This window comes from Perna viridis, chromosome 1 (assembly GCF_037379345.1).
Source record: "Perna viridis isolate PV_CMFRI_1.1 ecotype Kerala chromosome 1, ASM3737934v1, whole genome shotgun sequence".
NCBI lineage: Eukaryota > Metazoa > Mollusca > Bivalvia > Mytilida > Mytilidae > Perna > Perna viridis.
Window position 1 is genome coordinate 38,674,811 of NC_142445.1, and position 232,130 is coordinate 38,906,940.

At 31.6% G+C, this 232,130-nt stretch overlaps 8 protein-coding genes, 2 long non-coding RNA genes and 1 pseudogene across 29 annotated transcripts; 5 read left to right on the plus strand and 6 right to left on the minus strand.

The window, feature by feature from the left end:
* The first annotated feature begins 884 nt into the window (after positions 1-884).
* Positions 885-28,162, plus strand: LOC148628674 (serine/threonine-protein kinase NIM1-like). Of its 3 annotated transcripts, XM_088592268.1 has the most exons (5): positions 988-1,006; positions 8,013-8,119; positions 8,689-9,228; positions 22,303-22,571; positions 23,880-28,162. In XM_088592268.1, the coding sequence occupies exons 3-5, from the start codon at positions 8,907-8,909 to the stop codon at positions 24,615-24,617; spliced, it is 1,329 nt and encodes a 442-aa protein (XP_088448394.1). In that variant the 5' UTR covers positions 988-1,006; positions 8,013-8,119; positions 8,689-8,906; the 3' UTR covers positions 24,618-28,162. The 3 variants fall into 3 exon arrangements, with proteins under 3 accessions (XP_088448375.1, XP_088448384.1, XP_088448394.1); XM_088592249.1 differs by lacking the exon at positions 8,013-8,119 and having other exon boundaries at positions 885-1,006; XM_088592258.1 differs by lacking the exon at positions 8,013-8,119 and having other exon boundaries at positions 900-998.
* Positions 28,163-34,115: 5,953 nt separating this feature from the next.
* Positions 34,116-53,245, minus strand: LOC148628675 (cytosolic carboxypeptidase 6-like). Of its 5 annotated transcripts, none has more exons than XM_088592311.1 (14): positions 53,048-53,245; positions 52,108-52,233; positions 50,419-50,543; positions 49,411-49,505; positions 48,927-49,143; positions 47,869-47,998; positions 46,946-47,060; positions 45,863-45,974; positions 45,289-45,306; positions 43,879-44,081; positions 43,342-43,454; positions 42,400-42,559; positions 39,398-39,434; positions 34,116-37,516 (listed from the first exon to the last, which is right to left on the minus strand). In XM_088592311.1, the coding sequence occupies exons 1-14, from the start codon at positions 53,070-53,072 to the stop codon at positions 37,511-37,513; spliced, it is 1,482 nt and encodes a 493-aa protein (XP_088448437.1). In that variant the 5' UTR covers positions 53,073-53,245; the 3' UTR covers positions 34,116-37,510. The 5 variants fall into 5 exon arrangements, with proteins under 5 accessions (XP_088448437.1, XP_088448456.1, XP_088448447.1 ...); XM_088592330.1 differs by lacking the exon at positions 39,398-39,434 and adding an exon at positions 38,575-38,591 and having other exon boundaries at positions 53,048-53,243; XM_088592321.1 differs by lacking the exon at positions 39,398-39,434 and adding an exon at positions 38,566-38,591 and having other exon boundaries at positions 53,048-53,242.
* On the plus strand, positions 53,086-83,478 carry LOC148628676 (ELAV-like protein 1). 7 transcript variants are annotated; one of them, XM_088592384.1, is made up of 7 exons: positions 53,086-53,160; positions 59,945-60,031; positions 64,864-65,077; positions 66,720-66,844; positions 73,738-73,891; positions 76,599-76,833; positions 77,137-83,478. In XM_088592384.1, exons 2-7 carry the CDS (start codon positions 59,987-59,989, stop codon positions 77,483-77,485), a joined length of 1,122 nt encoding a protein of 373 aa, XP_088448510.1. In that variant the 5' UTR covers positions 53,086-53,160; positions 59,945-59,986; the 3' UTR covers positions 77,486-83,478. The 7 variants fall into 7 exon arrangements, with proteins under 7 accessions (XP_088448510.1, XP_088448521.1, XP_088448502.1 ...); XM_088592395.1 differs by lacking the exon at positions 53,086-53,160 and adding an exon at positions 53,507-53,772 and having other exon boundaries at positions 66,741-66,844; XM_088592376.1 differs by lacking the exon at positions 53,086-53,160 and adding an exon at positions 53,508-53,772.
* Positions 83,479-103,656: 20,178 nt separating this feature from the next.
* LOC148628677 (uncharacterized) lies at positions 103,657-105,869 on the minus strand. Its single transcript, XR_015919346.1, has 2 exons — positions 105,783-105,869; positions 103,657-104,128 (listed from the first exon to the last, which is right to left on the minus strand). It is a non-coding gene; the product is annotated as an uncharacterized LOC148628677 (long non-coding RNA).
* Positions 105,870-107,302: 1,433 nt separating this feature from the next.
* On the plus strand, positions 107,303-109,824 carry LOC148628678 (uncharacterized). 2 transcript variants are annotated; one of them, XM_088564731.1, is made up of 4 exons: positions 107,303-107,463; positions 108,054-108,305; positions 108,823-109,002; positions 109,473-109,824. In XM_088564731.1, the coding sequence occupies exons 1-4, from the start codon at positions 107,406-107,408 to the stop codon at positions 109,703-109,705; spliced, it is 723 nt and encodes a 240-aa protein (XP_088420857.1). In that variant the 5' UTR covers positions 107,303-107,405; the 3' UTR covers positions 109,706-109,824. The 2 variants fall into 2 exon arrangements, with proteins under 2 accessions (XP_088420857.1, XP_088420859.1); XM_088564733.1 differs by having other exon boundaries at positions 108,054-108,278.
* A 4,679-nt stretch (positions 109,825-114,503) lies between these two features.
* LOC148628679 (UDP-glucose 4-epimerase-like) lies at positions 114,504-130,700 on the minus strand. Its single transcript, XM_088592410.1, has 10 exons — positions 130,597-130,700; positions 128,225-128,350; positions 127,307-127,404; positions 125,629-125,742; positions 123,945-124,121; positions 123,014-123,194; positions 122,050-122,135; positions 121,426-121,503; positions 119,533-119,647; positions 114,504-119,023 (listed from the first exon to the last, which is right to left on the minus strand). The coding sequence occupies exons 2-10, from the start codon at positions 128,346-128,348 to the stop codon at positions 118,965-118,967; spliced, it is 1,032 nt and encodes a 343-aa protein (XP_088448536.1). The 5' UTR covers positions 128,349-128,350; positions 130,597-130,700; the 3' UTR covers positions 114,504-118,964.
* Positions 130,701-130,860: 160 nt separating this feature from the next.
* Positions 130,861-147,422, plus strand: LOC148628680 (replication termination factor 2-like). The gene is made up of 8 exons (XM_088592425.1): positions 130,861-130,995; positions 135,295-135,389; positions 140,375-140,465; positions 140,708-140,844; positions 141,197-141,275; positions 143,050-143,163; positions 144,654-144,705; positions 145,888-147,422. Exons 1-8 carry the CDS (start codon positions 130,927-130,929, stop codon positions 146,190-146,192), a joined length of 942 nt encoding a protein of 313 aa, XP_088448551.1. The 5' UTR covers positions 130,861-130,926; the 3' UTR covers positions 146,193-147,422.
* A 1,342-nt stretch (positions 147,423-148,764) lies between these two features.
* On the minus strand, positions 148,765-151,326 carry LOC148628681 (uncharacterized; annotated as a pseudogene). Its single transcript, XR_015924169.1, has 2 exons — positions 151,226-151,326; positions 148,765-150,615 (listed from the first exon to the last, which is right to left on the minus strand). The product of XR_015924169.1 is annotated as an uncharacterized LOC148628681 (transcript).
* Positions 151,327-157,158: 5,832 nt separating this feature from the next.
* Positions 157,159-160,655, minus strand: LOC148628682 (uncharacterized). Its single transcript, XR_015924171.1, has 2 exons — positions 160,552-160,655; positions 157,159-159,867 (listed from the first exon to the last, which is right to left on the minus strand). It is a non-coding gene; the product is annotated as an uncharacterized LOC148628682 (long non-coding RNA).
* A 10,234-nt stretch (positions 160,656-170,889) lies between these two features.
* Positions 170,890-194,459, plus strand: LOC148628683 (adhesion G protein-coupled receptor L3-like). Of its 4 annotated transcripts, none has more exons than XM_088592783.1 (24): positions 170,890-171,545; positions 173,696-173,726; positions 174,136-174,219; positions 175,872-175,973; positions 176,464-176,567; positions 177,018-177,086; positions 177,491-177,562; positions 177,969-178,080; positions 178,853-178,966; positions 179,940-180,003; positions 180,665-180,773; positions 181,837-181,874; positions 182,282-182,399; positions 182,876-182,979; positions 183,728-183,830; positions 185,220-185,373; positions 186,497-186,566; positions 186,864-186,930; positions 187,667-187,752; positions 189,956-190,082; positions 190,852-190,893; positions 192,405-192,509; positions 193,066-193,108; positions 193,791-194,459. In XM_088592783.1, exons 1-24 carry the CDS (start codon positions 171,483-171,485, stop codon positions 193,862-193,864), a joined length of 2,055 nt encoding a protein of 684 aa, XP_088448909.1. In that variant the 5' UTR covers positions 170,890-171,482; the 3' UTR covers positions 193,865-194,459. The 4 variants fall into 4 exon arrangements, with proteins under 4 accessions (XP_088448909.1, XP_088448897.1, XP_088448919.1 ...); XM_088592771.1 differs by having other exon boundaries at positions 171,391-171,545; positions 177,018-177,212; XM_088592793.1 differs by lacking the exon at positions 176,464-176,567 and having other exon boundaries at positions 171,418-171,545; positions 177,018-177,212.
* A 2,264-nt stretch (positions 194,460-196,723) lies between these two features.
* LOC148628684 (adhesion G protein-coupled receptor L2-like) lies at positions 196,724-224,439 on the minus strand. 3 transcript variants are annotated; one of them, XM_088592455.1, is made up of 25 exons: positions 224,325-224,439; positions 221,944-221,974; positions 220,735-220,827; positions 218,539-218,640; positions 217,471-217,574; positions 215,377-215,568; positions 214,609-214,680; positions 214,175-214,286; positions 211,440-211,553; positions 210,453-210,516; positions 210,009-210,117; positions 209,312-209,349; positions 207,364-207,481; positions 206,682-206,785; positions 206,082-206,184; positions 205,338-205,491; positions 204,619-204,688; positions 204,263-204,329; positions 202,953-203,038; positions 202,418-202,544; positions 201,666-201,707; positions 200,511-200,624; positions 200,183-200,225; positions 198,806-198,924; positions 196,724-197,075 (listed from the first exon to the last, which is right to left on the minus strand). In XM_088592455.1, the coding sequence occupies exons 1-24, from the start codon at positions 224,385-224,387 to the stop codon at positions 198,833-198,835; spliced, it is 2,214 nt and encodes a 737-aa protein (XP_088448581.1). In that variant the 5' UTR covers positions 224,388-224,439; the 3' UTR covers positions 196,724-197,075; positions 198,806-198,832. The 3 variants fall into 3 exon arrangements, with proteins under 3 accessions (XP_088448581.1, XP_088448595.1, XP_088448589.1); XM_088592469.1 differs by lacking the exon at positions 217,471-217,574 and having other exon boundaries at positions 215,377-215,468; XM_088592463.1 differs by lacking the exon at positions 221,944-221,974 and having other exon boundaries at positions 196,936-197,075; positions 224,325-224,432.
* Between the last annotated feature and the right edge of the window lie 7,691 nt (positions 224,440-232,130).

The window sequence follows — 232,130 nt, forward strand, 5'->3', positions numbered from 1 at the left end:
CCTAATGAGGGGGAATTCTGATTATTTGCACATTTTTACCAAATTTTCAACGAAAGATGGGGGAGTCCCTCCCTGGATCTGCCAATGCAGTTCTGTACAGATTACTTGTTATTGAAATGTTTACTTTTTTATAGGTTAATTTAATTACTTGGTAATAACTTGGTACCTTTAAATCATTTTAAAGATTCAATACAGTAAAATATATCCAGAGATTTACCAAAGAGGGTTCCTACAGCAGAGCCTCAATTTTTTTCCTCAAGAAAAATGTGAAATCACTTGTGATAATACCATTGACGGGTCCAGAGGGGGCCGAAGGAGACATTCGCCCTCCCCAAAATTGGGAAATTATTTTTTAGCATGAAATCTTGATTTTCACAAATTTTATTTGCCTGGCATTTAATTTTATTTACTCCCCACCTAATTTGAAATCCTGGATCTGCCCCTGAATACAAATGATAAACTGTGTTAAATAACAAATTTACTTTTATTATTTATTACATCAATTTGCTTTCCGTGTATTTTTCAATGTAAAAACATTATATATAACATTATATATATATATCGTCTGAATATAGCTGAAATATTGCTGCTCGGACGTTAAGCCCCAACAAACAATCAAACAAAACATTATATATATAATTTTTAAGAAGCAAACCGTCAATTGTCTTAACAATCTCATTTGTCTGCCCAAGGAGTTAGATTTAGATTTCACTCTTTAAATTATATTTTTAATTATTTAAAAGATAAACACAGTGAAAAAATATAAACAAGAAAAAATAGTTTTCTCTTAATTACAACAATCTTTTATTCCAATTCTTCACATTTAAACCGTATTTTCAATCATATTTTTCAAGTGTCGGAAAAAATGGCGGGAATAGAGTTATCTGTCTTGAATTACGATTGTTGTTGCCATAGGTGATGTGAAGCGTAAAGGTCTACTTCCTGTTCTTAATGTTCTATATATTACTTATTGAGCTGGGGTATTTTTCAATCAAAATGTAAGCAGGTAAGATAAATGTTTAAATTACGAATAAGAACCAATTCCTTAGGTGTTGTCAACCTCTGAATATCACGATACAGTGCTAAAGCGGTGCCGTTCTCAAGTCAATGTCACTGTCATACAAACATTCATTTGACTCAAGTGTCCTATTTTTTAAGCACTGCTATAGTGCCTAATACGTTGACATTTTCCATTTAACATATTGCAGTAGATTTTTTCAGAAGGCTTATTTCTTGAATGCCAATACTCATAAAATACAGAATTAAATAAAATATCGGAAACGAACTTAAAACTTAGCTAGGATTATTTAAAGAAAACAAGTATCTTTAATATGATAACAGTCATGTGAAACATCTAAGAAATCATGGAAAACACAGACAGATCATAGAACAGTTTATTGATAATGGCTGACTCAAAACAAAACAAAGATAACATCGTGGCAGCGTAACATAACAATGAATGTGCAAAAATGTGACGGAATTTCCCGGTAAACGTGGATACTACATCATACTTTGTGAAGTTGCACCTGTAAGCTTCTTTTCCCCAACCTGCTCATATTTGATGGTTTTATTCCTCTTCAAGAGAAACTACTAGTGCATTAGCCATTGGTTTTGAAGTTCACCTTCAAAGAAACATTTTGATTTGACTTGCAAATTTTAAATCCTCTTAAACAGCTTCATGAGCACACTGTGACTGTATGAAGCCAGTTTTTGGGAACAAGGGTGTAAACATATACATGTGATAAACCGTGAACCTTGGATTGGGATATTTTGAAATTTTTGTTAGGAGTTTAGACATAACATATCATGAAGTTTTATATACATGTATATAAGAGACAACATACAATGTATTTTCTGCATCAAAAAATTGTGGCTATAGTTATGAGGCATGTAGCAACATTCAAATATATAATTTATCCCTGATTTTTTTTTAAAAGCAACATTATCATCAAATTGTAAACCCATCACACATCATGATGTCATATGAAGACGGTAAGCTTTTAAGAAATATAATTTTCCTGGATTGCGTAATGTGAACTGTGAACACCAGATATACATTTTACATTCACATGAATTATTTTGTAAATAATTCATATTTATTAAATGGGGGTGAGATCTTTGGTGCATGAGGACCAAAGACTAATTTTGAAAAGGTAGTTTCAGTCCTCCTAAAGGTTTCCATGTAAGAAAACAACTTTCTAAATCAAATGGGTTGGTAATGTTTTATACTGTGAAAGTACTTTAATTCTTTGATACCAATTTTTGTGGATTAGGCAAGAAATACAAGTTAGTGGATTTTTGAATTCTTGGTTATGGGGTTTTCAGTATACACATCAATGGCAATCTCCCTTTTGTAAAATTTGTTGGGAACCAAATTTCGTGGTTTGGCTACACACAAAAACCATGAAAATTGGTACCTCATGAACAATAGTAGTACATGTACTTCCACAGTATTAGAGAAATTTTCATTTGGCCTGTAATGATATAATCATATGCCAAGTGGAATAAATGGAAAGTTAATTTTCACATGCATGTTTTTAAATTTTTGAATACTTTTTGATAGTGATGACCTTACCCTTTACGTACATTTCACCTGTCCTCTTGATGCATGGCTTGTGAAGTTGTTGTTCTTATAAAAATGGTTATAAGCACATGATTTAAGAATCAATATCAACCAATAACTAAAATCAACTGACCCATTTTTTTTAGGAGATATTTTGTTAAAGTTTGTTCAATGAAAAATGATTACATTCAAGAAGATTTTCACATCGACCTTTATATTTATAAAGATAAATGACACACTGAATTTGTAAGTGAATTAAATTTGTTCTCAAGGCTGGCCCAATCCTGTGCTGTAATAATTGTAGATGTGTGAGGTACTGACCAAACAAAAGGCAAGAGACACTTTTAGCATTTCATACACCCCGTGAGGCCTTTGTAAGTAGTATAAATAGCTCAATCATTATCACCTTATTATCAACAAGTTTACTCTCATGTGCAAACATTTACAGATTCTTTGTTGTTCTCGGTTTTGTCAAAACGTGTCATCAGAAGAATTTTGACTGTTTTAATATGTTATTTTCTTGTTTGATTTTGATTTTATTTGTTGATATTTTGAGACTTTAAAATGACTACTAAATTGAACTACCTATAGTAACCTGAATAAATAAAATCACTACTTTTTTCTGCCAAATAATATTGTTTTTCTGAATAAACGACTTCTGGTTTTGAGTTATGGTTTTCATTTTGTGGTAAAAAAGTTTATATCTTGTTTCCTGTTACATGTACTTTATTAAAGAAAAAAGAGGATAGGTAGTTATCTCCATTATAAGGCAACTGTTGCATTTACCTGTGCAACTAAAAATCTTGTTAACCCAGGTAAGGTCCCCATGTGCATTGAAAAATGTGAGGGTCAGTTTTCAAAGTGGTACCCTGAAATTTATGTTACCCAATTAATTTTGTAACCACATTAGAATTAAGTGCATTTGAATCATAACGTCAAGCCTGAGGTTTAAGGAGGTAGGCCTTGAGTAAGGGACACAACTTTTGACATCAGTGATATGCTTGTATCATATTCAATTTCACCATAGCCTTTCAAGCTTTCATTTGAAATAGAATGGAATTAGTCCAAGTTACTTTGATGCTTACATGACATTGATGTAAAATGCTGAATACAAACATTCCAATGATTTGAAAGAGTTGTGTCCCTTAGTTGCCTTACCCAAGGTCTACCTCCTTAAGTATTTTTCTATAATCATCATCACAAAACTTGGTACAGGTACACAATTATCTTCAAAGATAATTACTTTTGGAACTTAAGTTTGGAAATTACTGAGTTGACTACTATGATTTATTTGAATGGTAATATTTTTTTCTTCGATACTTCGTTTTAATTTGTGTGCTAAAGATGTACATTTTTTAGAAAAAGTGAAAACAGGACCATAATTGAATTATCTTACAAACATCACAATAAAAAAATGATTAACATCTCTAGGTTTTTACAGTTAGATTCTTATGCTCAACTAGTTGATGTCCTATTCAGTTTTAACATATTTTTTTGTAGAATATTGCACACCAGGGATTAGACACAAGAACATTTTGCTTATGAAGTCTTTTCCTGTTAAAAAAAATACAATATTCTTTTGAGTTGTCATATCCATCAAGGTTGCCATTTTCAACAGCTCCCGTAAAAATAAAGAAACCTTTAATAAATATGAAGACTAACAAATTTATACATTTTGCTTGTGACACCAGCCCATCCAATTATTATTATGCTGTTCACTCTGATATGGGTTATGTTAAATGTTCACGTTGATATGAAAAAGAAGGGGGGAGACATTGAAAATCTTATTCCAATTAAATGTTGAACGCCCACATATAAACATTTTGGATGAAGTATAATCTGCTTTTGCCAACAACCCTAGCAATTTTTCAAATGTACCATACAATTAGTTTAAAACAATGTCTTAAGATCTTTCTGACATTCATTAGGTCAGACTGTTGATCCTACATCTACTTCCTCCTTCATCATAATGTTAAAGATAAATGAGGCATATTATATAGCTTATTTTCCCATGCGTTTCTATTGATATTGGAGTAAAAACAATTTTATTCAAATCAGACTGTTAGATAATGGACTATATATGACAATTATATTGATTTCTCGCATGCAAGTGTACTTTACTATGGTTTCTAGGCATTTTATTGTATTATTTTCATGTTTATTTAGTAAACATATCTTGATTTATTGCTCTAGAATTGAATTGATTAGGTAGGTATTTCCAATTTATAATTTCTTCGTGGTGCATATGTTACATGATGTTTCAAATTAGATTGTCCTTGGGGCCTATGTGCAGCAATTCCATGCTATTACTCAAAGCATATACTTTTTGTTTTGAGTAATTTGCTACATGAGAAATTTAACTTTCTGGATAATTTCTGTAAAGAACATTATTGTAATGATTTGAGGGACAATTACCAATTTAAAACTGTTCACAGTTAACATTATAACCTTGCAGTTGTTAAGTCAAGTGCTAATGTATTTCTGCCAAAGGCCTGGGATTTTGTAGCATCTTCTCATCTTAAGGAAAATTTGCCAATATGGGACAGGTATTTTTCTAAAACCCCTTCTTATCATGCCTACAAAATTACAAAGTTCTTTTTCTTGCTGTGTTATAATGACTTCTTTTTAGAATGATCAAGTTTTTCACATATTTCAGTTGATTTTGAGGAAACTTTATTTGAAGGTGTAGATGTACATATAAAGGAAAATAATTATTGTCAGATGCTGTGAAAGGAGAATAAGGCCAAAATTAAAATTAAATTGGTTCCCCCTTACCTTCCTACCCATAAAAATGGGTCATATCCTAATAAATTTATTGCCATTCTCTGACAAGATTAAAAACAAATTTCAAAGTAACATTTTTCACTTCTTTGATGATGGTTTTTACAGAATCAGTTTTTATATATGGAAAAAAATAGTTTCCCTACCTATCAACCCAAAACAAAGAGATGGGGTTGGGGAAGGGGAAACAAACATTACTTTAAGTGGTGCCTTCGGGGTTTCACATGTCGTACGCTCACCCACAGTTCTGGTTGTCCATGTTTTTGAAATGCCGTTATAGCCCTGAATGTATTATCATAGTGAGGAAAAACCTTCAGGTTACTCTTTCATTACTCCAATCTTAGTAATATTAATCATATATTATATTTCAGTGGGGGATATGCAGTGATAGGGATGTTCTTCCTTCCTTCCTTCCTTCCTTCATTCTGTTACACAGAGGGGTACTCATCTCTTATCCATAACTCCTCCTAGAGTAACACTGAATTGATTTTGATGAAACTGAAATTACTTTCACAGAATCTTTATCAAATAATCCCAGTAATTTCCAATTTTAGATTTTGATCCAAACATTTTTTGAGGGACATCAAGTTTGTGATCATTTTTTCTAGTTGGGATTGTTGTCACTGACCATTCCCAAGGAAAAAAACATGTCAAATCATGGATTGACACTAACAGTATTCTGGTAGTCCTGTGCCACTTTAATTTTGGAGTGGACTACTTGAAAAATATTTATGATAGTCCTATAGGCTATCTAAATTTTGTCTTATTTTTCATAGGAACTAAGATCAGAACCATCATTACCGTCTGCGGACTACCTGTTTTACTCTTGACGTAGTCCTGTTGACCACAAAACATATAAAGTTAGTGTCAAAACCTGTCAATTAACTACATGAAGGACTTATAATAAACATAGGTCCTTGTGGTCTGTTTGCCTCATTTTAAAATGATATTTGTGCATGCTATGAAGAAAAGATTCATTATCAAAAAACTTTGTACTAGGATCAAGGATCATTCATCTTTTTTTATTTAATTTCCCATTATTGTTATCCAAACTTTTGTGTAGTTTATTAATGTTCCTTAAATTTTCTACAAAAAGAATTTAAATGGTAAAAATTAATGGAAATATTTTTTTTAAATGTGCAGCAACTGCAGTATGGTTTGTTTTGCTTCATATTTGTATTCAAAAAGTTGAAATAATGCTCTTCCGCACCAACATTAGATTTATTTGGTAAACTTTGAAAACAAGTTTGAATAAGTTCAGCGGCCTCAAATCAATGAAAGCCCCATTAGTTGATTTCAAGGTGTGAATTCTGATTAGTTCGCTAAGTACTTACTTGTTACTTAGTTGTACAATCCCTTATCACCACATCTATTTAGTTATGGATGTTTGTAGCTTCAAAACCTACAGGTTATTAATATTAATCAATTAGTTGACTTATTGATTGATTGATTTTAGTTTTCCATCCTGTGTGACTCCTATGGCAGATATTTCATTCATTTCATGATGAGAGTACCAGATCAAAATTCTGGATTTTATGCACATGTCATTAAAAAATTAATATCACGAAAATTAGGGTTTGTCGTTAACAGTAGGTAACGTAAACAGGTCTGTATTAAGATACAATTAACTTGAAGATATGACCAGTTTTCAGCTTCAAACTTGAAAAAGACAGATAAAATTTAGAGTTTTTTTTTATCATGATTATTTTCGAATTGTATATTTTACACACAAGATCACTAAAAATGTGTGGCCATAAGTTGCAAAAAAAAAAAATCAAAATCATCTGAAAATTATTTGAAAGGGTTTTCTGGTCCTTAAAGGAGAGCCATACAGGGCATGAGTCTCTGTTTCCTGGAATACTAACTCTTTTCAATATGGCTAATTCATTGAAAGAGAAAATTTATTTTTGACACATCCATAGTATGTTTTTCCTCAAAGAAGCCATCAGGTTAACTAACTTAAGAGTTCCTCCCTATCATTTGAACTCATTGAACTGATTGATTCTGACAAAAGTGGTCAAGAACTTAACTCTTAATAAGATGAAAACGACTTTGAATTTTATCTTGGATGTGCAGTTTATTTTATTTCATGTTTATATAGTATTCCTGAGGCCTGAGTTTGCTATCAAATGTCAACTTGAGTACTGGTAATTAATAAATGTAAGTGCAAAATGTTTGTATCCAATTTGAAATATCAATTCTGAAGTATAAACTAGAAGTTTGTCAATACCCTATTAATCTATGACAGATTTGCAAATTCCACCTTCAACAATGAAAGAGGACAGCATGAGCAGTATAGTTAATGATCTTGTTTGAAGTACTCATTGAGTCACTTTATCAATTAAGTAGCTAATATATTGAAAAGCTTAAAATTTCTCTATTAAGTGTACAGTCAAATAGTCTTGTACAGTAGTAGTAACCAACTACCGGTATATTCAGTAATAACCTGTCTTAAAAGACTGATTAAAATATCCCTATGTAGTGCATTCTCTGTAAAATTGTAGTGCATTTTATGTAAAATTGTTGTGCATTTTGTGTAAAATTGTAGTGCATTTTATGTAAAATTGTAGTGCATTTTATGTAAAATTGTAGTGCATTCTATGTAAAATTAACCTATATATAAAGAATGCCTGTTTTATGTGACCATGAATTTCTTCTTCTTTGGAAGGTCACTGAGGACAGGTTTGACTGTATTTAAAGTAGACAACTGGAAATAGCTTTCAATTATGAGCTTCAAGTTTGTCGTTAGTTGTAGTATATTATTGGATTTTTCAGGTAAAGTAAAGTACTCCTTCAACTTCCTTATTTAAACTTGCATAGAAGTATTCCTGTTTGGTCTTAAAGATTGTATAATGAAACTGTCTTAACTTAACCTTGAAAAACTAAAAAAAAAAAAGTTCTAAACCAGACACTCCAAATATGTATAGTCTCTTTATATCAGTTTAAATGTATTCTGAACCTTGGTAGTGAACATTTCTAAATTGAACCAATTTTAAAACCCAAAAGTGGTTTGGTTTTGAGAGGTTTCACTGTACTATCATTAATTATGTTTAGTATAGCAGTGTTTGTCCCAACGGCTTTGTATGCTTTGATAGTATCACTGTATTTTATCATATACGGTACATCATATAGATATACATTGTATGGTACTGAATATGTTATTGATTAAGGGCCATAAAGATAGTTATTTTCTGTCTCATTTCCAATAGATTTTTTTTAACATAGTTAATCACTTTAAAGGATTTTTTGCTTCTTTATTGGTATTTATTATTATATGTTCAACTTGGTGTCACATGTTTTCTGTTGATGATAACAATTATGTTAGTTTTGATTTGGTTTTTCAGGTGTAGCATAGGGTTGCTAGTGTGACAGGTGTTTTTGCACTCTGTATGATCCATGTGATAATTGGCCACTTGAAGTAAGATAGCTTTGTTACAGTGAAAGAATTCATACCTGCGTAAACTGGTTGATGCAAAAAACCTCATGCTAATTATTTTTTGTTACATGGATTAAAAGTGAAATTTTCCAAAACATTTGACAAAATGAAAACAAGACTCGGGAAATGGTGGAGACTCTCAAAATGAAAGAAATTTCAAATAACAATCAGCCTGAAATGTTAAATGGAGAAGTAGCAAAGCCAGTCGATGAGCAACAAATAAGTCGTGCACCTACTAACAGTACAAAGGAGGAAGATCATCAAGAGGTGGTTCCACAGCAGAGGAAGTCAACACCTTATGAAAGACTTTCATTTGATCTGTCTAATGACCAAAGATGTCTGAAGGAAATCACCCTTGGGAAAAGAATTGGGTTTTATCGGATAAGAGGAGAGCTTGGGAGTGGCAATTTTTCACAAGTCAAGATGGGAATTCATGCTTTAGTGAAAGGTAATGTTTTTTACATATTTTCATACACTTATTTTAAAGTGCAACATAACTGAATTGATGCATTGCATTACTCTTTTAGCCCTCCTTGTCATTTCTTCTATTTAGATATTGCTTCTTTTTTTTTGATTTTATAGAATATTTAATAATAAGATTCAATGGGGATATGAAATATATCTTTACAGTACTTACATTATTGATATTTCAGGAACTTTTTATTGTTTCAATGACTGAATATAGCTGAAATATTGCTGCTCAGGCATTAAACCCCAACAATCAATCAATCAATCAATCATTTTATTGTTTCATTGGTATGTTTTATTGAAATATGTTTCATTTTGATTGAAAACTGGCTTTGAGTTTCATATTAATATTAGAAGTTTATGATAGTTGTTGTCCCATATTTTTTAAAACATCAGTAAATCTGTAAAAATGATAGTCAAATCAATTGTCACATTCCTACATGTATATTGAGTAATCTATAGGTACAATGAGACCTGTTTAAACTGATCCCTTGAAACCTATCGTAACTGGATATATCTTGAATTCCTGTTAGGCCAAGAAAAAATAGATATCTGTTTTTTTAAAGTGCTTCATGTTGGTAACTGAATTGATTAATTGCATTAGATGAAAACTAGGATAGGTAGATAGGTGAAAAATCAAAACTCTTTTATATAGACACATATGGGAGGATTTCTTGACTTAAATTGGGTAGTGCTCAAAAATGACAGTTTACCATCATTTCATACAAAAAACCAATAACCACGTGCTAGTTTAGGTTGAGTAACCTTTAACAGAAAACTTTTTTTGCTCTATTCTTATACAAGTTTAAATGTTTATTTAACCTGAATAAACCAAGCACCTGTATAAACCAAACAAATCTCTCAGTCCAAAAGGGGTTCAGTTTAGACAGGTTCCACTGTACTCATACTCACAGGAACTGTTATTATTTTTGTCGTTGAACCAAAATTCTGATATTCATGGAAACCTGAAGTTTTGGATTTCACTGTAGCATCTTAATTTTAAATAGAAACTTTACTTTTAGTTGAGAATTCAAATTTGTAGATTGACGTATCCACCAAGATTGTAAAAATTGGTTTGGATGAAGCAGTTTTGATATTAAGGGTGACCTTTATGCCACTCATCATTATTGTATGTGATTTCTAAATCAATTATTCTCTTTTTCAAATTTCAACTACTGGTATCATCTATTTTTTTTTATTTCCATAGAAATATTTTAGAGGTTTCCTTTTGGAATTGCATTTTTCCATAATCTGCTAATACAAGGTTTTTTTGTTTTTGGTCTTGAATACCTTTTTTTTTGGTCTGTCACAACCACCCCTTACAGAGATTCCCTTAGGATGTTGTTCATGAATGACAAATGGATGTTGGTGGCAGCGTTCAGCCTTTTGGATACTGACTAAAAAACTCCTTACTTGTGGCTTGACCAGCTGCTTTGTTGACACTCTGGGCTACTCCCAGACCCCTTGTAAGAGCATTTTCCTACTCTAATTGCCTTCGAGATACATCAACTGAAGAGAGTCCATATTGTGTTACTTTATCCTTTTTATAGTCCATGGAACTTTAGATATTGTGTAATACCCACAAGTAAACCACTTAGTGTGGTGAAAAAAAATTGTTTCCAATTGATAAAGTATTTATTCTTGTTCAAATTACCATGCGACTAACTTGTAAATGGAATATCATATGAGCTTTTAATTGCGTAAGGGGAGATAATGTGTTTATCATTTTTGTAATTTCACTGTCTTGTTATTATAATTCTATCAGGAAATGTACATTCAATAAAATTTAAAATTTATCCTATTTCAAATTTTCAATAAAAGGACTTTTACATTGAAAATTTATCCTATGCCATGTATTTAAGGAGAGATAATATTTCATTTTTACAGCAATCAAAATAATATTAGATGACACAGCTTAAAATAGAATCTTTGGGTTGGTCTAATGCTTCAATTTTCATAACAGTTTGTGTAAAATAATAAAAATTCCCCAAAAAATCTTTTGAATAATTACTCTGATTACTTTCTACAAAGAAATATTCAGCTTATAGTTGGCATTTACAAAAGCATATCCTTACATAAAGATTGCATTTTAAAAAAACATGTAAAATATGGTATTTTTAACATTTATATATCCAGACTGAAGTTGCGAGGTTTAATGTGGTACCCTCCAAAAAATTGTGTTTCCACCTGTACGTCCTCCAACAGTAAAAGGTTTAGCAGTGCGCTGTTTTTCACTGTTTTTGCAACTAATAAATAGACACGAAAAATAAATCCTCTGTATTAATTTTTGCACCATGGAGCACTAATCATATTTCAAAACTGTGAAAATTAAAATCAGTAAAACTATTAAAGAGTAATCAAGGGAACAAAGATTCTAGCAGAAATCAAAAGAATATAATCCAGGGACAATGACCAGATATGGAAAGCAGACAAACACAACGAAGAACATAAAGTAATGTAACTAAAATAATACATACAAAGTAACAAAAGTAAATGAGCAACTCAGACTCCACTACAAAACTGGGAGCATGGAACAGGTGCATCGGTAGGGTAAGCATCCTCTGCTTTTCTAGAAAGGCCCACCGATTTGCTCATAAAAAGTCATGTCTGGGGTGGACGGTATAACTGTCAAATATGTTCATTTGACCATGGAAGTATTATATCTAGTATCCCTTAAACTTACCTGAGTCGTAGTTTTTTAGTCTGAGTTATGCTGCAGATTTATGCTTTTGTAGAAGCTTTTTGATTACTGAATAAATTAATTTGAGATAAACATTGTAATCTGATTGGTTCAAATAATTTTGTTACATCTCAATGGATAAAAAAATATTGACACGCCCCTATTCAGTTAAATTCAGAGCTACTTTTCTCATGTTTAAAGGTAAAAATATGTTTTAAAATTAATTTGTAAGAATTGGCTATGATAAAAATTTTGTCTATTGAAAAATAACATAAATTTTCCATGTGTATATTTTGTTAATTGCACTTTGCGCAATAAACAATATGCACATGGAAAATTTATGTTATTTTTCAATAGACAAAATTTTTATCATAGCCAATTTTTAATAATTTAGAAATTGTATTTGTGAATGATTACTTTGAAAAATATTACTGAGTTGTAATTGCAACAAAGACAACAATTCGTGTTCAATTACAGGAGTTTTAGGAGGTCTTTGTAAAAATTAAAGTCATATTTTTTTACTAGAATAACAAAACTGCAATGATAAATACATCCAATGATTTCTAAAATTAAAGTACAAGTTTAACAATTGGTAAGATTATCATAAAACTTGATCCACATGTGCAAAGTACTTTTTGATTCCAATTGAAATAAAAAAAATATATGCTATTTTATTCTTCTAAATAGCAGGGCTGTCAGTCACAGGGAGACAGTTTCTTGTAAAGTATTACAGAATGTTTTTTATACTTGTTTTTTAACTGCTATGGGTATATTTACTACCACGGAAACATGAATAAGAAAATCAAAGGAAGTATTCATCCTGTGGTTAACCATCAGTTTCTAGATATCTAATTCATAGATTTGTCATCATCAAAGGCAGGTGAAACAATAAATTAGGAAAAATTTAGTTTTCTTTTAAAACTAATTAAATATCTTTGATGATTACAACAAACTTGTTACTTACTACTAAAGCATATTTCAAACTTATTAATTATTTTCACACCTCATTTAAATGAATTCAGTTATCTTAATTTACACAAACAGGAAATATTAACTTATAACCACATAATGCACATAATGCAGGAAAGCTTTAGTTTTCTCGATTTTAAATTTTTTTTTCAATTAGATTTTTACATTCATTAAGCAAAAAAAAAGGTCTAATTTATTTGTAGTGAATTTCTTATGTGATTATGTGAAAATCATGCTTTATTATAAAAAGTTTCCTAAAAAATTTGTGAAATGAAAATTTATGTTTTTATTTCAAGTCTATTTGGACTTTGTACGAAAACTTAAGCTACTGGGTAATTGAAAAAGCAAGGGTGTAACACTATAAAGATTTGAATTGGGGAAAAAAACAAGATATTTTTTCAACACAGTTGGTATGATTTTGCTTTTTACCATTTAATAAATCACCGAAACTCCATTTTATGGGCTAGCTATATATGTCCATTGTTTTACCCTTAGCGGTAGCAAGGGATTAAAATAATGACATAAATGGCTAGCCTGTGGTAAAACAATGATAAAATGGCGTTTCTGTGATTTATTTTGATTCTAATTGGACTAGTTTTTTCATATTTTTTATTAGACACAGCCTATGTGTTGCACGAAATGTTGGTCATGTGTTCATCACTTTTTTAATATGGCTGTGGTCTAAAGAGCTTTGAAGCATGTCATATTAGAATTGACCTTCAAGATATTCTTCCATGGAAATGCAAGTCACCTGATCGTAATTCTGTTTCCCAATTGGCCAAATACTATTAACTTAACATTCAACTAACTTGGACTAGTTAGTCGATAAAGATGTAATTGCGGAAGATTTTCCATATTGGCTGATTTATTGATCCTCGGCTACACCTCTGTCCATTGTGGCTAGCCTCTGATCGATAACTGAGCCAATATGGAAAACCTTGTGCAGTAATACTATAATAATGTGTAAACTGTACCTGTTTTATGAAATAAGGAACAAAAATTTTACTTGTAAAACAGGAAGAAGTACAAATATGTACAAAATTGATCAGACTACATACAATATTCATTGAGATTGTAACAGATTGGAACAGATTTTTTTTGTGTAGGTGCCGAATAAGAATATAATCTGTTAGAGTCAGAATAATTACATTTCAGTTTAGCTTGTAGTAAACATTCTGATAGGATTTGTGAAAATTTTTTGTAGCAAGGCTGTCTGGTGATCAAATATTTGACATATATCCTTTATTTAGAACAAGTAAATTTTTATAGTTAATTACACTTTTTTTTTTTTTTACAAATTTGTATCATATTTGGATTTTCCATTGGGAGTGTCAATTGGGGGTTGCCACCGTCAGATGTACGGTAGGTTGACAGTGACAAATCTTCAAGTATAGTCCGTTTGAGTTTTATAAGTCTTAAAAAAAAAAAATTCTTAAAAATTTGTTTCCAAAATTTTTGAACTTTTCTACTGCAGAAAATAAAATTTTAAAATATTTCTCAGAGTTTGTATTCAAAATAGAAAACCAAAATGCAGTTAAAAAATTGAATTAATTAAAAAAAAATGATTTTATAAGAATTTTTTTTCAAAGATTTATAAAACTCAAACAGACTATACAATATGGTTATCTCCACTCAAATATATCTGTGAGAAAAAAAAGATAATGAAAAATCTTCTTAAATATAGCTTTGCATGGGTCTAAATTTTTAGGCAATCTAGTATGACATTGATACTCTGAAATTCACAGTGTTATCCAACGAAATTCCACCTTACAATTATTGTTGTATTGGAACATAAAGTTTTCTGTTCCTTATGAGTTTCCAAAATAATTTGAAAGGTGGACACTTAAAAAGCCTTTATCTCATCTTGCCCTTTGTACATGTAAATCAGTTTCATGGAGACCTTTAGTAATGACCACCTCAAAGCTAATGTTTTGATCTTTTAAACCATATTCATACAAGTGTTAATGACCAGTTTTTACATGATGTATGGTGACAGTCAGCTCAATTGACAAGCAAAAAAAAGTGTGAAACCAATAAAGTGTGTGAAATTTGTCACATTTTTTTTATCTGTTGCATCATAAAATATAGGAGTTGTTTTTTTTGTGTGTGGGTGGCTTAATTAAATCTGGTATATTTTTAACTTGGATTCCTAAAACAGTAATATTTTCATGATATTAACCCACATACTAAAAAGATGAGCTAAAATATATTTTTTATTGAGATGTAACCTACCAATTTAATGCATTATGCTCATTATTGAACTTGCATGCTCTGAAAACATAACATCTTTCCCAGGATAATCAGACTTTTGAAATAATATGCCCCCTTCCCTCCTGAGATTTAGTTCCAGACATTCTTGCATGACACTTTACCCAACTTTTTTTTCTCTGAAGGAGTCTGGAAAGAGAAATGAAAATTGAGTGTTGCAGCCAGGGATCCATGTTCGATAATAATTTTGCATTTTTTTTGTTGATAGATGAAAAAGTACAAACACTGGAAAAATTGCAATGTATGTTTTCATCTGTTTTAAAACATATGAAAACATATTTAGGACCAATATGGTAAAAATATATTTTTATGCTTTTAAAAATGTTATTGAAAGTAATTTGAAAATTTTACCATTTATTTTATATGAAATCCTATTGAAATCATATAAATACCATATGATTTTTATTTACCGGTAATTGTTTTCATGAATTAATTCTTTAGTTCGATATGCTGCAATTTTTCCTGTGTACTATTTCTCACAGCAAAACATCTTAATTTGTACAATTAAAATATTGGTTTTATTTATGTGAACAAACAGCATTGACCTATTAACTCAATGTAATAAGTTTATACACACAGGCTGTTGCCAATATCAAGTAATTACATGTATCTTTTGTTCGAACTTGATTTTTTTGTGCAATTGATTTTAGATATGTTTAAAAATAATTTGAAACTTGATTTATCTTGTTTCTACTTCCTTATGTTTAATTTAGAAATGTGTTAAAATGAAATTTTACCAAAATTTTAGTACAATGAGGTTATACTTTTTCCCCAGAAAATTTTGTTCAAGTAGCAGTCTTTGTAAGAATCATGTAAACTCTGTAATATGTGATACACCCTTAAAAAATCTACTCATTTTTTATTTTTGTTATTAAGTTGTTTTTGAGGGTCTATATGAAGAAATGTATTATCATTCATTTCAATCTGTCTGCTCTTAGGAGATGATCCACATTGAAAATCCAATAGTTTCCATTGTATTTTAGTATCATTTATAGAGTTCTCTCCCTTAATTTTGTATTCTACAGTACATTCTGTATAACTTTTAATGAATCACATTTTGCATGATTCTTATGTGGAGTGCTACTTAAATTAATAGACCCTTTTGTCTTCACTGATGTGTACCAGTGGTCAATAGGCATGCATGATATACCAATTATTACAAGCATATGATACAGATTTTAACCATACTGCAATTATAGTCTGTCAAAGGATGCAATATAAGGTATGCGTTATAGGTCTAGGGGTGTATGCAATATAGGGTAGACAATTTAGGGTTTAAACAAATACTTATAATGCAAATATTTTAATCTAAATATATAAATTATTAAAATACTTCTGCAAAGTATGTCTTGAGGTAGAACAAAAGAACTTCACTTGCATGTACTTAAGACTGCTCCATTGTATGTATCTATTCTTAAAGTTGATGTACCAGTATGTCTCTTAAAAAAATATGTCAGACAGACAATATTTTTTGAAAAACAAACCAGTAGAATTACAAATGTTGTTTGTTTATTGTATGTTTGTAGGTATTGTCGTATAAGAATAATGTTGACAATTCCTCAAATAGGACAGTAGATATTGCCAATCACAACCTTTTCCTGTAATCCCCGAGTTGGGCTAAGGGCATCCACAACAGTCTTCTATCTATATCAGTCTAAGGCTGATCTCTTTGCCTCGCCCCATGACCTCAGCTCTGAAACAATCGTCTGCCTCCAGGTGGTTGTCAGTCATCCCCTCCTCCTCTTGCCTTGAGGATTCTATTCCAGAGATTGTTTCATGATGTAAGTGGACGTCTTAGGTTGTGTCTGATCCACTACCATGTACATTTGTTGATGGTACTTTTTTTTTATCTGTTAATGGAATCTGTCCAGTATGCTAGTAGCGTCCATATATTGTCCCCCACGACGTGTCACAAGTGGACATGGAAATGCCGGGCATCCGTCTGTCCGCTTTTCCGCAATTTTTTTGTTATGCTTTTACCAAATAAGTTTGTTTTTGGTATGTGGCCTTATTATAGAGAATTACAGATTAAGTTCGACTTTGGTTACAGCTGAATGATTTTTACGGAAGTTATGGCCCATGGACTTACAAAATTTCAGTGAATTTACAGTTTTCCGCACTTTTTTTTTAATGCTTTTACCAATTGATTTTAAATTTTGTTTGTAGTCTTACTATGAGTAGTTACAGATTAAGTTCGACTTTGGTTACGGTTGAATGATTTTTACAGAAGTTATGGCCCTTGGCCATAGAATATTTCAGTGAATTTAAAGTTTTCCTCACTTCTTTTTTTTCGCAGGGGACATTTGAATGCTGTTCTTTTATTCCAATAAGTCTTTTCTATAAACTGTTTCTGTTAAAATTCATTATGTAAATATTGATTAAGTTAACAATGAATTGCATTAATTTTTCATTTACCAAATTTGGTTCAAGGCAATTTATCTATTTAATTTACATCTTTAGATTTTCAAATACATGTATGTGTATTTCCTGTCCATCTTTTAGTAGTCATGCACTTATCTTTCCTGTGGCTGATAGACAATGAAGTTGCAATATCTGATTTTAGACCAAATGAAGAAGAATTAGTGAAATAAAAAATGATTTAATGAATTTATTCAATTTCTGATTAGTTTATATGCTATAACTTAATTTGGGTCTGTTTACGCTGAATAATCCGCGAAGCAGATTATGTTTCAGCATAAACGGACCCAAATTAGGTTATAGCGTATAAACTAATCAGAAATTGAATACATTCATTATATTTTAATTAAAAATTTTAAAAAATGATATATCCATCACTTTTATTAACACTGAGTAAACAGCAACTTTTAATTTTCCCGCAGTGTAGTAATTCTAGTAAACAAATTGGCCGCCATTTTAAAATCAGCAGCAAGACGCTGTCATTTCATCACTGGGAAATGTTCAGTTATTTTCCAAAATTGAAGACACAGTTATTAAAGCAGGAATTTGACATGAACCCGGCAGACATAAAGTTAGTTAATAATTTATTATCACAAAAACGTTTCAACGTTACAATGTGACTGAAAATGTTGTTTCGGATGTTGACAAACAAAAAGTAGTTCCATAAAAGGTGGGCGTGGCCTAAATAGCAAGTTAGTTTATACAATTGAAACAATGTTGATTTTTGTCAACAAACCAATCAAATGGCAGGATTCTCATCAAATTAAAATATTTATTTATATGACAATGTTTTCATGGTGTATATATATATATATATATATTTAATGAATGCATGTTATGTTGGCTGATAAAATATGTTAAATTTGAAAGCATATAAATTATGCTTTTCTTAAAAATGAGAATAACAATTGGTTCTTTTTTAATTGAAATAATTCATGTATTTAGGAATACATTTTCATATATGATCATAGGTATTCAATTAATGATTAGTGACTAAGAACCCATGGTATAATGTAGTCCAAATTGCATCATATTCAATTGATTTTACTTTATAATGTCAACGGTTAGACATGTATTTTGATCTTTATAAATTAAAACTAAATTTTATAGGACTCTGGGATGAAATGCCTGTACATTGCTAAAATAACTAACATAAGCAGTAGCTCTGAACGTTTTTGTTTACATTACATGATATGTGTAAATGTCAACAAAACGGGGTCCGAGGAAAGTCTGGCTAGGTTTTTGTATTTTTTTTTTCAAATTTCAACATCCCTGGTTCTGAGTTTTTCTCAAAATTGCAAAAGTAAAAATCACATTTTGGGTTAAAATGACATAATTGCAATGCATGCAATGCTTTCTGAGATACAGTAATGTGACCAAGTAGTTTTGTTTTTTGTTGTTTTTTTTTTACAGTGTTTCACCCACTGAAAATTCTTTTGAGTCTGACATTTGAACATTTAACAAAATCGAACTTAGAAGGAAGGATACCAATTAACACAAATTCCCACACAGAATTTAATCCCCTACTTCTTCCATGTAATAAATAATTATGAAAGACTATGGCATTCTGTTTGATTGGAACTTCGAGAGAAAATCAATACGGACAAAAGGAGTGATAATTATTTATATGATTTATGGTCATAAAATCATATGTCTAATTCTTAGTACTAGTAATGAATCTTGTTAATCTGGTTAAGTCTTTGAAATATAAGTTACTTACAGTAGTTGTGTTTGTTCATTTTTTATTAGTCTCCTGTTGTGTTTTTTTTTACTTCAAGAAGAAAAGGTTTTTATTATATTAATTATGGTAGGCTCAATCCATATATTTACACCACAGGTTTCTTTTTTCTGGATATATGAGTTAAAAGGGTCATAAGTGATTGACTTCAATGTCATTTTAGATACATGTACATTACCAGTTTCAGCATTATTCAGTTCAAGGCCGTAAGGTTGGGTATGTGTGTTTTAATATAAATCATTTAATTAGAAAAGGTTAAAAGAAGATCCTCAAGTCAGAATGACCAGCATTTTAATTTTTATCATTGTCCACCTGAAATGTTTGAAATTTCAGTGACAATTTGAAAATTCAACAAGGAATCAAACATGGACCTGACCTTGACCTTCTATAAAACCAACTTGTTTTTGTTACAGATTTTTCATTTATTTCATGAGCAAGAAAAAAATGCAAAAATTAATTGCTGTGAATAAGTACCTTCATAATGAAATACATGTCAAACAAGATTGTTAGTCGTCAAAATAAATAGATGTATGATCAAATTGATTTACTGAAATATGAAAATAATTATCTGCGAAAACAAGTTTTTTTTTTGTTTAGTATTTGTTTTTGACAAAACAGGGGTTTTAACTTTTTAAACTTGTTTGAAGACAACTCTCAAACAAAATAGAATAAAAATCAATATCCAACTACCAGAAATTCTTTGCAAGAATTGAGTGAATAAGCAGGAAACCTGCCAATAGTAAACCCTTTTGGACTGTACAATTTGTTCTGTTTAAAAAGGTGTTTGGTTTGCACAGATTCAAAATAATTTTAAATTGAAATAGAGGAATTTCAAAAGTGTTAGACAGTTTTCAAATTATTTGGGTTTGGTTTAGGCTGGTTTCACTGTAGAAGAATTTTTACATAGGCTTGCCTTAAAAATATATTATTTTGCCAACTTTATGATTTTACTTAGATTGATTGGTAATGCAATGTCTTTCACAAAATTTTGTTTGAAAAGATTATATGTTTAATATAAAATTTTTATCAAAGAAATGATAATATGGGTGATTTCAAGTTGGTAGAGTATGGTAAACAAAGCTATTTTTAATTTTCGCCTTAATCATTATGAAAGACATTTTCACATTAAAGAATTATGAGAATTAGTGGTCTACTTTAAAGTCTGTAACGATAATCCTCTATGGTATGAAATGAATTAATATTGATCTGTTCATAATGAGATTTTTTCTGTAAAGTTAACCTTAAAAGTCCCGTTCAAGGTCAATTTCTAGACTTTGTTCTGGTTGTTATGAGTTGTGTAAGTAACAAATGAAATATTGGTTTTATCATGCATACAATAGTTACATTACTTGGGAATATGTAGTGGACAGTAATGATAAATTAGGTCTCACTAACCACTTCTAACGTTTCCATTACTTTACATGTTAAAAAGTAATTTTCAAAGTCTCACTTTAAATTCCCAGGACAAATGACATCTTAAAGTTGCATACTGTTGCGAAGCTTGGAAAATAAGGGTTTCAAAATCATTATGCTAATGGTATGATCATTGTAGAAATTCTTCACAAAATTTACTTGAATAAATAATACTGAAAATCAGCATTTTGACCTGTTCTGCTAACTGACAGCATGGAGGCAAATTACTCACATATGTAAACAATATTCATACACTTTTGTAGTTAATTACATATATGATTTTAAAGTACACATTCTCAGCTTTATTTTGACTACTTTTAATCATAATACACACAAATAATGCACTTACAATGCATATGTCTAGGTTCAGTGTGTTTTTGGTACTACATAGGCCATTTGACCCGGAAGTGGTTAGTGAGACCTTAGGTACATGAGGTTGTCAAACCTGTTAACCTTCGGAACAGTTCATACATGTGTGAGGATCTCCCCATTGACCCTGTCTCATGTGGGAGATTTTTATGAAAAGGAAAGTTTTTATATAAAAATTCAATTATTTAGTATTTTACCCTCCCACAAATTCTACATTTTATGTGGGAAATTCTAAATTTGTTTTTGATTTTATGGGAATTTCCCTCTAATGTGGGAGGGTTGGTTTAAGGAGGTATACCTAGGGTAAGGGAAATGACTTCTTAAAATAAAAAACTCCCGCTATGAAAGATTTCTCACGCAATATATATCAGGTTTTGAAAGTCCCCCACCCTAAGACTTTGAGATTAAAATGTGAAAGTACATTCCCTGAAATATGAATATTTTAATGAATTTTTTCTTTTTTTTTTTTTTTTTTTTTTTTAATATCTCTTAGTTTAAGCATGAAAAAGTTCATCAAGCAAAATCCCCCACATAATATTATTGAATTGTGGGAGATCTCCCACATACCCATTCTTTGAGGTTAACAGATATGGTACCAGTATACATACAGACTAGTACCTTTTATCTAAACTGGAGGGGGAAGTTAATAAGCATACATGACATATACTTTTTGGAGGTATAGAGCTTGGGATTGAGCAAAAGAATTTTCCTCATACACAAAGACTACTTCACATATATGATAAAAAAGGGTCTTTGTACTAATACAGTTGTATTGGACAGCTTTAATACATGTCTACCCTTTGTTTGTTTGACGCAAAATTTTCATTTATATAAATACATCACTAAGAGTAAAAATGAGGAGGATCTTTTGATCAAATGCTTTTCTGATCAAAAATTGAGATTGAATTTAGGGCTCTTTTGTCCACAGTGTTCTTTTATGCTGATATGTTTTCTAAATTCAACCAAGAACTCAAGATAATGGCCCATTTTTAGAGTTTTTCTCCATTAATGAATTTCAAAGGGAGTCTTACTTTGTCTCTATCTGAAAGATTGTACTGAATACATTATTTAAATTGATGTATCTGCTGCCATTGAAGGATGATTTATTTTCAACATGTACCCATACAAAGTCAAAGACACATCTCTTTAGCAGCATCAAAGCAGCATACATTTATTATTCTTTTTTTTTTTTTTTTCAGAAAAAGTTGCAATTAAAATAATAGACAAAACAAAGTTAGATCAAAAGACGCAAAGACTTTTGTCCCGTGAGATATCAAGCATGGAGAGACTTCACCACCCAAATATAATACGATTGTACGAAGTTGTAGAGACGTTAGCCAAAATGCATATAATAATGGAATATGCTGGTGGTGGTGAGCTGTTCAACAAGATATCTAATGATGGGAAAATGCCAGAAACTGAAGCCAAACAAATAATGGCCCAGGTTGTAGCGGGGGTTGATCATATGGTGAGCTTTCTCTAAATGGATTTTATTGAAACTTGATAGCAAAGTTTTGTAGGTTCTTTCAGTTCTTTGATGGGTCATTAATATTTATATTTTCAGTTGCACGATGACATTTGTTAAGAATTATAAGTTTGTTAGTTAGTATTCAGTTATTGCACAAGTAAAACTGTTCCAAAATCAACAGTGATTATAAAATTTGATATTCTCCATAAATTGTTGTTGTGTTCTGTACTGGCTCAAATCTGAAGCAATGCCACCCAAGAAAAAATTAGATACACAAATAGTTACAACACAAAAGAATTCTGAACAAGATATATATGTACATTTAAAAGTTTGTTGACATTTTGGTTTAGTTACAGTTTAAATTAATGATCGTGCCATGTAAATTGATCTTTGGTTATGCCTGTCACGTTTACATTGTATACATGTTGCAAATCAATTATTGAATCTAAATTTGTCAAATTAACGGGAAGAACTGGGTTTGATAAAATGTCATGTCATTTTTTTTTATTTAACATGATATTGATTTTTGAAGCATGTATCTATCGTAACATGCAAACATTAAAGTAGTCAAAGCAAGAATATGATGCATAGACGAACAATTATTTTAATGTTTTAGATGTAGTGCTCTTCAATTAGCTAATATAAAAAAAAAAATATCAAGTTATACACGTACCAAGTCTTTTGTTTCTCTAGTGCAAAATTAAATTTGAAAACAGGCAAAATTTTATCATCAGAAATTCTGCTCGTAAAAGCACAGAATATGATCATAATTCACAAAGGTGATAAAATTTTTAGAATATATAAGATAAAAGATAAGGCAAATCCTATAATATTGATGGCACAATAAAATCTTTTCCTTCCTGAGTTTTTTGTTCCTATGTACTGTTTATATCAAACGAATGTATTTAGGTCAATTTATTTTTAGATTGACAATGGATGGCTCAGAAAATAAATATGAAGTTCTCTTACAAAGCAAGCAAATTGTGCACAAAATAAAGAGTTATCTCCCTTTTTCAATGAATTTAAATGCTTTCTATGTTATTTATTTCTCTTTAATCATTGCAGTTAATCATAAAACCAACATTCAGCTTTGAGAAAGAATGTATTTGTGAAATGAAATTGATGAAAATTTTTTGAGAAAAAAAATTGTCATATGCAACCCACTGCCTGGTTTTTGCATGGACACGCTCTTAAAAACTTATCATTCTTTCAGAAGTACTTAATTTTATATCACCAATATTCCAATATTTCATTATATCAGTTTTTCTATTTCACTTTGATCAGTGACATTTTTTTTGGCTTTTTCAGCACAAATATCATATTATTCACAGAGACTTAAAAGCTGAAAATGTGTTCTACGCAGGGCCTAATATTGTGAAGATAGGGGACTTCGGATTTAGTACAATAAGCCGAGAAGACCAGACACTTAATACATTTTGTGGATCTCCACCATACGCTGCTCCAGAACTTTTTAAAGATGAAAGTTATTATGGAGCTTATGTAGACATTTGGGCATTAGGAATAATGCTTTATTTTATGGTGACTGGAGTAATGCCATTCCGAGCAGAAACAGTTGCTAAACTGAAAAAATGCATACTTGATGGTGCTTATACTATTCCAGCTTATGTATCAACTAGTTGTCAATTTCTTATTAAAAGTATTCTTAAGCCTGTGCCTCAAGACCGGTTCACACTTCGACAAATTGAAAAAAGCGAGTGGCTAGAAGGTTGTGAATTTCCTGAAGAACTTGAGCCATACAATTTAAATCCTAATCAGAGCACTGGTGAACTTTCAGAGGAGGAAAAAGAAACTCGCGGAATTTTATCTGAGCTTGGAATAAATGAAGAGCATTTCAAATCTGGACAGCGTGATTCAAGAAACAGTATTACTGGTGCATATAGAATTATACTGCATCGGGTACAAAAGAAAAGTCATGGCATGCTTGAAGGAGAAGAAACACAAACTAAATTAGATCAAAGCATGAGGCCTGACCAGGGTCAAGGGCTGCCTCCACAAAAGCAATCCAAACTCTGTGTTATTTTATGATGTTACTTTATTTTTAGCATTTTTAGGTATGATTCAATCCAATCAAAATTTGACCTATTTATTGTCCCATTCAGTTACTGCATGTAGGGTTTAACAACACTTCATTCTACTTTCTGCTCAAAAGACCTTTGTGATTAAGCAATCAGATTTCAGCTTTCAAAATTGTGAAAGCATTTATTCAGAAGTGAAAACCTGAGTATTCTGACAAGGTCATAAATTCTATGCACTGTGATTGAATTGAACAATAAATAGGCCCTATTTTCATAAGATTGAAGTATCATTAATCATCCATTGCCAAAAAGAAGGGGGAATAATCCTTACACAGTATTAAGTTCTATTTGTCGGGATGAAAATTTTGTCCTAGTTTTTTTAGAATTCATTTACAACAGATACAATAATGATGTTCAGGGATTAGAATTGTCAGTAGTTTTTTCTAATGCCTGAAGAACTGCCAGTGAAAAAGAAAATTCTATCTTTCCTAAGGTTGTTCATCAGGTGATTTTTATTTAATCAAAGAAAGACTACACTTTCCCATGAACATTATCATTGTATGTGCTGTAGTTTATGTACTTTCTTCCTGGGCTGATTAGAAATCTTCAGATTTGAACTTTAGTACCATTTTGTTTTGTTATAGTATCGTTATTGTGTACGATTTGTGTGGGTAATACAAAATGTATTTTCTGCTGTGAAAGTACTTTCTTGGAGGATTACAATTTTGTGGTTTTGTTAAATTTGATAAATCCATTAGAAGTTCCTGAATTGCTCAGAATATCTGGATTTTTTTTAAATTAAGGAAAATAATTTTTTTATGATTGGACATTGCCACAAGTCCAACAGAAGTTAATATCCTACGAATGATTATGCTTTCATATTCATTGTTTGCTGAAATCTCTGTTCGATAAAACTTTACTGAAAAAAAAACAAACACCTAAATTAGAAAAATGCAATGAAGATAAACTTAAGTATGTTATATTTCCATTGCTTTATTTTCTTAGTTAGTAATAAGTGCTTTTTAATTGTGGTACTAGCATAGGAACTTTGTTTCGTGATTTTAAGGTCCATATGTGTTTTATGGTAAAAAAAATCCTGAGTAAAATGTGCTTCTGATGATACCAGAAGAAATTTATTGAACTGTGATATAATTTATTGTAATAATTATGTTTTATTTGGTGTGAAATTAAATTTTAAAAATGTTGAAATATTTTAGAACTGATATTGAATACAGTTGAATGAGAAAATTCTTTGAATATTACTCATGTTTTGATATAAAAGCAACAATGTATTGTGAAACGTTTCCATTTGTGGGTGTGAGTTTTTATAGTATCATGTAATTCATTGAAACAAATGACTGTTTTATTGGGAATTTTATTTTGGTATAACGGAAGAAGGAAATTCTACAAAAATTAGTCCCACATATTAGTTATGGCACTTTGAAATTACGATATTACCAATAAACGTTCTGTTTAAAACTGAGTTTGTCTTCTTCTCCTATATAAAACCTATTGTAATTGACTAGACATGTACTTCGGCTATTTCCTGAATCTATTCTGTTTTCAAAGCTGCTTCAAATTTCAGCCTGTGTGGGATTTGTATTTTTTGCAGTTTTGTCTTCTTTATATTCCAAAATAAATCCAAATCAATTTCATTAAGATACATTAAAAAAGGTTTGCTGAGAATAAGTGAATGTCCGATTTTAACAGGTTTTCAGGTTATTTGGTTAATGCATTGAAATTGGTTAATGGATTTCAAAAGGTGCCTGGTTTTAACAGGTTTTGGATTTACTCATGACTGGTTTGGTTTAGACAGGTTTTACTGTGTACCATTTATGTTTCTTGATATCACAATTAAGTCCACTCACACCTGTTAACCCTCCCATATTTTTAATTTCCAACATAGAAATGTAAGATTTGTCGGAGGTTTTTTGTTAAAATTACTTTATTTTCTATGAAAAATATTAAGTAGTACTCCAGCTAAGAATCATGCAAAATGTGATTCATGGGTAAAAAGCCTACATATTTTTATTTTTGATATTTTGTTTGAAATGTCATAGTAAACAGAAAATAACATGTAGTTTTTCATATAACCCATGCTTTTAGGAGATAAAAATTATATAGAAGGCACTGCAGATTTCAAAATTAAGGGAGATAACTCTGTAAATGACGCTTAGATACAATAGAATCTACTGGATTTTCAAAGTTGATTATCTCCTAAGAGCCGGCAGGTTTGAATGAATAATTGCACATTTCTTCATAGTTTAGACCCATAAAACAACTTAATTACAAAAATAAAAATATGTAGCCTTTTCTGGGGTGTATCACATTTTTCAGATTTTGCATGATTCTTACAAAGACAGCTACTTTAATATTGAATTTTTTCACCAAAAGTTTGCTTGTATGTAAAAATCTCCTACAGGAGTCGGTGACAGTAGAGAAGAATCTCCCACATGGACTGTTCCAAGGGTTAACAGGTATGGTCCACTGGAATAATTCCTTAACTGTTTCTGAATTCAAGATCAAAGAATACATTGATTTTGATATGTATAGAAAGGTTAAATAAGAAAGCCTATTATGACCTTTCAAATGAAATCTAGTCCAAGTAAACAATTCAAAATTTGCCAGTCTGTGACATATGGTGGCCTAATTTGTTTTGTAAATAATTTGTACATGTATCATTAAAGATCATATAGCAACAGTTTAAATATTGTCACTTATTGATTCTTAGGGTGTTTTTGTTGTACATTATGGGGAATATGGCTGTTCTAAATAATTGATACTCCTTTTTTTGTGGGTTAATTTTTTATTGATTGAATTAATGCATGGACAAAAGAGTTTTTATTCTTACAATACCGGTATATATGTTAGCTGTGCATTTTGTCTTGAATGTTAATTCTATACATACAGTTGTCAGGTCTATTTAATAAGCAATGAAAAATTAGTTATAAAATGACAGAGTATCTTCCAACTCAAAGACATTATAAAAACAAATCTTTGTACTAAATGGTTTTTCACCTTTTTATATGAATATATTTTTTTTTATTCAGTTTGAAGAAGTGGTTTGTAATTTTTAAGGCTGTCTCAACATCTTCATTTTACTCAAATTGGTCTCATTCAGTGAATATTTTTTTTATGCAAAACATGATTTCTTTGATTAAAAAAATGTATTAATTTTTCAATTTGGTATCCAACAAAAATAGCTTTACCACAGTAGTACTGTACATGTATTTCTGCATTCTTATATTGAATGATTCTAATATGGGCTGGTTTTCTAATGCATATTTTTGGGGTAACTGTTGAAAGATTATAAGATGTATAAGACAAGACTTGGAGTGTTCTATAATATAACATATCTGTCTAGACTTTCATATCATGTACTTTGATATTTTTTAATTCTGTTTTCAGACAAATTAGCTATGAATATTATATCATTGTGAAAATTGGTTGTAAAATGTAGATCGTTTTACTCTGAAGCACATTTTCTTTAAAGAACATGTTATAAATACTGTATATGTCAGTTCAAAATGTGGAATATTAAATTTTATTTTCTGACATCTTCCTGTTATTTAAAGGTACCATCAAGTACAATGAACTATGCTTCTTGATTATATTGAAAGTCTATTGCATTTTAAAACACCTGCAAAAACAAAACGGAAGGATTGTTTTGAAAGAGCTATGGAAACATTGAATACTAACAAAGAGATTGACAAAAGGATTATATACCAAACAAGGAAGCTGAATGTTGTCTTGACAGGGGTTCTAATTTCATTGACTAAAACTAATGAAGACCTCTAAAAGGATATTATGAAGCTGCTGTTCTTACTTATTTCATTGCATCATGTCTGTGTTGAAAACTCCAAAAATAACAATAATTTCTGTTGATTTTGACCAAAGTTAGTACAGACACTGGAATCCCTGTTGATTTTTTAAGGTCATGGTCACTGTGGCTGAGTCTGAGATAATTTTTAACAAAGCCTAACTCTTACCTGGAGTCAAAAGCAGCATTTTTTCACACTGTAATACTTTTGGTTTCAGTAGTTGTCATGGCTTGTTCTAATGATTTTTTTTTGTGTTTATGAATAAAGCAGGAAAATCATGTTTCAAATGTTGTTAAATTGCAATGGAACTGTTGTTTTTTTACTGATTCTGTCAAGTGAAAATATTCACGGGTTTCAATTTTCACGGTTTCAAAAAAAAGTTGAGCGTTAAATAGTGTTAAAATCAATTTTGCAGGTATTATTTTTCACGGTTTACTGTCCATCGCGAAAATAGCAAAAATTTGTACGTTTACAGTACCCAGGTTCAAATTACATTTTAACTGATATATAGTGACTTTAAAAAGTATTGTTTAGACAGGTATTTGGATTATTCAAGGTTCAGTATATACAGTTTTCGCTGTACATCATGATAAACTTGTTTATATAATGACAATGAACAGTGGGCATACAAAAATTCACATGAGCTAATCTCTGAAACATAAACAAAAACATTCAGCACTACTGAAATATACAAAATTAACAGATATTTTTGTAGGCACAGACACCTGAACACCCCAGAATGACTCGAGTTTCCAAATTTATTTATCATATTTTTTATACCCCTTTCTTTCAAATTTGATGTATATAGTAATAATGATATTAGTCCTTAAATCCATAGTTGTTACACAGAGGGGAATCCTCCTTCTGTCCATTACTAAAAGGAATGTAATGAAATTTGCACAGAAACTATAAAAAAAACAAGGATTTTGTCTTTTCCTGACACGAGGGTAGTATGGTATCAGCTTGGTGGACATTGCTTACAGTTTTTCTGAGGTTTACTTGTAGACTCCAAAAATTAGTGGTCTTATTAATTTCTAGTTCTATGTACCCCAGAATCTTGTGTAATCTGACTTCTGCATGTTCCACAATAGATTTATTTATAATGTACATATTATGAAGTTGGAGTATATCACAGGCAAATATTTTTCACATGAAATTCATGTTAATCAAGCTTCATATGCAATTCATGTGAAATTCACTAAACACAAATTTCATGTGAACATTTCTAGTGAATTTCATGTGAAGGCTCCATTCACCTGAATTTCATGTGAACTTAGTTTACTTGCTCAATTCAGGTGAAAATCATGTGAAATTCGTATGAAAATCATGTGAAATAATTTTGCCTGTGTAAAGAGATAAGGGTATTATCTTTATGGCCATAGTTCTGTTACAGTTCATGTAACAAATTTCCTAATGAGAAAATTCTCTATCTACTATACAGCTACTACAGGCATAAAATCCTGTCATCATACAGCATATGTAATTATCTCTTATATAACTATACTGAACAGCAGAAATTCACACCACTTCTTGCCCATATTTAAGCCTTTTGAAAATTGGTGTATTTCCAAAATTTGCTCTCATATTTTTCCTTCTGGATGAAAAAAAAAGACAGTGGAAAGGATCATGTTGAAAGTCGGGGGTTTGGATAACATTTTGCATTTAGAAATTAACATTTTCATGCATGTTTCTGTAAATTCCCCAGGAAAGTGCTTATCATTACAAATTTGGAAAATAAGAAATTTCACATAAATGATGATTTGTATGAAAGACATTACTTAGATATATAATATATATACTAAAAAAAAACACAATTTTTCCCTTCTGCTTACTAAAAGATGATGTAATAAGTGATCAACATACACATAGAGATCATATGGCACATACCATTTTCTTCTAGTACTATCTTTAAAAAAAAAAAGATACCCGACACAGTAAAATTTTACTTCTAAGTTTCTACATTTCTTCCAAGGAAATAACACATGGCACATAATTTCAAATTTTCGATACAGTTTTTTAATAAGCGATTTCAAATTTTCGATACCAGTTTTTTTTTATGCCATTAAGTTATCAGTATTTGGCCAATCAGGAAACAGAATCGCGATCAGATGACTTGCGTTTCCATAGAAGAGCATCCTAAAGGTCACAGGGTAAAAAGCGAAACTATACCAACTGTTGTTAAGTAATAGGGGGAAATATTGAATCATATTTTTTTTCTGTCCATGGCTGAGTAAAAAATATTTTTGCTCAAATTTTGGAAATTTTTTTTTTTCAAAATAATCCTAAGACCCCCTCCTCTCAGTAATGCACACATCAAGGTTCTATGTGTTACTTTACTGGACATAGAGGTGACCATTTGTTCTCAAAGTGTTAAGTGGGAACTTAACCCTGAAGTGTGATTATCTCCCCTTGCAATGACCTGCCATTAATCACCTTCATTCATAAGATGTCTAACCTTCCTATAAATTTTCATCAAAATCTATTATGCGGTTTAGGAAGAGTTAAGCTTAAAGTAAAATAATTGAGTTGGATAATCTCCCTTTTGCTGGCATAATCCCTCATGGATGTCATCATATGGTGCCTAATCATCCTATTGAATTTCATTAAAATCTGTTGATTTAATAGGAGTTGAAATTTATAAAATATGTGAACTGATGGACAAACAAACCAGGTGATTCCTATTAACTCACCAAGCTTTCTTTGTAGGTGGTTTTAAGTTCATATTAGAGCAACCAACAAGAAAGATTTCAATTTTCCTTAAACAACATTTTCAGATTTGGTTTTGAATTTTGAAGAATTGAAAAATGAAACTTCAGAAACGCTTTACTGCATACCAATAATTTTTTCAGTTACCATATTCTTCCGTGAAATCTGTATACTTTTTTTGGAACATTTTCTTTGTTCCAGGAGGTGGTTGTGTGGTATGTATTAAAAAAAACAATGAGTTTTTAGATTTTTTTCTAGAGATATTTCAAGAATCAGAAATGAAGTTGACAACAATAGAATACACAAATGGATAGACCTGGCATGGGAACTGTGAAAACTTCATCTGATAAGATTTAAAGGCTTTGCAAAAAAAAAAAAAAATGTCAAGCCATGAAAAAAAAGTACAAAAATTTCCCTTTTAAGAGGATTTTCACATGCCATGATGTTGATATTAAAAGATCTGCTTGATCAGAGCAATTTAAAAGCTTTTAAGATTTTAGTTACTAGTGACAAATAGAGGTGATGTGTTTTTAACCATACTCAGTATACATTAAACCTGGAATATACTTAAAGTCAATGGCACACATGCACTTAGATTGTATTGTTTACATGTGTTTAGTGGGAACTAAGGTGAAGAACCTAGAAGAATTAGTTTATTTCAATTCACAGATTATCAATGATTATATATACTATTCTCACATGTCAAGTACTGTGAAACCTTGTCTTACCTGAACCTTTTTCTGATTGAGGTGTCAGTTTGATAATGAAAAGTTCTAGAAGTCTGGATTCAAATGTAAGAAAACTGATCCTCGGACCACTGGATTTCATAAGTTGTAATAGTTTGGATGATTTCTTCTCATGGTTAGGTTTGGTATAAGCGTGATTTTACTGTATGGTGGTTTTCATGCTTGGGTTTGAGAAATACTGATCCTAATGCATACAATGCTTCAAGACATTTTTTAAAAATAAACTTTTAAATCTCCAAAAATGTCAGTCAATATTCTTAAAATCAATTTATTACATGGTTAAAAAAAGAGAGATAACTATCAAAAATCTTGTCTTTCTCAATCTGATATCAGAGTTTAAATGCATGTTTCCTGAGAGAAAGAATTGGAACTGTTCCATTTTCTATGATAAAAACATATCAATGCAATAATCTTACAAAATAACACATAATGTTTAAACTATAATTGCTTTGCATTGATGCGAGTGGTCTGAAGATTTAATGTATCATAATTTGTTTCATTTATGAGGTTGTGTGGGCATGCGTTGTCATGTTAGGTATACCCCCACTCCCACATGAAGTTGATATCACACAGCACCCAAAATCGTTTACAATGTATGCCCCATCTATAAAAAGCAACAAACCAAATTTGAAACTATTCCATCCCTTGAGAGCCATGAACTTTCTCTATAATTCCATAAAGTGAAAAATGGCAAGGTCCACAAAACAGGTAGTTAATACTGGACAGAATCCAAAATTACTTATGACTTATGCCCCATCTATAGAAAGCCACACACAAAATTTGAATTCAATACATACTTCCATTAAGAGCCAAGATAATTGCTATGAAATTTAGACAGACAAATGGACAGACAAGGTGATTTTAATCAACCATCCACTTGTTGAGTGGGGTATAATATTTTCTATGAAAATTGGATTTACAATATTTGCATTGCTATATATATATAAAAAAACCAAAGCTTTAATACAAACCAGAACCTAATCAAAGAGAGAGAAATGAGAAAAAAAACTTCTCTTTGTTTGAGCTCACTTCTCTCATATGTCTTTGACAAGGAGAAGTTTTTGTAACAGATTACATTAACCAAAATGTCAATCTTGTTATTTTTCAAAGAGTAATGACTAAAACGACTTATTGTCATCAATGTCTTGATAAGACCCTGCAAACTTTACAACAACAAAAAAATAAATAAAGCCTATAAATAAGCTAGTGGGATGATGTATAGTTAATCATGGAGCTGTTATAGGTGTGCCCAGAGTTAAAGTGAACCGAAGAGAAGCGAAAAATACAACCTGTACTCAGCTAAATTCACACCTTACTACCAGCATTTATCTGCCCTTCACCAAAAGGTAATATATATATATATATATATATATATATATATATATATATATATATATATATATATATATATATATATAAATAAAAATAAATAAATAAAAAGGGCATCTAACGAGACATGAAATGATACCCAACCATATTTACTAACCCTAACAATTCATTAAAATTTAAAGAAAGATAACTCCAACTTATTTAAAAAAACATCTTGAAATTGTAAATAAAACTGAAATTCAATCTTAATCCGTATTCTGTAATACTCAATAACAGAGTCTGAAAAAAGATCAATCAAAATCCTCATAAGTTATCATCTGGAACCTGTCAGGAGATACACGACACACCACCACATAATATACTCGCCAAAATTCGTGTAGCAGGCTATAAATTAAGCAATATCAAATTGAATTTAAAGAGACAAAGAAACTGCTTTGCTTTGTACTGTAGTATTTTCTAATACATTGAGATGATAAATGTGCTAGAAATGAATGTCCCCACATAGTATTCAGGCTCCAAGGACAACCATTTGTCATTCTTTCTTCTATATTGTTCTTATTAAGGGAAGAAACTGCAACACTCCTTTAAAAGTAGATCTTTGCAATTTCAAGAATGCACTTAGTAAGTATTGGTATGTAAAATCCATTTTAGAAACATTTCTATTCTTTTTACAAAGTTAAACAAAATAACCTGGATAGCAACAGTTTTCACTTATAAATCACCTAATTGTAAACTGACTGACCAAAACAGGTTATTTGAATCACAGACTATGGATCAATCAACATTCATGATGTCACTGTACTAAAACCAGGTTATACAAAATAACCTGGTTCGCTTAAAGAGAACCAACCAATCAGAAAGCTTGTCACAAATCAAATAACATTACCATAAATGAAAACAATAATGCAGATAGTACTCAACAGAATTTTATTTCTGGACGGTTAAATTATTGTAAGATCACAGACATATAAAAATAAATACCTGGGAAATATTCCCATCAATATTTACAATAAATATTCAATAGTAATTAAAAAAAATAAACAATAATACCTGTCAACTTGAATCACCTTATTGAATTATACTTCCTTTTGCAGTTTGAAAATAAAATTGACTAACATTTTTCTAATACAAACTCTCAAATCTGCAGTTTTTTCATACTCCTCAATACCAAAATCTTCGACAAAATTTGACCTAATACAGGGTAGAAATGCTGAATAAAAAACAAATAGATCTATCCTCTGAAATAGCCTTTATCAAACCTCATGATCTATATTTAATACTGTGAGAGAACTCATCAGTTACTAGCATTTTTCAAAAATACATCACTATCAATGGAAATCACTGGCACATCCCCCCACCCACTTCCAACATTTTTCTAATTTTTTGGACCCACCACTATCTTTGGTAATATTAAGAAAAATTAATACAGCATAACAATAATTGTATTAGAAAATGACACTTATTCATACTTTATTAGACAATATTAAAAGCATCATTAACTTAAAGCACATCAAATACATCCATTTTCATTAGATTTCTTTAAAAAAAGATTCTTTGACATAAAGAAAATTGTGATCAACAAAAGAATACAATTGAGTTTGATTGTTTTTTTCACAAAATACAAAAAGCAGAGGACGCTTACCCTACCGGTGCACCTGGTCCATGCTCCCAGTTTTTAGTGGAATCCGAGTTGCTCATTTACTTTTGTTACTTTGTATGTATGGTTTTAGTTACTTTATGTTCTTTGTTGTGAATGTCTGTTTTCCATGTCTGGTCTTTGTCCCTGGATTACATTCTTTTGATTACCGCTATAACCTTGGTTCCCTTGATTACTCTTACAAACCCCTGCACCTGCAAATTATGCTTCAGTATATCACATAAACAACTAAATGATTCAAGGATAGGTCTACCTAAGGATCATGTAGAGGGCAAGAATTCCAATTTATTGTCAACTTTCTTACATGGTTAATTACCATAACAGCAAAATACACTTGGTATTTCCCATACCAATACTAATAAAAGAAATGAAGGAGGTTGGAAAAATGGAAAATGATATGGACTATTTATATAATGATCTGTTATGGAGAAAATAAACTTGGAAAACATTTTTCAACAGAATTCAACAACCAAATAGTTTGGACAATTTCACTTTTTCCAAACATAATATAGAACTCTTTTTGGGTATTTGTATCAATACATAATTTACTTTTATAAAGATTTTGGTAAATATAAAAAACTTGGGAATAAAATCAATATATCAGCGTTTTCTTTCCTTGCATGTTTCTTAGGTTGACCTGTACTTAACAAAACTTTCTTCCTCGTTGAAGCTTTCCAAACCAAACTCCAACCAAAATGATTGGTCCAGTATTTTAACAATTATCATCCATTCAAAATTCATTGGAGCTGATATAAATGGATTTGTTTGGACAGGTTTCTGGTTTCATTTTCAGTATATTGGTTTAGACAGGTTTCACAGTATATAGAAAAAAACACTTTGGAAAAATGACAATTTGTGGTATTCAAATTTTTCAACAAAAATGATAACAATAAAACTTATCACAATAGCTGTAATATCACATATGTTAAAACAGGTAATGCATTATAACAAAGATTACTTGTAAACAAATTTTGAGGTGTATACATTTTTTGTGAATGTACAAGAAGACATATTCCACCTGTTCCCCCAATATTGAGGTTGTCATGAAATTTTGGTCAAATAAGAAGGTAATGAAAAAAAACAATTTTAAAGATAAACATACTTTAAACATATGAATTTTCGTGGTGTACCATTTTTCGCTTTTTTTCCCAGTGGACAGATAACTAGTACCCATGAAACTGATTTTTAACACAATACAATTCTTATCAATTTCTTGAAACTGCGAAAATTGATATCCACAAAGATGTTCACTTGACAGAATCAAGGGAAATCAACGACGACGATTACAGTAATACAATGAGAGCTTGGAGATCTGTAACTCTTACATCTTTTTTTTAAACAAACAAAAAAAAACCAACTTTTATAGGCTTAGATTAGAATTTACAAGACTAGATAGACATTTTGCACGTTTTTTTTTTTTAACATACCTAAATGTACAAAAAAAATAAAGTGGTTAACGAATATCAAGGAGAACATTACAAATTCATCTGGAATGCATACTTAATTTGAAAATTTGCATATTTTACCTTATTCCCTAATTAGAATAAAATGAAAATAAGAAAAAGACATTAATTTTGATCGCTTAATAGTTTGAAGTTTGATTCTTCAGAAATCACCTACAAAACAGAGTGCATAGTACCAGTAAGCGACAGAGAAAACAGGTCTAAATTTTCACCATTTTACCAAATACATGAACTTACATGCATTTCCCTGAATCTACTTCAATATTGATTTACGTTTAAAGAATGTCCATTAACATGTTAAATAACAGGTTAGCTTGAGATTTTAGTTCTTGTTTAAAAAAAGTTCTGTCAAAATTTGTCTTTTTTTTTTCATTTACAAAAATTCATACAAGAATCAGTTGTAACTAGGCACTAGCAAACTTATCATTTCAGGGAATAATTTCCTTGATTGATTGCTTTTAATCTCCAAAACATTGTGGAAGTACTCTAGTTTTTCGGTACCAGTTTGAGTGTTTTTGTGGTTGGATCTAACAACAAATGTCAAATTTGCACTGTAAACTTAAAATCGATGAACTTCAGAAATTTTGAAAACCTTGAAAACTGATACCAAAAAGTGACTTCACTACATCTTAAATTTACACCTTTAGAAGTAAAATGCATCTCTTGATTTTGAAGCAAGTATAATTAAATGTAAACACCATATGAGAAATAACATAAATGTTTAATCTAAAAGCAAATAAACAGTTTACTTCAGGAGACAGAGTTGGCTTCCCCTTAATTAAATGATTAATATCTGATGAACTGACTTGGGTAATAAAATGGACAATTGAGTATGAAATTAAAATTTTTATTATTTCATATGTTTTGAATCGATGTCTAATAGACAGTTCAAATCTATTCTCAATTTTCCATTTTACAGTTCCTCAGGTAATGGTCATTCAATCAAAAGAAGACCAACTCTATCTCCTGAAGTTAGCTATTTTACTCGCTATACAAAGGTGATTACAGATAACATTTTTGACGAGATAAAGCTTAGTTTTGCCCTTCATGGGAACATAAAACATGTAAAAAAAAGTTAAAATCTTCTATCCCTGTCTCTGAAATGTAGTCTTATTGAGGTATCACCAAATGTATTTGTGTTGGCTATATTGTAGTCCATTCTGGCATGTCTTGGTCTGTCATCAAAACTACAAAATATCCGAAACTTATCATTAGAATTGCTATAACTATCTAATGTGGCCTCTGTTAATTAACTATAATGTTCAGAAATTTAAATAATGATATATAAAAAAACTGAAGACATTTAAAGTCTACATTTTGTGTTTTGTTAAAAGTGCATTTTTTATGTGGCATTTTGGCATTCAGGGATCTCTAATTGGACGAGTCAATAGTTTCATCAGTAAGATTTCATGAAAACTGTTTTTCTTTAAAAAAAAAAAAAAACTGGATACAAAAATCATATACAAAATCTATTTTTCTTGTGAACATGCAGTTTAGAATGTACAAGTTTGTAATTCTTAATTTAATATCATTACATGCAGTGAGTTTGTGAATATGACATGCAGTTTTCATATAATGAGTAGTGAAATTGAAGAACAGTAAGATTTTAATTTTTTAATCTAAGAAAATAATTTATCCTATAAGCATGTGCTGGGTGTCAGGGCAGAGGCTGGAGCCATATCTTCATGTTATAAGTATAACTCTACAGTGTCATTTTGCAGTAAGTCAGAGGTGTAAATTCTACTGTGGGTAAAGATGTTACTCAGCATCATCCTCCCATTGTACCATCAAAGCTTAGGATCAATTCAATATTTATGTTTTTTGTTGTTGTAAAATTGGCCGTTGAATGAAGGGTAATAACAAAATTACTACTTGATAAAAGCTAGGCAATGGTCAAAAGGAATAGTCAAAAAGTAAATACCTTATAACAAATGGCAATATCAAGGTAAAAACTGGAAAGTTGGAAACACCACAATAGTCCTGACTTGGAACAGGCATTTCTGATGGAGACAGTGAGTTAAAACAAGTCTTGTTCATTAGAATTTTTAAATCTGAGTAACCTAGCATGTCCCTGTATAAGAGATCTTTTTTTTTTTAATGTACTGACTCTTTTACTTAGAAAAGAAAAAATAAAGGACATGAAGATATGGCTCATTATATCATGACTGTAAAGATTCCAGTCCAAATATATCAACAGAGGAACAAAAAGGAGTGCTTGGAGATCTGTAACTCTTACCAGTTTTACCATTTTAAGATCTGTACCTAAAAAAATATTTTGTTTAAATAGGGGTTTATTCATATAACTCAATGGAAGTTGGTTGATTCACTGAAAATGTATTACCCATTTTGGCTCTACAAACCATCTCAACTCAATTGTCTTGCAATACATGTCTGGACTTGGTAAAATAGGATGTTTCCAGATTTCATGAGAAATAAAAGTCATTAGTACAGGAATCTGTAAGAATCAGGCAAATTTGACAAATGATGAACCATGCTCAGAAAAAATACACCAATTTGAAAATGTGGTCACAAAGATTTTGGTCTATTAAAGGCAAACTTGAAGTTTGTCTTAAAATGCCAGAGGATACAGAAAATCAAATTCAAAGTTACAAAAGAATGATAGGGAAAAGTGAGTTATCTCCCTTTGATCATGAAAATTAAAAATTTCATATGAATTATACATCCAGTTTTTTCCACCTTGATTCACCCACTTCCTGATTCTTAGAGTGAATAGCACTTAAAAACTTAACTCTTCAGAGTCAATTTCAGTATCATACAAAAATGTAGCACAAATGGAATCAGTATCAAAACCTAAAAAAAACATCACCCCTGTCTTATATACCGATATGTAGAACTGTCTCTGGGATGATGGTGCATAAGAAGTCGCCTAATGAAGAAAATACATGAAAAGAAATGACTATGAAAGTTAACATTGAAACAAAATTAGAATTGCATTGTCCAATTATAAATAAAACATTAATAAATTATATAAGCCAAGACTGCAAAAATTGACTATTCTAACATTTGGCTAAAGCTTGATGAATTATTCATGAAGCTGCACCATTTACCTTAAATTTCACTATTGGAAGTAAGTAATGCAATTTCCTTTAAAGTACATTGAAAAATGTAAGTGATTTTCCATTAAAACTAAATATTGCATGTTATATGCTGGTAGCATAATTTTAAAATCTCTGCTGAAAGTACATGCAAGCTATTACCCCTTAAAATCAAATAATGTAGGATTAATGCTAATAAAATTATTTAAAATTTTTCATGATCATATGGTTACCGAAATAGTAACAACAAGAAAAACTTAACAAAGCTCACTAAGTAAATCCCCTGCTTGCTTTTCCAGAAATTATATAGAAAACTACAAAGGCATTCTGATGGAAATTCATAGAGAAGTTGCACAATGTATCATCTGATGAAGAATGTGTACAAGTTTCATCAGATTCCATTCAGTGGATTCAGAGGAAAACTTTATGGATAGAAACTGGGAACTGGATATGTGAATGGATGGACAACATAATAACTTCATACCTCCCTCTTTTAAGCTAGAGGTATAACAACAGGCAGTGATATTGTTGGCTTTTGTTTTCTAAACTACGGTACCCAATCCTCTTTTAACTGGCAAAAAACAAGTAATTTTTTATAAGGAATTTAAAATAGGAATAGTTTTGATACAAAACTTTAAATTTGTAGTTACGTTAATTAATCTTATAGAGGATAACAAAAAAAAGGAAAAATCATAAACAATTAAGTAGCATTCCAGCTAAGAATCATGCAAAATGTAATACATGGGTTAAAAGCCTACATATTTTTATTTTTTATATTCTGTTTGAATTGGCATAGTAAACAGAAATTAACATTCAGTTTTTCATATAACCTGTGCTCTTAGGAGATAAAAATTATATAGAATTCACTTTCGATTTAAAAATTAAGGGAGATAACTCTGTAAATGACACTCAAATACAATAGAATCTATGGGATTGTCCATGTTGATTATCTCCTAAGAGCAGGTAGATTTTTTTTCAGGTGTATCACATTTTTCATATTTTGCATGATTCTTACAAAGACAGCTACTTAATCAGTGAAATATACAATGTACTTATTAAAAACACAATATCCTTCACTTTTGACTACCAGCTGGGAAATAATTTACCTTATTGGGAATAATTAGCCACGTTTTTTGACAAATTGGAACACTTTCATTAAGGGAAACAGCTGGATTTCAGAAGTAATGTTAGATAAACAATATCACTGATAGGATACATGCTGATAGGAATGGTTACCAAGTCCAATTTAAGAAAGAAATGATGACAACCATAGTGATATTATTGGCCTTTTTCAAAACTACCTCCTTTTTTTGGGAGGGGGGTGGAATACATATCACTTTTTTTTTAATTGGAAAATTAAGTATAATCCAACAGAACCTAAAATTTGTAGTAAAGATGTTAAATTATATACAGGATTTAAAGAAAAAGATAAGTCTTAAGTAATTAGTTAGTGTAATTTTGAACAGAAACACCATATTTATATGAATTATGATTGTTTGTCTGAACAACCATGTTTCATATGGGGCCCTTTAAATTTGGAAATAAAATCTTCATTTCTACCCTTGAAATACCAATTGGGAAATAGTTTATCTTATTTGGGATTATCAAGCCATTTGTATTTATTTTGGAGGTAATTTCAGACCAAACAAAATCACTGAACTACTAAAAAAATGCTCTCTTTATCTCACACCATATTCTAAGTGTAATGAATTCAGGGTTATTAATGTTATTTCTAGAAAAAAACAAACACAGGTATGACAAAGAGGGTAAGTTGTCCACCACCATTAATTAGGGAGTCCTACACCTCCAATATTACCTCTTGGTAACTATATCTTAAAGAGGAGGCCTTTTGACTGCTAGCATATACTCTAATACTTTAAAAACAATTAAAAATTATGGATGGATATAAGAAATGACATCAACTGCACAATTAATCTGTAGCTTCATTTTATTCTACCCAGTAAATAATAGACCTTATTTTACAAGGTTGACGAACGAAGTGGACATTGTCAAAATTTGAAGTAAACACAGTCAACAAAGAACCATCAAGGTAAAACTTTGATTTTAAAAAGTGGAATTCTGCTTTAAAGCATGAGAAAATGAGGTTTGAAATAATCTGTACTGTAAAAACACATAATTCAAAGGTTTATAGAACCACAATTTTGCTATCTTTAACAATTTTTTGTTCACTATATTAAAGTATACAATATTTTCCAATAATTTAATTCTTGTAAGGGCTTAGAATGCTAAATCCAACAAAAAATTGTCCCTAACATAAAAAAAATAGCAAAAGCTCTAGATATTATCATATTATGCCTTTTTAAATTTTTGTATGACATCTCTGAAGAAAAAATAATGATCACCATCCATATTTTAAACATTAGTTCAAAAGTGAAAATAAAAATTTCAAGAAATCTTTTTCCTGATTTTTTTTACAGCAAGTTATATAGTAAACTTCAGAGAATAGAATTAGTCTTCCATTGCTTAAGCGACCATTACCTGATGTAGTTTCAAACAAAGTTAATCATATAGAAAGCAGTGTTTTATCAAATGTTCCCAGTGTAATAAATTTCGATAATTCACACTGTGAAATAAATTCAGTAATTTCACTCTAGGACTTTCTCCCACCATAAAAAGTCAAAACTTTGATATCAATCAGTTAATCACAGAACTTAAAATTCATATTGAAAATATTGATAAATTATGGAGAAAATCTATATAATAGATAGGATAATCAATTGGTTATTGTGATAATTCATGCCAAGAACACTTGAGGATTTAACTTGTGCGTGGAACAAGTTCCGCACACTCATTTAATCTAGGTGTTCTTCAGCACTCATGATAATATTTTGGTTATTCACTCTTTCCAATTCATTATCCTATTAATGAATCACTCTGTCCTCTGTCTAGTTAACTATTGTCATTCAATCAATGGAAAACCAATGCTATTCCCCAAAGTAAATTTTAATACTTGCTGTAATAACAAGTACTAGAAATCATTTAACAATACATACTCTGAAGGTGGGTCTGTATTAGAGCGCTCATTCTGTCTATCCCTAATGTTATATCGACCAGGTTTGGGTACAATACTGCTACTTGGTTTAGCACTGATCAATCCTGTCATTTTGTAATAGTCTAAAAATGTACGTGCAAGATTTCTCCCTAGCTTCATATCTATGTAACGTTAAGGAAATTCTATACGATTTTTCAAAAACTTATCATTGAAAATGTGTACAACAGCAGTATGATTTTAGACTCTGCCAAATAGGGACCGTTCTGTTTGTACACAAATCATGACTGTTGATGATGTAAATTTGTTATATAAATCCTCACATATTATGTACATCATTTCTGACATAATGTATTTAATGCATTCATGTTTCTGACCCCCTACATACATAGGACATTTTTTAGGACTGCATTATAATTTAATCATATTCATTATACAAGTCAGATATAATCAAATATAGTGTTACCTTATTAATTTGGTAAATACCAACCTTGTTTATTTTGACACTCTTTTTACATGACCTGCCACTTAAAAACATATTTGCTTTTTCTAGTATGTGCTTAAAAGATGGAAAATCATTTTTTGATAACAAATTTTTCTTCCCCAAAATGAAGACTTTGCAAAAACTAATTGTCGACAATATAAATCTTAATGATCTTTAACATACACCCATTTATCAATTGCAAAAATAAATTCTTCAGAACTTGAATTTTACCTTTATACATGTACATAAAATGAAACATCTGCAAAATAAGTCTAGAATTTCTATTTTTTGTCTCCCTTGGTTAGTGAAAATGAACTCAGGAAAAGTAACATTTGTAGATTTTGTATGGTGATTTCTATTGTAGGAAAGCCACAACTTTGCTTGAAAAGTAAAGTAGAAACATTCTAAAATTATAGACCACAGCTTGATGTGGCTTACAAAAAACTTATAACAAAAGGATACATCCATCTTCTGTGTATGGCATGGCAGTACTGGAAGAACTGGTCTGGTAACTGAAGAAAGACACCTCTAATGTATAACAATGTGAGTTGTCATCTAAACATCCTCCCAATGTCCTGAAACAGGTTAAAAAATAATCTAATCACCAATGTTAACCCCTCTCTTTTTTGACTAAGTTATTTGTTAACTTTTGATATGTTTTTTCTTTAAAGCAAATATGGCACTTTTCACTGGGTATTATTTTCATTATTGGCTGTCAGAGTCAGCCACTTTGCATGGATTCATGGTCAGATATTTTAACATCTTGAACAAGTTAAACAAGAATATTATTGCATGGGGGTTTATTTTGTGTATATTTCTTGACTGTAAATGTAGTGAAAATTACCCCAAGTGAAAAAGTCTACATATACTGTATCTTAGAAATGGGTGTTATAAATTCCACACCAAATTACAATGCTATTTTGCCATAGTAAAACATGGAAATATGCCAGAAAAAAAAATAATTTACAGAGTCACCATACAAGCATGTGACCAACGTACCTTCGGCCAGTTCCAGCTTTAACAGCATCCCTGTTAAAGTTAGTATTATTGAGTGAGAAATCCTCAGCATTTGCACATAGAAGTTTTGGGAAAACAGATTGTCTTTCATAGCGTTCCATATCTTCATAAGTATTCCCATACATGAATCCATTCATCAATGTTGAATGAGCATGAAGATCTATGTAGAAGTCTAACACACATTTCTGTAAAGATGTAAAAAATGCTGTAATTTGTTATGACACTTTCTTCAGGGGTTGTTATCTTATTGGTATGTTTTACACTTTCTTCTATATGTATAGTGTTTATTAGCAATTTTATCATCTTTTTTTTTTGCACTTTGTTAGGTGTTCCTAGAAAAGCAGAAGACGCTTACCCTACCGGTCCACCTAGTCCATGCATGCTCCCATGCTCCCAGTTTTTAGTGGAGGCCAAGTTGCTCATTTGCTTTTGTTGCTTTGTGTGTATGATTTTAGTTACTTTGTGTTCTTTGTTATGTATGTCTTTTTTCCATGTCTGGTCTTTGTACCTGGATTGCATTCTTTTGATTATTACTATAACCTTGGTTCCCTTGATTACTCTTGTTTAATATGTATAGAGTTTATTGGCAATTTTTTTCACTTTGTTTTATTTATATGTATAGTGTTTATTGACAATTTTATCATTTTTTAAATTGTTCTTACTGTCATAATAATAAAAAGCGTTATTATATAGATAGCAGAGTTCTATCAAATGTTTTCAGTGTAAATAATTCACGCTGTGAAATAAATTTGGTAAATTTCAATCTCAGAAAAAACATCACAACTTTGATATCAATCCATCAATCATAGAATTTAAGATTCATGCTGAAGATATCGATAAATTATGAATAAAACCTATAGAATGAATAGGATAATCATTTGGTTATCGTGAATAATCAAAATATGATCACTCGTGCCAAGAACACTTGAAGATTTAACTCATACATGGAACAAGTTCTGTGCACTCGTTAAATTTACCTTAGGTGTTCTTTGGCACTCATGATAATATTTTGGTTATTCACTCTTTCCAATTAATTATCCTATTATCATTGGCACAGTTCATTTGGGAGATTCTCCCCTACTGACACTGTCTAATGCAAGTGATTTTATATAAAAGCAAAATTTTGATGTAAAATTCAATCATTTAGTATTTTTCACGGAAATATATTAATTTTAATCAAAAACCTCCCACATTTCTTAATTTTTTATGTGGGAGATTCTTAATTATTCATTGAATTTGTGGGAGGGTTAACAGGTATTAAATAACTGGCATTTTCCAATTATGTTATAAACTTAACACAAAAAAATTTGAACAATGACTCAAGAGAGTCTTATTAAAGATTTAAAACACAGTTTCAAAATTATAACAAGAATAAACATTAAAATAACTCACCTTCTGAAAATAGTACCTCTACATTTAACAATAACATTTTTCATATAACAAAATCATCATATTCTTATTTGCACAAAGATTTTGTAGTAAGATATACGTTTAACATTGAAAGCTTTCTATCGATGAAGTCATATTTCAGAAAAAATATAAAATTCCATTATTATTAATGAGAAGTTCTTAAAAGGTTGTTTAAGCATTACTTGTAACTGTCTGCCTAAGAGTCATGCAGGGGATTTATGAGTTGGAATACCATATTTTTGTATATTTAATATCTTCATGAGATCATAGTTTAGAAATTTAACTATGAGTTTATATAATCCTTTTTCTAGTGGCAAGAAAAAGTTTATGGCATGTTATTCTCTTTTAAAGGGAGTTAACTTTATTTTTTCCAAAGCATTCCATTCTAACTTTTATTTCAAATACAAACAATTAATTTCCTTTACATAAATTTCCTTACAAGCAAACTTTCATAAAAAATGAAAAAAAACCCATAATTTTTGTTTTGAATAAATCACTTAATTCTAATTTTACATGGTTCATAGGTGGACATCTACTCAAAACAAAAAATTCTTACATCACTCCTGTCTAGTTCCATCAAATGATTTTTTGTTGCATATAATGTAGGATGAGCCCATGGTGAAGGCTCAAGCCAGTGCCTGTTCAGATCAAATCCCATCAATGAGCATCTACAGTGTAAAACATATATCCTTGAAATGTGTATTTTGTACACCAATTAAAATTTCACAATGTTAAATCTTTAAGGAAGTAGACCTAGGGAAAGGGACATAATTCTTGAAATCAGTGATAGGTTTGTATCATATTCAATTTCACCAAAGCCTTTCAAGCTTTCATTTAACAGAATGAAATCAATCAAAGTTACTATGATGCTTACACGAGATTGATATAAAGAGCCTGAATACAAACGTTCCAATGATTTGTAAGAGTTGTGTCCCTTACCTTAGGTCTACATCCTTAAATATGTATAGGAAAAAAACTTGACTTTATCAGTACCTGTATCAATTTGAAGGTTTTTGTGGAACTTCTTTATGGCTTTTACACATGCTTGACATTTAAAACAAATATTCAGTGAAAATTATGTCTAATTATAGTGTACAAGGACATCTAAGGATATTTTTTAATTTTTGACCAGAAATAGGCGAAATAACCAATTTTGAGGCAGTTTACGCTTCATAAACCGCTTTGGGGTTCATGAAACAGAGGAAACAGCCCAAAAGTTGGTTATGACAGGATAACTCAATCAAAAATTAAAAACAATCCTTATAATGTAATTTCTAATCAATTATAATTTGTTTTTTCATCAAAGCCTTATTTGGTTTGGAATTATTTTAAATGCAGACTACCAACTGATCAATGTCAATAAGGTCACAGTACCAAATTGGTTTATGGAAAATAACCTATCTTGCCCAAATAAGAAACACGTGATCAAATTAAATTATCATAAATATTAATATGAAAAATAATTGCAAAAGCTTTTGTTATTGTAAAACAAAATATGACCAAATTATAATTGCAAAATCTAATTTTTAAATTGGATACAAATTAAGTAGAATTAATCTTCAAATTGCAATAATAAACAAATACAAAAGCTTATCAAATGACATTACTAAACTGCTATTCAAAAATATATTGATCTTACCTATAATTCCCAAGATAAACTCCATCTGGATTTAGCATGGGAACAATTTTAAATACAATGTGTTCTCTCAATACTTTTGCAATTGGGTGATTACTGATAAGGAAGTCAATTACTCCTGAAAATAAAATTAAAGCACTACTAGATATTTACCTGTAAGAATGGTATAATTGATGAAAAAATATATTTTAAAAGATGAGCATGCAAGTTCAATTGGTGACCATGTCATTGCTAGTAGTTGTGAGGCATGTTTGTTTTTGTTTTGTTTTTATTTTGTTTTCCTTACCTTGACATACATAAGATGATGGTGTTTCAGTGACTCACGTACCTGTTGAAATAGCTACCCTTACCTTGACATACATAAGATGATGGTGTTTCAGTGACTCATGTACCTGTTGAAATAGATACCATTACCTTGACATACATAAGATGATGGTGTTTCAGCGACTCATGTACCTGTTAAAATAGCTATCCTTACCTTGACATACATAAGATGATGGTGTTTCAGTGACACACGTACCTGTTGAAATAGCTACCCTTACCTTGACATACATAAGATGATGGTGTTGCAGTGACTCACGTACCTGTTGAAATAGCTACCCTTACCTTGACATACATAAGATGATGGTGTTTCAGTGACTCACGTACCTGTTGAAATAGCTACCCTTACCTTGACATACATAAGATGATGGTGTTTCAGTGACACACGTACCTGTTGAAATAACTACCCTTACCTTGACATACATAAGATGATGGTGTTTCAGTGACTGATGTACCTGTTGAAAGAGCTACCCTTACCTTGACATACATAAGATGATGGTGTTTCAGTGACACACGTACCTGTTGAAATAGCTACCCTTACCTTGACATACATAAGATGATGGTGTTTCAGTGACACACGTACCTGTTGAAATAGCTACCCTTACCTTGACATACATAAGATGATGGTGTTTCACCGGGATGAACTCTTGCTGTAATAAACACAATTCTTTTCATCTCTTCAGGATCTAAATTGTCTGGATTTGTAATTGTGATCATGTCTAGTCGTCTTTGTTGCTGGAAAACAAAGTAAAAGTGAAGATGTGTGTTTGTATTTAACAGCCATGGATCTTACTGCACTCAATTACAGCACTATTTTTTAGAAACTTGATCAGTAAAAATTGACTGAAAAACAGCTGAGTTAAAACATGTGATATTATTCCCTTTTTTATGTTTAAAGTCCCATAATTATAAAATGACAAAAAAAGACAATTATTAGTAAAGAGTGCAGTTCACACCACCTTAGTTTTAGCCATGACTTGACCATAAATAAGTAACTCAGCAGGTGCTTCTTGAAAAGCAGAGGACTCTTACCCTTCCAATACACCAGGTCCATTCTCAATTAAAAGTGAAGTCTGGATTACTAATTTATTATGTGCATATTTTTATAGTTAATTTGTCTTATTAATGGTGTTTTGTCTGATTTCTTGGTCTTTCCTTGTCTCCAGATCATGGATAACATTTTCCTCGTTCTAACCATGGTCGTCTTGTTTTTATTGTCCTTCCATTAAGTCAATCATTCCACCAAAAAGTTATTAAAATTCCTAGATGTCCTTTTATATTGTGGTAAAACAGCCTATTTGTGTTGTAGTAAGCAGCAGCTTTAAATAGCTAGTTAATTTAATTGGCTAAAGAATCTAGTTTCACTTCTTGGCGTCGATGGTATAATTTTAAAAAGTAAATCATGCTCTCTCGTTACAATATTAAGAATAATTCACGAACACATGGACATGACATAAAATAGACTATAAATACACAGATGCATAAAGTCAAACTCTTTACTCATTCTCACCTGTATTTCACATTCAAATATAAATCAAAATAAATCTGATTTGGCAAATTTGGTTTCATTTTGTTAAAGGACTTTCAGTTGAGTTTTTATTTGGAGTGTAAAAATATACACAAAAATTTTAACATGTTACAATAGAATATATATAAATCTTACCACTGTCAAACATAACAACTCTCTCGAGAAGAAATCCATGTTCTTTTTCTCCAGATTGTCAAGATAGTTTTGTAGCCTTGTGTATGAGTATGGGTAACAATAAGCAAACTGGTAAATATCATCTTCCTTGTCAAAACAGAATGAAAATGACATGACATAGTTTTTTCTGTGGTCTGGACATCTGTAGTAATAGACATGCTTAGCTGGTATTCTGACCCTGAAATTTTTTAAAATGAGATAAGTGAAAAATTTTAAGGATATACTGATAGCAATGGTTTCATGTGTATAGGAAAACATAAGCAATGACACAGAAGTAAATAACTTTACTAAATAAAAATAGAACAAAATATGTCCTTGTTTGAGATAATGCCACAATCTAATGAATACTTTGCTTCAAATGTTTTTGTACATTCAAAATACTTTCATGTGGAGTATTACAAATTTAATCACTATTATATGAAATGCAATCAATTAAATGAATTACCATTTAGGTCGGCTTGTGGATTTGACTAGAGGTGACATGCCATCTCTGTATAATGACTTGGTTTTGCTGAAGTTAACAATATTGAAAATGGCTCTCTGCAAAGAAAAAGAACAAGCATGTATTTAGAATTGAGTTATCTTTCTTATGTACACTGATATGGATAAAATGCTTACTTATAGCATAAAAACTAAATGTTATCTACTATTGAAATGTTCATCCAGGATACATGAGAACATGACAAATTTTTTTCTCCTTGAAGAATATCAAATCATACCAAAAATATAAAATTTGAGCAAAAATTTCTGAATTTAAAATACAGTGTATTTAAAAAAAAAAATTAAATGATATCTATCAGCAAAATGTTTCATTTGTTATTTGTTTTTGCAATTCAAAAATTTGCAACAAATGAAAAATTAGCAACCAGTATACAGTACCTGAACCAATCCAGGCAACTATAATTACGATCATACATCAATCACCGATCAGTTTCTGATCATTCATCGATCCATCAAACCGATCCATTATATTGGTGATCAAATCCTTGATTACTGAGTGGTAAATATATTTACGGATTTTGTTATTTTGTTTGTCAATTTTTACACCCATTAACTTATGCAATTTATTAAGACATCAATAAATTACTTTTATTTTACATTTTCTTAAGTTTTTTTTAACAAAATTCAATATAAGGATTTAATATCTTAAATTTATGGTTTATATAATATGGTATTATATTGAATTTCTTCCAACAGAAATTTACAAATTTACAAACCAATCATCCGACATTTAACATAACAAAACTGTAATCAGATCGGTCACCTGCTATTGGTTATTGATCTGTCAGTGATCAATCAATTAGTCAGTGGTCATTGATCAGTCAAGTAGTTGTGCAGGTCAGTTCAGAGACTGTACCAGTAAAGCAGAACATAACAAGATGCCATGAGTATTGTAATTCCTGTATCAACAAGAATTCACCTTCTTATCACACGTCTCTTACATAACTAATACCTGGTCAGCTTTCACATTTTCCACTGTAAAGTTGAACCAGACTCTGAACCTTGGATTACATGTATCAGGCCTGATAAACAAGTCATATTCATATTCTGTGATGTAATCCACTCTTCCAAGATTACCTATAAAAAAAATTTTAAGGAACATGAAAGCATATGTTACACTTATATTTTCATCTTCCCACTTACTGCTGCTTGACTGATACAACATTTTTATTTATCAAGAGAACAGCCCAAAATGAACACATGGTTGTGCTTACCATAATATGTACCAGACAAACAGTCTTTATAAAATCCAGACACTGCCTATGATAGAGGTGATTCATGGTGTAGAAAAACAATGAACAAAATTTCTTTCAGTCTACAGATACTATATTTTCAAAATTTTTTAGTAACAATATTCCTTCCTGTATTTAGATCTGTATTTTTTAAATAAAAAACACACATTCATCTCTAACCAAAATCAACCAAATCAAACAAAATGAAGAACAACTCTTGAAAAAAGCTAATTTCTCTTATAAAATCTATTTAAGAAGGTAGACCTAGAGTATGGGATATAACTCTTGAAATCAGTGATATGTTTATATCATATTCAATTTTACCAAAGCCTTTCAAGCTTTCATTTGAAACAGAATGAAATCAATCCAAGTTACTTTGATGCCTACAAGATTGATATACAAACGTTCCAATGATATTTAAGAGTTGTGCCCCTTACCTTAGGTCTCCCTCCTTATTTTTTTATCTCAAAAGTGCAACAATCAAATGACAAACTAAGACTGGTTATGTGGTAGGCAAGTGACTGTTTCTGAATAAAAAATAAAAGTGAATGTTGTGGGATTTTGACATGCATGATTTTTTATAAAGACTGCTACTTAAAATATGGGTATGGGTTAGTCAAGAGTCTAAGGCTTCACATCTGAAGTGCTCAGGGAGGTAGACCTAGGGTAAGGGACATAACTCTTGAATTCAGTGCTTTATCATATTCACTTTCATCAAAACCTATCAAGCTTTCATTTGAGACAGAATAAAATCAGTCCAAGTTACTTTGATGCTTAGATGACATTGATGTAAAATGCTGTCAGCTGAATACAAACATTCCAATGATTTGTAAGAGATGTCCCTCACCCTAGGTCTACCTCCATGAGAATACCAAGATAATAGTATATTATACATCAAAACTTTTCTAGGTATATTTCCTCTTAGACAGACCTTTCAGCGATCAATGTAAACAATGATTTTAACTTTTCCCCACCATTTTTCAACTGCTAAAACAATGCCAATTTTGCAATTAAATATAATTTAGAAGATTATATTACAATGATAAAAATTTCTAATTTTATTTGAACACACAGAAATCTTGACTGGTTAATCTGTATTGAAACCAGCCATCCTAAAGCATTGCACAATAATTAATATTTCTGTGACTAATGTTTTCCTGAAATATTGTATTTTTAAAGATCAAAATAATTGTTTACATATTCACCAATTATACAGTGCTTAACTGACTTTCTTATAGCTATTCCGTGAAAACCCTCAAGATTACCTAATTTGTGTTCCCATACCAGGTGATACCTTACAGTGTAACAATATACAAAAATTAATCTTCCTTTGAGAAGTAATATACATACATATATGTTCATGTATCTTTAATTCAATTTTTTCTATCATAAATTCTAACCATTCTTACCACATTCAAAGCAAGCATCAAATATCAAATGACCTTTCTTTGGCCGACCATTATAGCCAGGTGGTACAACTGCAAATTTGTTGACATTTCCAACCACCGGCTCTTCAGTGCTATCTGACTCGCTACCTAAAATAATACAAGTATGAAAACCAGATAATTTTGAAATATGGCACACTGATGTGAATATATCTAATTGGTCTTCCATTGAAAGCACATACATTGTATTGAAATGCATGTCCTTTTATGTAAGCATTTTAAATGTAAAAAGCCCAAATATTTAATTAGTCTTGAAGAGTAAGTATCAGTTCTGAACGATAAATTGTGTAGGTTGAGTAAGTATGCAATGCACAGGAAACAATAATTCATATCACATAAAAAATATTAGGTGTACAAAAAAGTATCTTAATGTCTCAAAGCTCAACTACACCAATTAAAGAGGTGCACAGTGTTTCAATCAAAGGATCACCTTGAGAGAGGGTTTGGGGTCATTTCAACTACTCAGAACTTTGAAGTGTAGAATGCTTCACTGAGAACAATGGCAATGGGCAGAACTTGGGCTTCTGCAGTTCTGACTTCTGGTGAAATAAAATGGACCCTTAATTACAATGAGCTAGTGCCAGCTTTAAAAAAATAAGATAAGTTACAACTTTAAAACATTATGTGGTATAACATAAGGGCAAACTATTGAAAGAATGGTTTCTGTTATGTCGAACATAATCAGAAGGAACATAAACGTATACGAAGCCTCTCTGGCTGTATTGTTTGGATATCCCTCCCCCTTTTCTTTGGTCAGGTCTACAAAGTCTGTGCAGGTGCGTGTACTGTTTTTGTTTCTGGATTTAAATGAGTGATTAAGTTTATTGATTTATATTTTAATTAATCATGTATTAAAACAAGTAAAAAAATATAGCGTTTTGCATCTAAGCAACTGTAAACAAACCCGAGTCGCACTTCTTGTCGGCCATTTTACATCCCACAATGCACAGAGTTTACTCGAGCGTAACGACTTCAGACGTCAATCATCTGTGTGGAAAATAGACCCAAGCGGGAATTGTGAGTGACTTTAACGTTGGATCGGTAGAGAGGAGGTCAATCAAAAACTTTACGACTATTTGCGACCAATTACTCCTTATTTCTTCCCGTAAAACGACAAATATTTCTTGTCATTCCCGCCACACATGGTTTCGCAGTGTCTCCTCTTTTCATCTGTAAATAATCTTACGCAAGTCGATATAATCCACGAATCTGAAGAAATTAAGTCATTTCCTAGGAGGCAAAAATCGATAGAAACGTTAAAATAGTTAATGTTAATTAAAGCCCATGGCCATATTATAGTCTTATTGAATATGTTGATGGGGCTCTGACGTTTCTCATATATTACTGAGGCTGATCGTATCCTTGCATTTATTTTTGTTCCATTGATGGTTGAACGTTAGGTTCGTAGTGGTCTGCATTTTTCTTATTTCATGGTTTTATTTGTTGAATAAGTGATTTTTTCGAGATTGGTACCCGTTTGGATTGTGTATAGATATAACACTTTGTGTCGACGATTTTCAGTTACGTTTGCGGGACTTAGTTTTTCACCACAAAAATTAGCGAAAAAAAGAAAAGAAATCGTCAGCACTGTTCCTGTGGAGATTTTAGTTTTTCTCTTCATTTAGAAAGGTAAGTGTAACCCAGGTTTTGTCAATTGGAAAAGTTGACTGTATTTAGCTTCAGAGACGTACTTTGTGCACGGCATTTGAAACGAGGATTATTCCGTAAAAAGTCATCTTTATTTCAAATAAGACTACTTCGGAGTTGTGGTATTACACTTGATAGCACCACAAAACAAATCTCGACAACATCAAGCACATGGTCCGAGATTCAAACCGGTATATACATTTTGTAGTTTCAGCTAAAAAAAATCAAATTATTTATTGGCATATAATACAAATAAAAGGATTTCAACCAGTTACAATACACGTTTATCAGCTAACGCCTCTGTCCAAAGCTTTTTTGACTCTTGGAAGACTTCTTTTATTTTGCTTGTTGGTCTATCCGCATCATACATTGTTCCAATATTTTTATGGTCTGTATTTCGACTTGTACAGATGTAAATATTGAAATTCAAAGTTAAAATTTCGACTTTCATGACTTGATTGTTTTTTTTTTTTTTATCAAACTTGAGATTTAGACTTTCATCCTCAAACTCGAAGTCTTGAGTTCAGCTTCAATTTCGATATTGGAAACGTCGAAATTTTGAATATATACAATATTCGGACGACACTCATACACCTCTGTATAGGACTATACCCAATGTGCATTTTTTTTAAATTTTGTATACGTAGTTACTATATTTTTCTTCAAAAAGACAGCAGTCTAATTGTTGAAAATGGATCTAATCAGCAAGGTGGTTGTCAGTAAGTTTACTAACACCTGCATCTCGTATTGGATGGCTGAAAGCATGGGCATTATACATTGCCACGACAGAAACCGCAATCCATGGTAACAGTTTTCATTATTCGAACGGGCACCTGCTTATGACATTTTTACTTAATGGCGCATATACTGATATAACAATACAATACAATCAAAACAGACAGAAAGCACCCCTTTCGTTTTGCCAGAATAATTCTTTCAGTTCAATTAGAGGTATAAAGACGCAACTAAACAAACTCGGATACAAACATTGCACCAACCCAATGAACTTCGGAATTTAGACATTGAGAATTACTTCAACTTGAAAAAGTTTAGCTACATGCAGATATAATTTTGTGGTAAACAGCCTTTTAGAATATATTTTTTGTATGCATCTGCAGCACTTGATATTGGAATTAAAATTGTATGAAAGCTTGGAAGGTGCTTTAAAATATTAAACCAAATTAACTGGTCACAAATCACGCATTGATAAATATTGTTGATAAACTTAACAATATCCCAATTAAATGAAACTTGAAAGGAATAAAATATGTTAAATATTAATACATGCACCACATATGTTGAGTCAAAATTTACAAATGCGGTCAGCATGGTCAGCCGAAAAAAATCTCTCATATCTATTAATTTGAAATATTCAAAATATTGCAGTGAATTTGACAATAAATTCAGTAACATAATATAATTGCTTTGTAATGCTTAAATTATAAATTGATGTTATTAGATTTATTTACTCAGCTCTGAGAAGCGGAACTCTAATATCAATTAAAATGCCCAATACTGCATAAGTTACAGCGATGAAGCGTGACGCCATCATTGTTTTAGCTTTCTTGCACCAAATCGATTTTCTGGTAAGAAAAAAAGCTTATCAAAATGGTAAAATTATTCAAAGACATCATTTATTTGGAACTGCTGCACATGAGGGGAATGTCATTGCTATTGAAACAGAAGAAAAAAGACAAAATACGCATGCAGGGCAAATTTGGTTAAACGGAGGTGTCGTGGAGATTATGTATATAATGTCTCATGCAGAAGAATTTTGAAAAAAAAATTCAAGAAAAGTATGCCCCCCATATTTTATATCAAATAGTGCAGCTAAATCATAGCCAAACTGAAATCATTTCAACCGGACTGCGACAGTCATTGCGAAATGTGATAGAATCAACGCTGCGTGGCCTGGCATTGCACTTAGTTGTGGATGGTCTCAGTGGTAAGGTGTAGGGTACTACCCGGCAATAAGTATTCTTCATAATCTACATTAAATGCTCACTTTTCATTTGCACACATGTAAAAATGCCTATTGATGTAGATGGTATCTAGCACACTACTGACTATAACTGCGACTGCATAATTTGATGATGTGTGTCCGATTTTTTTTTAATAGGAATAAACCCTTTTGTGGTAAGTTGGTGAGCATGCTCATGGACTACCCCAACGTTATCACAAAATGGTCTATTTTGAAGATGAATTTGCAGTAGATTTCATTGTAATTATTGTTTTATTCCGTACTTTGGATTAATGTAACAATTTGAGACTTAAAAATATCACAAAATCTTGTGTATTTGTAATTTGCTATGGGTATTATAATCTAATCTTTTCAAATCGAGTCTTTTATTATGGTCAGTTTTGGAATATTACTGTGTCTTAACTGTTATATACTATAATATTACATGCTTGAAACAAATTCTCCAGTAAGTTCATACAAAAAAAAATCTGTTTGGACAATAAAGTTATTGATACTCTGGGATAATACATTTATTAGTCTGAAATTATTTTATCTCAATTTTAATGGTATATCTTTCCCCCAAAAAATCACTCCATACCATTTCTTGAGACATGAACATTTCAGTTTAGATAAGTGAATATATTAGTTCCTAACATCTATACATATAAACCGAGGGAGTTGTGAATCACCTCTGCTCGCCTCTGCATTATGGCTACCACGGAGTAATTATTCGGATTTATGGTTCTGTTAGTTTTGCAATATGCAAATGCAAAAAATAAGAAAAATATTTTTAAAAGTTTTCATGGAGGTAGGTGCATTGTCATTTAAAGCAGCAAGTGGCATTTATTTTGCGAGACCTCATACATGAGCATTGGAAGCAGTTAGACGTCGTAGAAACTAAGTGAATTCTTACGATTTTTGCTTAAATGCTTAAATTACGGAAACAATTCGATTAAGTTTAATTTGGTTTCTTTTAACTTAACACTAGTGTAACCTTTGATTTGTCGGGTCTCTTGGAAATAAAGGGTGATATCATTACAAGACCGCAAAAACAAAAACAAAACACAACAATTCAAAACAAAAATATTGAATTCAGAAGGTATCGGTCATCACTAAATATCTAAATATGCAGAAAATGCGCGTTTTTAAAGTTTTATGCTATCTAGCTTTAGATGGAACTTGAATTTCTCATTTTTATATTTTTGTTTCTTTCCATTTAATGAGTGAATGCACATGTATATTTTTAAAGACATTGTTGCTTACTATCTTTTTCATTTAAAAAAGTTTTTATGCATTTAACAACAAAAAAAGAAAAGCAAAATGGAGTGCAATGTTGAAATAGTTCATTTTTTAGTGTGTAAATCTTCATTTTTTTAAATATGACCTCTGTTAAAGCATGGCATGATTTAACATCCATTTGGTTCAGATTTAAATCAAATGTCTGTCTAGTTTAGAAAGAAGAAACTAACGTTTCGATAACGAATCAATTCTTATTGTTAGAATTTCCACGCATTGAAAATTAAATACGGAATGTTTTAATTTTTTTAACAGGTTATACTCGATAGCGTGGCTTGGGCCAGTTAACACTTATTATAAACCGCGAGGTAAACTGCCACAAACCAGGTTATTTCGTGTAACTTGTTCAAAAATTAGAAACATTGATTAAGAAGTTAAATATTAAAAATAAATAAATAAATAAAAAAAACATCAATGCAAACGGACTATGTCTTCAACACGTGGTATAGGCGGACTGGAACCAAGGACAGGCTTTATACACTTAAGTTAATAATTTGATTTCAGAAGTAATACGGTTTCTGATTGGATCAAAAATTTTGTTTATCATCTCATAGACCAAATTTTGTAATGATTGTGATGTCATCAAATTTTTTTAATGATTTACTCATTGAATTTTGGTACTTTAATTATAAAGAAAGACTGACACACCAAGCAAGCAATCGGAAGATAATCTCTAAACTATTAATGTACGAAGACAAAAGTTCCAACTTGCCGATAAAAGGCAACACGTTTTAGGATTTTCCGACCTTAAACAAACATGCGACACAAGTTCTTTTGTTGTGGTCAAGCATACGTGCAAGACGAGATATTTTGTTCTTATTTAATTAGGTAGCTCTATCCAATGGAAGTAATTGACTGACTGAAGAGGTTTTTAACGTCTTTTACTACCCTGTCGGGTCTCGCGCGGACGGTCGAAATTATGTAGCTAGGCTGTTATATAGGGTCCGACAGCTTACGCCCGTCTTAGACGGGATCTCTTAGCTGCCTATCTGTGACAAGTTCACTGTATTATATTATTCTCTATTGCTTACAACCTGTTATTATAAAGACACGCGTAAACATGTTTTCGTTTTGCACCTTGCAGCGTGGATTTTGTGTCCATATGGATGTAATGTGGCACCAGGCAGAAATAAAAGCCTTATAAAAAGCAATTTACTGTGACTGTGCTTTTTTTGTTGTTAGTAGGACTGGTTTTCGTCAGTCATATATGACTGTATATGAAAGTTGGTTTTAGGTTTATGGCAAAAATTTACCTGAGACCATGATGCATCGGAAAATAATGTTGCACGAATGATTTCTGATATTAGTTAATTTAGTTAAAGCGCACGCTGAAAACTTTATCAAAAACATATATAAAGATATTAGAGATGAAATTAGTATACTAATTGTTATATACATGTGCGCGAGGAATTACTGAAAAAAAGGATATTGCAATTTGCTGAGTTTACACATAACGTTACACTATATTTGACATATTAATGACGAAAGTACGAATGATTTATGATATTAGTTACTTTAGTTAAACCGCAAGTTGAAAACATTTTTTTATATTAACGAACATAAACATATTAGATATGAATTTATTATAATAATTGAGATATACATGTACACGAGAAAAGACGAATTAGATGTAGAAATATTTTTAAAAAGGATATTGCAAGTTGCTTAGTTTACACATAATGTATATTTGACGTATTAAAAAATTACGAGTCTCTGGTGTTGTTCGGTGCTTCATCACTTCAGTACTGGTATATGTCCCATATCTAATTATGGTGTTGTGTATGTTTAGTATGCATTTACATTCTCCATGCTGAGACCTCTATATGGAACAAAAAATATTCTTATTCTTATTAAATGGAAGCACACTCTGTAATTTCTTTAACATTTGGATAGTGATAGGTATACATATTTTAAAGGTTTTTTTTGTTTACATCTCTTCAATCAGCATATTTGCTTTTTTATCGGTCCACACTACCCCGACTCTCTGCTGTCATAAAATATATATTTACAAGTACGTTAATAAATCGTTAAAAGTATTTTTCAAGTTCAATTTAAAAACAATTATTTTTGCTGCAAGATTTCATAAAAACTCCATATCTGCATGCGAACTGTTTTTAACTCCGCCACGCCATGAAATCGTCAATTAAAAATCAATCAAATTGCACATTTTTGTGTAACGCACGCGTCTAAAATACTACATTGCACCAAGTTATATCTCGAGTGTCTCTTTTCTTTCATTAACTAATTTTACTTGGTGCCATATAGTGTTTTCTTCTGAGGTGTAAATGTGCGAACTGACAAAAAATGTAACATCTGTTATTTATTGACAATCGAACCCACTTCGATCCGTTATTGTGTAAACACATTCATTTGTTCGTGTGTCGATTTTCAGTAATGAACATATTTAATGTAAAGAAATTAAATTTATATCATGAATAGCGACCACAATCGATTTTCTTGTCCTTAATGAGAATAAATAATGCAAATTCTATTTTCTTTGGCTACTGAATGAATCGTAACGAAGCGGCACGTGCCATTGTAGTATTCTCGTCAGTGATTGGTTGAAATTTGACAGCTGGAGGTGGCGATAATTTGATGCAAATATTTACTCGGGGGTCACAATCTGTTGTTTTGCCGTTACACGGAGCACGATCGTTGGAATATAACATCTTTGTGTGTAGCGGTTTACGTTTTCTTTTGTTTGGTTCAGTTTTACGTTTAGTTTTTAACTCAGTTCTTACATTTTCATCTCTCAAATGCAGGTAAGTGATATAAATATACATTAATCAACTTAAATGTGCGTAGTATAGTATCGATTTATGTCATTTTTCAAATAGATTCATTTTGTTCAAATTAAAACGTCAGTATTGATTATTGGGTTTTTCCTTTATTTTAAAGATTCTGAAATTAGAAGAGCCAACTAGAACAAAGACGACAAATATGATTTCCTTCAATATGATGACCCTCCAGCAACAACAGAAAATAGTAAGTTTCGTCAGCATACACGTGTTGTGTCAAGGTGTTAATTCTCACATAGATTAAAACTGAAATGAACGTTAACATCAAATATATATCATATTATTGTGATTCTATTTCTAGCATTTTATTGGAAAAAGTCTATCTCGATGAATAGACAACTTCACGACGGAAAATGCACGAGTAGTTCCAATTATACCTCATACATGTATATTTTTTTTCTGAATTGTTTTCTTCCTAACGGTAAAACATGGTATGATCCAACATTTTGTATAATTCATTAACAAAACAGGCTTTGAGCACCATAGTCTGTATTTAATCCCTGGAGTTCCCAGTCATAGGTAATTGGTCTATACTCAGAAGGGAAATCAATACACTCTCAGACACCTAAGATCATAGTTACTGTAATCAGGTACTGAAAAGTGGATGTGTATTCCCTGTACCAACCAGTTGTAATTATGTTTTATGTGAGAATGTACATAGAAAAACACATGTATAAACATAATTGTGTCAGAGCCAATCATTAGAACTCATCATTAATTAAGTTAGTGTATCTGACCATGTTGATTTGGGTTGATGAGAGCATAGAATAATTGGGAGATTCCAGAGTAATTATTTGGTGCATAGGATGACAATTATGAGTCATGTTTTTGAATGAAGAATGTTTCATAAAGATGTAATGATATTATTTGTAATAAATTATTTGCCTAGGTTAAAAAAAATATAGATACATGTAAGATGCTTTTGTGCACAATCAGTGATTATGAAAAAAGTAGGTCTTTATACATTGTAGCAAAACATTGGTTAGGAGGCATTAAATTAAACGAGAAATTCATACAGACAATTATAGAACATTTATGTGTATGTTGAATTGATGGTAAAAGCATCATACCCATCGGCCATGACACCAGACAAGAGATTTCTTAGACATTGTTAATATTACGATAATATTGCAGAGAGAGCTTCTGAAGGGATTAATTTGTCTTTCAGAGAAAATTATCATTATAAAAATCACCAAAATAGACAATGCATGTGTTGTTGAAAACATAATTTACCATTAATATGTTGAAAACTGAAGTGTAAGGTTGATGTTTTATCAGAAGCCATGTTTTCTTCAAGCATATTACACATGTTATGATTCTAATGTAACTTTGTGTGCTACATTATATCACCGATTTATGCATTCCTTTATAATAACTAATATGTGTTACAACTACAAGATATTAGAAAAACTCCTGAGAAAGAATGTTTTCAAACACGAACTAAACATCTGCCAAATCATATCGTGCTGTTAGGATGTTCAAGTTCTCTATCTCTATAGAAACATAATATCATTTCCACATTTCCTTGATTTTTTGGGAAGATATTTTCTTAAATAGATAGATATGAATTAAAATGCTATCTGATGAAAACCTACTTTAGTACTTTATACATAGGGTGGGGTATGCCAATTAAACGTCTGTTGTTGCACACTAAAACAGTTGTGTTTCGAAAAATTTCAGACAGCAACGAAAGTTTTGCCTTTGATGAACAGCTGTTGTGTTTCTCATAAGTCTTCAATTATTGAAAACAGGAATTGATCTTTGTCAAATACATATTTGAACATTTTTTTTTACAAATAATTGAACCAGTGCCAATGAGTAAGGATTAGGTTCATGTGTACAGGATTTCTTACATCTATGCTATTCCTTGTTTGTTTTTTTATTTCTCCTGGGAAAATGTCTTTCAGGAATTCAGTGTAAGATTGATATGAAAATGTTAGAACTTTTCATTATAGAAGTTCCCTATGATTCTTCTTACAAGAGACACTTTTCTGTTAAGGAAAAAATGTAGAATGCTCCAGTGGTCCTTTTCGCAATACTGTCATATTTTCAAACTACGAATATGTGATGAATGATTTTCTTTTATGGTTCATTAATTTTTGACAAATATGGGCTTAATTTCACCACCAGTTTCCCTCTGACTACTGGTCAGTTTTTTATTTAATTTTACATAAAATTTAATGTTGACTTTTTCATGTCTAGAACACATTATGCCATAACATTTTTAAGATTTATTAAGAGGCAAATTTGTGATAAAATTGAGCCCATATTTGTGGAAAAGGTATTGATGAACCTTAAATAAAATGGAAATGTGTATGATCTGTAATTGTTAATTTTTAACCATCAATCAATCCCAACATTGATGTAATATATATAATGTTTCCTGGCTTGTTTGTTATAGCTTTTGTGAAGTTAAGGCACTGGATTTTGAGTAAGGATAGATTGGCAGTGGTTGACAAACTGGTCTTTAAGTCTGATTGCTATGTATTATCTTAATATCCATTTCTTGTTGCTGGTTAAATCCTAGATTAGTGTATTGAAAGGGTAATGTCAACATAGACATTGTTTAAATACTTAGTACTTCTTCATGATAAGTGGATTATTTCTGCTCCTTGTACCATTAGGCCTCATTTCTGTCTTACAAGCTTTTTTGATTGAGTGGAAAGATGTGTGAATGTTAATAGCAAAGTTCAGGATCAACTGAATAGAATGAATGTCAGGTATTTTTTTTGGAACAAAGTTTATTGTCTGATGATTTGATTTAGATAATATCACTTGTAATTCCAATATACAGAACTTTGTAGCAGTTGGGTGATCACTTTTTCAGTGTTGTGGTAACTAGTTGGTTTGTCTGTAAGCATTTAGTTCTAGAAACTGATCTATATCCAATTGACACTACTGTAGCTAATATGACTAAAAACACAAAATTAAGGTTAATCCTCAAAGGAATGCTGCTTCAGACACATTATATCACTGCTCTGTTGTCATCGCCAAGAACGATATGGAGCACTTTCAAATTTTGATTGAAATTATCTGTATTTCTACAAAATCATATGCTTTTTTCAAACAATTCTCAATCTATAAATATTTCTTCATCTTGCTAAAGATCTTGGAATTGTACCAGCCTATTGAAAAAAAAGGTGCTATTCTGCATCATTTTGATTCATAGATAACGATAAAAGCCTCTGCAGGAAGCAGAGCAAAAGATCTTGTAACTGTTTTGACCTCACTATCTAAATGTGATACTGATGTTTTGATAAATTCCTTCATCATCTCTTGACCATCTGTGTATATATTTGATACACAGATGATAAGTGTTATCATTACTGCAGAAAATATCTTCTAATTGATCATATACCATCAGTTTAATGCTTACTGTTGAAACTGCTGTAGACAGACCCCCAATTGCATTTTCTTGTCATAATTTATGAGAGATGCTTTGCAGTATGTTTTTGGTTCAAAGCATTTGTCTAAAAATTTGAAAATATCCACCTGGAAGAAAGAGATTGCTGTATTATAGTTTGTCTGCTTATATGTTATCTTTCCATCAAAGAAATTGGGTTAAGAGCTTTTGAATATAATATCTGTTATTTCTATGAATCTAAGGGTGATCACTTATTGTAAATGTACTACTTGTACATGTGATTGTGTTCATATAAACTGAGCAAAACATACTTTGCATTTATAAAGCAAGAAGAACATAAGCACAAGGTTTTAACCAAAAGTTTTGGCTTAGTAGCCCACAGTCACACCAAGTTTTAGGGACCATTGGCAAGTGGGGCTCCTGATAATTTCAAACCCTGACTTCGCTGTCGGTTTGTGAAACATCATATTTTCCATATTATGGGAATAATTTCACAAGTCTTCCTGAACCTGTAAAATTAGCCCTAAATTCAAATGTGAAAGTACTTTAATTCATGGATACAAATTTTCGTTGATTCTTTAATTAGTTGTTGTTAGGTTTTCAGAGTGTCTATCCATTAATTAATGTTTAATTCGTACCCACATTTGAACAAATGTAGGTATAGCCATGTTCTGAGCTCTGAGTAGGTGAACGTCAAAACATTAAGGTAATGTTTGGCCGTAAGCAAGAACTTGTGCTTGTAGTTCATTGTAACCTAACCAAAAGTCAAAACAATTTCATGGTCAATTCTAATGTCCCCAAAAATCATCAGTCTATCATATATTTTGCCAAAGAAGTGTCATTGACTGATTGAATTGAAGTCTGTGAGAGCCTGCTCATTACAATGTTAGGTGATGAGCCATAAGATTTTAGCACCTCTGATAATTGTGTGTAAATGGGTACTGACATTACTGTGTTTTATGGTGTTCTGATAACAGTATTACCATCAAATTGCTTTTTCACATTCTCTCTTATCTGTTGTATCAACTGATTAACCTTGCTATGGCATTGAAGTGTGCAGAGAAGGTACTCTGGGGAAATCTATCAAATGTTTCTTTAACTAATATTTCTATTTAATTTGTTTATGATTTTGTTATTGTATTTTATCTGTGGAATTTTGATTATTTATTATCTCTGTGAAGAACATAATGATACTGGGTTATTGAGGATGTGAAATTTTTGTGTTGTGGTGATGTACATTGTACATGTATGGGCAGATATCAATACATGTAGATGTGTATTAGTGAAATAAGTATATTGTACATGTAAAGTAAATTAATGTAATACATTGAACATGTATGGACTATTGCAGCTTCTACAATTCAATTTTCAAAAGTATAGTGCACAATACACAGAATACATGTACCCTAATTAATATTGTTTAGAATCTATGTCTCTAGAATTTCTCACTAACACATTCATTACTGATTGAAATATCAATCACTTTTATTCTTACTTTTTACTGAATTTACAAATCTAGGTTTTGTAAGAAGACAAATTTTGAAATTATTTTCTTTTTGCTTATATTTTATCAATATACATTGTACTTGTAAATTAAGATTCTTCCACAACAGTTTTCTTACGAGGAACATGTAGCTTTTTTTTTCTTTTTCCAGATGGAACATGCTATTCCAATGCAACAACCACCTCAGCAACAGAACGGTACAACATCTCCGGCATCAACTGAGTCCCAGGGAGATGAGAACTGTAGCAAGACAAACTTGATCGTGAACTATCTACCCCAGACCATGACACAGGAGGAGATAAGAGCCCTGTTTTCTAGTATTGGGGAGGTAGAAAGCTGTAAGCTGATCAGGGATAAACCTACAGGTAATTAGGCCTATTTGTGTTAGTAATGAACTTACCACTGCTTTTTTATTACTGTTAGGCAAGAGCAGGCAAATTGTAAGTCGATTTGTGGAATACACGGACAATCATCGTTTAATTTCTAAGAGAAACTGCTGTCCATTTGGTCTTTACAAGTTTTGATTTATAAATGTTTTCGATATTTCTGTCATCTTTGATTGAATAGTCATGAAGATAAGTCCATTTATATTGAAATTCAAGAAAGTTTATCATTATTTTTCATTGAGCTTATGAGTTTTTTCACAAATGAAAAATTAAAGTGATTAAATTGAAAATGCCTAGCTGCATACCTCAGAAATTTTCATGTTCTTTCATTGTTCTTTAAGTTTTCATTTTAAATGAGAGTGAACAGTTCTTCACTACTCATCAGAAAATTATCATGATTCTGAGACATCTCTCAGCTCCTAATCTTCTTCAAACTGATTGTGTAATTTTTGCCAATACTGTTAAAGAATGTATTTCTGATGTCTATTTTGATTGTATAATCAAGTTTTCACTTGAATTACATCATTTTGGCATAGGTAGTCATGCCAATATCCATTGTTATTTTGATGATGGCAACAGATGAAAGCATTAAGATTTTAATGTAAAAAATGCCAAACAAATTGATTATGCCCTTAGCATTATGATTACTCCCACAGTCAAAATATATAATTTTAAATATTGAAGACTTGTATTCAATAAATTCAACATTCCATCTGTGTTTTATTAGTTATTTAAAATATGTGAAGGAAAACATTCCTGAAGCAACATCTTTTTATCCTGACCTTTCATCTTTGTACATGTATGTGAAAAATTATTTTTTACATTGCTTTGAAAGATAAAAGGCCATAGGTAATTTCTTCTTAGAGATGACAAAAACTGCTCCAGGGGGGCATTTTGGGGTTGGAGTCCCTCCCCTTTTTGTAGGAAAATTTCTATTAATTTTTTGCAAAGGAGCGAATGGTAGCCTAGAATCCCTGCCTTCTCTTTATAAATTACTGGATCCACCATAGGGTTTTTGACTGATTGAGATTTTGATCTTTAAAGAATAGGCCCTAAATATTTAATCTATTCAAAATTACTAAAGGAACTTCAGCTAAAACTTTCAAAATTACAGTCGTTAAAAAATAGGCTAAAGTAAAACAGCATGACCAGTAAAATTTTGTTAGATAAGTTAAATGTCAGGAAAAATAAAAAATATAATTGTTGGTGCCTAAAGGAAAGCCCTGCAAGAAGATTGAAACAAAAAGACAGTATTTTCTTATTTTATTATTTCTTCTCTTGTTGGTCAGTGGAAAATAGTTGATTTGTTTTTGTCTAGCAAGCAATTCGTATCCCTTGAGACAAGTCTAGGATCTGTGACTTGATTAGTTTTCAAAGCAAGGTTGATAAAAATATCATTAGCTCCACTATCATTAGGAGTTGTATTCTTTGATGACAGATTTTTGTCCATAATGGTATGCCTGTTAAATACAAAATAAATTTGAATAACTTAACTATGCTGTATCGGTATAAGTGCAAAAAATTCAGCAGACATACACATAATTACACAGTGATACATCTGTTTTCTTGTTTGTGTCGTCTATTTATTTGTTTACTGACGTTTGATGTTGTACAATTTCAGGGAACCTTAAATCTTTTTCAGGTCAGAGTCTCGGCTATGGTTTTGTTAACTACAAGTGTGCCAGAGATGCAGAGAAGGCCATTCATACTCTGAATGGTCTTAGATTGCAGAACAAAACCATTAAGGTAGGGGGAATGCGTGAATGAGGTTTTCACTCTCTCTAACAACACACAAGGCAAATTCAGGCTGACAAGATATTTCCATATTCTTATTCCTGAACTTTTAGACTTATAATTCTTAGTAATTTAGTGTTAGTAATGATTTTTAATAGGTTATGACTACTTGTACTTTAAAGAAAACATAAAGCCAATTTGATGCAATTTTTTTTTTTTATTATATTAATACCAAAAACATACTGCAAGAAGGAGTTACTTGTAGAATTGCATATTGATCTTTTTTTTTTAAAAGCTGGTATCATGATGATCTTAAAATAAACTCTTCCTTAAAAGCCTGAATTTGCCTTTATCATGTAGATAATGGGAAGTAGATTTTAATCTATTAGCTTTCTGTATATGACATTTAAACTTGCATTGGCATTTGGAAGATTTTGTGTCCTTGCAGTGGTATTGGGACTCTTGCTTTTCCTTTTTGTACTCTTAATTAGATTGGTATTTTGCATCTAAATTAGGCTTTTATGCAGCACAGAGCATTGCACATAGATATTACATCAAATATTCATTTATTGGGATGTTGCACCCTTTAACCTCATATTTTCATCCATTTTTAGCACCAATATTAGAAAAAGAATATCTTTGGACATAAAATGAAGATATAAGACCCATTAAACCCAAGATGACTCAATGATTTTCTCAGTTGAATCATAGAATTTATTTTGAAAACTCACTTAGATCTGAATCACTGAAGATTAGTATATACCTGGCTATATTTCTGATATATTGGAAATATGTTGTAACATGTTTTTATTATTTCTAGCAAGAGAAATAACAAAGTAAATTTGACCATATGTCGCTATACAAAAAGACATGAGATCTATACTTGGTATTAAATATATTGTGCTGAAAGAGTAACAGATGTCTGAAACTAATATATAATGATAAAAAATCAATGAAATCATATAGATAGAAAGAAGATAAATGTGATTATTTCCAATTTGAATTGGTAATTATTTTTACTTATCCATGCTGTTTAGAGTTCAGTGACATGATGTCTATTTCATGTTGTCATTGAAATGGACACATATTCAGAGATTGTTTTAAACCTTGATTTGGCTGGGTTTTTAATTTATTAAAGTACACTGAATTTAGATTGACATATAACTAGTATGGTAAAAAAAAAATTGAAATATGAAAATGCAATACCTGTGTTTGTTGCTGATTTCTTATAAGAGGAAAATTTCTTTAGAAATTCTTTTAGCGATGTGTTTTTTAATTCCTTATACTTTTTTACTTTGTGGTAATGAAAAATCTAAAACCATTGTTTCTGTCTCTGTTTAACTCAATCCACCCACATTTAATAATGGGAATTCTAATTATTTTGTGCTATCTATGGATGAAATATAATTGATGAGATTCACAGAATAAAAACTAATCAAAAGGGGTTGAAGTCTTCCAACCATTGCCTTCTATCGGAAAAGATATAATGCATCGGTTTGATCTTGTTTCCAGTTACCATGGTGATCAATATTATATTTTTTTTCTGTCTTTGTGCAAATCTCTCAAGAGATTGCTACAATAATAATTTGTGTAGCAATATTCAGCAGTTGCATAAATTGATCTATAAGTGATGACATATGTTCTTCAACATGCTGCAATTAACCAAAGAATTACTCTTCCTGAAATTATGATTTTGTTTTTTGATGCATGATTAAGCTTTGAAATTGACCATGACACCATTTGGCTTAATATTCCGTGAAGATTGAGTTACTGATATGGTCAAAACCCAAATTTTTACTCACTCATTCAAAATCTGATCCAGTAGGTGAAGTTGGATGAACTTAAAATAGATGAGAACGTCATTAAGCTTTATATTATTTCTTTAGAATGTGGTATTTCTTTGAATGTCAAAGAGCAAATTTAAGATCAAACAATCTCAAATTCTTATTTATACTCCTCTGTTTTTATGATTCCAACTGCTGAAAATTGTTCATATGATTCCATTTATCCACTTAATCAGCGTTTTCTTATGAAACTGCATCCACATAGAGTGTGTTGTATACTTAATTAATGGTAAATGGCCCTATTCCTGCATTAAGTATGCGCAAATTAGCTTGATGTGTATTAACCAAATGATTTAAGATGCAACCCAATTAAGAAATGCACCCACTGGTACTGCCATAAATTTTCTACATAAATGTGGAGAGGATCCCACGTAATCCTTTGATTATTTTTCTTCAGTTGTTTTCTGATTAATTGTGTTAAGTTTAATGTCTTCTCTTTATGTACTCAGCTTTTTTTTTAGTTTTGTGTGTCTTTCTCAAAATTTTAGTAGCTATTTTAGATTTCTGTGTATTTGAAAAATTTCATTTGTTCAAGTGCAATCTGTTATTGAATAAAATATTTATTGTTGCTTGCATTTCTTTTTTGTTCAATCATTATAATTATGTTGGATATCATGAATACTGCTTAATTTGAAGAAAAAAATTGCAACACTTTAGGTTTAAAGTAATTTTGAAATATTGAATGCATTTAGAAGAACTACTATATAAGCTGTTCCCTTCTAAGTCTGATATTCCTCTTTCATATACATTGTAGATGCAATAGTAAGTCTTCCATAGAACTGGCAAAACAGACATCTCCATTGATTTTTTTTTAACTTTGTCATTTTTTTATGGTCATTTATTGTATAAAACTTGATAGAAAAAAAAAAACAACACCTTTTCCAGTAGTCAAAAAGAAGATGTGATAGAGGCTTTGAACTGAAGCATCTCACAACAGACAATATTGGAAGTCATAAAACATGGCAGATCAAACTCAATTTACACTAGACTTTTGCTTTGATCTACAATCTAATATTTGTACATAGCAGATATAATTTAGAAATTGTAGATTCCCCAAGGTGGTTCCTTAGTAACTAAAACAAGGCTGAGTAGTTAGCTAGATGAAAAAAAAAAAATAATGATTTTAGCAAGAAGTCATGCAAAACCCACCAAACTCATAATGCTTTTTCAATCTACGTATGCTATATATTTACATAACAATATTTATTTCTGTATTCAGATCTGCACTTTTGAAAAAATCTTAAATTTATCTCCCACTAAAATCAGCCGAATCAAGAACGATAACTCTTGCAAGGTGCCAATTTCATGTACAATCTATGTAATTTTTATCTCAAAAGCACAACCTCCAAATGAAAAAAACTAAGACTGGTTATGTAATCAGTAACTGTTTCTGAACAAAAAAACAAAACTGAATTCGGTGGTTTTTTAGCATACATGAATCACCTCCTTGTCTGATTTTTATAAGGACTGCTACTTGAGCTTTGGAACTGTAAAGTGGGAGAGTCTCCCTTATTAACACTTGTCTCATGTGGGAGATTTTTCTGTTAAGGTAAATTTTTTACATAAAATTAATTATCCAGTATTTTTCACAGAAAATGTAGGAATTTTAACCAAAAATCCCCCTCAAATCTTTTATTTTTATGTGAGAGATTCTAAAAATTTTTTCGATTTTTTGGGAATCTTCCCCCTAATGTGGGAGGGTTAACAGGTGTGGTTTTATAGTGAACTAATCAGGATATATTTTATTGAAAAAAAATTATGCATTTAAGTCAAACTTTTTTTAGATGTATGGTGGAAAGTATCATACCATACCTGAACAGGATGTAGTTTATTTGTAGGATTTCACTGTCACAGAGAATACCTTTAATTTTATGCAGTGCTTGATATCTATAACATATCAATAAGAGATCTTATACCATCACCAAAGTGTTCATTTTATTCATGCTCATTCTGTATATTTTCCCTTGACAACCAGAGTTGTCGATAACAGTTTTGAAACATACATGTAATTGATTAACATATCATTTTAATTATGTTAAAGAAAAGATTATCAATCTCTATAATGTGGCTCAAGGTTTGTGAGGAAATATTATGACTTCTACTTTACTGCTAATGCTTCCATTTCTAAAACACTTTTCAATTCTGCAAGTCAAAAAAAGGCTTGAGCAAGAATGAAAATATTGATTGTCAATATAGCTCTTTGTTTCTGATTACCATGGATTTCAGAACCCTTTAGAAAATTATAGAAGCATTTAATGAATGCAAGTCCTTTATTGGTTTTCAATTTAGGAATAAATGATACATTATACAATCAATACTGTTTTCATGGGAATCTGACTTGTGGGACATTTGAATTTGCTTAATTTGAGTCTTGACTACAATGGGTTATCTCAGTACTCTCATGTGGTTTTGTTTGTCGTGTGGCAAAGAATTTTAGAGAAACATAATTTTGACTATTAAGTAAGTTTGCTTTTCCATAGATATGAAAAGGAAAAGGAAAAAAAAGTAGGCATGACAAAGCAAAAAATTGTACAAGGGAGACTATTCATGATAAATTCCTGTATTTTAACATAAGATGGTGGGACAAAATACCACAATAGTATATCCAACAATATTCTTTTTTTAGAATTCTTGCATTTGACAAATGTGATAGGATATATTGTTATGCAATGTTTAATGCAAGAAAGACATTTACCATAACACTTTCTGTTTACTGTAAGATACTACTGTCCATCTGAAATTTCCATCACAGGACTTGAGTACAGTTGAACTTGCTTAAATCAAACTTCAAATAAACTGGAAACCTGTCTAAACCAATCATCTTCTAAAGTTCATGTAAGTCAATTTCAATGCATTTTGAACCTGTTTTAACCAAACTTATGTCTATAAACCACACCAAATGTTCAATCTGAAAGGGATTAGGTTATACTGTATTTATAACTGACATTTCGTAATGACCATCACCCACTGTCCTTTCAACAAGTGGAAAAAATAGGGTTTCTACGACCACAGAGTTTGGTTTATTTTCAGACATTTGTTAATGAAAATAATTACCTTCCAACAAATGATTCTTAATAAACTTTTTTTTTTTATTCTGACTCTACCAGAATTTCTGTGATGTATATGGAGTAATTTTTTAACCAAAGAAAGAATAATTAAAGACAAGAGACAATAAATGGACTGATCTTACGGTAGATAACATAAAAACTGATTATCTAGGTTTAGTAGTGTAATAAAATGGAGATGCTTATTGATTTAGGCTATTATTGGAAAACAGATTTGTCTCTTAGAAACAGAAAAGGCTTGGAGTAGTCATAAAAAGATGTTGGAATTTACATTTTAGTCATGAGATACAGTATTCAAAGAAAAAATGCCTAATCTAAATGGGAATTGTTGCTATCAGACTTAGCAAGTTAAGAATTTGTAAAGGTATGATGGTAGCTGCTGACACAAAGATCAAACTTTCAAGATTGGCAAGAATTCTACAACTTAGATATCAAGGGAACCAAAATTCTAGCAGAAATCGAATGAATGTAATTCAGGGACAAAGACCAGACATGGAAAACAGAAAAACACAACATAGAACTTAAAATAAATAAAATAATACATACAAAATAAAAAACTTGGACCACTTAAAACTGGGAGCATGGATTAGGTGCACTGGTAGGGTAAAGAAAGATATTTTTTTTTAATTTTTCCCCATACAAATTATGTTACAAATCTTTAACCAAAACCAAATATGAGTGGTTCTGTTTTATTGAATTTGCCTATCTTGGAATTTCTTGAAACTTTAAATTAGTATTCTAAGTATTTTCTGCTTTTTCTTTGTGGTAAACTGATGTTCAACAACCAGTTTAATTTCAAAACCATAATAACTGAAGAATTGTATCCATGTTAGTCTGATTAACCTTTTTCAAAGTCGACCAAGAAAATTAACTGTATTGTAATGTAGTAAAGGCATGCATTAACTTGGAATTTATACAGTAACATAATTTCCATAGGGATTATCTTAATATTTATTGGTATTTGACTTTACTGGGTGACATTTTATAATGGTATGATGCAGAATCATAAGATCAATGAACTCATTACTGTGCTAGGAAAGTGTAATGGGCTTAATGGTGTAACTGCTTCAAGGGTTTATCCATTTTCTGAATAGAGTAATGTAAATCTATTCAAAGGATGTGCTCTTTTTTTTGGAAGTAGAAAAAAGTATCTGTAACAAACTTTGTATAAATAGATGCTATAACCAGAAGTTCATATACACATACTTGTAAATGTGCAAAAGTCTATGATTTTGAATATCCATGCCTTGCCCAAAATATTCGTTTTTGCTAAAAAGATATACAAACACTAACTCTGACTTGTGGGACTGAAATAAAAAAGATAATACTTTTCTGAATGATCAGAATAAAACTGCTTACAGATGTCTTCCACTTCAGTGAAAAATGCATGACTTTTTCAAAACAAATAAAATATGAGCCATCAAGTAGGCAATAACTTTGAATGTAACTCTAACAAACAAACTATGTAAGTATTGGTAGTGAAAAAAATGTATGGCAGCTTATGCAAATACTTTTTTAGAAAATAGTCAAAAGTAAATTTTTAAATTTTACAGGATAACTTTTGAACTAATAAAAAAAATAGTAAGGGTAAAAGGGTACTATAAATACTCTTGAGAAGGTATTGAACTAACATCGACTTGGTCATATATATATATATGTGTTCTTCTTTCAAAAAATAGCAAATGTTAGTCTAGATGGTATTGTCCCGCTGCGGTGGTTTCAGGGAAAGAGAAAAGCAGCAAACTCAGTAATATCATTTCCATCTTAATTAACCATTGTCTCAGAAGTGAAGCATCAGTCTTTATTGATCCAAGACTGCCTTACCACACTCAAGATCGAGATGACGCCAGCTTGGAATTTTATTGGATTTAGCCTTGTTTATCCTCTTATTCGTATTCAGTTCTGTATTTTTGCCTTCATTTTTTATCAGTATTTTTCTGTTTTATTTTCAGTTGCTGTGTTTTTCCACGTTCATTATTTTGTTGATTATTTTCAGGTTTCTGTTGCCCGACCCAGCTGTGAAAGTATTAAAGGGGCCAACCTGTATATATCAGGCCTTCCCAAGTCCCTGACTCAATTGGACTTGGAACAAATGTTCTCCGATTGTGGCGAAATCATTACATCAAGAATACTCTATGACCAAAATACAGGTACATGAAAAAAAATGGATGCAAGGAAAAAATTGAGGCCCACGAAAATTTTTAAAAGGGGGATACAGAATGCAAACAAAAGTGACTGTATTTTGATTTAATTTTCAATTTTTATTCATTCTTAGTCATGTTTTTACCTAGGTTTCCCTCGCACGCCCAAGTAGCGAGAGCATAAAGGGTGCTAACCTTTATATTTGCAACCTGCCAAAGAATATGACACAGAATGAATTGGAAGCTTATTTTTCCCACTGCGGGAGAATCATAACTTCTCGAATTCTTTATGATAATACAACAGGTCAGAATTCTTGTCACGTTTTTGGCAATGTTGTTCTTTGATGCTTGCATGCTCAACGTTAAATGTCAACAAATTGCGAGGGCTGTTTTTTTTTTTTTTTTTTTATTATTTATTTAACTTCCATATTATACTGTTTAATTAACTTATATTTATCTTGTACTATATTTCTTTAATTGTTGACAGTTATTTTTAAGATCTACCTCTGTTTTTTCCTTGTTTCCTTTAATTTTATTCTCGGAGTTCTTCAGTTGTATTAACACTTTGATTTGGCTTAATGAGTTTGCCTCATATCATTAAAATGTAATGCCATGGGTGAATAAATAATTGTGGTAGATAGAGTTCCATTACAAGGCTGAAGGGCAATTTCTATAGACCAACAGCTTCATATTTTTGCTATGATTGACCTTTCACCCTTGTAATTACCATATATACATGTTGCAAATACACTGAAACGATATTTCTTGCAATTTAAATTTTGTTGTCGTAAATATATTAAAATAAAATTTTACCAATTTTGGTTCACTTAAGTAAACATTGCAAGAAAGAAGAAATATGTTCAATTGTTACACATTTAGAACCTATGGCATTTGATCCAAAATTTACTTTGAAAATGATTGAAATTATTATTCCATAATATCATAAATTCACTTGAAATATTTCTTTTATATTTTAATATATCTTTCAAGGTGCTTTGATGTTTTGTGCTTAAGTTTTATGTGTAGAATCATTTGAATTCTCATAACCTAGATTTATCTCATTTCTTAACACTTATTTCATGATATCTAGTGTAAACTTCCATGAAGATGTCATTGGCTTTTGTGTTCCATTTTTTTCCACATAATATTTTTTTTGTTTTTATAAAAGTTCAATGTAGTAAATAAAAAAGGCGGTGGATTTGTTATATTTGGAGCTCTTCCCGAAGACAAAGTTATTGCAGAATAACACACACTGTGCTGATTTTTAACAAATATATTGAATATTCTTGTGTATTGGATGACTTCTGGTTATATTTTTTTGTATCTGAAACTTAAAAAAAAAAAAATGAAGCTTGAGAGGGAAGATTTCTTATTTTTAAGTTGTTTTGTGGTTTTTTTTGCAGTCAATTTTTTATTCTAAAAACTGCTAAAGAGGCTATTGTTTACTTTTAAATTGAAAGAAGCTAACATAGGACTAATGGACTGAATAAGAAACATCTCAACTTAGTTCAAGTCCCACAGGTCTCACAATCATAGAGATAGACACATTAATATCAGGGAAAAAAACTAGACAAATTTAGTATGGTATTGGTCAATGATATCTTAACAGTTTTGATGTATAGGATTCTGTTGGTACCATACTTGTGTGTCTAGGATTCAACTGATATTGACATTTCCTGTAGTTATTCCCTAAATGGTTTTGAGATAATTGGTAATTTGATAACATTGCTACATCTCCTAGACTATGAATGAAAAATCAATGTTTTATACAACCAAAAGAAAGAAAGATAAATACAAATAATTGTATTTCTTTTTTATAGCTTCCTTGTGCAAAATAAATGTTAGGGTTTTTTTTATGTTGATATTTTATGAGATTTACATAAAAGGCATTTACTATCGGCTGAAATAAATAACTTGATTATTCCATTGTTAGAGGCAGCACACTTTCTGTTGGGACTGTCAATATGTTCACAGAAGCGTGCAGAAATTTCTTAGTAATAACGTAGAATCAATAATCACAAGCCCTGCTGTAGCCGTGCTAATCAATTTTTCATTGATTTTTGTCTTTGAGTAACTAATGATATTATTTGCTTTAAATGTATTGCACGACAGCCTGATCACGTTATTCAAATTCTCTTCATTATAAAACTATTGATTTAAGTGAGGCAGCTTTTTATCTTGCTTTTACATTCAAATTACCCTTCATTTAAACTCAATATTGCCTGGTAATCAACACAATTTGTAATATTTATATATACTTGTCAATATTTGTTTTAAATGACTCAGACTCAGTAACCACTATATTAAGAATGATACATGATATTTTATATAGTAATTATAAAATGAATAGAACATGTATATTATTTGCTTTGCTTAAGTCTCCATGGTCTTAATATGCATTTTTTTAATTAGAAATACTCAATTTTATTTAGATACTGGGCACAAAATTAATTTTGAAAAAAGTTTATAATATCATAATTTCATAATTGCTTTCTGTTTATTTAAGTACAATAATTTAGCAAATTAATTATGCTTTATTGTGACATGCATGGTTTCAATTGATTCTCCTTGGAAACATTCAATAAAAAATTAATTATATGCATGTTTATTTTTCACTTAATGATTTTCTGAAAGCTGAAGCCTCTTTCACAGACATGCTATTTCTATTAAACTACAAATGCTTGATTTTTCATGAGGATATTTTTTTTTTAAACAGGACTATCAAAAGGGGTAGGCTTCATCAGGTTTGATCAGAGAATAGAGGCAGAAAGAGCTATCCAGAAGTTGAATGGGACCATTCCTGATGGAGCTACTGAGCCAATTACAGTAAAGTTTGCCAACTCACCAAGCTCAAATAAGAATGCTGTTCTTACTCCACTTACATTAGCTCCTTACCTTCCACAGACAAGGAGACTTTTGGGCCCAATTCACCATCCATCTAGCAGATTTAGGTAATAAAACATTAAAGCAGGCTTTACTGTTTTTGAAGTGGTGCTTCCCATCATTGTAGAATAATTTTGAATGAAAGGTTGTAGTAGCATCATATCACTTGGCACAGCTTGATCCTCTGAATTTAGAAAAAGAAATCTTTTACGAATGATTAATAGTTCCTTTATTTTTCTCAGTATTAAATCCTTCATTTAACTTGATAAATGGCAACTTTGAAAAAATTGGGAGTTTGGATTAGGGGTAGAATTTTATTGGGCATTACTAGTCCTAACTTTCTCAAATAAAGAAAATTGTTTTCATTCAAGGTTTTCTCCAATGGATACAGGATCTCTCCTTGGAGCCAATACAATCATTCCTACAGCAGCAACTGCCTCAAGTGGTAATACCATTAATGGTGCAGGATGGTGTTTGTTTGTGTATAATCTTGCACCAGAGACAGAAGATAGCACATTGTGGCAGCTGTTTGGTCCATTTGGAGCCGTACAGAATGTGAAAGTTATCCGTGATTTCCAAACACAGAAATGTAAAGGGTTTGGATTTGTAACCATGACAAACTATGATGAAGCTCTTGTGGCCATTCAAAGTCTTAATGGCTTTGCTCTTGGTAACAGAGTTCTTCAGGTATCATTCAAAACCAACAAGTGTAAGATTTAAGAGACAGAGGATGTGAAATAGTGCTATTATTTATCACTCAGTCATTCCAGATGTATTGCTGGAGTCGATTGAGGTATATTGATCTAGTCATACAAAATATCTCCACATGATAGTGCATACATACATTTTTATTAAAACAATCATGGTCAATTTTTTCCAGTGAACTTCTGAAGTTGCCAAACAATTTTTTACTCCATTTTTTCTTGTTCATCTGGCACGATGGAGAAGCCTTCACTTCGCATCAGTTTGTAATCTATATGATTCTATTACAAACCATTTTCAATGAGTGATGCATATTCCAAAATGGAAGAACATCTAATAATCTAAAGATAACTTTTTTTTCTTCATTTTTTTTAATTATTGTTAGAAATCCTAGATTTTTATTGGATCAGTAAATCCATCATTTGAACTTGATTAAAAAAGTTTTTTTTTTGTTTTTTGTTTTTAATTTTCCTTCAGTTAGAGGGTTAATTTTTAGAGTAGATAAGTTTATCCAGTGTTTTTAGAATCAATTCTTAACTAACATGTATATTTTAATCACATCCAGTAAGTTTAAGGTTTATTTTTACTTTTAACTTGTTTTATTTTAAAAATTTTTATTGGAACAGAATGTTCTTTTTGTCTTTTTTTTTTCTTCTATATGAAACCATAAATTAAAATGAGATTAAGTAAATTTAGTGTAAATTCTCAGATTTATGCAATATACAAATCTAGTTTTGTCTACTTGTAGTTAGGAATAATTTTCTGTTAAAAAGATCATGGCATTTTTTTCCAAGGTTTATATTTGTATATGAACTGAATTCCTTGTGTAGTATTTTTTTCCCTACACGGATAAAGAATCTCAAACCTTGTTATTAACTCATGCACATGGAGAGCTCAGAGAACAAAAACATTAATGCCTCGAGACAACTCATGACATACTTGGAAATTATTATTATTTATTTATTAAAAGAAAACCTAGGTGTTGATATTATTGAATGGTTATTAAGTTATATATAATTGAAAGAATTTCATTTTTGTTGTTATCCTTATGATTAAATGTTTCTGTGGTGAAGTACAATTTTTCAGATATTATTATTTATTGTTTGTCTCCACGTTCCCATTAATTAGATAGAATCGGACCCTAGGTCCAGTGTTTACCATTACATATATTTTTTCTTTTAGAAGTATACAATTAGCAGTTTATTTTTCTTTCCTGTGTTTTATTTTGCATTTATAGAAATTGTAAAAATAAAAAAATTGTTAAGCTAAGGAATGGACTTGTTGAGACATAGTCTAATTATGATATGACAATGAAGTGTTATAATTATGTTGAGAACAGTTGATGGTGTATTCTTGGAACAATTTTGAAATGATTTGACTTTTCTGTTAGCTATTTATAAGAGAAGGAATGAAAGTACTGACAGTATTCACATATGAAGTAATATTTAATATGCTTTGGTCAATTTGACGGAGGATTGTTGGATACCTTGAGGTTACAACAATGGAAGAATACATTTTTTTCCAAGAAGACACAATCTTAATCAAATTGAAGCAGATATTTTGTTGTCTGTAAGTATAAGCTGGCAATTTCTATGTGTAAAATGAAATAATTTTATATTGTGAAGCCTGAAATTCATTGGTGATTTTTTTTTGTCTGTTGCATGGTATATTTTGCTTTAGTTATCTTATAATTGTTTGCTCTTCGTTACACTGCTGCACACGAATGCTGATTTTCAATTTACCATATTCGATCAAAAAAAAAGTTTGGTTTTTATTATTTCAATATGTGTATTCCTTTATTTTCACCAAACACACATTGTTTTTTATTTATTTATTTAGGTTTTGCCAGTAAAATATTCTTTTTTATTTATTTATTTGGGTTTTGCCAGTAAAATATTCTTGTTTTGCATTGGTTATTTTGATCAGTTGAAGATTATCAAACAAAAATAGCAATATTTCTGTGTGTGTTTGGTGGATGGTTTTGTTATTTAATTCAAGCAGTCATGACTTTTGGTTTTGCATTTGTTTATTTTTTAAGAGTGATGTTTTATTGTTTATATGGATATGTTCGCCAGAATTTTAAGTTTCACTAGCACCTCTATGTCTGGGATTATTGTATTCCTGAATGTGTTGGCACATTATTTTTTTTCTACTTCTTAGTTTATTTGTTTCTTTTCATAATTTTCTGTGAACCTTAAGTTTGGAGAGATTAAAGCCTAATTTTAGGACAAAAAATAGACCATTATTTTTAGTAAAGAAATGATTTAATTCCAAATCTGCTGATGTTTTTCCATGGTTTAATTAGAGATTTGATAAAACCATTTACTGCATATGATGCCAAATTGATCTTCCAAGTTGTTGAAAAGGTATAAATTTTTTAAACATTTTATTGATGTTGTGTCTAGGAATCAATGTTAAACCAGTATCTGTATATGTTGGAGATTTTACAAATATGGAAAAAACCTAAATCATTGGTTTTTTTTTTTTTAAACGTTTGATTTCAAAAAAGAAGTTCTTTTATACAATCCATCAGTTCAGATGTCTACAGGGGGCATTTATCATCCAGTTGCTCATATTATTGCAAATCATTTAGACATTCCCCAGGACCCCCTTTCACAAACGGTCTGTTATTGTTATTGCTCTTTGTGAGAGGATCCTGGTTTTGTTTATCTGCCCCTTTTGATGTACATATTCCTGACAGAGCTAGGGGCATGTTCACAAAACAAAAGATATAGTATTAAATTATGAAATATATTTTGAATGGATTTATGGGATCAATTTTGTGTCTCGTCAGTGTCAAGAAAACATTTTATTTTAAAGGGGATAGAATTCAAATAATTAGAATGCCATTTTCTTTTTCTGTCTGTGCATGGTTATTGTCATTTTATGGGGATTCTAGTTCAAGATGCATGTTTCTAGTGAGCGAGGGGTGTAATGATTCAATAGTTCTATTTCTTGTTAAATTGAATGTATAGTTTCCTTATTACTGTGAGAAGGAACATTTTTGTCACTGATAAAGATTGTATTGAAACCATTTCTCTATTTTGACTCAATCTTCTACAATTACCTGTGTAGGTACATACAGTTAAAGTAGAACAGTTGAAATCAGGTTTTGTATGATTTTTGATAGATAAATCTTTTCAGTGATCCTTGGTGGAATATGACTTATCAAAAGGAAGTAAAATATTCCTGAAAAAATGTTTTTTAAACTGTTGTTTGCTTGTCTGCTTGTGTTTGGATACAAGTTTTAATGTTGGTCAGTAAATTCAGTATTCCTGAGTTCTACTTTAACTATTTGACTTTTTACAGCAATTATCAGAACAGTCTGTTTGCATTTACCATCTTAAAGAAGGGATGTAGTGTAACTTTGATATATGTTTTTTTTGGGAGTTTGTTGCAATGGAAAGCAGAACATGACTGATCATTACACCCCTTTGCTCTGGCTTGGGATTTTCAGTTTGACAATGCCAGTTACGGCATTGTTTTAAACATCTTGCACTTATATTTTTTCTTTATCATCAGACAAGAGGATGATATAAAATTTTATACTTAAAATATATATGCAATTTTTACCCGTACAGTTCTGTATTTGTGGAAACTTATATGGCATTTTTACATTTTTATGTGATGTCCAGTTTTGAATTGCTTATTGTTAATGATTAAAGCAATATTTACATTTTTTACAATTATGAAAGGGATGATAAGGTCAGGAAGTACATGTGCCAAGCACTCTAAAGAAATGATTTTTTTCATGGTCAGTAAGAAGCTTTGATCATGGTCAGGGATAGGTTTGAAAGCTTGTGCCAACTGCCAAATTATTGATGACTAAGATTGTAAGGAACGAAGGACAAAAGTTATGATTGTTTGAATATTATTAACAAAACCCACCTATTATGTATTACACAAGATATGTGCACACAGTAGACAAATTAAGTTTCATTACTTATTTCCTTTAAGATTTGTATTTAAGAATCTATTGTTAGAGTTTTTTCCAACTTACGTTTGTGAAATTTGACTCTTTTTTGAAGATTTCATTACTTGTTCCATTGTTTGTTGTTTTTGTTTCATGTTGTAGCTGCTCTTTTGAAGGGCTTTTATTTTTTTTCTTCATTTAAAGTACAAATATTCGAATGGAGGAAAGTGTTTTTCCACCTTGAAACAGGTGTAGTGCTCTGCTTCATGGTAGTGAGATTTTCTCAAGTTTTCATGACACATAATACATGTATAATACTATAATACATGTAATTTTACAATAAACATACAACAGTTATATATACAGCAAGGTGTTTGAAATCTTTAAGTTGAAGATAGAAGAAAATGTTTCCAAGTAATTAGAATTCCACCCATTCCATACAATAAGATTTAACAGACATTCAGCACTGAAATTTTGAGTTAAATATTTGAAATTTCATTCTTTCCTGTGTTAAGAATATTAAAGTTTTAAAATGGATAAAACGTAGCAGAATATATTTTGTGCATCAAAATAAATTAGAAGTGGTAATGTGGATCCACACATTTGCCCTCAAAAGAGCATCTTCATTTTACTCTTCATTTTTAATCATACAATATGTACTATTAGTCTTGTACATCATGTGTGTTGTCAGAATATCTAGTCTTTTGTTGTCATATCTACCTCTCTCTATAACACCATGACATATTTAAAAAAAGGTATTCCATTAACTTATTATATTTTAAAATGAAATGGTATTTATCTTGTTCTGGTGACCTTATAATGTAACATTATGTTGGAACCAGTTTAGCGCACATCAAATTACCACATTTTGGATTAATTTGAATATTTTTGCAAAAATGTAGGAAATAAATTCAACCACAAATTCTGCCGAAGTCTTTCTCATATTATGAATATAATGTGCCGGTCAAGTTAAAACCAATCTTTACCAAAACCATTTATAGTCCCATTTACATAATGATCTCGTGAATGTTTTTTTTTCATCATGCTCAAAACCACATTTTCTTGAAACAGTTCATATTGATGAATATTTACTTGTATGTCTTGTTAATGAAGCTAGGAGTACAGTTAGCAGTAGTGGTATTTAGCCTATATATATACTCGAAATATGTATCAGAAGGTTGATTTAATTATAGTAATTGCTTACTTATATTATTCAATTGTTAGTACTCAAGTTTTGAACAGTCTAGTCTAATTTGTTGCAATCTGTATTTGTTATGGAATATTATAAAGAAGATTTTAGTTCATTTAATCCATTAGTGAGTTGAAACAATTTTATTTGGATTTCAATTCCATGAAATTGGAATTACCTTTCAAAAAGATTCTCAAATCACTCATTTTACAAGTAACAAATCCCTCAAAATCAACAAAACCCTACATCCCAGTAAATGGTGACTGACAACACATGTTTGTATGTACAATTTACTTTTTTGTTGGTTGGCTTTTTGTGTGCTTTTGACATTGCTTTGCATTTGTTTAGTCCCTGTGTTCAATTTGGAATAAACATAGTCAACGATTGGGTTAGCATCTATAATATTTACTATAGATAAGGCCATCGTTTTTTTGTTTTTAATTTTACAGTCTTTTGGGTCTTTTCTGCAGTGAAAATTTTGAACACTCATTTTATAGATCAGATATGGATTACATTCTTTTGATTTCTGCTAAAATTGTGATTCCTTGATTACTCTTACAATGGATTAACATCTGAAAACAAAATATTATTTTCCAAATGGTAATAAAATCATATATGATTCTAATTGCAGTATACTTGTATTCAAACTTGCATAATAACATTTAAGGAAAGTAAAAAATACTGGAATTTTTACAGAGGATAGTCAGAGTCTTAGTCTGTAAAATTTAAAATAATTAAACTTTGGCCTTACCCAGTCTCTAATGTTGGTTGTCCAGCGTCGAGGCAGTATTGCCGGCACTGGCTTTGTTGGTTGTAACGTTATTATGTAGTTGGTTGTAATGCAATATTTGTACTTTTCTTACATGTGATGATTATAAATAAAATTTTAAATAAATTTGTTTGATGTAAGTCTTGCTTATGTTAATTAGGTGCCAATTTTAAAACCGGTATTTGGTAGACACTTCTCCGATAAAATAAATCCCATTTCTATCTTATATTTATTCAGTTTGCTCTAATGTGCTGATAGGGTCATTTTTTATTGTAATGTTGGAATTTGTTCTCTCAAGGCTTTGATTTGTATTTTTAGTAAAAAGTCTAGCCAAATGTTGACACACTTGACAATACCAAATGGATAATTTTCCGATTTTAAGGCAGTCCAATTTAAAAGAAATCAGTTTATTACTGGTCTTGTTTTAATGTAACAGTTCCATTATGACGGATTCAACCATAAGTGACTGTTCATTGAAAAACATTTTGAAGACATTGTTTAGATAATCACGTCTTTTATGATCACGAATATACTATAGATATCGATTTCCCTACTTTTCTCCCGCTGGATTTTTTAGTACTTACTCATTGTCTGAAAACTAGCGTGATAAATAGAAGATATTTTTCCATTAAACTACGGAACAGTGGATATCATAATTCTGCATTGAGGAAACTATTAAAAATAATGAGTAAGCGTTTACGTAATTATTTCTCGCTTGACAGTTAATGGTTACCCTTAAGGAAACTTTTCTTCGTTCTTAAACACTGTTTAAGCTACGATAGGTCAATTTTAGGAGCGGTACACACATAAGAAAATTGTCGAACTGTTTGCACTCAAGAATATTCTGTGCTTAGAAAATATTCAATGGGAAACCCGATGTTCTTTTTTTTAGAAACAAACTCTTTCGATTTTAGTTTTCAAGTACTGAGGAAACTGGTAACTTTATTTCAAATATGCACTTACAGTCTCATCATTAGCTGAACCCTTTTATCTTTTCTATCAGTATTCTATAAATACACTTACAACTTATATTGTACGATTTAAAAGTTGTATCTAAGAAGAAGAATCCAATCAAAGCAAATGTTAAAAGTCCAGGTGTCCTTTCTCATGATTCACTCTTTCGGTCTTCATTGCATTATTAATACGGTCTATTTGCACCGTCGACGGTTAGGCATTTGTGTTAGTATAACATCATATTCATTTGAGTTATCCAATGTTATTTCATTTTTTTATCCAATGACATATCTTTTGAATTCTTTTGAACCATCTAATGACATTCCATATGAACCATCTAGTGACATTCCATTTCAACCATCTAGTGACATTCCATTTGAGCCATCTAATGACAATTCATTTGAACCATCTAATGACAGTCCATTTGAGCCATCTGATGACAATCCATATGAACCATCTAATGCCATTCCATTTGAACCATCTAGTGACATTCCATTTGAGTCATCCAATGACATTATGTTGGTGTTTTAATTGGGTGATCGATTGACTTTTCATTTATTTCGTCGAATGACGTTACATTTGATTCAAGTTTCATGACACTTATTTTTGAAGAACGTTTATTTTCCTGTTTGAATAAAATTGTGCACTGGCTCGTTACTAGCTCGCCTCATTCTTTGCTTTTCATAATTTGTTCAAAGTAGCAAATGAATATCGCCTTTCCGCAACGAATTTTACTATGAATCATCTGAGTTGTTCTCTTAACTGGCTTTATCCTTGAATCTCATCTTCAATCATTCAATGACATTTTAATAAACCAATTACACTTGCTATCATCGAATTATAAGAACACTCTTTCTAAGACCATTTCATGACAAATATTTTTTTGTCATCTAAACACTCTTTGTTGAATTTCCTACAATGTTTTAAAAATTTTAACAAATTCCAATCCCTAATCAGGTAATAAACTGGCGAACATTGTCTTGGATTACTTAGTGGTTGTGCATGTTTGTTATCTGTGTAACACTTAAGGCAATGTTGATATTTCAGTTACTTTTAGAATGATCCAATGACTTCATTGACTCGATTGGTCATCCTATGACATTTCTCCGGTGTATTCACACGATTTTTTCTGTGATTACTTTCTGCATATTGCCTTTATCTTTGAAAGCCACGTGTCACTTCACAATTACAGGGTGTCGACTCTCTTAATATACCGTATTTTCTGGTTAAAAAGCGCACTTTTTTCAAGATGCAGGGTCGATTTTTGGTGTAACAGTTTTTCTTTATTTCATATTTTTTTCATTCCCGTGAATACGGGGATACGATTACACACTGACAAAATAAAATAATATACCTAATATATCAAATAATTGGGGGTATATCATACCTATTACGCGGAGCATTCTATTCAGTCAGGTAAATTTTCAATTTTTAAGAAAATTTATAAGCAGTTTTTAAAAGCTTTAAAAGCTTGCCAAATAGTAAAAATTCCGCCACAGAATCGATATAAAATCGATTAAACTAAGGATAAATGATATCGAAAATAAGTTCGGTTTTGTTATACTTATATCGTTCAGTATGTTTAGTCTAAGTTGTCTTAATAAAATGAGGAAACTTTATGATACTAAAATTATTTTGTATGATCTAACTTGAATGACATTTGAACTTGATCACCGTATTCCAACGGTTCTATCTTATGCTGCCTACATCATGGAATATAGTGTTCCAATTATTCATTGTTTTTCTCATATTTGGTGGTGGTTTTTAGTTTTTTAGTTTTTTTATTATTATTTGTTTCTTCCTTATTTGTATATAAATAGTTCCCTTACCAGCCTAAATGCAATTTCTTTTGTCATGTTTTTTTTTCTTTGTAACTCTTTTCTTTTTAATTTGTACCAATCTTTCATGTACATTGTTATTTTTAAAACAAGTTTTTCTAATTCCATTTGAAGTATTTTCAGCTTTTCTTTCTTTACATTTCAACTGATACTATTTATAACTTTTTCTCTCCTTTTTCATGACAAAAATATATCTCGTTGATAATGAATCGCCTACAATATATTACAACATCATTATTTTTGTCACAGGTTATTTCGATTTGTTGTTTGCTTTTCACCATCTGTTTTGAGTTTTATTCATTAATTTTCTTGTCGCTACAGAGGTAATCGAACTTATTATTTTTTTTTAAACGTAAATTTTATTTGACGTCATAAGGTTACTTTTTAGTCAATTTATTCTTCAGTATTTCCGTCTCATTAGTGATTGTTTCAGATTTTACCTCCCTCACAATGATATTAATATCCAGTTTTCTGCTTTATCTTTACAACATTTCCTTTTGTTATTAAAAATCTTTATTATCAATCTAAAGGTTTATTTTCCTATTGCATTTTTTTTCTTATTGTGATGGCACACAACAAATATTTCCATGAGAACAAATCGTGTCACTTTAATGCTGGTCTGAAGAGATGCTTTTTTTCAAAATCTTGAATGCCACACTCTGTTTGTATAGATTAAGTCTCGCCGGAGAAAAGATTCCAGGTGTTGTTGATAAATATACCATAGATACTGAGAGATTGACGGAAGTGGAAAACACGTTTCTAAACTCTGACAACGCTTTCGTTCTTCATTTCGAAATGTAAACTTTCCGTACATCTTTGGTAACATTACTAAGCTAGTATGTTATTCAACAACTTCCTATGTTGCACGAGTTTTTATAATGTGCTTAAACTTCATAAAAACAATGTCGTTTTTTTTTCTGCAATTTTTTTTTTATCAAAAGCAATAGATGAATACGTTCCTATTAAATTGCCTCAGTTTTGATGGAGTTCGAGTTGCCTTTTTATTAATGCATCATGCTGTCTGTTGATTATTTCTCGCTTTGATTTCATTGTCTTAATTGCTTAAAATTCTAGTAAAGGATTGCCTTCTGTCCTTCTTTACTTTCAATTGTGCATTATTTTCAGTTTTCACTGCCGATTTTCATTATGGCCGTGTTTTCTTTGTATTGTTTAAAAAAAACTGCATTTGCTCTTTACATTATACCAGAAACTTTTATTATGATCATTAACAAAAAAAATCTTTGTAAAAATAAAGCAAAAGTAAAAAATCTGAAACATGTATGCCAAATAAAATCGATTTAACGCATATACTTTTTCGCAAGAGAAGTCTTCTCTATTTGAAATATCCACAAATTGATTTCGGAATCAAATTGAGATGTTTGAAAAGTTTTCTTTGAATGTTAGAAAATCGAGGTATTGGACCGAGCCATTTGCCCTGATATGTTTGTTTGCCATGCATCATTTCAATGAAATTGTAAATCTTTTCACCAGAATAATTTTTAAAATCTTGTACTTGATATATTCCTTGATTCTAAGTCAAATTAAACTGTCAAATTCGTTGGTTCATCTACTGCCTGATTCATACAAAGACTGACATCCTGGCCTACAAGAATTGTCATATGGATTTATCTCTGGAGAACACGTTCGTTTACAATCTGTACAAAAGGTGTCACAGAACCTACTTCTCTTAATTTTTGTCTCACGGAGAACATCGTAATTAATCAATTGAGAAAACAGAAAAATGCAGAATTGATGAATATTTTACAGTGACAAGCATACTTTACTCCCTGTTTCTTAAACAAATAATTATGCAAGCTTTACTTTTCTAGACCTATAGGTAAGTACTCACATATGTGTAATTCAGCAAGCACGACGAACACACGATTTTTTTTATCCACTAGGTATTTGTTTCTGCCATGAATCTTCCACTATTAGATAAAAATACATGGAATACGGTTTCATAAGACTGAGAGAGAATACATTGTATATCAAATTCTTAAACAAACGAAACTAAAGTGTTATACTATATAGGCCGAAATATTGAACAATTAAGTGCAGGGGCGAATCCGAATATTTTTAAAAGGTAGTTCCGATCAATTAATTTAGAACAGGGTTAGAAAGAAGAGTTCCAGCCTACCATTTGTAATTTTCCCAAATTTCACACGTGGTTGTCAGCACAGACGATCCGTGACCAACAAGTACATTAGCTTTTGCATTATGCGTTGCGATAGACATTCGATACACAATTAATTGCATTTGAGAGCCAGTTCCACTAGGTTTGAAACTGAACGAAAGGTACACGTATGTATCATATGACGCTAAAAGATCGGTGAAGTCCTCAGACTTGGAAAACTAATTTGAACAAGTCGGTGACATATCTGGTATGATGTTAAATTCTACGGAGTTTTGGTTGTGTACAGCAGCTTGTAGTTTAGGTTAAGGTTTTGTTGCTATGTTTGTGTTTGTTTTGTTTTGCGAACACCAGTTTGTTTGATAATATTTTTAGTAAGAACATGTTACCTGAATGCCTACGGCAAACTTTTCTCACGTGTATTTCAAAATGGTACTGAGTATGTGCCAAGTTTTAGAACTGTGTAATCATATTCATCTTCATATTTTTCAGTTGGAAAGCGACAAAACACACAAACAGTTCTTCATTAGAGCTGCAATTTGTATTTACATGTAAACACTCTCCTTCACGGCTTGCAGAAGAATTTATTATTATGCCTAGTTCAAACAGCTGTAATTGCTTTACCATTTGAAACAATTTTCTATTTTCTATGTTCGTGCCAAAAATCCATAAAACATTGGATGATTTCGTAGGACGAGATAAAAGCTATGAGATGCATCCACTTAAAAGCATTGTACAATCGTGTCAAATTTCACCATAGCCTTATATAACTTTCTCCTATTAAGTCTGGTAGGCTTTCAGCAGTTATAAAAATCTATATATCTATATGCTTTTATGACAGAAATTACACGGTCGTTTGATTACAATGTAGATAAATAGTTTTCCACTCCTCGATGAACCTTATCTATTCTGTTACATTACTCTCAAGGACTAGTTTTTTTGTAATTTACATACCCGGGCAGGAAAAGCATCGTAAAAAGTAAAAAAGAATACTTCAAGCACAGACCATTTTCTTCTCGAGGGGAATGGGGCTGAATTTTTCAGCAGCAGCCGGAGTTCAAATTTATTTGAAAATATACATTATTAAGTAACAGGGAAACATTGAATCATAGTTTTTTTTTATTGTATATGGCAGAGTAGAATTTATCCGCTAAACTTTGGAATAACTTTTTTTTCATCCCGGCCCCTATCCCTCGCTAATAAAATGGTTGTTGGCATATAACTGTTTATGATAGCGAGTGGCAGAAGTATTCAGCTCTAATCTTTCAGATGATGTTCACTTCAAGGCCGCCGTACATAGGAAATTAAATCAGTTTAAAGTATCGTGGGTGGACTGGTGGAGCTCTCTCCCCATCATGTTTGTATTTCAAAACGTTAAATTGTTGGGAATTAACAGAATGCCGGTTTTCTCCTATGTCCCAAACTCTATCTTACTTATTAACCGCAAGCCCTGCATTTATTTAAAAAATTGGCACGCGCAACAGAAAAGCAAACAAGTCAGCCAGTTACAGGTTGCTAAGTACAGCTTAAATGCAGTTTGTCATCCCGGAAGAATAGTTACAAATAATTCTGAAGTTAATGACCACAGAGAAGAGCAGAATGACAGATCGTTTTAACAAAAATTGTGTTTGCTAGCTCTGCAAGTGGAAAGTTTCAATCTAATTTTCAATCATAACAAAGTAACGAACAATATCATCTTCGGCAGGATGCTATTTTTGAGGGATGATAAAATTAATCTGTTTCGTACCGCTATTAATTTTGTGAGTGTTATTGCATCAAATCATATTCAGAATGGTAATAAAGTTGATTTATTTTGATTCTTAATAATTCTACAGTATAATTTTTGACAGAATTTCCTTTTTATTTAATCTGATACACGATATTAGGGAAAATTGAGGTACTCAATTTCAGGAATAATTCAATTTCTATCATTGAGTGTAAGGTTCAGTCAAAAGAGGGTTTAGAACTTACGCTGTTTTTTTATTTATTTATTTATTTGTTTTTTTTGTGTGTCATGTTTTGCTTGTTGACGTTCTAATATGCATCTTCAGACGTTGGCCATTTTGAAAAACAAAACAAAAACAAAAAAATACACATCAATCTTAACTATAAATGACTATAGCAAACAATTAAAAATGTTGTGATGTGAATGTTGTACACTGTTAGAATCAGGACACATTGTTCTTTAAGAAAATGTTTGATAAATGGCTTTTCTAATTCTTATCAAAACCCCATTTTTGTCAAATTTGCGCCACTCAGGCGTAAAAACTGTAGATCAATAAAAAAAAAATGCATTGGACTCTTACAACACCAGTCAAAAGGATTTAGAACTCATGCTGTTTTTTGTTTTAAAACATATAACATTAATTAATCATTGTAATCTAAACTGGTAATTAAGTGCGATTATCAGGAGTTTTGACGTTGTAGGAACACACATTCATACGATTTTTTAAATGCAACTAACTCAACAAAAAAAAAATAGATAATAAAAATGAAATAAATGAAGAACATTTTTATTGGCAAAAGGTAAATCTATTTTTTATATAAATAAGATATTTTTTTTAATATGTGCAACAGTTATTTTCACCTTGCCTCGTATAGCTTTATCCAATATCAAATTAGATATTAAATGTTAAACTCTATCTTGTGGTAAAAATACGTTGTAATTATTTTAAGTTTCCTTTGGGACCAATAAAATCTACGAAAGACATAACCAAAAAATCTGATTTCATCCCATGATATTTCATTAATTCCAACTTCGCTTCATGCACAACTGGATTTTTTTAAAACATGGATTTACGACTTGATGGAAACACCACAAATTTGTGAAATTCGCACCTAACGAACGATTTGAATTCATGCGAAGCTATGACGGCGTAAAATGTATGTAATGGAAGTCCTTTATCACTGGAATTCAATATAATTTAATAGGTCGCTATCAAATTATTAACACAGCAAGAAGCATTAATACGGGGAATATTGAATGTTCTCGTGCTGGAAGAAAAATATTCTTGCTATATGAGGATGTGTTTGTTGTTGTAAAACACAGATAACACATAGAGGCCATGGAAGTCGATCAATGAACTTTGATATCGAGCTATTATCCGTGCATGGATAGACCCTTTCGTGGTAAGTTTATGAGCATGCCCAATAAACATTTCCCCGAGGTAGGGCTTGGGTAGAACAAAAGAATTTCCCTTGCCGAAGGGTATTTTGAGCGTATTTAATAGATAATAACGTACGCGAAGTATCGATTAAAAAGGAAAAAAAAACAAAAACAAACAAACAAACAAACAAACAAAACCTAAAAAAACTCAAATAAGTGACTTTGGTCTTCTAACGCTAATGCTTAATTATTGTAAGTGTTCTAATTCTAAAATTAGACTATAGAGTAAGTTTCTTGCACAACCATCAATTTACTTTCCATTCAGAATGTCTTTAAACAAATAAAAGCACACAGTTGATTTATTGTCAGTTTTACAAATTTCTAGAATTCTTAAAAGCTTTCCCAGATAACTGGATCGGAATAAGCCATTATAGATATGAACATCACTTCCATTTACAGCAGACGAACTTTTATTCCTTATATTAAAACGGCAATACTTTCTAGAAAACTCTCTTCAACAGAAAATCCATAAAAAGATTTGCATAAAGTAATCTATTTCCTAAAAATACTGGCAGTTATGACAGATATATGAAGACGAATTATAGCCATGTTCCGAAGTTTTCTGGCGTTCCGAACCTTGTAATTGAATGTAACTTAATTGTCCAGCATTTTGATAAATTGGGGTATTATGACTTTTTAGAATTTTGCCTTTTCAGTTGTAAATTGCCTGTAAGAATCTGCAGCGAACAAGATGAACGATCGTGATAAATTACTTTATTTTGTCATTTAGAAAGGAAAGGGCAGACGATGTTACTTGATAAGGACAAATTATGATGAAACCTTGTAGAGATCTTGGTATATGTAATCTATCTCTTACTTGAATTAAAACGTATATCTAATATACATGTATCAGTATACTATATATGAGAAAAGACCCAAAAGGTGATCAATTCCAAGGTCGAGAAGTGGCTATACGACTGCGGAGGAGATTTATATAAGAAGTCATCATATAGACCTATAACCACTTCGTGATTTACTGCACATCACTCCGCTAACTTAAAGGTGATATGAAAAAATCACAAGGCAGGAGCACCTCATAAGCAAGTCCGCGAAGCTGTTTCTGCTGTAACATACTAATTTGCATAAAGGGGTGGAGTTTAGAGCTGTGCATGGCAAATGTGTAAAGCTTAGAAATAGCGAATATACCGTCTGCACAAGAGATTGTCCTTATAAACAATAGACAATTTCGTGATAACTGCGGTGAACATGCTTGGCATATACTTCCACGTGTTTTCCCCCATTCACATCCAGTGCATCGTGTCCACACATCTAATTTCTCGTGCTTGGTTTAAATTTCACGTAAGTTTAAATAAAATGGGAAAATATACCAATTATGAAACAAATTGTAACTGATAGGAAAAAGGCAGTTGTCATCATGATAGTAAACAATATCAAGTGAAATGTTAAAAATAATCAGATAAAACAATGGGCGTAAAATTGTGTGTTTGGCGCTATCATGTTTAATGACTTTGTATTAGTTGGCTTGCTGTGGTATACGTAACAAACTAGTTTCAACAGCCTGTTATAGAGTTGTAAAAATGAATTGATCCACCATTTATAGACGAAGATCGTGTCATCTTAGATTAACTAAGAAAACTGAACTAGTGACATATTTGCAATTCACGTTGTTATTTTCCCGTGGGACTACTAAAGACAAGTCAATATTTGACTGTTTGTAATATTTTTTTACATCAAATATAAGAACTTTTTTTTTAGTATTGTCAGGAAGAAGTCAATCCTTAGAGAATCGTGCGTTGCTGTTGATTAAAGTACCAGTCCATAAATAATTCAGACACTATCAATTATCTGGTAGAAATGACATAGTGAATAAAATGTTTTTTTCACTACATATGCTGTTTGTTAGTGAGTCCTTTCTTTATATTAAATCAATTCTATATATTTTTTTTTTAGAAAAGCATACATTTACTTCCAGGGGCGTAGCTAGGCCTGTTTTAGTTGTACGCAAAATTACGGCGAGGGGTCTTGGGGGGATGGGGGGGGTGGGGTCCCTCAAGGCCCCCAGTGAGTCCGGCAAGGCAAAACCCTGAGGGAAACTCCTGAATTTTAACGATTTTGGAGCCAGTTTTTCAGAGCCTATACTACGTTCATGGTATGCATATGTGATGAATAACCTTTATTTCATCTTTAAAATGTGTGTTTATTTTGTTACTTTTTCCGAAAGTACGCAACTGCGTATTTGCGTATAGGCAGCTACGCCCCTGACTTCCCACTTTTAAAATAAAATCAGCCAAATCAAGAACGAAAACTCTTGTGAATTGACGATTTCAAATGCATATCTATAGAACTTTTATCTCAAAAGGACGACGTAAGACTGGTCATGCAGTCTGTAATTGAGGCTGAATAAGAAGTAAAAGTAAATTTGGTCGTTTCTTTTTTACACTCGTGAATTATCTCCTTCTGATATTCATATTCAGTTAGGAACGCATGTATATAATGCCGATATTCAGTTCTCAATTTTACACGATTCGAAGCATGCTGGTGAAACGTCACACATAGGATTCACCAAAAATAAAGCAACATTTTATTCAATGGCATTTCGTCAAACAAAGCTATAACTTATAGAATTTCAAACATAATTTGTATTTCATTAGTTTTGGTGCCGTTATATTACATTATAGTTTAGATTTTGAAGAGTGTCACTATTCTGTTACCGTAGATTTTATAACTTTCTTTGTCGGGTCCTTTCAGAGCTAACATAAAGGCATTTACACTTGTTGCAGACCTTTCGGTGAATTCTGAAATTATCTACTATATTCGATTTCCCCCATAGAATTTGGAATTCGATGTGGTTCGCGCATTACATCAGCATAAATGGCGCAAATAAAAATTCGGATATTGCATTTAAATCTATTCAGCCATGTACCTAAACGCATATCGAGCGTATTTTATAACACAGAAAATGTTTTAACGTGGGAAAGATAAATGTTAAAATAATCAATCGAACCTTAAAAAAAATTCTGATTTTCCCCAGAAATGTTTTTGAAGGAGACGATAAAGTATAATTAAAGAGCTCCGACAACCACGGAGGCGAAGATATTATTACCTTATTAAGCGTTAAATGGGTTCTGTGAAGAAATAAAAAGGAAATAAACGAAAGCAGAAACGAACTTCTTGGGAATATCAACAGGTTAATTGTTATTTTTACAAATTTCTATGATAAGAGGTACAGTTAAGATAATTGAATTACGTTCCGCAAAAAGACATTCCTTGCTTTTTCAGGCCGCAGTATACGCTAAAAGTAATTTCTTGAAAGACACACTCACAGAAACATCCCGTACAGCTCAAGAAAATCTGAAGCTAAACTACCTAAGTCCACCTGCTCTCACTCAGACAAGAGCACATGCACCGATGATGTGTCCTCTGAGTTTTCTAACAATACAGACTTTCGAAAAAACTTAATTGTTACTTTTAAACGTGGGTATTTCCTTTGCAGGAATGAAGTCGTTTAATATCTAACTACTCGGCAAATTAGCCTTCTTTAATTACTTTTCGAATCAATAAATCTCCTAATCAATTTCGTAGAACTTTTGCTGAATCTCTGTCTCTTTAGATCAATACAGAAAACAAAGCGCTGAAGCTAGCTGACTGCTTTTGCAAGAAAGGTTACTTCCGGTCGGAGCATGACATGCAAGAAAAGGTAGATTAACCACAGGAAATTATAGAAAAAACATACGGACTGACATTTTTAATATCCGATATTTTTAAAGTATTCAGATTAAAATGCTTTACATTGATTTTGTTCCAATTATTGTTTTTGAAGATGAAAATTTGTACAAAATAATTAATCTTTATATGGTGGATAGTACTAGACACCGAATTAAGCAAGTGGTAACTGAATTCATCTTGAAATTTCATTCGATCCAGTGACATCAATTTGGTATCACAAGAGGACATGTCTTCTTTAGTTTCAAAATTCGTGTATAAAAACGCTGAAATGTACGAATCCCGTACTTTTAAATAAATAGCCCGTCATTGATATATATGAAGCTGAAAATTTTCATGAAAAAAAAAAATGAACACGAAAATCGGAAACATAGAGGTCTTATGTGTTTGTTGTATAACTGTTATAGTATAATTTAGCGATACTTGAGACAGAATTAACTTCAACAGAACTCTAAGTTTCTGAAACTAAATAGCGTGAGTATTTGTTTTCTCTTGCCTAATAAAGATACTTATTTTATACTATTGTCCGCTTATTTCTAAGATGGCGAGGTGAAAACTAGTCGACAATCTATAAAAAAAAGTTTCTCGATGTGGCACAATTAAATGTAGAAAGAAAAATACGAAATTTGTTAACAAGAATGATCATCTGAAACGGGACAAGTAAATTGCTTGGAATTAAAATTCGGAACGATGCTATTACTTCCAACATCCATGATAAATCAGTTTTGATCTATTTGAGCCGAACTGAAAGGACCATTAAGTAAAACGTCTATGAGATGTACAAGATATAATCAAATCAGATTTTCCATGTATAGAAATGAAGCGATGTATTGAATACGTCCGAACTGCCTCGATTTTACGACAAATTTCTTCATATCAGTCACGTCAACTTTTTACAGTCATCCAAACAATTGAACCAGGAGAATTCCAATTTGGTTGAAAATATCACTTATATCTTATAATTGCAAGATAGACAGAAATTGAAAATTGTCTGTCATATTACTTCAGTACTGTTCTACCAAACAATTTGAGATGATATTTGTAATATTGATTTAGGGCAAGCTGCCAGAAAAGTTGCCGGTGTTGCGTCAAAAAAGATGAAAAGCAAAGGGTTTGATGAGAAATCGGCATGTAGATCTGTCTCCTTGGCACTATAACATCCATAATTTTTATCACTTTCAGCTGCAAGATGAAATGACAAGTATCTGTTATCTATTACCATCGTTATCTTGCATTTATATTTTTTGTTAATCAATATTTGGTTAATTACAAGAGAACCATAAAACATTAGCGATTGTATGCATAATTAATCTTATTGTTTTTTATTTCTTGATCTCTTTCCGGGATTGTGGCCTAATTCACCATTTTCTTCTAAAATCATCCAATATGCTATGATCAAACTAAAGTTAACTCGCATGCAAAAGAAACCTTATTTTTTCCACCGGTTTTGCATAATTTATATGTTTAATTTTAAGATGAGTCATTGTAGTTCAAATAAAACAATAATATGAGTCACATTCCTTTAGATGAAAGAGAATGGTTTCTGCCTATTGCATGTCAATTGCACGTCATTGTGGGACAGATTCTTTACGATAGAGATGAGTCATGCTTTTTGCATAACATTGAATTCTGGTTCCGAACAGTGTTTGAATCAATAAAAATCTCTTGCACTGATTGACAGTCGATGACTGTCAATGGTGTGATCCTAATCTTTAAAAAGAATCTTTATTTTTTTAAATGCACTTTTGTGTCAGAAATTGATTCTTCAATCATTGAATAGTTTCTGTTGCTTGGTTGTTCGATCAACAGGAAGTTCACGTTGGTCTTTTTTTTCTATTATTCTTAGACTCAAGATGCGTCGATAACAGGACTTTCAAGATTGACCTTTTGTATTTCAAGTATTGTTCATATGTAGAATAAAACATTTTCGTTTGCTTTGTTATATTTGTCACGGCAACAGAAAAAAAAACAACATTTAAACCTATTTAAAAGCATGGTTCAATCCTATGAGAGTTTCCCATACGTCTTGAATTCTTTATCATCGTGCAGACACCTATAAAAATCTCTTCGATGGTTTTAGCATGGAAATGCTTTATTGTAGAGGTTTTCTCATTCGAAGCCGGTGAGTAAAAATGCCCATGAAATTAAATCCACTTATTTCTGGAGGAGAATCCACATGTCTATCCCGTTCTTTACACATAAAATTCTAATTCAAAAATAATCGCCAAAGATCCGGTTACAGGATATTTTGGTCGCTTGTTTGCAAACCCATTAAACATTTTTATAACCGTATAACTTTAATCTACTAACTGTGGGCTTCTTATTGTTTCCCCATTTTAATTCGAAGCTGATTATTTTAAGAAATATAACTTCAAAGCCTTTTTGTCACCCCCCCAAAAAAAAAACAAAAAAAAAAAAAAAAAAACGAAAAAACGCGTATCGACCATATCCAACGACCATGATGACAAGTTTCTCCTATCGTCATAATCTTTCTCCTCCCTTTTCGATCATCATGACTCGAGAAACTAAGGTCAGAATCTAAAAAAAAGGCAGAACACTTGTACCCTACAAAGTATACACTAGTTTGAGTCAGAAGTGTCTATTTTTTGCGCTAACTTTCTTCTTTAATTTCATTCTCTCCATCCATTTTTTCCAATAAGTTGTGTATCAGAGTTAGGTATACATGTCAGTTTTGATTTGAAAAAAAAATCGAAGTAAAAAATAAACAATCATGAAACCAACCAACCAACAAAGTGAGACAGTCATTACAATTAAATAAACAAACAAACAAACAAACAACGAAATGAAATGAAACAAAAATACGATTTCAGTCTGGTAAATAATAATGCTAACACTTGGACAAGATAAACTGTTATCTTTATCGTGTGTTTTCAAAATATATGACGAAATGTATCCAGATGTTTTACAACTTTGTAAATGCTCCAAGATCTTAACGAGAAGTTCTTGTCTGCCAATAAGTTCTTCCGTACGACTAGACACGGGTGTTTCAATGTACAATGTACTTTCATGTTTGTAAATCATAGCGAGGAGTTTTCCTGCATTTGTAACTCACTTCTGTCAATTGATTTTGAATTTCGAAATGATAAAAATACAAATTTTAAACTGTTTCTTGTTTTGTTAAGATTAAATATGGATACAAGAGTGCCTTCATTCATTTTCAAGATTTTTTGCCTTGATTTATTCGTTCTGTGGAAGAATATTGATCTGCATGTTAAATCAGGCTAGATTCTGATCTTTAATTAACCTTCTAAGGGCCTCGTTGAATTCATAACTGACATTTTCCCAATCGTTCCGTATTGATTTTTTGATTTCATACGGCGGAATTTCGGAAGAATCTTCTGGTGTTTTATCGAACCCACCCCAGACAGCTATATAACAAATGGGACAGAGAATAAATGCTAATTGGATTATTGATTACAATGTAAAATGAGGCTCATCATCCAGTGATAAAACCGATTTCCTTCGAGACCCTGCGGTCTGAAACATCAATACTGTTCTTAAATGCGTTTACAGAAAATTCCATTTACAGATTTGTTTTTCAATTTATAAATCTTTCTTTTTTCTCAAAAATACATCCTTTGATCAAAGTTAGTTTTATTTTCAAAAAAATTGTTCTTGACATGTTTTAATCATCTTTGAACTTTACGAGGTCATCTAATGGCCATCCACACATTCTTGGAATTTTTTTGCCGTGATCCTTTCGTCTCCGTTTTATCTTTCACTTTCATTTTACTGTTCGACTTTTTCAAATATTTTGAAACTACTTCACATTGTGGGTTGTGACGATGGGCAGGGGCGGATCCAGGATTTGAGTTTGGGGGTGGGGGCGTTAATTGAATTAAATGCTGTGCAAAGCAAGGCAAAAAGTATTATGGTATGAAAATTGTGCTGAAATTTATTTTTCTTACCGATTTAGGAGAAGCTTAGATGGTGTAAATTACAGCAGCCAGATTGTAGTTTTGATTCTTATTATTCTCAAATCTTCTTAAGTTGCAGATTTTACCCCTATTTACACCGAATACTTGAATTATTGAATAAACTATTATTCAATTACATTTCAAAGCGTTCATGCGTCGTGTGCCTCTAGCTTTTGTGTGGTTTAAAAAATTAACAATCTAGCAAAGGCTATGGTTGTGCAGAATTCATTCGACGTGAGCAAGTCTTTTTTTTAATCAGCAGCATTTATCTTACGTCTTTTTATGACCCATTAATGCACATGCTTAGCCATCGGGCTGGGGTAATGCTATAATACAAATAATTGAAATAAAAAATAAATACGAGCTTTCCACATTGGCATTGACACAATTCATTTGTAAATTTGAACTTATTGACAGACGTGCAATGATGATAGCATCTATCCATCGTCGCCAATGTGTCCAGATCTTGAAAGCGATCTCAAGCAAGATAATGGCATAGTTTTAAACAGTTAAGCATTATTCAACAGTATAAACAAATGTCGTTCGCGTTGAGCTTATAGACTATAAACTTTTTTTTTAAACTGCAAATGCAAGAAAACGTGTTTGGTTATTAATTATGTTGATGTTTGATCGATGCGAAGGTAAGAGCGTGCACATAGGGTACATATACATTGCAAAGTAATTAGAAAAAAAAATAGGTCCAACGTCTATAAAACACAGAGGCTATTATAGAAGATCATTGTTTATAAGATATTTGAACAACACTGGTTATTCTTAATTATAATGTACTGTATTTCCAATCTTATTAGCATATGCTTTTTCCGTGCATCATGATTGGTTGTTCACCTTTATCGACCTCAGCGATGACAGTATGTACAACGGTGTAAATAGACCCTTTTGTGCTAACGTTGGGGTAGTCGATGAGCATGCGTAGAGCATGTTCAATATACACTTCCGCGAGGAAAATTATTTTGTTCTACCCAAGCTCTACCCCGCGGAAGTGTATATTGAGCATGCTCACCAACTTACCACAAAAGGGTCTATTCGATGTAAATATCCTAAACAACATGACTACCATCGCTCCGGCAAAAGATAGAGCCGTTTAGAGGCTTTAAACGGTATTATCTACTGCTTTATTCCATTCATTTACGGCATTGTATTCAAAACAATAATTTTTGAATGAGTACAGTTACCAGTTGCCCGTAAATACTTTGAATACTGAAATTGACAACCATGTCACGTTGTCCGTTGAATGTCTCCATTTGCAATATCAATTTCGGGTGTCAATTTCACCAGGGACTTTTTGTTACACTCCTTGATCTCACTGAATGAAACCCTTCAAGAAAAAAACTATTCATATATTTAAGATAGTTTGGTAAAGGAATTATATGGATTTAACACTATTTTCCCAGAATTTACGGTGTAAAATCGGACCATTCACTCACAAACTTGACACAAAAGTTCGACTGAATGGTCTTATTTTACACATTGATAAATTCTGGAAACACATTGTTTAATCCTAGTATGACAGAATCACTGTTCGTGGACTATCAGCCTTCGTTAAATTAGTTTGAAGAATCAAACCATAAAAATCTATAAATATCTGTATACGTCGGGGTCGAAAAGAAATCGACGAACTTTCAAAAATTCGAAACCCACGAATATTTTTTCTCTATACGAATTAAAGTTCTTTCCCAATATGCAGATACCTATACTCAGGTTAAAAAAATGTTTTCAACTTTCATACAAATGTAATTGTATGTCAACATATCTAGGAACATATCTACATTGTATTAATGAAATCGTTGAACAATTCAAAATACGTGTGTTCTCAATATAAATTTATAAAACAGAGTAATCCGTGTTTATTCTTTATTACTTTATTTGTTTAGTAAAGTTCAGTGTTTTTTTATTGTTTGATTCCTTATTTACATTTAGATTATTGTGATGATTGAATACACTGCAAAATTTGTCAATATAATTCCCTTTTTTAATGTTATGACAACCATTATTTCAGTTATGTGTCCTAATCAATGTTACAAGTATATTTGATTTATAAATTTTTTTAAATCATATTCGGAGGGTAATCAATGGAACCACGATTCTAGCGAAAATCTGAAGAATGTAATAATAGTTTATTAAACATACAAATTTACAAAAGTAAATGAGGAACTCGGACTCCACTAAAACTGGGCGCATGGGCCAGGTGCACTGGTAGGGTAGGCGTCTTCTGCTTTTCTAGAAACACCCGCAGAGTTGCATATAAAAAGTCAAGTCCAGGGTAGACGAAAGAGGAAAGGAAACTATGACACGTTACACAAATCAGTTTCGAATTATGTTTTCTCTACCCTGTATGTGTATCTAGAAAAAATATACAGATGGATTTCAGAAACCATAACTTTATCGGAAGTGCATAAATGGTCTATATCATTGCATTGGGAAGTATGTTCCGAGTATAATGTAATAGTAAGCATTTCATTTTATTCCTACAAAGATCACGATATTGTAACTTGTTTAAAAATAAACTTATAATAAAGATAAATCGGTTAATACAAAACGTTGACTTGCTGTCTCGTCATTTGTTTGTCAGGAAATTATTACCAAAACTTTATGACATTCATTAGCAATGTTAGTTTATATTGCATGTCAATATCCATTATGTGGCTCCAAAAGATTACAGATTAAAAACCGCTACTTAAAGTATGCCACAGGATTCCTAAATTAGCGTAATTTTAGTATTCTATTAAGAAGCAAAATCCATAGTAATCTAAACTGAACAGCAATGATCACGAAACAACTCTGACCCTTTCTTCTTCTGGTATGTGAAGTTAGGGAAGATTATTTTGTTCAGCATAAAGTTTATTTTGAGTGGGTAAAAACATGTTATGGTGTCACCGACCTGGTTAAATTATTGGACATATCTTTTCAGATAAACAAGATTTAAAAAATGGTTATACGAGGCCAATTAAGTTGGTCCATAAAATTGTATTTAATTTATAGGTAATGAACAACAACTAATCTACTATATACTGATATCAGTAAAATTTTTGATTAATATGCCGTAAATGTATAATAATTTTCATCAAATTAAGTATAAATATGCAATATCCTAAGTTTTTTTTTGTATTCCCAAGACAAATGAGATGTTATAGACACTGTTTTATCCCAAGCCCGCAGCTGTTGAAGAATAAGTAACGTCTGGTCGGCGTCCGAATAATGTGTGCGAGTGGTATGCTATGCTCACCTGAGGACTCTTGCTTCTGTGAGTGAACTGGGTCTGTTCGATTTATTCAAGATTCTTGTTATGATAAACATGAGAAGTAAAACTACGATCTTTTTTTTTACTTTTCGGACACGTGTTTGTTTACATGCTTGTTATATCTGATTCGAATCTTGCGAAAGTAACTGGTTAAATAGATATACAAATTGTATACGCTTTGTAATTTTAACTTACCATAAACGGCGTGTGCTTCATATCCTTTATTAGATATTTTCACACACCTTTTGTAGGCAAAAATATACGGGTTTCTTATTCAGCAATATACTTAGCTTTAAAAATGTACAAAAAATATGGATGGATGCATGGCTCATAAGTGAACTAAACACATGTACCACATGGAACAATAGCATGATACAATGGTGCCGTTTTTTTCATGAACGACACAATAGCGATCATCATTATCCAAGAGCGAGGATGAAGCAAAGGAAAAAAAAACAAAGACTAAACAACAAACGGTAAAAATTAAACCCGATAAGATCACGATACAAAAAAAAAATAAATAAAGAAAAAAAAAAGAAAAAAAAAAACACAAAACAAAACCTTAAAACTAACAAAAAAAAACATAACGTAATGTAAACAAACAAAAACAACAAAAATACAATACAGAACAACCGGAAATCCAGGTAAATCGGTAGTAAGTGTCTTCTGCATTTCTAGAAAACACAACAAATATGCTCATATATTATCTCTAGTTTAGTACGGAAAACAAATTTGACGACTAAATCTGTCTTCAGTCGTAATCTAGATGAACACCCCATTTGTATTGACATGTTTACGACGGCCACCATAGAACCTTTAATGGATGCCCTTAATTTCGCCCTGTTCCTGAAGCTAATCTGTGAGAAATTAAGTTCGCGTGACTCCGACAAGTATTTGGAAATTACATTTGAAAAGTCTATATAAAGGCGCAGACAATACTAGGAAGAAATGCCGATGTATATTACATTCATGTAACGGAGTTCTCTTATTTCGACAATTATTTACAGAAAATAAGTTAGTCATATGAAACTATTAACGTAATGTTTACATACTCAGCGCTGTTCTAAATCTGAAGTATGTATAGAAAGAATTTTTAAAGATAAAATCATGTACGATTCAATGCTTTATAAGCTATAACGGAAAGCGACCGAGACATTGAAAAACTCTTCAAGCTCCCATTCACTAATCGCTAGGGACAACTCTTGTCTGCATGAACGAACAGCCATGCTTTTTACACCTTTCACTATCGGTGTTGCCGTTGTTCGCATCCTGGTGATATTTTATATATTTATTTCTATATCTTCTAACAACATTATAAGAACGATAACTTCATTTCATAACAAGAAAGTAAACTGGATATGTTCATACACCGTTTTCAAGCAATAGGCAAGTTAAATAATATTATGTTATCGATTATGTCCTGCAAACATCATAAAAAATAAACGACCACTCTAAGGGCGTTTATGATAAAATGTGGTATAAAAATATTTTGTTAATCATAGACATTCATATGGCCAGACTTCCCCGGTCAGTTGAAGCAACGTACACCATTTTACGAATGTGACTGTTGACGGCGAAGTCTCAATTGTGCATTAGCTGTCGGTGTTTCCCCGTGGCCATCTTGTGTATACGTGACTGTTGGTATATTAGCCGAGGATGCCACCAGCAGATTCTTCATTGCTTCCTGAAGCATAACTGTCTGTTCTGCGAGGGAGGAAAAGTTTTCGTCCTGTTTCCTTAAAACTTCTTCCAATAAGTATTTCACTTGTTGTATGCCTACCTCCATTTCATTTAAGGATTTATCGAAACTCATCATTTATCTGAAATGAAGATAAACAGAATACAAAAATCCAACCTCACTTTCAAACAAATTAACCATTTTTCAATGACAGTCAGTGTATACATGCTACTGCATATTCATAAATAACCCCAATAAAAAGAACGGATATGCGTTTTGTCCTAAATACAAAATAGTAAATACTTTCAGAGATTACCATAATGTATTCAACAAATGTAAACACGCCTTTGAGTAACCTCTGAAAGACCTTGACAACGAAGAGAATAAAACCCATGGTAACAGAATAATGTTACTTTTTCAAAGTCTTAGTATACTGGAACGAAAAAAATAACGACACGAAGACAGATTGATGACCAACATCTGAGTGTGGACAGGCGCATGTCGACGGTGGGGTTGAAACACTACTAAACCGTCCCCTTTTATATAAGGGAAAAATGAACCGAAACAACCAACAAACACACCATAAATTTCACTCAATATTACATCCAATTCTTTCAATGGATTACCTCACCATATACTTTATAGACAAAACCAGGTATCCACGTAAAGAACGATAGCATTTACTTAAGACTAACTCAGACCATACTAAAGAATTACATTGCCATCAAAACTACCATCATTAGAAATAATCAGTCACTACAATTCCTGTGGATTTTGAGTATTAACGTAAAGTACGAAGTAGGCAAATCTTCGTGTGGTGCAATACCAAAAAATGACAATATTTCCGTAAAAAACTGGCTGGTCAACATTTTTTTAAAAAAAAATTAAGAACCTGCAAGTGCTATTATACGTTTGTATCAAAGTTTTGTAACGGTGGAAAACCCTGGTGCAAAAGCATTTCAATATGCGGAATCAGTTGTTAATTAAAATCCGACATTTTATTACAAATGCGAGCAAAACGGACCAGTTGTGAAATGCTGTAGGAAGGTGCTTCAGGAATATCACCATCTAGGAATGGAAAATTCATAATAGGAAAATCCAAATTTTTTTGGTCATAATTTCTAGTGTTATAGATAAATCAAGAAAAGGTGTACGAGCGCTCAAAATAAACACAAAATTAAAGGCTTTAGTGCTACAAAACATTTTAGTCTTGATAGTATTCTTATATCAAGTCTTTATGACGTCACAAACACTTGAGAATATTCTCAGAATTAATAAGAATTTACACGGAGGCGTAACAGAACGCCAGGATTATCAGCAACGCAAATTATTAGAGAAAAACATCGTTTTAGATAATGGGACAATCTTGTAAGACTCAGAAAATGTGACAATTTTAAAGAAATCTTGTACAACAGAAAAGGATAAAATGAATTATATCAAAATTGAGGAAAACAACATTCTGAAAATTAATGAAATTAAACCTGTAAAAGATCATTACTAAACAAACCATAGCTGCTAACTTCAGTCACTCTCGCATTTCGGACCAAAATTGGAAGTGCAGCAATCCTGTAAGCCTCAGTGAAATAGCTTATATATCAAAATATTACGTCCTGAAGGCAAATTTGTTGAATAATTATAAACTGACGCAAAATAACATTTATTTAGTAATAAAATTATCACTTTATCAAAAACAAACAAATAACGAAAACAAAAGAAAAAAAAAAGCAAATGTCTATCAGTAACAAAAATATGAAGCAGAAGACAAAAAGAACTGAAAATTAATAATTCGTATTTACCTGCTTATTAAATGTCAGTCAAGTTCAGATAGTATACCTTTGTATTTTACAATTACTTAAGTATTCGGTTTCAATTTTAGACCGAAATAGATATCTGTAAGTCATTCTTGAGTAGCCTTCCGGTCAATTGTTTTAGTTAGCTACATGAAAATAATTTTTAAAATCCGTACGTCAACTAATTAAAACAGCAATTAGGGTCATTTCTTTCAATTAAATACTGTGGTATATATCTATAAACCCATTTCTCGCTAGTAAAGTTAATTTAGTTTGTCATTTTGCTGGTTCGCTTTTGATAGCACATATTGCTTTTACTTCAATTTAATTTTAGACGACATTGTTTTTATATTGTTGTGTTTGTTCTAGATTCTTGAGATTCATCAATTTATTTGAACTTTTAAATTCTCTGACTTACCAAACTTCTGTTGTGAATTCAATATCACTCAAAGTAACAACTAAGTAATTTGTATAGAAACAAATAAACTGTAAATACGGAGTAATAATAATAATAATAATAATAATAATAATAAAAACATGGATGATACACACATATTGTGTGAAATATATCCGAATACAAATCTGAAATACAAAAATTACCGACAAATAATAAATAAGGAATGAGTAAATCACCACCCAAACCTCATTTCAGTTTAGCACTCAATCATGGAAGACACAAATTTGATTCCTATATTATTTTTTTGTTATAAAAAACCCAATGTTCCGATGAAATGCCTGTACAAAGTCAGGACTATCCAGTGGTTTCCAACTTTCCGGTTTTTACCCTGATATTGCCATTTGTTATACAGACTTTCCTTGGGATTATTCCTTTTGACTACGGCTTAGATTTTATCAGAACTTCAACGGTAATTTTGTTATCACCTTTCTTGATTGTTCAGGAAATCTTGTACTTTGACTGTCAGATACATAAAAGAGTATTCTTTCCAACTAAAGACGAAAATGAGTCCTTTATACTTTTCCCAAATGCGTTCGTCTATAATTGGTAGTACTTGACTTATTGCATTCCTTTAGATCGGTGCCAAGTTGAAAAAAGTGCATCTCCACTTGGATACCATATAATGGACATAATATCATGCCAGCAGTCATCATTTTTACATTATTTGTCTGCATGATTTTGTTTTTTTTTGTGGGTGTCTTTTTTTTTGGAGGTATTTTTGTTTTATTGTGGCAGATTCAAGAATGTCCGAGCCAATATGCTTACTAAAACATTTCTGTCTCTAAGTAGTTACTAAATTCGAAAACATTGTTGGCACTGACAAATTAATCATTGGGATTTCTAAGCAAAAAAATGCAGAAAATTATGGAATGAACAAACACTTGTTAAATCAACTTATAAAAGATATTGCTTTTTATAAGAACATCTAAGTCCAAAATACACAACAACGACAGAATCTGAAAGACCTCCGCCATACAAACCTTATCAATTCGATTAATTAGAAGAACAAATCTTTAAAACCAAAACAATACCTTTAATTTCTTATATTAAGTGTACCTTATGTGGTGTATTAAGACTAGGCTATATAAGTTTTAAAATTTTCTCTCGGTCATTTCATTTTGATTGCAAGTTTTAGGAGGGAAATATTTGACTTGATTCCTGTAGAAGTAGATATGACAGATAGAATGAATAAGGTTTGGGTACTTGCAGTTTGGTTCACGGTGCTCAAAGGTAAGATATTTTACCTAATTTATTTGGTATTAAAATCTGTATTTTATACCTACGGTTTATCTACTCTGAAAACGAAAAGAGACATTACAGAAAGGTAACTGGCATATATAGGCAAATGCACTCTCTTGCAATCATACATCGTTGTCTGATTAATACGCCGACCGGAAACTTATTGTACAATGAACATTGCAAGCAAAATTGGGAGAGAAAGAGTCGAAGGACATTTAAAAGCATTATCGCTACGGCTGTAGTGAATCATGCTCACAAATTTTGACAGCTGCAGTTGTGTTTAATCTTTGTTTTCATCTGTATTCTTCTGAAATTAAGGTTTCGCACACCTGGCAAATTTTGTATTTATATAGCGTGCACATGAAAGGGACCAGTTCTCACGTATTTCATACTCTTAAATAAAAAAGAATATACATATATATACATGTCAAGTAAATGTTAGTGCTTTGTGTACAGTGTTTGCATTCACTTGACATCAGCACCGATGAAAACAACAGTTTTTTTATTTAATTTTTTTTTAAATCAATAGCCAATTGCAGCAGTTAGAAGTGTGATGTATTGTACTTTACTTCCTTTTCTAGGAATAGATAATTATGAAGGTGTCACCTTTGAACGCTCAAAACGGATTTGTACTGGGAAAGAGGAGTCACTTGCATCTTTAACGGCTGGTCTGCTTGAATGCTCCATCACATGTACGATGAACCCCAATTGTCATGGGTTATGTCACAGTAACGTTACTAATTCTTGTAGGCTGTTGGGATCAATCATGATAGGCCCAGAACACACGCAATCATGGAGTGTAGATGGTAAATACTACGAAATTACACATGAAGGTTTGTACTAAAAGCCGGGACGATTTAAAGATAGCGTGCTATCCTTGAGTGCGAGAGGTTGTAGGCTCGAAACCCGGCCGAGTCAGTCAAATCAAAAACTTCAAAATTACTAGTAAGTGCTTCTCCTCCAGGCACCCGATATTTAAGGGGATAGAATAACACAATTCGAAGTCAGAGTAATATATCTGAATGGGATGTCATGCAGGGGTGGGTCCAGAGATTTAGAAAAGGGATGGGAGGGGTTTCGGGGCATTTTTTGTGGCTCATTTTAGTCTAAATTATGCGACAAATGAACAAAATTTTAGATAAAAATAAATTGGTTCGCCCCTCGTCCCCCTGGATCCGCCACTTACACGCCTACTTGGTGGCTGTTGCTTCTGTGAGCACAATAAAGATCTAGCTCAGCGTGTTGGTTTTCCATTTTATTTTTTATCCTTTTTAGTTACGATTATCAAATAGTAAATGAATTCATGAATTCAACAAAATATGGTTTTGAGGCCACTTTATCTATTTCTAGTCTGTCAGAAACTACAATATTCTTATCACAGAAGCTTAAATATTTGCATCGAGCAATACATTATGCCGAAGTCTTGGAAAGAGGCACAGAAAACGTGTGAAAGAAAAAATGGATCGTTGATTAGTTTACAGTCCGAACGAAAATGCAACAGTTTTAAACAGCTCATAGAGTTTAATGCAAGTAAGCTATTAAATTGAAAATTATTTTGGAATTACTGTTCGAACAACATATTTCAAAATATAATGAATTATTGATATTAAGGATTGTCATTATTGATATCAATAAATATAACATATTTATTCACGCGTTAATAAATAAAATTGATATCAATAAATGATTTAACAACACGTTAATAATTATTTATCCACAATTATTACTGATTACATGTGATTACTTATGAAAATGTAATAGATTACAGCTGATTAAGATTACTCCATCTCTGAATATGACACACATTTGATCGTGAAATTAAAAGAAAGTTCTATGTAAGCAGATTTTCATCGCATGCAGCTGCAGCTGCAGTTGTACTGTCGACGTAGTCAACGTTGTAATGCGAAGACAATATGTATATTTTCCAAGTATTTACTTTATTCCTTTTGGATACGTCATGGCTATATTGATAATGGTGCATCATTTTTTTTTGTTCCTAGAGACCATGCCATTCTTTGTTGGTTTAAGGAATGGGACTTGGCTCTCTGGAGACCATTGCAATTCTGACATTATGAAGGCATGCGGAATAAGGTATCAGTTGACCAATCATGATGCGCAACATAAAGACACTGATAACAACTGTGGGATGTACGGTATAATACCGTTGTCAATCAGTGATGGAAGTTGCAATGTAAGGAACCACTCATTTATATGCGAAGTTTCACTGTTTTAGAGTGCACGAGAAACCGAAATTGGGAAATATAATTAACACAAGTTTACATGCTTTAGTAGTACTTTGTTTTAGAACTTAATTGGATTGTATGGTTTAAATATTTACAGTTTTAAAACATATACTTCGATTTTTTTTTCTTTTAAAGGAAAACACTACTTTCTATATCAGAAACAAAGAAAATATGGAGCTAAAGACGAAATTCACGTCCACAGAGAAAAAAAATCCGTATTCGTATATACATTTCGACATTTTAAAGAAGTATGAAGAAATTAATGAAAGTAATTCAATTTTAATCAAATCAAATCGACTTTTTTGGCGTATAAATCTTGTATAGATTTGTGACATGTATACAGAAACGACAACAAAAAAGTTATGACAGGTATAAACAAATAAATATCATGTGGATTCAAATTACAATACTGTATTTGTTTAAGAGTAATCAAGGGAACCAAGGTTATAGCGGTAATCAAAAGAATGTAATTCAGGGACAAAGACCAGACATGGAAAACAGACACACACAACAAAGAACATAAAGTAACTAAAATCATACATACAAAGTAACAAAAGTAAATGAGCAACTCGGACTCCACTAAAAACTGGGAGCATGGACTAGGTGCACCGGTAGGGTAAGCGTCCTCTGCTTTTCCAGAAACACCCGCCGAGTTGCTCATAAAAAGTCAAGTCCGGGGTAGACAAACGAGGAAAGGCAAACTATGACCCGTTGAATAAATCAGTTTTCATGGTGCTGATGGATACATCATAACGATCCACGAGTTCATGATGACGACCATAAAACTTCTGTAGTGATGACTTCAATCTTGTAGCAACATAACCCAGTTCCAGAAGCCTATTTGTTAGACTTATAGCGCGATACAAAAAGTCTGCGTAGTTTCGGCAAGCTCTGGCATAACGTATGAGTTGTGATATGAAACTCCATACGCAGGAGCCGAAGGGATGTTGCCCCAGATGAAAGGCAATGTTGACAATTCTGAATGAAAAGTCATCACGTTTGTCGATAAGTTTGGTCAATAGTTTTCCTTTACCATCGATTTCTAAGTGTAAGACAAGATATGAGGCTGACTTCACAGTGTTTAAGGGCTTCTTGTCTTCAATTCTAATGACTGTTAAGAATATGTTTCTAAATTTTTTTCGAAATTTGATTTCATGCGAGTTCTCAATCGTTGTTTATCAGCGATGTTACTCAAATCTAAGAATAACTAAAAAAAAAAAAAAAAAAATGTTACAGATTTTGAAATCCACTTTTGGTCAGTTTGTTATACAATGTATTCTGTAACTCTCAGTTCGACTTCATTGTAATATCCAATTATATTTCAAATATTCTAAAAGAATAAATCAGATGAAGAAAATCATTGGGTCAGTTACATCACTCAAAGACTTAATACACTAATAGTAGTGATGGGCACTGAAAATAATAGAAGGAAGATAAAATTGTCGTCTTGATAAATATTCAAGATCGCCAGAGTCTCGAGATCTGGTCCCGAAAAATACGGCCAAAATTCAAGACATAAAATTGTCGTTTGAATAAATATTCAAGGTCGCCATAGTCTCGAGATCTGGTTCCGAAATATACGGCCCAAATTCAAGACTACCGATTTGATGTAGATACTTCAATGGAACACAATCATACAGCTTGGATGAAAGACAGGCACATCAATCTAGAAGTGAAGGCTGTAATATTGCGGTTTGCTATTAAAACAAAAGAACTTACGCTTTAAAAAAGTAAATAAAATTGATTTTAAATTGACCGTATTTTATAAACATAGTAGTAGAACCTAAACAAATCCTATTTCCACTGCCCCGTCGGTAAAAGAAGAAATAACAGACTTTTTAAAACAATCTCACAAACGAGAGTTTTACTGAACTGACTAATTCAATGATTCTGGTAAATAACACTGTCGTTGTTCCGATGACCTCCATTAGTCTGGAGTAATGTCAATCTAACTGGTACACTGGCAGCAACTCGTTTGTATTTGAAATGCTGTAGTTATATGATTTTATCTCTATAGGTTCGTCCGCACGTCCTACGCTTTGTGGGTATCACGTGATTAATCCTTTTTTTCCGAATTTGCACTTTCAGCGGTTCGGGACTAAATCTCAATGTAAAGGTTGAAGGGGTAAGTCAATTGCTTTCCTGCAACTGCTTTGTCTATATATTCCATGAAATAGTAATTCTTTAAAAATGCGACCACAATTTTTAGGTCGTATAATGGTATCACCCTGTCGTCGGCTTTGGCGATCGTTTAGTTCATAGTTTATTTACAATAACTTGAGTAAAACTTATCCGATTTTTAAAAACATTTTACACATTGTTCCTAGGGACATGATGGAGGGTCCCATAGTTTTTTTTTTGTTTTTTTTGTTTTGTTTTGTTTTGTTTTTTGTTTTAGAGATTTTTGCCGTTCCCTTTTCTGAATAAGGGGCTAAAAGGGGAAAAAGGGTGTTATCGTTATAATTGATAGGAAAAGTTTAATGTTGATATATTTTTTGTGCAATTCAGATGTCAATCTGTTCCTTTTGAAATTCTGCATAATTTTTTTTTTACCGTGTAGGCTTATTTTAACCGTTTTAGAGTAAAGGGGGTATAAAGTTGAACCATGTTAAAAAATCCATTTATTTATTTTTGGTCCGATTTTGATTTATCTAAATGATTCCTTACGGGAATCTTTGTCTACTTTATTCTATCAGATTTCATATATCTTTTATGTTTTTTATACGCCCGTCAAAGACGGAACGTATTATGATATACCATTGTCCGTCCGTCCGTCGTCCATACTTCGGACAATAACTCAAAAACGCTTTCATCTACTTTTATGAAACTTTGGTGAATTGTTCATGACTATTGACGTAAGCTCCCTTTCGATTTTTATAAATTTCAGATTTTTGACAATAACTCAAAAACACTTTCACCAACTTTTATGAAACTTTAGTGAATCGTTCATATCTATTGACATAAGTTCCTTTTCGACTTTTATCAATTTCAGATCTTTCGTTTCTGTGTTATGAAAAAGGGAGATTTTCAAGTTTTCGCGCATTTACTCAAAAACACTTTCACTAACTTTTATGAAACCTTGGTGAATTGTTCAGATCTATTGAAGTAAGCTCCCTTCCGATTTGTATAAATGTCAAATTTTACGCTTCCGTGTTCTGAAGTTTTACTCTTTAAAAAAAAGGCCGGAAACAGCCAAGGAAATTTTATTCGTTGAAAAATCGTTTAAAACAGACCATTTGTTATGATGATCGACTAGTAAATATAAAAGGTACTTGGTAACCTTGTCAGAAAAGTGTGTTTTAAACAACATAGAAATGTATGGGTGAAAAATCAAGACGAACAAACTTAATATATATTTTAGAGATAAGACGATGTATAAGATTATTTTGAATTCTGAAAGCAGTGTCCTTAGATTTAAAATAATATTTAAGTAAAGCACATCCTTACCCTTCCAACCTACCAATATACCAAATTCACAGTTCCAGTTTTTGATGGGGGTATCTACAATATACAATTTCATTCGTAGTTTCAGTGGAGTGGACTTTAAATTTTGTCAAATCTGAGGTAAAAATTAAACTTGATCCAGCTATACAAAATAAAAAAAGAAAATGAGTCACAATGGTCTTCATCATTTCTTCAAAGCTGGGACACCATAAGCAAAGTATGTGCTTTCCCGCGGAGTTATAATATCATATTTAATTAGCTGACGATGTCAGGAGCAACATGAGCTACACAAATCGTTATAAAAGATTTTGCTCTCAGAAATCCAATTAAGCTTTAATCAACAGCAGCTAAAATAAATTGTGAGCCTACTAAAAGCTTCAAAAATCAAACCACTATAACAAGTGGGTCTTTGGTAGAGCGGTATCCATTCATTTTTTTTCATCTGTTAAGTTTGGTTATACTTATTCAAATTGTTTCCTCAATGATGAAATGCATGTTCAAAGTTAAGGGACAACAGGATACAGTTGATGGACAAAAGATGAAAAGGAATGACATCAGATCACTTAAGGAGGTAGACCTAGGGTAAGGGACATAACTCTTACAATCTTTGGAACGTTAGTGTACAGCATTTAGCATCAAAGTAACTTGGATTTATTTCATTAATTTTCAAATGAAAGCTTGATAGGCATTGAAGAAATCGAATGTGATGCAAACGTATCACTGATTTCAAGAGCTATGTCCCTTATCCCAGGTCTACCTCTTTAAAACAAAACGCTAAAACTTCACGAAGACCAACGAGTCTTAAAGATGGGAGAAATGACAAGCTCTTATGGTATTTAGTGACAGGTCATTTTATGACTATTCTTTCATTTTAATTTATATGAAAAAGAAAGTGGATAAACAATTTTTTTTCCGACGCAGTCGGTATAGCTTCGGTTTCTACCCTTTGACCTTAAGGACGCTCTTCTATGGAAACGCAAGTCACCTGATCGCAGTTCTTTTTCCCTGTTGGCCAAATACTGATAACTTAATGGCGTTCGAGGAATCTGTATCGAAATTTTGAAATTGCGTTCGAAAAAAACTTTATCAGAACCTTAGATATTGCGTGCCATGTGTTATTTTCTTGAAAGAAATGTAGAAACTTAGAAGTAAAAAAGAACAGAATTTTACTGCGTCGGCTATCTTTTTTTTTAACGATCGTACTTGTTATAGTTTCACACCCCTCTACTTATTGAATAAAAATCTGAAATCATTAGAAATTATGCAGCTTTGTGTGTGAGGAGCATTTATCATCTACAAGAAAAGCTTCACTCATCATGGCTAAAAAGACTTTTTGCGAATAAATCTTGGTACAAATAATTTATTCATTACTAATATTTTTTTAAAATAAACTCATTCTTAAACATTTTCAAAACAGTTACCCGATATTTGAAACTATAACAACAAATAATATCATACTAAACGATTACTGGAAACAACAAACAACTAAATGCACCCACTTCAAGACAGAAATACAGGAATCAAAATACACATTCAAAAGCAATGGAATATACATCTTTTAGTATAAATATAGATCTATAATGTAATCAGTATAAAACAGAAGTATTAAGGCTAGAAACCACTAATTCTACTTCCCATAGGCTTCTATGCTAATTTCACAATATTCAATGGCTTCTCTGGACTTTATCTTAACTTTAAACTGCAGAGGACTATATATCAGCATGGTTCTACATATGTCAGCTCACAATCCTCAGAATGGCATGTGGAGTTAGCAGACTTGCAGTGCAGTACTGTCACCGGAAGTGAAGGGTCTATAAACAGCATGGGAAATCCCAGTGTTTTTCACAAGATAGGGGTATATTTAGAAACCATTTTGGAAATTAGGCTTCACATCCAAGAAGCAAAATGCACCAATAAAATGTACAGAAATGTTTTTCCTTTCAGAAACTGTTTAAATTTTTAAAATAAAATGAGAGCTTTTTTCACAGCACTATGAGGAACAGGAGGTAATTTCTGCATAGGACTATTTTTGCGTACGTTCCAAATGGTCATTGGTTGAATTGGTGGTCTGTAACCTGAAGTATCATTCTGTGTAAATATCAGGCAATGGGAGGCACATCATATTTCTCAATTTCGTCTTTTTTGCCTAAAATATATTTAATACATCTAGGAAACAACTGAAAAGCTATTTAAATTTATCATGACCATCTGTGACATTGATATTTTTGGACTGCTTATATAAGGCAAAAGTGTGGGAAAATTTTCCAGCCTTTTTTCCATAGTGCTTTTTAAGTAAACTTGACCTATCAATATCTTAAAAGGCACATTTTACAAAATACCTTGATGGTTATTTTTTGGAGTCTATCGGGTATAAATACTAGGTTAATGCAATAAAATCTCTGTTTTTTTTTTCTTCATTTGCCACACATTATACATATCTTGCTGGATTCTTAGATGGAGCAGTACTTAAATGCATTGTTAATAACAGACACTGGAAAATTGATCAAGAATTGGTTCAATCTTAGACAACTCATGTAAGGGAAAAAACTCCTAAAGCAAACAGACTGGTTCACTTGTTTGTTATAAGTTTTTGTGATTGTTCAGTATTTATTTTCAGTTCGTTCATATACTGACTGAAGTTTATGTTGATTTATATTTTGCTGGTCTCTCTAATCTACAAGAGGCAGTCAACCAGTATATTAATTGTAGGAGTTCTTTCCCTTGGCATTTAATGTCTGAGAAAAATGGTCAAGCAGTAATTGGAGAAGTGGACTATTCAAATATATATATAAAACATTAGGCAAAATTGATTTTTTGATTGAAGATGTCCTAATGTTTAAATTTTCCAATTTTTTTTCAGAAGAAAAAAAGGACCACAACTCATGAATTGTTAATAATTGCAAAACACATACAAACAGAATACCATATGTATCTTATTTCAGTCACATCTATTTTCACAAAATTCACTGTGATTGGGGAAATATACACTTTATATTATGCCTGATAATTTGGATTGTCTATAGTTCTTTGGCATGAACTAAAGAAAGCTAAGTGGTAAAAATATATCCATTCAAACTGAATATAATTACATGTATAGATTCATTGGTGTAAAGCTTTAGATATATGTACTCCAGCATTTGTTCTTTGAATGAAATATTTAATCAATCAAGTAACTAAAAATACAGTAGATAACACAGAAATCTCTGTAATTTGTGATTTTATGATTTAGAACATAGATATTTTGATTGCCATTTTCACAGATTAGTTTGAAATTAGCATTACAATGGAGATAATTGTACTATATTCAGTTTGTCATCATCAATTTTGAATTGACCACCGATAATAACTGTTTTCTGGTTCGAATGATAAGATGCAAGTAAACTTAATTTGCAACTGCTAAAATGAGGATTGACACCCTTTTTGATTTTTAATCCCAAGTTGCTTTGATTTATTTAAATTATCCCTGCAAAATGTTTGTAATATATTGCGAGATGATATTGGTCCAGTCATGGTGTAAAATACTGTACAAATTATGGAATTCAACTATGACTAAACTGTAAATATCTGTTAAACCCTCCAGCAAAGAAATTTTTACTGTTTGAAAAAGTGCCTAAAAGGCATTCAGAAGGGTAATCAGTCATTTGTTTTAGGAAATAGATACAAATGAATCACTTGCTGTGTAAATTTTATCTCCACAAGCTTTAGGAGGAGTGCACATGAAGGTTTCCTTATAATATTTAAACATGTATATACATTCTTAACTTATTTAAAATAAAAACATCATGAAGAACCCTAACCAAAATACCAAATAATTCATTCCACAATGTAACCAATTATCTTTGATTACCTTCAACTCTCAGTGGTCAGAATGTAGGGAAAGTATGGGTAATTCATGTATAAAGACTGCACTATTTGGGTGAAGAGAAAACTTACATTTTGAAAGTCATCAACAAATATTTTTTTTTATCTTGAAAATAAGTTATCATTAAAAAGACTAGCACTTTAAACACTATAGAATATAGTATCATTACAGATAATAACATGGCATTTTTCATATCATACTCACAATAGGCCCAAAGAGCCTCAATTACGGAAATGTCTGACAAATCGATTACAGATTTGACATGTGATATAAACCAGAAACAGTTGATATAATCAGGAAGCAGTTGATAACCAAAGTCATATCACATGGCTAAGGCAATTATCAAGATTTTATGCATAAACATGTAGAATTGACAGTTTGTAAAGGGGTATAACTATACCCTTATTTCCTATTAGTGCACGTTAAATAGAAATATTAAGACATTTTACAGGTTCTATCCATTAATAATTCAACTTAAAACTACATTTCAAACCCTCTTAATACTGAATTCAATATGTCTCATTGCTGCCTTCATCTACAAAATTTGGCTTCAGTGCTATAACTTCAACTTAAGCTAATTAAAAGTAAAGCTTTTGCTTGAAAAAAATTCCCTTCCAAATAAAAAAAAATTCCTTTATCCTTTCAATCGTAAATATCAACATTGAGAAATTTTCCATTCAGTAATTATATATACTGACAACTTAGAATACTTATATAAATCCTTCTATTCATGTCAATTATCATACCAATAAAACACAATTTCACTAAAACAAGCCCACAATATAAATTGACCCATGAATAAGATAAGTCTACCAGTATTATATATCCTAATAATATTCTAAAAGTACTGTTATATGCGAGATAGCATTCCTACTTTTGTAGCTTTCTTTGGTTTTGACAAACCACTAACATCAAATTCCTGTCAAACATGAAGTTTTAATAGATAGTTATTAAGTAGCAGTCTTTATAAAAGTCAGACAGAGGGTGATTTATGCATGTCAAAAACCCAATGAATTCAGTTCTATTTCTTGTTCAGGAACCATTATAGATCACATAACCAGTCGTAGTTTTTTATTTGAGGGTTGTGCTTTTGAGATAAAATTTATATAGATTGTACATTAAAATTAGCACTTTGCAAGAGTTGTCTATCTTGATTTGGTTGATTTTAGAGGGAGATAAATGTATGATTTTCTCAAAAATGCAGATCTAGATGCAAAAATGATGATTGTTAAGTTAAAACATATCATATGTAGACTTAAAAAAGCAACCTTCATTTGGTGGGTTTTTATACTTTATGAATCACTTTACCATTGGCAGTGTCTGAATTTTATGTGGACTGGTACTTTAACAAACTACTAATTCCATTTTTAAAAGCCTAAAGAATTTAATAACTCTGGAAAAACTACCAATATGAATACCAAGAAATACTAAGTCTAGTTTCATTAAAAGTTACTAATCAATTATTTCTTCAAATCTTTCTTCACCTGAAACTTCCAAAATCAGATTGTTAGAGATTGCAGACTTGAGGAAAAACTTGATAATTTGAGAAAAAGCTAAATTTGTTTTTTTTTTTAATGAAATGAGATTTTTTCCTTTAACTACATATAAAACAATAATTTCTTTAAATAATTTCAAAATCAATTATAACAAAGGGGAAAAATTGTGAAATGCAACAAATGCATTTACGGCAGTATATAACCTAAATACAAAATACTTAATACAATTCTGAGTAATTTCCCTTTGCCACTTTTTAAAAATCGTTGCATGATTAAACAGAGATCAATCAATCATGATTGTCAAATGGCACTTATACATAAAATACACCCCTCTAAATTTACAATATAATCCCTCAAAACAGTAGCATGATTAATCACAGTCTAAATGGTGGTCTACACCTCATTAATATAGGCTCTATAAAATAGTTTTAGTTCCCATGGCAACTGTTAACTGCTTGTTTGGAAGCCATTTGGATTCATTGTCTGCCATCTCCATAAATCTTCACCTGTAAGAGATTACAAGGATGAATTATTGGTTTGTAAGTAACTACAATGTTTTACGTGGAAACAAGATTTAAAATATCTGCAGTAATTTATTATCTGGAATTTTTGTACCAAAAATCATGAAAATATTATCTTTTATGTAAACTAAAAACATCTTTTAAATAACATTTCAAAATATCCTTTTAATGAGATTTTAAAATTAAAACCACAAAAAAAAAAAAAAAAAAAAAAAAAGCAATCTATACAAAAATGTATTAAGTAATGTTTTACATATTTTGGTTGTACAAATAACTTTTGATTACATCCATATATCCATTTCAATTATATCAATAGTAGGCAAAATATTCTCAATTTCCCCATTATTTGAAAAATGAAAACATTTTTGAACAATAAAACAGTAATCAAGAAGCATTCATAAATTAGCAGTTTCTATATAAAATATAAAACATGGATATTTTAGTCTCTCTATATCATTCATGTGTAGTAAATACTCATAATCAGATAAACTTACACATCTCATCTAAACCTCTGGCAGCTTTCCATCCCAATTCTTTGGCAGCAAGTTCAGGATTTCCATAACATGAACCAACATCACCAGCCCTTCTTTCTGCTATTTTGTATGGAACCTGTGGAAAATGAAGTATTATATTGTTACTGTTCTACTTGAACAGTCAGATTGTATAGATCTTATATTTTACAAGAGAGATAAACTGTCACTATGCACAATGAGGACTGTAAGCATTGTGCTACTGCAGGTTCACAGGTAGAACACTGAGCATGTGTAATAATTAAGTACATTTATCAAAATCATAGAAAAAATATAGATACGTAACGGTTTATTTTTTCTGTTGGCACAATCAGCTAAATATCCACTTTATTTAGCCAATAGACTATGGTTTTGATTGATGGATTGATTGTTTACCGCCCAAGCAGCAATATTTCAGCTATATTCAGACGAAGAACATGAAATGGATGATAAAATGAACATGAAATGGATGATAAAATGAACATGAAATGATGATGAAATGAAAAAAAAGGGATAGGACACAACGATAAAAGCCAGCACTCCACAGTATTGTAGAACTGCCTAATTTTGGTCTTGTAATCTGATGCTTTGTAACATTTATCACTTTAAAAAATCATCAAGCATCTGTAAATCTATATATCTTGAAACAGCTCAAGCCAAGGCCTTCAGAATGCAGTAAAGATTTTCTGGAAAAAAAGTACCCACAGCATATAGGGTTACCAGAGAAACCATGCAAAAATATGCCAAATTTGCAAAAAAGTTCATAAAATCAGGTTTAAAAATATCAAATTTCCCAAAAAATATCTGAAATTTTTATTTCATCCCCTGAAACTGTTCTGACTTTTTCCTTTGAAAGCCCCTTCCTCATATGGGCATCACTATTAAATTTAGCATGGTAAAAAATTGACTTACTTTCACTTTCACAATGAAGTCAAATTGTCATTGAAAAAAAGCCCCTTCGACATTGAAAATATATAAAACATTGCAAAATACTTTTAAAAGTCACCTTTTTTCAGAAAATGTTTTATCAACAATAGATTCTTCATTTTTAATCACTATAGCAACCACCGGTTTCCATTTATGTCATTTTCCATCGTTAGCCAAAAGTGTGAAACTAAACTAAACTGTGGAGTGCTGGCAATAGGGTCAACAAATTGTGATTGCCACTAGAAAAAGGGAGGGATGGGTAAGGTCAGACAATTTAGCCTCCTGTGGCGGAGCGCAAAGGCTCCTACTCCTATCGAATACCACAGCAGGGTTCTTTAATGTGCAAGGAACGTGGCATCTTTCCCAACACGGTGCACCACTATGGTTTGCGGTCAGGTTTTCTGTATTATAGCCTGACAAACCCAATGTAATACGCCAGAGGTGCCCCATTCCACCACCTGGGGCACACATCCCAGTTGCTCTGTGGGCAGAGCACCTAGCCCTAGGCTAGGTTTCTGAGCACTATTTAGTTGCCTTTTACGATAAGCTTAGCGCTGTTGCAGGCCTATTCTTTTAACACCCGGACCTGCATGGGGCACTATGGTATTGAATATATTTAGTTATCATATCTGTTAAAATTTGGAACAGTTCATGTGGGAAATTCTCCTTCAATGACACTGTCTTATGTGGAAGATTTTTTACATAAAAGCAAATATTTCATGTAAAAATTCAATTATTTAGTATTTTTCACCAAAAACCTCTTACAAATCTTATATTTTTATGTGGGAGATTCTAAGTTTTTTAATGATTTTGTTGGAGTCTCCCTGGACAGGTATGTATTTATACATCATGCATCAGATTAACCTCTATTTGACATGATTGTTTACATTTTTACTTTTTTTAACGTCTTCAACTACATGTATTACTTCATATCATTGACATGATACTTACAGGTTTTCCTGTAGCTTTACTTAAAGCATTGATCATATCTAATACTGAATACCCCTGTCCAGTACCAAGGTTGTATATCTACAATTATACATTTTAAAGAAGATAAATTAAAAATGGTTTAAACCAAAGAGAAATGTTCAAAAATTGTACTCGTCTTACAAAAATAATTTCAGTATTTTTATATGAAGTTGACCATGACATTTGACATACTAACCTAAATATAAACATGCCTTATCTATAAAAAATCACACACCAAATTTCATTATTGAAATCAATCCATCCATTGGTAGCTTAGATATATGGGACGAAAATTTGCTCTTTTCATACCAAATAGTGGAAAAAAGTCCCTCCAAACAGGAAGTTGATATCAGGCAGCAACCAAAAGTGATTACAAGATATGAAACATTTATACAAAGTCACAAACCTAATTTAAAACAAATCTATCACATGAGATAACTGTGACAAAATTTGGAAGGATGGATGAACTGATGGGCAAGTTGATTCAAGTACACCCCATACTTGTTGAGTGGGGGTATAATATATGTCAATAAAGTTGATATTTGTGGTATAAATTTTTTTTGGATGATATGGGTACCAGTAAGAGATTAGAGATTATAAATCTACCTTTAAACCACATTTTTCTTCTACTTTTTTCTGTGCTGCCACATGACCAGTTGCTAAATCACACACATGAATATAATCTCTGACACCTGAACAAAAAACACAATTCATGGAGTTTTATTCTCATAATGCTTTAAAAGAAATGCTTATCTTATTCATGCTTTTTATACATGTTTTCAGTGTTTTCAGTCAATTGATAGGTGGAAAAATTGAGTTCCAAAGAAAGAAACTACAGTATGGGTGACTGTGATATCTTAAGTTCTTTAGTGATGTGATTAAAGTTGGTGTCCCAACACTTTGGCTCATTAGTGCATCTGTCTAAGGTCTGTGAAATGTTCATTTACAATATTAACTTTAATTACTTCATCAAACAATCAGTGAAACCGTAAAAAAACAGTAAAAAAAACAGGTAATTTTCTTTCCTTTAGAAATAGCACAAACCAAAGAAAGATGCTATTCATTGCATGTGTATTTATTATGATTTTTTCTTTTCATCTGATGCTAAAAATAATTTTTGTGTCTTCAATAAAACTCATGCTTTATTTACACTAAATATGCAAAATTCTAATTCAAACTAGCGCACCTTTTCATCTTTTCATAATAATCAAAACATGACAATAAATTTCAAATTTCACTACAGTACATTGTGGTACACTGTCAAATAATTTAATTTCAGAGGTAACATGCTTTCTGATTGGATGAAAAAAATGTGTTCATCAACTGTGGCATCATCAACCTTTTTCCATGATTTACTTGTTGAATTTTTATACTTATATTAAATTATAAGGAACGACCGTTTTATTTTTGTTGTGTATATAAATAACCTCAATGCTCGTGACGGACACGTGAAAATAATCTGCTATACATTCCTTAATTGTTCACCTTACTTGAATAAAAGCGTCTGAAATTATTTTCTCAACCAAAGAATTAACAAAAAAAACACACACAGGAATTGGAAAATCCTTACCAGTTCCATCAGGCGTGTCATAATCTTTGCCATAAACATTTATTTCTTTCCTTTTACCAACAGCTACCTGAGCACAATAAGGCATGAGGTTGTTTGGAACACCTTTAGGGTCTTCCCCTATTTTCCCTGATTTGTGAGCACCAACAGGGTTGAAGTACCGCAGTATAATGATGTTCCAATCCTGCAATAAAACATGTTAACTGAAATACTGCTGTGAGGCTCTGTACATTCTACTGAATGTTTTGGTATCATAATACAGTAAAACCTGTATTAGCGGCCCCCTCCCTACAACAACATCCTGCCTATAACAACCTTTTATTTATCCCTCCTGAGGAATTTCCCATGCATTTTACCTCTATATAGCAACAACCTGTAGAACATTCTATTCAATATCTTGGTATTATACATGTATAATACATGTATGTATAAATGGCTGACTCTTTCAACAATGTAATACAATTGTTTATCAAATTTCTTTTTGACTTAAGGTTTTTGTAGTCTTTGTTTCCAGTTTTTTGCTTAATTAATCTTTATGTTGTTAAATCAAGATATTCAATTTTAGACCTAATGATAACCAATAGGAAAAAAAATGAATTCTGTAACCCATGGAGAAAGTTTAAAGAAAATTTCAAAATCCAGAAAATTAGAGGACAACATGTATTTTATGATGAACTAAATGATACAAAGATAACCACAATTTCTCAAAATTCACAGTTTTCAGGAAAACTTCAGTGCATCTTTTTCAAACTTTAAGTACAAACAGATTTAAAGATCTGGATTGCGTATATTTTTTGCATACTATATTTCTAAATTTGCACTAACTTCAACATGTTAGTATTACTGTAACAGAATACCGTAATTGTTTGTAGGGCAGCAATTCATAAAATTCCCAGTTTCCCTTTTGAATCACATCTTCACTTTGAAAACTTACCGGTTCAGCCTTTGAGAGATCTTTAAGAATCTCTTCGATAAAATATTTAGTTTTTCCATAAGGATTTGTACAGCCTCCTGTAGGATGTTTCTCATCCAAGGGCAAATACTCTGGTGTACCATAAACTGTAGCTGAACTGGAGAATATAAAGTTCTTTACATCATTCTCTTTCATCACCTGTGAGAAGAGAATTAAAAAAAAATAAAGCTAAACTAGAAAAAGTTAATCTGATGTTCACTGATACACTGAGATTTTGAAGTTTTAAGTGAAAAAGTATGTAACTACTAAACTATACCGGTACTTGCAAAATACACCATTATCAAACTTAAGAGTTGACTTTACGTTCCAAAACAATGTGTTAAAAGTTAGAAAAGATTGGGATGTGGGAGTTTTGTTCATAAAAAAGTATTATGGATGAGCAAATTAATGGACAGACAGCCATGAGTATCACTAAATACTCCTGTATTTTTTAATTAGGGGGGAGGGCAAAAAGAATCCTTGCAATTCATCTTTCTTCCTGTGGTTAGCTGAAGCTAATAATACATGTACTACTGATCAATTCTTTCTGTTCATATAAATTGCAAAGATCAAAAACACAAATACATAACTTGTATTATAAGTTATTTTCAAGTGGGGCAAGTTTATAACTTGAAATAATCTTAAAGACAATATCATTTTAACGTTTAAATGCAAGATTCACGGTGTCTAAGCTTGAGACAGCACAAACAAGGTACCCATTACAATTGATATAAAAAAATATTAAAAAAATAATATGAAGTCAATGTAAGAATTTCACAACTCGACTTCAAACAATATGAAAAGGAAGTTATTTGTGTTTCTTCAATGAATTTAAAATAGAGGAAAAAAGTACCCTTAGACAAACAGAAAGATGGACAGACATACCAGATTTTTATAACCCAGACATAAGAATTTTATCATTAACCCTAAAGAAGTTTGTTCGGTAAGGGCAAAATTTGGCCTCAAAAACAAAATCTACATGAAGAAAATGTTTATGTTGTTTCTCTTACAGTTGATTTGATTAGTTTATGGTAATAATTTGAACATATATATGATCATATACGCCCTTCAAACTTGGCTGAAATTGAGAAAATCTGTTCAAAAGGATGTAAAACACCACATTTTGTGCAGTTTTTCATTCTTTTAATAATGGCTTCATGCATGTTGACTCTTGTGCTTCATATATTTTGTGTATAATTGTCAGTTACAACTTGTGTAAAAGTATCTTGAGTCAACAGATGTATGGCAACATCAGTTCCACACAAAAACAATCTTAAAATGTTATAAGTTAAAGGTTTTTGTAAAAGTTACATAATTGCATACTGTTATTTCTGGAAAACATCATAAATCATGTCAAAAACATCATATATACAGTGTTAACTACCATTTTACTATACTACTACTACCTAGATATCAACTTTAATCATATTTTCAAGTTATGAGGCCAAAAAGGGGTCCTTACCGAATTTTCTCCTTTGAACTCTATGGTTTGATTCATCACTCAAAACTAGATTATAATTTTAAAGAATATTTATACTACAGTGAAACCAAACACCTGTCAATACCAAACCAAATGGAGTTTGGTACAGACAGGTTTCACTGTATGTAAAATGATGGAATGGAATAACATAGGCAACATTTTCAGAAGTAATACCCTTGGACCTACCTCTAATAAATTAACAGTGCCTCCAACATTGACTTTATAGTATAGAACAGGTAAACTACAGGATTCTCCAACTGCTTTCAAACCAGCAAAGTGTATTACACTTGTGAATTTGTGCTGAAACGAAAAAAAAAAACCATAAATGAACATATGTTTCTCTTTAACTTGAAATTTTGTTCTAAAACAACATTTTTGAACAATTTCATGTCCTTGAACCACACTAAATAGCCAAATATAACTAGAAATTGCCCCTAATGGAACACATACCCCCAGTTTATTTAACCATGTACATCTGGGGACCAATATGGACATACCATTCATATTGGATACAATTTCTATGGTGGATAGACTAAGTACTTTTAACACATTTGCTGCCAACATCTAAATCCAAACAGTATTTTTATTGTTGCTGATAACACTATGACAGAATATGACTACAAATTCCAGACAATATGCACACCTCCATATGGTTATCTATCACTCCAATGAGTTTTATAACAATCCTGCAAGTCATTAAGGAGGAGTTGTGGACATCAGACCAAGCTTCACTGAAAATGCCAACAGTCATCATTTCTACAATTTTTGTTCAAACATTAATTCCTGACACTATGCACATCCCAATATGGTAATTCAACACCCCATTAAGTTTCATAACTGCATACTGTTATTTCTGGAAAACATCATAAATCATGTCAAAAACATCATATATACAGTGTTAACTACCATTTTACTATACTACTACTACCTAGATATCAGCTTTAATCATATTTTCAAGTTATGAGGCCAAAAAGGGGTCCTTGTTTTGTTCAAACATTAATTCCTGACACTATGCACATCCCAATATGGTAATTCAACACCCCATTAAGTTTCATAACAATGCTGCAAGTCATTGCAGAGGAGTTGCGAACAATGCATGAGACCAAATTTTGCTGAAAAGCACCTATATTCAACAACAATCACTTCTACATTTTTTGTCTTAACATTAATTCCTGACAGTATGCACATCCCCATGTGGTTATTTTAGATTCCACAAAGTTTCATTACTATACTGCAGGCTGCTTAGAATATAGTTTGGACAGGCGACACAGACATGGAGAAAGTTAGAAACTTAGGTAAAATAAAGACAAATAAAAGGACTAAGCAACCCTAGTCCTTTATAGGAACTCCAATGGATCTAGTAGAAAAACAAAAAACAAAAAAAATCACTAAGAAGTTCGTTTTCAAGCATTTGTTTTACCACAGTTTACAATGATTAGCATTTTTGACTTTTGTAATAACCAAAATTTGAGCACATAATAATCGGATTCAGTGTCCCCTTATCACACAAAAAAAGATGACTACTCCATAATTTATCCCCTCTGTCCATAGTAAGAAGATAACTGTATTGTATTTGAAGATTAAGAGGGGTCAATAGGAGATTTGACAATGACCCATCGTCAGTAAATGGAAACATCTAGATTAACAATGACAAATCTTCAAAAACAGTTCTTTTTTCTCAACTCTTATGCTACTGTCAATTATATCTGTGAAATTAACAATTAAAAATCCTTAAAAATAACTATGCTCATGTGAAAAAAAACCACATACAACAAAACAGTCAATCATGAAATTGACGCCCTGAAATTTATGGTGTTATCCTATGAAATTCCACTTTACAATGAATTTGAGTTGATTACTTTACCTTTTTAAATACATCTTGTAAAGCTGCTTTATCTGTTAAATCTACATTGTACATTGTTATACTGGTTCCTGAGATTTCTTCAACTCTTTTCATACTTTCTGCGAAACAATCAAATTGACATTTTTATTTAAATATAGATTTAAATTCAGGAAAGTTCTACAACCCATATATCCTTTTCTGAATAAAGTAACTGTTTTCATTGTCTTACATCATAACTTATTACAAATGAGGATACTAGTTTTCGGTTTAGGGAAAAACATCACTTTGTAAATTCTTGAATTCATTGATTTGACAACTCTATCTTACAAATGAATGGGAAATTTCTTTTCACTGGGAACCAAATTCCATGGTTTGTCAAACCCTTGAAAACCATGAAAATGGTATTCCATCAATAGTGATTATGATATATTTTGTACATGTACTTTCACAGTACATGTATGTAATATACTTCAGTCCACATGTGAAAATCATGCTCTAATAATTTTTTTTTTAAAACTTCTGTTTACTCAAACCTTCTTTTGCAGATCTACTGATGTAAATAAACAATGTACTATCACACCTCCTTCTAGATATCAATTTGTTCTATGAAAACTACGAACTATTAGTTGAATAAAATGTAAAAAAATACAAATACAACAGTTAAATTTGCAACAGCTTATTTCTCCTATTCAGTCATTTTTCGTGACAGTGAGATACAATACGGCAGATTATTTTTGCCATTTGCTAACCTTAGGATATTTTAGCAGCTTTGCTTTAAATGCAAACATAAATTCTGTTACATATTACTCAGGGCTTAAGAACTTAGTGCACCACTTAGCAATTGCCAAAATAAGAAACACAAATATGCCATTTTGCCTTAAAATCACCAAATTTAACACTGCTATACAGTAATTTAAGATCTTTACTTTTAAAACCTACCATGACTGGCATTGACAAAATTGTCAATAACTACTACAGAATATCCTGCTTTGATTAATTCTATTACAGAATGACTACCAACAAATCCTGCTCCACCAGTTACTAATATGCACTTCCCTGACATATCTGAAAAAAGAAAAATAATAAAGATTACCAGTATCAATAATGTTATTGTACATGTACTTATTATGTAATACTTGTATTTTAAACTTAAAAGTACATGTAGTAATGTGGGAATTCACAGTTTGTAAAAATGAAAATAGAGTAATTTGCAAGGAGCAGATTTGTACAACTATAGATGTACAACACCAAACAGCTTCTGCAAGTAAGGACACAACATTCAAGCTTACTGCCCTGAATTGTAATAAAGTGTATACTGTATTTTTTGGACTAAAAGTCAATATTTTTTTTTCAGCAAAATATCAGTCTCAACTCATTGACCACTTCGAAAAAAAGTTCATCTTCAAGTGATTTCATTAGAATTGATTACATTATATCTATTGTTTTCATTCATAACTGGGATAAACTGCAATTGCACATCTTAGGAAACAAAAGCCGTCAATGCAAATCAAATAAGCATTCAAACTCAAAAGATAATTGATCAGTGCCGTTATCCATTTATGAACGAATATGACAATGTTATTTTAAGTCATCCCTAAAAGCTATTCTTCAAAACTGTTAAAATATATAAACAAACTCTTGAAATGTGTTTACAAAATCTTGAAATGCGTTTTAAAATTGATTTACTATGTTGACAATAAGCTAACAAAAAAGAAATGAAATACTTTTTTTGATAATTTGACACAGGGACTTTTAATTCTAGTATACAGTCCCTGGTTACAGCAACTTACCCTCAAAGACGAACATAATTCTAGGAGATATTCTTGTGTAAGAAATCAATTTCATTTCCATTACAGTTTCATAACTATATAAACAACCCATTAAACAAAATTACATGTACATGTAGATGACACACAGTAATTTTTGAAATTGGCAATTAACTTATATTTGCAAACAATTAGGTGAATGGTCTCCTTGGTCTTTCCTTATTTTCAGACAACAAACTAATGTTTTCAAAAGACTATTTCATCATAGTGTCATATAAATATATATGAATGAAAGTCTTAAGTTATATTATTACACATACATGTACATGTATATATAGAGGTAATAAATGCTAGCATACAGTAACTACAAATGTACATAATAAACTGATAAAGTTAAAAGTATAGAAATTTGTCAAAAAATTCATCACACTAACACTACAGAGACTTTCGACTTGAGCAATACACTACATTGACTACAACATGATCTATTGGAGCTTTAGATTTAATCAAAAATACCGCCTAGACAATACATTTCAGTGATGTCAATGTTACTTGGTAAAAACTACTCTGATATTTTCAAAAAAGCCACTTCTGGTGGAAGAGATCTTGATGAAACCCTGCATTCTATGAAGAACCCGTAACTGTTCAATCGATAATTTTACAAATATTTGTAATGTCCTTTGCCAGCTCCCACTGATAAAGATATCCTAATTAAATTCGGCAAAAAATGATAAATGGCATGAATAATACAGTGATAACAAATGGAACATAATACTTAATCTAAGCTTCGAACTTTGATCGCACTTAAGGCCTATACCTTGCTTATATTATGCTATCTAAACTTCTATAGACAAACAAAAAAATCAACAAAAATGTTTTAAAAGTTTTTTGTACCTCTTCTTGTGGTTGTGGTTACTCAAGATACATATACATGTATGTACCAATAGTTGGTATAAACCTATACCTTACTGGTCAGGGAGTAGTAATTCTTGCCAACCAATTTTCAGTCCTCTCCTGTGAAACAAGTTCTTGCACAAGATTGAAGACAAAATGTCTACCAGATTGCTAATATTTTGCTTTCAAAATAAGCTACATGTGTATGTATAATACAAATGTACAACAGTTTCATAGAGTAATAAAATTTTGGTGAGCGGAATGGGTGAGAATTCCTTCTATCTTGAAAATGGTGTGATCTACTCTCTGACCAGTTATGTGTATATCTGGTATTATAAGATTTTTTTTCGATCAAGGGGCCCATGATTGGCATGAAGAGCATAGTCACATAGTTCTTACATTCACGACAAACAGGCATTAGGGCGAACAAGATTCAGTAGAAACGGACCCAGATTCCCCACACAATGCAAAATATATGGTACTTGGACAAGGGTAGGCCTATTAAACTATAATGATGTAATATATGTAAGACTAAGAGTAAGATGGTGAAACAAAACTAAAAGTTCAATTGATTTTTCGAAGAAAGTTCGGGTTAAAAGCTGAAATAAATAATGGTAGCTTTTGACACAGGAGGAGCAACGTTACGTGTACCTGATTTCTTGTGAAACTGGCAACGAAGCAACTGATGCTGTCAAAATGTTTACACGTTTCCGGCAATTTCGTGTCAACTTTTGTAACGCAAAAGTTCGAAACAAGTGATTTTTTCACAGGGCGAGTTTCATCCCTGTATCATTAAAAGTAAAATTTAAAATATATTTTTTAAATGCTAAAAATGTGCAAGGTTTTTGTAAGCGTACAAGGTAAACGTAAAAACAATTCAATTTTACGAAACTATTTACTTGTTTTTTCTTCAAATTGTTATCCCCCTTAGAAATTCTGACAAACGTATTTCGTCCTCCTATCTCTAAAAGTATATAAAAGATGGGATGCGACGGTGGAACGATACCAAGAAGAGACGAACTCGTTAGAACTAAGAAGAAGCCAGAACAGGTAAGATAACTCAAAGATTGTTTGTATCCATCTGTTATACACACAGGGGCTTGGTGAGTATTTTTAGTAACATAGAAGACGCATCTAGAGAGTTGTCAGGCAAATTTCACAGGTACTTTCAAAACAAATTGAAATCAAATTTGAAAGAAAAAGTCAACAAACCATTATGTACCGGGTTAGTAGAAAACGCATGGACTAACAATAATTCAGAATCTCTCAATCACATCTTAAAGCAAGCTATAAATTGGAAATCGAAACCCCTCTTAGACCTTGTCAACATCCTGACAACTCTCATAGAGGCCCAATTTAAAGACATTAGGAAGGCAATCGTTGGCACAGGACAGTTTAGGCTTGCAAAGACCTACGAACACTTTGGGGTGACAAGGACTGTTTGGGTATCAAAAACGACAGAGGAGCGTGACAGACACTACAAGCGTTTAAGACAATTTATTCCCAAAGACAAAATGACTGTTACTTCTACGGACGGTAAAATGACTGTAGTTCAGCCCAGGTCACTAGGCAAAAAGATTGGTCAGCACAAACGAAAAATTAACGAGAGGACAAAGACATTCAAAAAAACGAAAACAAAGTAAATGTTCAGCTAAGTGAATGTTCAGCTGTTTGATATTAACAGTGCGTACGCCGTATCTTGTTGTTGAGATGCCCAGAAATGGGTAGGACTCCACTGTTACTATTAAACCTCTTCGCATGGACATCTAAATTATTTTTTTTCAGTGTATTGTTTGTTTGTATTATATTATATATTATATTATCGTCTTTATTATCAATCAGATGAATTTTAATCATGTTATGTGATTTAAAATAGTAGCTATATGTCATATGCCTGAGACGCTTCTTAAATAGTTGCTGAATGATTTTACATGCTTATTATCATTTATATTTTTATGATGTGTTAATCCTTACATTTTTTTAATAGTAGCTTCATATATTCTGTGTTTTGTAAGAATTTGCTATCTGCTTTGCTGACATATTATTGACTGTGTACCAATAAATAAATATTATGAACTAATTTCAGCATTTAGTTATCAATTAAAGTCTATGAAGTATAAATCATATTGAGTTTCCACCTGATTACTGGTAATTACTAGAGATTGCGCAACATAGTCTTTATCTCCAAGAGTTATCGCTCTTTGAACTAATTGACGCTTCGAGAAACAACACTTTAAAATTAAAATATTTAATTATGGTAGGAATTATGCATTTATGAAAATATTAAGCATTAATCTTTATGAAATTCATCATGTAAAGTCATTTGAAGGGGCATTTCGGTGATTTCAATGGGCATTCCGGTGATTTGTAGGGGCATTTCGGTGATTACGGGGCATTCCGGTGATTCGTGTTACCCCAAACTAACATATATGTCCGCTAGGCAAAGGGAACCTCGGTTTTTTTTCGAGGTTCCCATTGCCTAGCGGGCATATATGTTACTAAAGATACTCACCAAGCCCCTGTGTTTATACAGTGAGTAAATTTGCACTTTTTTAGTGATTACTCTAGTGTATCTACCTATCTACTTATTTTCTTATTCAGGAATACAAAAAAACATAATGTAGTAATGATAATTTTACATAAGGCATTAACCCCTTTGATTTTGTGGATATTTAGCTAGCTATTTGTGACAGTATATGAATTCACACTTGTCATAATTTAAATGCTCCTAGTAACAACTTCAACATGGAGTTACATGTACGTGTACATCTGTCAACACATATTTTGATTTCTCCACTCTCCACTGGGTACACAGCGAAATGTGTAACCCGTATCTGTTCGAAATTCCCTGTACCCAAATCACTATATCGCCGATTTTATTATTTTTAGGGGAATTTTACACTGAAACTTGGTCCTAAAGTCCCAAATGATGTTTTAAATCTATTGGATTTTAGACAAGTTGAAAACATTTGAAATATTTTCAACTCAGTCGATTAGATATTCTCAAAGGTCACAAAATGGGTAACCGAAAATTACCATACTTAACTAATAATTGACTATTTTTGACTCTCAGTAAGGGGGAAACGATTCACCATATATGCCAAAAATCGCAGTATTTTTTGTGACGATTTGGTTCACAGTACATCTTGGTCACCTATGACACTAACGATACAATGCTATTTTTAAATAAATTTATTGGTATTAATATTATGGCTTGCATTATTTTAATAACCCAGAGAAAAAAAAAATTGTTTAAATTTTTTATTTCAAATGGAATGATGAATAAATTTTTTTTATTTCCTGTCGTGCACAAGCAGCTTTGTTTTGTAAAACATGGCAGTTCCCATGAAGGCCACACGTCTCTTAAAATGTATCATGATATGTACCATCAAACATATTCAATATTGTGATATGTATCGTTTGAGAAAAAAAATGTATTGTTAAACCTGTACTTTCAAGTCTGAATTTTACGTTTTCTGAAAACATTCAGAGGTTAAATCTTCAATTTGAGACTTTGGATAACGTTTTGAAAGATTTGATTTTGTTTTAAAAAATTAATGTCGAAGTTTGAATTCCGTATTGTAGCACGAATCCCTGTACCAGCAAATAATGGATATGATCTTATCAACTTATCAAGAATGAAAAAGAAAGTTTCATAGATGGAATCTGATGCGATTTTAATTTATCGGCCTTGAATAGTATATTAACATCATGGTGTTCTAATTTGAAATTTATAATAAAATTGTACAAATAACAAAAATACCAGACTGTTTTTGGATACAGGAATTTTGGGTAACACATTTGGGTACTTTTGAAGATGGAAAATAAAAAAAAAAATCAATTAAAAATAAAAAAATGAAATCATTGATTCTATTCTAGCCATCATATCAGTTTGTAAATGTGTACAATATATCAGCTGGAAATATCACTTAATAATGAAGAAAACGACAAAAGAGTATTTGGGTACGGGGAAAAGTAGGTATGGCAAAAAAAATATGTGTGTTTACTGTCACATGCTGAAAAAAAAATAGGGTCGATTTTGTTTGTTCGGGTTTTTTTTTTTGGGTGGGGGAGTTCAATTGTAGTTTTTTTACTAATAAGCTTCATATAGAGAAACAGAAGACACTGTAATGGTTCACATGCTTATCTATCAGCTAGTTTTCTTTTTAAAATGCTGACAGTACTGGCACTGGAGGCTGCCATTGTGTTTAATATGATAAATACCGGTATCTGTGATGGAAAAGGCGGGAATTTCTGGAATTTCAGAAAATTGCCGATAAAAAAAGTTGAGGTTGCGGTGATAAAATTAGGGTCGGTCAGGTGACCGTAAACACACATTTTTTTTGGCCTATGGGTACGGGTTGTACATTTCAGTATGTACATCTCCATAGTGGAGATATAATGAGTTAAACATCTCAAACAAATTAAAAAATAGTATGGTGATGTCATTGTCTATTGACATTTGATGATATATTATTTCATGTATGTAGCACGAATATTAGTTTGTTAATCTTTATAGTATAATTTATGACAAAATTCCTTACCACAAAAAGAAGATTGGTATTGATTTTAGGGGTTACAGTGTATGGTCCTTATTGTCTGTAAGTTTGGAATTACATGTTGGGGCCAAAAAGGAGCCAAATACTAGCATTTAATAGAATTTAGATATATATACATTGTAAGTCCAGTAAAAGCATATGGATGCTTATGATTAATTGTTCTGCGATATTCAATACCACAAAGGTCAGGATTGGGTTAATTTTGGGTCTATGGCTTGAAGCTATTAGGAATTAAGGACCATAAAGGGGCCAGAAATGAGCATTTTCCTGATGTCTAGACAATAACTTCTTGAAGTGAATGGATATTTTAAAAATTGTATTACAAGGTGACATACAGTACTTCAAAAGGAGAATGGGATTTATTTTTGGGGTTGTGGATTGAGCCAATTAAGAGTTTAGGGGCCCCAAAGGGTAACAAGAAGTCAAATGGTCCAAAAATGTTATTTTTTGAAAGACTGCAATTTTAAAAGATTTTTTATCTTATATATCAATAACCGTTTTTAAGATGGATGAGTCCAAAAGCACGTTTCAAAATATTGTGTAATATTGTGTCCAAACTGGTTGTTGTCTGCATATTGAACTGTAAGTCTCTATGTTTAATTGTGTCAAAAACTAGTATTGTGTCCACACTCACTCCAATTAAACAGACTTCAACTGATTGTTCATGTGTAGATGTATCATGCTGTATTTAGAGGAGCTTCTTATTAAATCAGTTTTGGTTCACCTACATGTACCTTATTCAGCAAATTTTGTTTCAATATAAATGTATTTGATCTTTTGATGTTTTTAGAAAGATAAGGTTGCAGACCTTGCAGCAAAATGGAAGTTGTGTGCAATATCACAAGAGCCTTTACGATCACCGGTCATGGGATGTGAACTCGGAAGGTAATGTGATCGTGTAAAATTCTCCAAAAAGCATGTTGTTCTGCTACAGCAATGTTTTATTGAACCTGAAAGAGATGGAGTGATGGTCTTTCAGTTTCTATAATATATACGAAAATACCAATAATACAAATGTACATTGTATACACTTGTATATTATAAAATTTCTATATGCTGTACAAGTTATCAGCAGCATTAGAATCAAATACATAAAACTTTCGGAGAAGTCAAATCTATAGCTGAAAGTAGATGAGAGAGAGGTTCTACCATGTGCAAACCTCTGTGTTTTAGTTATTTTGAAAAGTTATGATAGATGTACATATGATAAATGAAATCTGATATAATTCAAGGTCAAACAAGTTTATCTACTGGGTTGATGAATACCCTCGGGGACTTATGGTCCACCAGCAGTTGCATCCACCTATTGGTTTTAAAAAATTATGTGAAAACTTTTCAATGACAAAAAAATTGACAATCATAAATCAGATGTTGAAACTGAAGATTTAAATGCAATTTTATATTAAGAGCTTGCTTATTTGCTCATATTAGCACCATCACAAGTAAAGGTTTATATTACTGACTAGTATTTCATCTGGAACAAAAAGGACACAGTGTAATAAAGTATGAACCAGATATGATTTACATGTATTGATTTTAAACTGAAAACTATAGAAAAAGTAAAGGTTTAAAAAATAATAAAGAAAATTTAACATTTTTAAAGTAAAAAAGGATTTTATAAAATAAATACTTACCATCATAAATGCTGAGTAAGTCCATCTGCAGAAGTCAAGCAGGTGGAATCCCCTATCAAAAAATATCATCCAAATGGGATGACCTTATAGTAGCCGTCTACCCTTTTTTCATCCATTTAATTTTCAAAAGTAAGCAAGAAGCTATACAAAAAATAACGGGATGAAGGGGAGGCTGGGAGGTACCTTTGATTTATGATGGTAAGTATTTATTTTATAAAATCCCATTTTACTTTAAAAATGTTAAATTTTATTACAATAAATACGTTACCATCATAAATTCTGATTAAATTTTAAAATTAATAAAAAACACAGAATCTAACGTAAAGCTGAATCCCCTGAACCAGAATATGCAGGAGGTAAAACAACTTTTTGTGCCGTTATCAAAGGTTCTAATGAAAATAAGCCCTCAGCTTGGGAAGATAATGATTTTAGGTAATGAGAAATGAAGGAATTTTCAGTTCTTCAGAAACCTGCTGATAAAACTTCCTCATAAAGAAGTATTATTAAACAGTGCCCAAGATGTAGAAATAGCTCTAACATCGTGGGCTTTAATGTTCAGACTAGACAGAGATTCTTTACTATAGAAGAATTGTAAGCTAACTGAATGGTCTTACAAATCCAGGTAGATGATGTTTTTGCTGATAAATCTTTAACATTTTTCTTAATAGGAATAAATAGCCTAGTATTAGTCTTAGCTCTAATACTACGGGTTCTTTGTAAATAAATGAGTAAAATTCTGATAGGACAAAGCAGTTTACAAGTAGTATCAATAGGCAATGAAGGTATAACTATTGGTTCTGAACCTCTACTAGGAATCTGATTTTTGGCTAAAAAAGCTGGATCAGTTAAAAGAGTGACTGAAGATTTATCTCTATTGAACCGTAGACATGAATCAGAAATAGACAGAGCATGTATTTCACTTCTTCTCCTACCTGAAGCTAATGCCAGTAGAAAACAACATTTATATGACAACAATTTGATATCTACTTCTTCAGCTGGCTCAAAAGGAAAGGTTTTTAAAAATGATAAAACCAGACTTAAATTCCAGGAAGGAATCAAAACCTTCTGTTTAGGACGTTCTAGAGTAAAATTCTTAACTAAAAGAGAAATGTTCTCATTCTACCAAAATCAGGACCACCAGACAAGTGGATAGTGCTGGAAATAGCAGAGCGATAACCTTTAATTGTGGAAGAAGACAATTTTTTATCTTCAAAAAGGTAGATAAGAAATTCTGCTAACTGCTGAACAGTAATGTTGAGAGGATCAATTTCCTTCTCACTACACCAACTACTGAAGATTGTCCACTTAGCATCATATATGATGTTGGTAGAGTCTCTGACTGCTCAGGTGAGATGTCTGGCTGCTTGTTCAGAAAAGCCTCTCTCCTTGAAACTATCCCTGAGAGAAGCCACTTGAAAAGATGTAGATTCTTTGGATTGGGATGAAGAATCTTGCCCTTGAACTGGGAAAAAAGATTGTGTCTTACCGGTAGTAAGAGTTGACGAACACACAACAGTTGAAGAAGATCTGGATACCAAGCTTGCTTGGGCCAAGCTGGAGCAATAAGAATGATCAGACATTGCTCCGAAGCAATCTTCCAAAGAACTGCTGACAGAAATCTGAATGGAGGGAATGCATATCCGAACATTCCTTCCCAAGGAAAACTCATGATGTCTACCGCATAAGCTTCTGGGTCTGGGACAGGAGACACGAACACCTGAAGTTTGAAGTTGAGACTTCTTGCAAACAGGTCTACATGAGGAGACCCCCAATGAAGAGTTATTGCTTGAAATACTCACTGGAGAAGTTCCAATTCTGTATTCACTAGGGCTAGAGTTCTCGATAGAGAGTCTGCTAAGACATTGAGTTTCCCTGGAACATGACAAACTACTAGCTGAAGCTGAAGTTGATTGCAAAAAAGAAGAATTTCTTTTGCAAGAAGAAATAGCTTGAAACAATGAGTTCCCCCTTGGTTTTTTAAGTAAGCAACAACCGTCGTATTGTCGGATGCAAGAACAAGAGACTTGATTAGCAGAATATGCTGAAAATGAGAGATTGCCAGAAGAACTGCTTTCATTTCTAGAAAATTGATGTGTTCTTTCAGTAAGTCTGGGCTCCAGACCCCTGATACTCAACAACCTTCCAGATACGCACCCCAACCAAGGTTGGAGGCATCTGTGAATAGAGTCTGATTGGGAACTGGAAAGGACAGAAGCTGGCCTTTCAAAACATTCTTCTGAACAGTCCACCATAAAAGGTGGGGAGGCAATTCCTGAGGAATAATTGGAATTTGATATTCCCAATTCTGAGAAGATGGGAGCCAGTGTTGAAGTAGATAAAATTGGAGAGGTCGAATGTGTAATCGACCAAGAGGAACAACATCTGCTAAAGAATTCAAGAGACCTAGTAGTTGAGAAATTTGGTGAGCAGAAACTGTTTCCTGAGAAAGAAACTGATGAATTTTCAAGCTGAGGTTCTGAAATTTTTCCTGAGGAGATAGAACTAGTCCTAGATGAGTCAGATAATGTTCTCCCAGAAAAGTAAAGTCCTGAGAGGGAATCAGGTCTGAATTTTTTCCAAGAAATTATGAACCCCAGGGAAAGAAACAGTTTGATGACTAGATCCGTGTTTACGAGAAGCTTGTCCCGAGAAAGGTCTTTCAACAGAGAATCGTCTAGATAAGAATGAATCTGAATGGCCTTAGAGTAAAGATGCGCTATGGCAGTCTGCATAACCTTGTTGAAAACTAGAGGTGCAGTAGATAGGCCGAATGGTAGTGCTCTGAATTGGTAAACCTTGTTGTTCCAGAAAAAAACGAAGAAATTTTTAGTAAGAAGGACATATTGGAATATGGAAATAAGCGTCTGTCAAATCCAAGAAAGTGGTCCACATACCTGGAAGTATTGAAGCTCTGATAGAACGATTTGTCTCCATCTTGAAATGGGGAACAATCAAATAAAAGTTGAGAATGGACAGGTTGATGACTGGTCTCATTCCTCCTGTTTTCTTTGAAACAATGAACCCCTCCTAGAAGCGATATTTTTTGCAGATGAGTTGTGTTGGACAGTGGAATAGAAACTGGTGAAAGAGGTGGTAGTTCCTTGAATTTTAGAGTTAACCACCCCCCTCCCCCATCATCATCACTATCCTCATGTCTACTTTCAGAGTTGTGAACTGTAGGAAGTGGAGTCATAGAGGAGCTAGGTGTGGGTTGGTTGGTATTTTTCTCCAAAGCTGTGAGGCAATTGGAGAAAGCAAAAAACTCAGAAGATATGGATTGACAAAAGTCATCTAAAGCACTCTTAAACCCATCTAATGAGGGGGAAGAGTTAGTAACCTGATTAGACTGACACCTAACAGAAGAGGTAGGTGCAGTTGCCGTGGTATAGTAACACCACTAGAAGGCACTGCTACAGAAGGAGCAGGGGTTGACAAACCAGGAGTGAAACTTTGAGGACCAATAGGTCCAAAGTTGCTACCATAAGGCCAGAAACTTGGAAAAACCTGACCAGGAAAACCTGGATAAGGGTATGTCTGAGGCCAGGGATGTCTTGACCAAGAAATGGCATTATTAGCCGAGGAGGGCAAAGTAACACCACAGTGGAGGCCTTGAACCAGGTAAAATTAGACCCATAGAAACACCAGTGGTACAGGGAACTGAACCCGTGGTGTCTACTGGCCTAGATATTGTAAAAGTTACCGTACCTATAGTAGGGATTACTTTATTACTATCCACAGAACCTACAACTGTGGAATAGTAGTGTTAGTCACCGAAGTTAAAACTTCGGTTGATTGACTAGACACATTTGGAGTAACCACCTGACTATCGTAAGGTAACGACCCATCCAAAAAAACGTCATCATCACCAGTAATGGCTTGGAAAGGACTATTAACATTAAACTCCATAATAAAGTATCAATATACAATAATGATAAATAAATAAAAGAAAATTCCTCAATAAAAAGAATTTCTAATATTACAAAATTTCAATATTATTCACAATATAATTTACCACATGTGTCTTCTTGCGCAGGCAGAAATTAAATGGATGAATAAAGAGTAGATGGCTACTATAAGGTCATCCCATAGGATGATATTTTTAGATAGGGGATTCCGCCTGCTTGACTTGCACGGATGGACTTATTCAGAATTTATGATGGTAACATATTTATTGTAAGAAAATCAAAGTACTATATAATGCTAGATAGAATTTTTCATTTACTATTAACATTTCAGATTGTACAACAAAGAGTCAGTACTAGAATTCCTGATTGACAAGACTAAGTTTGAGAATGCATCCGGGTTTTCCCATATTAGAGGTTTAAAGGTAATAAACAAATATGTAGAAAGTGACATTTAATGATTTTATGCAAAAGTCGCATGAATTTAAATTTTGTGTTTCTCCATCATTCAGTTTTAATGTCAAACACTTTAGTTTGTGTTGAATTTTCCTTTTTACACAAATTGATGACTTTTTTCCTAGTTTGTGTCAATTTGTCAACAACTAACGAAAGCTTTTGCCTTTTGTAGAAAAGAATTTCATTACAACTATGGTGTCATCTATTTTAGGATGTAAAAGAGTTGAAACTGACTGATAATGCAGCTTACCAGAAGGAAACAGCTAAGAATGGTGATTCTTATAATGACACTCAGACTTCACCTTACATTTGTCCAGTTGTTGGCATTGAAATGAATGGGACTTACAGGTGAGTGTTTAACCTATCAAGGTCTTTGAGATTGACTGTACTTACTCATGAAATTGGCAGTTTGACAAACAATTGACTGTATAGAAACATTTGATTGACTGTTGACACATGATTGACTGTATTGAAACATGTGATTGACTATTTCGTATAACATGTTATACGAAATAACCTGGTTTTGGCCAGTTTATACTTTTTATAAACTGCTTTGTGGTTTTAAAGTATAAACTGCCACAAACAAAGTTATGGCGTAAAACCTCTTCAAAAATTTTTTTATTCATTATCAGAAATAAAGAAAAATGAATAAGTACATGAGTAATAAATGTAATTTAAGTAAAACAATTTTTGTACACAGGTTTTGTTTTGTGTGGAGTTGTGGATGTGTAGTGTCTGAAAGAGCACTCAAGGAGATTAAATCAGAAACCTGTCACAAGGTGAGAAATCTGTTATTTTTCTTTTACATTAATGCTACACATTCAGGGTTCTCCCCAGGATTTTCAGATAGCGCTGTATTCAGCATTTATTATTTTTCCTTTTTAAATTAACAAAACAATTTAAGATGTTTTATCAAATTATGATAAGTAATTCTTCATAAATATTTCCTCTAATTCATACACACCCAGTGTTCTTCAAATTTTTGCTGGCAGCAGACACTTGGAAATTACAATTTTTCATTTGAATGTGATATTCATTTAATTAAGAGCAATCTCTATTAAACTCCTTTTCTAGTCTTAGTAGCTTTCAATCAGATACATGTAAAAGACTACTCTGGTCTTAATATTCATGTTTCCAAAAAATTTCAGGAATTAGTGTAGAGTTGACCTAGTTATACCAGGAAAAAACATAAATAAATCTTATTCTTATTTAAAGTTGGCACACTAGTTGTACTATTTTTAGACGGGGAATTTTATGATCTATTTCTTAACTAAATTTCCTGCCATAAAACATGTGCTTTTGATACACAACATGGCAATGTAAACAAAAGACGGTCATTTCTTTTTCTTTTCAAAGTGTTATGGAAGTAATTGGTGGAATAAATATTGTTTGGGAATTTAATATGTTCTTTTATAAGGTAAATCAGCTTCTTAATGTTGAAAACATCATGTGATTGTCCAATTATTCAACTTTGCATTTATAAATGGCCATGTGCTTTTGGTCAGGGTTGAGTGAATTTTTACCATAGTCAGTTTTGATTGGTTCAGTATCAGATATTGATATCTGATTGACACTTCATTAAAATTAATTTGTGGCCAAGTGGGGTGACTGATAAAGAATCTTGTTGGCAATGTCATAGGCTTCAGACACCTGTGAGGTCACATGGTGATCAACTGACCATAGAGTGTTTTGTACTGCTAATTACCTTTTAGGATGCCGTAAATGACATTGGGGCACACACGTTTCCTGTCGTAATTGATGTTTAATCCTCAAATTTAAGTTTATAGCACAGCACTGGTAGCAAGATAGCGCAGTACAGATCTCAATAGCGCAGTGCTCAGTTCCGATAGCGCTGTAAAGCGCAGCGCTTTAAGGGCCTGGGGAGAACACTGACATTAGTTATGAAAGTCGGAAAAAGTATAATTTTGTTACCTTCAAATACAGGCTGTTCCCCTGCTATTGACAAACATATTTTGAAACAATGTCAATGCATTATTCCAAAACAAACACAGTTTACAATGTACATTTTTATTCTCAGTTCAATTTTTCTTCCAAAATTAAAAAAAAGAGAGACCATATTTCTTATATACTGTATGATCATTTATTTTTGTGGGGATAAAATTTTGTGGATTCTCGATTATTTTTTTTTAAGTGGAATACACTTGTTATTCTACCTCTCTGATTTGCCTTGTTCTTCTGTATAAACTGTACAGTTCCCACTCCCTCTTGGCAAGGCATTTACATGTAGGAGAATCTTTTGGCTTAAGGTTTGTTTGCTGATACCACATTTTTAATAGCCATTTATTCAATAAAATATTACAATATTGGTTCCTTTCATTTCAAATATTTTTGTTTCCTCCTGTTTCCAGTAATGAAAAAAACATTTTCAATAGATTTCCTTGACTTTGTCATATTATTAAATCCAAAAACTTCTTAAAACTGTGTTCTTTTGGCTATTTGAGCAACCTCATATTTTGGTGAGTTTTAATACTGTAGTACATACATTTTTGTATAAATACATGTACAAAATATTTTATAAATGTTTCATTTTAGTGTGGGAAGCCATTTTCTAAAGTGGACATTGTCACATTGAATGGAACAGATGAGGAGGTTGAGGTATTGAGAGGAGCAATGGAGATGAGGAGAGCCAAAGCTAAACTTGATAAGGTACCTGTATATGTAAATTGATTAGCCAACAAGTATTATGAGAGTACCTTATTTAAGGAGGTAGACTTAAGGTAAGGGACACAACTCTTACTAATCATTGGAACGTTTGTATTCAGACTCTTGATATCAATCTCATGTAAGCATCAAAGTAACTTTGATTGATATCATTCTGTTTCAAATGAAAACTTGAAAGGCTTTGGTGAAATTGAATATGATACAAACATATCACTGTTTTCAAGAGTTATGTCCCTTACCCTTGGTCTACCTACTTAATGATCCACATTTTTGTATATCACAATTTTGTTTCAGATTGATCATCAAAAGCTATTCAACTAAATCTGTTTAAACTTACATACAATGCTGTTGACCATGAAATGCAGCTCAGTTTTGATTATGGCATATATTGCATTTATCATGAGGAGTCATGGCCCTTGATGAGTTTCTGTGATCATAAGATGATTTTTTTCTTAGGTGGGCTTTAAAACATTCTCTCAATTTTAGTTCTTAGTCCCAGTTTTATCCAAATAACTGAAATCTTGTGCATGGTTTTGGAGTGTACATGATTTTTACCTTTTGATATATGAAGTAAAAAAAAAACCAAAAATATAATTTATATGGCTCATTCATACTTTTGTTTCCAGATAAAAGAAATGATTTGCTGATGTTTTAAAAATTATGTGACTATAAGTGTAAGGATGTTACACAATGTGCCATACTTATAAAGAAAGGCAGGGGTTGATTTTTGGGTTGCAACTTGAAGTATTTTATAAAGGAATTAAGTAAAAAAAGACCTGAAACTTGTGGTAGTATTTTCATTATATCTGGTACTTTACTATAAGTGAATGGACTTCTTTCAGATTGTATCACTAGGTTCCATACAATAAGGAAGGCTAGCATGGATTGATTTTGGGGGTTGTAATTTGATCTGTTTAGGAATTAGGGGCCAAAATAAGCATTTCATTATGTCCTGACAATTCTTGACTATTATCAGATGGATTTCTTGGAATTAGTTTAAAAAGATGACAGATGACTACATGAAGGTTAAGATTGATTTTGGGGTTTATGACTGGGACCATTTATAAATAATGGCAAAAATGAATTACTTTGATTCTGGTCAAATTCTTATTTTGTGTCAAATAATTTATCCCAATTGAAGTTCAAGTCTATATAAAGCTTGAATAGTGAATCCCTGGGAACCATTTTATCTTGTTATGCACGGATGACTGTTATGGAAGTAATTTGATAGAAAAGCTAAGATATTTGAAGAAAAAACACAAATATGAGTTAGTTGGTTTAATTATTGCATCTGATGTCTATTGGTCAGAAGGGTTTGTACATGATCCATACTGACTGTAAAAAATGTGAGGCCAACTCTTGTATTAATTTTTTGTTACTTTTCTTAAGAGTACACTTCAGGGTTTTGGGATGAATGAAACTGACGGGTTCTTATTCTCATCTATATCATATGAACTTGCTTTTTCCTGTTTTAGAAAGCTAAGAAAGCACAGAAACACAAAGCTACAGATGATTCTAAGGCTTCAGGTATGTTAAGCATGGTATTTCAAGAACTTGTCAACAACTATTTTTCTTAGGGTTTAAACATTCTTGGTTTTCATGGTTCAATTAATCCTATAAAAATTTCAAATTAAGGTATAATTTTCATTTTAAAATATGATGACCTTAGGAAACACAAAATTTAAAGACCAAATTCACACACTTTTCAAGAATAACGACATTTGGTATCATCTTATGAAAGTATCTTTATTACAGTACTAAAAGTGCAACTTACAATATAATGATCTGGGATAATTCTTCATTGTTCAGAGGAACATGAACTTTTCCTCTATATGGTTTTTTATATCTTTACCATATGGTTCCTGGAGAATGGGTTATGGGTATCCTTTGTATAGCTTTGTTTACAGTTTCTGTAGTTGCAGTGTTACTGATATACAGCCGTTGCTTAAAGTGCCAAAAATTCATGGCACAGTTGAGCTCTGTTCCGACTAAAGTGATATTCTCCTCAATTTAACACTTTGTAGTGCAACGCTGATAATTTTTGACTTTTCAAGTTATTTTTAATTTAGTATGTACCAAAAACTTTTTGGCTTCTTATCTTAATTCTCAATTTCAAAATCATTCTTGAAAAGTTTGTAAACTTCCACAGAATTTTCACTCACTTGATTCTGTTTTTACTAGACTCAGGCATAGGGCTAGTGACTATAGGCAGAGACTGTTTAATATTTAACAACTTCGATTAAAATAAAATTTTTAGGTATAGTATGATTGTTTTCTTTTAAGTGTAAGTGTTTGTAAGATTCAGGAAGAATGGGAAAATCAGAAACATGCATGTCAAAAACCCACCATCATTTTTCTAACATTCTATTGAAAAATTTCTGAGCAAAGCCAGTGATGCAGATATCAAATAGTGGTATTTGAAAAGACCATTATTTGATATCTGCATCACTGGCTTTGCTCGGCAATTTTTCAATAGAATATTAAAAAAAATGAGGTTTTTGACAGAGTTATCTATCTGCCCTTGAAATGTTCATATTCAGTGCATTTCAATGAAATTAAAACTCAATTTGCCAAATGATATGGATAATGTTGTCTTTTTTCCTTGATTCTAATGGAGCAAATAATCAAATTACACTATCAAAATAATTCTTTCACTACCTGATTCTTACAGAGACTGACACTTAATGCAAATCATGATGTATTTTTCAGAAACCAATGGTGAATCTTCAAGCAAGCTGACTAAAGTAGATCCCCCTAGTGCAGCAAAAAGTAGCAGTGCAAGCATGAATGGAAAATTGACCAATGGACAAAGTGTGCCTAAGAGCAAACTATCTAATGGACTGCCTGATTCTAAAGTTAAACTGACAAATGGGAAACAAGGAGAAAAATCTAGTACAAGCATCCAGAAGGACTCCAATACCACAGCTGCTTACAAATCTTTGTTTACCAGTTCAGAAAAGGCTAAAAACCAACAAAGTGCACATTGGGTTACTTTTAACCCATTTTATAACTGAATTTACTTCTCAGTTAAAAAAGAAAGTAGGAATTATAATTTATTGTTGTTAGGCTAAATTGAATTCTGGAAATGTGGAAATAACTTTGATGTCTTCTGTTTAAAAAAAGATTTTATTAAATTTGAATATTTTTTTTTCTAATATTTTAATTCCAATATTAATTTTTAATACATGTTTGAAATCATGATTGATTAAAGTTATATAATTTTTAACAACTGATATTGGTTCATAGTTATATAAAATGAAAGCTGGTTTTTATTCCTTCAACATTTTTATATACTGTAAATATAAAAATAAATGTGTTGTGCTTTTATTAGGAGATTTATTTATGGAAATAATGTTTTCAGACATTACTTGCAGTTTAGATTATTCTTTGGTGGAAATATGTGTACCATAATTTAAGTTACAAGTTAGTTATATATGTACTTAGATTTACACCTTTCACTAACAGTAGTGAATTTACATGAAATGAATTTTCTCTTGTAAAAACTCTTTTCTTTAAGTCACATTACTTTTCAGTGATAAATACATTATTTGAATAATTTATGTATCTATAATGGTAGTGTCTTTTTCAATTTTTGTAATTTTTCCTTCTTATAATGTTGTAGATTCCACTAAAAGGTGTGTATAATTTGAAAATGAAAATCTCAGAAATTTAACTCCAAAAGTTTTTTGTCAATTGTGTTTGCTTAGTTTCTTTGTATATAATCCCCGAGTTTTTTTTCATAAGATATATGATGACCCTGGGAAATGGAATATTTTATGAAGAATTTTTAAATCGCCATCAAACAAAAAAACTAAGAATGACTGTCAAAATATCTTAAAATAAAATGTTTCTTCAATACGTCATGTGATATTTATTTAAAGTAAATATGTTCTTAAATGTATTGCTTATGTTATTAAATAAATGGTTGTAGAAATTATGTTTATGATTTGACCAAGCATACCTTAGTATTATGTCTATGAATTGATTTGAACCTTTATTGTATAAACTGTCAAGATCCTTCATAAACTCTTTACATAAACGTGTAGTTTTAATAAAATTGTTGTAAATATGTTTTTTAATGTCACATAATTATATCCCCGCACCAAGGGAGAGGGAGGTATACTGTTTTACCTTTTTACATGTTTCCCTCTGTAACAATTTTCTCCGTCACAGTTTTCACAATATGCCATATGATGGGGCCCATTTAGGGTAAAATTCAACAATAAATTTGTGTTTACCTAGGACTTTATTTTTTTAATGTCTTAATATTTGTGAAAGTTGAAATATTCGTCACACTTTTCTCAGCAAGTACTAGTCACTATATTGAAATTTTATCATATTCTTTCTGCAGGTATGTAAATGATGGGGTCTATTTTTGGAAAAGTTGGACAACCAATTCGTGTTTACCTAGGACTTTTCTTATTTTTTTACTTAAATTTTTGAAAGTTGAAACATTCCATTTTACTAGTTTCATTCACTTACTTAATGTTCATTCTTTATTATGCAAGCTACAATGTAATGTACTTTTATGTCAAATATCATTTATGTGTTCAAGTTTGAGAATCATCTTGGATTTACTTCTTGGTTCTTGATCAAACGAGATGCCCTCCAGAGCCTGTCTATTCATTTATATTTGTCAGTTTCTGAAATCAATTCCTAAAAAAAACTATAGGTGTCAATTTTTTGAAACTTTATAGGGTTATTGACATCCATAATGATCAACTTTTGTATGGCTCAGATAGCTTAGTGGGTGGGTGGCAGCAGCTACTGAGTTGTTCCTTAAACCATATTGGAATTATATATGGGATATTTCTAAAGTTTTACTGAAACAAACTTGGGAGGGATGTTGTATTAGATAGACTTTACAAAGGCTAATTTTATTTCTATTGGTAATACAGATGGGTGTCAGTGGTTTTCAAAGCCTCTGATTGTCAGTTGTCAAAGATCAACTCCTCTGAAACCATAGGTGCCAATGTTACACAATATTGTTGGGTTATTTCCCTAAAAACCTACAACTGATCCACTTTTTGTGTGGCTCCAGTAGCAAATTAGGTGACTACAACCACAAATAGTTGTCAGTAAAGCACAGTTTTGGAAACACGTTGAGACAAATATTTCGAGTTATGCTTGGCCAATGTTAAGTTAAATGGATCTCAGTAAATGACTTACTTTATATTTTGTTTATGAGAAAAAAAAAGTTGCCAACAACTTTTTTTCAGTTGGGTGATTCTGACTCTGAAGACTAGTTAGTTATGATTATGTGTACACTATGACAATGAAATACAGCTCGGGACTCGTTTGTGTGTGCCTTTCGTGTGCGCACTTTGTGCTTTGTTTATCGTGTATCGTGGACCGTTCTTTGTGCAACGGTTCTGTATTCTGATTGGATGATAAACACTTGTAATTCATATCAAAATATTTTACAGTCTTGAAAAAATACTGTTAAAATGAATTAATTATGTTTCCCAAACTCCAACAAGATATAACAATACATACTCTATTAAATATTTTCAAATAAGATATTTAATATGATTTTAAAGGATAATTTACACATCTATACACACCAACACCAATAATACGGGAAAATTGACAAATCTATTTTTATTAGTTTTGCTATATGTATGTTATAATGGTCTATATCATAAAGTATTGTATATTACAAGAAATAGTGGTCAAAATACACTAGCATTTACTGTTTATTTACACTGTACAAATATGTCAAACCATTTCTGTTCGCCACCAATAGCTGGTTTGTAGATCTGTTGTAGTCAATTCCTACAGGAATATCAAGTCCATCAGCAGACGTCAGAAGTACTGTGTATTGAGAACCGTCTGGTTGAAAGACAACTACGTTGTTGGACAAGATATCTGCGACAAAAACAAAACCTTCATTATCTACTGTAATGTCTCCTGGGTTACTAAGCAGTCTTTGGTTTTCAAACGCTCCTTTCGTATTCCCTTGAAGATCACAACAGGCCACCTTTCCCTCCACTATCAAATTATTTCCAAAATTAAATCGATTATCATTGTTTGTCGTGTAGTATATCTTATCTTTAAATGTAGCTATTCGATGTAGACCGGGCATCACCTGATCAATTACCTTCTCAAGACTTTCAGTTGAAATGTTCCATTTACGTATCCCCTGATTTCCGATTAATAATATGGAATTTTCTCCTATAAATGTGACTCCATCCTAGTTGCCCTGAATAGAAATAGACTTTACAATTTTCGTCTTTTTAATGTCCATAAATATAATGCTACTTTTCCCGAAGCCAATCGAACATAATGCTGCTACACGATTGGTAGACGGAATAAAAGTTAAATCATGTATGTAGTGCTTTAAATAGATATCAAAATATATCAAACCACCAGGTTCGATACCAATGACATTATGTACAGGTCTCACATTACAGGCAAACACTGTCATCTCATTGGAGACAAAAGAACAAGATTGTATATAATTACTTATTTCAAGAGATCTGGCCTGACTTGCATAAATTCTACCCAGAGTCGTCGTTTTTGTTCTCGCCAGCTTCAGCTGAGCTTGTTTATCTTTCTTTGTTTCCAAATTAAGTCCTGCAAGTTTGCTTTGAGCTTCTATTTGTCCGAAAAGTTTGACGTCTTGTTCTATGTTCTGAATGGTTTGGTTAATTTTCAGGATTAAGTGTGTTTCGTGAATGGCTCCTGTGGTGCATTGTAATGCCTGTAGCTGCTCTTCTTCTTCTCTGACGTCTTTTTCTATTTCTTTCATAGCTAGAAAAATCTGCAACTCACTTGCATTTTCTTTGATTTTGTTAAGATTTTTCTTGTACTCTAACATTGCCGTTTCTCTTTCTTTCAATTTCTGCGTCAAACCGATTATCTCTTCGTTTTCATTATGACTCAAGATGTGCAGCTCCTTCATTAACTTTTCTTGGAGGTGGTCCAAGTATTTATTGACTTTATACCTAACCTCAAAGATTTTTGTTTCTATCTTTTGTTTCTCCGTTTTTAAAGACTTAATATTAGACTCCTTGTGTCGTATGATTTTTGTAACATTTTCTGTCAACTCATTCAAGGACTCCTCTAATTCAGTTAATGCATTTGAAGATTTGACATTTCGGACTATATCATCAACGGCTTTTAGATCTTTGCAAGTGTTATGCGATTCAATTACACATCTATGACAACAAAGACAATCATGTAGTTGACAGTATGTTTGATATCTGTCGTTGTGTTTTGTACAAGTGTGAGTAATTTTTAAAATTTCGGCGGGGAGTTTTTCGTACTTGTCGATTGGTAATGTCTGATGAGTTTTCGTTCCCTTCGAAACACCATGTCTCTTCTCACAATCATTGCAGAGACCTTCATCACAATCGGGACACCACACTGATGCCGATGTAGATACTTCAAGAGATTCACAAACTCCACATAGAGTCCAGTTGGAAGCCATTATATCTGAAAAATAATTAAGAAAACTCTACAAATGTTAAATATTTTGACTTTTCGAATTATCCTAGTTAGAAAATACATCTCTATATTTGAAATTTAATTGAATAATTAAATTGTCTATCTTAATGTACTTAAAATGAAAGTGTTTTTTTATTAATAAACATTAACCTCTCGACAATTTATTGCATTTCAATACAGAGAACTAAAAGTCAATTATGCCAAAAGAATAACTCGTTAATAGTAAAACATCTCATTTGCTTTGTAATGTAAAATATTTAACTTGAAATTAATATTTAAAAGCTACAATTCTGCAGTTATGTTGATAATTTCACATTCAATGTGATAATTAATGTTTTATGTGCATAAAATTAAATACACCAACTTCCCATAAAAAGTACTGTAATCTATTCATATAGATGTGAGTATGTTTGTGTACGACCCAGGGAACCTTAATACTAGATGGGTTTGATTCCAATTATAGAACAGGTTATTAGATTGTTTAGGCTTCCAGTCTGATTTCCTCTAAAGATCAACTTGAAATCGAAAGTAGAGATATGGTTAAAAATGCAATCAATGCCTTTATATACAATTAAATACAATAATAAGGTATATTTACTGTAATACTTAAATCTTTGTCGTCAAAATGAATTCAACAACCTCCTTTTGACACGAACTGTTGCAAGGAACAAAATATCAACTCACGTGATTTGATAATCAATATCGTTTAAACCACTTAAGTTAATTATGGCGGTAATGTTTGAAAGCAAAAGTGTCCTGCATTACAAAAAATATAACACAATAATCATGCCACAAACGAACAAAAATGTACTAAATTTAACTTTAGTAGTTAAATAACCTTGATAACCAGAAGAAAAAGAGTCCAAATTACAGGTGTTAAGGAAAAGAAAATGAAAGAGACATTATCAAATTGATTTACAATAGACTAAATTTAAGAATCTTCACTTAAAATGATGCGCTTAATCACATGTACGATCGCAGACAACTGTTTTTCAACTCAAAAGAAAAAAAAACAATTAAGTGCCAGTCTCTGTAATAATCAGGCATCGAGTGAAACATGATAAGAAAAAAAAAATGGAAATTTAACATGACTATTTGCACCATTAGGATCTAGGAAGAAAAGGCTAGAAATTCAATATCAATTTGGTAAATTGAGTTTATTGAGGTAAATTGAGGTATATTTTCATTGAAATGCACTGAAAATGAATATTACAGATAACCCTGTTAATTCCCATATTTTTCTGACATTCTGTTGAACAATTTCGTAGCAAATCCAATGATGCAGAAATCAAATAATAGTCCTTTCAAATAGAGAAAGCATCCTTGAATGAAATTATATTGTCAAATCAGTGGTGTTTTATTATTATTATTATTATTATTATTATTATTATTTTTTATTATTATAATTTTTTCTATAGCGCTTAATCAAATACAATATTACTAAAATGATTTACATCACATCACATGTTTATATACATACCAATGAAAATTTAATACATTAACACATAAAATATATCTGAGTAGTAAAATTAGTAGTTACTAGTTAATTAGTAAAAATACATTGAAATATTTACATAAACAAGAATATATATAAATGAATCATAGTCAAATTGAGTAAAAACATATTGAATAAGTTTGGTAAAAAGTATTTATAAAAATATAAGTTTCGCTGACTGGGTTATTCCTCCTCGTAGGATTACTAGTGGTCCAGGGCGCTGGAATTAGTGCAGGCGGTGTTGCTATAGATGTCACAGCGGTACGAATCCCGCGGAGGGAACGACCAAAAATTCTAACATCGTTAGGAATTTTTCAGACCCTTCTATAAGTAAACATTATCTTCCCTGTATCAATTTGATCCGATGGAGCAGTGTAACGAATAGAGCTGTTTGTATAATATTGATTTGTTGTGACATGCATCATTAACTTGATCCTCTATCCTACATAATAACACATAGAAGAACTGTCCCGTACTTCCATACATCGTGTACTAAGTTACAACCATAGATTAATCCTACGAGGAGGAATGACCCGGCCAGCGAAAGCTATATTTTAATATAGCCTAGCTGGCCGAGTGGTCTACGGCGGTGGACTTTGTGCAGGCGGTGTTGCCATAGATGTCAGAGCGGTACTAGTTCGAGTCCCGTGGAGGGAACGACCAAAATTTTGCATCGGAAATGAAATATATATTTTAATCTGGTCTAGGGCGCTGGACTTTGTGCAGGCGGTGTCGCCATAGATGCCACAGCGGTACGAGTTCGAGTACCGCGGAGGGAACGACCAAAAATTTGCATCGCAAATTTGACAGTTCTAACATCGTTGGGAATTTTTCAGACGTTTCTTTATATATATATATATATATATATATATATATATATATATATATATATCTCACAATGTTTGTTTAGCCTTACCCATCTTAGAAAAGAGTTCAAATGATTTGATCCAAGAAATGAAAATTATTAGTACGTAAACAGAACCTATGAATACCTCCATGCGACGTGTTTTGTTTTGTTATTTGATGTGGTTTGAATTCATTCAACAATAAACTGATGATTATTAAGCAAAAGAACTGAACTTTCCAACTTACTTTTTAACAAAGTTTAAAAATCATCATTTGACAATTCTTAAAGTGGTGCCAATTGTATCATAATCAATCACAGATGCTAGTTTAAAAATAAATCTGTTTATCGATCTCAACTTTCCTGTGTATATATTGCAATCATAAAAAAGTGAAAGAATTAAAATGGAAAGTAAAAATGTATCAAAGGAAGAGAACAAAAAAACTTGCTTTTATTTTGAATGAAGATTTTAGAACGATTTTACAATATTTGCTTCCTCTTGCTACCTAGAGTATATTCATTTTAATCTCTTCCACTAACGTAATAACTGATTCCAGATTTAGTACATATATTCTGCAAAATTATTAACTTAGCTTTTTTGTTGAAATATTTGGAAGACGTGAGCACTTCTCATTCTGACCCACAAAGCACTCTCCGATGTTCAAAATGAGGTGGCGTTTGATAATGAGTATGGCAAAGTATTAAAAACATTGAAAATCGCGATTTTGCTCTCCGAAGAAGGCTGCTTTTAATCATGCTTTATAGTCTTTTTTAAAGCTAACTTTTGTGAAAAACGTTGTGTTGGATGAAATGAAACGCCTATTTAACCTTCAGCTCACGCGCATTCACATGATATGATTCGAAGGGCAACTTTCTAATGAAACTGAATGATATATTTGTAAGACTCGGAACCACAATGGGACGCGGAGGTACGATGGTCGCACGGAAGTGCGTTTACGATCACGCTGAACTACGATGATTAGACATGATTGTTGACTGCCAATAGCAACGCAGAAATGCTTTGGCCACTACGAGGAGGTGCCTTTTTTTACTTCGCTGATATGTTTCATGAAGATTTTTTTCCGTTGATACTGTAAATATAAGATTATTAGTCTACATGCAATCAGGAAAAAAACTTTGCTTTCATTTCGTTCATACTTCCAACTATTGAGGAAATTATAAAAACAAAATATTAATAACTTTACTTCATTTTTTTCATACATCCAGTGGAAAATTGAATAAAACTTGCAGTCTCTTATATCTTTTACATTTGAATGTTTCTTGACTAAGCTATAGAACGTATGGATAGCTCTAAGACTTCTGTGTTAGCGTATAAACTACATGTACATGTACTACTTAAAACACATCTGACCGATGGTACTTGTAGAATTTGCAAGTAGAAATATAATGTAGTATAAGACGGCACTTTTTTTCTTTGTATGTGTGTCATCCTATAACTGTTGTTAAGGTTATCAAAGAATGATTGATACTACAGAGGTCTAGATTTGATGGATTAACGGACTGTACGTAATATTAAGAGAAAAGTGCCAGTTTGGTCCACCGGACCTTAATTTGTGTCTTCGACATTCCAATACACTCTTTGAACTCGTATATATTGTAATTTCTATTTCGCCTTTCAACTATTGTGAAACGTGTCTTACATTTTCATAAGATAAAAAAATCCATGGTATTAAATTTTTCCGACTTTTAATACAACGATAACAAAAGTGGACCCGATAACATGTAAATCTTTTAATTACATCTAATATAGTTTTAGATGCGAGCAATACGACTTTCAATATCCGCTATCGTTTGTTACTTGTAGCTTCAGTTTATATTTCTCGAGTTACCGCGAGTATCGTAAGTATCTTTTAAGTTCTTATACTGCATTAAATACATGTACTGTTTACACTCAAAATTAGAAATGATGCATGCTACGTTAGTTTATACAGGCAACAATATACTAGATACTTTCATGACTTTCCTTTCAGTTTGTTAGTTTTCTCTGTAATATTGTACGCGCTTATGCACGTAAAATTTCGTATGGACGTTGAACGGGGTACCAACGCACTTCCGCGCATTTGCGTTAAGCATCTAACGTACTTCAACGTTTACCATCGCAGATTAGCATGACTATCGCACTTCGGCGTCCCCATCGCACTTCCGAGTCTTACATATTTACGCAGTTAGTTCAATAGTCAATCAAATTACATCTGCTCAAATGTCAATTTCAGGTATAACTGATATATAATTTCGTACTGTATAGGGGACATACAAAGGGTGTCAAAAGGTGGTAAACATAAGCTTCCTTACGATTAGTTTTTATTGTGTTTCAAAAGCTTAGTCTTAATTGTTTTAATTTAAATTATGTCTCTACTTTTGTGAGCTAAGCCCTTTTATATCATGATCGCAGAATTTTTTTAAAAAATACAAATGAAATGTCGGTACTCCTATCGTACCCCTATCTACGACAACAAGAATAGTTGTAAAGCAATATTCCGAAGAAAGGTTATGTAAGCAAAAGGAGGTAAAATAGTGGATCATAAACTGGTGCATATAACTTCTATAATTTAGCGGTGTTGTAATACCTTATTTGACATTGGTTTCTTGTTGAGTGAATTGTCTTTAAAGGTTGTTGTAATGTTATACATGTATGCACTGTTTACAACACTTTGTCAACATGTGTACTATTAAGAGAAAAGTTGGTGCTCCGCGGTACCCCTCTCCATACTAATAGAAAGAGTTCAAAATAATTCTGAAGAGAGCCAATGTCAGCTTACACTGAATATTTATATTTATGAAGTTTTTGATATTCTTAACTTCTACTTTTTGCTATGATGTACTATTAAAAGATATGTCCTATATTTTTTATAAAATTTTAGAAACTCATTTTGGATTTGTTGAATACTTTAGTCCATCGGACACCTGAATATTTAAATCTTCCTACTTTACGTTTACATAAGCATTAAGCACACCAGCTGTACTTGACGTAGTATAATTTTACGTTTAGTCATCATTTGTGGAGACCATAACAATATTGATAGGTGTAGTGTGCATTTCAGGCAATTTAATTGAGGTTATGTGTATTTCATTTTATTTTATTTTCATAAAAATCTGAAATGATGTACTTAAAATTTAATTAACAATTAAGATTTTCATTATATATTTGAAGTTATCGGTAACCTGTATGTTAGACTACATTATGTAATCTACTTTTGTGCGGAAAAGTGGTTTTCCCAATTTTCCTAAGAAGAAGACATGACAGTTAGCGTAGGTAAATTTTTGTGTATGTCTGTGATATCTTATTTTAAAGTTGTAACAATTTTTTATTGTACAGTCCTATTAAATTTATGACCTTTTGGAAGATGTAAATATGCATTTTCTTTCCCCAAATTGCTCATAAAAAGTCAACTCAAGAGTAGACGAAGATGAAAGGAAAACACGTTTAACAAATCAGTTTTCATGGTGCAGATGGGTACATCGTAACTATCCACGAGTTCATGATGACGACCATAGAACTCCTGTAGTGATGACGTCAATCTTGTGGAATTTTCCAGAAGTCTAATTGTAAGAAGTCTAGCGCGATTCAAAAAGTCTGCGTTGTTACGACAAGATCTGGCATAAGGTATGAGTTCTTGTATGAAAACGCCATATGCAAGTTCTTATTGGATGTTGCTACCAATGACAGGAAAATTGACAATACGGAATGAAAAGTCATTACGTTTGTCGTATAGCTTGGTCAATGGTCAATAGTTTTTCTTTACCATCGATATCTAAGTGTAGGACAAGATATGAGGCTGACTTCACAGTGTCTTTAGAATCCTTTATCTCAAGTTCTTTGGGGGTAGCTGCGATATATCAAATCCCAAAAAGTAGGATTGTTTTATGATAATACGTCATCTATATGGCGGAAACTTACACTGAATAATGCACAAAGCTATTCCAGTATAGGAAATTCAGTGAACTGGCCAGTCAAGTAGCCAATTGACATAGAGGTGTTATTTCCTATCGAACTCATATTAAAATACTTATGATAAATGAAAGGAAGTTTATATTTCCTCCATTGTACAGCTAAGGCACTTCATCAAAGAATTGTCAATTTGTTATTATTAGATCAGCTCCAGTCCCTAAAGTTGACCATATAATTTGATGTAAGTAAGATGAAGTTGAGTAAAATAATCCAAACACAAACTATGATTATTACTTGAATTTAATTGAAAACAAGATCACACTTTAAACCATCATAAAGCACATGGAATCATGGCAACACGTTTATTGAAAATAGCACAGAATTTCAGTCTACCAGAACAAAATTAAAATTGTTTTCGGTTGAAGCTATGTTGTTAAGTAATGTACATTTGTGGTAAATATAGTAGTTAATTCACTGACTTATCATTCATTCACTCAAACATTCCACTTGCTTAACTGTTTCAATCACGAACTCATTATTCATTCATTCATTCATTGTGTATGCTACTTGGATTTTCATGTTATATATCAAGTATGTGTTCAATAAGAAAATTAAAATATCGGAAACACATATACCAGTGCCTATATATTCTCTTGATGGGACAATTAACTAAGATCAACTCAAAACATTTCAGATAGAATGTTTTGACATTTTATAGGGTTGTTGGAGTGGTGGCTACAGCCTCCAAAAGTGCTGTTGTTAATAAAACACCTTGAGGCATGTTTTTAAAGATTTAATAAAATCCTAATGGATGACTTATCTTTCATTGAGTTCTAGTAGATCACAAATGACCAACTTATTTTTATTTTCTTGACAACTGGGCAATATTGGTTGTTTAAAGCATATTGTTTGTAAATTTACCTTGTGATTCCAGAATAACTATTAATAATATATATCTTTCGAAAAAAGTGATGCAATAATGAATTGAATATTAGTATTCCAAATTTCAAAATCCCAACAAACTATAACCATACGTACACTAATGAATATTTTTTGAAGAAAAAGCGTATAAATGATTATGAAGTGATGAATTTTTATAACTAAACACTCACAGGATACTGTTAAATTGACAAAAACGACCTGAAGAGATACAGTTCAAGAGTTACATGTTTGATCAAATATGTTTTTCAGACCAAATTTATTTCCTTACATATATACCATCAGACAGTATGTCCTGTGTCTACACTTGTGTATATTATAATCATCTATAAATTATATTCTATAACATAAACAATAATGGCCTTTTGACATTGTACAAAAACGCCTTGCCGTTCATGTTTGCTACTAACAGCTGGTTTGTATATCTGATAAAGTCAATTCCTACTGGAAAATAAAGTCCATCGGCGGACGTCAGAAGTTCTTTGTATTGAGAGCCGTCCGGCTGAAAGACAACAACTTATTCGACGAGATACCAGCAATATAAACATATCCTTCATTATCTATAGCGATGCTCCCTGGGTCATCAAGTACTTCCCTTATTTCAAAATCTCTTTTCATACCACCATGCAAATCACAGCACATCACATTCCCTTCCTTTGAATCTAACCATGAAGAAAGATATTTATTTGTTGTATAGTATAATCTGTTATTATATGTAGCTATTTTATGATCACCCAATATCATCTGATCGCATACTCTTTTAAATCTTTCATTAAAAATGTTCAATTTACCTATTCCCAAATTTCCGATTAGATATATTACATTTTCTTCTTTAAATGTGTGTCCATCATAGTCACCTTGAACAGAAATAAACTTGACAGTTTTCTTTTTGTAAATGTTGTAAATGATAATTTGAGTTTCACTATTTCTGGTCTCGGAAATTGAACATGATACCGCTACACTGTTGAAAGACGGAATAAAAGTTATATCACGTACGTAGTTCTGTAGTAGGATATCAAAATATTTGGAACCATCAGGCCCGATGCCAATGACATACTTCTTAATCAAAATTGTACAGGCACACACGTTAATCTCATCGGAGATCAAAGAACAAGATCTTACACTTTCTCTTGTTACAAAAGATCCTATACTAGTCAAAGAAATTCTATCTAGAGTTGTCGTTACTGTTCTCTAACCGAGCTTGTTTATGTTTTTTAATTTTACAATTCAATCTTGCGAGTTTGTTTTGAACTTCGATTTGTCCGAATATTTCGGAATTCTGAATTGTTTGGTTCATTTTCAAGATTAAGTGTGTTTCGTTGGTGGCTTCTGTCGTGCATCGTAATGACTGTAGCCGCTCCTCTTCATCTTTGACGGCTTTTACTATTTCTTTCAAAGCCAGAAAAATATGTAATTCACTTGCATGTTTTTAATCTGGTTGAAAGTTTCCTTGTATTGTAATAATTCCGTCTCTCTTTCTTTCAATTTCTGTATCAAAGCAAGAATCTTCTCGTTTTCACTATGACTCAAAATTTGCAGATCTTTTATTAACTTCTCTTGGAGGTCATCTAAGTATTTGTTGACTTTATACCTCATGTCATAAATTTCCTTTTCTATCTTTTGTTTTTCTGTTTTCAATGACTTCATATTGGACTTGTGTTGTATGATTTTTATAACATTTTCAGTCAAGTCATTCAAGGACTTCTAATTCAGTAAATACATTTGATGATTTGACATATATCACCAACGGCTTCTAGATCTTTACAAGTGTTATGGGACTCGATTACACATCTATGACAATAAAGGCAATCGTATAGCCGGCAATATATTTGATACCTTTCGAGTTGTTTTTAGAATTTCAGGGGCAAGTTTTTTCGTACTTGTCGATTGGTATTGTCTGATGCGTCTTGGTTCCCTTGGAAACACTGTATCTCTTCTCACAATCATTGCAAAGACCTTCATCACAATCGGGGCCCCAAACTGATGATGCCGGCGTAGATACTTCGAGAGATTCACAAATTCCACATAGAGTCCAGTTGAAAGCCATTATATCTGAAAATAATTTTAGGAAAGTCTACAAATATATTATATATTTTGACTTGTTTAATTTTCTTAGTAAGCAAACGCAGCTTGTTATAATAAGTATTTCAAATTACAATTAAAGTTATGTAATGCAAATAAAATTAATCTTTAACATTAAAACAAGATACTTGCTTTGTAATGAAAACCTTTTAACTTGAAACTAAATTATGAAAGTTGCAAGTCTGCAGTTCTGTTGTCTTATTCAATGTAGACGTGATCATTAATTTAAGTCCTTTCGTGCTTAAAATAGTAATCAAGGGAACCAAGATTCTAGTGGAAATCAAAAGAATGTAATTCAGGGACAGAGACCAGACAGAAAATCTTTTATCCATATTAGTGTGGTGGAAGTGTATATTTTGTTTGAGGCGGGGTGTGGTGATCGAATAAAGGCTGTTGATAGTTTAAATGCTCTATTAAAATTTGGATGAACGTTTTTAATGATGTTAGGACCAAGGGAAACTTGATACTTGATAGGCTTGATCAGTAATTTAGGTGATGATATTATATTATCGTGGTTGACCGCCCGGTCTCATCTAATTTCCTCGATAGTCAACATGAAAACGAAAATAGAAATACGTTTAAAAAGTGTGATCGGCTACTATAAATGAAAAATGCATATGTACGCAATTGAACAAAATAATAAGATATAGTTACTGCGGTACTTAAATCTTTGTCATCAAAATGAAAATGCATTCCACAATCTCTCCTTTTGACACAACATGCCGCAAGGAACATAATATCAACACACGTGATTAGATAATCAATTTCGTTTAAACGACATAAGTCTATTATGGTGATAATATTTAAAAACGAAGGCGTTATTCAAAATTTAGCATTTTGAATATTTACGAACTAGAATTTTAATGTTAAAGCGAGACAAAAAAAAAACAAAAAAAACAAAAAACAAAAAACCAAAAAAAAAAAAAACAAAAAAAAAAAAAACAAACAAACAAACAAACAAACAACCGCCAACTGTAAAGTGATTCATGGTGAAGAACCATGAATCACTTTCTGTCTGATTTTTTTTAGAAAGACTGCTACTTAAGTACACGAAAAAGGAAATAATTAAAATAAACATGCCACAGACGAACAAATATATACTAAGCTTAGCTTTAGTAGTTAAATAACCTTGATCATCAGAAGAAAAGAGTCCAAATAACAGGTAAATAACCTAACAACTCAGCAGATTTTGACGTTTGGATACTGATTTGCCGTTTTAATTTATTTCATGTGATTAGACTTTTTCAACAGTTTAGAAATAGTTATGGATACAAACTTTAAGTTCTAACTTTTTAGAAATTCCAATGTACAATAGACAAATGAGAGTGTCATCACTTAAATTGTACCCAATCATTAAATTGAAACTTATAATGAAATGTACAATTACATACAACTATTTTTCAACTCCTAAGAATTAATCGAATTCAACTGGCTTAGTAATTTTTATCATCAGTCCCATTGTTTATATACTGTAATGGTTTTCAAACATAAAAAAAACATGGAAATTAAAATGAATAAAAGGAGTAGAATCTTTTTGTAAATTTTCATTTATTGAGAATTATGCATTTGTAACGATCTTGTATCGCCTTTTTTCCTTTTAGAATAGGATAAATTTTATTTCAAAATCTTCAAAACACCTAATAAACACCAGATTTACTACGTATCATTCCTAAAAAAATAAAATATAAGCTATTCTTAAATGGTGTAGATATGTTGCAAGACGTGAGCTTTATAATTACCAATTGCTGGTATCTGTAAGAATCAGGCAAAATATCTAAAAATAATGAGTCACGTTAAAAAAAAACAAACGTATTTGATAATTTGGGTACACAGTTTATGGACTATTGAAGACGAAATGACTGTTAGTTTGTTTAAGAAGTGGCATATCAGCAGAAAAGCTGATAGAATGATAGTGGAACAGTGAGTTATCTCCCTTATATGAAGAAATTGCAATGCATTTCATAATACATAAACCTCCAATTAATCATATTTCAAAAAACATAAATGCCATTTCTGCGTTTCAGATAAAATTTTAAATAAGCTTCATGGACAGACGTGTGTTTTCCCTCTACTTGAATCATGTACTGCTTGATTCTTACAGAGAATAACACTTGATACCTGCAAGGTAACTGTAATTTTATGTGTTAAAGTACAAAAGTAGGGTTTAAAATGAGCATGAAAGAGGTTTGAAAGCTTTGAAAATCGCAAATAAAACTCTGGAAATGTAATTGCGTTTATGACACGCACTCATTACACACGCTTATACATGTAAGCAACGTGAATAATGCGTATTATGCGTGGTTTGTATGTCTTAGCGCGTGTAATGAGTGTGTCATACAAGCCTATCCAGCAAATATCAGAATCCTCAGCATGAGTGAGGCGACGAGCAGTAATCACAAGCATTGGTGCCCTCTTTGGGATTTGGTAAATAATAATACATCTATAAATAGCTAATTTTATTTTGGCGGAAGAAGGTTGCAGCTCACATAAATAAGAGTCCAAAACATTATCAGTAGTAGTCATAATTAATCATGATTATAATTGTCATACGATATTATATCAATCATTGAATATCAGCATGATACAATGTAGTCATTTCATTTAGACAAGACAAGACAAGGCAAATACTTTATTAAAGTATCACCTTACGTGCAAACATATACACATTCTAAAATACTTTTATAAAAATACATACTACAATAACAACATTAAAATACTAATTATGTAAAACATTTTTTTCGTTTAAATAAAACATTATGGCAGATTTTGCAGTGTAAAATTACATGGCATCATTACTAAACATAAAAAATAAATTTTTGGTCATCAGACATGTTCATAAAATCATAAATACAACAGGCATGGGTAAAAAAATTACGTATATCTGCATATAAAGGACATTCCAATAACACATGCTTTTCATCTTCAACACTAAAACAACAATTAAAAATGTTCTTTCTTCCATACATAAATTTTCGTATCTACCGGTTTCGATTTTCATCCGCGCTACACCACACCGAAATTTAGAGAAAGAACTTTTATATTTACCATGCATGTTTCTTATCAAATAATTCTCTTTACCATAAGTATAGTACAGTTTGTATCACAAATAATCTATATTAATACTCTAAATTTTGTATTAACCTTATATTGCTAGTTTTTAACTTTCCTATTTCCTTGGGAATTGTCCCATAAAAACACCTTTTTGTCAACTCTTTCATCACCCATTTTGGTAAGTCTAGACCAATTTAATAAAAGACAAGTCCATTGTTTTACATTACATGGCATCCAGTCCATATAACCATACAGAGCCAAATTTGGTGTGTATTTACCGACACCCATGAAAAAACGCATTGTTCTGTTTTTTTACACTGTTTATACACGGATATTCCTTTATGCCCCATATTGCTGCTTACAGACATTACAAGAGAATCAAAAAAGTTTTGTAAATGCAGAATATTGAAATCCACCATTTGCTTTACATTTAGATATCAATAATTCTAATGATCTACTGGCTGATTTATGACTGTCATTACATGATCAAGAATATCATATTTGACGAAAACACAAAAAAAAATGTATCTGACCTTGGAAACAGAAGCTCAGTTATTGGGTATTAAATTTCAACGAAAAATGATGTTTCTAGGTTGGTGTTCGCAAGACCGGATATGTAGACGATTACTTTATTATCTAGAATCCGGCTACTGTCTCAAAGTGGACAAGAGAGGCAACACCAGCTTCGACTTAAGACGGCCATAATTCAAACCCAAAATTCAACTTTATTAATATCAGTAACGGCATAAAGAACATAACATTTTAATAAATTTTAGAGTGCATTACTTATTCTTTAATGTAAACAAAATTTGGACAAATTCAGGACTTGCGTATACTTAATTCACTCAGAATACTTCACTGACACTAAACTAAAGGTTAAAAGAGAACATGTATTAAGCTCCGTAAATAGATTAAGTGGATTTTCATTCAATTTCTATAGAAAAAATAAGTAAACGTAATACATGTATGTTCTATACACCGAGAAGGTCCAAACTCATACACTTCTGATGGTAATAAAATATCTGGTTTCCTATGGTTGATAAATGAATACATTCTCATTTACTCCAAGGTGAGCTCCGGATACTTCACATATCCCCCTCCGTGCTTAATACAAATGCATGCTGCATAATTGTTAATTCTAACCACTGATATAATCATAGTCTGAACGTTTTGACTTAAGCACCAAGAAAATCTTGGTAGAACCTGAAACTAGACGTGTCGTAGGCAACAAGCTATAGTTCTTTAACTTTCATAGAATTGGGATCACAGTGTATAACTGAACATCCGTAGGTGGTTTGAAAGTAAGAAAGTGCTTTACCCAGTAAAATAACTCGCCCCATTGTAACCTGTTTTTCCCTGCCAAAAACAGTTGCCTTCTTACTGGGAGCATGGACTCCACTAAAAACTGGGAGCATGGACCAGGTTCACCGGTAGGGTAAGCGTCCTCTGCTTTTCTGGAAGCATCCGCCGAGTTGCTCATAAAAAGTTAAGTCCGGGGTAGACAAACGAGGAAAGAAAAACTATGACCCGTTGAATAAATCAATTTTCATTGTGCAGATGAAGAGTGAAGGAATAGGTCAGCAAGTAAAGGAGAGTTTGCATGACACCGATTATTTTATAAAGGTATTACGTTATTGCCCTTCATGAGTCCTTCTTAATTGTGGGACACTTAATTACAATGATACATACAAAATTTGAATCGTTAACTACAACAGTAAATGCATAATACAGTAACATTAAACCAAAATTTGTTGTATAACATTAGTTCGGAATATAGGACCTTTATGCATTCGATCTCCACCTTCCAATGTCACAATTTCCTCGCTTCTTATTTCTTTTAGTAAGGCATCAGATGCCAATCCAATCCTAAATGAATGGGATTTATGATTGGTTGAATCAATCCCCAATATTTGCAATGTATTTTTAATACCAGTAGTAAACTGAAACCTTGACTGGCTTTGATTTGACAAAAATAAAACGGATGAAAGCTTCTCTTCCCACTTGATCACATTTTGAATAATTGATATTAACTTTAATTGCCTGATAACCATAAGTATTCTCAACTGATGTATCTTTGATTACAAATATTTGCTTCTCCTGGTCTATCTTTGTAAATGTTCCCATATTTAAAAAAAAAACAAAACAAAGGCGAAAGAAAAGGCCGCGAACGAACATGCGCACTTAATAAACAAAAGAACAAACTACAGTCAGTTTACAAATCGTTTTATCCAACAGCTCAAGTGATATAGGGAGCCTGGTATCTTTATTACAGTTTGTTTATTTCAAACCTTCTAGTATTTTTTTTGAAATTATTCGAGTAATCAAACAAAAAATTGGAATTGAGTAGTCCAGTGCGGAAACAGATAGCTGTAACATAACAAGCAACGGTTTTATATGCTTTACCCTAAAAGACATATGTGCTATAAACAAAGAGACATGGGAATGAGGAGGTAGCCAAATCAAGACCATAGTCTTTTCGGAAAATTTCGAAATTGTTACACCCTGTCATATAAGTGTCTTTAGTGTTTTGCGCCAACGAAGAGACCCAATCAGCTGGTGAAATTCCTTTGGTATCGGTGTCATTTCTGCCTTTATCTCTGTTGCATTCTGACTCTGTTACCTAACTTATATGCTGAATCATACCCTATCCTTTCGTTTTTTGTTTTTTTTCATAGTTTTTCATATTATAACTCCTATTAAACAATTATTAAACAATCCTAATTTCCGGGAATTGATACATCGCATCTACCGCAAAGAACCTGAGATAAAGGATATTACAGACACTGTGAAGTCAGCCTCATATCTTGACCTACACTTAGAAATTGATGGTTAAAGGAAACTATTGACCAAACTTTACGACAAACGTGATGACTTTTCGTTCAGAATTATCATTTTTCCTTTCATCTGTGGCAACATCCATTCAGCACCTGTGTATGCAGTGTTCATACCACAACTCATACGTTATGCCAGAGATTGCCAAAACTACGCAGACTTTTTGTGAAAAAAGCATGAAGTTCCTCCAAAACACATTGTGGGTAATATTTATAAGCTGAGAAACATATGTGAAACATTGAGGGTATTGACTGTCTTACACCTTTCCAGGTTAATTTTCATAGGTTAGTGGCAACATATTCATCAACTCTTACTATAGCAATTGGTCAGTTTAAATGTCTCAATAGGTCTGTCTATCCTTTGTATTGTTCAGCAGATTGGCAACAAATGAGTGTCATAGTTATAGGAAAGCCACTGTAATAAATGCTTGAAATGCAGGAACCCGCATGAGCAATTTTCTGTGTCAAAATGGGGCATTTTTTAGAGTATCAGATCAGTGGCGACATTTGCCAACAAGTCGATGTAAATTTCATCTAAGTCTGACGATAGTTTTCGTCAAGCAGGACAAGGAAACGCAAAAAACTTTGAACGCGGACAAAGGTTTACTAGCAGAAGAGCGGGAGCTTAAAAAAAACGCCAATTAAAAAAGATATTCTGAAAATGTATTTAAAGAAATTTCCTAATGTTGGGGAAACGCAAAATTTTAATTTATAGAATTATACTGGAGCCGCTGACGAAACACACTTAATCCTGAAAATAAACCAAACCATACAGAATTTGAAGAAAGATGTCAATATGTTCGGGCAAATAGAAGTTCAAAGCAAACTCACCAGCTTAAATTTTGAAACAAAGAAAGATACACAAGCTCAATTTAAGCTTACAAAGGCAGTTCCGACGACACTAGATACAATTTCTAGAATAAGTTCCTTTTAAGTGCGAAACAAGTTGCAACCATGTGCTTTGATCCCCGATGAGAACAGTGTGCATGCCGGAATACACTTAGGTATAAACGATTATGTCGTGGGTTTTGGACCTGATGGTTCTAAATATTTTGATATCCCGCTAGAGCACTTCACAAAGGGTATAACTTTTATTCCGTTTACCAACAGTATAGCAACATTATGTTCTGTTGCTGTCACCGGAAAGTATTTTTGTATTTTAATTAACAATATAAACAAGAAGAAAGTTGGTTAGTTTATTTTTGTAAAGGAAAATACGATGGCGTCACACTTAAAGTTGAAAGAGTTATCAAGGTAACCAAGGTTATAGCGGTAATAAAAATAATGTAATCCAGGGACAAAGACCAGACATGGAAAACAGACATACACAACAAAGAACATAAAGTAACTAAAATCATACATACAAAGTAACAAAGTATTAAATTGTCATCATTTACTTAGAATCTCTCAATCCAGAAACTGGCTGATTTGCTGAATAAATACACGTTCTATCCACCCCTTTCCCCTTTTATTTGAGATAAATTTGATAAGTCATATTAGATAAGATGGGCACGTATTCTGGTTTTACTAAGTTTTTTCTTCTAGTACGACAGAGAAAACGTTTTATGTAAAGATAATTTATTATCTAGTAATTTAAGTAATAATGAATATACAATTAACTAAATAATTTAAAATAAATGTTTGGTTGAACACTGTGACAAAAGCTTCATAAAAATCGACTGGTACTATAACGTAACATTAATATACGTTATTACTTGCTGTTATATTGAATTTGAAAATTATATTTGTTGGAATATAATATTGTGCTCACAGCTTGGCTTACTTCTTATAAAGAGTTACTTCCATTTGTCTACTGGTAACAGTCTTTATATTTATGCCATTTACTGTCACACAAGATAGCAGAGCCTCTTGTCTATTCCACACAGGAGGCTGTGTGATTGTCTGAAACTTTCACTGGAGAGACAATCATAATTTTCACATTGTTAATCTTTTTCTTGGTGTCATTAATTGCGATTGTTCTATCAGGAGTGATTTACTTTCTCTTTGAAAATCATCTTCATTCAATGACACAAAATAAATAGTATGCTGGATCTATGACTGTTATTTTCAGAGAATATTTCCATTTCTCCTAATTCCTTTTTATGTTAACTTTCTATTCTAGAGTTAACAACCTCCCCTGATCCAGTTGGGAGCTCATAAACAATTACAAAGTTACAAATGGACCAAACTTCTCAATAATCACATGTTCTGAGTGGTGTGTTCCCATCTCATGTAAATGTTACCCGGTTTGGTCTCAACCAGTTGTGATAGCTCCTATGTACTTCACACAGGTGGTGGCAGCAAAACAATTAACATACATAACAAAGAAAATACCTTGATACCTACCCGGCTCGCAGCAGTATAATCAAACAACAGCTATTCTCGTTGAAATTCATAATTTTAATGAATTTTTAATCGCATATTGGTAAGGTAGGATCAAATACAAACTCTGATTCAGGATCGTGCCATTTTTTTTCAGGAAAACGCACGAGGTTTTTCCCAAACAGTGGGTGAGATAAGAAAATATCGAGCAGCTCAAAAGAGGATTTTTTTTTATCTCTTTAGTTAGAATAAGTTGTTGTTATTTCTTATAAACAAGCAAATATTATTATCACTACTTTAATTTGAAGCGGGACCACCTTAAAAGGACATGTAATCATGGCAACACAGACGTTTTGTTTTAGAAAAAAAGCAAGAAATTTCACTGTATGAAAACCAAACTAAATTCTGGTGTTTAGCGATGAACTGATCTGATACATGCATCCACCTTGAAATTTGTCAATTAAACAACATTTGAACACATTAGGATTAGGTAAATATTTTAAATTATGCTTTGCTAAATAGGGACCTCAATTATAAATGATACACTTTTTATACTTTTGTAATGGTCTGCTGGAGCAAATTGGCCAGTAATTTCCTGGTTATTTTCTTCAACAAAGCAACTCTAGTTTATTTATTATGATTGTTTGAATAGCCAAGACAGTGATTGATTTCTTACAGGAGTTACAGGAGATATTGACCTTAAAAGATTAAATTATTTATTGATGATCTCGAAAATTGTTGTAGTTCAACAGAAAAACAAACAAGATATTTTTTGTTTTGTTTTTATTTTTTATATACACATGTTATGTGAGTAAAGTGAGTATAGTTCTTTAAATATAAAAACTAAATTTTCTTTTAATTACAGATAGCCATTTACATCAATATGTATTAGGGTCTGAAAAAATATTGTTATAATGAATTAATTATAAGTTTTTCAAACTGCCAATATTGAAGTATTTATCAATACTGTAACCGTACTTGTGTAGTACAGTTACATGAAAAAGTATGTAATGCCTGTATGCGTACAGCATAAATTTCATTTAAAGCCTGTAAAGTCCAGGTTTATGTAGTAACAAGGGCGCAGCATTTATTTCATTTAAAACCGACATTTGTGTATATATAGTCAGGTGGATGTTTATGTATGTACATTATACGTGTGGTACTTACACTTATAACAAATACAAAGTGCTTGTGGATAATTTTGTACGTATGGTTGAATTTATGATATTATGTAGGGAAACACCTATTTGTTCTATAGTGTACATCGTTATTGAGCATTTTACAAAAAAAAGATGTTTAAGATTGCAGAATACGAAATAGATTTAACAAGATTTATCATAGTTTAAAACTTAGATCTTGCATTGGTAGCGGATATGAATGCAGATGAATTAATCCGTCCACTTCTTATAAAAGATCCAAACCTCAGTAGAAATGAAATGCCCACATTATGTACTGAAAATGAAGATTCCTGGTTGGATCCAGATTAATGTTTTTAGAAAGTTGAAAAGGAAACTTCTAATTCATAGCAAGGATCTGAGTGGGAGGAGATGGATCCAGAACATCATTTTACGAGTGACAAGGGAGCCCAAAACTGCCTACCATCTACAGGGATATCATATTTAATGGAAAAGCTTTGTCTGCCTTAGGCGGCCAGAGCTTTACTTATCTTTCTCCATACCCATGTTCTTTGTTTTGATTGAAAAATATCTTGAACCCTACTATGGCTTTCTCTCTTTGTTCCAATTTTCTGAGCCAAAGACAGGCAGGATTTTTTTTGTTTTCTTTATAACTTAAGATTTGCAGCTCCTGGAGATTATCCGAGTGAGTTGGGAATTAATACCTCACTTCGCAAATTCCCGTTTCTGTATGTTTAAATGAGTTTCTGTTCATTGTATTGTATATTTCTTTGTAATATTTTATTCAACTCATTCAAGGTCTCCTCCAATTCTGTAAATACAATTGATGATTTTAACTTTTGGACAATATCACTGATGTATTACTTTGTATGTATGATTTTAGTTACTTTATGTTCCTTGTTGTGTATATCTGTTTTCCATGTCTGGTCTTTCTCCCTTGATTACATTCTTTGTTTACCGCTATAACCTTGGTTCCCTTTATTACTCTTTTATGTAGCTGCAGTATATTTGACCATAAGTACGGATTATTTTTATGATAATATAAAAAGATAAGCTTTTTTCCCATTAATTGACATAAAGTTATCTTCAATGGTTTATCTTTTAAGTGCAACCAAAGAATACACATCTACTCCAATGGTTACGGCACCATGACTATCGGCGTAAAAATGATCTCAACGGTAAAGAAATATCAAGCGTAATATTTTGTTATCGTTATTGTATTTTCTCTCATTCTAAGCCGGTGATTAACTTTCTGCGGGAGTTTTCCCGCAATTTTTCATTTTCGAGTTTTCGACAGATTTCATGATAGAAACAGATTTTCCACCAATGCTCTCGTGGATTACAATATTTCTCCACTCTCTATAGTTGAATCTTAGATTTAACTATCTCGAATGGAGAAATCTTGTATTCTTCTCGAGACTCTAGGAGAATCTATTCTTCTGCAACTTCACCCCAGGCTGTGACACAGCATGATTTCAATAGTGTGATCAAAATAGTGTAAACGTTCTATAAATTATTGTGATACAATGCGTTGATTGGTTGGTTAAGGATTTACGTGAACGTAAGTCTTACAAGTGATTTTTTTGTTTTCACCTTTAATTTTTTTTTATATTTGACTTGAGTATATAGGAGTAACTCTTTTGCTGTACCTGTGTATAATGATGTGTATGGGCCTTGTGGCATAACGATTTTCTCGTCGTTCATTAAAGACCAATGGGTGGCCTTGGGCTGACATTTTCATCCCGGTGGTGTTGTTTTGTCTTTGACATATACATCATACATATTCTTGTTATGTGGTTGCATTGTATGTTTGTTGTTCGATCCTAATAATCAACAACATTATTTTGGAAAATGATTCTAAAAAAAACTGATGATAAAACTTGATTATTAACTGCCGAGTTCTTTTAAAGCGGAAGTTTTGTAAATAGATGTTTGTGAAGACGACGGACGACATCAATAAAGATGACGAACGCAAAGTAAATACATACGCTCACATCAAGTGAGCCTTTGATCCGTGTGAGTTATAAAACAAAATTAAAAAAAAACCAACTTGTTCATATGTGTATTTCATACATCAGAATACATTTAACTTGTATGGTCTTTATATATTAAAAAGGAATAAATAGAGAAGAAGGAAGGTCTACTTCTAAGTGTTAAACTTTTCTTGATAAGAGTACTTTACAATCGGAAATGTTGAATTACATTTCAAACGTATATATTATCATTCTGGTATGCAGTTTTGAGGATGGATGATACGAAACTATTTTTCTGTGTGATATTTCTCAATATATGTTGTTTTTCGAAACAGGTGAGTAAACCTTGTTTTCTTTTAATTTATTTTATTTTTGTTATTGTTGTAATTAATTTCTTTAAATGCATTATCTTGTTATTTCGGCGTTAACGAGCTTTATTTGTTACGCTTCAGAACAAAACCAAGTACGGCTGCTCATTTAGTTTAAACGGTCAAAAAAAGTGTTTTGTGACAGCAAAAGGGATACGTTTCCTTGTATTCAAATCTGGAAATGGACAGACCTGTAGAAATTTAATTGGTCATTGCTTGGCATTTGATGGATGCCTGTCACATTTGATGGATGCCTGTCACATTTGCAATTATACAACATCTCATACTTGTTCATACTAAAAAATATTTAGTATGAAAATTTCAATGTTATGTACATATCAAGTGCAAATGGATAATTACAGCGCATTTTCGCTGATAAACTGTGACGGACGGACTGACAAAAAGGACAAAATCTACATGGCCCCTCAACTAACAGAAAATGTGCAAGGACAAAACAATAAAATATGTGAAACAGCATAACTGATATTTCTTAAGCATAGTCAAAGTCTTGTCAAAAGCCATGCGATCGTTATGCGGTCAGGAGAATTCCACCACTCTATATCTTATTTTCCCCGATTGAACTTTTCAGCAGCATATGCTTTCCAAAGTACATACTTTATATAATCTGTCTCAGACTATCTTTTTGAACCTTTGTAGTGTAAATGTAAATGAAATGGTTCCATTTCTTTGCTTAAATTGATCATTTTCGGCATATACAGAGAACCATCATTTGTTTTCCCGGCAACATTTCGTCCCAATATTTCCTATCGTTTGTGTTACTTGCAATATTTCGTCACAAAATTTCTAAATCATACATTTTTTTGTCAATATTTTGTCAAAAGATTTCCCATACATTTTGCTTCTTTTTGTCATAAAAAATAGCATCAGTTATTTATGCGGCAATGTTTAGTCCATGGATTACCCATTGTTTGTGATCCTTGCAATATTTCCCACCATTTGTGTTACCGGCAATATTTCGTCCCAAGATTTCCCATCATTTTTATTCCTTGCAATATTTCATCCCAAAAATTTTCCGTAATTTTTTTTCCCGACAATATGTCGTCTCAAGATTACGGATCGTTTTTGTTCCTTGCAATATTTTCGTCCAAAGATTTCTCATAATTTGTGTTTCCCGCGATATTTCCTCTCACATTGTCCCCGCGCTTGTGTTCCTGGCAATATTTGTCCCAAGACTACCAATTGTTTATATTTTTTGCGATATTGTGTCACAAAATTTCCCATTTTTGTCATCTTTGCAATATTTTGTCCCACAATTTACCTTCGCTTGCGTGCCTTGCAATATTTCGTCCAAAGATTTCCAAATGTTTCCATCATTGGTGTTCCCGAGAATATTTCGTCACAAACTTTCCCATTATTTGTACTCCTTGCAATATTTCCTCACAAGACTTCCCTTCGTTTGTGCTCCTGTCATTATTTTGTCCATAGATTTCCTTTTGTTTGTGTTCCTGGAAATATTGTGTCCACAGATTACCCATAGTTTTTTTCTTCAGCATTGGTTTTTTACCTAATGGTTCAAATAATTACGCGAAATATTATACAGTAAATAGTTTAACACATCATGACAAGGAATGTTGAAAAATGTCCATTCTGCATTAGCATTTTGTATCTATAGTTCAAATATTATTAACGTGTATATTAAAGTTAAAATTCAGATATTTGTTTGAACCTTTGCAACTGCCATTTTTACTGAGCATATATTACCACTCATTACGAAGATAATTGGATTTACGGGCATCTTCGTATGTGAGTATACAGGGTGGTATTTAGGTATGTAAAGGAGATTAAAATAGTATTCTGCTAAGGAAAACATTAACATTTCATTTTGTTATATTTCTATATACATATATATGTATGTAGTGATATCCAAGTAAACAGAAGTAGTAAAAAAACTCGTCCTACACTATAGCCCTAACATTTCATTACAAAACAATATAGATTAAAATTAAAACAGAAGTAAATGATTGAAATATAAAAGCACAAAGTATATATTTATTTCAGTATGGTTAGTTTGTTTTCAACAGTTACACTAAAATATACATTTCTACTTCTTTTGCTATATATATTTTATAACTTCGTTAATTCAAACTTGTTTTCAGAATGAAGATTTAAGAAAAGAATGGAACCCAGGTATTTTTTTACAAGACTTTACAACCAGCCTTAATTTCCATGAGCTGATAGTATTAACATTTTAAGTATGAGTCTTTTCAAAAACCAGACAACGGGATCCGACCATGTCTTAATTTAATCAAGGAAACTGTTTAAATACATGTGTTTCGTCATAAAAACAAACTCTTACTGTGTTTATTTGCTTGGGTCTGCTATGTTCCGTGAAATTTTATTACTTGCTATATTAGCACTTCTTTCTACTTTCTACTTATTTAAGTAGCTACGACAACTCTATTTTACCGTATTACATCGCATGCCTAAAAGATTAGAGACATGTAAGAGTACTCAAGGATGATTGAATATAATCTCCTATTGAGTATCAAATTAAAATACATAAATGAACAACCGCTTTGTCTTTTTCAAATTTTAGTGACCTTTATCGATGACGAACGAGATGACTTACATGAATTGATAGAAGAGAGCTCGGGATCAGGAACGAGAGAAGATATACATGGTGCGTGCATCATCTACATTTCATGTTTCTTGTTTATTTATGTCGCATTTTATTGAAATTATTACCCATTTAAACACAATTTGAATATCTCATACATAAATTATCTTTTATATGATTGATGGGCCAAATATTTATACCATACAATCTGCTTGGTGGTTTATATCTGAATGTAAATTCTACACAGATCTATGTGTATTACTCCCAATGTCTGGCTACTTCATGGGGTCAGTATTTAAGAACAAATTTCAAACCATTATGAAAATATACATACATTGTAAAACTACATCTTTATAAAAATCAAATGGTTAACCATTGCATCAAATTATCAGTTTGATATCGTCTACGCTGGAATCATTGTTGAAATTGAAGATATTGAGACAAACGTATTCCATACAGCACAGTGTACTTGTCTCTCGTTGTGTCCTACTAGATATTTTATCATTGCAGATAAAAACGTGGTTTTTACATTTGCGACATCTTAAAAGAAATGTTAAATATACAAAATGCGTGGTTTGATAATTGTGATTTCATCTCAAACTGTGAAGAACATTTTTTGAATTTACAGTTTTCGGTTTTTAGTTATGTCTGTCTCATTTTTTTATTTGTCTTTGCTTCTAGAAATTTTATTTTTTTTTCATATCACCTTATATATTCAATCCCCTTTAATATATATTTTGGATTTATTTATTGGGAAGTGTCTCCTGAAGAAATATCTAGTAACAAAGGGGTCGGTAAGATACACATACATTACAAATATTTAAAAACTTACAGTCTCCTAACCTTTTATCTAAGAAAATGGCCTTTACCTAGAAGTTAGCTCAAAGTCTTAAAATTTAAAAAATCATAACACATTTTACTTTGGTATTTCCATTTTGTATTTGTAAAAAGAAGACATGATATTACTTCTTAATATAGAAATTGAACTATTACATTTTTTCTCCACTTAATAATTCACAAAGAGTTTATTGCACCTACGCAAGATACATGCACATGCATTACAGAGTTGTTTTTACAGTTTTTTTGTCATACAAGCTGAGCATACTTTTGTTAGTTTTTTTTATTGTAAGATTTATTATAAGTGTCAAGTGAATTCTTTTTGAAACTGAAAGTTTTTACTTTTTACTTCTTTCTTTGTTGTTTTTTTTTTTATCCTACTTTCAATTATTTTTGGGACATATATCGATGAAGAGGTATTTTTCAATTTGTTTTTGAAAGCAGATTTAGGGTCTTAGATAGTTGAATTATAATACATGAAATAAACGCAAAAAATGGAAATGAGATTTTTTCTTAAAATTAACAAAACATATTCAGAACTACGTTTTTAGAGCATAGAATCTACGAATGTAATTAGAAGTTCGTTACTGGTTAAACATGGTTACTTTACATTTGTTTTCATATTTAATTTGACTATTACCATTTGGTCTAATTGTAAACAGAAGCAAACTTTATATGATAAAAAATATTTCAAAAAGTACTAGTTTCATAAATATATGCAACAAAACAAAACATGTAGGAAGCAAAACAAAATTACATAATAAATTCTTCTTAATTTTACGATTCAAAAATTAAAAAGACTTCTTAAAAACGAGACTGATTAACTGCTTCAGTATATTTAGCAAATAAAAGTGTCATAATGTCATCCATAAATTCAGAGTATAGTCCCTGCCCATCTCAGACAGATGATAGAAATACAAAATGGCCACAAACCTTTCCGGGATTAACTGTCAGGAGGAACTGCAAATTTGGATATGTTGGTAGGTGTTTTATTGATATTGCGTTCAACGTTGTCTGTGACGTTTTTAAACCGAAACCATTTTAAAATACATGAAAAGCTAAGATTTGTTTTTTAGAAGGAAGATTTGATCGATTTTTTTTCCTTTTTTGGCTTACTGTCCAATTAACCATGATATTGTGCTTTAATTTAGGCGATCATTGTCGAAAAAACAGTCTATATCATGAGACATTTTAAATGGAAAAATAGAGGACGAACGCCAAACTCATTAATATATTTACGGCAAAAAATTTTTGTATCGTGACAACTGTGGGCAAAATATTAACTTGTTCGAAACTTGCGCTCTGTAGGTGTGGAAAGAAAGTCCACTTCTAAATCTAACCTTTACAAGAAATATTTATCCATTTTCACAACATATAGTATATCACAAACTAACATCTTTTTATTACGATCTTTTGTTTGTTAATTCCATAATTCACGAACACGTCATAATTTAAGTACTCTAAATAAAGGTTTGGCATCAAGAGAATGTAGAATGTATGGTTATAATGGAACATGGATGGAACCAAGTTACATTAACTGTGTCAGAGAAAATATAGCTGAAGTACAGAATAAGGTTCAAAATTTTTTCAGACCTCTTAAAAACAAATACTATAAAAAGTAATACATTTAATTTCGAACTTCACATATTTACGTTTGAAAGTAAAAACTTAAGGTCTTGTATATTTTAAAATTTGTAATATTTTCATTGACTTTTTTTTTTATTTCAAGACAGTCACACTATAGTCCGATTGTTATGTAATGATGTGAAATTTGCGAAAAATACTTTTTAAATCATTTGGGATTCTTATCGGCATTTAGTCATTAGTTTGTCTTGTTTTCGTTTATAAAAACTCAATAGCGGTAAAAAAATATTTAGAAAAAACATATTTTTGAAATATTGTACATGTTAAAACAACCAATAAAAGTATCATCGCCTGCTAGATAATTTTCCTTCTTTGTTAAAACAAAGATATACAAACTGCTATTACTTCTAATGGTTTCCACGTTTTTTTTTTAATTTTAGCTGGAGGATAGAATCATAGATGGTGTTGAAGTGAAAAAACTAGTAAATGTCATTCGACAATTTAAGAATGTAAGTAGAGGGATTACACAAACCGAATTTTCAGCCAGTGATGTACGTTCATGTCTCCTTGTTATAGATAAGTTGTCAGATATTTTAACGAACCAGAAGGACCAGATTACAGAAGAGGAAGCAGTGGTAATGATAGCTGACTAAATTTAACTTTTTTGTCTCGGTATTTTTACAAGTTTGTAGATATTTAGTATAGAAAAATTGAAAGTTTCAGACATTAGACATAACCGTACCAGAGTTTTATCCGATTAACATTTTATACCAATTGTGAAAAGAGAAAGGTACATATTTTATATTTTAAATTTGTACACTGTTTATTATTGTAAATTCTTTAATGGGAAAACAAAATTAACCTGCGCTTATCTGTATCATATATTCAAGAAAATTTATAAACCTCATTTCAGGAGTTCTTTGAAGCAGTTGATATAATATTATCTGGTACCAACAAAGATTCTTGGCAGGACCTTTTTGACAAAGTAATTTGACGGTTAAACGCGTTTAACCTACAATTATAATAATGATAATAATAACAGTAAAAAAAAATATTAATAATTGTACAACAACAACAACAACTACTACTACTTCTACAAATAATTACTATATTAATTATAATAATGATTAATACTTGCATTTTGTAATTCTATTTTCAAATCAAGAATACTAAACGTTGTGTATCTTGTTATTTTCTGTTAGCGTTATGTTTTGTTGAATATAATATATTTTTTCCACGCGCAAAAGGTGATACGGGTTCTAAATGTTAAAAGAAAATATTTATTTATGTTGTGAAAAATAATACTTAGATGTTTGGCTTACAAGATATTGTATGATCTGTATGTAAAACATATTTGAATGTACTGACTTGTATACATACAATTATTTAAGACAGGGGAAAATGGTGCTGCAACGGTGATGAACATTGTAGATTACGTTTCTGTAACAGTATCAAAGACCCTTCCAGTGGATCAATCTATTTCTGTTGTCGGTGAAAATATTGGTAAGTTGGATGTATGTAAATGAAAATAAAATAGTAAATTTGAATATATAACTAGAAGGCACTTATCCAACCGTTGCACCTCATTCATACTTAAAGTTTTTAATAGAGTCCAGGTTGTTAATTTATTTTAATTTTTTCTGTGTGTATCCTAAAAGTTTTTATTGTATTTTGTCTGTAGTAAAGGTCTAGTTTTTGTTACTGGATAAAAGGTAACCAGTTCTTTTTGCTATTTTTTTGTTTTTGCTTTTACTTCATTTAATGTGATCAGTGATTTTGTTAACCTTTAATTACCTAAAAAATAAGGCTGTTCTCCTGATGAAAGTTCCCTAATTTGTCAGAAAAATGGCTAAAAAATAATCCCAAATAAGATGAATCATTTCTCAATTGGTAGTTTTGTTCAAAATTGCAACCATTGTTTGTTTATATCCTATCTTTTTCTTGACATTCTCTGTAAAGGTAACCATTTTAACTATTAATTCAATGTTTTGTAACGCCCTTCCGACTTTCCAACTCTGAATTTAATGACACATTTTTCCAATAAAAAGGGATGGGATAGATTTATAAAACGTCAACAATATCACTGATTAATTATAAACAATTGTATTGAGGATTCGGGGAATATTCAAATCATCAATCTATCGTGCTGAGAATATAATAAACTTTCAATACAATTTTCAATAATTGGGAAATACTCTTATCGGTTAAAACATATATACTCTGTGGATTTTTAAATTTGTTTTATTTTTTTATTATTAATTTTCATTATTCACAGTTGTGCAGATTGAAAACATGAACATCGGATCCATTTTATTCCCAAAGAACAAATTAACAGGAGTTAAAAGTGCTGTCTTTTTTTCAATAGAAACAATAAGAAATAGCTTAAACGGTAAGTTCATCATTTGGGGTTTTACCACATTTTTTAGTTTTTGTCAGAAGGAAAAACTAAAAAGCAAAACATCATTTCAGGACACTTTATGGTCGGTATTAAGGGTACACAACAGATAAAATACATTTAAACACCAATCAATAATGTGACATCAACGGAGCAAATGAATCAGACAGAGGGACCATACAACATTCAGACCCTTAACTCAACCACAGACCAATAATTCGTTTTCTCATTTACTTTACATCACCCCGGTTGCTTAAAAAAGTAAAATATCTGATTAATACTCACCGAGAGTTTGACGTACTGTACTAATTTGCATAAATATGCGGCGTATAACTCGAACAAGGATGCCGAAGAATATTTCTAGTGATAATTTTGTTTGAAAAATATAGTTAAAACACTTAGCATAGAGTAAGAAGTAAATGTTACTTCAGCAAGCACATAACGTTTGGGGAAATGTACAGGAACTTTGAATAAATAGAAAATTATTGACAATGAGTAATCAGCCCAATTATAGAAGAACTATTTCTTCAGTTTCTAAGTATAACATGAAGCTCATCTCGTGGCATTTATTTGGAAATACTAGTTGGATTAAAACACACGTTGTCAATTCAATTTGTGTATTCATTAAACAAAAAAAAAAGTAAAAGAAAAATATTGAAGCATATACATGTTGCAATTTAAGCAGACAATGAATAAAGTAAGTAAATATATACATATTTGTAGTATGTAAAAATAAACAAAATACACATGGTATAAGGGAAAGACTTACTTTTCCAAATATTCAACTTTTAAACAAAGGTTCAGTTTATTTTAGAGAGGCAACTATGAACCAATTTTTGAACCAGATTGAAAAGAACAAAATCAAAACAAAACTGATTACCATAGTAACAGAAAAAAAATAGTTTACAACATACCTTTTTATCTTTTTGCTTGATGAAATAAGTTTCAATTGAATCTTCATTTTCAGTGACTGATAAGGTGAGATATTCTGCTGTGTATTATAAGACCATAGGAAATCTCTTACCTAAAAGGTAGGGTTAATCAATAAAATAGTTAAAAGTGAGAATAATGTATGGTTGCATGGAAACATTTGCGAATATCGCAACTAAGTATTGCTTTTTTCATATTTTTAAAGGCTACAATTTTATACAACTCATTTTCCTGAATAGCGCATTATGGCACTTTAAAATTCTACTGTCAAAACGCTTAGGGTTTTAACCTCTCTTTAAAAACTGTATTTTTGTTAGTGTATATGACTATGTTTGAAAATAATCACAGAGAAACAGAGAAAATACGATATGTAACTATAAAAACAATCAGGTATTGCTGGAACGAGATCCTTTTTGCATTGCATCTCTGGTGGGATATGAAACGTGAAGTATGATTTCAATCTTTCTTCAAAACTTTACCGTTGCTACCCTTTACCTCTTTTAAACAAACAGATGCAAAAAGGTACAAAAATTATCACCGACATCAAACGGAGTAATCGGCCGTCAATGTCGACGTTACTATTCATGCCTGAATTATGTTTTTTCTACATAGTTTTCAAGACTACTTTGGAGAAAACTTTAAATATAAAAGGTAATTTATTAAATAATTCTTACCAGTTTTTTTTCAATTGTTTTGGTGATTAGATTGTCATTTCAATATTTAATGCATCATTAAGTATTGACATATTTTTTATTCGATTAGACAAATAACGGAAGAGATAGGATCTCCAATTTTATCATTCTCGATACCAGATGGTGACATATTAAAGAAGCTCGACCCACCTGTACAGTTGTCTTTCGAAACCAAAGAAGTAATATTTATTTAATTTACTTTGTTACTTTGTTTCATCGACCATTTCATTTAAAAAATCAAGTTTACAAGAAAACAGTTTTGTCTGATTTAAAACTTAATGTTATATCGCTCGTTCATTGCCATCCATAACTTTTATACTTTGCTTAAAACTCTTTGAGAAAAAAAAGTTTTAAATGCTTTATATTGTAATAAAAAAATATTGTTTATGTCATAAATAAATTGCCCTATGCTGCCCAAGAGCAAGAGATATTTTAAAAAAAATACTCATATAGTTTTTTTATGTATGAATCGTAAACAAATAACTTCTTAAGTACCTGTCCATATAAAATTCAGACACTGCCTATGATAAGGTTATTCATGAAAACCCATGGAACAAACGATGCTTTTTTGGTCTACATAAGCTTTATTTCAATGCAGAAGTAGTCTATTCTGTATTAAAATCTGTTCTTTCAAGATATCTACACTTTAACCTCTCACTAAAATCAACTAATTCAAACCAAATCAGGACCGATAACTCCGGGAAAATGCTGATTTCATGTACATTCTACCTAAAATTTTATTTCAAAAGCGCAACACCAAAATGACAAACTTAGACAGTTATGCGATCTATAATTGTTTCTGAACAAGAATTCACATTGAATTTGATGGGTTTTTGACATGCATGGATCACCGTATTTCTGATTTTTATCAAGACTAATAATCAATGACCTTTGATACTTAACTCACGTTCTAAGTCTCCAACCAATAATAACGCATTAAGTATTTTTGTTGAGAAAAGAAGAATAGTTGAATTTAACAATGTTCTTAATTATGAAATAAAATGGTTATAGTTTTAGAGATATAATATCTAAAACATACTCGTGCTGTGAACCCATACTATGTAACTTATGCCGCGGACTTGTTTGTAAATCATTGCATATCTATGGCACTTACTCATGATGTCCGGTATCTTCAAATTCTCATCCTTTTGTAACGGACTGCATGTATAAAAATTGAAAAGATTAAGGACAACATGAACCAGTTAATAATAATGTTATTTTATTTTTTTTCTATTTCGACAGACAAATTTCACAGGGCGTCTATGTTCATACTGGAATCCGTGAGTTTGTTAAAATTATCCGTAAATTGACAAATTTTGATTTTTTTTTTATATTTCACATGTGTTTACATTGTTCGCTTTTTTGTCTTCTCCTCGACAACTACCCAATTAATGAGTAATACTCGTGGTTCAGTTTGACCTGATTTTTCTCTAAATACATAACAGCAGTCAATTGTATGCTTTAAAAATAGTTCGTGGATTAAGTTTGTAACGACATTTTGTGATCTTATATTGACTAAGGCTAGAAATATGAATGTTGAAGAAGTTTGGAATAATTTGATAAAATGTATGTTCAAAACATTACAATGATTTTAAGAATCCGATTGCTTCAACCTTTAAGCGATTTCAACTTTAAATTTGAACGATAAAAGTACCAAGCAATCATTAAATACTTATATACATTTCAGTTATAAAGGTGAATGGGCTGCGGATGGATGTCGAGCTAGTTTCGTGAATGAAACTTTCACAGAATGCAAATGTAACCATCTCACCAATTTTGCGGTTTTAATGAGCGTAAAAGAAATTGTAAGTTACTACTTTTTTCATGAAAGTTATAACTTTTGTCCATGGTCCAAGTAGATCATCAGATTCATATATATTTTTACTTCATCAAATTTCAATACTGGAACAATAGCTTAGGTACAATAGAATTAGAAAATTGTCCAGTGTACTTTCTTGATCAGTTATGATTTTCTTCTCTTAATTTGTTTACGAAAGTTTCTGTTTCAAATTATATTTCATTTTTAAATTTGAACTCTTCATCGAAGGCTTATCGGACTTCCTTAGTAAATCGTTCATAAATTTCATATTGAAAAAAAAAAAAACTGTTTGTAGTTTCTCATCAACTTCTCTGTTATATAATTACGGGTGTCTTCCTGAGAAAACAGTATTCAAAAGTTGTAGTACATCAAACAGGACAGTATGTTACAAAAGAATGCAAAAGCAACGGAGGAGGACATAAAAAATTTAGACGTTAATCACAAATGAATTTCTCTTTCTAGATCAAAGAACACAATGAGATAATGTCAACAATGTCTTTAGTCGGCTTTATAATATCTATCGTGTGTCTGATGTTGACTATCTTTATCTACATTTACCAGTGGAGGTAAAGTTTATAGGTTTTATAACGATTGAAAGTTGAATATTGCTAAATAGCAACTCAAATTGCAACGACATTAAAAACTAGCCCAGCGATTATCAGTCTATGACATCACGTCACAACGTCTCTTTCGACTGATCAGGTTGAATAGAAAATTCAACACAAGCACACAACAACCAATCGCCTTGTCACTTGTTCGAATCACGTCGTCTTGGTGTAACATTTCAAAAATCTAGCTGTCCAAGAAGTCGATAAAACGACCAAATCATAGAAAATTCTTATGATGTATGTCTTTTTTTAAAAGTATATGATATTCAGTGCTTATCGTTGAAATGGTGGTTTTAACAAAAATGTTATTTTCCCTACTTCCTTAGAAATGAAGAATTCAACAGCTTAAGATAATTTGCAATATCTCCAATACGGGAGGCTGGTGTTTTAGAGTTATCTGAAAACAAAGGTGTTCTTTAATTGAAGAATTGAACCATCATATCATTTTTTGCGGTTTTAATGTACCGATTATGTTAGTCATTTGCATAACTAAATTGGGTATTGAAATGATGATTTCATGTTTAAAACACACTTACCGAATGAATCAATAGCTTCGCTTTAAGCTAGAATAAGGTAGTTTAATAAATTTTCATAATGGTTGCTAATTCACTAGTGTCGTTGTTCTTTTATTTGATTTGTTTTATCCATTAGTCTTAGAAAGGAAATTGACGAAAATGAACAATGCATCACCCAAATTATTTTGTAGGCACATACAATCCGACAAGTCAGTCATATTATTGCTTCTATGTATAACGTTAATCGTGGCATACTTCACTTATATATTTGGAGTGGAAAGAACAGCCAACACGGTATAGTATCAATTAAATAATTGTGACACGATACCAAATCCAAGGTTTCATTGTAGTACTGAATAACAAACCTGATAACAATTGCTCTTTGAAATTAATGCATAAATTGTTATTGATATAACACTGCAATACCATCCATGTCCACCAAAAAATCATCTTATCTGAATTACTGATTACGAATCATTCACCGTATAAAATCCAGTTTAATGAACAGTCTGTCTTGAGAATAATCTCATGTCCTCCCCCAACACATATAACATCGATCGGAAGATTCTGGTGAAGCTGTTGAATAGTATAAATTGCCACTTACACCGTATACAACAATTCCCCATTGATAATCCCCCACCCCCCATAGAATCCTCTTTGCATATTTCGTACCAAATATTTACATTATCAAATGAAATTTTATATTTTAAAATTCTTTAAGATTTAAACTGTTATTTCTAATAAGATTCATTGCTTTTTTCGATTCAATAATTACCCCATCGTTTATCCCCATCCTATACCACATTCCCCATCTCCACCCCATATACCATAGAATGGGAAGTTTTCTAAAATAAAATGGTACTGTAAGATATCTTTACACAACCTTACTTTAAAAAAAATGACACTGATTCATATGTAGTGTATGCTGATGTTTTTTTTCCATGAACGGCATTCATTTCTTTTTAAAGTGTCAATAATTCAGAGTTTTATTTATAATGCATTTGCAATTTCAGCATTAAAGAGAGATAACTCACTTTCCCCCTATATTTTTCATTATGCCAGAGCTTACTGCAAAGACTTTTTGTATCGCGCTAGACTTCTTACAATTAAGCTTCTGGAACTGGGTTATGTTGCTTAAAGTTTGAAGTCATCACTACAGAAGTTTTATTGTCGTCATCGTGAACTCGTGGATCGTTACGGTATATCCATCTGCATCATGAAAACTAATTTGTTCAACGTGTCATAGTTTTCATTTCCTCTTTCGTCTACCCCGGATTTTACTTTTTATGAGCAACACGGCGGGTCTTTCTAGACAAGCAGAGGACGCTTATCCTACCGGTGCACCTGGTCTATGCTCCCAGTTTTTAGTGGAGTCCGAGTAGCTAATTTACTTTTGTTTCTTTGTATGTATTTAGTTACTTTATGTTCTTTGTTGTGTGTGTCCGTTTTCCATGTCTGGTCTTTGTCCCTGGATTTTTCTTTTGATTTCCGCTAGAATCTTGGTTCCCTTTGCGTCCTCTTACCTAACATTTCTTAAACAAACTGTAAATGTAAAATAGACCATTAACATTGTGCCCATCTCGTGTATTGGTTCTGAGCATAATTCATTATTTTTCATGTTTGCCTAATTCTAACAGATTCCAGCACTTAAGTGTAATTTGCTCTTCTTTAAATATTTTTCAGTATGTCTGTACTGGTGTAGCTGTATCACTGCACTACCTATTCCTTGTAGTTTTATGTCTTATGGCATCAGAAGGAATTATCCATGTAGTTTTAGTTGTAGCCGTTTTCAAACAGAAACAATCGATGAACAGATTCTTGATTCCAATATCATTTGGTACTTTTGTGCAGATTATATATTATGGTTTAAAATGATAAATGTAATCGGTGTACAAAATGCATTGTGACTTGATATATTGATCCTACGAGTTAGAATTGAGAAATTACACGTTTTTGGCCTTTTTGTCCCTTGCTTATTGAAGTACTAAAGAAGTATAAACTTTGAATTCTATATGCCCTTCAAAATGAGGTAAAAAAACGTTTGTAGTGTCCAAGCTTTTTTGGAAATAAGATAAAAAAAAATAATCAAAAAAGGAAAGTCTATATAAGAAATGATGACAAAATCATACCAAAAACCCGGTAAGTTGGAAGCAACGGCATTGGTCCCTGTAGCATTGTTTCATAGCGCAATTATATTTCAATGCAAAACAAATATGGTATTTCTAATTGTGACAAGGCAATTTCTCAAATTATTGATAGTAAAGAATCGTTTGATGTAAATTTTGTTAATGGTGTTTCGTGTGATAACTTTTTGGGAAACAAATAAGATTGAGCGACTTATCCATGCCTTACAATGAATGAAGAGAATACCGGTTTGTTTTCATTTTACCAATGTTTGTGGTTTCATGAAGTCATAAATATACATTGTAATATCATAGTTCACATTACCGCAAAAAAAGTATTTGATAAATGTAGAATCTACAGCTATAGCGAGTTGATTATGGAAATTCCTCTCAAGGAGAGAAATGTCATAATCGACGAGCTAACGTTTTACACTTTATTTCTTTTAATTTTTTCAAAACGAAAACTTAGACGTCATTCGGTATCTGTGTAATGACGGGAATTCTATCTTTCTTCTTTTGATGACATTAACAGTTCATACGGGAGAACAATATTAGAAAACACTACAGTGTCGCTTTCGGCCAATGATACTTTTTTAGACGGGGACTATTTTTCACACACTGATCAAGAAGTGTGACATTCGATCCAAAATTTGAGAAAAAAGAGTACTAAAATAAGCAACTCCTGCTTTTATGTTTTTTTCTTCTTCTGAACTTTTAACAATTCTCTTCTTATACTATTTCTCATTTGAAATGTACTATTATGGAGTTACTCCAAATAACATGATTCTGATGTTTTTGTTTTCTGTTCTTTAAGCCTTTTTTTAAAAATTTTTCAAGGTATACCTTTACTGATAGTTGTGATATCGGGAAGCATAACGAGATTAAATGGATATGGAACTGATAAATTGTGAGTACTTTGGTAAAACGGTTCAACCACAAAGTTATAATCTAACGTAGTTAAAGGCAATAACGTCCACCAAGTAATGACATTTGTTTTTACTCATTGACAAAGTTCAGGAATCACCAATACATTTGAACTGATCTATTTCATATGAATGAGGTTGTCGTTTGTAATGTTATTAATTATCTCTTTAGTGTAACATTAAGGTTGATTTTTCATGAAAATGTTATGACTTAATTACTTTATATTCTCGGCGTTTGTAGAAAATCTAAACATTCTATAACATTCTTTCGCTTTTTGTAGTTGTTGGTTGGCCACAGACAAAGGTTTGATTTATTCATTCTTTGGTCCATGTGCTGCGGTTGTTTTTGTAAGCATTTTGTGATTTTAATTTAGAAGGCAAAATACCTTTAAGTACCATTCCGTGAAAGAATTGCTTCCAAGAAAACAGTTGAAAAGCTATTTAAATTTATTCTGAAGCATCTGTATAGATATTTTTGACTGCTTAAATAAAGAAAAAGGTCCGGAAAATTGTCCCGCTATTTTTCCATAGTGCATTTCAACTAAATTTGACTTACCAATATCTTAAAAAGGAAAAGTTCACAAACATTTTTATCGTCATTTCTAGAGGTTATCAGGTATGAATAACCTCCTGATTATTGTAATAAAGTCTCTGTATGTTTTTCCTTCATGTGGCACAACTTATACACATTTGGTTGATTCTTAGACCGAGAAGTACTCAAAAAGATATCAGTTACTACAAATATGGTATAAACGGTACTTTTTGTTGCTAAGCAGCATAAAATTTGAAGAACCATTGAAAAAAAAAAAAGATGACATTTTAGAAGAATTAATGCCCTCCTTTAACAATTTAATAATTGTTTATGAAATATCATTATTGCTATTAATGTAGCAGAAAATAAAATCTCCAAGTACCAAAAAATACGATATTTTATATTTTCAACGGTGCTAGGACTTGTTTTGACTGTCACTGTTTGTCGAATTGAGATGAAAAAAAGAATTTTATAAATGTTAAAAAATATTTACGATGAGTTGAAAAAGGCTTAAATCATACATGAATAAATGTACTATCATTTATTTTTCAGCTTAATACTGTCATAACCATTGTATTGTTAAAGAAGTTGTTTTCAACTAGAGCGACGATGAACAAAACCAAGACAGAAAAAATAAAGTATGACAAATCAAATATAATTACGTTGCTTGAGTTGAAACTTTATCAATATGCTACAACCAATCAAACGCGACGTACTACTTAAAAAAAAATCTTAAACAGATGTGGAAGTACTTTTTTATGTTTAGGTATTTAAATACAAAAAATACCAGTTTTTTATATTGTAAATTTCGATATGTTATACACTTGTTTCAAGGAGTAACATCTCATCAGCAGCAGTAAGATGAAATATGCAGTAAGATAATAATCCACTTATTAGTTGTATACAAGAAGTACTCAAAACAAAAGGTTTCAAAATTATGCATGGTGGAAATTCAGTGAAAATGAGTAATTGTTTCGTTTTAACATTACAAAATTGTACAAATGTGTAAGGGGTTACTATAAACAGTTCCAATCAGTAACAACAAAACGTATTGCAAAGGATTCATAGAATACTCTATATTTCATATACTAAGCAACAGACTACTTAATAACAGCACGCAATCGGCTAAATTCAAACACTTTTTAATCTCGAATAAGATTATATGGTGGTAAAGATGGGCTTAAATTTCTGCACATTTGTGTCCTGCAAAGACAAAAATGTGTAATAAGGATAGAGGGTCAGCGACGTGTTATATATATATCAATGCTCTGAAAATGAATGAATTAAAGTCGTCCTTTTGGAAATGACGTATGGAGTTAGAAAGTAATTGCTTAATTTTCTTTTTTTTTTGTATAAAAGCCTTTCTACAAAAAAAAGAAAGATTAAGAAAAAAAAAAAAAAAAAAAAAAAACGCGATTAATTATCTGTGTGCTGACTCGTGTATTTGAATAAGTACCTTTTTGTAATATATTTTACGGTAAATTAATACTTTGCGAATTCAAAATTTAATTTAAATTACACTCTGCGTATTTTCATCAACATCACTGAAATGCTATTATTAATGTGGGGTGGAATTAACCGTTAGTGTACTAAAACAAATAGACATTTCGTTACCACTAATGATAAACAAGACCTGTTAAAAGAAAAAAACAAAAACAAAAACAAAAAAAAAAACATCTAAACATAATTCAATATATTAACTAAATGTCGGATCCGTTCATACTTGATGAAATCATTCTAATAACGTAAAATTTAAAGATTTGCCTCACTACTTTCTTTTTTGCCCGCAAAGCATTGTACGTACTGTAATTAAGTAGCCTATTTCGTAGTATACAAGTTATCAAGTATTCTTTAAACATTTCAAATAGCTTTTGCTTTTAATTGTTGGATCTATTGTCAACAAAAGCCTTCAATAAATTATGTTCAAAAATGGGAAAACAATTTAAAACAGGTTATGACAGAAATATACGTAACTTTATAGCATTTTTCTTATTCAAAATTTTGTATTTGAAGGATTGTAATATTATAACTGAGTAACTAAAAAGATAACACAAAGTACCTGGCCGATGTAATTTTTGGAAAGAAATGAAATAAATATTGATAAAGCAACAAGATTGTGAAGCGAATTTACCGTCTCCTTTGTTTTTTCTTCGATGACTTCAATGTTACTTAAATTATCATGGTATTTTTGATTGGTAGTATAGTATATTGGTACAGTGCTCATGCTTGTACACCATTTTCTTTAGCTAGAAAGGTACTATTTATCCCATAGGCTACTATAGTGAAATTGAAAAAAAAATGCCCTTCACTAACTGTTGTCCTGTAATATCTTCAATTTCCTAACTAAAAAATGAGAGCAAAGACATAGCAAAACCGTTGATATTTTTCTATCGTAATAGATGTTTTGGGTTTAAGTTACCCCTTTCCCCGCTAAAGGCACATTAATTAAAAAAAAATCATAAAGCTAATATAAAATGGTTTCCAAAGACATATTACACTTTGAAAAAAGAGAAGAGAATAAAAAGTCTCGAATTAATAAAAGATTTTGAACGTGAGCGCAATTTGTTTTATAACAGTGTCCGGAAGTATTTCCTGAAGTAGGGTACACAAATGTTAACCTAATATAATAAACAAAGTACCGTTCTTCCTCTAAGGTTTCTCGGTGTTGATTGCATATTGTTGAAAGTTGTGATCTAGAATAACAGTGGTACAATTAATATATTAGAAACCTTTGTCTTCCTCTAAGGTTTCTCGGTGTTGATTGCATATTGTTGAAAGTTGTGATCTAGAATAACAGTGGTACAAGTAATATATTAGAAACCTTTGTCTTCTGTTTTTTAGAACAGGGATCCGTAGTTTACTGATATTGGCACCTATGTTTGGTCTTACCTGGCTTTTTGGACTTTTGTCTTTTCATGAAGATACAGTGGTATTTGCTTATTTGTTTGTTGTCTGCAACTCTCTGCAGGTAATAAAATAACTTAAATAAATGAGTCAAGTTGTTTAAGAATATAACTTTATATACTTCTGAAAATTTAATTACTTATTTTTCAAGATATATCAACCAGTTCATATACAGTGAAATGGGCCGCTTTCAAATTAAGAATGTAATGTCATTATTCAAAAATTTATTCTTTTTTATTACATGAATGTCTTTTGATATGAAGAACAAAAGCTAGAAGGACACGATACCGTTTTACTCGATTATTGAACTATTCTATTGCAGATGGCTACTTGCTGTTAGCCAATAAATTGTCTCTAAGTACCCCATTGACCTCAGACTTCAATTTGTGTAGACACTATAGCCATGATATACATGATATGAAAACTTGATATTCTTGAGAAGCGATATTTTCATCTGTTTACACATGACTAACAGCAAAACCATTAACATTTTCAGGTGCTCTTGTTTTTTTTAATGAATGTCGTAACATAATCTATATTTAGAATGATGTTAAGCAATTTGCGAAAACCCAAAGAAAAACAATGCACTGACCGTTATCATATTAAGTAGGAAAATGCTTTCACATTACAACAAACTTGTTTTAGTACTGTTTTCATGAAAATCACGAATGCTACCTTGTTGGGTGTAAAGAAAAAAATAAAACGAGATATTTATCAATAAGAGTTGTATTTAACAAAATAATTATAAATCCTAAATCATTTTCATATTACTATAGATTTGTTTCCAGGGTTTGTTTATATGTAGTAACATTTATACGCAACAACTTTTTCAGGGCGCTCTTATCTTCCTGATGCATACGTTGATGAATCCAACTGTGAGTTTTATTCAGTGGTAACAAACTGGTCATAAACTAGCTCAGATTTGGCTAATGTAGAATTTAGCTTTTATAAAAAAAACTAAATATTGTACCATTATAATATGAAAGACGATAACGCAAACTTTTAAAAGCTCATTTTGAAGAGTGTCGGTTGAAAGAACTATGTTCATAAATAGTAAATACTTTCAAAATATCGATTATCATACGACGTTTGTATTGCGTATTGTCTTTTGATTTGCATGTTTGCAGGGATTTGTAAGGGTAAAAAGAATGTCTGCTCAGAGAAAAAAAATTTCTGCTCAGTTGGAAGTAGAAGTTTTCAAATATCTAATAACTTAAGGATAGAAACAAGGAACAAAATTATAAATAAAGCGAAAAGTTAAATATGTAAGACTCGGAACCCCGATGGGACGCGAAGGTACGATGATTGCGCGGAAGTGCAATGTTAATACGCTAAAGTGCGTTTGTGATCACGCTGAACTGCGATGGTTAGAAATGATTGTTGACTGTTTATAGCAACGCGGAAATGCTTTAGCCACTACATGAATGGAGGTGCATTTTGAATTTCTTTTTGTACTTCGCTGAAATGTTTTGACTCTCATGTTTTTCCGTTAATATCATAAATATGCGAAAAAGAAACATAATTGATTAACAAAATGATTCTACAGTTGGGATTCTAGTCTACATGCAACTAGAAAGAAATTTACTTTCATTCCTTTCGATGCCATACTTCCAATTATTTAGGAAATTATAAAAGCAAAATTAATACCAAGTATACTTTCTTTATTCATTATACTATCGCTAAAGAATACTAAAACAGTTAATGAAAAATCTACGATTTTAAATGTCCCGCCAAAATTTACTTACAACCTACTTAACTCGATAATCGATCCAGGATCCCATATTTTGATTTTTCGTTCTGACATATCTTTTGTTAAAAATGATAGTATAAAGTGATGCAGGAAGAAACTCGATTCAAGTAATATCTTTCATTTACAAGTGCTTATGCATGTACAGTTTCGTGTCAACGTTGAATGGGATACAAACGCACTTCCGCGTATTAGCGTTACACACCCAACGTACTACTGTGTTGACAATTGCAAAACAGCGCGACCATCGCACTTCCGAGTCTAACAAATGTATACGAGATATTCGTTCTTTACCAAGATTCATGAAACATTGACCAGTGCAATGTAATGAGTAAGCGTCTTCTGCTTTTTAGAAACAGCCGTTGAAACAGCAATATTGATAAAAAAAATGTCCTAACTTCATTGTTTACATTTCTTTCTAAATGGCGACTTTTATCTTGAAGAAGATAAAAAAAATAAACTTGCTTAAAAAAACTGAACTGCAAGCATTCTACTACTTTGGGTCGAGGAACAAAGGCAACACTCTATTTTTGTCTGTGATCATTATCGTTTATGTATGTTAATTTTATTAATACTTACAGGATTGACCTTTATAATTTTAACCAAACTTCGTAGAACAATTACTTTATGTTATTTTAGGTGAAGAAAGAATTTATTAAATCGTTCAGAAGATACAGAAACAAGAAGGATCTCGCGACATCGACAACGTCTGAAAGTTTTCAAACATTCAACATATTTAAAAAGGTGTGAAAGCTATTCAAGGGATATTTAAGGCAGTACCTAATATCTTCACTAAAACTTATCTCGCTCGTTTAAATTTCTTAAATTTACTTTGATAAAAAGCAAAATATATAAATTTCAAGAAATTTTAACCACACGTTTCATGGAAATAATTTCAGTGAACATTTAGTAGCTTCATCAACAAAACTTTTGATCACTAAGATGCTTTGAGATTTTAGACTAAATTGCTTTTATATAAATTAAACAGGAAAATTTTCTTTTGTGTATTAGCTTGTAAAAGCCATCGTGTTTTAACTCGGTCCATACTCCCAGTTTTAAGTGGAGTCCGAGTTGCTCATTTGATTTTGTTACTTTGTATGTATGATCTTAGTTACTTTGTGTTCTTTGTTGTGTATGTCTGATTTCCATGTCTGGTCTTTGTCCCTGGATTACATTCTTTTGATTACCGCTATAACCTTGGTTCCCTTGATTACTCTTTCATGTTTATTACCTTGGCTTTTTTTTTGTTTTGATTTTGTTTCTTTCAATTTTTAGATAATAATTTATTTTCTAATTTTAGCTTAGGAAAAATGGTTCTAAAGATACAAGTGCATCCACAAATGGTATGGAGGCAATAGTCTATTAAAAATCAGTATAAAATTGATGATCAAAACTCATAGATTTATAAAGGAAGAAACACAATCGCAATTGTACTATATTTGGCAATCCCTTATGATATTTTGAGCGAAATATTTTTATTTATCTAAGTATAACTTAATACTTTCACTCAAGTTATTTTGTTGCCTTCTTTACTTTTACAATTCACGGCAAGAATAAAAAATACTAATGCACGTTACATACTGTGATAGTACTATTTTTCGTGGGGCTGAAATATTGCTGCTCGGGGTTAAACCAAAACAATCATTCAATTGTTTTTGGGGTACCAATTTTCGTGGATTTCCATTGATGTGTATACTGAAAACATCAAAACAACAAATTCAAGAATCCATGAACTTGTGTTTCTTCCTTGCTCCACGAAAATTGGTATCCACGAAATTAAGTACTTTCATGGTATATCACACATGCCCATATGATGCGTTGCATTGGCTGTGCATGCTTTATAAGTCTGAAAACATATATTTAAATAACTGACAGAAACCAGTCCAAATCTACCATCTATCATGTTTTAGGATGTAATTAAACCTACTTTTACGGTTTAAAGGAAATGATAATGTAGCATTGATTTACCTTACTGATATATCATAAACGAAGAAGGATATATAAATATGTTTTAAAACTTTCCAGATATTGAATTAGTTTCTCCCGCCTGTAACAAGTCAATTGAGGTAACACAAACACTGAAGAGAGCAGTGCTATGATGGTAAATGCATCAGCATAACTACATGATGACAAGAACAACCTCACAGTTAAATAACACTCAATGATCAATTATCGTTCGATTTTGTCTTGTTCTGAACATATATTATAGAAATATTGCAATATTTGTATTATTGGCTATATATTACTACTTACTTGAAATTGTAAAAAATAAAAAAAAAAACCTCTCAGTTTGGTTTCTTAAAATTTTCGACTAGTTTTACAAGGTGGCACTTATTAATGTTCTCAACTATCGCAAATTCAAAGTATTCATTTTTTTTCTGAAATTTTCCAGTACAAAAACCTAATTTTTAGATTGCTCTGTAGTTTCAATTAGTAAAAAATGTCTGGGAGCATTGACTTGATCACTTTAAGTGTAATTAAATGGTTAACACTCAGTTTGTTTTCTGTATTTCTTTGTTTTAGCAAATTATCGAAACTACGATTGCAGGAATCATGGTTGATATTTTCATTAATCTTTGTATTTCGTTATTCTGATTATTCATAAGATGAAAATTATATGAAAATTTGAATATGCAGAAAGCACTTGAAAAGTGATGTTATATTGAGCAACAATAAAAAAAAGACACAAAACTACTCGGCTGTACTATTTTGTTATATATTTTTTAACTGTTTATTTTACTTGCTTGACATTAACAATGCAGACATTGAAAGCCCTTTCGCTTTTGTTGTGGTAAAGGTATATTTTATACAAAGAATTCAAAAATCAAGTCCGAATCCGAGGGGTTATGGAAAAAGTCAATAACTTCTTAGAAGAGAAATTCCTGCGTTTGTGGTAAAAGGACTTACATGTATGTTGCATTAAATCTGTGACAAAATGGCTTCAATTGTTGTATTCTGAGGTGAAACAGATGTCATTTTTGGATAAATCAGCACTGAAAGCCCTCATTTTTTTAGCAAAATATGATGCTCTGAATTTAACAAACAAAATATCAAATTTTCAGTTTAATCATCTACTACTTCAAAAATATGAAACAATCAGTAGCGGGATAATTCAACTACGTCAAAATCCAAAACAATGGTCTGAACGCAAACACGGGAACCAAAGACGACCTTCATACAAAATGGAGGAAACCGAATAAAATAGATTACACAAAAAAATGAAGATTAGGAAAAGAGGACTTCACATAAAAAACAAAAGCACAAGCGAAATAAACCTCCACAAAATACCAAGAGTGTCACCAGATGCTACGGAAGGGTAAGCATGTCCTGTCCTGCTCCGCTAGTGACAATCGTCAGATTGCAAGTGATTGAAATCCAGTAATAGTATAGCAATAACATTGAAACTCGAGTCACAAATGGGTACCGTCAAAACATTTCACACTAGGGCGAAATCATTCAAAGTATCATGGATGTGAACAAAGTATATAATGCAGAAATATTTGGAAACTATCCGAAATTGACAAATTATTTTACGAAAATATAAAAATCTTCAAGAAACATGAGACAAAACAAACTATCAAATTAAAACACTGGGATTGGATCTTGAACTTGAAATAATATAGCAATAAATCATGCGATAAACAAAACATAAGTGGCACAGAAATAAAGTTAATACTTCGACGAATAACTACTACTAATAATAATAATAATAAAGTTTGAAAATAATCGTGACAATTCTATTTTGGAAATTGCTCGAAACTCCACAGCTTAATGGAAAACAATAAAATTTCTACAGATTTCATGTGAAACTACTTATGACACACACCATTTACAGAATATAATGAATTGTCACATTATCAACAAAATGGCATAGTAATGTGGAAAGCAAGATATGCATGGTTAAGTGTTTTTTTTATATCTGTAATGGTAGGTTTGTTTTGTATCAAAATAAAAAATATATGTAAAATGAAATTTGACAGGATAATTGCGCTAAAGAATTCTGTATTGCAAACTAGGAGATATTTTATTTAACAACACAGAACTGTATTTGTTGCTTATTTTTTTTTTAAAAAACAATGATCTTTATCATTAAAACGTTTCTATCCTCGATTTTTAGAATTAAGCTCAAAATAAGCTTTTTGTTTTTTAAATTACAAGTCACCAGACTAAGCCTTCAACAAAATTATGGCTAGTGTGTTGCAAGAAGCAGCAACTGCTGGACCTTGAAGAGCACAAGTGTCCTTGATGTACATTTATCTGAGTATGCCTTTTGGTTCTTTCCATGTTGTACAGTTTGTTCCTCCGGTGGTGTAATTTTGGTAATCCCGGTTTTGTTATGTGAAAAGTATTTCGAATGAACCTTTTGTATAACTGCTTCTTCTTTAAAAATCTGATTATCCTTTCGTTGCCTTCTTCAAATCTAGTATCAGGTCATTTTTTATTCTTTTATTCAACTTAGACGAAACTGTAGAACTTGACAGTAGCTAAATTCCAACTTATACTCGGGTGAAATGAAAGATCAGAGTGATATATTAAAAATCTGTGGAATGCGTGACAGAATGATGGATAAAATGAAATATATACTCTTGAAAATCTTGAAACTACACTGACAGTTTCAACAATACTTTTTTGTGTTCTGATGGATTTTAAGGCATTACCTCGAGATTTTGCAGAAAGAGAATCACAGTCGCTACTCCGATATTTCAAGGGATGTGTCTCATCCCTTATGTAGTCGCTTTTACAAATGTAAGCAGTTAGAAATAAGGTGAAAAAATACCAAGCGCATTATTCACTCAAAGGATAGAAATGTCAAATTATACGTGAACTTGCAAAGTAAAAATCAACCAAAAAAAAAACAACAAGCTTCTATGTTCCAGTCTCCGTACAAGAATATCAAGGTGAAATAATGGGTTAACCAAACTTAAGGATATATCCCAGTATACTAAATAAAAACGACATTTATCGCAACATTTTATTTTAGTAGGAAACAAATTCACTCTGTCAAATCATATCATAAGTATCTTCATTTTTCATCAATAACACCACAAAATATATAAAGCATAAAAAATAATTATAAAAGAGAGATGTATAACTTTTTAAAAAAAATAATGAAAGAAATGAACTGCAAAATTTGACAATACTAAACAATAAAATGAATATTTTTAGTTCTGTCTCTATTAAGCAGTTTGGTGAGCGACTTTTTTTCATAAACAGCCAATTTGAAAGTAACTTTATTCTGATTTGATTTTCGATTTCTTCGGATAAAATCCCCGATTTGAACAACAGTAACACCATTTCCTTCAATGATTCCTAAAAAGCAGATAAAATAATTATAAATTTGAAATTGTAAAAATATATAGTACAACTGCAAAGGTGTAATGTGCTTCTTATGTTGGTCAGTGTAATTTTATTTTCATGTGACTTTTTATAATGGGATTTTCAAAAAAAAAGTACATTTAAACATAGATAAATACACTAAAAGAAAATAATTATGCTTAATTAAAAAGGCCCCCCCCCCCCAAAAAAAAAAAAAAAAAAAAAAAATAAACAAATAAATGAAACGACCAAACAAACAAACAAAATCAAAACAAATTAAATAATTATTATATGACGTTTCATCTTCTTAATGAACAAAAGATAAACGTAAATAAACATTCATGATTCTTGTAATCTATTGCTTTATTAAAACTCCAGCGTGTGTTTCTAGAAAAAGCCGAGGACGCTTACCCTACTGGTGTTCCTGGTCCATTTTCCCAGGTTTAAGTGTAGTCCGAGTTGCTTATTTACTTTTGTTACTTGTATGTATTATTTTGATTATTTTATGTCCTTTTTCTGTGTGTCTTTTAGCCATATCTGGTATTTGTCCCTGGATTACATTCTTTTGATTCCCGCTATAACATTGGTTCATTATGAGGCTGACTTCATAGCTGATCTCATCAGAAAGAAAGGATATCGTTTGGCTAGATCCTTCAATCTCAGTTTCCGCTATATAGATGACGTATTATCTTTAAACAATCCTAATTTCGGGGATTTGATACATCGCATCTACCCAAAAGAACTTGAGATAAAGGATACTACAGACACTGTGAAGTCAGCCTCTTATCTTGACCTATACTTAGAAATCGATTGTAAAGGAAAACTATTGACCAAACTTTACGACAAACTTGATTACTTTTCATGCAGAATTTTAAACTTTCCTTTCATCTGTGGCAACATCCCTTCAGCACCTGCGTATGGAGTGTTCAAATCTCAACTCATACGTTAAGCCAGAGATTGCCGAAACTACCCAGACTTTTTGTATCGCATTAGAACTCTAACAAATAGGCTTCTGGAACAGGGTTATGTTGCTACAAGATTGAAGTCATCACTACAGAAGTTCTATGGTCGTCATTATGAACTCGTGGATCGTTATGGTGTATCCATCTGCACCATGAAAACTGATTTATTCAACGGGTCATAGTTTTCCTTTCCTCGTTTGTCTACCCCGGACTTGACTTTTTATGAGCAACTCTGTGGGTGTTTCTAGAAAAGCAGGGGACGCTTACCCTACCGGTGCACCTGGTCCATGCTCCCAGTTTTTAGTGGAGTCCGAGTTGCTCATTTGCTTTTGTTACTTTGTATGTATGATTTTAGTTACTGTATGTTCTTTGTTGTGTATGTCTGTTTTCCATGTCTGGTCTTTGTCCCTGGATTACATTCTTTTGATTACCGCTTTAACCTTGGTTCCCTTGATTACTCTTTCACAATTGAAACAATGTGCGATTTTAATAATTTGATTCGGTAATGTATGATAAATTGAATGCAATGTTAAAAACTGTGAATACAGAAGTAACATCAATCAAAAATTAATAAGATTTTCTTATTTAATTCAAAAATGCCATTTTTGGGTTTAATATTTTCAAAAATTACCAAAAAAGATATTTTTGGTCACTTTTAAGTTCAGTCGCGTTTTTCGCAATACTAGGAATATCGCTCTATTCAATTTATATACAGTCTGTGAAATAAAAACAAATTTCGAAAGATAATTGAACAAGTTTAACCTTGAAGTAGTCCTTGTCGTCATGTAGTTAGGTTGATGCATTTACCATCATAGCACTGCTCTCTTCAGTTTTTGTGACCTCATTTCGTTTGTGAGAGACGAAAGACACTAATTCAACATCTGAAAAGTTAAAAATTAGTTCTTCGTATGCAGATGTATTCGTTCTATCTGATAAACTGGCCGTGAAAACCATTATTAGATTGCCATTTCTTTCAAAGTTTATTTCAGGAATGTTTCTAATTTTTGAACAGGCCATTTTGTATAACCTGTTCAAAAAGTAGAAACATTCTTTATAAATTAGTTTCAAATGTATAACAGTCAAAATATACATATTTGGTTCGTTATCAAATTGATACTTTGTTTTGGTTTATTTGAATAGCAGAATGCGGAACAACCAATGTCAATAACGTCACAGTACTAAGCTAGATAATACAAATAACCTGATTTGCTAAAAGGGAACAAACCAATCAGAAAATTTGTAATAAATGAGTAATAAAGGACAAGAAGCATATTGCACTAGTACTTTCAATGTTTTAGTTTAAGTGTACGCACTGGATACTACATACCAATATCTGAATTATATGCCATATTAACCCAATACGCCTATATAGCCCAAAGGGCCACCGGCCTCAGGAATAATAAAAGTCGAAGGCTGATACGGCATGTGATACAGATTTTGAAATGTAATGTTTATTATATCATATATTTTAACTATACTTCAAGTGTGTTTCGAGTAAGGATGTAATATCGGAAAAGCCAAAAACAAAATATATTAGGGTACAATATAGGTGTTGCAATGAAGCTCCTGGGGTGTTATACAGGTTATTTTATATGGAATAAGTGATATAGGGTTTAAACAAATGTGTAAAACGCATAGATACAAAAACGTATATTTTAATCTTATTACATATCTATAATGTTAATATAAGATTAACATTTTTATATGTTTTACCGAGAAAAATTGAATTATAAGATGGAACAAGAAGAACAGGGATATGAGTGAAAATATCAAGATTTACTCATCAAATCAAAAAATAAAGTTACTTGGAAAACATCAATAAAAATTCGTATCAGTCAATTTGCTATTGTTGATGTTCTTTTTTAAATCTACGAAAAATCAAAAATCGTTTTATCATGGTTACACTATAAGTTAAAATTTACATATATGACTGGTATTTTTTGTATTTAAGACTTAGAGTAGGGGATACAACTCTTACAAATCATTAGAATGTTTGTATTCAGTATTTTTACATCTATTTCATGTAAATATCCAAGTAACTTGGACTGATTTCATTCCGTTTCAAATGAAAGCTTGATATTCAAGAGTTATATCCCTAACCCTAGGTCTACTTCCTTAAGAAGAATATTCTAACCATACCATTCGTGGGTACACTGGTATCAGTAGAACCTTTGTTTCGAAACTAAAAAAAGAAAATAAGTGAAGGCTTGAAAAATGTAATGTAACACAATTAAGTGCCAGGGATTAAAATTGAAATAAAACATAAAATATGTTTTGAATAAAACAAACTAAACCAGACTTTGAAATGCTGGTTGTTTACACAAACAAACTGTTTTAACTTTAATGAATATTAATGCATTTTGAAACTATTTGCTCCCAAGTGAGGTCAAATTCAGAAAGTTTAACTTGATAATTTTCAATGCTTTTTAAATCAAAATTAATCTTTTTTTAAGTTTTGATTTCCAACCTTTTTAAATATGTTCAATGTGGGAAAACTTTCAGATGACCAAGATGTCGTAGATGTTGCAAGATCTTTTTGGCTTCTGAATCTTTTAAATGATTTATTCATTTCTTTCTTTACCTGAAATAACATAATCATGTAACCGTTGTATTAAATTTGTTTGATTTGCCCAGGCGTTGAACTTGAGTGAAAATAGTGTCGCTGTCTGAAATAGTCTTTGTTCGATGACTCATTGTATTAGAATTTTTACAGATAAGCTGTAAAACGAAGGTTATCCTTTTTTATTTTTATTTATAAATTCCGTCCTTTGAATAGTTTAAATTAAGAAGTATGGCCTTTTTGTTAATAACATGTTTGAAAAAAGCGACACTAACCACAAGCAGTTCATGTGGTCAGTGGTTTCAGAGTTCCGATTGATTACAGACCTATCGCATTTTGTAGTGAAACGTTTATACACCAAACCACTTTTGAACATTAACATGCTTTCGGTTGATACAAGTGTTCGGTTTATTAAGTTTTGAAATTCATTGAAATTAATATGTCAGATAGAAAAATACCAAGCATTTAAACATTGTAAATTTCGATATACTGTTCAAGGTATAACCTCTCATTAGGAGAATTTGAATTGAATACATCGGAATATTAATATCTAAAATTTGATTGTATGTTAGTACTGAAAACCAGGAAGCCAAAGCTATAACCAGGAGGTTCTACAATGTACAAATAAAGAAACGAAGCCACGGTGGTTTTAGAAATTTTGAAATTTGCAGCACAGCAAATTTTGATAAATAAGAAATAATGTAATTTGGATTCAGATAAGTCGGACACCTGGGTTGGTAAATACATTCGCGGACCTTTGGTCCACCAGCAGCGGTATCGACTCAGCAGGTAAAAAATACCAAGTATATACATATTTACTTAATAATGTGTCCTTGTTTTGTTTTTTTTTCTGTTCACTTTTCTGTGTTCTGCCTTTGTAATACAAAATAATAAAAAAAAATTGAATCATAGCCTTGACATAAGTATAATATATCAGTGATGCAATATTTAGTTATACTAAAAAGGCAAACTCTAGATAAGTCGAATCTGAAGTAGTTTATAATCAAATACTAATCAGACCTGGGATACTTTTTGAAACATTTTTTGAAAAAAAAAACTTACAGTTGGATTCATTAAGGTATGCATCAGGAATATCAGGGCGCCCTAAAAAATAATTCATCCATAGAAACTAAACATCTATAGAATTTCTTTTCTGGAGCTTCTAACAGTATAATTTTGATTGTTTATGTTTCGGAGTATCTATTTATAAATAACGCCACTGAAGCTTCTTCCATCTAATAATGATACCAGTTATATGTTTATCATACTCGTTTGTGAACAAATTAGTGCAGAAACAAATTAAAGAAACAATTATGTTGATCAATCAAGTCACCGATAGGTTCTACTCATATTTTTTCATCGCTGACATATTACAAAAATCATATGAAATGAATCTCGGATTAAAAGTTGTATTAAGTTTATAAGTCTTTGTAAACTAATTCTCTTCCTATGACTTTTTTGTCATTGCAAAGAACGCATATGTGTGTTTTCACAACAAAAAAACTTGATCGATACTCGTTAATTTACTTATGCCAGCAATCGTAGCAAACAATTCAGCATCTCAGCATCTCGTTTTTCTCAAAACTGTAGAATGACGTCATAATTCGAGATAATACAGTCATTTGGAGAACAATTTCTCACTATAGAGAGAAGCATATTCCATAAACATTTGAACTATGTGCGATTACTCATGTTATGCATTATCCTTATGTTAACCATCATCACTTCAAATTAATGGATCACATGTGAAATGTAAAGTTCAACGTAACGTGATATGTGTAAACAAGCTCACTGGTTATCCAAAATGGTATTACCTGCAGTGAGTTACAGACAACAAACAAGTAAGCAAACACAACTGTATCTCCATCGATAGAAAAAAGTCCAAAAAGCCAGGTTAGACCAAACATGGGTGCTAATATCAGTAAACTGCGGACTCCTGTTCTAAAGCAAGACAAATAAAGAATCAAATAAGAAAGCTAAAATATTGATTTTTTACAATTAAATTATGAAAGATCATATACATGACCAAGAGTTAAGTAAATATATAACAAGTAACAAAAGTCATAATAATGCGAAACATAGAGTAAAGATACGCAATGTTCTGAATAGAAAAGTACTATGTAAATTTTGCATAGGAGTAACCTCTTACTAGGAACATAAGAACAAACTCATGGAAAAACAAAGTACTATTTCTCATTCAGTACAAACATTTTTACGCTATAAAAAACTGGCTTAACCCACCGTTTCCATGGGAAAAATATTGTCATATTCCTTTTTGACTTTTCCTTTCAACTACTGCCTAGGGTTTATCAATTCGGTAATTTTGTTATTACCCTAAATTCATCTTACTTTATTTTTTCTTTCTTGGTTTTATTCATTGCTGCTCTCGTTGAAAACAGCTTCTTTAACAAAAGACAGGTAATAACTATATTAACCTGAAAAAAATTAATAATAATAAATTGACAAATAAACTTTGTTTTGTGATTACAATGATTTTTATCCATTGATTCTAACAATTTAATAATGAGTTTACTGCAAATTTCAAAAACACACCAATTCGAAACGTCAAATTATGCATGACGTTATCAAAAAATAAAATATTTTGTCTTAATGCAATAAAAAGAAAGAATCGCATTTTGTCATGTTCATTTTTTACATTATTGCTGCTGATGTCATTTTTGTCTTGATCTTCGAAACTTGCTTCATTTGAAATATGGAAAAAGTCTATTTAATTGTGTGTATGTTATTGTTTTTCATAGACGATAACAAAAAAATGCAAGTAGCTTTAACATGAGGAACCCATTCTGACACGAGGTTTGATTTTGATATCTTTGATTTTTTCTTTTGTTTTGTTGCTCCCGTCTTTCAAGCTTATATTTTGATCAACATGAAACAGTAATTGCCATTTTTGTGAATTGAGAAATTTATATTTACAAAATACAGATAAGAACGCAATGCATAACACACAAGACAGACAAGTAGCGGTCTTTGTAAGAATCATGCAAAATCTGAAAAAAATGTGATACACCCCAATTACATAATTTTATTTTTGTAATTATGTTATTTTATGGTTCTATACTATGAAATGTGTAATTATTCATTCAAATCTGCCTGCTCTTAGGAGATAATCAACATTGAAAATCCAGTAGATTCTATTGTATTGCAGCGTCATTTACAGAGTTATCTCCCTTAATTTTGAAATCTACAGTGCATTCTATATAATTTTTATCTCCTAAGAGCACAGGTTATATGAAAAAATACATGTTAATTTCTGTTTACTTTGACATTTCTAACAAAATATCAAAAATAAAAATATGTAGGCTTTTTACCCATAAATCACATTTTGCATGATCCTTAGCTGGAGTGCTACTTAATCTTTGATTATGATTGTAATTGCTATAAGCTATAAGCTATACCTATTTTTAGTATTACTCATATGTTTAACTCACTAATTATGTTACCATAAGTCATAAAAATATTGAAACTATTGTAACTATCATATTAAAATCGAAATAATTCACATTACAGAGTCCGACATTCATTACTTGTTTCACGACGTTCTAGGTAATTTACGTCAGTAATTTTACCTGTCACCCGGGCATTCTAATTTCTGTTAAATATTTGATATTTGAATATTTGAATATTCCTGAGAGACTTACTAGAATAACTGCAGCACATGGACCAAAGAATGAATAAATCAAACCGTTGTCTGTAGTCAACCAACAGCTACAAGAAGCAATAAGAAGATGTAAACATAAAAAAAATGGAAATGTCTGCAAACACCGGAGTTTCTACTAAAAGCATTTAAGTAGTTTCAGAAAAAACAGACTTTCGAGTTGTAAAAGAAAAATACATGACGAGCTACAAGTCATGTTAAAATGATAAGATCAAATGTTATTGGCAATCCCTAAAATATAACCTGTAATAGATGGTTAGTAATGAATGATGAATTTGATAAAGCGTTTTACGTATGGATTTGAAAAAAAAAGTAGAGCTGTTTCACTTCAGTACTCACAATTTATCAGTTCCATATCCTTTTAATTTCGTTATGCTTCCAGATATCACAACTATTAGTAAAGGGACTCCTATAAGAATAATAAAATGAAAATAGAAGATAAAGAGTTCATATAAAATACAGCAATAATGAATATCAGAAAATATAAGAAAATCCTGCACTGTTTATTACTTAAACAAAAATACCTACGAAATTTACATTTTTTTTAATCTTAAGGAAGGAAAAAAAAACCAACAACAAGGCATTTTTCTTCTTAGTTCTCTTATTCATCAATGACTTTACATATCCAGTTACGTTATGTTATATAGAATTACAAATATTAATAAAATGAAGATATTCTCCTTTTTCATACACAAATAATATATAATAACATAACACGTTGGTATTATGAACATTTGACTAAATATTAATGCTAAAATGACCTTCTCAACAGACAAATAAAATGAATACAAAAGCAGGAGGATTTGTGTTCATATTTGGTTTTAGTAGGATTTTTGGCTTTGTTCACAAGGACAGGGCTAAGGAAAGGAATGCTCTTGATTTTGTGGTTTTTCATAAGCCTTTATATTTTGAAGTTTTTACTAAAAGCTGGATGTGCAGTGTAGAATCACATCTCTGCTTTATATTAACTCGGAATCTTTATGGCAACTAACATTATGACTACTTAAGACTGTTTAAACATAAATAGTTTAAATCATATATCATAATAAAATCAGTACCAAATGATATAGGAATTAAGAATCTATTTATAGATTGCCTCTGTTTGAATACGGCCACAACCAAAACTGCATGGATAATTCCTTCTGATGCCATAAGACATATGACTACAAGAAATAGGTAGTGCAGTGACACAGCTACACCTGTACAGATATCCTGAAAATTGATTAAAAATATAAAGGGATTAGGTTTTCACAAACAGGTCATTGATTCATTGGAATTGACAATTAAAATTTGAATGTTGTAATACCCATATATAGTATCGTGCAGAACAGGAATAAGTAAATATTTTGCTTTTTCATTTTTAAACATTTAAATAAATCATAACCATAATGTCATGCTCCCATCAAAAGGGCGTAGTTTGCCCAAATTTAAAATGTGCCGTGTAGTAGAAAAATGGAATATTCAACAAAAAATGAACAATTTCATAGAAGGTTCGGTGCCTTTTTATTAAATAATAATGCTTGGTCACCAAGTTTTTGCTTAAATCATTAATTTCGAGCGATTCCATTGATCGTATTTATGTTGATGAAAAATTTGAGGTTATTCATAAAAAATGGATCTTAGAGGTGACTGTTCTATCCAGATATGTTTTTTTTTTCGCGAACAAAGAATGATTGCAAAATTGTCTTCATTTACACATACACAACGTTGAATTATGATTATTTTTAAATATGTAATTCTCTGTATTCAATGAAATAAATTGGATATACCGATGTAACACAATCGTTTTAGTTATATCATACCTTGTTCTCTGTTCTTTCTACTCCAAACATATAGGTGAAGTATGCCACGATTAAAGTTATACACAGAAGCATTAATACTGCTGCCTTGTCTGATTTTAGGTGCCTACAAAAATTTTGTTTATGACATAGTCAATCTCAATCTTAGAGTTATTAATGAAACAATAGAATGAGTATATATTCAAAAAAGTAAATACACAAACAAGTATGCAAACACCTATTTCTAACTCAAAATAAGGTTACTGGTGCACTCTGAGAAATCATCACTTTTCACATTCCATAAATCTGCATTGATTTTAATGATTATTTACACCTATATATAAAAGTAAGCCACTTTCGTCAACAAAAGTTACTGTACTTAACAATTCTTTTAGGATTCTCACAGGATGCTTTTTTTTGCATTTACAAACACTGGTCTCTCTACGCAAATAGTTTGCATATTTACAAATGTATCTCTCGGCAATTTATCTTCATAATTATGTTTATGGAGTAGGAAATAGTAATGACGTAAAGTAAAGTAAAGTTGGTAATAATTTGACACAATTATTATCAAAATATGTGTACAATTTAAAGAAACCGACACAACATAATTACAAAGCTTACCTCCACAGATATATGTAAATAAATATAGTCATCATCAGGCACACATTTGATATTATGAAGCCAATTACAGACATTGTTGACATGATCTCATGGTGTTCTTTATCCTAAAATAAAGAAAATTGTAAAACACAACCAGATTCGCCATGACTACTTCTTTGCTCACCATACTTTGTAACAACCTGACCCGGAAGTTTTACAAACATAATTTTGTAATTATAAAATAGGGAAGGCACATCTTTTATATTATAAAACACAGGTGTGAAAGATATAAAATATATTTGCAACATCACTTATATGAATAAGTTACTGAGGTAGTCAGACAAGCTTTTATTGTGGGATATTATACTTGATAAAAATAAGAAGCCATTACTTATATAGATAATAAGAGGGATAAAATTCATTACTGAACAATGGAGCAACTCAGTAGCATGCGTTATGATAGATTCGTATGCTGATTCAACTATAAACAAAGCTGTACGTTCACATTTTCAATAAGGAAAACGACAAATATCGAGAACTAATAACACAATGCATTATTGTATTCACTTTTTCGACATTGACTTTGGTTATGCAGTCGGCGCGAGCGGAAGTTACAAATATTGATTTAAAAAATGAATGCAAGATTCTATATGTTATGTTTAACTCAAAAACCAACAAACCCTCGAAAAAACTAGTTACTTACAATTTCTTCTACGCTTATTAAAACTGCAAAATTTGTAAGATGGTCACATTGACATTCCGTGAAGGTTTCATTCACGAAACTAGTTCGACATCCATCCACAGACCAAACACCTCCATTCCTGAAATTGATTTTATGATATCTACAACAATATTTGTTACTAATCAGAATTTACCAGTGAAAGTGGGTGCTTCCACATAATTAATTACTATCGTTTTTAAACAATTTTAGCGAAAACCTGTTTGAATGAAAACTAAAAGACATTACACTGTTTTGGGTGATTAATATAAAACAAACCAAATAATAAAGTGAACCTAAGGACAGGAGCAGAAAAAGATTTATACAATTTCAAATGCCAGATCAAAGTGTAATTCACATATTGACAAAACTTGAAAATCAGAGCTGTACTTTATCAATATCATTCTATTTTAGTGTTAAGTTGAGAATTGTTTCCCTGAGGGGATTTCATATCCAGGATCAAGAATGTTTATAAGTCTTTTTTAAGTATGAATTGTCTAAGAGGGAAAACGGTGATATTGTTCTAGCTATCATGTGCTTTAATGCACCATTAGTATCCTTTTACTTTTGTTCATTTCTTCCGTATTTATTTTTTCTGTCATAAACTGGGCAAGGTTTTGCTGATTGTTCTTGTCAGCTTCCTTGTCATATTTATATTGTTCATTTTGATGTTCCATCTGATAAAGCATGATATTTTTTCGCTTCAACATTCAAAATACTAAATTTTATTTATTTATTTATTTTTTTTGGTCATCTAGTCAATTAGTACATTGACAAACAATAATTGTTTTTACAGTTGTAATTAGGTCATAGATATGACAGATGTGAAATAATGCCTCAGGTTATACATTGTATTGCCGAGATTTAATAGTTTGAAACTTAAAGTAATGAAAGGGCTAAATTTACATGTACATGTACTTTCAGTGCCAATTTGTTGGACCTTTGTAAACTGAGAGATATTTCACAATTGAAAAAAAAAGTTCTTTTATAACTGTTCTAATTAGCTTTATAGTATAAGATATCAACCCACAGTTCTATGTTTACTTCGTTAAAAATAAATATGAATTTTTACGTTTAAGACTTTTTCGCTCAAACATTATTTTGTAACTACACTATTACAGATATTCCCACTGACTTTTATTTTATTTTCATTAAAATTCACCTATTTGTTAAAAAGAATTTCAATAGGACATGTCAAAATATTTAGTGAAACATGAGGAATTTATATTTGTCGGCCAATTTAAAACAATAAGCATGATGCATTAAAATACATTATAGCATATATCATTCATTAACATATTCTCTATTTCTATTGAAAATAATCCAATGTTCAAAAATGTAATTGACTGTAATTGAAAAGTAATCGATGATTACAGTGCTTTGAGAAGCTTTAATCGATTAAATTACTAAATTATAAATAATTGAAATAAATGTCGATTACAGTTTACTTTCGATGACTCACTATGTTGTGATACAATTGCTGGATTACAATCGATAAGGATGACTGATTACGATCACACCAACTCTGTTATACATTATGTTACGTAATTTTATTAGCTAAGGACTAAATTTGAATAATTTTATTTAATGTATATATATAGAAGATTGAAGTAAAAAGTAAAATCGCTAAAATGAACACATTCATATTTTTTGGTCGCTACGACCTTGACCTCGTCCGGAAAGGCCGGTCCGCCCGCCATCACCAAACCAATTTCCGGGTTTAACTTAGTTGCAACTCGGCTAAAAATCGATTTAGTTTAACAAATCAATGATTGATAAGAAAGATAGCTGACTCCTTTAGAACATCGCTGGTAAAATTTATAACGAAATCGAACTTACGTCGAGTGTTATTTCACTACGGTAGGCACATTAAGGCTATCAATGTATACAGAAATATGATAAAAAAAAATTCGAAAGTGGACTATAAACTTACGTATTCCAGTATGAACACAGTCGGCCTGTTAGATTTGTCTGTCAAAATAGAAAAAAAAAGGTGCAAAAAACTTTTATACAAATTCATCTCTTATTTTTAACAGAATAATGATTTTAATGAAACGATAATAGGCACAAATAAATGAAATAAAATAGCAGTCATCACGTTTTTTGTTTTTGTTTTTGTTTTGTTTTGTTTTGTAATGGTAAAAGAAAAGAATCTCTATTATTTCAATATCGACGTTTGCGATTTTAAAGGAGCTGAAATACTGAAATTGTAGTAATTTTTACGGTTGCTTATTTTGTCAAGTGAACACAATTTTCGCTTTTTAAAAAAGGTAAGCCTTCCATAGTGTTAAAAGTCTATTTTGCGGATACTATTAGTCGCGCTTTTTTTTTCCACCACAAAAATAGCAAAAATTAGTACACCGCGAAAATTAAAACTTTACAGTATTTAAAACAATGAAGTGTTAGATCTGCGCTTGTCATATAATTACATCATTCAAATCTACCCTATATAATGCTGTGTTCGACAAAATATTAAAAGGTTACAGACAACAACTAACGAGTGATACAATATAACTACTTAAGCTCCAATAAACCTGTTTTTTTTTCGATATGTCTAAAACGGGCTTTTCTGTTATGCATAAAAAGGAATAAGGATTGACATAAAAGTAGCAATGAAGATAAAAAAATACCTTTTTTATTTCAAATTTTATCTGTACAGGTGGGTCAAGTTTCTTTAATATGTCAGCCTTAGGTATCGAGAATGCTAAAATTGGAGATCCTATTTCTTCCATCATAGATCTAAACGGAATAAAAATTACATTGATATCTTGATAATCAATTTTATGAAAAATTCAATTTCTAATCGTATAACAAGTTTTTATTATTATCTCATAAGCAATACTGGGTTATGTGACAGTGCAGTGATGGTGACGTGACCAATGTTTAATGGTTAGATTTTGATTCTAAAAATAAATGCAATGAATGACTGTAATGCATTTCTGTCTTTTTAGTGAAATAATCAATGCCCGTGGAGCACACTTGGAAATATGCAGGTTATTCGGTGTTCCTCAACATGTTATGGCACCCTCTGTCTCTAAAATGCCGTTTTAACTTTTTTAACTAATTATACCTACCTTTCAGGTAAGAATTTGCCAAGAGTCTTATAATAGGCAGCATAGTATCGCACGTTATCAGAAACTGAAAATGAATTTAAATCCATATATTTAATTTCATCAAACAATTATATGCAACCTTTCTTATCCCCATTTGACTCTCTTTTTGGTAAGAAAAAATAAAACTTCATCTGTTGTCTAACTAAAAGCGGACCTTTACATCCTTTATTTAACATGAATCTTCCTTTTTAAGGAATTCAAACTTTTGTTTGGTTTTAATTTTAGCTAATATGTTATGTTATTACTTGTAGTTTCTAGGGATGGACAAGTGCATTTTTACTCATTCGTTACATACTAACTGAAGTTAAACATATAACTAGCATTTACATCGTATCGTACTGATTTCTATGAATTGAATATTTGAAGCAGGTTTCCTAAAATATAGTAACAAAGATAAGCCTATATAATTTCACCTTGGAAACATTTTATTTAAATGGATCAATCTGGACAAAACAGAAATAAGGGCTAGGTTAAAGTTTTCATTAGAAAAAAAAGAGGGATGGGTTTCTTGTTTCTTATGCCATTAATCCGTTTTAAGGTACCCGTCTGATCATAAAAAAAATTCCAATTTTTTACTAGTTTCTATATGTTTTTTTTAGTGTCTGTGTTTATTCAGAAGCAGATGTAACCTGTAACATGATAAGTTATAGCTTGAATGGTCTTATCGATAGGTGTGTAAATTATAGTAATTTAAATGTCGTTCTAGGTCCTGATGGAATTTGGACGACCTATCTATGGCCCTAGTCTAATATTTCTATATTTGCACATCAGAAATCACACCTTCAGTAATATCAAGGCCAAGCGTTAAATTTGTATAGATTATTGTAATGAGACTTCTTCTATAACTGTCTTGTAAGTTTTGTGAGGTGCTGCTTTGCTTTTACGTTTAGTTCGTGCTTTTGACTACTAATTAAAAAATTGTGATAGAAATCTGAAAAATTAACTTACCATTCAAGCTATTTTGTATAGTTTCTTTTGAAAAAAAGACAGCACTTTTGATTTCCGATGATATTTTCGTTGGAAATACTATCGATCTGATGTTCGTGTTTTCAATCTGCAAGACTGTGAATTATAAAAAAAAATGTCTTTACATTTTGTATCAAGCTATAAAACACTGATGTATCCCACAATCATTGGTATAGAAAAAATATTCAAAGGAGCCTATATTTTACCGGAAATCAAAAGAATGTAATCCAGGGACAAAGACCAGACAGGGAAAACAGACACACACAACAAAGAACATAGAATATCCCCATTATATTGTATTTTTGGTAATAACAAATTAAACTTCATCTGTTGTTCATCTACCTAAAAAGCGGAACGAAACTTTGCATCGTTTTTAAATATATATCGTCTTTTTTAAAGGAATTTCAACTTTGGTTTCTAAATTAAGCTTACAAAGTGACAAAAGTATATGAGCAGATCGTCTTCCACTAAAAAATTGGACCAGGTGCATTGATAGAGTAAGCGCCCTCTGCTGTCGAGATGCTCATTAAAAGTCAAATCCGGTTTGAAGAAAATACAACTATGACATGTTGTACACATCGGTTCTCAGATACACCTAATGATCCCCGAGTTTATGATGATGACCATTAAACTTCTGAAGTGAGGACTTCAACCTTGTTTCAACATAAGCTTAATTTAAGTCAAACGCGTACACAAAAAGTCTACGGAGTTACAGCAAGCTCTGTCATAACATATTTCAAAGACAAATCCATACCAATTATTTCATATTCCTATACTTCACCCATTGCATCCAAAATTTTCAATTATAAAAGGCTATTGCAGAACCTCGAGATTGAGGACTTCAAGGCTAAACCACCTGACTGTTCTTGCAAAAGCTCTCCATTCAAATATGGTGCTTCTAGTCACGTCATTACGGGAGATTTAACCATTATCGAAAACGAATCTCTACGTAATATCCTTTCTAAAGGTCCCAAGTACCGTGAACCACGCTCCATAAATTGGAATTATAACTTTAAAGTTCTTATGGATGCCGTCGAGGACTATGCAAGAAAATGGATAAAAGGAGAACAAGAAGACATTGATTCTCTGTCATAGTGGTTAAAGGCCGTGAGGTCTTTAATTTTGAAACGAATGAAAGTTTTAAGTAGGTCAATGAGTGCCAAGGCTACATCAGTTTTCAAAGACCCCGATGTAGCAAAAACATTGTCTACTATACATGACAAATATGTTGTCGTACCAGCAGACAAAGCCCAAAACAACTTTGTTTTTGTCTGCAAAACGTTTTATATCCAATGTTCATTATCAGAGGTAGACGTAGATAATAATAGCAGTGATAAGACTTAAACTGCTACCACTCTCTCCAAAGAAGAGATTGTGGAAAACCATAAATCTGTGCTATCCTCTTTTGGTCTCTCTACCAAGGACGATGATTGTGATTTACCGTCTATGTACTGGATTCCTAAACTTCACAAGAATCCATACAAACAACGTTTCATAGCTGGACCTGCAAAATGTACCACCAAACCTCTTTCCAAACTTTTAACTTCTATATTCACAACTGTCAAAGAGGGTATGCAGTCCTACCACAACACTTGTTTCTCCCGTAGTGGTATTAATTCAATGTGGATTTTGAAAAATTCGAAAGATCTTTTGGAGACAATCAGTTCAAGACTATTATCTGAATATAATAGCATTAAAACCTATGATTTTTCAACACTGTATACTTCTATTCCCCATACTCATTTAAAATCCCGACTTAAAAACATTATACATCGTTGTTTTTTCAAAAAAAGATGGTACACCTAGATACAAATATATAGTTCTTGGTAGAGATTCCTCATACTTTGTAAGAAATAATCCCAGATCATCCTCCAAATATACAGAGGAAGATGTTTACAAAATGCTGGAATATTTGTCAAGTGTGGTGAACGTGTTTTTAACAAACGGTCGGCATTCCAATGGGAACAAATTGTGCTCCTTTACTTGCCGATCTATTCCTTCACTCTTATGAGGCTGACTTTGTAGCTGATTTGATCAGAAAGAAAGAATATCGTTTGGCTAGATCCTTCAATCTCAGTTTCCGCTATATAGATGACGTATTATCTTTAAACAATCCTAATTTCGGGGATTTGATACATCGCATCTACCCAAAAGAACTTGAGATAAAGGATACTACAGACACTGTGAAGTCAGCCTTATATATGAATAGGCTTCTGGAACAGGGTTGTGTTGCTACAAGATTGAAGTCATCACTACAGAAGTTTTATGGTCGTCATCATGAACTCGTGGATCGTTATGATGTATCCATCAGCATCATGAAAACTGATTTATTCAACGGGTTATAGTTTGCCTTTCCTCGTTTGTCTACCCCGGACTTGACTGTTTATGAGCAACTCGGCGGGTGTTTCAAGAAAAGCAGAGGACGCTTACCCTATCGGTGCACCTGGTCCATGCTCCCTGTTTTTAGTGGAGTCCGAGTTGCTCATTTACTTTTGTTACTTTGTATGTATGATTTTAGTTACTTTATGTTCTTTGTTGTCTGTTTTTCCATGTCTGGTCTTTGTCCCTGGATTATATTCTTTTGATTACCACTATAACCTTGGTTCCCTTGATTACTCTTTCAAAGTGTGATTGTTTAAGAATGAAAAGAAATTGGACTCTCGCTGTAGTTATAGCAACCACTTAAAATTCAGCATCACTTGGTTAATTCAACTTACCAATATTGTCACCGACAACAGAAATAGATTGGTCAACTGGGAGTGTCTTTAAAACTGTATCAGATACGTTGCTCACAATATCCATCACTATTGCAGCACTGTTAACCCCTGTCTGAAATGATTTTACATAGTAAAGTTTATTCAAATATCATTAACGATGCAGGTACTACTACAAAACGAACATCTGCATTATTTTGCAGTAAGTTCAACTCATATTGTCGTTAAACTTTTACAAATCGTTTTTTTAAATATAGTTGAAAAAAATAATAAAAAGATTATCACATATACAATGTTTGATTATAATCTATACACACAAGTTGTACTTCAAATATGGTATTAATTAAAAAAATATGTTTATCTTTTGTTTTGATTTTTATCATTATTATTATTCATTCAGTAAATAGTTGATACAATGTAACTAATATTCTAATTACTTCGTCATTCAAATTATTCCAAGACTCTTCATTCCTATCAGATAATACTACATCTGTTGCTTGAAAGAACTCCTGAAACAATTATATAAAATCTCTCTTATTATCAGAGAGGCACAATGGGTTTTGCTCAGTTGAGCCTCATACTTATCAAAAGACAAGAAATTTCTAATTATAAATATATTAGTATGAAATAGGAAATGTCAAACTGTTTACTGTTATTTTCTTAAGCATTTTGTGTGGAAAAGTATCTTGAATAGTTGAATATCTTCACTTTCATTATATATTTACAAATATTGAGGCAAGTACAAACATCGTATTGTGAAAAAAAAAATTTCTTTAATGATTTGGTCGTATATATTTATCTTCTTCTTGGGCGGCTAGTTATTTGCGAGAATGGAGGATATGATACGAACTATTGATATGAAAAATTCACCATTGAGATTAGTAGTTCTGTGATTCTGTATCATTTTCTATTAAACCGCATTAGACGTGACGTTCGCAACGTGATTTTGCCGACAATATTGGTGATTTCATAGAAGGACGATCGCTAGAATTTCCGTCAAATTTCAAGCAGCAAAAATATTCCAACGGAATCATAGAAAAAAAGGTTTTACAACTCATGAAAGTTGAATATCGCAAAGTATTAACTTTAAGAATCATTAAAAACTCGCCGAGGCTTGTGTTTAATGATTTTGCAATTAAATAACTTGAGTAAATATTTTGCGATATTCAACATTCTCTCATTAAGAAACTTATAAATATCATTACCACAGTTTCCTCTACCGTGATGCCTTCCTCCCGGTTCATTACAATATCTGACACAGTAGCTAACACCTGGACTGCTGATCGAACATCACTGGCTGAAAATTTAGTTTGAATAATCTCTTTACTTTCATTCTTAAATTCTCGAATTACATTCACTAGTTTTTCAACTTCTACTCCCTGTTTGATTATATTCAACTGAAAATAGAAATCGAGAATACCATAAATACCATAAAAAGTAATGTAATTTTATACATACAGCTATTCAACTTAGCTTTTCGTCCGTTATGGAATAAAGGGATGATTCAATATGTATCTAAATGTAATGCATAAACTATGTTTTACATTGATATTAGTACTCTCGATTGCTCCATAATTCATTCAGTGTGGTAATAAGAATATGTAAAAAAGAATATATTATACCATAATTTAAAGATTTTCCAAACTCACACGCAGCAACAATCCTGAGACTTATATATCATACTCGAGTGGTTTACTGGTATAACATAGTGGCGACCTGACCCATAGTCGCCAGGTTTCCCATACTGGAGTGGTTTACTGATATAATATAGTGGCGACCTGACTCACAGTCGCCAGGTTTCCATACCCGAGTGGTTTACTGATATAATATAGTGGCGACCTGACTCACAGTCGCCAGGTTTCCATACCCGAGTGGTTTACTGGTATAATATAGTGGCGACCTGACCCATAGTCGCCAGGTTTCCCATACTGGAGTGGTTTACTGGTATAATATAGTGGCGACCTGACCCACAGTCGCCAGGTTTCCATACCCGAGTGGTTTACTGGTATAATATAGTGGCGACCTGACCCATAGTCGCCAGGTTTCCCATACTGGAGTGGTTTACTGGTATAATATAGTGGCGACCTGACCCATAGTCGCCAGGTTTCCCATACTGGAGTGGTTTACTGATATAATATAGTGGCGACCTGACTCACAGTCGCCAGGTTTCCATACCCGAGTGGTTTACTGGTATAATATAGTGGCGACCTGACCCATAGTCGCCAGGTTTCCCATACTGGAGTGGTTTACTGGTATAATATAGTGGCGACCTGACCTATAGTCGCCAGGTTTCCAGATTTGCAATAATTGATTTTTCAAACATTAAAGTACGAGTCCATATGAGATTCAGACACTATCTATGGTAAGTTTATTCATGGTGTAGAAAAACCGATGCACCAGATACTGTTTTTTTTTCTACATATGCTATATTTTAATGTTACAATAGTCCTTTCTGTATTTAGATCTGTGGAGAAAACTATACTTGAACGTCCCTCTAAAATCAACCAAATCATGAACGGTAACTCTTGCGAAATCTATAAAAAAAAATATCTCAAAATCGCAAACCCAAATGAAAAACTAAGACTGGTTATGTGAGCTATAACGGTTTCTGAACAAGAAATAAAATTAAATTCTGTGGGTTTTTGACATGCATCAATCACCCCCTGTCTGATTTTTATAAAGACTGCTACTTAAAGTCTAAAAAAGCAAAACGTTTACTTGTAAAAATGTAATTGCGTTTTAGACGTCTGTTTGATTGATTGATTATTGGGGTTTAACGCCCGAGCATTGATATTTCAGCTATATTCAGGCGAAGAAGATGAAATGAATGATAACATGAACATGATGATGATGAAATGAAAAAAAAAGGGATCGGACACAAGGATAATAGGGTCGCCAAATTTTGATTGCCACAAGAGGAAAGATAGGGATGGGTAGGGTCGGGCAAAATTAAACTCCTGTGGCGGAGCGCAAAGGTTCCTACTCCTATCGAATACCACTGCAGGGTTTTTTAACGTGCGATGAACGTGCATCTTTCCCAACACGGTGCACCACTATGGTTTGTGGTCAGGTTCTCCGTATTATAGCCTGACAACCCCTGCATGTAATACACCAGGGGTACCACATTCCACCACCTGGGGCACACATTCCAGTTGCTCTGTTGGCAGAGCGCTAGCCCCCGGCTAGGTTTCAGAGCAATATTAGTCGCCTTTTACGACAAGCTTAGCGCTGCTGCAGGCCTATTCTTTTGACACCCGGACCTGCACGGGACGTTTTAGATGTCTGATGAAGTAATCAACCTTGTTCTGTATTTCAGCTATCTTTACTCTGGTACAGATGATATGACTCGGTTTCATCCACGTGCCTTTGTAACCATCTAAGCGACATTTCCGTGATACCAAACCTTTTCAAAAATGAAACTCTTATATAATTTGCAATTTTGTCGCCACCATGAACTCGTGGGTTGTTACGGTATACCCATTTGCACCATGAAAACTGATTTGTTCATCACGTTATAGATTTCCTTTCCTCTTTCGTCAACCCCGGACTTGACTTTTTATTAGCAACTCAGCGGGTGTTTCTAGAAAAGCACAGGACGCTTACCCTACTGGTAAACCTGGTCCATGGTCCCAGTTTTTAGTGGAGTCCGAGTTGCTCATTTACTTTTTTTAACGTTTTATGTATTATTTTAGTTACTTCATGTACTTTGTTGTGTATGCCTGTTTTCCATGTCTGGTCTTTGTCCCTGGATTACGCTCTTTTGATTTCTGCTAGAACCTTGGCTCCCTTGATTTCTCTTACAAAGTATGAAGTGGATAATTAAATGAATCAACATAAATTGTAACCATCATATGCAATTTTCTACACTTTGTGACATAGTAATGGATAGAACCTATTTAATATAACTGTGTGGCACTACTAAAAATATTATTCTATTTATAAAACGTTGAATTCATTCAGCAAGATTGGTTTAAAATTACCTCATTTTAACCCAATTGAACAAGTATACTAGAGAAGTTGTTGTTCATTGAAATACAAATAAGTGCTTATTCAACAACAGCAAATGTAGTAAAAAGAACCTATTAAAAGACATTTTGACTTGATTTCTGTCTAGTATCATATTTTTCATCACTGATAAATCGATTTTCTTGTTGTACATTTAAGTTTATAAATAGGCTATACTAGAAAACCTAAATCGTGTTAACTAGTATTTTTCCGTATTGAATAGTTTGAAAGTTTTAAAGGGGGAAACCCGTAGATCAAGGTTTCTCGTTCTGTTAACATTTCCCAGTAGTTTATGCATTTAGCAATTGTATTGGTTTCGATACTTCAATAGTTTCATTAAACAACAGGTCTAAAATACCTACCAATATATCCAGTACTGCAGTTCTTTGTTGCAGTTAATCCCGGAAAGGTTTCCGGCCATGTAATATTTCTATCGTCAGTCTGCGCTGGACAGGGGATATACTCTGTATTTCAAGAATAAATAATGAATATGAGGTTTATCGCTTAAGTTGCTAATTAGTTCCCTTTTCTTTTTTCGAAATTTTCATATATGGCGAATACACTAAGCCCGGCTCGCGACTCACCCATTTCTAAATATATAATTAGGAAAAAAATATTTTTACGTCATTATTTGTAATACCAACATTGTCGTTTCAAACTTTCTGGTTTTTAACTTGATATTACAATTTGTTATACGGACATCTATTTTATTTTACTGTTGCCTCGGATTTTGTATTATTACCCTTCATATGTCTCAAATAAAGCTCAGTAGTTGATAGTTGATTTTAATTGACACATAAGGAATGAGGCTTTGCGATGTTATCCGATTGTGCAAGGACTTTTTTATCGCATTAATGCCCGATCATTTCAAAAAGCCTGTTTGTTGCGTTATGTTGGAGTGGAAACTCAAGCCTTCAGCTATGTGGCTCATTATTCTGAGTTACAATACAAACATATGACTAATACGATAAAAAAAACCGCTTCAAATTGAATCAAATGATAAAATAAAATAAAAAATATGAAAATTTAAATTCCAGTCATCTCCCTTTGGGGTCTTTCGACATTGGTTATATTTCGTCATGCACATATAAGTATGATACCTAACATTCATATAACATTTCATAGAAATTCCTTGAATTGATTCGGAGAAGGTTCGTTTACGAGATGATTTCCCTTTCGGGACTTTCAACAGTAATAATATTTTTTCATGCACATCTTTATATGATGCCAAACATTCCTTTTTAAATCACTTAAGCGTTTTTAGAAAAATTGTGCTAACAAGGAATGTAGATAGTCGAACAGAAAGACACACAGGACAATTCTTATGTATTCCAAGGCTCTACTGATTGCCCCTGGAAATAGGGAGAGGTGGGTAGGGTCGGGCAATTTAGCCTCCTGTGGCGGAGCCCTATGGTTCCTACTCCTATCGAATACCACAGCAGTGTTCTTTAACGTGCGAGGAACGTGGCATCTTTCCCAACACGGTGCACCACTATGGTTTGCGGTCAGGTTTTCCGTATTATAGCCTGACAACCCCAGCATGTAACACGCCAGGGGTACCCCATTCCACCACCTGAGGCACACATCCAAGTTGCTCTGTGGGCAGAGCCCTAGCCAGCGGCTAGGGTTCTGAGCACTATTTAGTCGCCTTTTACGACAAGCTTAGCGCTGCTGCAGGCCTATTCTTTTAACACCCGGACCTGCACGGGGCAGTTGTGAGTATAGAACTTAAAAGTTTAAGTTTTGAAAGAGGTTTAGTGGTACATTTTGCAGATCCAGCTATGAAACGTTGTTTGCATGGATTCTTGTGGAGTTTAGATACAAATCACAAGTGACAAACGGAAAATATTGTGATTATACCTCGTCATTTGATATGTCCTTTGTTCGAGTTTGAAATTATAGCAAATTATCTTAAACACGCTTCATGAACTTTGTAGAAAGAAAAAGTTATTATTTACTCCCTTCGACAGGTCGATACGACAATACACTCTCGCTGCACCTAACATAAACTGACATATCTATAACTCAGATTCGTTTATCTAAGAGAATAATTTATTCATTATTTTTTTTTATAATTCGTTCAGTTTAATGTTGATCGCCTTTATCAAAGTAACATTTGAGCGCAAAACAAAAATTATACTTCCGGTATTGAAATATTTGTTTCAACAACTTTTAAAGGACCATAGAAGTAGTTAGAAGTAGTTATAGAACAACTTAAGAAAATTTAACCAACACCCACTATTAATAATAAAGTGCAACAATTCATTTACAATTATATGATAAAAATCATTGCAACTGAAGTTAAAAGTATTTGATACATATATACTCTGATATTGATGTTTAAATGACACAATGAACATACACATACATGTTTGAAACGACTTCAGCGTGTGTTTATATTTAACAGAAAAAAAATACCGCAGGTATACCCGACCATCTATAATGAAAAAAATATATATATATCACGTCTTTTATTGTTTTTTTCAAAAAATTATTTGGATGTACATGTAGTTATTTGGCGATTACTGGAACAAAAACTTTATTTATAAAGTACTTACCAGACAACATCTTTGTTTTTTCTTCTGCCGACCCCTCAATTACCTCCCATTTCACTTCTCCTGAGCCCTCGCTATCATAGTCCGTTAAAAGTGCTAAAATTTCAAGAGGAACAAGAATACATAGACGTGTATTACTAGTGGAGGGTATATTAATGAGAATTTATTAAACCAATGGAAAAAAGTTGGCCAGACGTAATGTTTAATTAAAATGAAAATTATGCAGGCTTTATTAAGTTATAGCCATGCCAGATATGAATTCTTAATATATCTACAACTAATAATTCATGTAATTAAAATCCTATTACTTCTTAGTACGTCTTTAATATCTACTTGGAAATTATTATTATTTGTAGGAATGTAAAGATTCATGTTTCATTCTATTTGAAAGAACTGTGTGAAATAAAATGGTATCTATACTATTGTTGCTCATTTGCTTTTGTTACTTTGTATGTATGATTTTAGTTACTTTATGTTCTTGTATGTCTGTTTTCCATGTCTGCTCTTTGATCCTGGATTACATTCGTTTGATTACTGTTATAACCTTGGTTCCCTTGACTACTCTTACAGTGGTATTTATTTTAGCAACGCAGTCCATTCGCTAGTCTTACAGTTCTAGGGAGCGCGGTGGTCCTATTTTGACTAACTACAGCTGCGTAAAAATCTGCGATCGTTAAACATGCTTATATACAAATATTTAGTTTTAAAAAAAGCCAAAATATTATTTAATATACTTCTGAACAGAATAAAATTTGAAGAACCAAATAGGCTTATTTTCATTTCAAATTATTATAAGGGTACAATTGCATGATAAAAGTTTTACATTTTGTTTTGGAAAACTAATACATATTTTTATTTGATGTGTATCATTACTTTGGTAGCAACCATTTCATTGCTGAATTGAAGCTTTCCTTATTCAAAATAATGAAATGAAAAAATACGGTTGATATCTATATTTATGATAAGGTTTATTACTGTACTTGGTACAATCCCTTTAATGTTATGTGTAAAACAATTCTAGAAAGTAACTTGAAGATAAATAAAATCGTATAATGATATTGTTTATATATTAAAATTTAATGATTGTCCTATAAGGTTCAGCATATTTCAAGTTAATAGTCAGTAAGAGACTTCAAATGGTTAATGACATAATTATTATAAAAAATTGCATTTATGAGCAAAAAAAGTGAAATGTTGAGTCATATAAAGTACCTGAGTTTCTTTCTTTTCCAAAATCCTCTGTCTGAAATAAAACAGAAATGTACCTATTGCATCTAAATGGTAAAAACTTATCATATTAAAATAAACAGTACGTAATTTTTCCTAACTAACAGATCGAATAGACAGGACCACATCTGATTTCCATCACAGTTTAAAAAAAAAAAGTCTGCCCTTAAATTAAAATATCCTGGTCACAGTTTGCTATTTTACTTGGCTTGACTTTTTATGAGCAACTCGGCGGGTGTTTCTAGAAAAGCAGAGGACGCTTACCCTACCGGTGCACCTGGTCCATGCTCCCAGTTTTTGTGGAGTCTGAGTTGCTCATTTGCTTTTTTTACTTTGTATATATTATTTTAGTTACTTTATGTACTTTGTTGTGTATGTCTGTTTTCCATGTCTGGTCTTTGTCCCTGGATTACATTCTTTTGATTACCGCTTTAACCTTGGTTCCCTTGATTACTCTTTACCATCGTTCAATTTTTCACATGCCCCGAGTTTAGTTACAACAGTGATTCAATGAACAAATCCAAGATTTTTTGTTTAAATTCCACTCATTACCTCTGGTTTTAATGAAATCATTTTTTGAACATAAATATGCACAAGAAAGATATGTTTCAGAGAAATATTTCTATTCATTATATCGCGGATTTAAGAGATATAACCCATTCATCCATTTTGCATTTTATATGATATTGAAATTCGATGTATAAAACAGCGATAAAAAGCATCACTTATGTTTTTATTTTTTTAACTTTATCAGGGGTATATTTTTACTTCTATCCATCCATTATTGCTTTAAAATCACTGTTTTTTTAATTACTACGAATTTCCCCTTGCCTGGTTCTCATAAATAGCTACAATTAATCCATGAAATCTGTTCCGAAACTGGTCTTTAGTACTATTTGGGTAATAATTAACGAAAGCGGAGTAGGATATTTTAAACATCCTTTGCTAAGTGTATAGTACTATGGTCAAACACATAGATTAGACAGTGCTATTTGAAATTTATATGTACCACTTGAACAAAACAACCTCTTAGAAAACTATTCATGTTTCAAATAAGGATGAAGAAATTAATGTTCGGAACGGAAATACATAATACAAAGGTGAACACCCAATGATCGCAGTTTTATTCTATTCCGATCGCCTTAATAGAGACTTCCCTTTCGACTAAATTCTTGATCTTGTCAAGTCATTTAATTTAATTAAGTCATATAGAATAATTGTACTGAAGAAATGAAGGAGGAAGTCTAAGAACAGTGACGGTCACAAACTTCAAGTGGTCAATCTGATTACGTTAAAAGTCATATGATATATATATAAAATATACACATGTATATAAACTGCTTCGTCGGATCAAATTGATACAGGGAAGAGAAAGTAAGCATAGAAAAAAAATTCCCAACGATGTTAAAACTGCCAAATTTGCCAAGCAAATATTTAGTCATTTCCTCTGCGGGAGTCCTCGTATTCTGAGATGTTTATATAATATTGATTTGTTGTGACATGTATCATTAATTTAATTTTATCCTCTATTCTACATAACACCTAGATAAGCTGTCTCGCACTACCATTCAACGTTTACTAAGTTACAACCCTAGATTAATCCTACGAGGAGGAATGACCCGGCCAGCGAAAGCTGTATTTCTATGTAACATACCTGGCCGAGTGGTCTAGGGCGCTGAATTTTGTGCAGCAGGCGGTGACAAAAATGTCACAGCGGTATGAGTTAAAGTCCGGCGGATGGAACGACTAAAAATTTGCTTCGAAAATTTACAGTTCTAACATCGTTGGGAATTTTTCAGACCTCTCTCTCTCTCTCTCTCTCTCTCTCTCTCTCTATATATATATATATATATATATTTGTTTTTAAATCTTAACTTAATTAAACAAAGAATAAATGAATTTAAAAAGTAAAGAAAAAAAATAAAAACAAAAAGGGCTATTCATATATACATCTATATATAAATAAGGGTCTGAAAAATTACCAACAATATGGAACTTTGCAAATTTTGGTCGTTCCCACCGTGGGACTCATACTCGTACCGCTGTGACATCTAAGGCAACACCGCCTGTACAAAGTCCAGCGTTCTAGACCACTTTGCCAGCTTGTTTTTTTTAAACAGTCCCAATAAGTTTGTGCCCATGTTAATCAAACGACTTCTTTAAAAAATGTTGAGACAAAAGGCATTCAGACTCAATTATGACGTGTGTATTTGTATATACTGAGAAATAGACAATAAAACAAGATATATTAGAAATGTATCATAGTTTACATGAAACACTGCCCCATGCTAAATAAAATTAATATCAACAAATACAACTGCAACAAAAAACTATTTAAAAAAACCACAAAACACACACACACAAACCTGTTTGGAGAAGGTACATAATTTAAGGAAAATCAGACACAGAGATAACTTTGTTGCATCCATTCTTAACACGACACTATCCGTATGTTATCAAACGAATCTGAACAACATTTCCGAAAAGAAAGTACTCTTATCAAGATTTAACACTTAGGAAGGACACTTATAGGCCTTCCTTGTTGTCTTAGTATTCAAATTATGGCATAATTTACATACAACTGTATATGTTAAATACTAAATAAATGCATTTACATAAAAAAATTGCATTAATGCTAGTGCAAGAAGTCATCTGAATCTGCATTCATACAGGGTGTGTATATTACCTGTAGAAGTCACTGTCAATATATTACAAAATTGTACTGTTGCTTATCAGTTAGCTTATAATTCGCTTTATCAAATAATGAACTTTGATTTAAGTGGTGTTCCAATAAAAAAAACAAAACAAAACAAAAAAAAAAAAACGATTTTTTTTTATTAAATTTAAAAAACGAATATTAAAACTTTATTAAATTTGCTAGTATATTTGGGGATTCTAATGTTATTGAATATATACTTGGTTATTTTGAAAGTCTAGAACCCTCTATTCTTTCTTATTCCAATAAGAAACCTACAAGAAATATCTTTTTAATTTCACCTTTGTCTCTACTCTGATATGGACATCAATGCAAACTGCTCATCATTCTGAAGTTGTGCAGTTCTACATTTGGATATGCACTCTGTTGTCATATTATTACCGGAGACCTAAACATCGTTGAAGACCGGGAAATTATTAAGTTTTTTTTTTTTTAAAAATAGGTCCACATATCGTCCTCCAGGACAAAATGACTGACATGAATGCCGGAAAACCACCAAAGACTCATTGAATGCTTAATATAGATAGAAAATCCCAGGACAATTTCATCATAAGTTCATGAATATCCTAGATATAAGAATTGAACATCATGGAAAGTTACGTGGTTATCATATGAAGTAAAAATTATACAGAAATTCTTCGTTACGAAATAACTAACTCGAATACTTTTCAATTCAGGAATACTATGGAGAGTAAAATAACTAAAACGGCACCATAAATCAATTGCTTTGTTGACAACTCACATCGAATATATAACCATGTCAACCTTATACTAAAAGGTTGGATACTAAAACTTCATAAAAGTCATTCATATTCCGTTTTCTTTTATTCTCCACTAAGTATTCTTCCATTAATATTTTTATTTACATCTGGTATGGAATTTGAAACGAATGAAAGTTTTAAGTAGGTCAATGAGTGCCAAGGCTACATCAGTTTTCAAAGACCCCGATGTAGCAAAACATTGTCTACTATACATGACAAATATGTTATCGTACCAGCAGACAAAGTCCAAAACAAAATTGTTTTTGTCTGTAAAACGTTTAACATTCAATGTTTATTATAAGAGGTAGACGTAGAAAATAATAGCACTGATAAGACATATACTGTTACCACACTCTCCAAAGAAGAGATTGTGGAAAACCATAAATCTGTGCTATTCTCTTATGGTTTCTCCACCAAGGACGATGATTGTGATTTACCGTCTATGTACTGGATTCCTAAACTCCATAAGAATCCATACAAACAACTTTTCATTACCGGATCTTCAAAATGTACCACTAAACCTCTTTCAAAACTTTTAACTTCTATACTCACAACTGTCAAAGAGGGTCTGCAGTCCTACCACAACACTTGTTACTCCCGTAGTGGTATCAATTTAATGTAGATCCTGAAAATTTCGAAAGATCTTTTGGAGACAATCAGTTCAAGACTATTATCTGAATATAATAGCATTAAAACCTATGATTCTTCAACACTGTATACTTCTAATCCCCATACTCAGTTAAAATCCCCACTTAAAAATCATTATACATCGTTGTTTTTCCAAAAAAGATAGTACATCAAGATACAATTATATAGTTCTTGAGTTTCCTCATACTTTGTAAAAAATTATTCCAAATCATCTTCCAAATGTACAGAGGAAGATTTTTACAAAATGCTGGAATTTTTAATGGACAACATATTTGTCCAGTGTGGTGGACGTGTGTTTGAAGAAACGGTCGGCATTCCAATGGGAACAAATTGTGCTCCTTTATTTGCTGACCTATTCCTTCACTCTTATGAGGCTGACTTTAAACCTGATTTGATTCGAAAGAAAGAATATCCTTAGGCTAGATCCCTGAATCTCAGTTGACGTATTATCGTTAAACAATCCTAATTTCGGGGATTTGATACATCGTTTCTACCCCAAGGAACTTGAGATAAAGGATACTACAGACATTGTGGAGTCAGCTTCATATCTTGACCTACACTTATAAATCCATGGTAAAGAAAAACTATTGACCAAACTTTACGAGAAACCGTGATGACTTTTCATTCAGAATTGTCAACTTTCCTTCCAGCTGTGGCAACATCCCTTCAGCACGTGGAGTGTTCATATCACAACTCATACGTTATGCCAGAGCTTGTCGAAACTACGCAGACTTTTTGCATCGCGCTAAAACTCTGACAAACAGGCTTCTGGAACAGGGTTGTGTTGTGAAGTCATCACTACAGAAGTTTTATAGTCGTCATCATGAACCCGTGGATCGTTATGGTGTATCCATCTGCACAATGAAAACTGATTTATTCAACGGGTCATGGTTTCCTTTCCTCGTTTGTCTACCCCGGACTTGACTGTTTATGAGCAACTCGGCGGGTGTTTCTAGAAAAACAGAGGACGCTTATGCATGGACCGGTTCATCTGGTCCATGCACCCAGTTTTTAGTGGAGTCCGAGTTGCTCATTTGCTTTTGTTACTCTGTATGTATTATTTTAGTTACTTTATGTTGTGTATGTCTGTTTTCCATATCTGGTCTTTGTCGCAAGATTACATCCTTTTGATTACTTCTATTCTAACTTCTATTAAAAACGTTGTTATTCAGTAAATGGTGTTTAGATATTTAGATTCTCCTTCAGTTTTGAGGGGATTACAGGATTTCTCCACTCGAGATATTAAAATTTTTAGTTTTTAATCCAAGAGCTTTCGCGAGTGGGTTAAAATCTAAAATTTAACTTTCTCGAGTAAAGAAATCCTTTATTCTCCGAGAGAAATGAGAGTTTATCTGTTTCTCCTATGAATAAAATCATAAAAAATAAATTGAACAACACCTTAAATCTTGTCAACATCAAGTACGTCATGAAGGAACCTCCCTTACAGTCGTTAAATCATTTCGTCATTGATGTCACTACCATTATGATTAGTTGATACACTACCAACTAATCTTTTAAAATATGAATAACATTCATACATCAACAAGTATTTTTAAAATTGATCAACAGTAGTAATAACAACTGTAAACATATTAAACGTGGTAAGCGTGGGGGTCTTCATGCGACATTTTAATTTCCCGACACGTTGCGGAAAATAACAACAATTTAATCATTCCCTCATGCGGTGTAAATGAATTCTATGAATGGGAGAAAACGGTTTTAATTATTTATACGATTTCAAACAATTCTCTTGAGATATGAGATATGCTTCATAATTTTCAAGATTCGTATGATTCTGTAGATAGTGTTATGACTTTTCTACAGGTATACAACACTGCAACATAAACTTTTGAAGGAAAAATTAAATGGCTTTTTTCAATTAAATCTTATTGTGCTCCTCTCGTGGTCTGTTTGTTTTTTTACTGTTTTACTCTTTAATGATCCTTATAAACATGATCTGTTGCGTGAATGTAATAATACTTTTAGATATCTAGATGACATTTCCGCCATAAATAGTCTTGAAACTTCGAAAACTATGCTCAAGATATCTACCGAATAGAACTTAAGGTGGCCAATTCTAACATAAACTGTACTCGCATTCTTTTTCTTGACTTAGATATCTCAGTATAAAGTAACAGCCTTTATACATAAAGTTTATAACGAAAGGGATGATTTTATCCATGTATGATTTTAGTTACTTTATGTTCTTTGTTGTGAATGTCTGTTTCCATGATTGGTCTTTATCCCTGGATTACATTCTTTTGATTACCGCTATAACCTTGATTCCCTTGATTACATTCTTTTAATTACCGCTTTAACCTTGATTCACTTGATTACATTCTTTTGACTTAGATATCTCAGTATAAAGTAACAGCCTTTATACATAAAGTTTATAACGAAAGGGATGATTTTATCCATGTATGATTTTAGTTACTTTATGTTCTTTGTTGTGAATGTCTGTTTCCATGATTGGTCTTTATCCCTGGATTACATTCTTTTGATTACCGCTATAACCTTGATTCCCTTGATTACATTCTTTTGATTACCGCTTTAACCTTGATTCACTTGATTACATTCTTTTGACTTAGATATCTCAGTATAAAGTAACAGCCTTTATACATAAAGTTTATAACGAAAGGGATGATTTTATCCATGTATGATTTTAGTTACTTTATGTTCTTTGTTGTGAATGTCTGTTTTCCATGATTGGTCTTTATCCCTGGATTACATTCTTTTGATTACCGCTAGAACATTGGTTCCCTTGATTACATTCTTTTAATTACCGCTGTAACATTTGTTCCCTGGATTACTCTTTGATTACCGCTATAACCTTGGTTCCCTTGATTACTCTTTGATTACCGCTATAACCTTGATTCACTTGTTTATTCTTTGATTAACTTATTGTTAATTGTCCTGAAACACCCAACTACGGTATTTACATTTTACAACTAGTCCGTCTGTTCGTATTTGTAAAAAGTGTCAGATTGTAATAAACGCAACAGTTTCCTAACAGAAAAGTTTCTGCAACAAACGTTACCGGTGCACCTGGTCTATGCTCCCAGTTTTTAGTGGAATCCGATTTCCTCATTCACGCATTTGTTACTTTGTATATGTAATTTTAATCATTTTATTTTCTTTGTTGTTTATGTCTGTTTTCCATGTCTGGTCTATGTCCCTGGATTACATTCTTTCGATAACCGCTATAACTTTGGTTCCCTTGTTATTCTTTCAAACAAAATCCGAAATGGATTTATAAACCGCCCTTAAAATATTTTTTCGTAAAGGATACAATTTTCAAATCATTGTCTATAAGTTGAACATTGTTTTCACAAATACGGATATTCGACCCTTATTGCAACCCTGAGTACAAACTAAGTGACTTTTAAGTATTGCACTACATCTAAATTCGGTGGGTGTTTCTAGAAAGGCAGAGGACGCTTACCCTACCGGTGCACCTGGTCGATTATCCCAGTTTTTAGTGGAGTCCGAGTTGCTCATTTGCTTTTGTTACTTTGCATGTACATGTATGATTTTAGTTACTTTATGTTCTTTTTGTATATGTCTGTTTTCCATGTCTGATCTTTGTCCCCGGATTACATTTTTTGATTACCGCCATAACCTTGGTTCCCTTGATTATCCTTACCTTTAGTATTTCACGTTCCTACTCCCAAAAAGGCGGTAGTTTTGATGGTATCGTTATACTTTAATATGTCCTGAGATAGCTTTCTGTAACTGCGAGCGTTTTTTAATTGGATATCTCATTTTTCTCCATATGTTGAAGTATTCCATGAAGAGGATATATTACTCTTTTTATTTTATTTTTTTAAAAAAATTTTTATGGTGTGTTATTTGTTGTAAGGGTTGGTAAGGCCTTATAAAAAAGTTTAATCCAATTGAAGATATAAATCAACAATTCATTTACATTTGCAAACAATCTCCGGACTTGGCACGTCTATTTTACAAGTGCATGATTTATTTCGAAAAAAAAAATTAAGAATTTTACTAAGGTAAGACCGTGACTATCTTCTTGACAGAGTAAGGGTCTAGCAACAAATAATGGATCCCTCCATCAGATACTCGTTCTATAGTGCATTTATGTGGGAAAGGAAAATTACGAATATTTTCCCGTTCATTAAAACATTATTAGACAGCAAGCCACCGTGTTTAGACAACAGAATAATTTTTTGAAAATTTCAAATCGTTGTTGAATTGAAAGTGAAAGTATTTTACAAACATGTTCTAATGATATCCATTCATAGCTTACAATGGTCGCTGTATTACCGTTACTGACTGTCTGAAGCACTCACACTGGACAATTGTATTGATATTGCATTCTTTATACCCTTGTTATGTATTCAATTATGTTACTTTAAATTTTCTTTTACAATTTTACACACTTAGATTATGTTTAAGGCACTGGTTGGTGAAGGTCATCACCAGACTGAAACATTTGTTTATTTATATTTACTTATAGTGTCATACCTTAAACGGTATTTCTGTACTATCATGATTAAAGAAAATAAAACATCAGGATATTACTTCCAAATATACTTATAAAAAAACAAAAACAAAATTATTGTTTTAATTAATCATAAACAACTTATATGCGTATTGTCTATTGAATCTATTTAGTGTCGTTCAACTGACTTCAATATTTGTGTTTTACCTTACGAGCAGCTCTACCTTTGTCCTTATAAGTGAAATACTGCGCTCGGTTAATAGTTTATAAAAAATCCGGAAGTATAACAGTTCTCTTCGGATGGCAGGACTATTTTACACATAACCCATGATGTTAACAAATCATATCAACTGACGAAGCACACCTAATGGCAGATTTGCATTATTACCAAAAAAAGAGTACCTTTTCTATCTTAAAAGTTACTTTGTTTTGAATAATACCATTGGGGCTATTTTTTCTGAATGCTAGTACCAATTGACTATATCAGTATAATGCAAAAAAAAAAAACAAAAACAAAAACAAAACATTCTTTTGTAATAAACATTGCTTATTTTTTATATTTCATACATATTTCATGTAAATATTTATATCATCTGTTAACGTCTTTTTATTTGTTTGCATTTAAATTTCTTGAGATATGAAATTCCTCATTAAAGTCTCATTGTGACTAGCTTAAAAGCTTTCAATCTTTTAACGATTAATTAATACTATGCTTCTGTAATCAAAACTAAAGCTTTTGGGTGTTTCCTAAGGTCTCTCCCCACAAAAAAGGACCTTACGGTAATTCTTTGGATTATTATTTTTTCTTCCGTAACTTTTTAAAATGTATTTGGCAGGGATAGTATGCGACACATTGTTACGACACTTCACACTATAAATCTAAATCACAAAGACTATATGCTATGGACTGGCGGGGAAATAAAACGTTAATGCGCCTTGAGTTATTTCCTCTAACAAATATTTGTCATTCTTGTATCTATAGAATAGATATATAGATATAGATAGAGACAATCTAAAAAGTGCATAAGGTTTGTATGGAACTTTGCTGACAAAAATGCCCCGTCGGTCAAAGCGGTCAAACTATCCCTTGTAAGAGTTATCGTAGTGTGCCTAATAAATTGTTACAAATGATTTAAGGTAATAAATTGATCATAAATGTTATGTTAACTTTAAGTGGTTCCTTTTTACATTGTGATTAGATAGTATAACTCGTTACCGAATTACCGCTTTTGTCGATATCCAAGAAAATACTATTTGCGGGAGATCATTCCAAGAAATAACCATGCATTTTGTTAAAACTTTATACTACTGTTAGATAACTGAAGCTTTTTGAATATTTAAAATTTCTTGAAATTTCTCTATCAAAATTAAGTATTATTTTCGTAAACAACCAATTTGCTTCTTGGCGTGTATAACACTTTTGGTTAGTTATTAACACCTCTTTTAGATTTTTTTTTGTTTTGAAACGTACTGTTTTACCATAATTAATATAGGTTTATAAAAAAAATAGTATAAAAGATGTTTTTGTATGCAATCATTATAAGTTCATGGTCATAGTCATGTTTTACATGTACAACGAAAATGCATT

What these genes read in the sequence shown, in the direction of transcription:
- LOC148628674 (XM_088592249.1), top strand. Translation starts at nt 8,907, where the DNA reads ATGGTGGAGACTCTCAAAATGAAAGAAATTTCAAATAACAATCAGCCT. An exon ending in AATTCATGCTTTAGTGAAAG is followed by an intron (nt 9,229 to 22,302) that starts GTAATGTTTTTT and finishes TTTTTTTTTCAG; the next exon opens with AAAAAGTTGCAATTAAAATA. An exon ending in TAGCGGGGGTTGATCATATG is followed by an intron (nt 22,572 to 23,879) that starts GTGAGCTTTCTC and finishes TGGCTTTTTCAG; the next exon opens with CACAAATATCATATTATTCA.
- LOC148628680 (XM_088592425.1), top strand. Translation starts at nt 130,927, where the DNA reads ATGGGATGCGACGGTGGAACGATACCAAGAAGAGACGAACTCGTTAGA. An exon ending in GAAATGAATGGGACTTACAG is followed by an intron (nt 140,845 to 141,196) that starts GTGAGTGTTTAA and finishes TTTTGTACACAG; the next exon opens with GTTTTGTTTTGTGTGGAGTT. An exon ending in CCAAAGCTAAACTTGATAAG is followed by an intron (nt 143,164 to 144,653) that starts GTACCTGTATAT and finishes TTCCTGTTTTAG; the next exon opens with AAAGCTAAGAAAGCACAGAA.
- LOC148628676 (XM_088592349.1), top strand. An exon ending in TGCAGAACAAAACCATTAAG is followed by an intron (nt 66,845 to 74,032) that starts GTAGGGGGAATG and finishes GTTTTTACCTAG; the next exon opens with GTTTCCCTCGCACGCCCAAG. An exon ending in TCTTTATGATAATACAACAG is followed by an intron (nt 74,187 to 76,598) that starts GTCAGAATTCTT and finishes TTTTTTAAACAG; the next exon opens with GACTATCAAAAGGGGTAGGC.
- LOC148628683 (XM_088592771.1), top strand. Translation starts at nt 171,483, where the DNA reads ATGGATGATACGAAACTATTTTTCTGTGTGATATTTCTCAATATATGT. An exon ending in AATAAGAAATAGCTTAAACG is followed by an intron (nt 178,967 to 179,939) that starts GTAAGTTCATCA and finishes CTTCATTTTCAG; the next exon opens with TGACTGATAAGGTGAGATAT. An exon ending in GGATATGGAACTGATAAATT is followed by an intron (nt 186,567 to 186,863) that starts GTGAGTACTTTG and finishes CGCTTTTTGTAG; the next exon opens with TTGTTGGTTGGCCACAGACA.
- LOC148628684 (XM_088592455.1), bottom strand. Translation starts at nt 224,387, where the DNA reads ATGGATGCAACAAAGTTATCTCTGTGTCTGATTTTCCTTAAATTATGT. An exon ending in CTGTGTTCATACTGGAATAC is followed by an intron (nt 207,482 to 209,311) that starts GTAAGTTTATAG and finishes AATCAATTTCAG; the next exon opens with GAATGGAGGTGTTTGGTCTG. An exon ending in CTTAATTCCTATATCATTTG is followed by an intron (nt 204,689 to 205,337) that starts GTACTGATTTTA and finishes TTATTCTTATAG; the next exon opens with GAGTCCCTTTACTAATAGTT.
- LOC148628678 (XM_088564731.1), top strand. Translation starts at nt 107,406, where the DNA reads ATGACAGATAGAATGAATAAGGTTTGGGTACTTGCAGTTTGGTTCACG. An exon ending in TTGGTTCACGGTGCTCAAAG is followed by an intron (nt 107,464 to 108,053) that starts GTAAGATATTTT and finishes TTCCTTTTCTAG; the next exon opens with GAATAGATAATTATGAAGGT. An exon ending in GCTCATAGAGTTTAATGCAA is followed by an intron (nt 109,003 to 109,472) that starts GTAAGCTATTAA and finishes TTTTGTTCCTAG; the next exon opens with AGACCATGCCATTCTTTGTT.
- LOC148628679 (XM_088592410.1), bottom strand. Translation starts at nt 128,348, where the DNA reads ATGTCAGGGAAGTGCATATTAGTAACTGGTGGAGCAGGATTTGTTGGT. An exon ending in TTTTGTCAATGCCAGTCATG is followed by an intron (nt 127,405 to 128,224) that starts GTAGGTTTTAAA and finishes ATTGTTTCGCAG; the next exon opens with AAAGTATGAAAAGAGTTGAA. An exon ending in GCACTGTTAATTTATTAGAG is followed by an intron (nt 124,122 to 125,628) that starts GTAGGTCCAAGG and finishes CTCTTCTCACAG; the next exon opens with GTGATGAAAGAGAATGATGT.
- LOC148628675 (XM_088592295.1), bottom strand. Translation starts at nt 53,072, where the DNA reads ATGGCCGACAAGAAGTGCGACTCGG. An exon ending in AAAGCTGGAACTGGCCGAAG is followed by an intron (nt 43,455 to 43,878) that starts GTACGTTGGTCA and finishes AACCTGTTTCAG; the next exon opens with GACATTGGGAGGATGTTTAG. An exon ending in GCCATACACAGAAGATGGAT is followed by an intron (nt 42,560 to 43,341) that starts GTATCCTTTTGT and finishes AACGTTACATAG; the next exon opens with ATATGAAGCTAGGGAGAAAT.